The 217,186-nt window shown below is 41.2% G+C and overlaps 1 protein-coding gene and 1 long non-coding RNA gene across 5 annotated transcripts; one reads left to right on the forward strand and one right to left on the reverse strand.

The window, feature by feature from the left end:
• Positions 1–19,422: 19,422 nt before the first annotated feature.
• Positions 19,423–160,084, reverse strand: LOC132391634 (short transient receptor potential channel 3-like). Of its 4 annotated transcripts, none has more exons than XM_059965076.1 (13): positions 159,509–160,084; positions 109,877–110,654; positions 98,023–98,076; positions 94,017–94,205; positions 90,514–90,678; positions 79,538–79,754; positions 79,207–79,440; positions 58,943–59,207; positions 56,142–56,337; positions 51,517–51,738; positions 43,452–43,535; positions 38,061–38,136; positions 19,423–20,315 (listed from the first exon to the last, which is right to left on the reverse strand). In XM_059965076.1, the coding sequence occupies exons 1-13, from the start codon at positions 159,664–159,666 to the stop codon at positions 20,167–20,169; spliced, it is 2,787 nt and encodes a 928-aa protein (XP_059821059.1). In that variant the 5' UTR covers positions 159,667–160,084; the 3' UTR covers positions 19,423–20,166. The 4 variants fall into 4 exon arrangements, with proteins under 4 accessions (XP_059821059.1, XP_059821062.1, XP_059821061.1 ...); XM_059965079.1 differs by lacking the exon at positions 159,509–160,084 and adding an exon at positions 158,715–158,829; XM_059965078.1 differs by lacking the exon at positions 159,509–160,084 and adding an exon at positions 119,466–119,579.
• On the forward strand, positions 62,577–71,697 carry LOC132391635 (uncharacterized). Its single transcript, XR_009511286.1, has 3 exons — positions 62,577–63,300; positions 68,183–68,317; positions 71,562–71,697. It is a non-coding gene; the product is annotated as an uncharacterized LOC132391635 (long non-coding RNA).
• Positions 160,085–217,186: the final 57,102 nt, after the last annotated feature.

A 217,186-nucleotide genomic window follows, 5' to 3' on the forward strand; every position in this document is an offset into this window, starting at 1 on the left:
CCCATGTTGATTGTTTGGTGCAGGCACGTGTTGCTACGGCTGTAACAGGTATCTGCAGGAGGGGGTGGGGGCTTGCACTCGGGCTCTCCAGGGAGGGTTTGTTCTTGGTTGCAGTTCTTGCAGCTGTAACAAAATATTTGATTAGAGATGTAATTTCTATCGCACTTACAGTACTGTCTTCTGAAAATCACAGTGTGTTCTCGGAGTCGTAAAGTTCTACTGAATGGAAGCAGGCCCTCTTCTCCCAGTTTGTCCAGGCCAACCATGTTGCCTACCTGAGCTAGCCCCAGTTGCCCGTATCCCTCTAACCCATTCCTATTAATGTACCTGTCTTCCTTTCAAGTGTTGTAATTGTGCCCACCTTTATCATTTCCGCTGGCAACTTGTTCAATGTTCCCACAGCCATCTGTGTGGAAAATGTTGATCCTCAGGCCTCCTTTAAATCTTTGTAATTTCACACTAAATCTTTTCCTTCTACTTTTAGACTCCCTTTGCCCTGAGGAAAGAGCTCTGAGCATTCGTCTTATCTTTGCCCCTCGTGATCTTGTAAAGCTCACCCTCAGTCTCCTACACTCCAGTGAAAACAACTCCAGCCTTCTCATGATCCAATCCTGGATACATCCCCGTGAATCTTCAATGTAGTGACATGTTTCATATAGCTACGAGACCAGATTTGCACACTGTACAGTCTCCAAGTTTTCTACAGCCATAACATGATGTCCGAAGTCCTGACTGATGAAGGCAAACATGTCAAATGCCTCCTTCACAACCTCATTTATCCATGCCACCACTTTGAGGGAAGTATGTATTTGTCCGACTCGGCCTCTCTATTCTCTTCCATCACCCAGTCCTCTGGCCTGTACATTTCAATGTATGTTCTGCTCTGGTTAAACTTCCCAAAATGCATCACTTTCACCTGCCATTCCATGGCCTCTTTTCCCAGTTTATCTTGATTTTGTTGTGATTTTAGGTAATTGTCTGCACTGTTCACCATGCCTGGTGTCATCCACAGACTTGCTTACTATTCCAACTACATTGTCCTCCAAATTGTTAATATCGCCACCAACAATAGGGAACTCAGCGCCAATCTTTGTGGCACATCGCTGTCACTGGTCTCCAAACTATAAAAAACAATCTCCACTTCCATCTTTGGGGTCCTACCATCAAGCCAATTCTATATCCAGTTGAGTATTCCATGTGATCTATCCTGCCGGAGCAGTCTACCACACTGGGCCTCTGTGAAAGCCTTGCAAAAGTCCATATAGACAACTTCTACTGCCCTGCCTTTGTCAATTCTCTTGGTTTCCTCTTCAATAAACAATCAAATTGAAACACACTGTCCCACGCACAAACCATGTTATCTATTTCTAACCAGTCCTCTCTTTTACCCATGCAGCTAGGTTCTGCCTGTCAGAATTCCTTTGCCACTGCTGATGTTAGGCCTTTTTCCTGTAGTTCATTGGGTTGTCCTTACAGCCTTCTTTTAAGTAAAAAAAAACACATTATCTACCTCCCAGTCTCCAGTACCACAGCTGTAACCCAATGCTAATATATCTATCTCTGCCAGGGCCCGAGCAAATTCCTGTATTCCCAAAATGTCCACTTGGTGGGGCCCCAGGAATTTATTCACCTTTAAATCTGCCAACACCTTCTCTTTCACAGTAGCAATATGTTTCAGGTCATTCTGGCTCTCTCCCCTGAAATCACTAGCTTGCTCAACCTTCTCCATGGTAAATACAGACAAGAAGTATTGAGTTAAGACATTGTCCATATCTCATGGCTCCACCATTGATGAACACTGACATTTAAGGGGATCTTACTCGCTCTTAGGTTACTGTTTTGTTACAGTTAGAGAATCTGTTGTGAATTTCCTTTATTTTGTGTGCCAAGGCTCCCTTTGCCCTTCCTATATCCCTATTCAGTGTATTCTTGCATCCTTGTAGGTTTAAAGGGAAATTACATTACAGTCCTATATCTCTATACTCCTTTGGGGATTTGCTTGACCCCAGTTACAATACACACAAATACTGAAGGAACTCAGCATATCAGGCAGCATCTATGGAGGGAAATAAACAGTTGACATGTTGGGCCTCTTAATTGTCCTTTTTCCTGACTGGAGCATCGATATCCTTCGTCAACCAGGGTCTCACTTTTGCCCAAATTAGCCCTCTTTAAATATACATTTTATTGCCTATTGAAAGCTCCTCTTTCATGAAAAAGGTTTGAGTGCTTTCCTGGCATATATGATGAATAAAATCTTGTTGGGCTTCCAGCTGGGTACAGGTTTCGTTTATAACCAATGTTGCCGTTGCGAACTGTTCCATCTTCTTCAGGAGTGATGCCTGGGTATGTCTAGTCCTATGGTACTTATACCCCCGTAGTCCATCCCTCCTGATTGGAATCGAATTCCAACTCTTGCTTAGAGCAAGGCCTTCATCCTTGTTAAAGTTATTTTCCTGTAGTTTTGTTTCAATGGTTTCCTTTACTAGGCGGTCCCAAAAGCCGTTGGTGTGGCACAATAGTTTTGTGCCATCGAAGTTAATTCAATGGCCATTGGGAATACAATGTTGTGCTGCTGCAAGTTTCTCAGGGTAACCCAAATGGATACATCTCCTGAGCTCATTGATCCTGAAATTCGATTGTAAGGAAGGTGGGAGAGCGGAAACCTGTTTGGATGAGGACTAACCAATTAAGAGGGATGTACTACGGGGTATAAATACCACTGGACTAGACTTACCCAGGCATCATCTCAGGAGACGGTAGAGATTGTCATCAAACGTCCTTTATAATCAATACTTGTACCTGGCTGGAAGCCCAAGAATGATTTATTCCTTCTCTTTCTTACTATAGATCACAAACCTTAAAGATCGTCAGAATGAAAACATCCTCCTAATCTCCCATTTGGGTGTTTTGACTGGCTTACCCATTTACTTATCGGAGAAGGCAGTTCCTCTGGCACTGTGAAACACTATCACAGCTCTGAAAGCATGGACTAGGTCTCCTTTCCACCAAAATGTCTGACTAAAGCAATTATACAGTTACAGAGTCAAAGAGGGAACCAGCTCGGAAACAAGCCCTTTGACCCACAAAGTCTACAACAACCAACAAGCACCTATTTTGAACACTAATCCTAATCAAAGCAGTTCTTTTAGACACAAAAGGTTCTGTAGACACTGGAAATGTTGAGCAACACATACCAAATTCTGAAGGAATTCAGGCAATTGGGCAACATCTCTGGAGGGAATTGAACAGTTGACAAAACAGAATGAAGCCCTTCATCAGGCCCAAAATGTCAACTGTTTATTCTCCTCCATAGATGCTGCCTGACATGTTGAGTTCCTTCAGCATTTTGTGTGTGTTGCTCAAACCATTTTATTCTCTCTACATTTACTATTAACTTTTACCACTCATCTGTACATTAGGGCCAAATTACAGTGGTCTATTGACTTTGTTGCACTATTACAGATTGCCAGGTATGATGTTGAGGCCATCACTGAATCGTGGCTGAAGGATGGTTGTAGTTGGGAGCTGAATGTCCAAGGTTACACGTTATATTGGAGGGATAGGAAGGTAGGTAGAGGGGGTGGTGTGGCTCTACTGGTAAAGAATGACATCAAATCAGTAGAAAGATGTGACGTAGGATCGGAAGATGTTGAATCCTTGTGGTTTGAGTTAAGAAACTGCAAGGGTAAAAGGGCGTTGATGGCAGTTATATACAGGCCTCCCAACAGGCTGGGAGGTGGATCACAGGTTACAACAAGAAATAGAAAAGGGGAGTTAAAAGGGTAATGTTAATGGTAGTCATGGGAGATTTTAACATGCAGGTCGATTGGGAAAATCAGGTTGGTAATGGATCTCAAGAGAGTGAGCTTGTTGAATGCCTAAGAGATAGCTTTTTAGAGCAGTTTGTCATTGAGCCTAATAGGGGATCAGTTATACCTGATTGGGTGTGATCAGGGAGCTTAAGGTAAAAGAGCCCTTAGGAACCAGGGATTACAATATGATTGTGTTTAATATAAAATTTGATCATGAGAAAGTAAAGTCTGATATAGCAGTATTTCAGTGGAGTAAGGGAAATTACAGTGGTGTGAGAGAGGAGTTGGCCAAAGTAAACTGGAAGCAGCTGCTGGCAGGGATGTCAGCAGAGCAGCAATGGCCTGAGTTTCTGGGAAAATGAGGAAAGGTGCAGCATAGATGTATTCCAAAAATGAAGAAATACTCAAATGGCAAAATAGTACAACCTTGGCTGACAAGGGAGGTAAAAGCTAATGTAAAAGCAAAAGAGAGGGCATACAACAAAGCAAAATTAGTGGGAAGATAGAGGATTGGGAAGTTTTTAAAAACCTACAGAGTGCAATTAAAAGAATCATTAGAAGGGAAGAGGGGAAATATGAAAGTAAGCTAGCAAATAATATTAAAGCTTTTTCCAAGTATGTAAAAAATAAAAGAGAGATGAGATTGGATATAGGACCGCTAGAAAATAATAACGGGCAGATGAACTAAATGAGAATTTTCATCAGTCTTCACTGTGGAAGACGCTAGCAATATGCCTGATGTTGTAGTGTGTGAAGGAAGAGAAGTGGGTGCAGTTACTGTTACTAGGGAGAAGGTGCTCAAAAAGCTGAAAGACCTAAAAGTACATCAATCACCCGGACCAGAGGAACTGCACCCTAGGGTTCTGAAAGAGGGGTAGTGTTAGAGATTGTGGATAGATGAGTGAAGTTATCCTCATTTGTTCAAGAATCTGATGATTGAGGAGTAGTAACTGTTCTTGAACCTGGTGGTGCAAATCCTGTACTTTCTACGTGGAGGCACAGCAGGAAAAGAGCACGGTCTGGCTGGTGAGGATCTTTGACAAAGGATGCTGCTTTCCTATGACTGTATTTCACATAGATGTGTTCAGTGGTTGGGTGGGCTTTGTCGAATCTACTATCTTTTGTCAGATTTTCCATTCAAATGTTTTCCTGTTCCCATACCAGGCTGTAATACATTCCGTCAAAACACTTTCCACATCTACAGAAATTTACCAGCGTTTCTTGATGTCATGCCAAACCTCCACAGACTCATAAGGAAGTAGAGATGCTGTTGTGCTTTCTTTGCAATTATATTTATATGATGGGTCTAACACAGGTCCTCTGAGATGGTGAGACCCAGGAATTTAAAGTTACTGACCCTCTCCACCTCTGATCCTCCAATGATTACTGGCTCGTGGACCTCTTGTTTCCCTCTCCTGAGGCTACAGTCAGTTCCTCGGTCTTGCTGACATTGAATGAGAGGTTGTTGCTATGACACCACTCAGCCAAGTTTTCAACCTTCCTCCTGTATGCTGATTCATCTCCACCTTTGATATGGCCCACAACAATGTGTCATCAGCAAACTTGAATATGGTGTAGGAGCTGTACTTAGCCACGCAGCCATAGGTGTAAAGCGAGTAGAGCGGGGGGGGGGGGGGGGGTAAGCACAGCCCTGTGGTGCACCTGTGCTGATGGAGTTTGTGGAGGAGATGCTTCTGCCAATCCAAACTGACTGGGGTTTACAAGAGAGGGAATCCAGGATCCAATTGCACAAGGGGTATTGAGGCCCAGGTTTAGGAGTTTACTGATTAGTTTTGAGGGGATGATGGTGTTAAATGCTGAGCTATTATCAATAAAGAGCATCTTGATGTATACATCTTTGCTGTCCAGATATTGCCTGGTATGTCGACCATTTTCTGTTTTTCATCATGGTAGAGGAAATTATCTTTGTAAGGCATCAAACCCCCTACTTCAATAGTTTCCTCCATCAGATCAACTTGCTATCTGGATCTGAGGAATGTGCCTTAACCACCCTCTTATGAGATCATGAGATATAACTGATATGTGCTATACTTTGACATATAACCAAGAGTTTTAATGGAGGGGCTGAAGTTGGTTTAAAAATATGCAATTGTTTTTCCTTCTCTTTCTTTTATCTTTCTGATGGGCTCACGTTATGCTCACTGTCATGTGATAGTCGAAGCAATAAAGTGGTAAAGCAAAATGAGAAGTTCACCATGAACTTATGAAAACATCTTCAAACTACGGTTAATTTGGAAATATAAAAAATACACAAAACCACTTAAACCACAAACAGTGTTTATACCCTTTGCAAGGTTCAATTTCACATGCTCCCCCACTATTTCATTGGCAAAACAGTGAATTAGTACATTTCAACTCAATTTTATAGCAATAATATTACTTGAAACTGAACAATGGAAATGAAGCAGGAATTAATGAATATGGTAAAGCAAAAACAAAATGGAAACTTCTACTCCATTGTTTGGTTGGCAAGGAAACGCTAAGTTTGGTAAAAATTTGTCTCATGGACTCCTTATGCCATGTTGTTCATCCTTCGGAGTCGAAGACGACCACGACTTCTGTCAGGTGGAGAGTTTGTGACTGTGGGTCCGGAGGTGACTGGTGAGGCCAATCTGGGCCCTGAAAGCTCGCCCACATGTGGGACACATGAGGGTAAATGATGAAGTCAGACGCTTCGAAATAATAGCTGTTTTTTAACATCTCAAGAACAAAATTATGCTAAAGCAGTAGTAAAAAGATGTGCTCATTAATGTAACTAGCTTAATGCTATACAGCAGGCAGTACAAACAGGCATTCTGTATGCTTGCTTCATGTACTGCCTGGGTTTCATTTCTGAAACTAAGGCAGTACCTATCATAACTAGAGATACACAGTAACAGTAAATGTCTGGAATTTAAGTTTCTGTTTGCCACTAAGAATAATGTGTTATTCTTGGCCCATAAAGAGGGATTTAAAAAAAAAATTGTGTTTTTATGCTTGATGCTATTGTGTCACAATCATCTGCCTTCTGAATGAAAATATTGTTTCCACTTGATAGGGTGTATTCTGGAGTTAGAGTATATAGCAAATATTAACTTTAATAGTAGCCATTCTATGAACATGGATTGTAGATTAAACTTAAAATGCAGCCTTGAATTATAGTTTTCCTGGAGCTGTGGACACCAGCTGATTGAAAACCAGACAATGATGATTAACATTCATTTTGAGTGTCTGGAGTGAGGGTGCGAAGAAGGAATGTGAAAATTATATGTAATTTAAAGGAAGCTTTGTAACTATAGAATTGTCCTGTTAATTTTAATCTTTACTATATAACAATGTCATGTAATATTGGAGTTGAACAGGCCTCTTCCTACAAGAATGCCTCATTTTGTTGAATAAAATAGCTTCAGTGCCTTTCCAGTTCTTTGTTCATGTCACTACATTTGGGTGCTCGTTGTGACCCATCATATGGCCAGTGTTCTCAGCAGTCTAAGTGGGTGAGTATTTTTAAAATTAACACTCACACTTGGATCTGTTTGAGTTGGTCGCTACAGGATCACAAGGTATCACAAACACAGCGGAGAGCTGAACTAGTAGATAGAGTTGAAAGTAGTGTGGTGTGTGTGCGTGCATGTGTGTTTATGTAAGAGACTGAACATGTGTGTGTCAGGTTGGTGCCACCTGTTGTGAAGGGTGGTCACTGGCCATTCAGGATGCCCGTGGAGTGTGTGTATACTCATTTGGGGAACGGTATAATGGCAGATGTGTTTGTGAGAGTGTGTGTTTTAAGAATAAGTTAAGAATAAGTTTGTAACCTTGGTATAACAATTCTAAATGAAAATGAATACAACAGATATTGTGAATTCAGAGGCACAGAAGTGGCAGATCGCAGGGTATTGCTCTGTGCTTTTAAGTGTGCACTTTTATCCATAATTTATATTTTGCATAATGTGGGTATTAGTGTGGAGATATTTGAGGGAGATGTTATTTCCTCATATATCTGTTGGGATGGCACCGATTGAAGTTAGACAACGGCAGCTCAAGAACCCTGAAGAGCTGAAAGAATCCTTGACTTTGATTATGACCATCCATAAGACCTTCACCCTGGGAAAAAGCAGAGCATTTTGTCAGAGTTGCCCTCACTTAAAGTTGCCTACAGGAATTTAGAATTCTGGTGCAAGTTTTGAGGAAATGATTGAAATTCACCAGATCCATCCTAAAGATATGCATGTGTTGGTAAAAGCCAAGTGCCAGAGAAATATGTTGGAGAGTATGGGGTGTGAGATGGTACGTGAACAACTACCGGGATTGACAGCAATGAAGAGAGATATTGCTCTTTTAAAGGGGAAGTGAGGCAGTGACTGGAGGGAGGTGAGAGTAACAGTGGAACAATAATGTCAGTGGTTCAGGGAACTGATGAGCCTGCCATGGATATGCAAAACATAAATATTGAATGTATGAGGAGTATTCAGGGTTGGATGATCTAGTGAGGGGCAACCTAGTCTTCCTGAAAATGCAGAAGGAAGGCCTGAGCTCAGCCCACCAGGAAGTTTTAAATTTGGGGATAGCAGTAGGATCGATCTACTCTGTGATAGTATCATGGGCTGGTGAGATGGACTAGACAAGGGGGGAAAGAGAAGCGTAAAGTGGCTGAGTGAATGTAGCTGCCATGACATCACGGAGAACTTGCTTTGAGTGCTGGCAGCTGGGGCACGTTGCCAGGAACTGCTGGAATAGACATGGGAGGGTAAAGGAGGCGATTTGTTACAGCTGTGGCTTGTCAGGCCCTGGTTGGAGACAGTGTCCTGAAAACAGAGAAAAGTGTGAAAACGACCCACCAAACCAGGCAGAATCCACAGCAGCACCTTCTCGTTCCAGTTTGACTGCTGACCAGATTATGGGGCTGGTGAGGTCAGTGTGGTGAACTACATATACCTGTCTGGACACCCCCCCACTGCTGACTGCTCCTGTGGCTCCTCCCACAGACCCCGGTATAAAGGCGATTGGGGCCTGAGTCTCCAGGATGTAGCATGCTGGTCAATTGCTGCTTGTTCTTTCTTCCAGTCGATAAAAGACGATATCTCGCCTCACGTCTCGGAGAGTTATTGATGGTGCATCAATCAGACAAATGGCTGATGGCCCCCTCTATTGCCAGTGATGGTCACCCAGAGATGTAAACAAGAGATTTATTAGGGTCCAGCAAAGTGAACTGTTGATGTTTGGGTGTGCCCAAACAATGGAGGTTCTATGCTGGGGATAGGCTCACAGAGTAAGACAGGTCCTATCGTAGATTCGGGAAAAGGAGAAATAACGTGGACAAGACAGGGAGAATGAACTTGTGTGACCTGCAAAGCAGCTAACACGGCCCACAGAGAGATAGCAGCCCCAGTCAGGGAGGAGAGACAGGGCGATGTGAGGGAATCATGTCTGGTGGTCCTAAGGGTAGGGACCAAGCACAGGCAGGAGCTGTTAGAGGAGGTGCTGCTGCTTGAGGAGGGAGTGATTACCAGAAAGGGGATAGTAAGGAACACGAGGGGGAACTTCTTTACTCAGAGAGTGGTAGCTGTGTGGAACGAGCTTCCAGTAGAAGTGGTAGAGGCAGGTTCGATATTGTCATTTAAAAAAAAGATTGGATAGGTATATGGACAGGAAAGGAATGGAGGGTTATGGGCTGAGTGCAGGTCAGTGGGACTAGGTGAGAGTAAGCGTCGGCACGGACTAGGAGGGCCGAGATGGCCTGTTTCCATGCTGTAATTGTTATATGGTTATATATAGAACAGAAAGGGAACGAGTGGCCAGACAGTGTGAGGAGGGCAGCAGAAATACAAGCAGCAACAGAAATTACAAGTCTACAGGAAGAAACGTCAAAGCCAATTTAGTCAGATTACATGGAGATGAGAAGGACCACTGTAACCAGGGTAACAGGTTTAGGATCAAGCAAAGCAGTAGTGACGCATTGCGGATCAGAGGGAGCCAGAGGAAGAGAAGCCCTCCCACTGCCAGGTGACGTAGTCATGGTAAGGGAGCTGGTTGAAAGGACAGGTTTCACTCCCAGGTCGGTAGAGCAACAGGGGGTGCTCTGGATGAATGATGCTTGTGTTGACGAACAGTCCCAGGGAAGCACCCGGTGGAAACACTGGACTCAGGTTAAATTGTATGACTCACCTTCCTGTCACCCTCATAGACAGACCAAGAGGTCAAGTGTATCCAGTAACAGTGTCATTTCAGAGAACTCGAGTGATGAACACCGGCCGGCTGCATCAGACCTGACCATGGCTGATGGAAGCAGACCCACAGCAAACGCGAAGGCAGAGGGCACCGAGAGAGCCAACAGCAAGCCATGAATAACATATAAAGTCTGATGGTAACTGTACTCTGTAGTGAAGGCTGGTTGCTGAAGGCAGATGATTATCTGCTTAGCTCAGAATAGAAAAACATTTGGGAAAAATAGACGGGACTGAATCTGAGTTATAGCAGAGGCATCAACTTTGGCGGTGGAGCAGACTGAGAAAGAAAAGAAATTACACACATACAACTGAGTCCTTTCAGTGGTTGGGCGAGCAGTCAACTGGACAGTGCGGAAGGGGGTAACACCGGGGTGAGGTCCTTGCAGTCATTTATATAAACATCACACCAACCTCTCCTGTACATGGATCAGAGGGTCTGAGAGACCAGTCATCAGGATTCCGACAATCTTTGGTCATGACTCGGAGTGTGAACTGGTGCCTCTGAGCCTGATACATGAATATGATTAAACTGCAACTGGCCTGCAGGGAAGGAGGCAGCAGGCATATGAATGACAAAGCTGTACTTTAAGGGCTTGGTTAAATTTCTGGAACAAGCTCTGTGTAACGTCTTGTAGGTAACTATTAGGGATGATAGCGTAGATGCACATGATAGGTAATTGTGGAAGGAGGTTCCAAAGTCTAAGGAATTTTTGCTGCCCTATTTGATAAGATCCTCCTTAAAGTTTGGCCTTTCCTGGAACAAATTTAGTTTTGTCCAGGAGGGCTAAGAGGAGGGACTGTTAGGGTGTATTCTGGAGTTAGGTTATATAGCAAATGTAAAATTTAACAGCAGTCATTCTTCAGTCATGAACATGGATTGTAGATTACATTTAAAATGAACAATAGCTGTCCTGAAGCCCTGGAAACCAGTTGATTGAAAACCAAACAATGCTAATTAACATTCATTTTTGGTGTCTGGAGTGTGGGTGTGAAGGTGTGTGAAAATTAAATGTTATTCTAAGGAAGCATTGTATATACATTGTAACAATAGAATTGTCCTGCTGTTATCTTTGATCTTTAGCCTATACAGTAAATGTAATATTCAGTCGAACAGGCCTCTTCCTCCAAGAGTGTCTCCTTTTGCTGAATAAAACATTTTTATATCCACTAGCTTCAGTGACTCTCTGGTGAATTTGTTCATATGACGACACACTGTCAGCTCATTTTTTTTTTGTTTTATTCTGCCTCAGAACTAATTTAGAATTGCATAGATTATGTAAGGCTGATTATTAAACCACAGTTAAGAAGTAGGAAATAATGAATCAGTCTGACAAATGTTCTTTCTTTATTGAATGATTAGCTTGTGGTTTGCTTTTGCTTGATATGATAATTTTCAAACTATTTTTTTCTGAGAATGCTTGCTGGCTTTGCTATCAACGGTTAGCAGTGGACAAAGGGTTAAATACTGGAAAGCAGCCCCAGCTCTGCATCGTGTGTTTCCATTTTCATGGTGGCTGATAACTCGCTGTTTGAGTGACGTGATGCAGGGTGCCAGGACAGTTTATAACTTATTAAAACTGTTCATTCAGTGCAATTGCCAGTTAGCTGTTGCCCAGGAGACCAGCTGCCTGGTGTGAATTGGAGCTAAAATCTGTTAAGGATGTTAAGGATGTTCTACTTTTAAGTCGGAAGGATGTTTACATTCCTGGCCTTCTTGGGTAGGTGAAAATGTTCACATGCCTGACATCAGATTCTTCTAACAGACACCTCATTCAAGGTTTGTCATGAGGAGAAACCATCAGGCAGACTACCAGAAAGATATTTGAGGAGTTTTCAAAGCTCCCTTGTAAAATGCAACCTCTCCATTGATTCTTGGGAACGTTGAACAGTGCACTCCACTTTGAAAAGGAGCATTGAAGAGGATACTGGCAATTCTGAGTTTATATTTCAAACAAGAGAAAATCTGCAGGTGCTGGAAATCCAAGCAACACAAACAAAATGCTGGAGCAACTCAGTAGGTCAGGCAGCATCCATGGAAAAGAGTACAGCCAACGTTTCAGGCCAAGAGCCTTCGGCAGGACTGGAGAAAAAAAGATGAGGAGTAGATTTAAAATATGGTGGAGGGGAGGGAGAAACACAAGATGATAGGTGAAGCTGGGAGGGGGAAGGATGAAGTAAAGAGCTGGCAAGTTGATTGGTGAAAGAGATACAGGGCTGGAGAAGGGGAAGTCCGAAAGGAGAGAACAGACGGCCGTGGAAGAAAGAAAAGGGGGAGGAGCACCAGAGGGAGGTGATGGACAGGCAAGGAGATGAGGGAAAAGGGGATGGGGAATGGTGAAGGAGAGGTGGGGGTGTCATTACCAGAAGTTCGAGAAATCAGTGTTTGTGCCATCAGGTTGGAGGCCACCCAGATGGAATACAAGGTGCTGTTCCTTCAACCTGAGTGTGGTCTCATCACAACAGCAGAGGAGGTCATGGATTGACATATCAGGATGGGAATGGGAAGCAGAGTTAAAATGGGTGGCCACTGGGAGATCCCAATTCTTCTGGTGGACAGAGTGTAGGCGCCCGGTGAAACAGTCTCCCAATCTATGTCAGGTTTTACTGAGCAATCCCAGCCTCTGTGTCCAGCACATAATTCTCCAGAACTTCTGCCATCTCCAGCAGGATCCCACCCTCAAGCACATCTTTCCCACACCCCCACACTGTGCAGAGATCGCTCCCTATGCAACTCCTTTGTCCATTCACCTCTTGTGGTGAACTATGTGCCTGTCGGGACACGCCCCTGCTGACTGCTCCTGTGGCTCCTCCCACAGGCCCCTGTATAAAGGAGACCTGCGGCCTGAAGATCGGCCTCAGTCTCCAGGACCTTGTATGATAGACACTCACTCCTGGTTCCTTCTTCCAGTCAATAAAAGCCGATATCTCGCCTACGTCTCAGTGTGAGTTATTGATGGTGCATCACCTCTCCCCACTGATCTGCCTCCTGGCACTCATCCTTGCAAGCAGAACAAGTTCTACACCTAACCCTACACCTCCTCCCTCACTACCATTTAGTCCTTCCAGGTGCAGCGACACTTCACCTGTGTGTCTGTTGGTGCCGGTGCTCCCAGTGGGGCCACCTGTATATCGGTGAGACCTGATGTAGATTGGGAGACTGTTTCACCGAGCATCTATGCTCCTCTGCCAGAAGAATTGGGATTTCCCAGTGGCCACCCATTTTAACTCCACTTCCCATTCCCATCCTGATATGTCAATCCATGACCTCCTCTGCTGTTGTGATGAGACCACACTCAGGTTGGAGGAACAGCACCTTGTATTCCATCTGGGTGGCCTCCAACCTGATGGCACGAACACTGATTTCTCGAACTTCTGGTAATGACACCCCCACCTCTCCTTCACCATTCCCCATCCCCTTTTCCCTCATCTCCTTGCCTGTCCATCACCTCCCTCTGGTGCTCCTCCCCCTTTTCTTTCTTCCATGGCCGTCTGTTCTCTCCTTTCGGACTTCCCCTTCTCCAGCCCTGTATCTCTTTCACCAATCAACTTCCCAGCTCTTTACTTCATCCTTCCCCCTCCCAGCTTCACCTATCATCTTGTGTTTCTCCCTCCCCTCCACCATATTTTAAATCTGGTCCTCATCTTTATTTTTATCCGGTCCTGTTGAAGGGTCTCTGCCCGAAACGTTGACTGGACTTTTTTTTCGGTAGATGCTGCCTGGCCGGATGAGTTCCTCCAGCATTTTGTGTGTGCTGCTTGAATTTATATTTTGTGAGTGCACAGATGACCGTTGTAAGGAGAAAACCACCTCACAACTGATCCACCCATCTGGCCTGTCAGGTGTTTCCATTCAGATCTTAAGGAAAAATTCCAATTCCCATACTGGCCACATCAGCCACCTCAGAACACACCAGAATAGAGACGAAGCAACTCAAGGATCATCCTACGGAGAAGGGCTCTATGGAACAACATATTGGCCAGGTTTCAAAATATATTTCAGCTACTGAATTTTATGGTCACCCTGTAGAGATGATAGTTCAGTAGTCAATAAAGGTAGACATTAGTCCTAGAAATAAAGGATCAATATCAATTGTATTGATTGTTTCCGTCCATAATAAAAACAGTTTGCAAAATGGATTCAGATGAAGAAAACCCTTTGGTTCCTCCCAGCACAAGTTCTACTACCTTCCCATTGACATTGTATTGACTTCAGCTGACAATCTGAATTGTTGATTGTTCTCCATGCTTTCTGGAACAACCGTTCCCTCACAGCTCCCAATATATTATACTGTCCAGCCCGCCACATCTGAAGTAATTATCCTGCACTGATCTTTGCTTTCATCTTAAGTCTCTGACTGTGTCATGAATTTGATACTATTTGATAAGGTAGATGCGTTAAACTTTATCGAAGTATGTCTCTTTTCTTATTTTGCTTGTTTTATTACCTTTGGATGGCATGCAATGCCACAAGGCTAGAATTTCAAACTCTCCTCCAACTCCCACAACGTCTCTTGCTTCATACCTGTAGTGCCATGCATCAGATGGTTCTTAATGCCAAACTGTTCCCATATGATTTCAAAATAGAACTGTTACATAATGCACAGCAATAGCATCATTTTGAACTCATGTTCTATTACTATCCTCTCTTTCTGTAGGAGATACTGAACCTTTCCAACACCAGGCTGCTCAGAATCAGAATCAGATTTAATATCACTGGTATATGTTGTGAAATTTGCTAACTTTGCAGCAGCAGTATAATGCAATATATGATAATATAGAAATAAAGCTGTGAATTACAGTATGTATATAAAATAGTTAAATTAAATAAATAGTAAAAAGCAGAAATAAAAAAGCAGTGAGGTAGAGTTCATGTGTTCAATGCCCATTCAGAAATTGGATGGCAGAGGGGAAGAAGCTGTTCCTGAACTGCTGAAAGCATGCCTTCAGTCCTCTGTCCTTCCTTCCTGGCGATAACAATGAAAAGAGGACATGTCCTGGGTGGTGGGGGTCTTTAAAAATGGATGCCGCCTTTTTGGGCCACTGCTCCTTGAAGGCTGCTGTCTGAGAAGTTACACTGTCTAAGTCAGTTACCATCCCTCACATTTTTCTCTGGGCCCTGATTTTAAGGTGAATCATATTTACATTAAATATGTCCTTAGTTTCTTCCTTTCAGTTCTACAAATACACTTCAGCAATGGATGGTGCAAGAGGAAGAGGATAATAAAACAGAAGCTCCCCAGCATTTTAGTTACAGGTCATCAGTAGACTGATATTTGGATTCATTAATCACATGTACATCGAAACATACAGTGAAATGCGTTGACGAAGGGTCTTGGCTCGAAATGTCAACATTGCTTCTTCCTATAGATGCAGCCTGGTCTGCTGTGTTCCACCAGCATTTTGTGTGTGTTGAGTGAGATGTGTTGTTTGCATTAACAACTAACATAAACTAGTGATGTGCTGGGGAAGCCTGCGAGCATCACCACACAGTCTGGTGCCAGCTTTGCATATCCACAATGTTCAGCATGACAGCACAGAACACAAAAAGCAACAAAACAACGATAGCAAAGTCCGCCCCTTTCATCCCTCCCTCCCTAACTACCATCCACAGATAGGTAGTCCTCTAGCTCTGTGACAGGCCTCCGGTCTCCAGGCTTCGCCCATTAGGCTTTGACTTCTGGACTTCTGATCGACCTTTGGTCTATGACCTTCGGTATTGAACCCCCAGTCTAGCCAGTAACTGGACCCCGAACTCTGGATAAACTGACCTTGTACCTCCTGCTTGCATGGCCTTCAAATGCGAAATGGAGGCCTGGACACGTCACCTGTCCAAATCACTGCACTTCAAGTGTAGAGCGTGGAGCAGAGATCAGATCTCTAGCTCCTCCACATCTCTGTCCCTAAACCCTACTCTGACCTCTAATATCGCCATATCACTGTCCCTAAGCCCTAACCTGACCTCTAACTCCCCTCACTGTCCACAAAATCATCCCTACAGACTTAATAAAACAATTAAGTCTGAGCCACGATCTTGACGGACACCACAGCTGGGGCCATCTTGGAAAAAACAAAGTATTATCCAGTACTCTAGCTCTTCTATCAGAGCATCATGTGAGGTGGAGGAGAAAAGACCGAGATTTGTCAGATAGCACTCAGTATTCTGTCCTTCTGCCCACTTCCTTTCCAGTCCTGACAAATGGTCTTGGCCAGAAATGTTGACTGCTCATTTCCTTTCATAGATGCTGCCTGATCCACTGATTTCCTCCAGCAATCTATGTGTGTTGCTCCAGATTTCCAGCATCTGCAGTCTCTCTTGTGCCTCTGCACTCAGTATAGGCTTGATACCAAAAGACCCGTGTCAGGTGAAGGACAGTTCTGAGTATCCTAACAACTCAGCTACCGGTGATTCTAACCATAAGATAGCATCTACAAAATTTATGACGAATGGCATGCTCTTTTATCAATGGGCTGTGCCCATTCATGGCAAAGCCATCATCTGTTGTTGATCTATCTTTGCCCTTGAGTAAGTAGTAGTTGGGGACTGGCTTGTTCAACTTCCAATCTCTATCTGGTGAAGGTACTTCCATTGTTTGACTGAGTTGGGAGTTCCACAATTTATCCCAGTATAAAAAATTAGTAAGTAAGGATGACTTGAAACTCTAAGAGGAACCTGCTGGAGGCGGTGATCCCAATCATCAGCTGCCTTTGAACTCTCAGTGGCAGATACTATGGGTTTGTGAGTTGCTTTCTAAGTGGTACTGATAATTAACTATGATACACTCTGTAAGTAATATGTGCTCTAACCATGGTGTGTGCTGCTGCTGTGAATGAATGTTCAGGATAATGGATGGAGCTAGGTTGTTTCTGGAGCAATGTTCATCCAGGAGATGGGGAATATTCTGTTATGCTCCTGAATTTAACCTTATAGAACTCCTGTGGTTGACCTTGTAGTCTCTGGTCAAAGGCGACCATAAGAAGGTATTGTGGCGCACACAATGCCATTGAATGTGCACTCTCTAGTTGGAGATAATCATCGTCTGGCACTTATATGACATGAATGTTATTTCCTACTCAGCTGTCCATGGCTGAATGTTGTCCAGATCTTGCTCCGCTTAGGCATGGGTTGCTTTATTTTCTGAGAAGATACAAATGGAACTGAACATTGTCTAACTATCGGTGAATATCCCACTTCTAATGTGAGGGAAGGAAAGTGAACAACCAATGGCATTCAGCCAATGACAATTGAATGTTCAATAGACAAATACTTCATATACAGGCTGTCACTTCATATTATGGACAACTATTAACTTCCTGATGTGACCGTCTATGTCCTTTGATGATGCCCTGGTGAAATAGCTCATGAGCCATGTGGTTCACATTGAGATGGAGTCAAGGTCTGCTGCTATTGATCCACATGTCCTCCTGAAGAATCCCGATAGGTTTTTGATAATGATTGGATTGTTTTTTTTTTGGAAGTGGACCAGCTAGGCCACTTTGGAGCCATCAAAGTCACATGTTCTGAGCTGCCAGATCTTTTCTTAATCTATGCGCCAGAACACAACAGAGTGCTCCGGATGATGATGGTGAAATTTGTATGCCACAGTGAAGTGGTCATCCGAGAATAACATGGATAGTTACATTTTCATCAGGTAAAACAAGACAGAATAGGGTAATCCCCAGTGTCAGTTTACTTAGGACCCATTGCTGACATGGTTGGTGGCCACGCTACAGGGCTATTTTTGGTGTGAGAGCATTGGTATTCTCCAAAAAGACCACAATCTTTGTCCTTGCTGCTTTCGTGTTTCTTTACTGGTGTTCAATGAGGAGAAGTATCAAATTATCAGCTGAGTGGTAATGAGCATGAGTTTCATTGCCTGTTAGCACCTTCCAAGCTGCAGAATTCTGGTGTCCCATCGCAAGGTTGGACAAAGCATACCCAGGGACTGTGAGAACAGAGTTTGGGACTTCATCTGTTTCATTCTGACAGAAAGACTGTATCTTAATGTTGCTTGGCTAATCTGTGGGTTAGTTCTTCCAATTTAGTCACCAAGGGGCTTCCAAGGTCTTCTGAACAAAAGTAATTTACTGTGTTCTAATCCAGTGTTTAGATCAATTTAAGTGATCAATCCAGTTTTCTTCCTATTTTGTTCGATTTATCTGATAATGCCACATGACCAGTTAGATAACTTCAGGGTCACTAGTACCTGGGTACACCTTGCAAACTGCACCTCTCATTGGGAACCAGCGCCTGGCAGCAAATTTCCTTCTCTGAAGGACTCTAGTAGGTTTTATGATGACAATTAGATAGTTTTTAGGATACCATTCCCAAAACTATTTGTTTTAAATTCTAGATTATTTTATTAACTGAATTTAAACAGAGCAGCTACCATAACAGAGATTTAGGATTTCAAGATTGTTAATCCAGGTCTCTGGATTGATTACTCCTCTATTTATCTGGCAGTACACCACTGCTTCTTACCCCTTGAAAATAAAAAGCAGGTATCTTCAGTCAAATTGCAAAAAAAAAAATTCTAAAAATAAATTCCATTCATTTTTCACTTACTTAAACCCTTATTCTGAATGCCACTTATTTCATGCAAGCTGTGTGTACAAGAAGATGCTCAGTAAACACTCAGGGATCTTTCTAATTAAAATTGTATGAACCCCAGAAGGCCTTCTGTGAGTTTTCTTGCTGGAACCACTTACAGCACAAGTTAGTGCACTTCGTGCAAAAGTGTATAGTTCACTGGAGGTTAATCCCCATCCAGTCGAAGCCATCAATAAAACATATATCCTGAGGAAAGAGTCCCAGTAACCTGCCCAATGCCAGCAAGTCATTGCTGGCACAATTATGCAATTTATCCAAGATTATGAGGATAGTCTGTATTCAGTTCCAGAAACAACACTGTAGTATGGTTGTTGAGGACGCAAAGAAGCTTCAAAGTTCATAAAATATGCAAAAAATGCTCTCATAAATTTGCACAAGCAATATCTCACCTTTATCTTCCTACAATATAAAAAGTGATGTTCACTGGCTAGTGATGATACAACTTTACTATTCTCCTGTACTAAACTGTACTGCTTCATACTTCATAAAGTAACAATATAATAATATTGATGATCCAATGATTGAGAGGAGCCTTACACTTTTGAATTTGCACAGGAGATTTCCAAGGTACAGATCCACTTCTCATCAGGCATGTTGCTGGCAGTCAGTGTGGTCCTCACTATGTACAAGGCTAGAAGGGCCTTTTATTGATCGGTCCTTTACAAATTACAGGCTTGGCTTCAGTAGAAGTGTCACAACACTATTACATGAATGTCAAGACCTCAGAGAATAAGCTAAAGAGGTTTACTTTGGAGAAGTAAGCCCAGGAGAAACTACTTAAAATGCCACTAGTAAAGCTGAGATTTTTTTAGTGCGGAGAAAATAACAGGTGGTTTCATACAAATTTATAAAAGGTTTTGATAATATATTTCAAACAAGACTTCAATGCTATAAAGGCAGAGGAGTGGCACTAATTGAATAACTTTTTCCAGGAGACACGTTGAGCCAAATGTTCCCACTCTAAGCCATATGCAAATTTTACATAACATGGATAGTATATGTATTTGATGAATTCTTATTAAAATTGGTTGTTAATGAACAGTAAATTAATTTAGTTTGTTTTATATCTGACAGAAAATTTCAGACTCTAATATTATGTGTATTGTTCGATTGGTATCAAAGACACCAATAAATATAATAAAAGACAGGGTAAGCTAATGTATGTGAAATTTATACATGATTAAATTAATTTTGCAATCTTGGTGTAAGTAGTGTGGCTAATAACTTCTGATATGATTACAAACCAGTTAATAAATCTTTCAGAAAGCTATAAATGCGAATACAATTCATTCTACATTGAAGTCCTTCAGTATTGACACCAACTGTATGAACTTTAGGCAATTGTAAGGACAAAGTATTTCTCACTGAATTGTGTTTATTAGTATACGAATTAACTATTATATTCTAGAGATGTTAAGTAGACAATATGCTAACTCGCAATTTTTTATTTATAAATATTATTGCCGTAAGTTGTGCTGTTCTGTATTTCCATATATTGATCAATATTCTGATTTAATCACTGATGTTTTTGTTTTGACAGACAGGTATTAAGCTTTTCACCAAGCTTTTGAATGAGGAAAGCCAGCTCCTCGGTTGCTTGAGACTTGTCTTCCAGAAGTTCATATCGAAGGCTTGAGATATCCTGCTTGATTTCTTTAAGTTCACCTGGAAAATATGGGTGTAATGTTAGTGAGAACACCAAGGAGAAAACTGTAAAACAAATATTGATATGAAAAACTAAGACACGAAAAAGAACATTAGAAAACATACACAGCGCAATGTAGTCAGAAATATTAGATATAAATTGAAACTGAAGATATCCTGTTACAGGCAAATTCAATACTATTCACCCTGTTGCCAAAGATGGATTCATTAACTTGCATTTTTTTCTTTATTCCTTACTTTTACCTCTTCACATTGCCTACTTCCATGTGTTGAATTCATTTTTTTTACACTTTAGCTCATTCATGGAAAGTAGACTTTATCAAGGTTTTATTTATAGTATATTTTTGGTTTGGGAGTTTATTTGCAGGCCAAGGAATGATTTAGTCTGGAATTACATAAAAGTAAATGAGATCAGGTTGGCATTTTTACGAAATGTGGGCAACACTGATAAAGGCAACATTTATTGTCTATCCTAAATGCCCTTTGAGGAGATGTAGCAAACCACCCTTGAACACAGTGATGCTTCAGGTGAATGTATCGATAGTACAGTAAGGTACTGTATTCAGAAACTTACACCCAGCAGTGAAGAAAGAACAGTGAAACATTTCCAACACAGGATGATGGTGTGATTAGTACTGTAAATTTGATGGACTACTAATATTGGGTTTATATTAATTTGTGGTTTAACAGGATGTTAGTACAACACCTTACAGTATCAGCAACTTAGATACCTGTCTTTAAGGAGTTTGTATGTTCTCGCTGTGACTGTGTGGATTTCCTCCAGGTGCTCCAGTTTCTGCTCACAGTCTAAAGACGTACTGGTTGGTAGGTTAATTGGTCATTGTAAATTGTTCTTTGATTAGGCTAGGGTTAAATTGGGGTATTGATGGGCAGCATGGTTCGAAGGGCCTGATAGGTCTACTTCGTGCCCTATCTCAATCAATCAATAAATAAATACATTTTATTTAATTAATTAAATTTGATTCCCTATATGCCATAGTGAGATCTGACCTCATGCCTCTTAATGATTAATTCTTGACTTTAATGGCTTTGCTGCTCTGTATTGTCTGCAAACATCTTTACTGGAGTTCATTCATTTGTCTAAATCACTGATACATACTCGGAATCCCAGGGACATAGTTATAATCAATGCAAATAGCCTAATGGGCACTAAAATACCAACAAATGATACTCATTGTTTCCTGGAACAATGTCAGTTTTAGATCTATCCTGTTACTTTTCAGTTTGTCTTGTTCCAGTTTGTCTGAAGACTAAAATTCACTTGGAAGATATCTTTGATCTTTTTATCACCTCTTCAAAAAGTTCAATTGTCAGACAACTGTCAGACAACATGCTAATAGCTTCCAATAACAGACACCATCCTGACTACTCTCAATTGAACACCACCTTTTTAAATGAAGGTTTTTCCACACAAGTGTAAGGCATGCAAAGAATCAATCCATCCCCTTCTTTACTGATATGCTACAATGTATTCCATAGCCAGAAAGGATTGGTAAATGATGTACAGAATTTCCATTATCTCCTTCCTTGTCTTTCTGAATAGCCAGAAATATATATTTCATTCTATTTGCTAGCCATTTCAGCCCTGGCAAAAAGCCAATGTCTCTCATCATCTTATACATCTCTATCAGGCCACCTCTCATCCTCCATCGCTCCAAGGAGAAAAGGCCAAGTTCACTCAACCTATTCTCATAGGGCATGCTCCCAATCCAGGCAACATCCTTGTAAATCTCCTCTGCACCCTTTCTATGGCTTCCACATCTTTCCTGTATGAGGCGACCAGAACTGAGCACAGTACTCTAAGTGGAGTCTGACCAGGGTCCTATGTAGCTGCAACATTACCTCTCTGTAACTTCCTTTTTTGGCCTTATCCCAAGCCCATATCCTTCGTATCTCCTCCTTGAATGTCTTCCACTGAGCTCATAGAATGAGAATATTTAAAACAAGTAGTAAAAGAGAAATACACAAACAATATTCTGGAGGAACTCAGCAGGTCAGGTGCATCCATGGAAATGAATAAACAGTTGAAGTTTTGGGCTGAGACCTTCCTCAGATCTCAGTAAGGACAAGAGGAACTCTATCACTGTTAAGGCAGTGGGGAGATGGGGTGAGGGCTCATGTACGGGAAATGGAGGAGATGCGGGTGGAGGCAGCATCAAAGTGGAGGGAGGGAAACCCCATTCTTTGCGGACATAATCTCTGATGTCCCAGAACAGAATGTTGTGTCCTGGGAACAGATGCAGTGGATACGAAGGAACTGAGAAAAGGGAATAGTGTTTTTACTGGAGATAGGGTGGGAAGAGGTATAATCAAGATAACCATGGGAAGCAGTAGGTTTATAAAAGAAGTCGGTTGACAGTCTGTCTCCAGAGATGGAAACAGAGAGATTGAGAAAGAGAAGGAAGGTGTCAGAAATGGACCAAGTGAATTTCAGGGCAGGGTGGAAGTTGGAGGGAAAGTTAATAAAATTGATGAGCTCAGCATGGGTGCATGAAGCAGCACCAATGCAGTTGTTAATGTGACAGAGGAAGAGTTGGGGAGTATTATCAGGAAAGGCTTTGAACATGGGCTGTTCTGCATCACCAACGAAGAGGGAGGCATAGCTGGGGCCCATGTGGACACCCACGGCTACCTCTCAAGTTTGGAGAAAGTGAGATGAGCCAAAGAAAAAATTGTTGAGTAACTTGCTTAAAGAACCTTTTAATTTCCTAACTTGTGACAACACTTGGAAGTCATTATGCAGGTCAACAGGTGATTGTAAGTGTAAATGTCCTACTAAATTAGGCTACGTCCACACTACACCGGATAAATCAGTAACCGAAACTTTTTCTCTTCGTTTTTACCCTCTGTCCACACTAAAATGGCGTTTTCATCCCCTGAAACTGGGGCTTTTCAGAAACGCTTTCCACGGTGGGTATTTTTGAAAACGCTGCTCGGGCAGATCAGTGTGGACGGGGTAACCAGAGAAATCTGAAAACGCTATCTGACGACAGCGTGCTATTTCATTGTTTTCTTGAATGCAACCTAACAATTTCAGAACAGACGGCAAAGAGACTGATGCTAGAAAAGTTAGAAATGTATTCACCAAATACTTTGACCCATAACTTACTGAATAAATAAGTATACTCACTTTGCCGTTTTCTGTCCTTGCTCGTATGAAGGTGGTTTACCTATTTATGCAAGTACTTCTCTGACAATAGATGTGTAACAGCCTAATGTAACATCGCATGGAAATACAAGATAACACTGATGCAGACATATTTTATACATTTAACAAGGTACTTTTAGTCAGTTTTTCAATGTTCGTCGTCAGCTGGGTCAATCCGTCCGTGAACTCCCTGTCGGTTGCCTCCGTACGCTCTAGTATTTGTTTTTTTTTACTTTTAAGTCCTCCTGCACGAGAGCCAACAGCTGTCCGTCGTTTTAAGTTTTTCTAGTCTGTAACTACACAAATGCGCACTTTTACGGCAAGATTCGACATCAAACATGTCGCTTTTTTTTAGGTAATGTGTCCTGCGCATGCCCAGTAGGAGGAGATTCGCCAAAATCTCCGTTTCAATGTGGACAGAGATATTTTCAAAAACGCAGTGTGTGGACGCCTATCGTTTTTACGTGAAACCGGCATTTTCAAAATTATCCGGTCTAGTGTGGATGTAGCCTTAGTATGTTGTTGAAACACATGACACCAACATATCTCAAACTACAAGAGACTGAAAGAAAAGGAGTCATGATCTAGAATCTGAATATTCCATCATGATATTAGATTCTGATACACTTGTTCCAAGACTGTTTTTATCTTAAACAAGAACCAAGGCTTTGGTTCAGTGATAGTGCTTGTGTCTCTGAGTTAAAAGATTACAAATCAATCCCTATTCTACAGTCTTCAGTTTATAAACTAAACAGGTATTTGATTGGTGGAACATAAACAAGAGCTGCATCATTCCACTGCTGACTTTGGAATATTTATCTCACAGTCAATCCAATCCCTCTGTGTACATAATAAAGAACTTAATTTCCCAGTGTGCAGTGTGGGTGGTTCACCCAGAACTGAAATGACATTGGTCAATGGGACCAAGGCAGACAGACATACACTGTTGGTGGGCGTAAGGCCCAGAGTAAAATAAGGTCCAGCTGAAGCCATTCTATAAATCTGTAAAATAAAATAGTTCTAGTGTTTTTTACCCATGCAAGTTTGTCCTTGTTAAAAAACAAACGTAACACCCTCCATCACAGTTTAATTCATTATTTCTTTCATTCTGTGGAACCTGCTGTGCATATATCAGGTGGTGCATTTCTTCAGGTTACAGCACTTCAAAAATAGTTATCGAGCATGAAGTGCTTTAAGATGTCTTGAGGTTTTTAGACATGAGAGGGGAGAAATGTGTAATGGCACCTGACAGTGTGACTGGGGAATGGGGTTGCCCATTGCTTTTGACACAGGCAATAATCTAACTCTCTGTTGTTCACCATGATTGCATTTACAACCAACATTAACAAGCTGGTTGCAAGCCTTATTAGGCAGAAAATATTATGCACTGCTATCATCAGTTAGTATGCACAACCTAAAGCCAAGCTGTACCTTAAAATGTACTATACATTGTGATTGCAGGAAGAAGCTATAAATGAAAAAAATGAGAAAGCTGGACTTAAGATTTTCCAAAGCTGCACTGCCCTTGGATGGAGAGTAGATGTACAGTGGTCCAGGAGACTCTGTAGGTAAACTCCATAAGCATTTCACAGTCACCCCCTATCTACAATCCCCAGTCAAAATAAAACCATTATTGCAGGATCACTCCAATACAAATCCATGCTGAAAACTTTCTAATCATTCTATTAAGGACAGTAATTTCCCAGCCAGAGATGTTAGGTTAACTGGACTGCAATTCACTGAGTCCCTTTTCATCTTTCTTAAAAAAAAAGTGACAAAATATTTTTTGAATCTAAAGGAATATTTCCCATGTTGGCTAATCCTTGCAATGTTCTCAACCACCTTGTTCTCATGAACTACTTTTGATCTCTCAATCAAACTTGTCAGTGCCTTTGCACTTTATTGTCTACCTGCATTTTCTCTGTATTTTGTTCATCTTTCTCTGCATCTGCTTATAATTCTCTGTTATTGTTTTTCACTTTGTACTCTCTTGATGTTTTGAAATTTTCGGCATGGATGGCAAGCAGATATACAAGACAATAATAAACCAATTACTTCCATGGAATATTTAGTCCTGCCTTCAAAAAGTGTGCATAATTCATGGTGAACCAAAATTCCTGTCCCACTGTGAGGGACCCAGTATCAGTCCTGAATTTTTCAAAGAGACAATAAGCTATTGTTAAGTATTGTTAATAATAAAACATGTTAAGTATTTATTTATGCAAGCATTAGCCTTTCTTTTGGAACCCGGCTATCTGACAATGTTAGCACGCTTGGAAGTCTTTAAGAATGATTAGGCCTCTTCTCAGAAAGTATTTGTGAGAGGACAAACTCATTAATAAGATTTAGAATACTGATGAAACTGTCCTCCACTTTTGTTGTGCTAACAGATGACAATTGAACATTCCTGCATTAGAGAATTCATGGTCTTAGAGCAGACAGATGGATGAGTGAGCACAATCATTTAGTTATATGAGGATAAAGGGCCGCTACTTGGAATGTTGAGCTCTAAATGATAAGCTGGTCTCAGACCCTACTCTACAGAGCAGTTGACATTACACTGTGCCCGATCTGCTTAATACTATTTGCTGTTGGTTGCCCATGGTTTAACGTCTTGCCAAGTAAATTGTCAGTTATGGTTCATATCATAAATGTGTGAATGTTCAATTAATTTGGAATTGAACAGCACATAAAGGTCTTAAAATGCATATGTTACACAAAATACTCTTTTTATGGTAAATGTTTCAAACATAAAGGTGTTCATTCCTCATACATGTCACTTTTGCCCCTTGGATAAAACTCATGAAGTATTAGCACAGTCTTTATATTGCCTTTTTGTTAGCTCCATTTCTGTGTGACCTATGCTGATGAACCAGATGGCTGACTTGCATAATGATTCTTGTTCCCCAGCAGGGAAAACTGAAAGCCAGCACACAATGAATTTATGTTTCTAATTGCTATTCACGAGCATTTAGCAATCAATGCCCTTGAATGGCAAATTCTACAAAAAGTAGTGGATATAGCACAGTCCCATCACAGATAAATCCCTCCGCACCATTGAGCTCACTTACAAGGTGTGCTGACGCACGAAAACAGCATCACCAAGCAAGGACCTCCACCAACAAGTACTTCTCTCTCCTCACTGCTGGCATCAGGACGAGGTGCAGGAGCCCATTCTGCACCGTTGAGACCTCAGTTCCCACCGTAAAAATGTCAGCTCATACAGGTGGTTCAAAACTCCACTCTGTTAGGGAAGTTTCAGTCTATTGTTGGCAGTGATCATTAACCAGAAAAGTGTAATTAATATTTAGTTGTTTTCTTTGCCACCAGCAAGCAGTTGCTGAGCATCACCAGTGCCATCTTGAACCGGAATTATTGTGGGTCTTTGTATTAACAGACAGTGCTCGGAAGAAAATGAATTTTAGGGTTGTATATGGTGACAGATATGTACTTTGATAATAAATTTACCTTGGACTTTGATCAGCCACTTCTAAGCTTTGATCTACACTAGTGGTCACCAACTTTTTAAGCCCAAGATCCCCTACCTCGGCCTTAGTGAAAGGCAAGATCGATCCCAGATCGATTATTTACACGCATGCGGACCAGAGCAGAAAAGACTGGACGTAAAACCCCACAACCCGGAAGTAGAAATCATGTATAAACACTAGGGGTACCCACTCTTTTTCACACCAAGGGCCGGTTTAATATTGACAATATTCTTGCCGACCAGCTGATGAGGGGAGAGGGGTTAAACACGACCGGAATACAGCGATACTCGAAGCAGGTTCCTTATATCCAGTCTATTCTGCAATTTAGTTTTCGTGCTCACGCTTGCTCACGTTTTTTCATGTTCTTTCCACTCACAAAACTCAATGAGTTTGTCTTTAAGTGCAGGGTGCTTGGACTCAAGGTACCGAAGCAGTTTTGTGGGCTTCATTGCCGCATTAGACAGACTCCAGGCCCGAACTCCAGCCTCTACCCGCCCGCCACCAGATGCCTTGGCCAGGTGCGGCTGATCGTGGGTGGGGTGAGAGGACAGGGTCAGGGCTGGAGGTCCCCGTGTTGGGGCCGCGGCGGTTGCAACCTGTAGAGAGCGACCGACCGAGCGAGGAGTGCAACAGGGCGCGCGCCCGCCCCCCCTTGTAGGTAGGTAGGATGTATCAGCCAACAGAAGTTTGGCTTGAGGGATGACTTTCAGTAGATCACAATGAGGTAGTTGCTCTGCTACTTACGAAACCCTGAGCCCGAATTAGGTCGCCTGTGAATATTTTAGCACCGGATTCCCCACGAATATCCAGTGTGCTAAACAGGTTTAGAGGTGGCGCCCATCTGTCCGTGCTCCAGGCCAGTATCAATGGCACTTCCCGCCGGCCAGTTACCCAAGGCCAATCAGCGATTCCTGGCGCGAGGGTATCACTGCGTTTAGGTGACTGATGACCTCACGTGGGTAATGACTTCACGTACGTTCAAGTTCCAACAGTGGCTGTGACAGGGAATGAGGAAAGGTGCAGCTGACTCATATCATTTCCTCACAGCCCGGTGATTGGGGACCACTGAATTACACTGTGTAGTGCGGGGGAGCTACACGCATGCACTCTGGGCAGAAAGGACTGAACTAAAACCACGCAACCCGGAAACAATCTCTCAGCAGTATTTGTGGATTTCTTTTTCTTTTTTTTTTGGGATCTACTGGGAAAGTCTCAAAGATCGACTAGTCGATCGTGATCGACGGGTTGGCGACCACTAGTCTACACCATCCTGAAGAACAATGGCAGCATATGCCTGAGAACACCACCTCTGGAAATTTACCAGCATCCCTTCATCATTACCAAGTCACAATCCTGCACTGCAGAAGCAATTTTACAGCAAAGCTGGCAGCAATTCCAGAAGGCAGTTTACTGACAATTTGGCAATCAGTGAAGAGTAACAGACCCTGTCCTTGTAGTGATGTCTATCTCCCATTAATGAATGAATTAGAAAATGCTTACAAGTACCTGCCTTCTAATCTAAGTTTTGTAATTTCATCTTTAATCCATAATACTGCCCACATTACCAGATTGATATTTTGCTTTTAATTTATTTCAGTGATGTAAATAGAAACAAAGTTAACTATGCCAAAATATAAATAGTGTTTTAATATAAGAAAGCTCCTTTCAATACCTTTGAGCATTACTGCATTAACTTTCTCTTATGCAAGCAATATCACCTCACATCTGAAAAAGGTGACATTTTCAAATCACCCTCTCCAGTTTCAACTGAGCCTTAAAAAAACTGGGAAAACACCCAGCAATGAGAATTACAGACAAATCTTTGCACTTCTGCAATGATGCTGAGCTTTGGAGGAAATTAAATTCATAAGATGCAGGGATCACTGCATCTATCTACACATTGATAACATACACCAACTGCTGGCTTCAGGTTGTTGTATTACACTGTTATTGCCTGAGCATCAATAGGTTCATCTGTTTTTCCAGAAATTTCTTTATGTGTTAATAATAAAACTCTTGAACCAAAGCAAGATTTAATTGTGCTACTCTGATTCCACTGATGCACATTTAAATCTGGTTTGGATGTAACACAAACATTAATAAAAAGCATTTGGATAGAAATTTCCTCAAAGGTGCTTTGGTAATGATGCTATAATTTTAGGATACTGCAATTATAATTTGAATGAAGTAATGTAGATTTATAAAGAGAGAAACAAAAAGCAGCCTTCTATCTACATAAGGTTGTCCTCTATGTGATAAAACAGAGTCTGAACTGAGGAAGGTTGGGCAGATTGACATGAAAGACTAGGTAGGTAACAGCAAACATAAAGTTAAAAGATAATATAAAAGCAAAAGAAACACATCATCTTGTCACTGAGAATAGTATAAAATGGTGGCAAGCAGAATACATACGCCCAAAGAGAGCAAGAAACTTAGAATGTAGAACATAGAACCATACAGCACAGGAACAGGCCCATCAGCACACAATGTTGTGCCAAACAAGTAAATGGCCAACAAAGCTAATTTCTTCTGCCAAGACAATGCCCATATTCTTCCATTTTCCTAACATTCATGTGTCAATCTAAACACATCTTAATGGTCCCTAATGTATCTGCCTATTACCCCACCCAGGCAACTCATTCCAAGCACCAACCATTCTCTGTGTAAAAATCTTGCCCTTCACATCTCCTTTGAAACTGTCCTCTCTCACCTTATCTCCTTACTTGCCCATCACCTCCCTCTGGTGCTCCTCCCTCTTCCCTTTCTTCCATGGCCTTCTGCCCTCTCCTATCAGATTCCTCCCTCTTTCATTAATTGACTTCCCAGTTCCTTAGTCCACCCCTCGCCTCTCTCAGTTTCACCTATCACCTGCTACCTTGTGTTTCTTCCTCCCCTCCTCCTACCTTCTTACTCTGACTTCCCATCTCTTTTCTCTAGTCCTGATGAAGGGTCTTGGCCTGAAACGTTGATGTTTACTCTTTTCCACAGATGCTGCCTGGTCTGCTGAGTTCATTTTGTGTGTGTTGCTTGGATTTCCAGTATCTGCAGATTTCCTCTTGTGTGTATCAGTCCAGATATGGCCAACACCAGAGTTTTATAAAGCTGCAACGTAAGTTCCTGACTTCTGAGCTTAAAGAAAGCAAGCATGCCATAAGCCTTCTTTACCACCCTATCAACCTGTGTAGCTATGAACTTGGACCCCAAGATCCCTCTGCTCATCAACACTGTTAAGGATCTTGCCCCTAACAGTGTACCATCTCCTCACATTTGGCCTACCGAGGTGCAACACTTCACATTTGGTTGGGTTAAACTCCATCTGCCATTTCTCCGCCCATATCTGCAACTGATCTACAAACCCCATTTCCAGAAAAGTTGGGATATTTTCCAAAATGCAATAAAAACAAAAATCTGTGATATGTTAATTCACGTGAACTTTTATTTAACTGACAAAAGTACAAAGAAAAGATTTTCAATAGTTTTACTGACCAACTTAATTGTATTTTTGTAGTGAACTACGTATACCTGTCTGGACACGCCCCCTGCTGACTGCTCCTGTGGCCCCTCCCACTGACCATGACTCCTCCCACAGACCCGGGTATAAAGCTGATTGAGGCCTGAGCCCGGCCTTCAGTCTCCAGGATGTAGTATGGTGGTCAACTACTGCTTGTTCTTTCTTCCAGTCAATAAAAGCTGATATCTTGCCTTCACGTCTCAGAGAGAGTTATTGATGGTGCATCAATTTTGTAAATATACACAAATTTAGAATTTGATGGCTGCAACACACTCAACAAAAGATTACCATTGTGTTACATCACCTTTCCTTTTAATAACACTTTTTACTCATTTTGGAACTGAGGACACTAATTGTAGTTGATTAGCAATTGGAAATTTTGTCCATTCTTGCTTCATATAAGACTTCAGCTGCTCAACAGTCTATGGTCTCCGTTGTCTGATTCTCCTCTTCATGATGTGCCATACATTTTCAATAGGAAATAGATCTGGACTGGCAGCAGGCAAGTCAAGCACACACACTCTGTGTCTATAAAGCCATGCTATTGTAGCCCGTGCAGAATGTGGTCTGGCATTGTCCTGCTGAAATAAGCATGGATGTCCCAGGAAGAGACGTCACCTTGATGGCAACATATGTCTCTCTAAAATCCTAATATACGCCTCAGAATCAATGGTACCTTCACATACATGCAACTCACCCATGCCGTTGGCACTGATGCACCCCCATACCATCACAGATGCTGGCTTTTGCACCTTTCACTGATAACAATCAGGATGGTCGTTTTCATTTTTGGCACGGAGAACTCGACGCCTGTTTTTTTCCGAAAGCTAGCTGAAATGTGGACTCATCTGACCACAACACACGGTTCCACAGTCTTTCGGTCCATCTGAGATGAGCTCGGGCCCAGAGAACTCACTGGCATTTCTGCATAGAGTTGATGTATGGCTTCCTCCTTGCATAATACAGTTTCAAGTTGCATTTCTGGATGCAGCGACGGACTGTGTTAAGTGACAATGGTTTTCCGAAGTACTCCCGAGCCCAGTTGGCTATAATTGTCACAGTAGCATGACGGTTTCTTAGGCGGTGCTGCCTGAGGGCTCGAAGATCACACGCATTCAACAGTGGTTTCCGACCTTGCCCTTTATGCACTGAGATGTCTCTGAATTCTCTGAATCTTTTCACAATATTATGTACTGTAGATGTTGAAAGACCTGAATTCTCTGCAATCTTGCATTGAGAAATGTTCCTTTTGAACTGACTAACAATTCTCTCGCGAATTTTGGCACAAAGGGGTGAGCCACGACCCATCCTTGCTTGCAAAGACTGAGCCTTTGATGGACGCTACTTTTATACCCAGTCATGATACCTCACCTGCTACCAATTAGCCTGCTTAATGTGGAATCTTCCAAACTGGTGTTACTTGAATATTCTGTGCGCTTCTCAATCTTATTTTAACTCTGTCCCAACTTTTGTTGTGTGCGTTGCAGCCATCAAATTCTAAATTTGTGTATATTTACAAAATACAATTTAGTTGGTCAGTAAAACTATTGAAAATCTTTTCTTTGTACTTTTGTCAGTTAAATAAATCACATATCACAGATTTTTGTTTTTATTGCATTTTGGAAAACATCCCAACTTTTCTGGAAATGGGGTTTGTAATTTTCCACTATATTCTTTGGTTATATTTCTATGCTATTCACAACCCCATTGATATTCATATCATCTGCAAATTTAGTAATCCACCTATTTACATTTTCATCCAGGTCAGTTATATGCATCATAAACACAGAGGCCTCAGTTAAATATTCTTGCCTCTCTCAATAACCTGGGGTATAACCCATCAAGCCCTGGGGACTTATCCATTTTAATGCTCTTTAAGAGACCCAACATGATCTCCTCCTTTACCTCAAAGTGCTGCAGCATTTTAATCCTCTCAGCACTGATTTCCCTGTCCTCCACATCCTTCTCCTCATTAAATATTGATATAAAGTTCTCATTAAGGACTTCACTCACACCTTTGCATTCAACCAAATGTTCCTCCCATTAGCCTTGAGTGGTCCCATCCATTCCCCAGTTATCCTCTTGCTCTTGATGTATGTACACAATGCCTTGGGATTCTCTTTAATCCCACTAGCCAAGGACTTTTCATGCCCCAACCCCTCCCCCCCCCCCCCACCATCCCTTGGCTTTCCTAATTCCCTTCTTGAGTTCTTTTCTGGCTTCTTTATAATTCTCCAGGGTGCTGTTTGATTTTAGCTTCCGGAGGTTTACATACTTTTCCTTTTTCTTCTCGACTAAATTCATCACCTCCTTTGACATGCAATGTTCGCCCACCTTCCCGTGCTTGTCCTTCTTTCTGATAGGAACATACCTGTCCTGTACTCTGTGCAGCTGGTCTTGAAACACCCTCCACATGTTGGATGTGGACCTGTCCAAAAATAGCTATTCCCAATCAACTCTCCCTAGTTCCTGCCTAATGCTCTTGTAATCTGCCCTGCTTCAGTTTAATATTCTCCCGCAAGGTCCTTATCTTTATCTATCTTAAAATGTAAGGAATTGTGGTCACTGTTGTCTAACTGCTTATCCACTGAAAGGTCAATCATTTGGCCAGCCTCATTATCTAGCACCATGTCCAGCACAGCTCCTCGACTTGTTGGACCATTGACATATTGATTTAAGAAACTTTCCCCTGTGCACCAAACAAATACTGTCCCACTCAAACCTCTTGTGCTCAGAAGGTTCCAGTTTATTTGAGGGAATTTGAAGTCTCCCATGAGAACAACCCTATCGTTTTTACATCTTTCCTTAATCTGCTTGTATACCTGTTCCTCAATGTCCCAATGCCTATTGGAGGGTCTGTAGTACAATCCTATCAGAGTGATTACAATCTTCCTCCTTTTGAGTTTTGCACATACAGACTGAATGGATGAGTCCTCCATAATATCCCCTTTAAGTGCAGCTATGATATTGTCCCTGATTGTTGTGCAAATCCACCTCACTCTTTTACCTATCTCCCTAACTTTCCTAAAACATCAATACACTGGGACATTAAGCACCCATTCCTGTTCCTCTCTCAACCAAGTCTCTGTAATGGCCACAACATCGTAGTTCCATGTACTGATCCATGCTCTAAGTTCATCACCTTTAGCCATAATCCTCCTAGCATTAACTGCTATTCCACCTGCCTCTTTTTACCTAATTTGCTATACCTTTGGCTCTAATTTCTTAAGCTTAAATTCTACAATCGAATAAATTATTCCAAATGACTGAACATCCTTAGCATCTGGCTGTTCTCGCTGAAGCCTGTTGAGCCAAAACCTCCCACTCGATAAAATGCACAATGTCTTCTCAGCTTATACCCAACTTCTTTTGTTGAGCTTTGCTAAGTTACTAATAACCCAATCAATCTCCTGCTCCTCAGACAAGTCCCAACAGGCCCAGTTAGCTTTATAAAATTGGTGTGTAAAGTCCATGAGGTGCTGTCTCCAAATCTTGCCACATCTCCTGCTCCACAAACTTGCATGCTGTCATAAAATAATAGCAAATTTATTATAATAATATTATAATAAAATAGCCAGCACAACTTAAATTGGATAATGGCATTATTTTGGAGAAAGGCAGAGAATGGCAGAGATGTTTAGTGATCACTTTCCAATGGTTCGTTACAGTGGCATGGAGCACCAGACATCATAAGAAAACTAACGTTAAATCAGAAATCAGGACTTGTTGGTATTAACTTTAAGCAAGGTAAGAATGGTGAATAAAATAATACATTAAAATCCTCATGTCTAGCTGATTCCTATTTAACTCTTTCTTGACAAAGTAGTTGAAAATATTGTAGATGCCTTGACTATAATTTTACAAAGTTCTCTGATTATGGGAAGAGTTCTTTGAGACTGGAATAATGGCAGGTTACTCCAATACTTAAAGAAAGGCTTTGTGGACCATTGGCTTAATATCTGTTTTCTCAAGAGTTCTGGAGTCTATGGATAACAATGTTGCATGTGATTGATCAGACCTGTCCATGTGGATAGGAGACTGTAGCTGAAATGGTATTCTGCAGAAGAGGGTGTCCAGATGCCTTGATAAGACAGTAACCAGAACAAATAACTCAAAATCCTTTTGGCCATATATTTCATAAACTCCGTAGTTGATGTGTGTGAGGTCAATTGGTCTTCTCTTTTAGGATACCCACATCTTTAATTGGGTCAGATTGTGCCCTACACCTGCTCTCACCAGGCACAAGTTTAACAGAGCTTATTAAGAGCACGTTAGACTGGGCAGAACTCCAAAGATAGCTGGGAAACTCATCCAGATACTTCCTGGATGCCCTGGAATGAGCCTTTAAATCCAGCTAAACTGTGTTCTATTTTAAGATGCTGTCCTCCTTACAACGATGTGACATTGATTTGCCACAAAATGAGCCTTATTTATAGGATCACGACAGCAGTGTCGGCACTTAGTTTAACCTGTTAAAGCTGCGAGGAGCTGTGATGTTCAGACCTGGCACATTCTACATCTGTTCGGAATCCAGACAGGCAGGAGCAGGACTCCAGCACTTTCTCAATGAATATGCAGCACATAGAGCACAAATCATAGATCCTAGAATGGTACAGCACTGAAAAAGGCCCTTCAGCCTGTAACATTCTTCCAAACTAATTAGTAATCAATGCCCAACTAAACTAATTCTTCTGTCTACACGTTGTTCAGATCCTTCCATCTCCTTCACATTCATGTGTCTGTCTAAGGGCCTTTCAAACATAACTATCACATTTACCTTCACCGTCACCTGCCCGGGTAGCACAGTGCAAACATCCACCGCTCTCAGTATTAAAAAAAAACTTGCCCCACACATCTCCTTTGAACTTACCCTTTCTCACCTTAAGTACATGCCCGCTGGTATTAGGTACTTCAACCCTGGGAGAAAAGGTGCCAGCTGTCTAAAGTTCACCAATCTGAAACGTCAGCTTTATTTGTCACACTTATATCAAAACTTTGAAACACACAGTGAAGTGCACTGTTTGTGTCAATGACGTGCTGGGGCCAGCCCACAAGTATTGCCGTGCTCCTGCTGTCAATAAAGCACGCCCAGCAACATACTAAACCTTTACTAACCTGTACATCCTTGGGATGTGGGAGGAAGCTGGAGCACCCGGCAGAAGCCAATGCAGTCAGGAAGAGAACATACGTCCTCCCTACGGACAGCAGTGGGAACTGAACCTGGATCACTGGTATTTGCAAGTAATATACTAACTGCTAGGCTACTGCGTCTCTATCTAGCCTCTCATAATCATATAGACCTACTATTCTGTCTACTCGAACTCTGCCTCTCATAATCTTATAAAACTCTATCAGATCTCCCCTCAGCATCAGCCACTCAGAGAAATCCCGAGTTTAACCAGCTTTTTATAGAAATGTTCTCTAACCCAAGCAGCATTCCGGTAAAATTCTTTTGCACTCTCTCTAAAGCCTCCATACCCTTCCTATAATGGGATGACAAGAAATGAATGTAAGACAGGACCTGATGAAGGGTCTTGGCCTGAAATGTTGACTATTTATTTCCGTCCGTAGATGCTGTCTGTCTGACCTGCTGAGGTTCTCCAGCATTTTGTATGAGTTGCTCAGCCTTTAGGATGTAGTGTTGGGAAGTTCTTCAACCTAGCAAAGCTGGAGTCAAGCCCAAACATGGAATAAGCATGCTTTGCAATTGTTGTCTAGCAATCAGGAGTGGGAGCCCTAGTGATTGACTTTAGTTCCTCATGTCTTGCTTGTTGTGCACAAATATAGATTTGAGTTTTACAATGAAATATCAGTAATTACCCAGGTAACTTCTAACATTTCACTACCAAGCTAACTACAATTTCAAGATTTCCACAAATACAGGGAAGTCCCAAAGATGGTGGCGACTGCTTGCAGTATGTTTCACTGTACATGTCCTACTGGATATTGAGCATTGAGAACACTATGGGAACACAAAGTTGTAGGAGTTGCAGTCACCAATCACCAATATACATCTTGCTCCAGATCAGACCTGACCTAATGGAAACCATTTGTTTATTAATTTCAATGGTGCAAAATGGCAGCAAAGAATTCAGAGAAGTAGCAGTATTATGAACACTTTTTAGAAAATTGAATTTATTTACGTGCTTTTAAGTGTCATATTTATTTACAGAGTATTTTTAAATGTTTGACACTTTGCCTAAGTTTTAATAGTGTGGGTGACACAGTGACACAATAGCTGGTGCTCCAGATGCCGAGCTTCAATGCTCCTGTGTGGAGTTTTGAATGTGCTCCCTGTGACTATGTGGGTTACCCATTTCTGCAAGACAAGAAGCCATGACCTACATGTGTTAGAAACAATATAAAAATGTTTGACATCTTTGACTGCTAGGCAAGACCAGACTGAATTGTTGGTTGAAGTTCACTGTTTTTGTCACTTCTCAGAGCAGCCACTGCAACACAAGTTTAAAGTCTAACTCAGCACACCTCAGGTCTGTAGCCTTTCTAAAATTAGGTAAATCTTAGAGTGCATGTCATTAAGTAGACAATTTCCTGTATCCGTTACTTCAAATACAAGTTGAATCTTTCATTTACTGGAATTTTGAATTTTAGTGAATTATTTACCTCCTTAAGCACGATAATTATAAATTGGGAAGGAAGCAGACAGAGAAAGAAGCTGTGACAAATTAGGTGGAATAAAATGAGCAAGAGAAAGACTGAATTAAGGGACCGAGAAAAAACAGAGATGATTTATAAAAAGAAAAGTTACGGAGATTCAGAAATTACTAAAGAAGGATGTATTACATATAGTTATGTGTCTCAACAACTTGAACTGTTCCTGGTATCAGAACCTTAAATTTATTTCATAGGTTATTATTGGTAAGACTCAATTAATTGTTAAAAACAACAGGGAGGTTGGGTGGGAGTTATTGCTTATGGCTGAAAAATGATAGATCAGCAAATTAAGAAGATTTACAGCTTGTATGGTATTTTTTTAAAGATTAAAAATAGGCTTTATTTGTCACATGTGAAATGCATCATTTGTCTCAAATCAATTAGTGGGAAATATGCTACACAATTGTTGCCATGCTTCTGGCAATAACGTACCCTGCCACATCTCACCAATCCTAACCAAATGTCTTTGGAACATGGTGGGAAAGCAGAGAAACTGGAGGAAATCCACACTGTCACGGGGAAAACATGCAAACACCTTACAGTCAGTGCTGGAGTTGAACCCCGATCTTACAGTAAGTGCTGCTGTAAAGCGGTGGGCTAACTGTTACACTGGTGTGTACTATTCGCTGGAACTTGCTGAACGATTGTTGATTCACAAAGGTATGCGTCATTAATTCCACCATTACTTTTCATAAAAGGTTTTCTAAAAGTAGCCAAATCCCAAATGGTTGAGCCTGCTGAGGGTGTCAATATACAGTTCTTGACACTGCTTTGTGTAGGCAATAGATCAGAAAGAGGAGAATTTTACAGCAAAATATGAACTTCAAAAACAAAGTTCAAAGGGAAACTAGATCTTAGTTACATTTTGTTCAACAATCTTTCTGAACGTTACTGGTCCTTACCTTCATTAACCTCATCGTTTTCTTTATCAACTTGTGCTTTCAAGACATACCGTTTAATCAGTCGCTTCATTATTTGCTAAGAAAGACAAACAAAATTAATAAAAGAAGAATATCAAAGAATATTTCTGAAAAAGTTACTGCTTAAAATGAAAATCATTGAATAATAATTATGCTTAACTTGGTTATAGAAAGCTAAGAAGAAAATGTATTATGTTGAAATAGTAATTCATATGAGCCAGTTTGATCTGAGATTCATGCATAGACTTCATTCACATAATTTCACCTTTCACTCAACTCCATCACGTAAATTAAGTAAAGTGTAATTTCAGGACTGGAGTTTAGCCTGCACCAGTTGAAACTATTACTCTTTTAAAGGAAGTTGATCATTGCTTTCAACCATTGGAAACATTTACATAATCTTTAATCAAGTCAAGCCACACCAGGGATATGAGATGATGCCATGACTTTCAGGTACTGTATATTCTCAACAAATTAGGGTTGCTGGAGAGGGAAATCCTCTATACACAGAGGTACAGGAAGACACTGTTTAATGATGAAATCTCCATAGCAGGACAACTGTTAATGAAGAGATGTGGAACAGTAATGTAGTGGTTAGCACAACCTTTTACTGTGCCGCCAATCAGCAGTTGGGGTTCAACTCTCACCGCTGTCTATCAGGAGTCTGTACATTTTCCCCATGACCATATTGGTTTCTGGGAGGACAAACCAGGGCAGAACTTGAACAGTGAATGGTAGAGCACTGAAGAGTGTAGTAGAATAGAGGAATCTGGGAATACAGATCCATAATTCTTTAAAAGTGGCGTCATTGATGGATGAGGTCATCAAGAGAGGGTTTGGCACATTGGCCTTCATAAATCAAGGTATTGAGTACAGCGATGGGATGTTACGTTGAACTTGTTGGCGAGGCCTAATTTGGAATGTTGTTTGCAGTTCAAAGTTCAAATTTATTATCAAAGTATGTATATCATATGCCACGTTGAGATTCACTGTCTTGCAGGCACTCAGAAAACAAAGAAACACAACAGAATTCACTAAAAAAACACACAAAACAAGACCGCCACATAAAAGAAGTAAACAAAATCCTGTGGAACGTGAACTGCAGAGTCGCTGAAAGTGAGTCCACAGCTGTGGAGCCTAGTTAGCGCTGAGGTGAGTGAAGCCCGTCTAGAAGACTGATGGCCACAGACTACAGGCCGGGTGACAGTCAACACAAGGCGAGTGCAGCCCATCCAGGAGACCGATGGCCACAGACTACAGGCCGGGTGACAGTCAACACAAGGCAAGTGCAGCCCGTCCAGGAGACCGATGGCCACAGACTACAGGCCGGGTGACAGTCAACACAAGGCGAGTGCAGCCCGTCCAGGAGGCCGATGGCCACAGACTACAGGCCGGGTGACAGTCAACACGAGGTGAGTGAAACCCATCCAGGAGACCGATGGCCACAGACTACAGGCCGGGTGACAGTCAACACCAGGCGAGTGGAGCCCGTCCAGGAGACCGATGGCCACAGACTACAGGCCGGGTGACAGTCAACACAAGGCGAGTGGAGCCCGTCCAGGAGACCGATGACCACAGACTACAGGCCAGGTGACAGTCAACACGAGGTGAGTGAAACCCATCCAGGAGACCGATGGCCACAGACTACAGGCCGGGTGACCGTCAACACAAGGCGAGTGAAGCCCATCCAGGAGACCGATGGCCACAGACTACAGGCCGGGTGACAGTCAACACCAGGCGAGTGGAGCCCGTCCAGGAGACCGATGGCCACAGACTACAGGCCGGGTGACAGTCAACACGAGGTGAGTGAAGCCCGTCCAGGAGACCGATGACCACAGACTACAGGCCGGGTGACAGTCAACACCAGGCGAGTGGAGCCCGTCCAGGAGACCGATGGCCACAGACTACAGGCCGGGTGACAGTCAACACGAGGTGAGTGAAGCCCGTCCAGGAGACCGATGACCACAGACTACAATAGACAATAGGTGCAGAAGTAGACCATTTGGCCCTTCGAGCCTGCACCGCCATTTTGAGATCCAGAGAATTGGCCTCCACTACCTTCCGAGGCAGTACATTCCAGACCCCCACAATCCTCTGGGAGAAGAAGTTTTTCCTTAACTCTGTCCTAAATGACCTACCCCTTATTCTCAAACCATGCCATCTGGTACTGGACTCTCCCAGCATCTGGAACATATTTCCTGCCTCTATCTTGTCCAATCCCTTAATAATCTTATCTGTTTCAATCAGATCCCCTCTCAATCTCCTTAATTCCAGCATGTACAAGCCCAGTCTCTCTAACCTCTCTGTGTAAGACAGTCCAGACATCCCAGGAATTAACCTCATGAATCTACACTGCACTTCCTCTACAGCCAGGATGTCCTTCCTTAACCCTGGAGACCAAAACTGTACACAATACTCCAGGTGTGGTCTCACCAGGGCCCTGTACAAATGCAAGAGGATTTCCTTGCTCTTGTACTCAATTCCTTTTGTAATAAAGGCCAACATTCCATTAGCCTTCTTCACTACCTGCTGCACTTGCTCATTCACCTTCAGTGACTGATGAACAAGGACTCCTAGATCTCTTTGTATTTCTCCCTTACCTAACTCTACACCGTTCAGATAATCTGCCTTCCTGTTCTTACTCCCAAAGTGGATAACCTCACACTTATTCACATTAAACATCATCTGCCAAGTATCTGCCCACTCACCCAGCCTATCCAAGTCACCCAGGAGACCGATGGCCACAGACTACAGGCCGGGTGACAGTCAACACGAGGTGAGTGAAGCCCGTCCAGGAGACCGATGGCCCAGACTACAGGCCGGGTGACAGTCAACACGAGGTGAGTGAAGCCCGTCCAGGAAACCGATGACCACAGACTACAGGCCGGGTGACAGTCAACACGAGGTGAGTGAAGCCCGTCCAGGAGACCGATGGCCACAGACTACAGGCCGGGTGACAGTCAACACGAGGCGAGTGAAGCCCGTCCAGGAGACCGATGGCCACAGACTACAGGCCGGGTGACAGTCAACACGTGGTGAGTGAAGCCCGTCCAGGAGACCGATGGCCACAGACTACAGGCCGGGTGACAGTCAACACAAGGCGAGTGAAGCCCGTCCAGGAGACCGATGGCCACAGACTACAGGCCGGGTGACCGTCAACACGAGGTGAGTGAAACCCATCCAGGAGACCGATGGCCACAGACTACAGGCCGGGTGACAGTCAACACGTGGTGAGTGAAGCCTGTCCAGGAGACCGATGGCCACAGACTACAGGCCGGGTGACAGTCAACACGTGGTGAGTGAAGCCTGTCCAGGAGACCGATGGCCACAGACTACAGGCCGGGTGACCGTCAACACGAGGTGAGTGAAGCCCATCCAGGAGACCGATGGCCACAGACTACAGGCCGGGTGACAGTCAACACGTGGTGAGTGAAGCCTGTCCAGGAGACCGATGGCCACAGACTACAGGCCGGGTGACAGTCAACACGTGGTGAGTGAAGCCCGTCCAGGAGACCGATGGCCCAGACTACAGGCCGGGTGACCGTCAACACAAGGCGAGTGAAGCCCATCCAGGAGACCGATGGCCACAGACTACAGGCCGGGTGACAGTCAACACGAGGTGAGTGAAGCCCGTCCAGGAGACCGATGGCCACAGACTACAGGCCGGGTGACAGTCAACACGAGGCGAGTGAAGCCCATCCAGGAGCCCGATGGTCACAGGGCAACAACTGCTGCTGAGCCTGGTGGTGTGGGACCCGAAACTCCTTCCCCTCCCACCTGACAGTAGTAACGAGTAGAGAGGGTGACTGGTCAAACACAGGCAGCCATTGCCGATCACCTGTTTCTTTTCTGCTCTAGTACTGTACAATTTTAATCTAGCTCAATGCTTTAATCAATGTAGAATAATGGAGCTGACCATGTGCTTGTCTTCCACTGTCCAGCCTCAACACAGTGTCCATCCCCAGCGATGGCTCTTGAGAGTTCAGTTCGCCTAAACCCCCAGGAGGTTGCAAAAGCGCTGGATCATTTAGTCGGGTCAAAAGTACGTATTTAGAATGAAATTACAGGCTGCAGACGACAAAGATCACATTCAGAAGTATATCTAGAGCTTTGTGAGTTGTCTGAAAAATGTCGCCACTGGTTGCTGGCGCCATCTTCTGGTCACCTACCTCCAGTAAATATATCAATAAGATTGAACGAGTGCAGAGACAATTTACAATGAATCTGCCAGGACATTAGGACCTATGTAGTAGGGAAAGGTTCAATAGTATGGGACTTTATTTCTTAAAGTGTCGAGAATGAGGGGAAGTTTCATAGAGGTATACAGAATTATGAGGAGTAAATGCAAGCAGGCTTTTCCACTGAGGCTGGGTGAGACTAGAAATGGAGGTCATAGGTTAAGGGTAAAAGGTAAAATGTTTCAGGGGAACATGAGGGGGCACCTTCTTCACTCACAGAATAAGGAGAGTGAAATGAGCTGTCATTAGAAATGGTGGATACAGGTTCAATTTCAACATTTGAGGGAAATTTGGATGGGCACATGGATGGGAAGGTATAGAAGGCTATAGTCTGGGTACTGATTGATGGGTCTAGGCAGATGAATAGTTCATCAGGAACCAGAAGGGCTGGGGTCCTGTTTCTGTGCTGTCATGTTCTATGACTCCAGGAGATCAACATTAGAATGAAGTGCCCATGATTTGGAAGTAATGATAGGAAGGGTTTCTGGCTAATGTTCGTGAAAGCATCATCAAGAAGGGTATGACTCACTCTGACACTTTCGAACGCTTGCATGTACAATAATCTGTATGCTATGGAGGCTTTTCATTTTGTTTTTAATTCATGAATCAAAATTTGATTGTCATGGTGAAATTGTACCTGTGAAATCCCTAGCAATTTAGCAGAGCATCAATTATTGTGTACAATCTGGTAAGACCTCCATGTCTTTTTTCATTCCTCTAGTCTTTTAAGGAAGAACAGGGATTTTTTTTTTGGCCGTCCAGTTGCTGACATTCTTTGAGGGCTATAGGTCTGCTTATCAGTGAGGTTATATAACAATTTGTTAGTATGTTGCTGTATGATAAACATATTAGGCCAACTCATGTGAAAAAGCAAGATTCATCCAAATTAATTGGACATCTTTCTGTTGAAAAAGTCATTCATAATTTTGTAATGCGAAGATATTTTGCACAGAATTGCGAAAATGTTTTTTTTCCGTGAGTTTGCAGTCTAATTACAGATGATATATCTTTCTCAAAGTCGACAAACTGAATGGAATAAAGCTTTTATGAATAAAATAAATTAATCGCGACAATAGCAGCTGACATCCATTCAACTGATTTTGACAAGTAAAAAATATTCACAAATAGCACTTACTTGATATCTAGTCGGCTGGTTTATAATGCTGTTGAAACTTTGCGTTTCTGAAATCCTTAGATTAGACTGTGCAAATAGATTTAGCTGAGAAAAACAACAAAAAAACCCTTCAAAATCACAGAATGATACAGCACAAAATGAGTCCTATCATCCCACTGCAACTGTGCAGCTTTTTGGCAGAGTTCACCAGGGGAGATGACTACCTCCTGCCCTACCTCAGCTGATGGACAAATGTTTCACAATGCTGAATAATTCTTGGAATAAGTACCAAAAGTAGCAAGGGCACGGTGCCTTCTTTGGATAGAGACGTCACTATCCTTCTCCAGTAGTGGGTCAGTAACATAGCTGCCAGATTGAGATAGTGCCTACCAGCATGCAAGCCAGCACCAGGGACGAATCCTCCTAAACAAATCTACATCATGCTCCAAACTGCCAATGCATCTGGCCATCATAATGTTGGCTGGAGTAACCAGGCTTACAGTCTTAGACAGAGTCCCATCCTCATCCTCAAGTCATCTGCAATTTTACTGTGTGGTGTTATTATTATGTTTGATAGATTAGACAGAGAAAAGTATGGCAGCTCAAAACTGCAGACTATCAAATGGCAGTGGAAGTACATTCCTCAGCAATCTTTATTGTCTTGCAAACATGCTGGAGAATGCCATAGTTTCATTGAAGAAGGCAGCAAACCAAGGTGTACACTGCACTATGCCTGTTTAGAAGTGGGTATACGCCTGGCAAAGCTGCAACACAACCATGTGTATGTGCTAAGCAACAAAGCCTCTGTGTAACAGAGTGATGTCACAGCCAATGGAAAAAATCAAAGTTCAGCAATCTTGCCATGAATGTGGTAGACAATTAAAAAGCAATGGGAGGAGACGGCTCAAAAAACACATCCACATCATTGATAATGGAGACCAGCTTGTGAGAAGGCAGAACCATTTTCATCCAGTGGAGTGGATGATCAACCTCAGCTCCTTTGTAAGATCCATACCACTACAGAAGCCAGTCTTCAGGTAGGTCATTGTAATATGATAAAGAGAAAGAACTAACAATATTGGGATAGGAAACATCTCAGATGTAATACAGAAAGCCAGCTGAGCCTCCAGCCAAGCTCTTCCAGTGCAGGCACACACTGGCCACCACTAGGCAATGCAGTACATTACCTGTTTGTGCCCTGTCCACAAGAAGCAGGACAAATCCTTAGTTGCCACCCAACCAGTTTATTTTCTATGATCAGCAGAGTGATGGATGGTGACATCAAGCAGAACTCACCACCAGTAGGTTTGTCCTTCAGTCACACAGCACTCGGAGTGAGAAATGCGTCACTGCTCCTTTATTGTCACTGGGTCGAAATCCTGGACCACTCTCCCACACAACACAGTGGGAATACTTTCACCAGAAGTATTACAGTAATCTAAGAAAGTGGCTGATTACTACCTTCTCAATAGCAATTAGAAATCAGCAATAAATACCAGAATTAACAATCCTGAAAATGAAAAGAAAGTAAATCTAGTTCACTTCTGAGGTATGTTATTGATGTTGCTTTCGCCACTCTTTCTGGGGCACATTTTGAGTTATTACTAATTCTTGAATAAAGTTTTATCCTAAGCTAGTGATCTTCTGTCACCAGCAAACAACGTGACCAAGAACGACATCCTCCAGACAGTTCACAAAACAATTTCTTTCACTTCTTTTACATTTTCTTTTCCTTTCAAATGTGGTTCTGCTACTGTTGGAGCCTGTGATCTACATTTTGGTGGTGTGATTTTGGGCTGATTAAATGATCTGGTGCTTTGCTGCTGGAGATGGGAGAGCGCTGCTGTTGTGCCCAGAGAATGTTACCAAGGTTTTCTGCGATTTGGATATGGACTTCGACTATGGACACCTTTTAAATCAGTCTTATAGTTTTTTTACATTCTGTGTTTTTCGCTCAATCTTTCTCATGTGGGGAGGGTGAATTTGGGAGTCAATGTGTCTGCTCCATTATTGTGCAGGGAGGGGGATTTGTGGGTTGATAATCATGCTGCTGATTTTTTCTTAGTTTGTGGCTAAGTGGGAAGAAGAATTTCAGAGATGTATACTTTGATGATAACTGAACCTTTGAGACTGGTGAAGTTTTGAGCAAAGCGTGCGGCCTCGTGGGTCAAGAACCCTAGAGGTGGGGTGTGAGCCAATAATCAACTCCATTCTTTGCTGATTTCACCAATTAAAGCATTGAGGAATATCGAAATCACCAAGATGAGAGTGGAAGGCGAGCGAGTGTTCAGCACTGTCTACCAGCCTTTCACTCACTGTATCTGGAGGAAGGTGTATGTGTGTGACAGACACTCTCTCTCTCTCTCTCTCTCTCACTCGTTGCTCACTGAGAAAGGTCCCTGCTTTGGAATGGTCCCTCCCTCACCTTCTCACTCAATGCTGCTGTAGGATTATACTGGAGTCCTGGGTCTTGGGCAAGGTTTAATTGATGTGGTTTGTGGACTGTTCTCTGTAGTTCACGTTATGATGTGTTTCTGGTTTCTGGTCACTCTCTTTTGTTGCTATTTTGAGCGATTCTGATAAGGGTGGCCTGCAGATAAAGAACAACTCAGCACTAGATTGAACTGAATGGAATATACCTAGACTCTTCCGATTTTGTGGTTTATATTCTGTATTTTTTGTTCATTTTTTCCCCTTTTTTGCCGTTTGCATAATTTGTCTTTTTTTTACGCAGGGAGGGGTGTTGCAGGCGAGGGGATTTTATGGTTTTCTTTGAATAGCTTCCAGTGTTTTCTTTGTTTCATAGATGTCATGAAAAATCTCTGGATTATGTGCTGCATTTGTACTTTGATAATAAATCTTTGAATCAAATCTGCACTCTCTGGTTTCCAATCCTCTTGCTAGTGCAAGTAGTTTCTATTTAATAAACATTAAAGCTTTTCATAATTTGAACATGTTTATGAATTTTCACATTAATCTGCAGCAAAGAAAAGGAACTCAACTTCAGTAGCTCATTCATACAAATGAATCTCCTTGGCGAGATAACATTTCTCATGCAATTCTATTCACTACACAAATTTGTACTGGAGCAGCAAACAGCTTAATGAATGGGTGACTAGGTGCCAATGTAAAGCTTCATATGCTTGGCTCAACTGAAAGAAGCCCAGCAATTTTCTACAAGACTCTGTATGCATAGTTTTTCTAAAGACAAATATGATGCCATGGATTTTAACATGGAATGTCTGCAAGATATTAATAAGCAAATATAAAAAGTATCTACCAGACACCAGCAGAAAACTAGCCACCCACTGGTAGTTTATGGCACAAGTTTTGTTTTGCACATTAGTGGTTGTGTTTATATTTGTAAATCTGTTATGTTATTAGTGAATTACTGTTAGTGGGAGTACTAAGGCCATGTGGTATGTCTCCCAAGAGAGTTCTTATCTTCTATATACCATTTGTTACTTTGAAGCTTTTCACTTCTCCTAATAGTCCCCATATTAAAGCTGAAGTAATGATTGGGTGTTCATGCAACTTTTTAAGACACAAGTCTACATTCATTACTTTGAGGAATGCTTATCAAATGGGAAGAACTTGCTGTAGCAAGTGAACTACTATAGAGAAGGAAAAACCAAATACAGGCAGTCCCCGGGCTACGAACGAGTTCTGTTCCTGAGTCCATCTTTAAGTCAGATTTGTACGTAAGTCAGAACAAGTACATCCGGTGTTATTTATCATCAGTTAGTCAAATGTTTGTCTTAATATATAGTATATAGTTTACCTTTCTATGCATATAAAACACTTAAGAAACGTATTATTCCAATAATTAAACCACTGCGTTGCTTAGTAATAATTGTAGCTTTCATCGGGGCAGGGCCTTTCACATGCTCCATTATTCTCACTTTATCATTTATCCTTTAAAATTGTTCCAATCATTGACCAACTGTAGCCTAACGCTTTTCTAATGACCGATGGCGTTTCACCTCTTTCCAATCGCTTTATTATTTCCACTTTATTTTCAATCGTGATCGCTTCCTATCAATGGAACAGAAACACTGCGGGCGGTGGGTCCCGAGCTCCGCCGGGTCCTAAGGACCACTGCACTGAGACAGGTTAGATGGGACAAATGAGGGCTGTGCTGGGTTTGGATATTTGTTCCTCCACAATATTCCGTGTGGGAATTTAAACTGGAGGTGGCAGTGTTTTTTTTATGATGTCGAGTTGCAAGCTTGACATCAATCTGGCACAGATGGTACAGGAGTCACTGGATCGACAACAACCCGGCACGGGAGCGGTCTGTCATTGGATCGAACTCGGGAAACTCTATTCTCGAGCCCGGCGCTAATCTCATTGCGCCACCAGCCGACTGGAATGGGGGGGGGGGTGAGGGTGAATCTTATTAAGAAAAATTTAAGCCAAATACAAAGTTACACACTCAACACAGTGTCAACGGCAACAACTTAAAATGGCGGATGGCATCACGATCTGATTTAAAATGGCGGACGGTGTTCTCCTTCCTTGGTTCATAAGTATGAGTTGTCCGTAAGTCGGACATTCATAACTCGGGGACTACCTGTAGCTCAATTCGTATGTGCACTATACTCTGCCTAGGAATGCAAAATAAAATAAAGTACTAACCAATGAGATCATAGTTGATCTTGCACCTCATTCACTTTTCTGCTTAAATCTACAAGCATTTGTAGATATCTCCTAATTCCCTTAGTAACAAAAGATCTATCAATATTCTGAATATACTCATTGACTGAGCAACCAAATCCTTAAGCAGAGGACAAGTGATACCATATTTACAAGCCTCTGGATGCAGAATTCTGAATAGCTTAGTCTTAAATAGCCAAATTCTTATCCTGAAATATAACCATCGAACCATAGAACATTACAGCACAGAAACAGGCCTTTTGGCCCTTCTTGGCTGTGCCGAACCATTTTTTTGCCTAGTCCCACTGACCTGCACCTGGACCATATCCCTCCATACACCTCTCATCCACGTACCTGTCCAAGTTTTTCTAAATGTTAAAAGTGAGCCAGCATTTACCACTTCACCTGGCAGCTCAGTCCACACTCCCACCACTCTCTGTGAGTACTAGCCTCCCCCCCAATGTTCCCTTTAAACTTTTCCCCCTTCACCCTTAACCCATGTCCTCTGGTTTTTTTCTCCGCTAGCCTCAGTGGAAAAAGCCTGTTTGCATTCACTCTATCTATACCCATCATAATTTTATACACCTCTATCAAATCTCCCCTCATTCTTCTACGCTCCAGGGAATGAAGTCCAAACGTATTCAACCTTTCTCTGTAACTCAGTTTCTCAAGTCCTGGCAACATCCTTGTAAACCTTCTCTGCAGTTTTTCAAAATTATTAATATCCTTCATGTAATTCGGTGACCAAAACTGCACACAATACTCCAAATTTGGCCTCACAAATGTCTCATACAACCTCACCATAACATTCCAACTCTTATACTCTATACTTTGATTTATAAAGACCAATGTACCAAAAGCTCTCTTTATGACCCTATCTACCTGTGACACCACTCTTAGGGAATTATGTATCTGTATCCCAAGATCCCTCTGTTCTACTGCACTCCTCAGTGTCCTACCATTTACCTTGTATGTTCTACCTTGGTTTGTCCTTCCAAAGTGCAATACCTCACACTTGTCTGCATTAAGCTCCATCTGCCATCTTTCAGCCCATTTTTCCAGCTGGTCCAAATCCCTCTGCAAGCTTTGAAAACCTTCCTCACTGTCCACTACACCTCCAATCTTTGTATCATCAGCAAATTTGCTGATCCAATTTACCACATTATCATCCAGATCATTGATATAGATGACAAATAACAATGGACCCAACACTGATCCCTGTGGCACACCACTAGTCACAGGCCTCCACTACCATTCTCTGGCTTCTCCCACTGAGCCAATGTCTTATCCAATTTACTACCTCTCCATGTATACTGAGTGACTGAACCTTCCTAACTAACCTCCCATGCGGAACCTTTTCAAAGGCCTTACTGAAGTCCATGTAGACAACATCCACTGCCTTCCCTTCATCCACTTTCCTGGTAACGTCCTCAAAAAACTCTAATAGATTGGTTAAACATGACCTACCATGCACAAAGCCGTGTTGACTCTCCCTAATAAGTGCCTGTCTATCCAAATACTTGTAGAAATTTTAGATCATTAGTCTGAGATTCTCCAGTCTGAAGAAATACTTCTTGGCATCTGCCCTGTTAATCCTTCCCAGAGCCTTATGTGTCAATGAGATCCCTTTTCCTTTTTCTAAACTCCATTTAGCATAGGGCTTTTCTGGTATCCCTGGTATGTCAAGGAATAGAACTGTAGCTTCATGTAAATTCAGTAATGTTCATGGTAGAAAATGAAACTGAAATATATCTTTCTCTAATTTTCTGTCTCATCAGGTTTTCCTAGTCTTGAATATAAAATAAATTCAGGACTTTGCCTTTGGTGACTTAAGATGATTAAGCTATATCATCACACAATAAATAATGAAGAAATCAAAATAATTTTCTGTCATATTATTAGACATCTTTCTCATTCTCTCTCCTTTTCTTGTCTATGCACAGTATTGACCATGAAGGAATTAAAATATGGAAGAAAACATCAAAAGAGGCAAAGACAGTGGACGCAGACACACTGATGTCTTTGTTTTTGCCATGCACTTGAAGGAATGGAGGTTGCCATTTTGAGAAGTTGCTTTGTAACTTCCATTTTGTGAACTGTCTGCTAAGCTGATTCTTGCTCTGGGATAATTTAATCAGAGCAATTGAACTTAGTTACAAGGAGTTTCTGCTATTGAGCTGCTAAACCTGAGGTCATTCTCAGATCATCTACTTATTGTGTACAATAGCAGCTTTGCAGAAATAATCTTGTTTTCTCGGCCCAGTGTCTCAGTGTCCTAAATTGACTACTTTAAAATGGAGTCGAATAGAATAAAAAAAGTCACTTAGGGCACAAAGTTGTGTAATCCTTGATTACATCCAATAGGAATTCAACACAGGTCAGACAGAAGACCTCAAGCCAATGAGATTGAAATGTAACATTTGAACTGATAAGGAAAGTCGACAAGTGCAAATGCAAAGTGGCAAGAACACTGGAGACTGACTATTGCAAAGGAGAAGAACCATGCCAGAGGCTATGAGAAAACAGATCAATCATCTAGCCAACAGGAGATACTCTACTTCGGTGTTATAAATTGGAGAAGTGATCTGAGTGAGTATTGGTACAGACGACAGAGTCGAATTTATGCTTTAAGTTGTTCGTAAGGATTCAACATAGTTATGTTAGTGTTTTTGTGGAGACAATAAAGTGAAAACTTTGATTAATTAAAGTTGTATAGTGAGTTGCCTAACCTACATCAGCTGATGAATAGTCATCAAGGTCAGACAATCCGACAATCTGCTTCCAGGCTTATGTCAGTGTAGATGCAAGGAAATGCACAGGAGAACTGATTTCTCCCCTTCCCACCGCAGGGAATCTTTGTGATAAAGATAAATCCGTTGAAGAGATACTGGTACATTATTCCAACACTAAATAATCCGTCATTAAACAACATATTTTGTAATTCCTTTCAGGATTGTCAAGAATTTGTGATTGTTTCTATTTTGGTTACTGCAGGTTTCCACTCTTTGAGGTCATTTCTAAATTAATTATGTTTGTTACAGGAAGTTTCTGTTCTGTTACTTTACTGTAATTGTCATTATGAAATTGATTTGTGGTAGCACTCATACCTGAATCAGGCAATTTTGAGTTCGTCCATTTATGGCATTATCACTACAAACTCAAGGCACAGCAAGCAACATTGACAGATATGCTACTAAGACATAATACCAGAAACCCTTTTGGATGGGTGTAAAAGATCATATAAAGGGCTGTGGTGTTTTCCCATTACCCAGACTGACATTTAAACATCTAATCAGTAACTAGAAAGCAGATGACATGATCATTATCTTATTGCTGTTCATGTATTTTCTGTGCTTTTAAAGTGCTTCATTAGCCATAAAGGAAATGTTGCTACATAAAACAAAGTACTTATAATGTTTTAAATACATACCCTGGACTTGGAATTCATCATTCCAATTTCTATGTCTTTCTTCAGTCTTTTCCTTCTGCATTTGAACAGGCCAAGGAGACAGTTTTTGATTCTTACTATCAAATTGATGCATGACTTTGGAGTAGGCACAAGACTGAATGGAGGGGGCAGTGTTTTCCCATGGTCAAAGTAGAACATCCACAGCTTTGAACGGGCAAACTTCCATTCCACATCTGCATCATCCTAAAGGTGAGATGAATAAATTGCTTGAACTATTTTATGTTAACAAGAAGGCCAAGACCAGACTCAGCAAAATTTAATTGTTTTTAAGTCCATTTGGCCTTTGGAAGTAAATAATTTTTCATTTATGATTCAAAAGTAAAATTTTTAGTGTTGTTTTGAATGGTGGCCCCCCATCCCAAGGATTTATCTCCAACCTTACCTGATAAAAATAGCTACTCACCACTGTTCCCCATACAAATATTATCCCATACCCATCTATCTATTCATTGTTCCTCCTTCCATATGTTTAGTTTCCCATTCAATCAGCACCTATGCCTCCAGAACTGCTCCCCTAACTAGTGATGCCCTGCAGTTCAGCACCACTCTTCTCTCATCACTACACTTCTATGTCCTCCACTAGTGGTGCAGTACCAAACATCATTGAGTTGTCCCTGGATTACACCCGGTTCCTCCCCACTCCAGCAATTGCTTTTCTATTTGTATTTATAGTTCCTGATCGCCATCACCCTTCTCACCATAAAAACTACCATCCCACCTTCCTCCTTGATCATCATCCTTTCCTGTTTTGCATTTGGTCTATTTGAATATCCACCATTGCTCTCTCAAAGACCACCTTTTCATCTGGATTCCCTCCGTCTATTGCAGGGGTTCCCCATCTTTTTTGAGCCATAGGATCCTACCATTAACTGAGGCATTTGTGGACTCCAGGTTAGCGCCCCCCTCCTCTATTGTCATCACCCTTAATCGCTGACCCTTTTCGCTCCATCCAACCCGATCACTTTGATTGACCATCAGCAATCTGTTACTCACGAAGTTACCACAGCCTATTGCCATTGCTTCCCTGATGAAATTTTGCCATACTGATTTTCACCACCTAGCTTCTCAGAGATAATTTGATCCCTTCAATCGACCACCTATGCATCACAACCTGCTCTCACCTGTCGCAGCTGCCACCACATGACCACACTGTGCTCTTGATCATTGTTGCTCCAGCCTTTAGATTGGCATCACACCATTCACTCATTGTTCCAGCTCTCTCTGAACCATCATGGCGCTCTCTACCACCACCACTCCACCTCCTCTGATCACCTCAGAATGGCCAGTTCTGCCTTATTGACACTGGCCCTTTGATTTCTCCATGGAACCGTTATTTTGGCTGGTTTGCATCAGATTGAGATTGCTAGAAAGCATGTGATTTTGAGCCTGTTTCATTAATATTTCAGTAATATTTGAGTTGTGTGGTCAATATATTGCTTGGGAAAGCATTCTTTATTGTTTATATAATTCACTCTGGGTTATATATAAAAGAACATAAATGACATACAAATGGAGATAGAAGAAGAGTCCAAAGTGTTTCTCAGCATAAACACACACAAAGGGCTTTATCGCTATAATAGGCTTATTTTTGGAATTGCATCTGCACCTGTACTTTGGCAGAAAGCTATGGACCAGGTGCTGCAAGGCTGTCCAGGTACTCAATGTTAGCTGGATGGCATCATTGTTACTGGTAGGGATGACAAGGAACATCTCCAAACTCTCAAGACAGTGTGAATGAGATCAGAAGGTTATGGACTCAGAGCACAATGCAACAACTGTGAATTCTTTAAGTCAATAATCACTTACTGTGGCCACTCTGTTGATGCACAATGATTATACAAGTGCGCTGAGAAAATTCAAGCAGTGTTGGATGTTCTAAGGCCAAAGGATGTGTCACAGTTGTGTCCTTTTTAAGATTTGTCAATTACTATATCAGATTCCTGCCAAACCTGGCTACTGTGCTCCAACCCTTGAAATCATGATTACAGATCGGGAAGAAAAGACAATGGTCAAAGCAGTCTGAGGTAGCTTACAGAAATGTAAGGGAAATGGTGACATTCGACACTGTATTCACACATTATAATCCACAACGTCTAGTGAAGCTTGCCTGTGACGCCTTGCCTTATGGAATACGTTAGATGTAGTTGTATCATATGTTATGAGTGATGGAAGTGAATGGTATGGTCCATAATTTTTGCATCATATTCCCTTACTGCTGAAGAGAAAAATTATGCACAGGTTGACAGAGAGGCCTCGAGTCTGGTTTGGGGTGTGAGATGTTTCAACCAGTACCTGTATAGGAGAAGGTTTACCCTCCTCACTGATCTGCAGGCACTAGTGTCTATCTTCAACCCAGCAAAGGATGTTCTGTTTCTTGGAGGACACAATTACAACATTGAATTCAAGACGAAAACTAATCATGGAAATGTTGATGGATTGTCCAGTTTACTCTTGGAAAAGGAAATACCTGAAAAATTTACAAATGAGGATACTTTCTCTCTAATGCAAATTGGAAGTCTCCCTGTTATGGCAGAGATGACCAAAAGGGAAACCAGAAATGACTCCATGACCACCCAAAGTAGCTGGAATGTGCAGCAGAAAAATCCAGTTCTATCATTTTTACCAGTGACAGAATGAACTTGCCCTTGACAGGAGTTGCTTTATATGGGGATTGAGTGTTGCTGTACCATCCAAGCTGAGAACTAAAGTGTTGGAGGAGCTATATGCCGGTCATCTAGGCACGGTCAAAATGAAAACCTTGACTCAAAGCCTGTCTGGTGTCCTGGGATAGATCAGCAGACTCAGCAGCTTGCCACACGCTGGTCGGGATGCCAACACCTCCAGAAGATGCCAGGAGTATTTCAGGGAAAAATGAAGAAAGGTGTCCAAGACTGTCGGAACCACTTCCTGCAGTCCCAGAGCCAATTCCTACAACCACCATGGAGGAGGTGCCAGAACCTGAGATTGTTTCACTGCCTCAAGTCTCTCCTGACAAGCAGAGTGATCTCCCTGGTCTGGAAAGACATTATCCCACAAGAGTAAGGAATCCTCTGCGGCAATTAAATCTCTAGGTCTGTATGGGACTAGAGATCAATACATTACATATTTCAGTTGTGATGCATTCTATATTGTGTTGGAGTTTATACCAAAGCAGGGAGGTGTGCTGTGTATTTAATATTTCAGTAATATTTGAGTAATACAGTAAATGTACAGTATGATTTGATTATGCACTCTTTGTTGTTCACATAATTCATTTTGAGTTATATGTAAGACTATGTGAAAGGCATACATCATTATGCCACCACGTCAAAAGTGCGCACCTCACTAAAGTGAAAACAGAGTAAACACGCATTTCCCTGGTCCTGTGTTTTTCTTTGGATTAGTTTTTGAAGTTACAAAACATAACATTCAACATTAACAAAGCTGGAGCTGTTGATCAAGATTGCTGTAACTGAAATGCATTTGGATAAGATCAGAAGAGTTAGTTCAGTTCTGAAAGTCCAACAAGAGAAACAATTTAATGCAATATGGCACAAAAGTGCAATTTCACCAAGATAGTCCATGAACAATGATAGAAATGCAATAGTGGGTGTTTTTCCGAAGCTGAAAACTAATACACATTGTTGAATGAAGTTAGATTGCAATGCCCAATGAGGAGGAGTACATGACAAGACAGGACAAGATGCAGGAGCTTTGGATATTGGGTCCATTTTGCTTTAGATATGCTATCACAAATACTGGCTTCAGGAATGAGGTTCAGAAAACCATGGGTACTAACAGGGGAATGTAGAGGGTGCCGTTTAAGATCAAACCATCCTGAGTACCTGGAAAAATCAAGGACACAGAGGCCCTATTATACTAAATGGAGGGCATACAAAATATTGTAGGGCTAAATCTTCCTGAGGTTTGGTAAATAGTCAGACTGAAAGTGACAGAGGCCTCAACTCAGCAACCAGAAAGGGTGCATAGGAATTGTGCAGGTCCAGGAGGAACTGAGTACTGTACCAGCAGTTAATGGTCAAAATGACAATAAACTTGACTTGATGGAGTTCAGGAAGGATACAGAGATTTAGGAGGTGGTCAAAAAATTCTCCAGAGCACCCGAAAGGATATTCATCATTCTCCTGGTGCAAAAGATGAGCCAAAAGATCAAATTAACAAGGAGAAAGGAAGACCCACCCTTGGATCAGCCACTGGGCTACACCAAGCTTGGGGACCATCCCCTAGTGAACACTGAATGCTGGAAGTTCTGAGCAGGTCAAGCAGTAACAAACAAGGGGAGAAGCAGAATCAATGCTTCAGATTTGGGGTCTTTCAACATTTAGACCTGCAACTAGAGGGGAAGCCAGAGTTAGGAAAAGTAAAGAAATCTTAAGAACATTGGTGTGACCTGAATTGTCATCAGAAAAAATGCAAGAGGCCATGAAACTGGATACAGAGCAGATGTGAGGTTGTCAGATTCCCTTAACCCTCTGACCATCCATCCTCTCACTCACTTGCACCCACCTTGCCCAAAATGGGGTGATTGAAATAAAGACCAATATTTTTACATTAATTAAGCTTCTGAAGTAGATGTCACATCTTACCTCAATTTCCTGATATGAGCTATTGATCATGGCAATTAGCATGTTGAGCAAAACCACCACCATAGTGACATTGTATATTCCATATAAGACATATCCAATATTCTCAATGAATTTATGGTCATATTTGAGGACAACAGAGGAAACTTCAGACAAACCGAAGATTGACCAGAATAGTGTCTTGAAACTTTCTTCAACTCTGAGAAATATAGCAGATTTAAATTAATCAGTTCTATTGAAACAAAATATTTTAATGATAATTAAAATTAAGCTTGCAAAGTTCAGAAAAAAATTGTTAACCTGCATACAAGGCATGAGAAATTTACAATTTTTTCTCTACAATCTAAGACTTGAATCTTACCTCTCTGATCACTCAAAGGAGCATCTCAGTTACTTCTATAACACCCATTTTATTCCATGCATCAATGATGTACAATTTCCATTTTAGTCCTAATATCCCTGCATTTATGTAGCACAATTTTAGTTAATTTTTAAAGTCCTTATTCTCTTCCTATCAGTTATTCTTAATGCATGATTTGTTTTGCTTTGTCCTCCCTGCTCCTAATGCATGTGAATCAGGTGTTTACTTGTCTTCTCTTCAGGTTCCCCAGGAATGTTACCATCATCCACCCTAAGGACAGACTAAAGATCGTTTTTCAGGCCTCCATCAATGTCCTTATGTGACGATTAAGCACAAGAGTGCTTAACTTGCTCATCATTTCTCGAAATGATTTCTGTCCATTGCCACCACATAATAATTATAACCCCAATTATGAGACAATTCAACATAAGGAATCAACTTATTAAAATATCCATTTGCATTGGATAATGGATTCCAATGGTATCACTATGCTTTTCTTTAATGCAAAACTCACCTACACAAATACTGTATATAAACACGAGTCCATCTGTATAAAAATAATTTAAAAAGAACTTATAGCTTTTGCTTCAAGAAGTTTGAATGTATGGGGGTGGGGGGGGGGGGATGGTATACACCACCTGCAAGGAGTTTTGATCAGATTCTATGTATACTGCTAGTGGCAAGATGGATAACCTGACCTCAAAAGAAATACAATGAGGATGCATCATATTGACAACATGGTTAAGACTCAAATCATAAAGACACAGGAAATTGGTTTGTGTTACCTGGAGCTTAGTTAAAATCTAAGCAAGATATCTACAAAAAAATCAATTAAATTGGTTCGTTACAAAGATGTTATTTCCACTGATGGGGGAGCTGACAATAAAGTCGTTCAGCATGACCAGCGCCACAGCTGCTCCATCAACCCAGGTTCGATCCTGAGCTCCAGTGCAGTCTGTGTGCAGCTTGTCCACTCTCCTTGTAACGGCGTGAGTTTCCTCACACAGGACGCAGTCACGCGGGAGGTAAGTACACTGGGCACTGTACACTGCCCCTAGTATGTGGGTGAGTGGTAAAACCTGGGGGAGGGGAGGGGGTTGCGCAGATGATGGAAATAGATTACAGGAAAAATTCAAAGCAGAACGGAAGTACTCTGTGAGATGGCATAGATATGATGGGCCAAGTGGCCTTCTACATTATAATGAAGTATGGAAAAGATCAGCAAGCTTTTTGGTAGTTAAGGTTGTAACAGGTATGAACACAGACACTAAATGAAGCTGAAATGCAGATAAAGCTGAAACTAACTGAACTGTGGAACAGATTTGATTTTCCAACTCTTGACTGAATGCCCCTCTAAAACTGCAGCAAAACTTAATGTTGCAATCACTGGTCTTTCTGAAATGTCTGAGGCATGAGGCCTTCTCAATTTGTGGATAGAAAGCTATTAGGAAAAATGATGTGAATGAGCATGAATTCCTACAGGAAGTGTGGAATTCAGTTAGATGTCAAGGAGCAAATGTTGAGGCAGTTGGGGGGGGGGGGGTTGCTGGCAGAAGGTCACTGGAACGTGTTGTTAGGCCATTCACCAGGGCAATTCCGAACTACGACCAACATCACAGTATTCAAAAATAGGTAGAACATTCAGAGTGGAGTCTTCCTGTCACTCGTGCAACTTCTTAATCAGAGAGCTCTCAAGACCCTTTTCAATCCTACGAATCTGTCACTTATTTCCTCCTCTTTCAGCAGTCTATATTACTACAGGAGAATTGGGATGAAAGGGGTGTTTATGGGCAGTTGCAGGGAGGTGAGATTTATAAGAAGAGGAGTCACCATTTGGAATTTATCAAGCTAGGATTGGCCTGGCAATGCTTTACATTGCTTTCAACTCTGGTTTTTCATATTTGTGTTAGACATGCTTTTGTAGGAGGCATAGCTTAAACCCTACACCTATTTTATGTTTACATACCCCTGAAAAGCCGACATTGGTTGACACACATGGCATGTTTAATTCACACTCTTATCCATTCTTTTTCAGAGTCAAGGAAATTATATTTTTGAAAGAATCCTGTTGCTAAAACCTTCCCTTTAAATAATTGGAATGTCTATTATTTCCCAGTGTTGAAAAAAATACTGAAAAATCAGTCCAGAATGTCTACATTCTGCACCACTCAGTATACCGACTTTGTACTTGGCTAACTTTAACTTATTTCCCTAATCCTATTGGTACGTGGAACACTGACGCATGGTGCAAAGTACTTTGAAATCAGAAGATAATTCATATGAGCATGTATTTTGTAGCAATTAGCAATGGCATTAATGGAATGCAGAAAGCACGAGTTGAGTTTGCCTTGTAAAAACACAATTCCCAGGGAAGAGAAGATAAACAAAGCAGATCTCATTAAGCAACAATATGAAATAAGTTGAAAAATAAACTTGTACTTACGTTGTGAAAGCTGGATTCACTTTTGCACCAAGGTAGTAGGAATAAAGGATAAACATCCCAATCATGAAAGCAAGGAACACCATTATAAAAATGACCATGAATTTGAATATATCTTTCACAGTCCTTCCAAGGGAAATTTGTAACGGACCAAAGCTTTCATTTGCGGGCAGGATATAAGCGATTCGTGAAAAACTAAGGACAACTGCTATTGCATAGAGGCCTTCAGAAATGATCTGAGGATCGGAGGGAACCCATCTATCTCTGGCTAAAAAGACAAGATAAAAAGTTATAAGTCGCAGTATTGATTGTTATGGTCCAATTTGAAGTTACAGCAGACTACATATCATTCACAAAGGCGGAAATACTTACGAATTATATCCTAAAATATTTATAGTACGTTCCCTTTTAACAACCTTTGTAGTAAGCATACCCATTTCTGAACAGCCTTCTTGTAATTTCATGAAGAAAAGCAAACAGAAAAAGCTTGAAGAATTCTCTAAGTCAGGCAGCATTAATGGAGATAAATGCAAGGTTAACAGCTTGAGAACCTTTCTTCATAACTGGCAAAAGTTTTGTGGGAAATATTAAGCCTACATTTCTCTATCCAAAGTTCAAAGTAAATTTATTATCAAATTACATATACGCCATGATATACAACCCTGAGATTAATTTTCTTATGGGTATACTCAATAAATTCATAATAGGATAAAAACCATAATTGCATCAAAGAAAGACCGCACCAGTTTGAGCATTCAACCAATGTGCAAAAGACTATGCAATACAAAAAGAAATAGTAATAAGTAAATGAGCAATAAATATTGAGAACATGAGATGAAGAGTCCTTAAAAGTGTGTCCATTGGTTGTGAAGACGTTCCAATGATAGGGCAAGTTAAGTTGAGTGAGATTATCCCCTTTGGTTCAAGAGGTTGAGGGGAAATAACTGTACCCTAACCTGGTGGTGTGAGTCCTGAGCCTCCTGTACCTTCTTCATGATGGCAGTAGCAAGAAAAGAGCATGTCCTGGATGGCCAGGGTCCCTGATGATTGAAGCTGCTTTCCTGCAACAACCCTTCGTGTAAGATGTGCTCAATAGTGGAGAAGGCCATATCCATTCTGTTCAAAAGCACTGGTGTTTCTATACCAGGCTGTGATGCAGCCAGTCAATATACTCTCCACTATACATCTATAGAAGTTTGTCAAAGTTTTAGATATCATTTCAAATCTTTGCAGAGTCCTAAAGAAGTAGAGGCACTGCCATGCTTTCTTCCTAGTTGCACTTATTGTGCTGGGCCCAGGACAGGTCCTTTGAAGTAATAACGCCAAGGAATTTAAAGTTGCTGACCCTCTCCACTTCAGAGCCTTCGATGAGAACTCAATCATGGACCTCTGGTTTTATCCTCCTGAAGTCAATAAATAGCTCCATGGTCTTGCTGAAATTGAGTTGCTATGACACCACTCAGCCAGATTTTCAATCTCCCTTCTAAATGCTGATTCATCACTTGAATATGTTTACAGTCATAAATGTAACATGAGTAGAGCGGGGGGAGGGGTAAGCATCTGTCAGGAAATGCATTTTCTCATTTTCTAGGAAAAAATGAAAATTCTGCCAAACACCTTTATTCCCCCACTGATGACAACCGTAGACTGGACTACTGTTGTGGGATGGGGTTGATCACAAGATAAGGTGCTGGAAGTTGATGTAGTTAGGATTAAGCCATACAAAGAAGCTGGATGAACTCAGCAGGTCGGGCAGCATCCATTGAAAGAAGCAGTCAAGAGGATTAAGCCAATTTCCAGTAGCAGAAATAACAGTTCTGTCAGTCTCACTGGCCTGAAAACAGGCATTTTTATTTCGCTCACCAAAGTTAAATGTTACTAATCTTGTTTCTTGTAACTGTGCAGGTAAAAGGGCCGATACTGTGGATGATTCCTTTGCTTTTGTTGAGCTCTATAACCTGCAGCAAACTCCATCATATCCCTGGACTGCTTTACTCATTGAAATTCAAAACCACAGTGACTTTCAGCTTCTTAGCCTCAGGATCATTTCAGTTTGCTGCTACTGCATTATGGAGGTCACTCCCGTTGTGGGATTGCTCATACTCCCATGGAGGCCTCGCGAACAGCCACAAGACAACAGTGATCTGTACAAAGAACACATCTCCTGCATGCAGTGTTCTTCATATCATGTCCAGACTGCTCTGATTCCTTGCAATTATCCATTCATTCAGTCACAACACTCCCGTAGTGAGGGGAGTGTCAATTATGTTATGTTATGTCTTTTAAGACTTGGCTGTAAAGATCACACATGTTAGTCTAAATGGATAAAACTGTGAAAACTTGTAACATACCAACAGGGAACATCGCACTGAAACCAACATCAGCATCAGAATGGGGTTGCACAGGAAGTTTTTTTTTACATCTTTCTTCATAGTTATTCCAAACATAATGACTAAATAATTGTTTCTTGGATATTCTGCTACTGACATTTACTTCCCTTGGTTTGGTTCATTTCCCCAAAACATATCCAACAATGCACCCTTCCTGTTTGGCTCAGAAGCACACTAATTAAGAAAATGCTGCTTAAAGTGCATTTCAAACATTGCCCCTCGTGTTATTGCTATTCCTGTCAATGGCTGAATAGTTGTAGTCCCCAGTATCACTACTCTGTAGATCATACACATCTCTGTAATTTCTCTGCAAAGTTGCTGCCTGATATGCATCCTAGTTGGCAGGCTGGATAATAATCTCAGTGGCATACTTGTATCTCTATTATTCCATGACATTCTCTCTCCAGCGCTGTGATATATCCCCTACAGGTTATGGATGCCTTACTTTTGTCCAGCTTGAATGAGCATTGGGGAAACTAGCAGGATGGATTTGTTGGCTGCTGCCAGGCTTCAGTCATTTACTGCAGTGTGAGGAATATCATTACATCTTGCAGAGGAATCCTAAAAGTTGAATTAAATGTCCTGGTTTAACTACAGTATATGTTGCTCTTTCATTACTTATGTTTTAATTAAAATACTACATACTGATGGTCAGATTCATTTCTGACTTGTGAACTGTTTTTTTGCACATCTTATGTGATTCAATACTTAGAATCCTTCCTGCCATTCAACAACCTTGTTTAACAGGGTTTATACGTTTACATAAAAACTAGACTGTATCTAAAATTTATTTCAGAACTTCTTGTAGTCCCTCATAGTCTGTGCACAGCCTCCTGTCAAATTTATTTAAATCTCCCTCTACACCATTGGTAAACCTCCCCATAAAGGGATATTGGTCCCATTTCTGTTGGAATGCAGTTTCTTCAGCCTGAACAGTGTGCAAACTGCATCAGAACTGGTCCCTGTACCCCAGAATATGTCCTCCCTTCTGTACCTGCTCTTCAGCCATGCATATATCTGTTTCATATTTCCATTTCTATACTCATTGGCATGTGGTACGAGAGATAATTTGGATATAGCCACCTTTGAGGCCCTGCTTATTAATCCCTTTCCTTTACGTTAAAATCTATCTACAGGTCTACAAATTCTACGTCGCTGGCATTGATACAGAGCATGACTTTTGGCTGGCCACCCTCCCATCCAGACCTTTACCCAGCCTTAATTGATCTTGTTAACCCTGGCACCAGGGAACCCTCAAATCTTAAACATGAGAAATGGTTCAAATGGTTCAAATGTTCTTTAGCCTCAGATATATCTATTTGCTCCCTTAATGGGAGAATCTTCTGTAATGGTCCACCTTCCACTCTTATCGGCCAATTAACATTATCGCACACGACCCCTCTGCTCTCTCCTGTACAGTTTTGCAGTCCATGGTAGTGTGCTCTTGGCTATGGCTGCACTCTCCTGTGGAAATCTCTCCTCCATTGGTATTCAGAGTGAATATAGGTTTGAGACCAAGACACCTTGGGTTACCCGATTTTCTTGAATTACCTGTCTATTCATTTTTGTTTGTTTAGAAGTCATTTATTCCCTCTCTGCCTGTGCTCTCTTTCCACTGTGAAATAGCCTCCACTTCAAATATGCTATTCACTAAACCTTCGGCCTCATGGACAGATAAGAGTGATTACAAACAACTCCCCTTTAAGAATTACTGGCTGTCTCTAATCAGCAACAGCTGGCCTGAAATGACGCTATCCAATCAGGAGGATGAACCCTGCGATGAAGTGCTGAGGCAATACATAGTGTGGTTAGCACTAACTTGTCAGTGCTATTAATGGCGCAGAATGAATTATCTGTGCATCTTGAACTGTGTCAATGAGTGCGTGATAATAATTTACTGTGAATTCCGTGTTCCTTTCTCAATGTTATCTAGTTTAGCCCTTTGCATTTTTTTGTGAGAATTCTGGAAAGGTGAGTCTAAACATGTTGATCATGTTTCTGGTGTTTTTTTTAATGATGTGACTGCTATACACACAAAGGGTGGGACTTTGGCAAATATAAATACAGGTAAACAGTGAAAAGTAGCATTAATCCATGAATAGGTTGCATCAATTCTGTTAACGTATAAAATCCTGCAGTCTAATCATTAAAAAGAGTTTATCTTGTTTATCGTGCATATTAAGTCTGTTACTTCTGTTCTTTTGCCCTGGTATTTGAATTTCTTTATCTTAAGTTCACCAAAATATGTATGAAATGTCTTTACCTCTGTTTCAGCTTTTCCTCTCAATTGAGCTTCATTAATAAAACCCCAACATACTGCTTTCATGATAAATTAACCCCATCTTGACATGCTCCAAATGTGCATTGAAAAATCAAATGTCTTATAAGACCTCAAGATACAAGGAGCAGAATTAGGCCATTTGGCCCATGGAGTCTGCTCCGCCATTTCATCATGGCTGATCCATTTCTCTCTCGGGCCCAATCTCCTACCTTCTCCACCCCTCACCCTGTAACCCTTCATAACCTGACTAATCAAGAATCTATCAACCTCTGCCTTAAATATACCCAAATGACTTGGTTTCTACAGCCATCTGTGACAATGAATTCTACAGGTTCACCACTTTCCAGCTAAAGAAATTCCTCCTCATCTCCATTCTAAAAGAACACCCCTCTATTCTAAGGCTGTGTCCTGTAGTCCTAGACTCTCCCACCATAGGAAACATCCTCTCCACATCTATTCTTTCGAGACCTTACAACATTTGATAGGTTTCAATGAGATCCCCTCTCATTCTTCTGAATTCCAGTGAGTTCTGGCCCAGAGCCATTTAACACTCCTCACGTGATAAGCTTTCCAATCCTGGAATCATTTTCATGAACCTCCGTTGAAGCCTCTCCAGTTTCAGCACACCCTTCTAAGATAAGGAGCCCAAAACTGCTCACAATACTCCAAGTGAGGCCTCACCAGTGCTTATAAAATTTCAACATTACATCCTTGCTTTTATATTCTAGTCCTCTTGAAATGAATGCTAACATCACATTTGGCTTCCTCACCATAGATTCAACCTGCAAGTTAACCTTTAGGGAACCCTGCACAAGGTCTCGCAAGTCCCTTTACACCTCAGATTTTTATATTTTCTCCATATTTAGAAAATAGTCAACCCTTTCATTCCTTCTACCGAAGTGCATGACCATCCATTTCCCAACACTATTCCATCTGCCATTTCTTTGCCCATTCTCCTAATCTGTCCGTCCTTCTGTAGCCTCTCTACTTCCTCAATACCTCCTGCCCCTTCACCTATCTACATATCATCTGCAAACTTTGCAACAAAGCCATCAACTCCATTCATTCAAATCATTGAAATACAACATAAAAAGAATTAGTCCCTTTCCAGACTCCTGTGGAACACCACTTGTCACCAACAGCCAGTCAGAAAAGGCTCCCTTTATTCCCACTCTTTGCCTCCTGCCAAGCAGCCACTACTTTATCCATGCTTGCATCTTTCCTGTAAGACCATGTGCTTGTTAACCAGCAGGGGGCGTGTCCAGACAGGTATATGTAGTTCACCACACCAGCCTCATGTGTGGCACCTTGTCAAAGGCCATCAACCGATTCTCCTTTCTCTATCCTTCTTGTTATTTCTTCAAAAAGTTCCAATAAATTTGTCAGGCAAGATTTTTCCTTATTTATTCAGGCTATTTTATCATGTGCCTCCAAGTACCCTGAGACCTCATCCTTAACAATCGAGTCCAACATCTTCCCATCCACAGACTAACTGGCTTCTCATTTCCTTTATTCTGCCTCCTTTCCTTCTTGAAGAATGGAGTGACATTTGCAATTTTCCAGTCTTGCCAAACCATTCCAGAATCTAGTGATTCTTGAAAGATCCTTAGGAATGCATCCACGATCTCTTCAGCCTCCTTTTTGAGAACCCTGGGGTGTACACTGTCTGATATTATAGATAGGGATGGGGTAAGGGGGGGCAGGGGTATCAACAGAGGGCAGTGAGTTGGATGTTCATGCCGGCAGGTAGGAGATTACCTAGGCAGGAGATAAGGTATTGCTCCATCGACCTGCGTGCGGCCTCATCTTGACGGTAGAGGAGGCCATGGACAGACATGTCGGAGTGGGAGTGGTCTGTGGAATTGAAGTGTGTGGCCACGGAGATCTCGCCACTGCTGGAGGACTGAGCACCGGTGTTCGGCAAAACGGTCTCCCAGTCTGCGGCGGGTCTCCCCAATGTATAAATGGCCACATTGGGAACACCCAATACAGTATATCACCCCAGTTGACTTGCAGGTGAAGTGGTGCCTCACCTGAAAGGACTGTCCGGGGCCTGGGATGGTGGTGAGGGATGAAGTGTGGGGGCAGGTGTAGCACTTCTTCCGTTTGCAGGGATGAGTGCCTGGAGGGAGGTCGGTAGGGAGGGATGGGGGGGATGAATGGATAAGGAAGTCGCGTAGGAAGCGATCCCTGCGGAAAGCCGAGAGTTGGGGTAGGGGATGATGTGGCTGATAGTGGGATCCCATAGGAGGTGGCGGAAGTTATGGAGGATTATACGTTAGATTTGTAGGTTGGTAGGGTGATAGGTGAGGACCAAGGGGACTCTATCCCTGGTGGGGTGGAGGGATGGATGGGGTGAGGGCAGAGGTGTGTGAAATACGGGAGATGCGATGGAGGGCAGAGTTGATAGTGGACGAAGGGAAGCCCCTTTCTTTAAAAAAGGAAGACATCTCCTTTGTCCTAGAAAGAAAGGCCTCATCCTGAGAGCAGATGCGGCGGAGGCGGAGGAATTGTGAGAAAGGGATAGCATTTTTGCTGGAGACAGGGTGAGAGGAGCTACCTAGACTATTCACTTTGTCCGCTGTTTCATTGTCCCCCATTACTATCTCTCCAGCATTGTTTTCCAGCAATACGATATTCTCACCTCTCATTCACACTTTATGTATCTGAAGAAACTTTTGGTATCCTCTTTAATATTATTGACTAGCATACTTTTGTATTCCATCTTTACCTTCTTACTTTTTTTAGTTGCCTTCTGTTGGTTTTTAAAGCTTCCCAGTCCTCTAATTTCCCACTAATGTTTGCTCTATTATATACCCTCTCTTTGGCTTTTATTCTGGCTTTGACTTGCCTTGTTAGCTACAGTTGTATTATCTTTCCTTTAGAATACTTCTTCCTCGTTGGGATGTATATATCCTGTTCATTCCGAATTGCCTCCAGAAATTCCAGCCATTGCTGCTCTGCCATCATCCCTGCCAGTGTTCTTTTCCAATCAATTCTGGCCATCTCCTCCCTCATCCCTCTGTAATTCTCTTTCCTCCACTGTAACACTGATACGTCTGACTTTAGCTTCTCCTTCTCAAACTTCAGGGTGAATTCAATCATATTATGATCACTTGCCCCAAATAGTTCTTTTACCTTAAACTTTCTAATCAGCTCTGGTTCATTACACAACACCCAATCCAGAATGTCTGATCCTCTAGTGCGCTCAATCACGAGCTGATCTAAAAAGCCATCTCGTAGGCATCTGGTACTTATTTTGCATACTGCATGCATTCAAGTATAAAACCTTCAGTCCTGTATTCATCATCCTTTTCAGTTTTGTCTCCTTTTATCTAAAAGTGGGGGTGGAGTTTCAAGATGGCGGCGTAAGCATCTGCCTTTTAGGCGCTCTTTATTTTTTTAACTATAATCACCCTTTAATTAGACCTTTTCGAACTTAATCATATGAGTTGCTACCTTTGATTGACCCTTTTTTCCTAAAATAATAGTTGATCTAATCTTGTCAAACCTAAAATGGCTACAAGTAAGAAATCGGCTAAGGATCCTTTATCCATCGATGCAATTGTTGGTCTTTTGGACACTAAACTGGATGTTAAATTTGCGGCTATGGAAAGTAAATTGGACAATAAACTGGATGCTAAATTTGCGGCTCTGGAAGGCAGACTAGAAGGTAAATTGGACAGTAAACTGTTAAGTTTTGAAAGGAGGATTACTTCGAAAATATCCGATCTTGAAGGAGTTGTTAAATCGCTTGAAACTAAGTTTCAGTCGCAGGCGTTAGAGGTTCAACAGCATGGAAATAAGATCACGACTCTTGAACAATCAATTTGTGAAAAAGCACGTACAATTGAAGTGTTAGAGAAGAAGATAGAGTCGACTGCTAAAACTTTAGATCAGTACAAGTTTAAAATTACTGATCTTGAAAATCGTTCTCGCAGACAGAATTTGCGCATCATCGGAATTCCCGAAAAAGTTGAGTCCGGTGATTTAACTGAATTTTTCTCTAAATTACTGTGGGAAATTTTCGGTGGTGAAGGTTTGAAAAATGAACCTGTTATTGACCGCGCTCATAGAGTTATCTAAAAGTAATGTTAAAGCGATACAAGACCTTGTCTATATAATTCATTGCAGCATCCCATGTCTTGCAACTTGACATTCTTTTATTCCCCCCCACTCTATAGCTCAGTGATTCCCAATGGGGGTGGTTACATGTCCTAAGGGGGCATTAGGGGAAATAGAAGTCATCAGGAGGTGTTCAGGATTCTTGGGGGGGGGGGGGGTGGTAAGCAGCACCCTAAATCGAGGCACAAGACCTGACCAACCATTAGCAGAGCAGGCGCTTCCAAAACAATGATGAGGCACTGGAACACAGGAAGAACCGTAGCTCTACAGGCGGTGAGCTCTCATCATCACAATGCAACTCGGCAGCTCCATCCGACCTCACCAACCAAGCAGACATTATTGGGGATGCATAAATTAGCAACCAGGGTGCCCAACTGTTCCCTTGGAATGAGTTCATGCAATTTAACAGTTGGTAAGTCAAGTACACACTCTCAACTTTCTCTACAGATCTACAGAAAACAGGTCCCACAATGATACAGTGCTGGCCAGAACCAAATGGTGAATTAGAGTCAATTAGTGAAACTGCCGACCCCAAGGATTCCTCTTGAGGTGTTCAAAGTGACCTCAGCTTAAAATGTGTTGGTAAGAACCATCTTTGGGCATTATGTGACCGTACGTGGTTGGTCAATCATTCTTAATTGGAATACTATAAATTAGCTTGCCGAACACCAGCTCTATCCTGACTACCATTCAAATTCCAGTCTGAATCCTTGTCAATGTAATTTTTGTTGTTGTGATCATCTTAATCTTCACCTTGCTGTTTGTTTGCATCTCACTACCATCGTTCCATCTGTGTTGTGTTAATATTTTATTTTAATTTAGCCCCGTTAATGATGGCTAAACATGTATGGCATGATCTCTATGAATCTGAAGGAGGAGAAGTCTTGAATTCTAATCCTGCTGAGAAACAGAAACTACAGAAAGTGTGTCAATACAATGTTATATTCCTGGAATGTGGCTTTATTCCACTCCTGTCAGATCAGCAATGTCCCATGTGCCTTATTTGTAATACTGTACTGTCTAATGAAACTATGAAACCATGCAAGATTGCAGGAACACTTCCGTAATAGACTCCCTGAAAAGGCTACTCATGGTATTACTCAGTTCTAGAAGATGAAAGAAAAATTTGAAAAGCATTGTACACTTGAGTCATTTGCCAAGAAATCCAAAAATGACTTTGATAGTGTCTCATTGCTTCTTAATACGTTTCCAAAATATTAGCAAAAGCGTGGAAAATCTCATACAATTGGTGAAAGATTAATTAAGCCTGGTTTATCAGAAGTGCTCACCACCGTTCTCAAAATGGATACCAGTATTTTAAAATCAATTCCTCTGAGTAGTAACTCTGTCACTCATTGTATTGACGAAATGAGTGAAGACATTGAGTATCAACTATGCACAAAGCCACAAAAAACAGAATTTGGGATACAATTGGATGAGACAACAGTGCGAGACAACAATGCATTGATAATGGCATATGTATGGTTTACCAAATACGGGAAAGTTTATCGAAATTCAGAATGAAGAAGAAGCGAAAATGCTTTTCAAAAATGTCAGCATTGGGGTATGTAGCTGCACTGCAAATGGAGTTTCTTAGTCTTTGGAGAAGAGCCAAACTGCTCTTTATTGTGTTTCCATCCTCCTACCTTGTTGAAAGAGGCTTCAGGGCAGTGAACCACATACTCACAAAGGAAAGAAACCAGTTGGATATTGTTATGCATGTGGACTTATTGCTGTCACAACTTGAACCAAATATTTCAACTCTCGCTAAAAACCATCAAGCTCAAAGATCACATTAGTATCGAAGCCGCTGTACAGTGGACAGGTACTGTATAGGGACAAATAAAAATTTAAAGCAGAATCATCTTTCTCATGTTAGCATATGGTAGACATGTTTTTGCACTATGGGGCCACTGAAAAGCATATTGTGCCTGACAGGGGCATTGGCAAGTATGAAGGTGCTTTAGGAGGGTGTTGGCAAGTAATGACAACATTGAGAAACACTGGTATAGCCTTACGCACAATATTGTATTTTCAAAGCAATTGAGCCAAATACTGATCATCTAATCTAACAACTGTGTAACAATTTCCACAACCTGCCCTCACAATGAGAGTTATGGAACAACAGCTTACATTTATAGAGTACTTATATTGTAAAGCATCCTTCACCATCGGTGGTATCTACAGAAAGTACTGCCTCAAGAAGGCAGCATCTCTCATCAAAGATCTCCACCCTCTGGGCCATCTTCTTGCAGCTGGCATTGGACAGGAGGTACAGAAACCTGAAGTCCTGCACAAACATGTTCAAGAACAGTTACTTCCCTTCAGCCATTTGTTTCTCAAACCAACCGACACAACGCTAATCACCAAGAGTTTAGCAACGCTCAGACCACTGATCACCTTGCACTGAAATGGGCTAGGTTTTGTTTTGTTCTAAATGCACTCTTGTTTTGTAAAACTTGTGTTTAATTTATGTTTTTCTTTTGAATGTTGATTATATGGTGAGCCTGTGATGCTGCTGCAGTTTTTCATCGCACTTGTGCACACGTAAAATGTGTGTATGGCAGTAAACTCAGCTGCGACTTTGACTCTGAATATTACCAGACAAAATATGAGCTTGAGTTACATAGGTAGATGGATTTGTAGGGATGCCTCAAAGGAGGAGAAAGTTGGAGGTTAGGGTAGAAATTTCTGAACTTTGGGGTAAATGAAAACTTAAAAAAGAACTATAGATGTTGTAAATCTGAAATAAAAACAGTAAATGCTGGAAACGTTCAGCATCTGTGAAAAAAGGAAGGTTCTGATGTCAAGTCTATGACCTGAACTGTTAGTTATTTTTTTATCTTTCCATGCATGTAGTTTGATCTGCTGAATGCTTTTAGAATCTTCTGTTTTTACCCTTGAGTTCAAGGCCGGGGCCACTGAAGGCATGTCCACTGCTGGTGGAAAATATACAAGAGGTGAGAAAAATGGAAATCATCTGGAGAGATGTATGGGGTGAAAGGGACTGCATTGGAAAGGTTATGAAAATTCAAGGGCTTCAAATTAAGAATGAGAATATTAGAATCAATATTTTGATTTACTAGTTCAAGGGTGAGGGTGAATGGGATTTAATGCAAATTAGTGTACAGGCAGCAGAATTTTGGTGCACTTAAAGATTGACAATCATTTTTAAAGGTTAGCTTTATTTGTCGTATATATATTGAAATTTCAAAATATACAGGGAAATGAGTCAACGGCCAGCAGAGTCTGAGTATTTGCTGGGAGGCAGACCGCAGGTGTCACCACACTTCCAGCACCAACATAGCATGCCCACAACTTACTAACCCAAGCCTGTACATCTTTGCAATGAGAGAGGGAACTGGAGCAGTCAGAGAAAACCCATACAGTCAAGTGGAGAACGGAAAGCTCCTTACAGGTAGTGGAAATTGAGCCCTGATCGTTGATCACTGGTGCTGTAAGGCACTGTACTAACCACTACATTACTGTGCCACCCCGTACCATGCAGGTTATGCTGGGTTTTAGATCAGAGGCAACACTAGAGAACTCTGGAATTGTCTGTGCCAAGTATTTTCAGGGCCCACACCTTCCTACATTTTCCAGTCTACCTTGCACTTGCCCCAGACTCCCATCAATGTCAACAGGGCTTTCATACCATTCTGTTCATTATCAACCTTACTGAAATCTGCTCTTCTCAACAAGCCTATTCATAACACTTTGGTTTCATTCCAATGTTTACTTCAGTTTCTTTTTCATGGGAATTGGACTACTTAGCATGTGAAAATGAGACACCCAATGATTTAATTTCTGTGCACTCTCTTTCTAGACCTTGATTACTCTGCTCTTCCATAATGGCAGAAGCTGGAAGCTTTCAAGCAGCCACGAATTATAAAGGAACATCCTATAGTCGTTAACGACAGATGAATTCAAGATTTGTTCATTCATAACTCTGTATATACAGCACCTGAGGTTGACCTGGGTTGGGTTCCATTCAACCCAATTCAATCCAGCAGCTAAACTTCACCAGGAAGGAAAGTCACATTTACTCAACCTGTTGATAAATGTTTATGCAATAAAGCAGACAATTTTGGATGTACTGTATTTCTTGATTTACAAAAGGTTGTTCACTGAAATACACTGATTACTGATATTATAAATACCCAAAATACCAGATACCTGAAATTATAGATTCAAGATTCAAAATTATTTATTGTCATTCTTCAGAACAAACACACGTGGAAAGGAGAATGAAATGATTGTTACTCTGGATAAAATACAATAAATATGAAAGTAAAAGTAATCCTATAAGACACTGTACAAGTAATTGTTTGAGTGTGGACCCAATGTACAAGATAATCAAAGGAAGGAAGATCAGGGCAGAAAATCTCACCTCCTTAATCCACCCAGCCTGTTTGTGACTGTAAACCCATCAATATGTTTTTTTCTAATCCCCATTTGAAACGACATAGAAAGCCTTTAATTCCAGTGGATATTAGGGATGGGCAATATATACCAGCAACACAAATGTAGAAATAAATAATTATCAATAAAAGCAATCAGAAAAGTGAATGCAAAGAGGTTGATCTGGAAGCTGTGAGTGAGGATGCCTTAACTTGTTCTAATTAGCATTAACTAATGGAAAGGAATTTTGGCCAGTGGTTTTAATATAAACAATAATTGTTGATGCCCATTTTGTACTATTTTCTGGTCTCTCTGCATTTGCAAATGAAGTGTAATAGGATTTTAAACTAATATGAGTGAGACATTGTAAATAAAAACATTAATAAGTAGAAAAAAATTACACCAATGAATTGCAGATTTAAGATAGTAAGTTATTTTTAGTATTCTAAAATAATGTTTGATGGTAATTTCTTTGTTAGAGAACACTAAACCTGTGCAGATATGGCAACATGCACAAGGACATGCTACATGATACCACAGGAGCTGCATGCTTGTGTTTTAAAAAAATCTTTTAAATACTAATTAGAAATATATCACTGATATTTAGTCATACATAAAGTGACAAGCAGAGCTTGATTCTGATTTGTGTGATGTCTGTGCAGTGTTTGCACATTTTCCTTAAGGTTTCTGTTCGACATTTGGACTTCCTCCCATGTCCCAGATATGTGCTAACAGGTTAAATTTCCACCGTAAATTGGCCCTGGAATCGGTGGGTGCTGGGAGAATCTGCGTGGAGTTGATCGGCATGTGAGAGAGGAGCTGTTACAGGGAAATATGCGGGGGAAAGGATGGATGGGTTTGTTCTGAGATCCAGCACAGGCTCAAGGGGCCAAATGCTGTCCTTCTATGTCATGAGAAATATGAAAATACAGATCAAAACACTATGATGTGCAATTGAAAGTAGACTTGAGATTTGCCTCAGTTGGTGGCCACTTATATATCAGGAATGATATGTGCTGCTCTTTTGCATATTTACAGTCAGCTGTTTATTTGAAGCATCAATAATTGTGACCATTTTCCTGTAACTTAATACACAGACATTGATGTAATATATGTAACATAACAACTAATAGTTTCATTCTAAATACTATTCATAACCTAATATAAAACAGATAGGAAGAGAGTACACAATTGAGGCTTAACAGTAGGTCTGCTCTATTCTAAATTTTCTAGCTAGGATTCTTACATTTGGCTTATTTGAACAAAATAATGGATATACAATCTATCATGCATTTAATCACATTTGCAAGAGAGAAGCAATGGTGGGAAATATTAAGTTAACTCTCTAGGGTGCTGAACTTATCATGCTCTGAAGCCTCATGTCATGGTTGTTAATTTTTCTGGTCATTAATTTTAATGAATGATAAATCAGATAGGTCATAAATTGGACTGCTGACCTTCGAGGTCAATTATCCAATTTGCAATCCTCTCAAGCAAGGGTATCTGTTGCCAGCAGTGACCTTTGCATGAAGTGATTTCAGCGAAAAATAGCACTTGCAATTGAAGACCTTTAATCCAATTTTCATCGTTTGTAATTGCAACAATTGCTTTTATGAGCTTCTTAAGTTTATAAACAGGTACGCACTCTACTTTTGTGCAAAGCCTGAAGGGGCTTGCAAAATCATTACACAATTCAAAGCAGATCATAGTCTTTTACCAATTAACGCACACCACCATTACATACGCACCACCTAGTGTCACTCTATGTACAAACTCTGACTCGTAGGTTGTATTTTATAGGATTGCTTTTATATTTATATTTAGATTTATTGTGTTTTTTGTTGTGTTCTTTATGCTTATTCTGTTTTTTTTTGTGCTGCATTGGATCCAGCGTGTCAGTCATTTCATTGCAAAATTTAATTTGACCACCCACTGGATCAATTACAGAGAGTACGTCTAAAAGGTCGGTAATGCATCTTTTAGAACATGAAGTGAACTCTAAGCGGAAGACCACCACTAATTTTAACCCTTGCAACAGACCGCAAGTAATAAAGCAATTATTTCCACATTGATAAATTAACCCTGAAAGTACTTAGTATAAAATAATTACCTACTAAATTTACTTTATCTAGATTTCTACTATTTTTCCCCAAAGGTGCATGAACTTCATTCTTGAAATTTGCTGTTTTGGTTTCTCTAATCTGAAATCAGATGGAATGTATGCAGATTAATTTCAGATGAGTATCCTGAAACTGACAAGCAGGCAACTGGAAAGTGAGTACAGGAGTTAAAGGGAATCCACAGCGTGTTTGTAAACATTCTGAATTTACAATGGTAGTTTTAGTAATTGAAAAGGGACTTCATGGACTTGGTTTCATTACTATCCAACTGAAAGAAATTGTTTTAAAAGCACTGCTTGGAAATGGAAATTGTTTAGACCTTTTCCTTTTCTGATATTTTTAATTAGTTTCTACATAGAGGAATACAGAGCACAAGAAAGTGTATGTAAGAGGTCAGAAAAAAGATTTAAAAAAAACACCAGTTACATTATATCTGTTCATAATAGCAATTACATTACCCCGTATTCGTATAAGTTAATCAATGGTTATATTAACTACACTAATTTATTACAAAAGAAAAAATATCTAACCCCTACCAAAACCAAAGCTGTTCATTAAGGAGAAAAGAAGGTAAATACCTTCTTATATAATAAAAATTAATAATAGCCAACATCTGAGTTTAAATAACAAATTGAAGGTTTTGAAAATAATTCAGAAAAGGTCCCCACAATGTTTGAAAGTCTTGACGAGATTCAGAAATTGAGCAACAAATCTTCTCTAAATCTAAACATGACATAATGTCACATAACCAATGAGCATGAGTAGGAGGAAGAACATTTTTCCATTTAAACAAAAGCGTCCTCCTAGCTATAAGAAAGCTAAAGGCCAAAATATGTAAATCAGATGCCTTCAGCTTAATATCCTGTCCTGCAACAATGCCAAAAAGGGCCGCCAGAGGGTTAGGCTGAAATTTTTTTTAGGCTTAAAATTGACTTTAAAAAGTAAGGAAAAAGTTTGAAAAACTTCCTTCCAATATTTTTGAAAATTCGGACAGGGCCAAAACATATGAATTAATGGGGCTTCTCCATTATTATATCTGTCACAGTAAGGAGATATATCCAAATAAAAACAAGATAGCTTAGTCTTATGAGCTCTATATACCACCTTAAATTGTTTGAGGAAATGACGAGCACATAGCGATGAAGAATTAACCAGTTTAAAAATTTCATTCCAAGTTTCCTCAGATATCGATGTCTGTAAATTGTGTTCCCAAAGATTCTTAGTTTTGACTAAAGGAACGTTCTTCATCTCCAATAACGTACCATAAATCTTAAATATTGAACCATTATGAAAAGGTGTCAAGCTAAAAATTATGTCCAGTAATTTCTTATCTGAACTTATAGGGAATGTACATAACTGAGGTCTTAAGAATTCTCTAATTTGTAAATATCTAAAAAAGTGACCTTTGAGTAAACCTTACTTAGCTAACAATTGCTCAAATGAACAAAGGTTTTCTCCAACAAACAGATCCCAAAAAACATTTAATACCCAATCTGTCCCATTCCTTAAAAACTAAATCAATCATAGAGTGTTTAAAAAAATTAGAATAAATTGGGCTTGAAAGGGAGAACCTCAATAAACCAAAATGTTTTCTAAATTGTATCCAGCTCCTCAGAGTATGTTTAACTATTAAATTATCAGTTGGTTTACTTACAGATAAGAGAAATGAGGATCCAAGAAGAGAAATAATAGAAAATTTATTAACAGAGTTAGCTTCTGAAGAAACCCATACCAGACAATCTACACGATTAATATAGTATAGCCAAAACATAAGGTATCGTATCTTAACTGCCCAGTAATAAAACCTAAAATTAGGTAAGGCTAAACCTCCAGACTGTTTAGATTTTTGAAGGTGAACTTTATTTAAACGAGGATGTTTATTTTTCCAAATATAAGAGGATAAAATAGAATCAAGAGAGTCAGAAAAGGATTTAGGAATAAAAACAGGTAAAGCCTGAAAAAGATAGATAAATTTAGGAAGAATATTCATTTTAATAGAATTAATTCATCCAATCAGCAATATTGAAAGAGGTGACCAATTTAATGATATCTTCTTTACATGATTCAATAAAGTAAGAAAGTTTTCTTTAAACAGGTGTTTGTAATTCTTAGTGATTGTTACACCCGTAAGTAAATTGATTTCTTACAACTTTAAAAGGGAGATTAGTATTAATTGATACCAAATTATTTAAAGGAAATAACTCACTTTTATGTAGGTTCAATTTATATCCTGAAAACTGGCTAAAACGGGAGAGTAAAGAAAGTATGCAAGGTAATGAGGTCTCAACCTTAGAGATAAACAGCAATATATCATCTGTGTAAAGCAAGATTTTTTGAGTAATACCTCTCCTTAAAATAAGACCTTTTTAACTCAAATAGACAGGGATTTTCAACATTTATGAAAATTAACTTTATGGCAATGTGACTCAAAATACATTTTGACTGGTCTCTGAGACGGAGAGCTGCCATCGACTTGCCATTAGTTTGAACAGACTTGTTGATTGGTTATACAGCAAATGTGGCCACTGAAGAAAAGCATAACAATTTAAGAAGGTAGAATATTCCACTTAGGCTCCTCTTTGACCATCTTACTGCTTTTACTATCACTTGTCTGTGAACACTGATGGCTGCCCTTTCTCAAGTGTGAATTGAAACAGCAGCACTTAAACATGCACCAGAAGGTAGGAACAGGAGTGAGCGACTGAGCTTCTCATAGATGATCTGCAATTCAATCAGCTCATAGCTGTCTGCGCCCTTCCATCAAAACTCTAGCATATCCCTTGATAATTGTCTTATATAAAAATCAATCTTAAATTTAACACTGTAATTTATGAAAGATATTCCAAACTTCCACCTTTTTCATGCATAAATGTTTCCCAATTCCATTCCCAAAGGGCCCAAATTAAATCTTTACTTTAAGTTTTCTAATTCTTGATTTCCCAGTCAACAGAAATCATTTCCTTCTCTCTACCTTTTCCATGTAATATATCGAATATTTTGACCATTCCACCCTATCCTTCTCAGGATTTGTAATCTATCTTTTAAATTTAATTCTGGAATTTTACATAAAATTCCAGTAAGAATTCAATCCAGTTCTTCTGCCAATATAAAATTCCCAGCTTACAATGCTTGGAAAAGCTCCCAACACTCTTCGCATTGTCTAACCAGGACTTGGCGTAGCAAAAGAATAATCACTAACTTAATTAGTTGTCAATATAAGCCTTACTCACTTTCTAGATGCAACCCCCACTTGCCCTGTATAACAGTTGATTCTTTAGCTCATTTGGATAGCTGGTGGCAAATATAATTGATAAAAATGACCTTACCTTGTCCAAAACTATCATGAAATACATACTTCAATCACACAAACTATTGGAAAAGGAAGCTGTGCCCTTGTCACAGCCTTAGATTATGGCATATTCTACAACCCTGTATTTAACAGTTTTTTGTATTTCTTTGTATTCTCGCTCTCAACCCTCTCCCCCCGTCAACCTATTAAACAGATCATCTCCGCAGCTGGTTTCCAAGGGTAACCCTATCCTACCACAGTGATTCTCGTTGACTTGTCGCCTGCCGCCTCACAACTACCTTCCCTACTACTAAAAGACAATTTGCTTTCTCCCATTCCCAGTTCCCACAAAGTCCTGAAGCATTAACTCTGCTTCTCTTTACAAATGCTGCCTGACTTGCTGAGGATTTCCAACATTTTCTGTTTTTTTTATATTTTGGATTTCCAACATCTGCAGTTTATTTCATTTGCCCTTCATCGAATTCAATGATTTCAGGTAACTGGACTTTGCAGCATGTCATAGAGTTGTACAGCAGAGAAATTCAGCCTACCACATTAATGCATGATGTCCATCAACACCAATCTCACTTCCATATTCCGCTTGGCTCAATTCAGGCCTGCCAAGATCTCTCAAATGTTATTACAGTTCCTGCCTCCACCAGCTTCTCTGGCAGCTCGATCCAAATGTAAATTATTTTTCTATGTGAAAGATTTATCTCCTAAATCTCCCTTAAACCTCATCCTTTTCACCTTAATCCTATGCCGTCTTGTCTTAGACACCCCTACCACAGGGAACAGACACTGGTTGTCTACCCTGTCTACGCCCCACATAATTCGATATACTTCTATCATGTCTTCTCACAGTTTCCTTTGCTCCGGGGAAAAGAGATCTATCCTATCTAATCCTTCCTGAGAGCTTAAGCCTTCCTGGTAACACTTATTGAGTCTTCTCTGCATCATCTCTGCCTTACTGACATCCTTCACATAGCGTGGTGACCAGAACTCCCTCTAACCATAGCCCTCCTGTTGTGAGAGGACAGATCTGGGCTGTTCTGATGCAAGATCATCAACCTGAACATGCTGATTGTATCTCCATGGGTGCTTAATATATCTAGCACTTCTCTTTTTCATGCTCTAAGATAAATGTCTAAGAGTGTGCAGCTTCAGACTCCTTTGAATTTGCATCCAGTTTAATATATGGGCTAATGTTCAAATGGCAGGGGAGAAGGAGTTTCTTCGAAAGTCTACAAAAGTTACAGCAGCAAAGCAAAAGAGATCACCAGAAAACTCACAGTTTTAAAAACAGCACTATGTGTCAGCAAACAGCCTGATGGAACTTGTCATGTTGAGGGGCATCTGTAGGAGGGAAGAAATTGTTGACATTTCAGGTGGACAAATTGTCAGCATTTCAGGTCTAGATGCAGGATTTTGACCCGACCCAAAACATGAATGATTCCTTTCCCCTCCACAGATGCTGCTCGACCTGCTGTGTTCCTTCAGCATAACATTTGCTGCTTTGGCCGCAGTCTGGTGTCGCTACCATTTCTCAAGTTGTTCAGTATCTGAATAACAGCTTCACCTAATTCTATTAGACTGTATTATTAATCAAAGGTCTTGGAGTTCGAGCAGACCAAGCCGAACAGTAATAAACGTTACCTTACCATAGGTGTAGTACTCCACTTCCGGTGGCAGAGGCACAAGTGACATGTTTTTCTCCTTCACAAGTTCATCTACAAACTGTTGTGCTTTTGAAGCTTCCAGGAATGCTAGGAATCTTGCTGTGAATGCAGCTATAAAAATTGATAGCATTCCAAAATCTAGAAGATTCCACATTTGGAAAATATACTCCCGTGGTCCTTCTGTCCAAATTTCCTTACATTCAGTCCACATCATGCCTATAAATAGATTATTTTGGACAGTTACTTTTCACTCAATTCTTCGCTAGAAGTAAAGATTTTATTACATACACTTCCCATGAAGGAATCGACCTACCTAGTATCCACACCATGATTAGCATTTCTGTCCAAGTAAACATGGTGGTTTTCATTCTGAAGACTTGTTCAGGATAATCCAGGACTGTGACATTGGGTAAGGTTTTGATGCCTTCAAATCTGTCAGAGGCATTAAATACTAGTAAACACAGAAAGATGATGAAGGATGCTGCATGCATCACAAACTTCATGAAGGGACTTCTTAGAATCTTCCCCAGCTAGAAGAAAGAAATTAAAATATGCATCCATCTTCTAGATACATGCTGATAATCAGTATTTTTACCTCAGAAATAACTGTGTACCCCGTTAAACACCTGATGTTCTCTTTTTTGAAAGTGACTTTCACACTGGAAAACTACTTCAGCATTACCACCAGAAGTTCCTGTCCCATTTTCTCCTATCATGCTCCTGCTGCATTTGACTGTCTGGGCTGCAGTTCCATTGAGGTGGGAAACCATCGGCCAACTCCACGTGTTTGAAGACTGGGTGTATTAACTCTTTGAGCAATGAGCTTCAATTTTGCTCTCCCTTGACAACTACAAATAACTTTTTTTCCAGCTGGAATCACATACTTTGTCAACAAGAAACATGAACAGTAATTACTTTGCATTCCAGTCCCTAACTTATTAATATCTTTAGTATTATTCTGAGGTAGATGAGCATATCAAATGCTGAAAACTGAAGTTACAACTTTCCTGCTCTATGCAAAATCAACAGTAAACAGTACATTTGCTAATTAAATCATGGACGTTGAATTAAGGTATTGTTTCACATCCTTACATTATTATTGAAGGCGTAAGATAATAAAAAGCCTTTATATAGCTGTGCATTTCCCTGATGGCTGTAACATCCTCATGGACGGCACATTTTCCGATTAAGTAATGGACAATGCATTAATGTATCATTTTATAATCTTAAATAATTGTATAACTGAGGAAACATCATGAGTATTTGCAAAGCAGCACATTTTCTGGTTGGGCAACATCCTCATTAAACATTACATTGGCTAAATAAATTAATGGAAATGCATCAATGTATTGCTTTCTGATCTTAAATCATTGTTAGACGACAATAGAAGTCTTTAGAAAGCTGCACATGAGCTTTTGAGATCTTGAGCTTTTACAATCGGTGTTACAGGTTTTTCCTATGAATCATGGTTGTGAAAAAAAGCTAACTAGATTCCACCAACAGTTACAGTGATCGATAACAATAAAAAAGGCCATGGATAATGCATGTATGAATAGAGCTAAACAAAACCTTATATAAAAAGCATAAATTAAATGACTAATTAAATTTTAATATGAAAATACCTGGACAAATTGATATGATAGTGCATCAACTACCATCAGTTCAAGCCATTTTAAATCAACTGATAGTTTCATTCATCTCTGTTTAAATGCTAAACTGTCAAAGTATTGGCTTAACAATTTAATAATTTTAGCTCCAGCAGTCAAGGCCCAATGAAGAAAGGCTAACAAGGAAAGTGTGTCATATTGACCACCCTTATTTAGTTTGGATAGTCTCAGAGTCATAAAGAGCTCAGAAATTGCCCTTCGGACCAAATCTCCATGCTGACTAAGGTGCCTTTGTGAGCTAGTCCCATTGGCCTGCATTTGGTCCATATCCCTCCAAACTTTTCTTATCCATTATACTGTCCAAATATCTTTTAAATCATAGTTATACAGCTCTATCACTTCCTCCTGGATCTCATTCTGTATACCTACCATCTTCTGTGTGAAAAACTGAGGCCCTCTTTAAATATTTCCCCTCTCACCTGAAACTTATGCCTTCTAGCTTTAGACTTTCCTGGGTAAAAGTCTGTGACCATCTACCCTATCTGTGCCACTCATATCACTCTATAAAGTCACCTCTTGTCCTCAATGAAGCCAAGTGTGACAAACATCACCTCCACCATCTTGTCTATCTGTGTTGTCATTCTCAGGGAAATCCATAGCTGTATCTCTAGTCCTCTCTGTTCAATAACATACTCCAGGATCTCTTTGTTTAGTGTACAAATCCTGCCCTAGTTTACTTTACCAAAATCCACCATTTCCCTATTGACTGTCATCCCATTTGATCTAGATCCTGTTGCACCTTAAATAATCTTCTTTCCTGCCCACCACCACCAAGTTTGGTGTCATCTGTAAACTTACTGATTATACCAACTGTACTTCCATCTAAATGTTTCTCTGTATGACAAACAACAGGGGGGCAAGTACTAATCACTACAGCACACCACTGGATCTTCAAGTTGAAAAACAACTTTTTAAAACCATCTTCTAACTCGATCCACCAAGCCAATTGTGTATCCGATTGGTTAGCTTACCCTGGATCCCATGTCATCTCAATTTCCAGACCAGTCTATCATGTAAGTCAGAAGTATCACTAAATTCAATTCAATTCACTTTATTTTCTCCGAGGAACTTTGTTAGTGCAGAGGTAAGGACAATATCACAGAGCTTAATATACACAACACCACACTACATATAGTTAAACACAATATAAAATACTCACAAGATCATGTAGATGACATCTTCAAAAGATAATTAAATTTGTGAAACACAATCTGCATATGCAAAGCCAAGCTGACTGATAATCCTAATCAGTCCTTGCCTTTCCAAATCCTGCTCTATTCGATAAATGAGCTATTATCGAAGTTAAACTCACAAGCCTGTGGTTCTCTGGCTTAAAAGACTCATATAACGTTCCCAGGAAGAACTGGAGATTAAGATATCATGGGCTGTATGTGGTTTATGGCAATATGTTCCTCAGGTGCTAAAGAAATTCACCAAGTCCCCATCAACTTGGACCAATGTTTATTGATGCTCCATAGAAAGCATTCTAACTGGAAACAGGGCAATTGCTCTGCATGTGACCACAAGAAACTGCAGAGATTTGTGGACATCACAGGAAACAATGTCCCCTCTACAGAATCTGTGTAAACTCCTCACTGCCTTAGCAAAGCAGTGAAAATGATCAAAGACCCCAGCCACTCCAGACATTGTATCTTCTCCCCTGTCCCATTGTGCGCAAAATACAAAAGCCTGAAGCTCATAGCACAAGGCTCAAGGGCAGCTTCCACCCTACTGTTATCAAACTCTTGAATGGACTTTTTGTCTGATAAAATGTACTCTTGGCCTCACAATCTACCTTGTTATGATCTTGCACCTTATTGTTTACCTGCACTGCACTCTTTTGGTAGCTTTAAAACTTTATTCCGCATTGTTATTGTTTCACTGTATTCTGGGTCAATGCACTGTGTAATGACTTGACCTGTATAAACAGTATGCAAGACAAGCTTTTCATTGTGTCTTGGTATATATGACAATAATAAACCAATTCCTACATTATTTACCAATGTACAAGCAAATATTATGTCCAGAGGTGTAAGATGAATTTTGAGAACTCGATAATTCACAGCAAATGAGTGCAATTTAAATATAAAAACATTGAAATTCAATTGCATTAAACTCAAAAAAATGTGGTATCTGACCAAATGTTTAGGCCATTAACTATTTAAATACATATTCAATCTCACAGTTCAAAGTAAATTTGTTATCAAAATATATATATGTCAACATTTATAATCCTGAGATTTGTTTTCTTGTGGGCGTCACAGCAAATATAAAAAAAAACTATAGAATCAATTAAAAAACGCACACAACAAAGACATTCAAACAATCAATCTGCAAAAGAGAACCAACTGTGTAAATGCAAAAGTAAGTAAAAACAAACAAAATAATAATAATAAATAATAAATAAGCAATAAATATCAAGACCTTGAGATGAAAAGTCTTTGAAAGTGAGTTTATAGGCTGTGGGATCAGTTCGGTGATGGGGTGAGTGAAGTTGAGTGGTTATCCCCTCTGGTTCAAGAGTCTGATGGTTAAGGGGTAATAACTGTTCCTGAACATTGCGGTGTAGGTCCTGAGGCTCCTTTACCTCCTTCCTGTTGGTGGCAACGAGAAGAGAGCACAGCCTCGATGGAGGGGTCATTGATGATGGATACTGCTTTCCTGTGACAGCTCTCCTTGTAGATGTGCTCAGTGATGGGGAAGGCTGTGATGGACAGGGACGTATCCACTACTTTTTGTTTGCTGTTTCATTCAAGGGGTTTGCTGTTTCCATTCCAGGCTGTGATGCAACGAGTCAGTGTGCACCTATAGAAGTTTGTCAAAGTCATGCTGAATCTTCTCAAACTTCTAAGGAAGTAGAGCTGCTGCTGTGCTTTCTTTTTAATCACACTTGCATGTTGGTCCCAGAACAGATAATCTGAAATAATAACACTGAGGAATTTAACTCCATCTCTGATCCTCCAATGAGGGCAGGCTCCTGGACCTCTGGTTTTGCTCCTCCTGTAGACGATAATCAGCTTCTTGGTCTTGCTGACACTGAGTGAGAGGTCAATGTTATTACATCACTCAGCCAGATGTTCAGTCTCTCTCCTACATGTTGATTTTTCACCAGCTTTGATTTGGCCAATGACATTGATGTCATCAGCAAACTTTAATATGGCTTCGGAGCTGTGCTTAGCCACACAGACAAGTGTGAAGTGAGTAGAGCAGGGGAATAAGCACAGAGCCTTGTGGTGCACCTGTACTGATGGAGATTGTGAAGGAGATGTTGCCGCCAATCCAAACTGACTGGGCTGTGCAAGTGAGGAAATTGAGGATCCAATTAAGGCCAAGCTCTTGAAGTTTTATTTGTTAGCTTTGTGGGATTAGTTTGATAGGACAGAATGCAGAGTCAATGAAGAGCACCCTGATGTATACACCTTCACTGTTCAGATGTTCCAGGATTGAGTGAAGAGCCAATGAAATGGCATCCGCTGTTGACCTGTGGTGATAGTACGCAAAATGGAGCAGAAACAAGTCGCTCCTCAGACCGAAAGGCTGACCCCAGATGAAATTACACCCTGATCAAAAGTCTGAACAATCAGCAGTGGAACAGAATAGCAGAGGGATGTCGAACTAGGAAGCAATAACCATACCAGTGATAAAATACACTTGGAATGGGAAATAATTTTGCTGACATAAACTGAGGGAAGATCTTTATTTGCCAATGCATTTTCTCTCTGCACCTCAATTTGCTAAACAATCGCAGTTAAATCTGAAGCAGAGTAAAAGCTTTGGCTCTGACAGAAGCATAATTAAATTAATCAGCCCTTATTAGGAAATTATGGGATGCTTTGTTCCTTAATCTATTTACTTTGTCTATCTATGGATAGTATTACTGTGTATGTTATTTAAGTATGAAACCTTCTCTTTAAGGAGAGAGCTTTGAATGAATTTTTAGCGTGCCTATTGTGACTCCTGGTAGTCAATTTCTAAAATCAAAGCCCAAAGAATATCCATGGTTCTGAACTAGAACACTTTGATAAATAAAGGGTGCGATTGGTGAATTTATATTTTGTTTTGCATATGTACTAATCATTATAATATTTTGAAAAATTCTTTGCCACATGAGAAGTACATCAAAAATTTATATTAAATATATTGTTCTGCTTTGCTTCCTCAATGAAAAATTGAACCATTAGTTCCCTGAGCTGAGATCATTGATTCTTCACACCCTGAGCATAACATTTGCAAACATCAGCATATTTTTGGAAAATATAGCTAATCATAAACACAAGGAGGTCTGCAAATGCTGGTAATCCAGACTCAAAATGCTGGAGGAACTCAGCAGGTCAGGAAGTGTCAATGAAAATGAATAAACAGTCAACGTTTTGGTCCCAGACACAACTTTGGGACTGGGAAGGAAGGGAGAAAACTTCAGAATAAAAAGGTGGGGGCAGCGCAAGGAGGATAGTTAGAAAGTGATAAGTGAAGTCAGGTGGGTAGGAAAGATAAAGGGCTGGAGAGAACGGAATCTGATAGGGGAGGAGAGTGTACAACAGGTGAAAGGGAAGAAGGAGGGGCACCAGGGGAGGTGATAGGCAGATGAGGAGAGGTAAGAGGCCAGAGTGGAGAATTGAAGAAGTGAGAGGGAAGGAGAATATTTTTCACCGGAAGGAGAAATTGATATTCGTGCCATCAGGTAGCTATTAAACTCCGGAGGTAATTCAGGGTGAATAGTTGTGCACAGCATCGAGGAAAGTTGGTGGAGTCAGGCAGAAACGCACTGTACCCCCTTCCTGAAATGGTGCGTGAACTAACTACTCCTTTGTGATGTCTACAGGCAATAGTTTAGCTACTTGGACTGTTTACCATTATGCTGCACTAAATGAGTGAAGACAGCAAAATTACAGGTCATGCTAGTAAATGCCTCAGCACTACGATTGTTAAAACATGTCTGATGCACTATCAATAACTCCAAAAGACTGGAAGTAGAGTAAATACTGAAGGGCTTTTATTAGCAGTAAAACAGAGCACGTCCATGCTGGATGACTGTGGGAGGAGCAGAGACACAATCACCTTTATCCAGGGGTCTGTGGGAGGAGCCACAGGAGCAGTCAGCAGAGGGGCGTGTCCAGACAGATATACATGGTTTACCACAATGCTAAGGCCTATAGACTGGTGAAGATTAAATAATCAATTTTGTCATCTCAGGATAGTGCCAGCTGATTTAGTGGAATGCTCTTTTTTATCATATTAAAAATGACCAAAGATCAATAGTTGTAGATGGATTTCTCAAAAGGTAATGAATTCTAAAAATTTAACTTAAGTTCCCTCTTGCTCACTGAATAAGCAAGTAGCATTTTTTGAACTTCTCTCTTTGAAGAAAATCTTCCTTGGAATTCATTCACGTTCCAAGTGCGCTATTTTGTGAAATCAGCTCATTGTACTCTTCCCCTAAAATTCAATCCCAATGAAACTTACAAATCTGTGTTTAATGGTCCTGGATGAATTTCTCGTCAAAAGTCCACCAAATAGTTGTAAATTCTTTGTTTGCAGCCAACATTCTGACAATTTGTAGATAGTCTCAACTGCCCCTGAGCTGACATTTGTTGCATGTTCTAAAACCAGACCAGAATTTGAGAAACGGATACTGCCTCATTAAAAACCTTCCTGTTTGTGAAACAAGTGAATTTTAATAACGGGAAATTGAAATGAAGATAACTAAGTGTAACCTAAAATAGTAATTGATTATTTTTGTAAAATGTTAGACATTATACTGGCCATCAGAAAGCATCAAGATACGTAAATCAACCAGGGATCTATTCAATCAATAGCCACATAATTTTCCAGCAACAGTAGTGACCTTTATCAACTTTCAAAATCAATCTATCCCTCAGTCAGTGACCATATGATTATTTATTATGTTAATGAACTAATCACAATATTCTAGAAGGATTTCAAAGCAAATGACGACAGACAAACAAGTTTCAGAAAATTAATTTTTGCACCAATATGAAAAGTTGTTTGTAAGTGGACTTGGATTATTTATCAAGCTGTAATTTTATTAAGACTGAGATATTAAATCTTAGTTTAAGAATATCCTGAACACGCAAAACAGCTTTGCTTTACTACAGCTTCACAATATAGTTCCATGGTGTTATATACAGTGTCAAAATTTATAGAGAATAGCTGATATCTTGGTATTTCCTTCTTTTCCACAAAAATCCTTCCTACATATAAAAGAAAAATTCAGGGATTTTACAGTGCTTGATTTCACATTGGAAGCATTCTGAGGACAGCTACTTTATCTAATTGGATTGCATATATGTGTTTTCTCTTGTCCCCAACCATTCTGGTGGGCCTTTCAAGATTTAAAGCCCACCAGAATGGTTGGAGATAAAATATTAATGAATTCCAAAAATATTCACCATCTGACTGCATGTTTTATCAATGGGAGTTGTGCTATTTGCATAATTTCAAAATATAATTTTTTAGAAGAGGAATATAGTTATTAATGCAGGGTGATTACACATGTGCATATATTATGGAAACAGCTTCTAAAGTAAAAATTCTCTCTTTTGTATTTATTCAGTAAAAATAAATATGTGAGGTTTTCCCAGTGTTTAGAACAATAGTTAACTAATGCACATTTGATCAAAGATATGTTGAATACCATAGTGTGTCAGTGAAATCAGATGCATATGTTTGGAGTGAAAATACACCTCTGGCTTCCAGGTGTCTCCTCAGGAAAATAAAGATCATTACTGATGGCGATCTAGATAACATCTGGATCAAAGATTGCTAATATGAGAAACTAAAAATACATTAGAAATACAAGACTTTGTTAAATTAGAACAAAACTGAAAGGCTGCCTGAATTTAAGAAAATCACATGAATTGAAAGAAATAATTTATTCTGTTAGTTGGATGCTTACTATGTGGTAGTGTACAATATCATAGACCTTTTGTCAGAAGCACAGATGTAACTAAAATAGGCACAAAAGCAATTCAATACAATTCACTTCCTTGGGTAAAGCACTGCATCCCTGAATTACTGTAAACTGTCATGACTATGTTGAATGATTATGCACCATAGGAGCAGATTATGAAGCAGACAATGGCAAGTTGTTTACTACAGTCTGTTCTAAAACTGAGTTCAAACCACCAACTATAACCCGAGTGTAGTTATCCAAATACACTTACAAAAAACATATCATACTGGAGCAAAAAGATAATTTGCTACTCCTGATGATTGCTTCTCTATTTTCATCTACTTTAGTTTTCTATTACATCTTCCATGTTTCAAACCTGCCACATGAAAAATGTTTTGAGTTAACACAATAACATGAAACCATGACCCTGTAAATCAGTTGTGGTGAACTACATGTACCTGTCTACACCCCCCCCCTCCCCCCCGCTGACTGCTCCTGTGGCTCCTCCCACAGACCCCGGTATAAAGACGATTGGAGCCACAGACCCTTCCTCAGTCTCCAGGATGTCGTGTGATAGTCACTTGCAGCTTCCAGCCAATAAAAGTCTACCTTAACCCTCATCTCAGAGTTATTGATGGTGCATTATCAGTGACACACATTAATATGTGAGGTTCTAATGGCTCCTGCTACTAGTCAAGCTATTCTTTCACCTTTGGCTTACAATATCAATAGTTATATCTATGCATCTTTGTAGTATGGGCCATTTTTCAATAGATTTTTATGATTAGAATTTTATATAAGAGCTCCACAGAAGGTAGCTATGATTTTTTAAGCACATGGATTAGCAGAATTTTGTTTAAAAATGACATCACTGTTATTAAACATTATTTGGATTGGTTAGTTAAATAGTAAAGGTACCAATTTCTTAAAAACATTAAAAATACAAATATAGAAATGCTTTAGCCTTGAAACTGTTCTAAACCTCAAAAGGGGGCTAAGCCTTTGATGTATGGTTAAGTTACTGCACGTCCAGTGTATGAACTAAACTGAAGCCTTCACTAAGAACTGAATCAGCTCTCCCACAATTTTTCATCTTCTAGTTTCACCATCACAGAGGAACTCCAGCATGTCACATTTACAAGAGACTGGGGAAGGTAGGAAGATTTGGTGCTTCAGACAGGGATGGGAATGGTAGGTTGGGATTAGAACAACAGGGGCAGGGGCAATAAGGGGTGGGCTGGGATATACTTGGAGTGGATCTGGTGGTATGAGAGCTTTGAGGACAGATCAACATGTGTTAAGCAGAAAATATAAAAGGAGGATCTATGCATGGACCATATTAAGTTGATCATCACGTACGATTTGCCAAAGCTTCTTGTGGATTATGAAAGAACTAAGTAATTTGACAGGAATAGCGTCAATGTGTGCATTAATTGCTTTTTGACAACTGTACGTACATGACAACCCTCCATGCCTGTTTTTAGTGAAACCCCCTGGTTTCCTTAGCTGTGTAAGTCTGGGGAAGACACACTCTGGTCCTGTCAAACCCATGAGACTGAGACAGTTCTCCCACCCCAAACCCCGGTTTGTGTGATACTGTGTAATTTGCTGCTCTGTTACAAATTAGTGTCACAAAATAAGAGACAGTACACTGCATGTGATTAAAGGAATTATATTTATGAACCTTAACTAAAGGGTTAGTATAGGAAAACAAAAAGAAAAGGGCCCATTTTAATGAAACAGTCAATGTGCACAAGCTGAAGCTCACGGTTTCACTGATATTCACCGATCTTCAGTTGATCTTGGCACCTGGCTCCAAGAAAACATGGTCACACACAGTGTCGAATCCTACGACCAGCTCTCTCAAGCATCTTCTCTCTTCATTTCCCGCCAAACAAAATCCCCACGACCAACCTTAGTGACCTCACCAAACCTACCCCCAGTTCCACTTTCTTGATTGGTTGGCACACATTCCTCATTATCCCTCATCTTCAACAGTAACCCAAACAGGCTGAAAGCAGAATGGACTGCTTCTACAGAGCTGCTAAATGAAATACCTACAGTATAACAGTAAAAACGTGAACCAGGGCATTACATTAGTTTCTTTCCATCATGGACGTTTCTGAGCCTTAGTAGTTTTAAACGAAAATCTTATCCCTTTAATAATGGCTTTAAAATGAGCAAGATAAAGTCTCTAATGGAAATAAAAAGCCAAAGGCAAGCCTCAGGCAAAATTTAAAATGAAAAGAGTTGAATTTCAAGGTACCTGTTTCTACAGCTACGTTTGAGGAAAACAGAATGAGAAAAGACAATGAAGTACTAATGCCATTGACAGTAACATTGACATCCAAACTAATACACAACATGTGCAGATTAAGTTGCTCCTCACGAATTGAAAACTTTAATTTATGTCTTCATGCCCTGTGGCTTTATTTTTCACATTTAAGTTGTGAAATGATGCAAGCAATGTATATTTGTCACTATTTTCATAAAGAGCCAAGCTTTGAAAATATATTGTGGAACATTAGTCATGTTATGTTGAGCTGAACGTACTTATAATGGAATTCATTTAAAATAAACTGATTTATGGCAAGGATAAAATATTAGATAAGTAAATTTGGGGCAGCTGGGCTAAGATTCTGTATGCCAGCGCACCACTTTGATTTCAAAGCTTTTTGAAATTTCTTTCATAAAGACAACACTGCATACCTTGCTACATGGGGCAATCCAGTAGCCAATTGCAAGAAATGGGAGTCCAATTGCAATAACGAGCACCACAAGGCATTTCATGGTGATGGTTTGCTCCCGTAGTCCTGAGAGGTTTTCATACCATATTGAGAGTAGCTGCTGCTGGCAATTTGGATGGGCTACAAACTGTAAGGAACACACAATTATTGATTAATTCCAAAACTCTTCAGTTCTCATACATCTATTTAAATGAATGAGTTTTTAGAAAAAAATGTAACAGAATGATTGTCAACGGCAACAATTGTCAAACGTCAACATCCACAGCAAATTGTAAATAGTCCCATTCAGGCTTTGTTTCCTGATAGCATTCCTTCCTCCAAGTCAAAAGATTCAAGGTCCAAATTTTGCTCTAGACAGCACTGGGAACTTAAGATTAACTCTTAATTTTTGGTTGGTGTCCAGCAGAATATAGCCATCCAGTGGTGAATTCCCTTTGATAAAACCAGTCCGCATCAACTGCTATAAAAATCGTCAGAGATAAGAAAAGAGCGGGCTCACTGTCAACATGCTAACTTTCAAAATGGTTTTGCACTGGAAGAACGTAATGTCCTCCCAGTGTAATAAAATGTCGTCTCCAATCCACCCTGACTGTTAACTTTTAGCACCCTGTCCCTTAGCTGTTCTACCACAGGTGTAAAGGCCAGGCAGAGGCTGCAAATTATAAACATACAAGGTGCTTCAGATGCTGGAAATCCAGAGAAACACACTCAAAATGCTGGAGAAACTCTGCAGCTGAGGTGTTATGGTCTGTAATTCCAAAACATTAAATGAGTTCAAAGGAAAACAAGAGAGCTGAGATGTGAATCTTAGTTTGTTCTTTGAGCAAAGCGCTCACATATCATGTGAGCATCACGACATATGCACTTCACTTATTTTTACATACTACCCATAATTAATTATTTAAATAAAAAAGAATGCTCAATCAAACAATATATTTACAATATTACTCAAATACTACTGAAATATTAAATACTCAACCTTCCTCTATGCTTAGCTACAAACTCTCATTCAATATAAAATGCATCTCAACTATATACACAGTATACTATAAAATACAACTTCTATATCCACACATCCACAGCAAATTTTAACTTGTCCCATTCAGGCCCAAAGATTTAATCGCTGTGGAGGATTTCTTACTCTTGTGGGATAATGTCTTTCCTGACAAGGGGGTGCGGATCACTCTGCTTGGCAGGTGAAACTTGTGGCTGTCAAACAATCTCAGGTTGCAGGAGTTGACTCTGACACCGCAGGAAGTGGTTCTGACAGCAGCAGCCCACCTTTCTTCTTCATCCTTGTTGTTCTAGTTTGTGCATCTTGATCTTGGAAGGTTCATTTAGTTCACTGGAATATTAATCCTTCTATTGCTCTCTTTACGATCTGATCTCTCCTTTTGGTTTCCTCATCCACAGCATCATCTGACAAATCCTCTGTTTTCCATAGACTCCTTTTTTTTAACCTTCCTTTCATCCAGCTGGGCTTTGGTTTTTGCATCTACTTTTACAAGCAGCTTTTTGTCTCCTGTTTGAAGTTCATGCAATAACCTTAATGAACACAGAGTGGGTTCTGGTTCTTTATACTCACAAAAGCTGAATATTTGCAACTTCCCTGAAGCTCCTAGAACTCTTTTCCAGCTTTAAATCAAGCAACATTTTGCATGTACCTGCCTGGTTAACATATCAGAAACTTTCTCAGATATGTTGCCTACAAAATCGGTTATGGTTGGATCTCTGTTTTTGTCATTTTCATGTTTCCTCAGAGCAGTACGGCCCTTGCTTGGTCCAATATGCTTTCCAATCATAAACCACCAACATCTGCTTCCCCTCTGTTGGGCAATGGCTCATGGTGTTCATCATGAAGACAGTTGTGGCATTATCTAGTATTTTCCTTAATTTGTAGGGGACATGACATGCAAATGGTGGATGGATCTCCAATCAAGTTGTAGTTGTCTCAGCCACTCACTTCCCCACAGTGCAGGCCCTCCTGGTTTTACCATAAACAAGTCCAATGTGGCTTATTGGTTATTGTATTTTCTTGGAGTTACTTTTCTCCAGTATAAGTTCTTAGTTGGATATCTGCAGGCTTCAGTTTAGTATTTTTGAATGCCTTTCAAACCCACTTTGTGGAATGACTGAAACAGCCAACCATGAGTTCAATTCCATTCTAATTAATTTCCCGTTGACTTCTGCTGTCAGCCATATTGCTTGTTTATAGTTCATTTTCGCATTGTAAATCTCAAGGATACATAAGTCCTGTGGCACTCTCGTCACTATCAGATTTTTCATCAACAGCAGGCAGATTGGTGCTCTTTTTAAAAACTGCATCTTGACTTTTAATCTTTTTCTCTTCCCTGCACAGTCCATTTATTTTTGTCTGCCTGACATTCTCCTTGTATGTGTCCTACTTTGCTGCATTTTCTGCAGGTTTTGCCTTTAAACCTGCATTGCCGTGGTGTATGTGAGCCCCTGTCACAATGGTAGCACCATTTGTTCAGCCAGGCTGATTTCTGTTTCAATTCTGCATTTTGCACCGGCAGACTTTCACTCCTGATTGCAACTCAGTTATGTCTGTCCGCGGTTTCCATCGAATACAGCAATTTTAATTGCTCTTTTAAACAGATTCCACAGACTAAGTGATCTCTCAGTGCATCATTAAGCCCACTGCTGAACTAACATTTTTTTTTAAATTGCAGCCTTAAAGTTAAAGGTAGTTTTAAAACTGCAATTCCTTTGTGGATTATCTGATATTTATGTCTTTTGATCACTGCTGTCAAAGCAGTAGATACAAAAATTTCAGATAGAGACTCTATATCCTTTGCTATCCTGTGGATTGTTTGGTTGATTTTATCTAACCAGGGAAGATCAATATTGGGAAGATTAAAATTTTTAGTGTACATACCCATTTAGAATTTGATTCTTTGCAATATTACTCTTTAGGGGTTTCCAAATAGATAAGACTGGCTTCTAAGGCTCATGGAAGTATCAAGTATCTGTACAAATTAGGAGCATCTAATGTCAATATGGTCCCAAGTGCAGTTTTAACTAGGGCCAGAATGTGCTTTGCAATAATTCTCCCTTGAGCTGAAGCTGTTTTTGCTGATAGCCTTTGGGCATAGAAGATATATTCAGGAAATTATACTGAAACCATAGTAAATCTCACAGAGTAAAATGCACCCTCTCAAAACACAGGGTTTCCATCTCCTCCATGTGAGACCCTTCTCAGATTTTCATTCCTGCCATGTACTTAGTAGTTACAAGGAAGCCAAGGACACCTAACCCTGATCTTCATCGGCCTCTGTCATTTCTATCCTTGGCATGAATGAGTCAGCATTATGCAGTCATTGTAATTGAAACACTCTGCTACTTATCTAAAGCAAAGAAAATACTGGATATAAGTTCTGAGTGCACATTGTTACTGGAAACTGTAAGTGTAACTAAATGGTAAGACTCCAAGGGAAAGTGTACCTTTTTGACTTCATATTTGATGGCCAGTTTGACACGGGTCAAGCCTGCTCTTTGACAGTGGTGTCCTTCATCTTGATCAGCTTCCACGTCACCATTCAGAATAGCTTCAACCTCCTCACTGTCTCGGCACAGGTCGAGGACACCAACAACAAAGTCTTTGCACTGCATAGATAGCTTGCGATAGTCATTCTATATCAAAACAATAAAAAGACACTGCTCAAGAAATTGGACTCATAAATCATTGTGGGTATTCTGTCTATGGAGTACAAAAATGAAAATTTGTTTAAAAGTTATATTTTCTCTCGAATTTTGAAAATAAAATCTTCACTCTTTTGTTTCCTCCATGCCAAAATCCCCAAGCAAGTTGTGAAGAGAGAAAGGCAGTCTCAAAGTTGGGAACACTAAATGTTCATATTCAAAACCCTGAGCTTAAGCTTTTAGGGAATTATATCTTTTTGAAGCATTTCTATGAAAATACAGCTGAAATAGGCCATATATAAGATGGTACAATAGAGATATCAGATTATATTTCCAATAACTTGGGAGAGCACCCATTGCTACATTACACAGTATTTCTTTATTCATTTATGGCATGTTCACAATCTTGTCCATTTGTATTTGTTTGGAAGGATGACGTGGCATGACTTCCTTAAATCACTACAGTCTTTGTGTTAAAAACTGCTGCACTGTTTGGTAGGAAGTTCTAGGATTTACATCCAGCAGTGATGAAGGAGCCATGATTTCCAAGTCAGTTTGGAAGGGAACCTGCAGGTAGTGATGTCCTGTATTCATACTGATTTTATCTCTATTGGCTGCAAAGGAATGCAATTTGAAGTTCAGTCAGTGCAGTTACAGTACATTTTGCAGACATCACAAAGTGGTGATAGCACAAGGCGTGTACGCTTACTGCAGTGGATGGGTTGCTGGCTGCTTCACTTTGGAGCACTGTCTGACCTGTATTCCTCCACAATAAGTAGAGATTACTTTATCATAAAAACTGACTCACATCTTACAGTCAGAGGAAATGGTCTAGGGTGTCAGAAGATAAGTCACTCATTGCAGACCTTCAAGCCTCTGTCTTGCTTTTGGGCTACACAACCATGTCTTTATGATGGCAAAGCAAATAAATGACAAGATGGTTAGACTCTCTTTCGCTGGATACAGTGTTATGGTGATGCACCATCAATAACTCACTCTGAGACGTAAGGCGAGATATCAGCTTTTATTGACTGGAAGAAGGAACAAGCAATGAGTGACCACCATACTACATCCTGGAGACTGAGAGGCCGGGCTCAGGCCTCAATCGCCTTTATACAGGGGTCTGTGGGAGGAGCCACAGGAGCAGTCAGCAGGGGGTGTGTCCAGACAGGTATATGTAGTTCACCACACATGGTGGAAACTGTGCCCGCCTCTTCACAGCACATGGCTGAATATTGCCTACATTTTGTAAACATGGAGATAGGTTAACTTGCTGAGAAGTTGCAAATAAATCTGAACTTTGTGCAACTATTGATGAAATACCTGCAGCCATGGATGAGGTAAGCTTTTCATAGCTGAAGGTCATTAATCTTTGGATGCCGTCCTCAAGAACTCCTGTAGTGGCATCCTGGAGCTGTGATGATTGGCTTTAATAATCCCTCTATCTCCCTTAATATCTTCCATCAAGTCATCCCTTAATCTTTTCTTCTAAGTTACAAGTAATATTGCAGTGTGATTTCTCCTTGTATTTGAACTCTTGGAATCCAGGTATCATTCTCATAAATCTTCACTTCACCCCCTCCATGGCCAATCTATCTTTCCGAAGCTGAGTGCTCAGAATACCCTGGGTGCAGTTTAGCCTGGATTTTAACAGCTGTAGTATAACTGATACCCTTTTGTGCACCAGTTCTCTAGACTGGAGTGGCTGAATTCCAATAGTTCATTGCATGTTCAACAAACCAGGAAAGAGAATGACAAGAAGCAGTGATGCTTAGAGTGTTTAGCCAGAAATACCATCTGTGAACACAACATGGGACAGCACGGTAGCGTAGTGGTTAGCACAGCGCTTTACAGTACAGGCAATTCAGGCTCAATTCCCGCTGCTGCCCATAAGGAGTTTGGACCTCCTTCCCCACGACCGTGCAGATTCCCTCTGGGTGTTCCGATTTCTTCCCACAGTCCAAAGGCCTACCAGTCAGTCATTATAAATTGCCCCATGATTAGGCTATGATTAAATTGGGGGATTGCTGGGTGGCAAAGCTCAAAGAACCAGGAAGGCCTATTCTCTGCTGTATCTCCATAAATAAATATATAAATAAATAAATCTAGATATATTTTTAATCCAGTTCATTATTTTGATCTCCATATTTGCTCAGACTACTCTTGGTAATTCAGGAATCCTGCAAAAGAAACAACAAAGGTACTGCAAAGCAAGCCACTCAATTCAATGTTTGAGTCCATTACACTGATAAAGTATTCAATGAATTTACAATGACTCATTTTTGATTCACTTTGGAAGGTCAAATTTGAAGGCCAAATACAGAATTAATGACAGGATTCTTGACAATGTGAAGGAACAGAGGGATCTTGGGGTCTAAATCCATCGATCCCTCAAAATTGCTGCACGAGTTGATGGGATTATTTAGAAGGTGTATGGTGTCTTGGTCCTCATTAGTTGGGGGATTGAGTTCAAGAACCATGAGGTAATGTAGCAGCTCTATAAAACCCTGGTTAGACCACGCTTGGAATATGGTGTTCAGTTCGAGTTGCTTCATTATAGTAAAGATATGGAAGATATAACGAGGGTGCAGAGAAGGTTTACCAGGAAGCTGGCTGGATTTGAGAGCATCTTTTATGGGGATAGGTTGAGTGAGGTAGGGTATTTCTCTTTGAGGCAAAGGAGGAGAAGAGGTGACTTGACAGAAGTGTACAAGATGATAAGATGCATAGATTGAGTGATAGCCAGAGGCATTTTCCCAGGGCAAAAATGACTAATGCAAGGAATCATAACTTTAACAAGATTGGAAGAAAGTATGGGGGGGCGGGGATGTCAGCGGCAACAGTTTTTTAAAACACGAATGTGGTGGGTGCATGGAATGCTCTGCCAGGGATGTGGTAGAGGGAGATCACAGTAGGGATCGTAAAGAATCTCTACAATAGGTACATAAATGATAGAAAAACGAAGAGCGATTTAGGAAGGTAGGGTTACATTGATCTTAGAGTAGGTAAAAAAAGTTGGCACAATATCATGGGTTGAAAGGTCTTTGCTGTTGTATGTTGTATATTCAGTGTTCTCCCATTTGGTGCATATAAAACAGGGCACTGACCTATCTTCCATTTGATGGTATTATTTATTGGTTATCATAAATATCTTGGGAAGGAGAAGGATACATAAGAGTGTAATTGAATCATACAACAGTGACACTAAAATTGGATAAAATTACATGATCATGTCAAAACTGGCAGGCCCATAGAATGCATTGCTGGACTGAATACCATTGCTGATAATACTCTTTTAAAAGGCAAGACAAAAGTACTCTAACTACAAAAATAAACATGGAACATAAAGATAGCCATTTCCTCATGTATGTAACTGGGATGATGTAGAAGAAGACAACTGCACTAATAAGTGATACACAGCATGTTGCTTTGATCTCCTTGCAAGCTAACGTCTGAGCATCCAGCACTCCTTCACTGGGGAAGAGGAAATGTTCAAGAGCGTGAACACCATTTTTATTAACTACCCAATTCATGGCAGCACAAGAATTGGAGCTGGTCAATTTAACTTCCTGTTGATGAGCAGAGCAATGTAACTTGAGAAGTAGAAGAACAGGCAAGCAACACCTAGAATAACACGGAACTGTGATATAGTAAGTGAAGATATTTTCTAGTATTTGTTTGATCAAGAATCAGGAATTACTGTATATCAACTGTCTAACCTTTCACATAAATTATGGATTATGGCATAGAGTAACCTAAAAAGAGGGAATGGAGAAAAATATAACTACAAGAAAAGGTTAACGCTCACCGATGATGTCACCTTGTGTGGACCCTTTACCAATTCAACTTTCTTGTTTTTAAGCTAGAAAAAAGATAATGGCACTGAATAGGTGAGGTTACAATGTTCACACTGTTAATCGTTGGTATAATTTTATCATCAATTTTGTCATTCAATATATTGTCTCCTTGAAGAATAGTTGAGAACATGTTTACCATAACATGAAATTGATAAAAAACAGCAAAATAAATTTAAACATTTTGATCAAATCCTATGTTAAGTATCACTGAGGAAAAACTTAAGGAGGAATTCTGCACAAAATTGGAATGTTGCTTTGTAAAGACTGGCTTTGAACTCAGATCACTAATAGATAAATGAGAGCGACTCATCTAAATTTGTCTGTATTTTGTGGGAAATAGAAATCACACCTCAAAAGAATAAAAAGTGCAATATGTCTGCCTTGCTGAGTTGACAGAGTGAGTTTTTAGATATTTAATTACTCTGTTAACTTTGCCACTTTGCTTAAATTATACAGAAAGGAAAATATACCAATCATTAACCTGCAGGCAGATTGCAAAAAAAAACCTGGAAATGTTATCATACAGCACTGCTTATTTCAGAGCTGGCTGGTTAACAACCCATTTGGATGATGTGAAAGATGATAAGAACCATTTCTGGATTTTTGTGCATCACTCGGAAATTCTGTTGCATTCTTCCTGACATTAGTAGGGCTTTAAGTGATGTAATTTCCTCTCCATGTGTTCCTTTTCAAGCATTACTGGGGAAATAGTTAGCATTTTTCTGGGAGAACCATCAGTGATCATATCCAAGGCAACTGAGATTCCATTTCATGGTATCAGGAAACCATACGTAAGTTCTATCTTTCAGGGCCTCCCAATGGTACAGAACTACTGCCGAACCAATCACCTTAACCCCTGACACAACCAAGTACATGATTATTTACATAAACACAAGTATTCTCTATGATGCCCTCCAAGGAAACACATATGATCCACATCAAATCTTGCACTCAACCTTCAATATGCACAAGGCATGTATAATCTATTACATTTGGGCAGAGACAATATATCAAAAATTATTTGCTACAACCAAAATCCAAAGGTATTAAATTTAAAAGCATGCTTAATTCAGTCCAATAAGACTCTATTAAGCCATCAACAGCTGTGATAACTGCATGCTACTTGAATATGTTAAGGTCCCAGCAAAGACATATAGATTTATCATAAATATCCAAACCAAGCTCTATTAAATCTGGAAGTGGAGCACATTTGAGCTGTGCTGTATTTATGATCTAAAAAACCATTTATTTAAATTATCACCCCATTCTTTCTGAAGATTCAAGCAAGCCTTCAAAGTTTCTCTTTCAAAAACTCACTCCACTAGTACAGTCTCCAGTCTCACAGCCCTCTATGTCTTATACTGAGCACAAAATGTTGCCTCCTGATGAAGTGTTTCGGCCCGAAACATCGTCACTACCTCCTCCCATAGATGCCGTCTGGCCTGCTGAGTTCTGCCAGCATTTTGTATTTTTATTTACTTCCAGAATCTGCAGATTCACTCGTGTTGCCTTTGAATTCACAAGATGTTCATATGTGGTTTGTGTGCATCTAATGCAGGCGGCATGTATATTTTGCATCAGTGCACATGTAACTGTGAGTAACTTCTGTTCTTTCATACATCCTACTCTTTTGTGTTAAGTTGTCTCAGCCCTACCAGCTCTGATCCAGCATGACACTGATCCTTCATTTTGCCAAGGGCTTCAGGGGCCTGATTTCACAATGTTAAGATTTCTCAATCTTTAATCACACCTGAACAAGTCCTGATCCCCTGATCGTTCCCCACATACCGATTCTGACTCTGCAATCGCTGGTAAGCCTCACCCTTCCACCCTGATCTGCTGATTCTACTCCCCACCCCCACCATTGTCGATAGATTCTCAGGAAGTTCTCCAACTATTATGCTTCTCCACAATCTCCACCCTCTCAACTCCAGGAGCTTCACATGTTCCTGGACAATTCCCTTTGTCTTGAGTAGAGCAGGAAATTTGTGCTAGAGACACTGAAGAGAATTCGAGCATACAAGAAACAAGATTGAAAACAGTAATGCACTGGAACCCATGAAAACCTGTCCTAGTGTTGTGCACAAGATGGTGTATATAATGCTGGTAACAAATATGGATTTTTGCATCTGTGCACATGCAATTATGAATTATTTCAGTCTTTTTTGTGCACCATAGGAAAGAACTTGCAGAAATGAACATCATGCCAGCATCTCCTAAAGGATTGTTATTGCTGGTGTTAACTAACCCTCTTTCTCTGACACGTACTCAAAGATCCTGGGAGAAGGGAAGTTTGACACACTGCTGTTGACTCCAGTGGAAGACCAGTTCATTCCAGCCGGTGACATCTGTTATAGAATATGTTGTATCGGTATGAAGTTGCGGAGCTTCTTACAGAGAGAGAGAGATTTTATTCTTGTTGACTTAACAATGAGCATCAGGCAATGCAGGCACATTGAGGGTCTTTGCCACATTGTTGGAATGCAGCATTGCCACAACTTTTAAGACAGAGTATGCATCAGCTGCAGCTGCCTGGAGAGATCTGAACACCACAGGGTTAACAGCAAGTTACTTTTAAAGGCAAAACAATCTAGACCAGCAGGTGAATGATCGGTTACATCATTGCCTTTGAAAACCATCCTCTGGAAACATTGATCTCTCAAGGTGAAAAGAGCTTCCAAAAAATGCCTGAAGGCTACATCCCCTACACCATAGGTGTCAAACTCAAGGCCCGCGGGCCATATCCGGCCCGGCGTACAATTATATCTGGCCCGCGAGATCATTTTAGATAGATCTATTATTTTAATTATTAATGGCCCGGCGATATGAAGCCTATGATTGTAAGTTAATACCAATCATAAAAATAATGCTTGCTCAGCAGTCTTCTTCATAAGAAACAGAATTAGAAGTGAAACACTTTGTAGATATAGCAGAGACAGACACATGAGAACAGGCTGAAAAAACGGAGGCAATGAAAGCTGTGTTCGCACACACCCGACTGATCCGGCCCACATGAAGCTGCATTTTGCCCAGTCCGGCCTGTGACCTAAAATGAGTTTGACACCCCTGCCCTACACCAAAGCTGTTTCCCCATTTCTCCTATGCCCTTCTTATTGAAATAGTCCTTAACTTCTCCTTTTGTTCCTGTTTGTGCCAGGTCAAAATAGCTTGGGAAAAAATACCTGTCTCAATATTGTGAAAAGCAATCTGTTCATTCATTGCCGCTTCCCAGAACTTTCCACTGACTTGGTCCCCACCAAACCTGCAAGTAATTGATGATGCCTTTAAATAGCACAGTTGTATGACGGCTTGCCACTGTTTAGACCTCACTTCTTTGGCTGAGACAAGGCATTAGCGCATTCACTAAATTCACATTGCCACACATTCTTTCATAACTTGCATTCTCTATGTTCTCCAAGCAAAGGTGTATGATCCACATCAAATCTTTTACTCAACCTTCATATGCACAAGGCATACTTAATCTATCCAAATTTCAAATTTAGTTCAATAAGATCTCACTAATAAGACCAACAATTGTCGTGATAACTGAATGCCAGCTAGCATGAAGTCCTAACAAAGGAAAATAAGTTTATCATAAATATTGAAACTCACTTCTGCTAATTCTGGAAATGTACCACATTTGAGTTGTATGACAATCATGATCTGAAAATTGCTAGTTCAATTATCCAAGAGCCACATATGAAGGTTCAAATAAGCTTTTAATCAAGTGCAACAGTATTCCTTGGTGAAAACCAAGAGGGAGCTACTGACATGATGATGGAAGCCCTGAACACTGCCAGAGATAGAGGGTCTTTATTGCTCCCCTAAACATAATGGGCTGTAAGTAGTAAGCAAGCTTTCAAAATTACTCTATCAAAAGTTCATTCTACTAGTTCATTCTCTAGCTTCAGAGTGCATTCTTTAAACACTTATTATTTGTCCCACATCCTTCACAGTTAATTGCAAATCCGATCTTCCTTAATTCTAGACTGTTAGGCCACTTGTTTCTATTACTTCACTCTAACTCTTCATCATTTGAAATAACTTTAATCACTCAGTGATCTCTTCTGCTCAGGCAAAAATAATCTGATTTTTTTTTCAGGTCTTTCTTTGCACCTACAGTACATTTCCCACACCAAGAAGCATCAATTAGAGAAACTGCATTTTGTTCTGTATCAGTTCACCTTCTATTTACAAGACTATTTCAAGACTGTCCAGGCTTGCACATACTTTATGTAGCTTCAGAAGTTTATCTCTATTTCTCTGTCTTACAAGGATAAAATTCACTTTGCACAGCCAAAGTATGGCATCAGCATTCTGTTTAACTCTTCCCAATCTCCTATTTATGTCATTGTTAAGAACCAATTTCAACTTTGGATTTAAAGTTTAATTTTTATAATGTACCAATTATTATACAATTGGGCATGTCAATGTAGGGAATAGAACCATATGCCTGTTTGCATTTTGTTCCAATGTACAACAAACTGTCTCACAGTTAACAGGTTACTAGGCTCAAAAAACACAATAATATTCACAGGAAAGTTCTGGAAATGAATTCACTCTCACATTGGCAGAAATATTTTATATCTGCAACATTTTGTTTCAATTTTATTTCAAATTTCTTTTAGTTTATTTTCAATACTCTTGAGTGCTTATTTCAACACTGATACATAGATGCCTTGGGGACAATATGATACTCCTTAGCAATGTCATCCGAAGTTCCGAAACCAATGCCAGTAACTTTCTAGGATTTTGGATGTGGTGATTAATGTTGAATGGAATAATTTTAAATAAAAGAACATTGAGATAGTGTTTTACTTTAACTAATAGTTGTTGGAGTCTGATTGAATTATTTGATGAACTGCCACTTCCTACTGAGCTTTTGCCAATGAAGAGAATAATACCCTCACACTTGACCTTATGTTTGGTGAATAAAATGAGTTTCAATATATAGGATATTTTATCACATACATATAAATATACAAGGCACAGTATATAGTATACCACACTTTATATGGATTCCTTTTCCTGTGAATAAATTCTTTTAATTTGTTTATATGTGCGAATGAGAAGTATTGCTTTGTTGAATTGCCAATTCCAACTTCTATTCTGCATGTTTTCATGGCAGAACACCCAAAATAAAGGGAAGACGTTAAAATAGACATTATCACTAGAGAGCAAGTGCTGGGTAATCTACTGGAACTAAAGACTGACCTTGTCTGCATTACAGGAAATTAAAAGAAGTGGCTTCAGAGCAAATCAGGAATATTTCTTTCTGGAAATATCACAACAGACTGGAACATCACACATGTAATGTTCCCATTCAAGCAAGGATGGAGACAGCAAGCAAAAAAATGAAAAGTCAACTACTTCAGTATTTGTCATCAGGAAAATGTTAGAACTTCTTATGTAAATTGATAGAGAGCATTTAGTAAACCATCCAGTAAGGTCAACATAGTATTATGGGCGGGTGGGGGAGATTCTGCTTAGCAAGTCTATTAGCTTGTTTTGAGGATGTTATGAACCTGGTGGGGAATGGAGCACAGATTTATTACATTTCCACTGGAATTCCAAAAGGCATTCATTAAGAAGCCACATAAAGGTTACTGATCACTTTAAGAGCTGAAGGAGATGGGGATAATATAATAAAACAGTCGGATGACCAACTCACATGAAACTGATCAGCAGGCTACAATTAGTGGAATACACGGTTGTAACCTGTGGTCTCAATTAGTTACGATCCTCATTTTGATGACGGGACCGTGTATATTTTAGTCAAGTTCACTGATAACACAAAGATGAGCAGGATTGGTGACAGGCATATGCAGAAAGGACACAAAGAGTCTGCCAATAAACATGGATAGCTTAAATAAGTGGCAAAGGTTTAGTAGATGTGAGGAAATATAAATTTATCTACTTTGGTAAGAAAAATAAAATATCTGGAATTCTCTACTCCAGGGAGAGAATGATTTATTCAATATATTCAAGGTTGAAATAATATGGGGGTTGAAGAAAGTGAGTTAAAGCCAAGATTAGTTCAGCCGTGGAGTTATTGAATAGAGAATAGTATCAAAAGACTTTCTGGTCTACTTCTGTTCTGGTTTTTGCATATTTTCAGCAGGAAAATAATGAGATTATTAATGAAACAAAATAATAACTTGATCAATAACAAAGTCACTTGAAGCATACAGCACTGACCAAACCCAGATATTCATCCATTTTCCTCCCAACTCTGACCACTGTTAAACTTCCAACATTTACCCATTTACACTCTCTCCTGAGAGAGAGAGTGAGAGAGAGAGAGAGAGAGAGAGAGTGAGAGAGAGAGAGAGAGAGAGAGAGTGAGAGAGTGAGAGAGAGAGAGAGAGAGAGAGAGAGAGAGAGAGAGAGAGAGAGAGAGAGAGAGAGAGAGAGAGAGAAGGATTAGCTATGATTAAATGGCAGAGCAGACTCGATGGACCAAATGGCCTAATTCTTCTCCTATGTCTTATAAACTTATGATTTGACTGCTGGTCCTATACCTTACATCTCAATCAATGTCAAACACGAGGAAATCTGCAGATGCTGGAAATTCAAACAACACACATAAAATGCTGGTGGAACGCAGCAGGCCAGGCAGCATCTATAGGGAGAAGTGCTGTCGACCCCACCCCCTCCGGTCTTCTCCTATCATTTCGCATTTTCCCCTCCCCCTCCTACTTTCAAATCTCTTACTATCTTTCCTTTCGGTTAGTCCTCACGGAGGGTCTCGGCCCAAAACATTGACAGTGCTTCTCCCTATAGATGCTGCCTGACCTGCCGCTATCCCAATCAATGTGATCTCTTCTGGTTGTAGGAGCCATGCTTAGTGACTCCCTTCATCTGCAGGCCACCAGCCAGGAACGGAGTGAAAGGATGTTCCTGAGTTCAAGAGCATGCTCAGTATCGACTATGTGCATGGAGAATTTCTGGATTTCTTCACACTACTGTGACCACTTGTTCACCTCTGTCCATAAATAATAACGCTGCCATATGTAAATTGGAGATCCACAGACAAGTTACAATTAAAGGATGAGAATATGAATCTCAGGACCTGTGATAGTTGAAAATGGCACCTCAGTCTAAGAGTAATATAATTGTTCTTATATTTCTGTCTAAGGCTGTAGTAGGATATGGATCATTTGGAAAGTTGGGCATCTTTAATATCTTTATTTTTGCGTTTCAGGGTTCTTTTGAAGACCCTGACCTAGAGTTACACGCTGACTACAGTTCTTTGCAGGAATGGGACCCGCTCTTGGGGTTTCATAACTGGCCATTATTGATTGGTATGCCAAGGGGTCACCCTAAGAATCTGGCTTGGCTTTGGAGGCCTAGAGTCTTGGGGTTCTGGGGATGGGCGGATTGAAGGTTGGTGTCATGGCAGGAGACCCTTGTGTCATCAGGGGAGTCAGAATATCTGCAGTTGTGGGCCCAGATCTTTGGGCACAGAGCTCAAAAAAAGCAATGTAATGGATTTTTAACATCATAAATCAGTGAGTTGTTTGTTATGTCTCCCCGCTCACTGTGAAAACGGAGACATCTCTTTCTCCCTTATTAGGGAGAGAGAAAGTCTGGGGTATGTTGAATACCAGGTGAAACGTGAAGTCTTTGGGGCAACTGCAAGTCTGTGTCTTTGCTTTTGCTTTACTCGCACTTGAGTGCTCAGTGGCAGGTGCCGATGCTTTTTTTGCCAGTGAGGGGAGGAGTGACCGTTGCTTGTTGCTGCTTACACACGGGAGGGAGGGGAGCTTGGGGGGTGGGACTTTGGGACTCTAACATTTAACTGTCATTTGTGATGGTTGCAAAGGAAAAGCATTCCAGGACGTATATTGTATACACTTCTCTAACGTTAAATGTACCTGTTGAAACCTTTGAGTGATTGTTTGTAGATGGAATTCTTAGTCCTGCCATGTGTTATGTGATATGGTTTGGGAAGTTAAACAGAGTAGGACATATACATTAGATGGTAGAGCTCTTAGGAATGAACTGGGAGATCTAAGGATAAAAGGTTCAAGTTCTCTGAAAGCAACAACAAAAGGAGATCTGGTGGTGAAGAAGGCATGTGACTGTTTGTCTTCACAGGTTAGAGTATAGACTATAAAAGAGGTAGGACGTTATGTTGCAAGATTACACAAGACTGATTAGGGCACACGGAGTATCGTGTGCAGTTCTGGTGTGACTATGTTGGAGAGTATACAGAGGAGATTCATCCAGATGTTGCTGAATTGGAGGATTTCCGTTATTGGAGATTGGATGGGCTGGGCTTGTTTTCTCTGGAATAAAGAAGAAGAGGTGACCTGACAGAAGTATGTAAAGTTATGAGTGATGTAGATAGAATGGACAGTCAATTCTTTTCCTCATGCTAGGGCTATCAAAATTAGGAGTGTACTATTTTAAGGTATGAGGTGGGGGCTGAGAGGGAATCTCAGGAGTCAGTGTTTCTTATGCTGAGAATGGGTGATATCTGGCCAAGTGGTGGAATTGGATACAATTATTGTCTGAGAGGCATTCAGACAGAAACTTAATTGGACAAGGTGTAGAAGGATACGGACCTCATGTGGGTAAGTGAGGATTACTGTAGATGGTCAGAAAGGTTGGTAGGACATGGTGGGATGAAGATACAGCTCTGAAATTCTATAACTTTGTCTCCTTATTTGTCATTTACTTGGTGAAAGAAGTTTAATAAGCTATGAGTCAGCTTGGCATAGTAACAAGGTTAGTTTTCTCCATCTTCCTTTCACATTAATATCCTTCCCTATACTTTCAGTCCACCTTGTGCTTTCTTTCCATTTCCGGCATTTGCTTTTCTTTGTACTGTTTGTTTGAATTCTCTGAAAAGGTCAAGGTTCAGTGTTGGTTTGGGCGTTTTATAGAAAATTGTCCCTCAAATGTAACCAACTTATGTTTTAGTTTTATCCTACAGGTAATCTCCTTCACTGGGTTCGAGCAATCACCAAAGAGATTGTCAGCTTCCTCGCTTCCTGCTTTGGGATGTTCATACTTCCTTTCAATGCCTCAACATTTAAAATATTGAATTGAACCAAAACATTGATTTTGAGTTAAGCTGTCGTCTAAATAAAGCGAAGGTCCACTTAGAAAGGGAATGTCTATAACAGTGGTGGCTAGAGAAACTGAGTGACACTAATCATGTGGACACCTGCTATGAAACAGTAGAGATAGCTACTTTCCATATTTACATATTTCTCACAACATCGGTGGAGGACATTCAGCCTACTGAATTCATGCTAGCTCATTGAACAATCCCATTACTTAGTTTAGTTCATTATAACCTATTTTCTCTCACATCCCTTCAACTCCCCTTGGAATTGCAGCTGAGCCGTCTGGGCCAGTGTAACTAGAGGAAGATAAATGAGAACAGAGTGAAAAACAATAAAAACGACACAGAGGTGCTGAACACAACAACTGTTTGTTATCTAAAATAAAAGTGAATCTGGAAATACCCAGACGGCCAGGCAGCATTCGTGAAGAAAGACTGAGTTAATGTTACATATTATTGACCTAACATCTGAATTGCCTAGTTCTGACACAAACTGGAAAGGAAACTGGTTAGACCATACTGAGCAACACACACAAAATGCTGCAGGAACTCAGCAGGCCAGGCAGCATCTATGGAAATGAATAACCAGTCAATGTTTCAGTTCGAGACCCTTCTTCAAGACTGAAAAGGAAGGAAGAAGACGCCAGAATAAAAAGGTGGTGGTAGGGGAAGGAGGCTAACTCAGGGTGGTAGGTGAAGCCAGGTGGGCAGGAAAGACAAACGGCTGGAGAAGAAGAAGTCTGATAGGAAAGGAGAGTGGACTGTAAGAGAAAGGGAAGGAGGAGGGGACCCAGGGGGAAATGATGGGCAGGTAAGAAGAGATGAAGGGCCAATGTGGGAAATAGAAGAGGGCAGGGGGAGGGAGGTTTTCTTAACCAGAAGAGGAAATTGATATTCATGCAATCAAGTTGGAGGACACCCAGACAGAGTATAGGATGTCCATTAAGTAGGGATAGGGTGGAAGGAGAGTCCTATACTTTCCTATCCTATCCCAGAATTTTATCCTTTCTCTGGGAGAAGTACAATAGAAACATTTGAAAACCCATCAACGACGGTGCTAGTACTGCCACGGTTAAGGAGAAAGAACAGCATCTCAGAACGGCTGATGAAGGAAGTACCATTGCCATAACAGATCGAATAGAAGCAGACATTCTGGAAGAATAGAACGGAGTGATTTCAAGAAGCAGGATAGTGTAGGCAAGACAGCTCTGGGTTCTTTGGCTTACAGTATACATGAATTTCTTACTTATCCCTTCTGCAGCTTCTATTAAAGTAAAATATGTTAAGTTCTCTATTTTCTGTTCACATGAATGCAAACAACCTATTGTATGCATGTTGTGCCTACTGGTTGCAATAAAATTAGCTACAAAGGAGTTCAAGCTTAAGGACTTGGACTACATACGAGGGTCACTATCTACATGCTCAGTGTTGGGACAGAGTAGCATGGAAGTATTTTACTCACATATATTCTATGCATTTTTGTTGCTTGCTATTGGCAACCTATATACAATTAAGTTCATCATAAGCAATAGCCTGAATATAGAAGCTTGTTGCAATGATTCAGCTTTACGAAATGCACAGCAACTATTTTATTATTCACCTCCTGTACCTAATAAGGTGGCTACTGTATATGTTTCTGGCCATTCACTGATGTAGCCCATCCACTTCGAGCTTTGACATGTTGTGTGTTCAGAGATGCTCTTCTGCACACTGCTGAAATGCGCAGTTATTTGAATTTCTGTCACCTTCCTGCCAGCTTGAACTAGTCTAGCCATCCTTCTCTGACCTGTCCCACTAAAAAGGCATTTTTCCTACAGAACTGCTGCTCACTGGTTTTCACACCAATCTCTGTAAACCCTAGAATCTGCTGTGCGTGAAACTCCCAGGAGATCAGCATTTTCTGAGATATTCAAACCACCCTGTCTGCCACCAACAATCATTCCACAGCAAAAGTCAATTAGACCACATTTCTTCCCCATTCTGATGTTTGGTCTGAACAACAACTGAACCTCTTGACTATGTCTACATGTGCTTATGCATTGAGTTGCTGCCACATGATTGGCTGATTAGATACTTGCATTAGTGAGTAGATCTGCAGACATACCTAATAACATGGCCACTGAGTATATGTCTGAAGCTACAAAAACTGGAGATATCTTGGGCAGTTAAACTGATGGGGCAAAGTGTGGTTTAACCACCATTACTGTTGAGACATTTAGCTGGAATCTTGTAGTAGAATTCAAAGATGGTCGACTTTAAAACATTTTTTCTTGGTTTAGTATTTTTTTAAGTTCCCAAACAACCTAATAATTATGTGGCTATTTTTCACATGTAGCCTGATGGCAGCAGCAAGTATTACAATGTTATGACAGTTAGTATATTAATCTCGTTCTGCAGCATTAAGCCAATGGATCGTTTTTTCATGTAACACTATCCAGATCAGGACACGACAACCAAATTGCACACTAATGTTCACATAGACTCATGTACAAAACAATTTGAATTAACCTTCGCCATGTACAGTTCGCTTCAGTATCACAATGCATGAAATGCTGGATCAGAGAGACTGCTCCAGGGGAACAAATTCTGCACACCACCAACCCACTCTTGGCAGTTGAAAGATTAATTATCTCAGTGTCCCAATTCACTTTTTTAACCAGCGCAGCTTTTATAAAATTTAAATACAACATACCTGTTCAGATGTATATTTAAGAATTCATAAGTCTTACCTTAAATTCTTTTTCAATGTTTGCCAGCTTGGCTAATTCATTACTAAGTTCCAGTGCAGTATGTACTGGATCCTCACTAGACAACGATAAATAGGCAGGGCTTGCTAATCCTTTGTATGCATTGATCCTGGATCTGGAGTGGCTAAAGGAATCGTGCTTTTGCTTCTCCACACATTCAGTACATTTGCAGAAATAGTCATGGGGTTTCTCAATCCGTGCTCCCTTCATCAACAACATATGCACCACTTCATATTTCTGGCAGTGCGCTGCCAGTATTATTGGGGTGATATCTGGAGAAAATCTGGTGCCATCTTCATCATAGGCATAAAAATCATCATCCTGCATTTCTTGTTCACATGGGCTAAGGGTCAGACGATTACTGGGCTCAAATCCAGAGTGATTCAAAATTGCTTCCACAATTCGTATGTAACCTTTACTGATAGCAAGTAATAACGCATCTCCAATTCGAGCCAAGTTATCCCTCTTCAGGAGAAGCTCTGTTACTTCCAGATGTTCATTTCCAACTGCTAGTTGGAGGGCGTTTTGCCCCATGTAATCAACGCAGTTAACATTCAGTGACTTGTTCTCCTCTAGCATTCTCCGGACAACGGGGATGTTCCCGTATTCGGCCGCGTCCAAAAAACGCTCCTCTTCTGGGGTTAAACTTGTTCCCCTGTCATTGAACATGAATGCTGGTCCCCGCACAGCCTGCCTCCTTCCTTTTTCTCTGAGCACTGTCATTCTCCGCTGCATTACTGCTGGGTTACTGACACGTTGCCTAGGGTAGGGAGAGAAAAACACACGACAGTTATGTATGAAACATTTCAGCAATCAATACCGCCAACCTTGTACAGCTGCATTTTTAAAACAAAATTGTTTACATAACATTTAACTTTTCCTAAAGCTTGCCTAATATAATTTTAATTTGATTACTGGAGGTCACTGTGGTTTTCTCAAGAAATTAATGAAATAAATGAAATTGAATTGGATAAAGCTGAGAGATGTGCTGGATTGAGGCATGCAATGTTCAGCTTACAGTAATTCCAGATGCAAGCCAGTACCGTCCCTGGCCTTAATGAGTTAAAGATCACTAGCAATAATTAAAGATATTCTTCTTAAAAGGTAGTAGACATGGCTGCAACCAGAGGTATAAAGCATTACTGTAATCAAAGTTAGCTACGAGTGATGGCAGGGTGCAGGTAAAAGTGAATAAGTATTTTATTACAGAGAGGAGGAGAGAAGTATCTCCTCATGAAGGATAGAAAGTCCTTAGAGATATTGTCAGCAGGCAATGGTCCATATGAAAAACCATGCACAAAGGATATTCATTTAGTATTGCAAGAAGTTTGAAAGCTTCACAGTCAAAGTCTGTGAAAATATTACCCAGTCTTACCTCCCAACAGCAGTCATAGACAACACCCAGGCTAACATTCACCCACATTGTCGTCAATCTCACATCGATGTTTGGAGGTTTACGTCACTCCAGCGATTCGACAAGGGTGAGCCCATCACTCAATGTGACAGATTCTCATTGATCTACATCCTTTCCACTTGCAGGATAAGAGATAAGTGGATAACGCTGGGTTGGCTGATTACCATTCCAGTTGGAGAAGTTGTTTATAGATGACTCAACCATAAAAAGATTACTTGACCACTTCCACCAAATTCTCCTTCTCCTGCTTGGCACCAACTCCATGTAAGGAAGCAAAGAATAAGCCCTCATCAAGGCCAGGTAGTGCGCCCTTTGGTAGACAAGGACCGAGGACTGCAGAGGTGCAGGCAGTGCAATGATTGCTTCTGCATGTCAATGGTCTGCTCCACCACAATGATCCTAGTAGGATATCCTTTGTTTTCCTGGATTACCTGTGGGCTACGCATAGAGTCAAGAGTCATCAGTGAATGCACAGTTGTTGTGGCTCAATTACAGATGTCTCTGTGGAATGTATACAAATGAGGTCATCAGTACTATTGACAGGATGCCAGGAATTGACCTGTAAGATGCATCACATGTGATCACACTAGCTGAACCTTGAGGGAATAGAGCCCCTGTCAGGTAGCAGCCAATCCTGGCTCAGCATGAGATGCCATCAAAACAAGGTCAGTCGTGTCCTGCAACCCCATGAAACTGTCTGCTCACTCTTCCCAATTCTCTTGTGTAAGACATGATGAAATGGATTGAGGTCTTTTTGTGAAGTAAGTGTAGGGATCTCCTTAGCTTTAGCTCACACCAGAATAGCCATGGATTCTCAGTTAGTTTGCAGAGGTTTAGGATGCTGAGGACTTGATAATGAAAAACCAAGTAGGAAAGCAATCCACATTATGTCATGCAGCACACCTTGACAGCTTTTGGAAGAAGCAGTTCTGGGTTTGTGTGGTTGGACTTCAAACGATTGTGAAGATAATCTTTTTTTTCCTCTCCTTGAAGAATTCCGCAGCAACATTGAAAGGGGTGCAATGCCCTGAGGGGTAGGAAACTTGCCAGGATGAAACACTGGAACCTTTCTGCAAATACACCCTTGTCTGGAGACATAACCAATACCCCAGCACCATCTCTACAGTTGTGTATGCCAACCTGATCGTCCATCTCTACATGTGCCTGGCTGCAAGAGGTGACTTAAGGAATATGGGGTGAGTGCAATGAAGAAGTTCCCTTGTGTGCTTACGATGGACGTTTACTCATAAATCTTTACAATCACTCGTTCAATCACATGCCTCGAAATTCAGACGTAGGGATTGCCCCTATCTGATTCCCACCAGATAACCTAGAAAGTACAACCAAGGTGGCAAGTTGCAGGAGTGGACAGGAAATTTGCCAGTGGGGTTGATTAGGTTAACAGTGGATGGGAAGGATCAGAGGAGTCAGAGTGTTGATTAACAGCTGGGAGCAAACACTCTTCCTGACACTGCATTGAGAAACGTTTAACTTGTGTTATTGCTTTGTTGTTGCCCTAAATGCTGTTCATTTTATTTCCATGAGCATTTAGGCTGCATTCCCATGTGGAGAGAGGCAAGCAGCTCTGGAGTGCCCCACTGGGTTTACTATATAGAATGTGTCTGGATCCCGTCTGTGGTGGCATGAATTTCTTGTTGAGGCATTGTACATCATTTAGTACCTGCAAACTGTACACCGTACGGTTAAATGCCAAGAGCTTTAGAGTATTTATGTGGGTTTTCAGAGACATTTACATTTAATCTTATCGGTATTTAAAGCTGGACTTTTGCAAAAGCACTATTCTATATATGTACAGTGACCATCTCCTTTACCTTAGCCACTTAGTTCAGTTACTGCCTTGACTTCAATCCAATACACATTACCGTGTTAGATGAGCGTAGTGCACATTTCTGTCTTACCACGTTGACACAACAATTTGAAAGAGATGAGAGCTGCTTCAAATGATGGCGGTGGTGACAGGGGAAGTGGAAGAGGATAAAGAGACAGTCAACTCTGAAAGTGACGCAGTCAGGTCATATCTACAGGCCTGGCATTCACAGGAACACCAGCTCAGTTCTAAGATAGAATAACGCACAAGAAGGTCTTGCCGCTGTTCAAAAGTGAATAACAAGTGGTGAGTTCTTGTTTCTGACACTAATCTTCTCTAAAAATTGGAAGTCTCACCATTTTCCCTTGAAATTCAATGACGTTACCATGGTCTGTTCTGACACTACCAACATCCTGGGCATCACAATTGACAAGAGAGTGATCTAGACTAAGCAATGGGGAGGGTCTCCAGATTATATGGGGGCTTGTTCCTGAAAACTGTCTCAAAATTAAGTAAATTTCTGCAAGTCAGAAATTAACAATTTCTCCTAAAACTGTATAATGAAATTTTAAGTCTTGACAGCCCCAGGGACTGATTTGTATCGAATACACTAGGATCTCTATCACTACATTAGATTATTGCTTGGAAACAACCCTTTAATCAATTTCCTCTTCTGTGGAAAGCTTTATTGCTAATAACTGCAAATAGTAAAGCAATAAATGTGATACTAATCATGATAAATAGAACTGCAGTAATATCCTACTGCCTATTTATAATTACATTTTTGTTCTTTCTTGAATTAGAAGAGGATTTCTGCTGCAATCATCACATGATCAGCTTCTGCAAGTTGCTCATCGGGAAAGTTCACACTAAGTTTTAAATCAGCTGAGCCCTGATTCTTTCAGTTCAATGCTTGCTATTTCACCATATAGTATTTCAATGTCCTGCAGTGGCCACTTTATAAGATACGCCTTGGAATCCAGAGTGGTACTCTGCAGCTGTAGACCATCTGCTTCAGGCCTCGATGTGTTGTTCAGAGATGCTCTTCTATACACCACTGTTGTAACGTGTGTTTATTTGAGTTTGATGCACCATCAATAACTCACTCTGAGACGTAAAGGTGAGATATCGGCTTTTATTGACTGAAAGAAGGAACCAGCCGTGAGTGACCACCATACTACATCCTGGAGACTGAGAGGCTGGGCTCAGGCCTCGGTCGCCTTTATACAGGTGTCTGTGGGAGGAGCCACAGGAGCAGGCAGCAGGGGGCGTGTCCAGACAGGCACACATAGTTCACCACATTCACCCCCCCTTTATTTTAAAAGAGTCCCCATGTGGCGAAGTTTCTTACAGGTTAAGTCTATCAGGTGGTCGAATCTGTCGCTGCGATCTACGTAGCACCGGCTGTGATTGCACAGGTGCCGGTGGTGCTTGCACCGGAGATGGAGGTTGTGCTGGTTCTGGCCTAAAAGAAGGTGTCAGCCCACTAGGCATCAGTGATCACTCTGCGTCTGCGAGGAGCCTGGTATATACGCGTACGAGACGCCCGGTATATGAGTGTCGTGAGGAGTCTGTGTAGGGCCTGGTGTGCGTAGTGTCACCTCGGGCACAGGGTTCATAGTTACCGGGGAGTGTTCGGGGTAGTGGTCTGCTGGTCCTGCGGGTGCCAGGTCGCGGACGGAGACCGCGTCCTCCCGCCCATCAGATAAGACCACGTAGGCATACTGGGGGTTCGCATGTAGTAGGTGAACCCTCTCGACGAGCGGGGAGTATTTATTACTCCTCACATGTTTCCGGAGCAGCACTGGCCCTGGGGACGTCAGCCAAACTGGTAGGGTGGTCCCAGTGACAGACTTCCTAGGAAAAGAGAATAGGCGCCTTTCTGTCAGCTTGGAACAGTCTGGCCATTCTCCTCGGACCTCTCTCAGTGACAATGCATTTTGCCCACAGGACTGCCACCTATTGGATGCTTTTTCATGTTTCTTTGCAAACTCAAGAGACTGTTGTGCATGAAAATCCCAGGAAATCAGCAATTTCTGAGATATTCAAATCATCCCATCTGCCACCAACAAGCAAAGTTTAAAATACATTTATTATCAAAGTATGTATACTATTTACAACCTTGAGATTTGTCTCCTTACAGGCAACCACAAAACAAAGGACCCCAATAGAACCCATTAGAAATGGACCATTAAACACGCAAAGTGCAGAAAACAAATGTAACACTTACCCAAAAGGCTGGTATATGTCCAGGGGAAACGGAGATCCAGCCACTCACCAACCCACCTCCCGTATGCGCAGGTGCTGTGAGAATCAAGTTTATGCCTCGCGCCCGCCAACAGTATCAAACCCACAACAGATACCGTTATGAAATACACTTTAAAGAGTTTACTAAAATTAAAAGAGTATTAGGCAATACAATATTATATATATATATATATATATATAAGGAAAAAAAACAAAAGGCGCCAACTTATCAAAGTTCAGTCTGTTTAGTGCACTCATTGGAGCTCAACCATCGAACCATTCGACCCTTCATCGCTTGCCTCTGACTTCCACCCTGGACTCCCCGGTGGTCTTCCGAGCGCACGTCCACCTCCCTCGGCGTCTTTCTCCCAACTCCCCTCACACCAAGAACCCGTGAAAACCCCTCCCCCAAGTTCCCAGCCTCACAAGACACAATAACATTCCCCATTGATTAACAAATGAATACAATTACCATATCAGCCATTCTAAAGCGAAACAACGGCGAGAGAAACACTTATCCGACAAAGAAGCATTCCTACTCGTAACAAACCAAAGAAGCCATTTTGAGTAACATACACAGGACATTGTACACAAACAAATCATACAAACAGTAAAAGTAAGACAGACAGACAGACTTTATTGATCCCGAGGGAAACTGGGTTTCGTTACAGTTGCACCAACCAAGAATAGTGTAGAAATATAGCAAAATAAAACCAGAAATAATTAAATAATAATAAGTAAATTTTGCCAAGTGGAAATTAGTCCAGGACCAGCCTATTGGCACAGGGTGTCTGACACTCCGAGGGAGGAGTTGTAAAGTTTGATGGCCACAGGTAGGAATGACTTCCTATGACGCTCAGTGTTGCATCTCGGTGGAATGAGTCTCTAGCTGAATGTACTCCTGACCCTAACCAGTACATTATGGAGTGGATGGGAGACATTGTCCAAGATGGCATGCAACTTGGACAGCATTCTCTTTTCAGACACCACCATCAGAGAGTTCAGTTCCACCCCCACAACGTCACTGGCTTTGCGAATGAGTTTGTTGATTCTGTTGGTGTCTGCTACCCTCAGCCGGCTGCCCCAGCACTGTGGTGAACTCTGTGCCTGTCTGGACACGTCCCCTGCTGACTGCTCCTGTGGCTCCTCCCACAGGCCCCTGTATAAAGGCGATCTGAGGCCTGATGCTCGGCCTCAGTCTCCAGGACATAGTATGATGGACACTCACTCCTGGTTCCTTCTTCCAGTCAATAAAAGCCGATATCTCGCCTTACGTCTCAGTGTGAGTTATTGATGGTGCATCAAGCACACAACAGCAAACATGATAGCGCTGGCCACCACAGCCTCGTAGAACATCCTCAGCATCATCTGGCAGATGTAAAAGGACCTCAGTCCCCTCAGGAAATAGAGACAGCTCTGTCCCTTCTTGTAGATGGCCTCAGTGTTCTTTAACCAGTCCAGTTTATTGTCAATTCATATCCCCAGGTATTTGTAATCCTCCACCATGTCCACACTGACCCCTTGGATGGAAACAGGGGTCACTGGTGCCTTAGCCCTCCTCAGGTCCACCACCAGCTCCTTAGTCTTAACTCTTAGTCCTAAGCAAATAAAGTTCAGAATTGACATTCACGAAAATTACTCCACAGCCTTGAAGCCAGTCACAGCTGATTCTGGAGCCCATAAGTTGCAGGCCGGAGCCTCAGTTCAGAGCAGAGACGAATAAACCCCTCAGAGCAGTGAGCTGAACCTTGGCCCATCCCTGGCCTCCGACCCTGACACCCTGACCTTAAATCAGCCAAGCCTCAGGTTCTTTCTCACTCTTGGGCCTAGGCCCCACTGCCTCACCTTGGGCCTGCCGCTTCAAATTGCCTCCAAGTCCACTCCAGCAGCCAAACATTGGGTCGTTCCCTGCTCTCAGGCCCAGGTCCTGCCGCTTCGACTCGGCCTGTATGTGCCATGCCACAACCATCCTGCACCTTCAAGACTTCAGTTCACACAGCAAAAACGACGGATCATACAGGTAGTTCAAAAGCTCAGCTCCAAAAAGAATGTTACAGGCTATTGATTGCAGTGATCATCTTTGAAAAAATGTATGATCAATAAAGTAATTAATAGTTGTTTTGGCTTCCAGCAAGTCATTGCTGTGCTTCACCAGGGCCATCTTAGGGCCATCTTAAACCAGAAATTAAAGTCACTTAAATCACATCTCTTCCCCATTTTGATGCTTGGTCTGAACAAGAACTGAACCTCTTGACCATGTCTGAATGCTTTTATGCATTGAGCTGCTGCCACGTGATTGGCTGATTAGATATCTGAATTAATAATCAGGTGTACCCAATAAAGTGACCAGTGAGTGTATGCCTGCATTAAGTTAATTTGTCACTTATCGGCTCTCAAAGATGGAGACAGGTGACAATGATGGAGCCAGAGTGGTGGTGGTCAAGAAGGGTCATGTGTGGAGGACCGGATCAAGAGGGCTCAGAGCTTTCTTCTTCAGTCCATAGGAGCAAACCTTTTCCGCCCATCACACAGAAAACTTAAATATTTAAACTTCATCCTTACCTTTGGAAATTCTCCTGACCCAGGATTTAACTCCCCGAATGTACTATCAGAAGTGGTGCTGACATGGCTTCACCTCATTTCACTGCTGGACCCAGTCTATACTGTATAACTAAGAGAGAACCTGCATCCTACCCGTAAATGCCCTGCTCACTTCAACTAGGATAGTCTGGTGTCATGTCAGGAAGGAAACATCTCCGCAGTTATCTCACACACTTACAGCTCCACAACATCACTGCCACTTTGCACCTTGTAGCATTGTGAGTTTCTTTAACAAATAGTACAAAGAACTAATTATTTACAGATATGTCTGTACATACCTTAAATTTAACTAAACACAAACTTCTTCAGTTTCTTAGTCTTTTTCTCTAATTGTTTGCCTTCTCTATTGCTGTTATACTAACATAATTACATCCATAACTCTGAACAGGGTTCAGTTTATGCGAACTTTAAGACAAGCAGAATTAATTCTAATTAATACATATAAGATTGGCTTTATTTGATAAATATACATTGAACCATTCAGTGAAATGTGTCATCTGCGTCAAATCAAATCAACGGGTAGAGTACGTACTGGGCAACTACAAGCGCTGCCATGCTTCCAACGGCAATGTAGCATGCCCACAGTTTATCAGCCCTAATCCGTACATCTTTGGGATGTGGTAGGAAACCGGAGCACATGGAGAAACCCAAGGAGAACATGCAAACTCTTTCCAGACAGTGATAGAAATTGATCACTGAAACTGTAATACTGTTATGCTGCACTGAAACTGTAATAGTGTTATGCTACCATGGCACATAAATAAATATCATTGGTAACAGTCCATAGTTGCAGAAGTTTGCCTATTAGCACTTCCAGTTTATGGTACTTGCTGTCTTGCATGTCGATCTTCTTTCTTCCTTTCTAATTCCTAAACAGTACTTCTCTTTTTCACTGCCTTCTTAACCTAGATGCTGCGAGTCCACTGTTATCCTTTATGAGGTGAGTAACTTGGTCTCTGACTCCTACAGAACACTCCACCTACAGCTGGGGTCACAACTCATTGAGATGACCCATAATCCACAGGTACTTCCATCTTTGTGTTGTGATTGAAGCAAATAAGCCCCAATTTCACTTGTTACTTCTTCTAAGTGAAGCTCTCTCACTGGGCTCTATATAAACCGGGTACTTTAGCTAAACTGGCCAACAGCCACATGACCCAGTGGTGAGAAGCCCACCTTTCATAAACAATACATGTCTAGGGTCAGTATGATTTGGGGTTCAACCAAACCAAAACATCGTGATGTTTCAATTAAAGAAATATTGACCTGAGTGAATATTGTGCAAGTGCTGCCCATGCACAATTGTCAGTCAGCAAGAAATAACAGATCGTACATCGCATTAAATTATAAAGAAAGCTTATTTATAAATTTCAGCTTTATGGAACAGTTAGTGGGAAAAAGAATGGAAAAGAAAAGACAGTTAAACCGGTCCAATGTGCACAATGGCCATTGAGCTTGTACTGGAGTTGTCTTTTACTCACGTGCTGGACCCACGGTTTGCGTGAAAGCACACACCACATTCCAAACTTCCCTCGACCTCAATCCTGATCAAACTGGTCCTCCCTCAGGAGTATTGGCCCTTCCACGTTGGAGCCATTCATCTGCACAAAGCAGAAGACAAAGATCCCAAACTAGACCACTGTCCTTCCGAATCATATTCCTAAGTTTTACAGCAGGGCTGCTAATCTCAGCCAAAGCCAAAATGTTCTACCAGCAGGACACGCCGCTTTTGCAGACAACTGCTGAGATGAAATACCTACAGTGTAGCAATACAAATCTTAACCAAGGCATTACACTCTCCCCCCACCAAAAATAGTCATGTCATCATTAAATGTGGAACTCATTAAACCATTACTAATTACACAGTATTCAAATAAATTTTGTGGTTTCCAGACCCCCAAACCATTTGTAAATGGCAATAATGTATCTCACTGTTGGGATAGACACAACAACCTGTTTTCCCGGTGCATCACACTATCTGGGGATTTCCTAACTCTCTGAGACCTCCTTATCTCATCTTCAGCTTCTCGAGCCTCAGCAACTCCTTGTGAACTTTCCTGTCTACTAGAGGATGCCTGCCCCATCTACCACTTGTAACTTCAGGTTCTCTGGTCCATGACTGAACTCAGCTTCCTTCAGTTTAAGCAGGCTCTGCCGAGCAGCTTCAGCCTCCACTGGTGCTAACCAATGAGGCCTCTCTTGGAAAGGGGTTTCCTCAGTCACTCTAATAGTGTGGAGCAATCAACATCAGACTCATCAGTAGAAAAGACATCTTCGCATTCCAGCATCTTTTCAGTTAGCCTCATTTTTTCATTCCTCAGGTATGGGTGAGTCACCCAAGTTGAATGAATTTGATGTTAGCTCCCTCGATCCAGGAAACTGTTTCTCTTCCATTTCCTCCGCAAAATTAGAGACTACCATCACAGGAAAAAGAGGGGCAATCGGCATCTCACGTCTGAGGGCAACAACTGTTCTTGAGGTGTTCCTGACAATCACTGTCAACCTGTTTGGGTAGACAGCCGAAGATTTATTCACTTCGGGTCTCACCAGCACTCCTGCAGGTAAATGTGACTCTTCCTCCTGATTATCAAGAGCATCCACCTGGCTGGCTGAGGTATTGGGCATTTTGGCAAATTCAGGGGTTCCTGTCAATATAGCTCATCCAGGACATAACTTGACAGGTTTTCCTTGTTTCTGCTCATCACCCTGCTTCATCATCCTTGTCCAACCAGCTCTGAACACATGGACAAGGTTTCCTCTCCTTGCATGCTCCTGCAAGCCTGTTTGTTCCCAGAAAGGTGGAAGCTTCACTCTTTTCAACCAGACCAACACTGGTGTGTCAATCGTCTCAGTTACTCCAGCATCTGCTTCTGAAAACTCCAGTTTCAATAATAAGCAACTACCTACAGGTACTCATCAGTACTGAGCCCCCACATCTCAAAGGCACCAAGTGGCATCATTGGTAAATGTGTCCAATACCGGTTGTGAAAGGTTCTGTAGAGTAAAGTAACCTGAGAACCTGTGTCAAGTACGGCTCTAACATAAGTACCTTCAATCCACGTGGATATATCAGAACTGGGTCCCACTAAGATGAGCAGTCAGAGCAAAGAGTAGGAGGGAGGGGAGGAACAAGTACAAGGCAATTGGTGATAGGTGAAACCAGGAGAGGGTGAGGGGGTGAAGTAAAGAACTAGGAAGTTGATTGGTGAAAGAGATGGGCTGGAGAATGGGGAATCTGATTGGAGAGGGTAGAACACCAAGGGAAGGGGGAGCAGCACCAGAGGTAGGTGTTGGGCAGGAAGAAGATAAGGTCGGAGAGGGAAACAGGAATGTTGAAACGAGATGTTCATACCATCAGGCTGGAGGCTTCTCAGTTGGAATATAAGGTGTTGCTCCTGAGTTTGGCCTCGTTGCAGCACTAGAGGAGGCCATGGACTGACATAAGACATCGGAGCAGGATTAGGTCATTCAGCTCAACAGGTCTGCTCCACCATTCCATCATGGCTGATCCTGGATCCCACTCAATCCCATACACTTACCTTCTCATCATATCCTTTGATGCCCTGACCGATAAGGAAACGATCAACTTACCCACAGACTTGACCTCCACCACAGACTGTGGCAGAGCATTCCATAGATTTACTACTCTCTGGCTAAAAGAAATTCCTCCTTACCTCTGTTCTACCTCTCAGTTTTGAGGCTGTGCCCTCTAGTTCTGGATACCCCCACCTAAGGAAGCATTCTCACTACATCCCCTCTATCTAGTCCTTTCGACATTGGATAGGTTTCAATGAGATTCCACCCCCCCCCCACTCCACATTCTCCTGAATTCCAGTGAGTACAGGCCCAGAGCTGCCAAACACTCCTCATATGTTCACCCCTCCATTCCCTGAATCATCCTCGTGAATCTCATGAGGTGTATAAGATGATGAGGGGTATTGATCATGTGGTTAGTCAGAGGCTTTTTCCAAGGGTTGAAGTGGCTGACATGAGAGGACACAGTTTTAAGGTGCTTGGAAGTAGGTACAGAGGAGATGTCAGGGGTAAGTTTTTTACTCAGAGAGTGGTGAGTGCGTGGAATGGGCTGCCGGCAACGGTGGTGGAAGCGGATACGACAGGGTCTTTTAAGAGACTCCTGGATAGGTTTATGGAGCTTAGAAAAATAGAGGGTTGTGGGTAAGCCTAGGTAATTTTTAAGGTAAGTACATGTTTGGCACAGCATTGTGGGCCAAAGGGCCTGTATTGTGCTGTAGGTTTTCTATGTTTCTATACCTTCAAGAATAGTTTTTTTCACTTTGGCATTTCCCTTGATACACTGACTGGACCACATCCTCTCCGAGACTCCAGCCCATTCCTTTACTGGGTCCCTCTGTAATTTTGCCTCTTTTACTCTTTGATTAACCACTGACTTACTCTTCGAAGATTTTCCTGCCCCTCACAGTCTCACTTGAAATGTCCATCTTCTCCGTAGTTGTAACAGACAATACTAGTCACCTCTCTAGTCAAGAGACCCTTTTCAGCAGCAGTCCTCTGCGTCTTAAGTCCTGCAGGTGGGTTGGGTTTCCCAATGGATGCATCGTGTTTAGCTGAAACATCAGCAGACATCCTTCGAAACAGTTCAGCTCAAAGGTTTTCCACCTCATTCCTCAAAAGCTGTAACTCCGTGGCATCACAGGTCAATTTAGCAGCAGAGGCTGCCACTGAAGACATCACTTGGCTTCTGAAAATGCCCTGCTTCTCAATGCTTTTCACCTCTCCAACCTCTCTGAGGAGCTCGGTAGAAGATGGAGGAGGGCACATCTTGTGGGTCATTTGAATATGCTGAGCAATCACGTCATGTGAATTTGTGCCTTTCACAAGTAATTTCTCTCAGACAATTAAATACCCCCTTTCCTCCCCACTGGGTGTGGGCTTGTCTCCAGAGAACACCCCAGCCGACGATAACTTTGGTATTTATCAGCCAGCGTTACAATAGCTGAAACCAGCACAGAATTTAAATCAACTGCTGAAGGAACCATTAAACCTTTCATATCAGACAGATCTTTTCCCTCACTTCGCAGAAATGAGAACAGCTTGTCTTTAAAGTCTTCACCCTCAGCTACCTTCCCCCCTTCTCTAAAGATATGGACTACTCATGGCCCCACCTCTCCAGGGTCTCCTAACGTATCAGGCAGCATGACATCAGTTACGTCACTACTAGTCTGGATTAATGCAACATCCTTACCAGCTGATTGGTCAAAACACCATTCAATCAGCGTAACTTTCACCCACACTTTTAGAAAACTAAGCACTCTAAGTAACAGTTCATTGGGACTTCAGATATCCATTTGGTACATGGAGCTTAGAAAAATAAAGGGCAATGTGAGGGAAATTCTAGGCAGTTTCTAGTGTAGGTTACATGGTCGGCACAACATTGTGGGCCAAAGGTCCTGTAATGTGCTGTAGATTTCTATGTTCTATGTTGAACTTGAGTAGAATAGCTCAGTTGTATGTGTAGCTGAAGAGCTGGGGCAGTGGTCAGGGATTCAGGTTCCTGCATCATTGGGATCATTTCTGGGTAAGGGTGACCTGTATGAGAGAGATGGGTTGCACCTGAACTGGAGGGAGATTTGCTAGTGCTACTCAGTAGGGTTTAGAGAGGCTGATGAGAGATCAAGGGATATGACTGTATCCCTTGTAGTTCTATGTTCACCCTGCTCAGAACACAAGCATTAGTTGTGAGTAATCTCTTTGAATCGCACCAAACCTTAATTGCTGCCGCCTCCATAATAAGCTACTTTAATCACTTTCCCAGACGCCAGTTTAAACACAGGCTTAAACACACAAACCTCTTAATCAATCCTAAAACAATATTCCGACAGCATCCAAAGTCCTGGACGAGCTCTTTCTTTCCTTTTCTTAACTATAACTTCTTATAGTTTTAGTTTGGTCTCTCTTGTGACTTGCGGTTTCTGTCAATTTCCTCTTCTTTTCCAGCTGCCTATTCAAACCGTCTTTTGGCTTTAGCCCTCTAAATTGTGTCTTCATCATTATATCTACTTTGGGAATTCTGCTCTCATTCAAGGTTTATGCTGTGTCTTAGGGGCTTTGGTTGTGTCTTCTACTCTGCCACTCGAGCTCCCACTGTATCAGTAAGTTCCCATTTTGTGTCACCTCAGCCTGGACCTTTATTAACGATGTCCCATTAGAACCTCGTCTGAAGCATGTATTTGTGTCAGAGCTTGCCAATTTTACCACACTTGTTTCAATTTTACCACCTCTAGTTTCAATTTAAAAAAAATTGTAGAGGAAATGTCTGCTTGAACTGTTGCAACACCCTGATAGATTCTCCATACCAAGTTTTAACTTTAAAGTGTTGATTAGCAATTTGCAGTTTATAAAAAGGATTCTAGTCAGGCAGCATCTAAACTGATAATGAGCCTGCTCATGTAATCAGAGCTTCAGTGTGTGTGTGTGTGTGTGGTAAGGTGCATTTTGGGAACAGTAACAATAATTCTATATGTATGCAAGCACATTTCCACACCCTACTCTCTCAGCATTGGAATGCCACAGGGGTGTAGTCTCTCTCCTCTCCTATTTTCTCTATACACCAATGACTATGTCTCCAGTGATCCATCAGTTAAACTGATGAAGTTTGCACACAAAACTGCTGTCATTACATTGATCACCCGAGGTGATGAATCCAAGTGCCACCAGGAAGTAAGCAAACTAGCGGCCTGCCACAATCATAATAATTTGCAGCTGAATGGCCTCAAAACCAAGGAGATGCACGTCGACTTTGGGAGAGATGTGTCTGCTCTGCCCCCATTCATCAGAAGCAAATCTGCAGTTCGCACCAGTTCAACATTCAGTTTCCTGAGCATCAGCTGTTTGCAGGAGTACACGAGGGAGAACCATGTCTCCTTCATTTAAGAAAAACGGCTGATAGATGATATACTTCTTGCTGTTCCATCTTCCCTAGAATATACTGGCAATTCTACACTGCCCTCTCACATCAGCCATTTCTGTCTGGTGTGGTGCAGCATCCTCTTACAATATACAAAACCCACAGCGAAATGTCAGGTTAGCAGAAAAAGTTATTGTCTGGTGTCTACTGGACTTGTACATGTCCAGGACAAAGAACCAAGCAGGAAAAATCACAGAGGACACTACCCACCCAGCATACTGCCTTTTTCAAAAACTCCCTTCTGGAAAGCACTAAAGGGCTATTAAAACAAAAACCACATCACTCTTCCACCAGGCAGTCAATACGATTATTTGTTCTGGTTAGCCCCCCACCTCCCTCTATTACCTCAATCTCTGAACTACACTGTAAACACTTTAAACCACTTTTTCTAATACTTACATTGGAAATACATCTGTACTGTGACCTACATATCCAAACAAAACTTTTGGTCTATAGAGCAGTCAACCCTTCCTATATTACTGTATTGAGCTGAATCATGGACCACCCACAGGAGACAACTGAAAGCCCTGGAACAATACTACCAAAGAACCTTATGAAAGATTTTTAACATCAGCTGGAAGAACAGATACACTAACACCAGTGTACTGGAAGAGGCCAATGTGAACAATGTTTTCACCATGGTAAAACAACTCCAACTCTGATGGATTGGCCATGTCATTCAGATGCCTAACTCAGGTCTCCACAAACAGATCCTTTACTCCCAATTGAAGGAAGGTCAGTGAGCCCTTGGTAGGCAAAGGAAAAGCTTCAAAGATAACAACAAAAGCAGCCTGAAGAAATTCAACATGGCATTTAAAAACTGGGAAGACATTGCACTAACAGATGCACCTGGAGCTTATCTGTTCAAGAGGGAGCTGCGCTACATGGGAGCAACCTCTGCAGTGCCGCACAGAACAAGCGGCAGCTGTGAAAGGAGAGACTGAACAACCAAAGGACCCAACTACTAACCACAACCACTACCTACTCATGTCCACACTGCACCAGAATATGCGGATCCTGGATCAGCCCTTAACAGCTACCTGAGAACCCACCAATAGACAACCCCTTTGGAGAACATAATACTCGACTCGAGTGACTGCACTCCTGCATGCTGGTGTTTATGTAATTATGTACATTTTATTTCATATCCTTACTTTAACTGCTAACTATTTTCATATAATTCTTTATTCTTACATTTGTTGAATGTTGATTTTTTGTTGTTGTATATCACGTCAACACACCACAGCAAATTACATACATGTAAATGTGTATGATGAATAAAATTGATACTTGATGTTTTAAGTGAGTTCTGGATAAGAATATATAAAGGTCCTCATGTAAAAGTGATACATTGGAGGAATCCAGTTACAACAGTAATGGCAGAAACTGGGGCAAGTAAATTGGGGTAAATGTTTGAGGGTAACTCCACTTCTAATATGTGGGAGTCGTTCAAAAGCTAGTTGATTAGAGTTCTGAACCAGTATGTTCCTGCAAGGATGAAAAATAAGGATGTCAAGGTTCAGGAAATTTGGATTATTAGATGAATTTTAAAGTTCATCAAAAAGATAAAACATACATATATAATTACTTGGAATGTGAATTGATTCAAGAAAGCAGGGGAAAACTTAAACAAGAAATTAAGAGGACTAAAAGGGGCCATTAATTACTTGACAAATAGGATGATGGAACTTTCTATGTACACTAGGAGCAAGAGGGTAGCGAGGGAAAGAGTAGATCCATTCCCAGAGAAGGGAGGGAATTTATGTAGGGAGGTAGGTGAAGTGATTGAGGTTCATCATTAATACTCAAGAAGGATATGAATGACTGTGAGATTTGTTGATAATACAGGGCAGGTCAGTATTAAGGCGATGGATATTTTGTTGTTGCTGTTTAACTGGAGACTGATGACTTGCAATCATTCCTCAATCACACTTTACTTACTTGTGCACAAGAACAGCATGGCCTCTGTCACCAAACTGTTATAAAGACTGAACAAAGAAATACCATTTTATACAGAAACTGACTACCAGATATGGATATTGACTAATTGGTTACCATGGGGATGTCCAAATTTCTTATTTGCATGATCAGTCACCTTACAGCACAATAATACAGATGTTAAAAGTCAAGCTACAAGCTAACAGCCAATGCTACTTTGAAGTTGTTAAAGTAACTATCCCCTAGTCAGTGTGTGCCTTGCATCCTTAGATTATCTCCATATGCCATATGTCTCCAGTCCACAGTTGTCCAAGGGAAAGCTTATGTTCTTCAAAGGCCTTTCTTCAAAGACCTCACTTGCCTGTGTTGACTACACACAATCTGTAAACTATTTATCAATATTTCCATGTTATCACAGAAACCAAATGCTGTAAGTTGGGAAATCTAAAATTAAATTTGTTGGAAATTTCAGAATATTTCTCATGAAAGGATTGTTGATCTGAAAAGCTTCATGGAGTCCGATATACTCAGTGTTTCTAGCATTTTTTAGACTTTATTCGAAATATCCAACATCTCATAAAGAAAAAAAGTCCAAAGGTGTTTGATCAGACAATATTAATCATCAGGAGATTTTGCTAGAGTTTAGAATAATGATGGGAGGGATCTCATTGAAACATAGTGAATACTGAAAGGCCTAGATAGAGTGGGCGTGGAGAGGAGGTTTCCTACAGTGGAGGACCCTAAGAGCAGAGGGCACAGCTCCCTTTAGAAGAGAGATGAGGAGAAATTTCTTTAGCCAGAGGGTGGTTATGATAGATAGATTGAATATATTTAAAGCTGTGGTTGATAAATTCTTGATTAGTAAGGGAGTCAGAAGTTACAGGGAGAAGGGAGGCGAATAGGGGTTGTGAGGGATAATCAGCCATGATCAAATGGCAGACTAGGCTTGATGGGTCAAATGGCCTAGTTCTACTCCAATGTCTCATGGTCTTATTAAGGGATGATAAAATTGTTTCTGGTAACTCTAGCCTTGATAAAGGGGGCTGTGATCGATACAGTTGCACAATAGCACAGATGCTGGAAAACTGTAGGGAAAAGAGAAGCGCTAATCAGGCTTTACAGACAGAAGTAGAGGCAATGTTACATCTCAGTGACTTCTACTAGATTGCTTATTGACCAGAGAATCGCCTAGCAGTTCAGTGTAGATTTTAAATGTATTTATAATAAATCACAATCCTGATTAAAATTACTGCTCTTTGTGGATTATGGATTTGTGGAACTCATCCAGTGAGAAACCCAGACAAGCTCTACTTAATGATAATTTACAAGCCACACCTTGTGGCTTATTCTACAGAAGTAGTTTGTTAGAGACTAGGAAGAGGTGTGTGGGCTTTCTTTTGTTCTAGAGGCATTATGTACATTATCTTCAATTTGACAGTCTAAGGCTGGAACTTATTAAATCCAACAATAGGCTGTTTATCTAAATTACCGGTAGTGATGCAAATGAAAATAAATTGAGTTATAAACAACTGCATCCAGTCCTGACAGACCCTGCATTGTAGAGAAGGGTATTAACATTAACTGAAAATGATTAGGATGCATACTTCAGTAACCCCTTTAGTCACAGTGACAGGAGGGCGTTCCAAATATTATCAAAATTTCAATGATTTTTTAAATAATTTTGTTAACTGTTAATTTTTTAAATAATTTGTGTTCTTTAGAAAGCACATATCAGAAATCAATTAAAAGTGCTATAAAATAATGAACATTCTTCCAGAGGTAGTTCCATAATTCAACTAGAAAAGGCAGATTGAATGGGCTTTGGCTTCTAAAAGATCATTGGAACATTTCAGTAAATCGGGAAATGGCAAATTAGTGGCACAAAATCTGTGCTTGGCATTGCTATTGATTTTTCCTCTACTCTTTCTTTTTCTTTATTTAAGTTGTTCAGTTAATAGAAGTACTAATGTTTCTATATGAACTATATCACAAAGTTCTTCACTAAGCATCTGAACTTTTGATTAACATTTTCTTGTTCTGATAAGCTCACATTTAATCATTCTCACTCATCACTGTATATTTGAGCACTGCAGTCCTTGAACAAAGAAGCCTCATGCTTGACGGTAAATGCTTAGGTTTTCAATTTTTTTTCTGAAACTAGGCATCTGCCAGTTGTTATGGTGCTTGCCTCAACCACTTCCTCTGGCAGGTCATTGCACATAGATATCACACTTTGTGTAAATAATTGTCGTCTAAGCTCCATAATGAATCTTTCCTTTCTCTAGTTCTTGATTCCCTAACTCTCAGAGAGTGAAAGACTGAGTGTTTTCACCCTATCAATGGCCCTGATGACTTTATACAGCTCTATACGATCCCTTCTCAGACTCCAAGACCCTAATAAAGCTCTTGCCTGTCCATCCTCTCCCTTTAACTCAGTCCCTCAGTCTCAGCAACATCATTGTAAACGTTTTCTTCACTCTTTCAAGTTTAATAACGTCTTTCCTATTATCAGGTGCCTAAAACTGAACACAATACTCCAAGGGCAGCTCAACTAGTGTCCTGTTGAACTGCATCATAATCTCCCAACATTTTTACTCAGTGAACTGACTTATGTCCAATGTCTTTCCTGAGGGGGTACTCCCACAATGTATGATGGAACGAGTTCCACAATTTAGACGCAGCAATGCCATATTCATATTTCCAACTCAGGATGGTGCAGAACTTGGAAAATGACCTGAAGGTGGTAGTATTTCCATATGCCCCTTGTCCTTGCTTTTCCCTATGGCGGAGGTTGTAGGTTTGACGGGTTTCCCAGGGTAGCCTGGACAAGTAACTGCAGACCGCAGCCACTGTGTGCCAGTGGTGGAAGGAGTGAATGATTTGGGTGGCAGATGGCACATCAATCAAGTCAGCTGCTTTGACCTGGATGGTGTGATGTTAAACTCGTTGAGAGTCGTTAGAGCTGTACTCATCCCAGGTGGCATTCTATTTACACTCCTAACGTATGCCATGTAAATATATATATGGAAAGAATGTAGGAAGTCAGAAAGTGAGTCAGCCACACAATGTATCAATCTCCTGAACTGATCTTGTAACTATGGTATTTCCGTGGCTGGTTCAATTAAGGTTCTGTTCAATGCCAACCCCCCAAGATGTTGATGGTGGGGCATTTGGCAATGCCACGATTGCCTCAGGCTTGATTTGATCAATTTTCTGACTTATAGTTCAGCTCCATCCCCACCCTTGCTTCCCATGTGATGGGCTGGTTGGGTTTGATGGGTACTCATTGCTTAAAAGCTGTTTTCACACTTTAGGGTTGGTGGTGAATGAGTGGCCATGGATTACAAATTGAATTGAGTTGATAGTCTGAGAGTATAAGCAAGTTTCAATGATAGAGTTATCACTCCACTCAGTTTATATCCGTCTCGTGTGTCCACATATCAAAATTCTCTTCTCTGTGTAGAACGTAGAATGTAGAACACTAAACACAGTACAGGCCCTTTGGCCCACAATGTTGAGTCGACCTTTCAAGCTACTATAAGGACAATCTAATGCACCATTTTTCTTTTATCCATGTGCCTATCTATAAAAATGCCTCTAATGTGTCACTACACCTGATAGTGTATTCCATGCACTGACCACACCCAGTGTCAAAAATGTAGCTCTAACATACCTTTATACTTTCCTCCAACCACCTAGCTAATGCCAAAGGAAAACCGATTACCGGAGCATTTGGAGAGTTTGTCTGGTGGAACTGTAGCGCTTTAGCTTGTGCACCTGTTTGGTTCTGTTCTTGGGCTAGTTGACAAACAAAGCTGGAGCTAGATCACCCTACCATGGGATCCTCCGTTGAGTAGCTCTTCATCCTTGTTTATTGACAAGTTACACACCCTGTTGCTTCTTTGCACATGGCACTTTAGAGGTGGCCAGACCACGTCCCACAAGCTATTTCACAGCACCGACAGCTGTAAGTGGCCTCCTCTCATCTGTAACAGTGTCCTAGTTATCATTCAATAGCTTTATCGTTGACTGGATATTTTCAAGTCACTGATATGCTGCTTTGGTTGATACTTTTCATGGTTTGTGCTGAACCTCACACGTGAAGTGATTGCAACATAGCAGCTCCTTTGTGATCAGGATTTGGGTCCTCTTCACCAAATATAAGATGTCAGCGTGTAATTATAATCCATACATACCGCTGAAAGTGGCTGTCTCCATGACACACTCCAGTCAGTATGTGTAGACAGACCACTTTGGACTGTGACTAGCAATCTCACAGGGATGAGGAAATACACTCCCAGGTTAGGGCAATGACCTGCAGGTTACCATTCCATGATTTAGGTTGTGCGTAGAAGTGGCCTCATTGACCCATATGTTCTGGTCATGTCCCACTTTACATAATTATTGGAAGGACATATTTACTACTATTTCCTCAATTTGGAATATAGATTTACAACCTCATTCTATTACTGCAATTTTTGGCATACCAAATGAAGATGGTAATCAGTTTTCCCCTTCAATCAGACGAATGATTGCTTTTGTAACATTAATGGCCAGAAGGTCTATATTACAAAATTGGAAAGAAGTAAATCCTCCTACCACATTTCAATGGCTTTCTCAAACTATTTCTTATCTGAGTTTGGAAAAAATTAGAAGCACTATTTTTGACTCATCAATTAAATTTGAAGAAACTTGGAGACCGTTTATTCGACATTTTCATATGAATTAATTTGGCCTTTTCCAGACCTTCTTTCTGCTTATTCATGTTCAGGTATGGAGTTCCGGAGTTCTTTGACACTATCATATACTTGTAAACTGTTATTATTGCCCATGTTAGTTTAGTTTAGTGTTTTATTTTTTTTTAATATATATTTTTTTCACATATTTTTAATATCTTTTTTCTTTTTTAATGGTTATTTTTGTTTTTTTTTTCATATAATCATGTGGACTTGATTGATTAAGGTATTTTCTTCTGTTGATGTTTAGTAGGATATTGTTATCTTATTATCAATGTGATTTCAAGTCTATTGTATTCACAACTTACTTATTACTATGTTATTTTTTTGTGTATATATGAAAATCAATAAAAAGATTGAAAAAGAAAGAAAGAAAGGTTGTGCGTACTGAGGCTGTGGCCTATGGTTGGCCATCAGCCATATGTGATCATGGTGGTCAACAGAAACAACAATCAAGTGAGCTTGTTTGTCTTAAATCAATTCAAATTCCTGCAGTGTGTCAGAGTTGAGTATTTTGCCACAGGTCATGCAGTCTTTCACATGCTTTTCCGTTTCCCCCTGTAGATACTGCCTGACCTGTTGGGTTCCACCAGCATCTTGCGTGTTGCTCAAGATTACAATTGGAGTGTCTTGTGTCTCCTATGTGCTATAGTAGCCACAGTCTAGGTTAGCTCTTACTCAATATTAAACCTCAGGTATAGTGGGTGGGGCTATGGATAATGGTTACAGCATTGACTGCCACTGGGAAATAGCCAGAATTTAGTTAATCTGTAGGCTTTCTTAGTTGATGGAAAGCCTACTTTAATATACGACACTTGGTCTCACATACTTCAATAATAAAAGTCAACCTTCATCTTTGTATTCAGCAAGTCATCCCAAGGCTTCCCGCAAACAGCTGGAACTTGCTTCCTAAATAATCCATGGTAGAGATGCAGGCAATTAAGGATCCTTTGAAAAAGTGCAGATTCAAGGTAGGGAGGGGCAGAGAGAGACAGTTTGGCTTATCTTGTTGCTCAGATCTTGAGTTGTGTGTGATTAATACTATGTGGGGTATTTATACATTGTTCTCTTTGGCTGGACAGGCATTGAATCAGGTTAACATGAGGACTGGAGTCACTACTGCCTCTTCTGTATTTTTCTAGTGTACATTTTATCCATGCAATTCAATGTAGCAAAATTAGCAAAGCCCCCTTTACATTAGGTACCTGGAGTATTGTGTAACAGATTCTGAAGTTGGTTTACAGACTGCCCAGCCAAATATGATGTTGCGGCCAGGAGGAAACGGTGAATCATATATGAAGGGTGAGAGCTTGGAGCCTCTATTCATGTATCTGAAGGGTCTGCTCCTCAGGTGTTGGCTGCACTTTAGTCCCAAGCTCCTGATCTTCGGTCACCCAGTGCGGGGGGAGGTGGGCTTGTCCAAGGTGGCTATTTAAGTGTCTAGGTGGTGGGCACTCAAGGGTTCTGCCTGAGCTAATTCCCTGTCCTTCTTCTGGTGTCACGCCCAGTGCCTGTGTGGCCCTGGAGAAGCGATATGCAGCGACCATGGGTACAACTGGGACAGTGTGGCTCGACTGCATTCTAGATAGTGATGACGGGGTATAATTTGAAACTGTATTATCGTAATATCGTAATAATGTGATCTTGTAATCACTGAATCAACTATTCTTGGAAAAGGAAAAGATTAGAAAAGCAAACTAAAGGCTGTGTTCAGCATGCCCTAAATATTTCACAGGAATCAAAACTTCTAGAAGCAAAAGAAAACAAAATATTCTATATTTTCCAACAGGATTCTTTGAATATCTTTTTCAAGCAGTACCCATTTTTATTCCGAAATCTTTTTTTATTAATGTTGATTCAAAAATTTCCTCATATATATGGCAGAATAAAAGTACCAGGTTAGGTAAAATATATTTACAGAAGACAAAGAAGGAAGGTGGGTTAGCATTACCAAATTTCAGATTTTATTATTGGGCAGTTAATATTAGATATTTGTTATGTTGGCTGAAAGACTGGGTTGGATCTTTTGGCCCTCATTGGGTGAGTTTAGAAATTAAATCGGTATCAGGTTATGCTCTGGGTTCTATTTTAGGGACTTCTCTCCCTTTTGCTCTTTCTAAATTGCCGAAACGAATTGACAGCCCGATAGTTAAACATACTTTACATATTTGGTTTCAATTTCGGAAATTTTTCGGGTTGACTCGATTTGTTTTAAATAGTCCTATTGTATCTAATTGCTTTTTCCACCCTTCCGTTATAGATCAAGCTTATTCAGCTTGGAAAACTAAGGGATTGCTAAGATTTTCTGATTTATTTTTGGACAATTGTTTTATGTCTTTTGAGCAATTATCCAATAAATATAATTTGCCTAGATTTCATTTTTTTAGATATTTACAGATAGGCACTTTTTAAGTACTGCACTTACTACATTTCCAAATTTTGTGCCTTCAGATATTTTGGAGAGTTTGTTTGAATTAAACCCTTTTCAAAAAGGGCTTATTTCAAAACTTTATAATATAATTATGAAGATACATTCAGAGCCCCTTTATAAGACCAAAAATGATTGGGAAAGAGAGCTTAATCTTATTATTTCTATTGAGAATTGGGATAGAATTCTTCAATTAGTTAATATATCTTCGATATGTGCCAAACATTCATTAATACAATTTAGGGTCGTACATAGGGCCCATATGTCCAAGGATAAATTAGCTCATTTTTATTCCTATATAAATCCTATTTGTGATAGATGTCAATTTGAAATCGGGTCTTTAACTCATATGTTCTGGTCATGTCCACTTTTGAAAAAATATTGGAAAGATATTTTTGATATTATCTCTGCGGTTTTGAATATTGATTTACAATCTCATCCTATTACCGCAATTTTTGGTTTACCAATGATGGACTCACTGCATTTATCTTCTTCCGCCCGTCGAATGATTGCATTTCTAACTCTGATGGCTAGAAGATCTATATTGTTGAATTGGAAGGAAATTAATCCTCCCACTGTATTTAATTGCTTCTCTCAAACTATGTTATGTTTAAATTTAGAAAAAATTAGAAGTGGTGTTTTTGATACTTCTATTAAATTTGAAAAGATATGGAGACCATTTATTCAATATTTTCATATGATGTAATATGACCCTTTTCCAAGTTCATTTGACTTTCCAGCGTTTAGCTTATGTATGTTGAGAGGACCGGAGGTGACGGCATTGATGATTATGTATTCTTGTGAGATATTATAAACAGCCCTTTTTTTCCCAGGGTTTCTTTTTTTTCCTTTTTTTTTGTTTCTTTTTTCTTCTTTATTAGTCATTAGATTAGTAGATTAGTTAATTTTGCATTATAATTTTTTTCCTCTTTTTTTATTTCTTTTATATCATATATTATGAAATATCTAGACTTATTATGTTCATACATATACTGTATGGTTCATGTTTTGGTAAACTCATTTATACTGTAACCATTGTCTATGTTTTTTCCATCTGTAATGGAATTTGTATGTTTGTAATTTCTTTATTAATATATCATTTGTATTTTGTTCATATTATTAATAATAATAAAAAGATTGAAAAAGAAAAGGATTCTTTGAATATCTGACATTTTCACCTTGTGCTAATGGACCATATTTATTCATAAATGAATATTCTAGCCTTCATTAGCTTTTGAATGTGACACATCTTGAACCTGCAGACATCACTGCAGACACTAAATGCATGAACCATGAACCCTTTTCATTCCAAAATCTGTTTCAACTGCTGCATATACTGGTTGTAGGAGCTCTGTATCTATTTCCTGTCTGTGTTGTATTTTGTAGTGGGTTGGGGCACGGGAGAAGCAATTCATACTTGTTTAGTTTACTGGAGAAGGGTTGAACCACAGAGAAGGTTTTTTTTTGTTGTTGATGCTTAAGTGCACTAACTTAGCTAATTGGAATGCTAATTCAGTTCAACCAGTTATGATGATTTGAATGCTAAGATTGCAATATCACTAATTTAGCTTTGTTAGCTTTATTAAAATCCTTATAAGATTACTTGTCTTTACTGGTTTTGTGATAAGGGATCATAAGTACCTTTTTCGACTTTGGGCCTTCGTAACTTGGAAGCACACCATACAGTGTTGATCTCTCAGTGGTTTTGGTTGGTTTTAGAGTTACCACTACACTGGTAGTTAACCAACATTAAGATTTGAATGCATTTAAAAATTATTTCAGGAGCCTTCATTAATTCAGATGCAATTTTGTTTTATAAAGACAGGAGAGTTAAACATGGGAAAACACAAGGTATTATTCTCTTGTGGTGAGACTACAGTCACAGAGCTACCACGTTCTTATAACACCAGCGTATCTCCTCGGGCAACACAAATGAAATGTTAGTTGCATGTTAATCAGAGTAATTGAAATGAAGTCATCAACTGTAGAGTTGTTCTGTTCCGGGAAATCACGTTAAGACAGCAATGAGCAGGAAGCTAATGACTGAAGACTCCTGCTGGAGGGTTTTAAACAAGTCTCTACATTGGCCATATCTGCAACGCCCGAAAACACAGAACTGGAATGAAAGCAAGTGTCCTCAATTCCAAGAGGAAGAGCATATCTGAGACCAAAACCTTGATACATGTCACAAAAAAAATCAGGGATCTGGTACTCTTCACTGCCATCAGCCACTCAGTCAATCAAGTTTACCCAAAAGATTAATAGTTTCTTTCTGAGCTACTTCTGGCTTCGACTTGCTATTTTCCTCAGATCCTTAACTTTCTCTGTTTCTGATAATAGCCTTGCTAATATACAGGTAAACTATACCAAAAGCACTGCCTTCATCAACCCTCCTTGTCACCTCCTCAAAAATTTCACTCAAGTTAATCAGTCATGAAATTCACTTCAGAAATCCATGTTGTTCCTCCTTTTCTTCCCATTCTGATTTTAAAAACCTTGGATCTAGCCATTTCATTTCAGTGTATCTCATGAGATTTCCTGTCCCCACATATTTATTGCATCTATTACTTCACACTCCCCCCGCTTAACATCAAACTGTGTATCGCTTCCTGACCATCAACTTCTTTTGAAGACTAAAAGACTTCAGTACCATGTTTTCTCCTAACACAACCAGGTTTTGCTTCTGGTCATTAATTTAACTTTTCCTTCCTCTTTCCCTTTGTGTGCTCATAAATATCTTTGGGATTTTCCTCCTTTTGACACATTACTCTTACTGCATGCACCCTCTTTGTCTCCCTGTATCTCTTCCCACTGTTGTCACCCGAGCACACGCGACACTTTTTATTTCAGATTTCTAGCATGTGTAGACTTTTTTCACCCATCTTGCCTCCCTAGTTTCTTCAATCTTACCACTTCACATTCAGGATCTAGACTTTCTGAGGTGTTGAGGCCCCTGTATCTGTCATAAGCCTCCCTTTTCTTGCCCTATCTTGCCCTACCTGCATTTAAACCTCACAAGGGATCCAGTTTGGGAGTGTTTTATCTTGTTGGGAACATAATTGGTCTATGACTACCTCCTGCTATTATTCAATCCCCATTTACAACAACCAGAGTAGCAGAGGAACCAATGGCTTCTTAGTTTTTTTTCCAGGTATGAAAGGGACTTCAGGAAGATGCAGGCTGACAGTTCTTCAGTATACTTAGGAGGGGTGATTGATAAGTTTATGGCCTAAGGTAGAAGGGGTCAATTTTAGAAAACCTAGTACACTTATTTTTCAACATAGTCCCCTCCTAAATTTACACACTTAGTCCAGCAGTCGTGGAGCATACGGATCCCTTCTTTGTAGAAGTCGGTGTCTTAGACCTCCAGAAGTGGTCCACAGCAGGGGTGATTGATAAGGTCGTGAGCTAATGTAGAAGGAGATGAGCTCTCATTTCATGCATGTGCAGTTCAACGCTTTGAGTGATTGTGCAGAAAGTTTGAAGTTAATAACTCATCTCCTTCTACCTTAGGCCACAAACTTATCAATCACCCCTCGTAAATGGCTTTTCTGTGGGGAGAGTTAGGAGCACCAGGTTTCTGGGAGTGCACATAATGGATCTCACCTGCTTCCTCAACACCACCACTTCAGTAAAGAAAGTACAGCAGTGTCTCCACTTCCTAAGGAGATGAAAGCAAGTGAGGGTCCACCCCTCCCTTTCCCCTATTCTAACCAACTTTTACAGGAGCACCATTGAGAGTGTCCTGGCCATCTGCACCATCACCTGGTATGGGAATTGCAAGGGATCTAACAGCAAGACCTGCAAAGGGTTGTGAGGACTGCTGAGGGGATTATTGGGGTCTCTCTTCCACCCATCCAAGATACTTACCAGGAGTGCTGCATATGCAGGGCACTTAGCATTATCACTGATCCCTATCAACCATCCAACAATCTCATCAGGCTGGAGGTACCATAGCATGCAGACAAGGAATGTTAGGATGGTTAGCAGCTTCTACACCCGCGACATGAAGCAACTGAACTCCCTGCCACCACCCAGGTCTCACCATGTAAAAGTACCAGTAGTACTATACTGTTTACTTGTGGTGAGAATGCACCTTATTATTTGTTAATTTATTTGTGGTAATATTACTTTATGTGCTGTGTGTGAGTTATACTTATTGTGTTGTGCACCTCGGTCTGGAGGAATGTTGTTTTATTTGGTAGTATACATGTTTATGGTTGAAATCACAATAAACTTGAACTTGAGTAAAATAGCTCAGTTGTATATGTGGCTGAGGAGGTGGTGCAGTGGTGAGGGATTCAGGTTCTTGGATCATTGGGACTACTTCTGGGTAAGGGTGACCTGTACGAGAGAGATGGGTTGCACCGGAACTGGAGGGAGGTTTGCTTGTGCTACACAGTAGGGTTCAGAGTGGCTGATGAGAGATCAAGGGATATGACTGGAGCCAACGACTGCGAACTTAAATATCAGAATAGACAGGTGTACAATAACAGTTCTTAGGGATGATATTCTTGTGGAATCATCTAGTGAAGCCATATGGGTAGAACTTGGAAACAAAACAGGGATGGTCACTTGGATGGGATAGTTTTATAGGTTCCCATGATAGTCAGTAAGAATTGGAGGAACAGGTATGAAGTCCAATTGCAGCTAATTTTAATCATAATAGGGCAATATTACTGAGAGATTTTAACTTCCCTAATTATTGACTGGACCATTAGGAGGGGGGGGGGGGTTGCTAGAAATAAGAGGGTCTAGGGTTAATCTCACAGGTAGCAGATTTAAAAGGGACATTAGGGGCAGTTTCTTCACACAAAGTGTGATGCATATTTGGAATGAGCTGCCAGAAGTAGTGGTTGAAATGGCACATTAGCAACATCTAGATAGGTACATAAATTGGAGAGGTTCAGAAGGCCAAGGGCCAAATGCAGGAAAATTTCACTATCTTGTTGGCTTGGCGGGCTTTTTCCATGACGTATGACTGACTCTACTGCTCTAGCACAGATTTACTGCCAAGTTTCTACTTATTGTCCAATTTCACTAAAATTGTGATACATGAAACCTGTATGTGTTGCATTACAGTACACAGAACACAGTAATTTTCCATTTTCAACACAAATACTAGGGCTGATCTTGTTTTCGCATATTTTCATATGATTATTTTTCACAGGAATAGGATGGCAGGAAATCACAGTTACACAGTTTGTTTCCTTTTTTAGTTAAACAGAAAAAAAAACTATGCACCATGACCCAGCAATTTGTGCATGACAGGCTCTAGTGTCTTGCTGTTCTTTTCTAAAAAGTTTTCAATAGTTTGCAGCACTTTTCATATTTGCTGGACTTCAATTTATGATTTCACTATCGTCCATCATTGCCCTCTACACAATGCATAACACACAGTGTATGACCCAAAATCAGGAGAGTAGAGAAAGATTATTTTATTCCAAGGCATTCAGATGATGGTATAAAGCCTAACAGGCTCAATCTCGTAAAAATGGTACAGAAATAAACTCACCTTGTGTTCCTTAAGATTGTCCCATCTATGTCTTAGTCAATGAAGTGCTGCTAAGAAAAAGTATGTCAGTTTTGTGGCTTGCAAACTCAAGCAACTCCATCGTGGAAACTAGTCTTCCTGGCACTGAGAACAGGAATTACAATCAGAACCAGGTTTAATATCACTGACACATACCATGAAATATGTTGCTTTGTGACAGCAGTGCATTTTAATACATAATAAACTATAAATGACATTAAGAACTATAATATACATAAATAAATGATATTAAATGAATAGTGCAGACAGAGAGCAAATAAAGAAAAAAATAGTGAGTTAGTGTACATGGGTTCTTTGTCCATTCAGAAATCTGATGGCGCTGGGAAGAAGCAGTTCCTAAAACACTGAATGTCTTTGGGCTCCTGTTCCTCCTCCGTGATGAGGCAATGACAAGAGGACTTGTGCTGGATGGTGGGGGGGTCTTTAATAACAGATGCCACCTTTTTGAGGCATCACCTTTTGAAGATGTCCTTGACGCGGGGGGGGGGGGGGGGGGGCTAGTGCCCCTGATGAAGCTGAATGAGTTTGCAGCTTTCTGCAGCTTTTTACAATCCCTCTGTACCAGACGGTGATGCAACCAGTTAGAATGCTCTCCACCGTACAAATGTACAAATATTTGAGGTTTCGGTGACGTGCCAAGTCTCCCCAGATTCCTAATGAAATTTAGCAGCTGTCCTGCCTTCTTTCTAATTGCATCAGGATAGATCCTCAGAGAGGTTGACACCCAGGAACTTGAAGCTGCTGATCCTTTCCTCTGCTGATCACTCGATGAGAACTGGTGAGTGCTCCCTCGACTTCCCCTCCTGAAGTAAACTATTAATTCCTTGGCCTTACTGATGTTGAGTACAAGGTTGTTGTTTCGACGCAACTCAACCAGCTCATCTAACTCATGCCTGTACATCTCTTCATCATCGTCCGAAATTCTGCCAACAGTAGCAAATTTATAGATGGCACTAGAGCTGCGCCTAGCCACACTGTTGTGGGTGTAGAGAGAGTAGAACAGTGGGTTGAGCACACATCCTTGAGGTGCACCAGTGCTGACTGTCTGCAAGATGTTCTTTCCGATCTGCACAGTCTGTGGTTTCCCAATGAGTAAGTGAAGAATCCAATTGCAGAGGTGTAGAGGTCCATGTCTTGGAGCTTGTTGATTAGTACTGAGGGTATGATTGTTCTGAACACTGAGCGATAATCAAGAAATAGCAGCCTGATGTAGGTATTGTTATTGTCCAGGTTGATCCGAGGCTGAATGGAGAAGCAGTGAGATTGCATCCATTTATTGTGGCAATAAGCAAATTGCAGTGGATCCTGGTCCTTTGTTAGACAGGAGTTGATTCTGGCAATGAACAACTTTTCAAAGCACTTCTTAACAGTAGGTGTGAGTGCCACTGGGTGATAGTCATTGAGGCAGCTCACCCTGCTCTTCCTGGGCACTGGTATGTATATTATGGCAGAGGTGAAGTGCTATAGGCATCATCATTAAATTACTCACTTAATGGCACCCTTTTGAAGCAGGTGGGAACCTGAAACTGCAGCAGCAGAGATTGAAGATGTCCTTGAACACTTCCGCCAGTTGGTTGGTACAGGTTTTCAGTTCCCTACCAGGTACACCATCAGGGCCTAATGCCCTACAGGGTTCATCCTCATGAAAAATGTTCAAGACACAGATTGCAGGGTTGCCAGATGCTGCAGGAATTTGTCCAGATGTATTTTTATTCTCCCTTTCAAAACTTGCATAAAAATCTTGTAGATTATCTGAGAGTGAAGCATCACAGCTATTCGTGATGTTAGGTTTTGCCTTCTAAGAAATAATGGCCTGCAAAACCCTGCCAGAACTGACGTAGATCCAATTCCATCTCTAACTTCAAATGGAATTGTTGTTTTGCTCTTAAAATAGCCTTCCATATGTCATATCAGAACTTCTTGTAAAGTTCTGTATCACAGGCCTTGAATGCCACAGATAGAGCCCTCAGCAGATAATGAATTTTCTGGTTCATTCATGACTTTTGGTGAGGGTATGTCCAGTACGTTCTCAAAGGCACAAGCTCATCCACACAGCTCTTGATGAATTTGATGACAATTGTGGTGTATTCATTCAGATTCAAAGATGAATCCCTGATTATCATCCAGACCACCAACTCAAAGCTGTCCTATACTTGCTCCTCTGCCTCCCTTGACCATATCTTCTCGGTCCTCACCATTGGTGCTGCTGTCTTTAGTCTCTGCCTATCCATTGGGAGTAGAAGTGCAGCTCAGTGATTGGATTTTCCAAAGCGGGATGGCACAGTAAGTATTCTTGATGGTGGTGTAATAGTGGTCAAGTGTGTTGGCTCCTCTGGTTCCACAGGTGATACGATGGTGGTAGTTGTTCAGAAACTTCTTCAAGCTGGACTGGTTAAAATCCCTCACAATGATAAGGAAGGCATCAGGGTACACTGATTTGTGACTGCTGATCACAGTGCTCAGCTCCTCCAGTGCCTGCCTAACATCGGCCTGAGGTGGAAAGAACATTGCTACCAACATGATGGCAGAAACCTCCTTCGACAGATGCAATAGTTGACTTTTGACTGCTAAATGTTCCAGGTTGGTTGAGCAGTACTGAGATAGAACCATCACATCAGTGCACCATGATGAGTTAATCATGAGGCATTCTCCCCTCCTCTACCTTTAAAAGACTCAACTGATGTGTGTTTGTGGAGAATGGTGAAACTATTGGGCTGCAACAATGTATTTGAAATGGCAGAGGTGAGCCATGCTTCTGTGAAGCCAAGTACACAGCATTTCCTGATGTCCTACAATCTTACTCTGAGGTCTTCAATTTTATTTTCCAGAGACCGTACATTCACCAGCAAGACAGTAGTGAGTGGTGGTCTAAGAACTCTGTGTTTCAATCAAACTTGTTGACCAGTGCACATTCCCACTTCCATTTTCTTAAGCGGGAAACTACACTTGTGGCCTGAGCCTGCCATCAATTTTGAGGACTAATAGATGTTTTAAATGTCTTAAAGATGAATTTGCTTACTGAAATACCCATGGCTGTGAATGTAGATTTCAGCTATAGTAGTCCTAAATGGGGGTATTTGATGATTTCAGTTGGAGCTGCACACAAAGAGTCACCACTTATTGTCGCCATGTTTATGTTACCAATGTTTTATACTATCTTCAAAAGCAAAGATACAAGGTGGTGGCATTAATCATTAAGGACTCTTGCCATGCTCTCTTTTCATTACTGACTATAGGGGAGGAGGTACAGGAGCCTGAAGACACACGCTCAATGTTTTAGCCTCCGCCCTCAGATTTCAGAATGGTCCATGAACACTACCTTAGTTGTTGCTCTAAGGCACTGAGGTTTTTAAAAAATATTTCTTAATGTAAGTTGCAGTATTGTTATGTATTGCATTGTACTGCTGGCACAAACAACAAATTTTATATATACGTCATTGATATTAAACCTGATTCTGAATTGCATTACCACAATGAAGCACGATCCAGACATGTCATCCTTTGCAACACTGGGGAAGATACAAGAGATCTCTATTGAGTTCCCTTCACATTTATAGAACATAGAATAGTACAGCACAGTACAGGCCCTTCAGCCCACAATGTTGTGCCGACCTTTAAACCCTGCCTCCCATATAACCCCCCGCCTTAAATTCCTCCATTTACCTGTCTAGTAGTCTCTTAAATTTCACTAGTGTATCTGCCTCCACCACTGACTCAGGCAGTGCATTCCACACACCAACCACTCTCTGAGTGAAAAACCTTCCTCTAACATCCCCCTTGAACTTCCCACCCCTTACCTTAAAGCCATGTCCTCTTGTATTGAGCAGTGGTGCCCTAGGGAAGAGGCACTGGCTGTCCACTCTATCTATTCCTCTTAAAATCTTGTTTACCTCTAACATGTCTCCTCTCATCCTCCTTCTCTTCAAAGTGTAAAGCCCTAGCTCCCTTAATCTCTGATCATAATGCATTCTCTCTAAACCAGGCAGCACCCTGGTAAATCTCCTCTGTACCCTTTTCAATGCTTCCACTTCCTTACTATAGTGACACGACCAGAACTGGACACGATACTCCAAGTGTGGCCTAACCAGAGTTTTATAGAGCTGCATCATTACCTTGTGACTCTTAAACTCTATCCCTCGACTTATGAAAGCTAACACCCCATAAGCTTTCTTAACTACCCTATCTACCTGTGAGGCAATTTTCAGGGATCTGTGGACATGTACCCCCAGATCCCTCTGCTCCTCCACATTACCAAGTATCCTGCCATTTACTTTGTACTCTGCCTTGGAGTTTGTCCTTCCAAAGCGTAACACCTCACACTTCTCCGGGTTGAACTCCATCTGCCACTTCTCAGCCCTCTTCTCCATCTTATCAATGTCTCTCTGCAATCTTCGACAATCCTCTACACTATCCATAATACCACCAACCTTTGTGTCATCTGCAAACTTGCCAACCCACTCTTCTACCCCCACATCCAGGTCATTAATAAAAATCATGAAAAGTAGGGGTCCCAGAACTGATCCTTGTGGGACACCACTAGTCACAACCCTCCAATCTGAATGTACTCCCTCCACCTCGACCCTCTGCTTTCTGCAGGCAAAGCCAATTCTGAATCCACCTCGCCAAACTTCCTTGGATCGCATGCCTTCTGACTTTCTGAATAAGCCTACTGTGTGTAAATTCAGTAGTAGATCAGCAAAAGTCCAAGTGTTAACAAATAACTCCATGAAAATTCCAAGAGATTAGGAGATTCTTGATACTTGCAAAAGGAGATTATTCAGAGACAGCAGCAAACAATTCTATAAGCTAGAAGTAAAAAATTCAATTAGATATTTGCAGATTGAAACAAAAAAATCTATTTTTAAAGTATAAATAAGATTAATCAGATTATCTAAGTGAAAACACAAACAGAAAATTACACTGAGTTTAGCAATCTTGAAGAAAAGCTCTCAATTATAGTGATAAAACTGGGCAATCACGATTGACAAAAATAATTGTGCAATACGATAGATCCTGGGGAGCTGAGATAAGAACAGTGACAGCAAGGAAGATAAGTGATCCAGGACATATAATGGAACATCCAAAATTGATTAATAGTCTGAGTTTGATTGATTTATGGTTGGAGAGCAAAGTCTGAAGTTAACCTTGGGAAATTAAATGAGTAATTTAACGATGATACCAATAGCACTTCACCTCTGTCATAATACTCTCTTGACATTTGAAATTAATTGTTGGGATTACCACACCTTTTTTAAGAAAACTTGCATTTACCTCGTACCTTTATATCTTTAGGCAGGAGGTACAGAAAGTGTCAAGAAATGTAGCTAAGGCTCGATGCAAGAACAAAGCAGTGGAGACGATTCAGCAATGAATGACAACTTTAATAATATACTGCAAAAAGTAACAAGCCACAAGGGGCCACAAAACAAGAGCGAGCTGACACTAAACACCACATGCCACAAGGTAACAGAAGGCTAGGTGCAATTGGTTGGGGCTGGCTGGTTCAATGGGTGATCAAAAGGATGGGAGATGGATTTAAATAGGCTGCAGGTTATGGGTATAATTTGAATGGCAGGTGACTCCTGTTAGCTGGGTGAGAATTGGGAGCTGCCTGGCTGTGCAGGCCTGACAGCAGACCCCTCCTACAGCCAGCACCTGATGGCGTAGGGTGATATGGATGGTTCTGGTGGAACTTCTCAATGAGTGATGGATCCAAGATCTCTCCTCCAGGCTGTACCCTTCCCAGCCAACAGTGTACTGCACACCCCGCTATGACAATGTGAATCTATAAATCGGAGGCCTGTGTATGTGGTGATGTCATGTGTCACGTGCCAGAGCGTGATTGGACGGAGCTATGAGCATGTGCAGAACTGACAGAATGATCAAGAAGCTTGTGTGTTAAGACGTGGTTGTTGTTTGCTGTTAAATAAAAGTTAAGTTCTTCCAGAATATGTGTCTTTATGAGTAACCCACTGTACGTATAAAGAACACTACATGGTGTCAGAAATCGGTCTGGAAGATTAATTCATTTCTCTAACACGGAAGAAGCGAAGATAATCAAAAAAAAAGCACAAACTTTTTCATTGTTTGCTAACAGCTTTAAGAATGGAAATTTTACAACCCCCATCAACGCTTCAGCTGACTGGAAACGTAGCTGAAAACTGGAAAAGATTTAAACAGCGTTTTGAAATTTATTTATCAGCGATTGGAGCAGAAAATATATCGGAAAAAACAAGAGCTGCGATTCTACTCCACGTGATTGGTGATAACGCAATTGAGGTATATAACCATTTTACTTTTGAGAATGGAGATAATTTGAATCTAAAAGTGATAATCAACAAGTTTGAAGCGTTTTGCATACTGAAGCGCAATGTGATGTATGAATTGTATAAATTGTTTACAGTCGGCCCTCCTTATCCGCGGATTCAACCAACCGCAGATCGGGAAAACCTGGAAGTTCTCTCTCCAGCACTCGTTGCTTGAACATGTACAGACTATTTTTTCTTGCTATTATTCTCTAAACAATACAGTATAACAACTATTTACATAGCATTTACATTGTATTAGGTATTGTAAGTAATCTAGAAATGACTCTGAAGTACAGGCAGTTCCCGGGTTATGAATGAGTTTCGTTCCTGAGTCCGTCTTTAAGTCGGATTTGAAGTCAGAACACATACATCCGGTATTATTTAGCGTCAGTTAGTCAGACATTTTTCTTAGTATATATAGTACAAACTTTACCTTTCAATGCACATAAAATACTTAAGAAACATACGTATTTCAATAATTTAACCACTGTGTTGCTCAGTAATAATCGTAGCTTTCATCAAGGCAGGGCCTTTCAGATTCTCCATTAAAATTGTTCCGATTGTTGACCAACTGTAGCCTAATGCTTTTCCAATGACCAATGGCGTTTCACCTCTTTCTGATCGCTTTATTACTTCCACCTTATTTTCAATCGCGATTGTGATTATTGTCGTGAACAGAAACACTGCGGATTCAGAGCTCGCTGCTAGGTCCTAATGTCCACTGCACAGAGACATGTTAAATAAAGTCCAGGGTTCCGCTGGGTCCTAAAGACCACTGCACTCATACATGTTAAATAAGGGACTTGAGCATCCGCGAATTTTGGTATCCGTGGTCCCAGAACCAATCCCCCACGGATAAGGAGGGCCAACTGTACATGCAAGCAGAAAGCTGGTCAAACAATTGATCAATTTGTTACCGAGTTGAGAAACCACAATAAAACTTGCAGTTTGCAGAGCTGACGGAATTGTTTGTGGCATTCTGGATAATGCTCTGAGAGAAAGACTGTTGAGAGAACCAGATGTAAATTTGATTCTCTCCAAAGCTTCTGAGTCCGTGAAGTTGCAGGCAAAAGAGCTTTTTATTGAGAACTACAGCGTACACATTGTGAATAACTGTGAACATGTTAGAAAAAATAATGAAGCGGCAATGAAACCAACAGAGAGCAAGATGTCATCTGAAAGAAAAAATCTTTGTGATCACTGTGGGAAGAAGCACTGATCTAAAATGTGTCCAGCGTATTGGAAAGTGTGCAACAACTGTGATAAGAGTAATCATTTTTCAAGTTGTTGCAGAAGTACAAAGGAAATAAAACACGTAAATGCAGTGCTTGAAAATGAACGTGAGGAGTTTTATATTGATGTGCTTTGTGAAAACAAACAAAGTAAGAATGACTGGATTATTCCATTGCAAGTGAACCAAAACAGTATTCTGTTTAAACTGAATACTGGAGCTCAAGTAAATGTTCTTGCAGAAACTGAATTTAATTTATTAGAGCAAGACCAAAGTTACATCAGACAAATATAAAAGTGACCAGGTATTCAGGTGCAGACATTCCAGTTAAAGGAACATGTGTGCCAAAAGTATCACTCAAAAATATTGAGCATACGCTTTCATTTGCGGTAGTGCTAAAAAATGTACCGTCAATACTGGGTCTATCTGCCTGTGAGAAACTGAATTTGGTGAAAAGAGGAGGACAGAGACCAAACTTGCCGGTACAGTTCAATACTGATCTGAAGCCAAAGAGTGACAAGAATCAGGATCCAACTGAAGAAGTGAAAGCACAAGTGAAGGAATTGAGAAATTTTATTGAAATAATGAAGTCTCAGCATAAAAAAGAGATTAGACAGTTAATGAATGAATTGCAATTTCTTTGCAAAGACCTTAAGAAAGAGCCAACTTCAAAGTTTCAGTTAACTGATGCAGACCAGACAAAACATGAAAGTAATGATGAAACACTGAAGTGAACTACTTAGAAGGTCTACTTGTGTTCGTAAACCCCCAGAGAGACTGATAGCGACATGTTAAATTATGCATTTGTTTTGATTAATGTTGCTCATTGTTTTTCTTTTTAAGGAAGATGTGGTGATGTCACGTGTCAGAAAGTGATCGAATGGAGCTATGAGCATGCGCAGAACTGACAGAATGATCGAGAAGCTTGTAGTTAGGACGTAATTTTCTGTTTGCTGTTAAATATAAGTTCTAGTTATGTTCTTCCAGAATATGCATCTTTATGAGTAACCCACGGTACGTATAAAGAACACAACAGTGTATGCTGGAATGCTTTTCACCATCGTAGGTTCTGGAGGTGCAGGCTCAGTTTGGTTGAGTGCTGCCTCCATGGACAAGAGGCTTGAGGCAGGACACGTGGAAGGTAGGTGTCATCCTGAGGGGTGGTGGCTGCTGGAGACAGTAAGTGACTGAATTGATGCGGTGTGTGCTACTGGAATGATGAACCAGGGTGAGAGCTTGCAGGCATTGGTGCACAGGGACAGATCTCAGGTAGACAGCCAGATACAGTCACCAGGCCAGAGTAGTCTGGCTAGCTACCATTAGTGATTGGTCTGCCGGCAGTCAGCAGCTAATTAGCAGCTAGGATGGCCTTCCATGCCCTCTTCCAACCATTCTGGCAGTGGCAAACCAGGGTGTTGGCGGACAGGACCTCCACTGTTGCCTCCTCCGTGGGAAGGGATAATTCTTCGATGTGGAAGGGTTGAAGGTAGCTTAGCATCGCAGAAACTTCTCCACTTGCTGAATGGCTCTTTCTGACTGCTGGTCTGCGAATGACAGCCAGAGGACAAACTCACTGAGGCGCAGAGGAGGGAGCAAAAGGCTCAACAGAAGTGAGAGATGAATTGTGGGCTCTGGTCTGAAACAATAGCCTGAGGGAGACTCTGGAGGTAATCTCTGGGCCTGCTTGCAGAACTGGTCCTCCATTGGTATGATCACTGTAGCCCCAACAAACGGTGGCAAACCCATGAAGAAATCCATGGTGATGTGCGACCACAAGCATTGAGGGACCAGTAGGAGCTACAAAAGCCCAGAGAATCACTGTTTGGAGGAAAGGGTCTGGGCATATTGAGGGTAGGCAGAGATGAGCTGACATACACCTGCGATCATGGTGGACCAACAAAACCGCCGTCACAGAAAATCCAGAGTCTGCTGTGTCCCTGGATAGCTAGAGAGGGGTGAGGAGATCATGGCCACCAGCACATGCATGTGGATGTCAGGTGTGTCGGCTGAAGCAGGCTCATGTTGCAGGGCCTGACAGTCTGGTTCTCAAGGTCCCATACGCTCTGGAAGGATAGAATGATGAGCTGAGAGTCAATCACAAATTCAGCTGAGATAAACTGTTGTGGCAGGGTGTCTGCCTCAGTGTTCTTGGAGCTGGGTTGGTAGGAGATGGTAAAGTTGAATCGTTGGAAGAAGAGGGCGCAGCAAGCCTGACGTGGGTTAAGTTGTCAAGTTTGTCGAATGGGTATGAGGTTCTGGTGGTCAGACCAGATCAGGAAGGGCTTGATATTTCCCATCAGCCAATGTCTCTGTTCCTCCAAGGTCTATTTAATGGCGAGTAGCTCCCTGCTTCCTACTCTATGAAGGCATTATGTAGAGTTGAAATTGTGCAAGAAGGCAGCACAAGGGTATGTCTTCCATCCAGTCCTTGCTGGGATAGGATGCCCCAGCACCCATGCCAAATGTATCCACCTGTACCACTAAATATCTAGAAGGGTTTCGATGGTAGATAATGGGAGTGGTACTGAAGTATCTCTTGAGCTCCTTGAAACCATGGCCCATAGCAGCTGACCATGAGATAGGTGACTTAGTGAGGAAGGTGAGAGGAACGGTGATTTGGCTGAAGTTCCTGATGAACTAGAAACTGGAGAAGCCCAAGAAGGCACATAGCTGTTTGAGGGAGCCATTCAATGATGGGATGCACTGTCTCTAGGTCCATGGATATGCCTTGGGTGAAAGGATATAACCCAGGAAGGAAACGACTGGGGTGTGAAAATTGTATTTTTCTAACTTGCAGTATAGTTGGCTTTTCAGAAGATGCTGCAGGACTGAACAGACATGTTTTACGTGTTCTTGGGGGCACTTGAGGAAGATGAGAATGTCCCCGAGGTAAACAAACTCATATCTGTACAGCAATCCTCAAGAATTTTGTTAATGAAAGCTTGGGACAGAGCTGGACCATTGGAAATTCTGATAAGCATCACCGAGTATTTGTAGTGGCCAGTGGGTGTTATGAATGCTGTCTTCCACTCATCTCCCTGGCAGACTCAGGTCAGGTTGTACACCCTCCAGTATGGAGAAGATCTGGGCCTGTGGAGTCTTTCAAATGCACTATCCATCAAGGGGAAAGGGTTTGGGTTCTCCAAAGTGATTTTGTTGAGTCCATGGTAGTCAATACAGGGACAAAGAACACCCATCCCCATCTTTCTATTTGACAAAGAGGAACCCTGCACTGGTTGGGGACAGGGATGGTTGAATGAAGCTGTGCTGTAGCTGTTCATGGCTTGGCTCTCAGGAGGAGAGAGGGAGAAGAGATGACCTCAGGGAGGTGTAGTGCCCAGGAGGAAGTCGATCGGGCAGTCACGTGGTAGGGTTCTGACTTCTCTTTCTCTGAAGGTAATGGCTAAGTCATTTTGTGGGAGTTTGGTGAGGTTAAGGGACTCCTCTGTCTCCACAGATTTACAGGTCAACTGGGATTGAGGCAGGTAGGTCCCCAACTCAGCAGTGAACTGAATGACCAGTTGAAGTGAGGGTTGTGAGTGGAGAGTGAGGGTAACCGAACATGAGAGGAATGTTGGGCGAGTTGATAAGGAGGAATTGGATGGACTCTCAGTGCCCTCTGAGGCTCATGAGTACAGGCCATGTGCATGCTCTATCCCAGACCCCAAGGGGCATCTGTCAACAGCCGTGATGCAGAGGAATGAGAGGTAGACTTGGTCAGGAGTCCAAGTCGCACACACACAGTTCAGTCCGTAAAGTTGCCTGCTATGCCAAAATTCACCAGAGCCTCCTGTGTACGTAGAGCCGTCAGGGTCAGGAGGACAGAGAGTGAATCCAGCTATTGTGATTAAACAAAGGACTGGAGAGAGCTTACCAGATGGAAGGTCCCTCATTTCTACCTTGTGGTGCTGATTCCTGAACGCAGTGGAGATTTGATGGACTGGTGGTTAGCTGCTCCGCAGTAGATGCACCAATTGTTTCTCCAAGGGGACTCGTGCTCATCTTGAGGCCTTAAGGGATCTTCCCCTAGCTGCACGGGTTCTGGAGGCATTGCTGAGGAGGGTCCTGCAGCCTGAGATGGTTCTGGGAATGGGACTGGGGGCTGGCTGATGGTCTGGAGGGTCGTTCCATAAGAAGCTTGTCAATATGGTGGGCCAGAGTGATGAAGCTTCTGAGGTCGGTGGTCATCTCCTGGGTAGGCAGCTCATTTTCAAATGCTCCGAGAGGCTGTGACGATAATGGCTAGCAGTGCTTCTGCATTCCAGCCGCACTCTGCCGTTGGGTCCCGAATTTGATGGTGTAATCCAGTACTGAGTGTGAGCCTTAATGCAGGCAAATTATCTAATCCACTGCCTCCCTTCCACCTCCCAGGTGGTCAAAAACATGGGGCATCCCAGTGCTAAAATCTTCATACACATTGTAGGTCGGGATCTTATAGTGCGAATTAGTCAGAGCTCACCCAGCCAAGAACGAGATGACGAAGGCAAACTTGTCCATAAAATAGAGATGGCTGAAGCTTGAAATGTAAGTAACAATGTGACAGGAAGTTGCGGCGTCAGGTTGGGATTTGTCAAAGAGTTCAGACACTGGAACCCAGGGCTCCCAGAAAGGAGGATGACTGGGGCAGGGTTGCTGAGTCGAGACAGAGGGTTGGTTGAGAGTGGTGAGCAGATGGTCAGTGGCTTCCTGCTGCTTCTCGATCACGCACTCATGTTGACAAATGACTTCCTTTAGATAAGCAAACTCTGCTAGGTCAATAGCTACTTCACCCAGCCTGTTGGGAAATGGAGCAGAGGCTTAACCCAAAGTCAGAGCAGTGGAGATGATTCACTTTCCTAACAGCTTTCAATAAGAATAAGTCATGAGGAGCCACAAAACAAGAGAGAAGAAATTCGAACCATCACAGACAACACTGTAACTGGAGACACAAAAATACAACTGCAGATGCTGTGGATCAAAGAATACGTACACAACGCTGGAAGAACTCGGCAGGCCAGGCAGAATCCGTGAGAAAAGAGTAGCCAACGTTTCGGGCCGAGGCCCTGCATCAGGAATGGTAACTGGAGGTTAGGAGCAACTGGTTGGGGCTGGCTGGTTCAATGGGTGAACAAGGGCTGTGGATGAGAGCTGCGTTTAAATAGGCTGCAAGTAAGGAGTTGAAAGCGAGCAGTGGGGGAATTCTGTTAGCTGGGAGGAGACTGGGGGCTTCCTACCTGTCCAAGCCTGACAGAAAGACTTAAGTTGCACACCACGAAGTTCGTGAATAGCTACTGCCTTTCAATCACTTAGTTCTTAAACCAACTAGCAAAACACTAATCACTAGTTTCCCAACACAAGTTGACCACTTTGATCTAAAGTGGACTTTTTTGTTCTAATTGTATTTCCTTGCAAAATTGTGTGTAATTTGTTTAATTTATGCTTTTCTTCAATTCAAGTCTAATTGTCTCTTAACTGTATATGAATACTCGTGAATACAGCATAGCAAGGCAGACTTAATGTAAGGGCAAGCTACTAAAACACATTACCACATTACACCCAAGAACACATTCATGTAATAAAAGAGACCCGACAAATCCCCACTACCCCCCTGCGACACTGCAGCTTGATACTAGTCCTTGTACATACAAGTCAACAAACCCATATATTACTGCGTCTGTGATACTGCAATTGAGGTTTTTCATCTCACCTGTACTTGTGCATATGACAATAAACTCAACTTTGATTTCAGAAAGTCTCAAATTTAAAATCTATTACATTTGAAGCAAGTTATGGTTAATATTTAGGGAAACTATAGCACATGACAATTTTGTTTTAAGGAAGGTTTTGGAACACTAAGATTCGTCAGTGATACCATGTGGTCTATTGTATTCAGCTGAACTAACAGAATAGGAATGTGATTTTATCCCAAAAAGATTATATCCATGACAATGCAGCAGATCAGTATAACAAAGAGCTGTTATTTTAGAATTTCTGCTCATGTCTTCTAAATCAATGTGAATGCACTTTCAGATTTTGTTTCTAAAACTGAGTGTAACTTATATATTGTTGCTTCATACTCCATAGATATTGGAATTTATTTCCAAGATGAAGGATGTTTGAAATGAAGGAGAAAGGGGGCAGCTCAGCTTGGCTTCTTGTTTGTAGGGTTGTTTTCGGAGCTTGGCGGTTAGGTCGCAAGTGTTTTATCACCAGCCGAGTTGACATCACCAGTGCGCAATTGGGTGTTGTTTCTGCTGAGTGCTCTTCTTTATTTTGGTCCTACTCATCGTTCAATTTGACAATTAAATGATTATCAGGAGGGAGAGGTGTGATGGATGTTCACTGTCCAGGACCCTGGGGGTTCTTTGCCAAGCTGAGATTTCTAACACAGCAGCTGACTTTCCAGGGGTCAAAGAGTTGTTTTTGAATAAGTTAAACTTCCATTCAATATTCCTTGTTCAGCCTCTCGTTGTAAACAAGTGACAAAAGGGATTTCATTGGCCCTTTATTTAATCAAGAGAAAACAATGGGGTCTGTTTCAGCTTAATTAAACACTACATTCACCTGGCCTGACAAATGTAAATGAAAAACATCACACGCATGTGAAGTCACCAAGAAGCAAAAAACAGTATGTAGTCAGGCTTGTTAGGAATGGTCAAGGAATGACAAGAAGAATGGCAGCAAGATGGAAGACTAGAATACATTGTTCTGCTTTTGATTTCTGCAACAGACAACTCATTGGCCTGCAACTCATTAGGATGTCTTTTTAACTTATAATAATTGTACTTGTGTTTTGGAAATCCTTTGTGCTTTTGAATTGTATGTAATTTAGAAATTTTTTATAAGATAGAAATCCTCAGTGAGTTATAAATGTTTTAAGAATTTTATCAAAATGTGTATCACTAAAAACAAATGAAATGTGCTTAAGCTATTTTGTTAGTGGAAGTATCTCCTCTTTGATAGGGCAAGGGGGGCTCACCACTCAAATAGTGTGTATTGGCAGCTAAACTCTCTGTGGAGGATAAACAGGGAAGTGATCTAGCCTTTGAAGAGTAGATGACTCAAGTGTAATCTCCCACTATTCAGGGGATCCATCACTATCTATATCAGTTAGGGCGGTGTCACATGCTTTGCGGACCGGTGGTTCGGGACAATTGAGTTAGGGCATAAGATATTCGTCTGAGTTCAGAACTCCATGAACAGCAAACCCTATATCATTGCAAAGGACATAAGCTTATTCTAATCCTCAATGAGGATGAAACACTTGCTGCCATTTTCAGCCAGGAATATAGACTGTCTGATTCATGATCAGTCTTCTCCAGGTATTATTATCATCACAGAATCCAGACATCAGCCAGTTTGATTCACTTTGTGTGCTATGGGACATGGCTTATGAGACCAGACAGCATCTTGGCTGTGACTCTGATGATATGCAGTCCAAATTATTCCTCCTTTATCCATGCTTTTCCAGCAGAGCTGGCACTGATCTGAGAATGTGCAAAATTGCCAAGCATGTTCTCTCACATAAAAGCAGATTAAATCAAACCAGCCACATACTTCCTTCCAATTCACACACTTCTGACTTGATGACTACTGAATTACCTTAACCAGAAGGACAACAGTTATTTCAAGTGACCTTGCATCAACAGCTTCTCCACAGTGAACAGGATGGGCCATAAATACTAAGTTAGTGAGAGATATCCATAATCTGTACATTAAGTGGAAGAAAAATATCATATCTTTATTTATCACTAAATACAATGTTTAAAAGGAACTTTGGCATCCTTCTTTCTAGTTTAATACCCGTAATAATAATATTACCACTCGTAATAATTTTGTTTAATATGATTAGCTGATAAGTCAGCTTTGACAATACAACTGCTGGATTTGTATGAAATGAAGCCCAATAGGAACAAATGTTGCTAAAATCAAAGTTCTCACCACAGAAGTTAAGTAGAATATTTAGTGATGACTCTTATCAAAGAAAAGTGTAGGGCTTCCAAATGAAGATAATCCCCTCAGCCCTCACTTCCTGGATAGTTAGAAACATATACATAGGTAACAAGAAAAAGGGATATAATGCAAAATACAACAACTGAATATTAAAATATATGAACATATATTTCCACACTAGAGTGAAATATATGTTTTTCAGAGGATAAGGACAGAAAGAAACAAACGGAATTGATGAAAGGCAATGAGGCTGAAAGATTAGCTACTTCTCTGTCCACAGATTTTGACTGAACTGCTGAGAATTTCCAACACTTTCTGGTTCCATAATAAATGAAAGAGTAGCATGGTATTATAGGCCAGTTAGCCTGATTCAATAGTTGGCAAGATGTTGGAATCTATTATTAAAGATGAGGTTCAGGGTACTTGGAGACAGATGATAAAATAGGTCAAAGTCAACATAGGGGAAGTCTTGGCTGACAAATCCGTTAGACTTATTTAATGAAATGACAGGCAGGATAGAAAAAGGAGTGGCAGTAGATGTGTACATTTTCAGAAGACCTTTGACAAGGTGTTACACATGAGGCTGCTAAACAAGATGGTATTATAGGAAAGATCAACATGGACAAAAGATTGGCTGATAGGCAGAAGGGAAAGAGTGGAAGTAAAAGGGGCCTTTTTAGGTTGGCTGTCGGTGACTAGTGAGATTCCACAAAAGTCAGTGTTGAGACCACTACTTGAATGATCTGGATGACTGAATTGATGGATTTGTAAATGTTATGAAGATAGACAGAGAGGCGGGTCTTGAGGAAGTGGGAAGTCTGCAGAAGGACTTGGACAGATTAGGAGAATGGGCAAAAAAGTGGCAGATGGAATACAGTGTGGGGGAACGTATCAGCAGAAGGCATAAAGGCATTGACTATTTTCTAAATGGTGTGTGGGTTCAGAAATGTTGAGTCCTAGTGCAGCATTCCCTAAAGATTAAATTGCAGGTTGAGTTGGTAGTAAGGAAGGCAAATGCAATACTAACATTCACTTCAAGAGGACTAGAATATACAAACAAGGATGTAATACTGAGGCTTCATAAGGCATTAGTCAGACTGTACTTGGAGTATTGTGAGCAGTTTTGTGCCCCAAATCTACAAAAGGATGTGTTGGCATTGGGCAGAGTCCAAGGGAGGTTTATGAGAATGATCCTGGGAATGAGAGGGTTAACATATGAGATCTGTTTTTGATGGCTCTGAGCTTGTAGTCGCTGGAGTTTAGAACAATGAGGAGGGATCTCATTGTAACTTACTAAATATTGAAAGACCTAGATAGAGTGGATGTGCAGAGGATGTTTTCAATAGTGGTACAGTCTAGGACTAGAGTCACTACCTCTGAATGGAGGGGTGTTCCTTCAGAACAGAGGAGGGGTATCTTCATCCAGAGGATGGTGAATCTGTGGATTCATTGTCACAAAGGCCAAGTCATTAGGTATATTTAAAGCTGAGATTGATTGGTACCTAAGTATAAGGAGAATCAAAAGTTATGGGGAGAACACAGGAGAATGGGACTGAGAGAAAATAAGTCACCCCTGATCAAAAAACCAGAGCAGACTTTATGGGCCAAATGGCCCAATTCTGCTCCTATGTCTTATGGTCTTACGGTTTTTTTATATAGCAAAAAGCATCCTTTGAGAAGGCAGAAAACACAAAAATAAAAACATGGAATCGTTACATCATAGCTGGATGCTGTTTGACTCATAAAGCCAGTGACAATTCTTCAAACAGAAACCCAGGCACCTGCTTATTCCTCACCATTTCCACATCTTCCTTCCTTCTATTTCACAAATCCAATTCACTGTTTGTAAAAACAGAACAACTGAACCTGGATCCACCTTACTTCCAAATCGTAACCACCCACTGCATTAAAAATATTCTCCCTCACATCTTCCCTGGATCCTTTGCTAATTGCATTAAATCTATTTCCACTAAGGAATATTTCTCTCTACCCTCTAAGCTGACTGTGATCATCCCTAACAATTCTCCTTTCAACCTTCTCTGACTTTAGGAGAACTGTTCCTGATACATTAGTCTATACTTGTAAAAGATGTGCAGCATTCAAAGAATTGTTCTTGTAAATTATTGTCCTCTCTAGGACCTTCACATCGTTCCAAAAATGTGGTGCCTTGAATGAGGAGAGCTATAATTAGGTACTTTGTGTGTGTGTGTGTATGTCTTCCCAGAAGAGTGAGAGATGATGCAGATGTTATAGTGAAAAAGGAATAATTCATACTAATAAATCTGATTTAAATAGGGAGCTAGCAAACATCAAGGGGTTAAGATTTTTAAAAAATGAAAAACAGAACAAGTAAGATAACATGTACCTATGCTGCTGTGAAAAGGAAGGGAGAAAGGGCAGGATACCTGAGGGCTTGAATTTAGATGACATGATTTTTTTATTTAATAGGAAAGAAATGGTTGGACTGAATAATTACAGATCATTCAGCCAAATTCTGGAAAGAATTCTGAGGGACAGTATAAATTATTGCTTGAAATTCTTAAAATAATCAAATGCTGTCAGCTTAGGCATGTTAAGGAGAGGTCATATCATATTTTTTTAATGTTGTTAGGTAGGAATGTCATTGAATATGGCGGTTTGGATGTAACAAGACTGCTCCCAAAACCAAATGCCCCTAACTGATCAGAAACATGGATTCCCATGTTAGGTGTATATATGTATAATGATTTCAAAATAAATGCAGGGAACATGATAAAAGAGTTTACAAAAGAGGCAAAAAAATTGGCTGAAGGGTTGAAAGTATGAAACAAGGTTGCAGAATTCAGGAGGTTAGTCGGTCAGAGATCCAGTATGTGGAATTCATTCTGAAGAAATGTGAAGTAGCGTCTTTGAAGATGTGCAAAGTAATGGAACATTCTATAAAAAAGTAGGATGGTGATAAGTGTTGAGGGGCACAGGCATCCAGCTGTTTCAATCCACAGATCTCTGAAAATAGTCGGGCAGTTAGAAGGGTCATGAGGACATATGCACGGCTATCCTTTATTGGTTAAGCCACAGAATAAAGGCACTGATAGTGTTGCCAGAACCATAAAAACCTACTTTGACTGTACCCAGGTTACTGTGTAGAGTTGTCGTCACTACTTTACAGGGAGGATGATCGCACCAGAGGGTCTATGAGGAGATTGCCATACTATTACCAAGACAGGGAAGTTCAGTGGAGGAAACAGAGGCTGAGAGGAGATTAAATTGATGTACACAAAACCAGAAGGGGTAAAGAGAGAAGGAATGGGAAGGCTTTACTAAGGATCATAGATTTAAAGCGAATGATAGATGAAGTAGAGGGGATCTGAGCATTATTAAAATATCCAAAGAGGGGTCTGAGTCTGGAATTCACTGGCTGGAAAGGAGGCGGAAGTAGAAACTCCTAATACATTTAACATTACTTGAAGTAGAGTAACTCAGAAGGTTTCTGACCAGGAGCTGGAAGGTGCCTTGGTCTTATCGGTTCATATTAGCAAGAAGACATATGGCTGAAAAAAAAAACGAAGTTCGTTAAAAGCCTCAGATAAATTCCGGTAGTCGGTTGGCGAGTGCAGAGTTAAGTCAAGGGCAATCATCCTTTGTTAACCCTGTCTTCACAATTCATCGCAAACTCACCTGTCCAGTGGACTCAGAATGGGCGTCGCTCCGGTACTTGGTGCAAGGAATCTCGATCTGCTCTTGAACTAAGCAACAGTGAATCTTCCCATTGCCCATCTGAGTGAGTGCGTTTATACTTGTTAGCGTCGCGATGCTTTTGAGGCAAGTGAACAGATAGATGATGGTCGGAACTCAGTGACTTACCCACTGGCTCGCTTGGTGGCGCTAATTTTCCAGTTGGGTAAAACACCTAAATCCTAATTTCACCTCATTAAACCATATTTTCTGAAGAAATATTTTGGAGATATTGAGATAACCTTCATCTTGAGCCGTACATTCAGGTTAGGAACTCAGGAATTAAATAATCACAGGTTGCCGAGCTATTTAAAATTAACTCTAAATGATTAGAATTTTAATGCGCGGCAGCAAAGCCCTCAATATACACAACTACTGATTTATACAGGTAGTTTCAGCGAGGGGATTAGCGGTTAAAGCTAGATAATCAAATGTTTCCTTCTAGTTCCGTTCGATTTTACGATTATTCTCGGGATCACGTTAAAGTTGAGCCTATACATTTGAGCTTACAGTGAGCCCTCAGACCACATTAACTCAGCATTTCCTCATTTTATTCATCTCCAACATCCAACAAAAGTTGTATTGCTTTTTAAATTAAAACGAGGCACCATCGAAGGAAAATTATTTCAAAATGGCTTAATATTTCCTTTCCTTCTTTACTAGAATTTGATGAATTCGATTCTCATTGAAAAAAAACATGATTTGTCTGTGAATGAACGGGAAGTAAAAGTACTTACATGGTTTTTGGATATCCATATAGACTCCTGTCCTCTGCTTTTGGGTTGTGATGATGCGAACTAAGATCTCCGTTCTCCTCTTTCCCGTCGCGTCTGTTTTCTTCTTCATGGAAGGACACACTTGTCTGAACCTGGCACCTTCTCCCTTCTTCTGACATTCAGGCTGAATATTAGTTCACGCCAGTATATATAGAAAGTAGAATTAATCACGTTCCTGTGGGCCGCCGCAACTCATTGCACCCCGCTGCAGTGGGATTTCTCCTGGTGCCGGTGGCACTGGCGCAGATTCACCAGGGAAGAGTGACACTGGCTAACCTACAACGGTTCTGATCAACACCCCCCTCCCGACACACACACACTCTCTCTCCTCTGACACCGGGAGCTTCGTAAGAGACAGTGATGCCGCACGGTCAGCGGTCTGGCATCGCGTCGAGCAAACACCAACTCGCCTCTCAGGTGAAAAGTTAAAGCGTCTGAGCAGCTGGTGCTGGAGGTGGGAGGCGGGTCAAAAGCCACGAAAATCGATACCGCATTAGAACCTCAGCACTGACTCACAGACCCTTGAGCAAACACGAGAGTGCTCGGCTCGGTAGTTTCCTCCGAAAAGTCCATCTTATTAATTCAAATACGGTAATCAATTATTAATTTTCGGAACTCTGTGGAGAGAGACGATTCCCAAGTTTCTGCGAGCTCCCCAATAAAAGCAGAGAAAGGGCAGGGGATGAGTGGAGAGAGATGGGGAAGACTCCAGGCTCAGGGGATGAGTGGAGAGAGATGGGGGAGTCTCCAGGTTCAGGGGATGAGTGGAGAGAGATGGGGAAGACTCCAGGCTCAGGGGATGAGTGGAGAGAGATGGGGGAGTCTCCAGGTTCAGGGGATGAGTGGAGAGAGATGGGGAAGTCTCCAGGCTCAGGGGATGAGTGGAGAGAGATGGGGAAGTCTCCAGGTTCAGGGGATGAGTGGAGAGAGATGGGGGAGTCTCCAGGTTCAGGGGATGAGTGGAGAGAGATGGGGAAGACTCCATGTTCAGGGGATGAGTGGAGAGAGATAGGGAAGACTCCAGGCTCAGGGGATGAGTGGAGAGAGATGGGGAAGACTCCAGGCTCAGGGGATGAGTGGAGAGAGATGGGGAAGACTCCAGGCTCAGGGGATGAGTGGAGAGAGATGGGGAAGACTCCAGGCTCAGGGGATGAGTGGAGAGAGATGGGGAAGTCTCCAGGCTCAGGGGATGAGTGGAGAGAGATGGGGAAGACTCCAGGCTCAGGGGATGAGTGGAGAGAGATGGGGGAGTCTCCAGGCTCAGGGGATGACAAGCAGATAAGTATCCTAGCCTCAATCCTGCTTTCTGAAGTGCCACTGAGAAGGGCTTTCTTATCGTGCTAACTTGACGAATGCCCCGAGACTTCAAATCGATTCGCAGTGTAATTTGCATCGCTCCCATGCGCTCAGGGGAGAAGCTGGTTGTTTCAGGAGCGGCAGCAGTCTGCTCCTCACGTGTATGTCGCTGCGGACAAGGGATGGGCAATGAGAAAGGCCAGATGATCATAATGCTGTTGAGGTTTACAAGTGGAGCATTAGTTTCCTGATAATGCATTTGACTAATATTTCCTAAAGCAGCTCAGAATATCGCGGTTATTCATTGGCAGATCTTTGTACAAGACTCGCTCGCTGCTGGATCTCTCAACACGCCGTGGCGGTGAAAGTGGCTGTTGGCCTCAGCCGTCCTCCCCGAGATCCCAGCAGGGCTCTTCTGGGAGGCATTACTGCCATTAGCTGCTGATAAAGTGAGTCAGGTGTATGATATGTGCCTCCACTCCAAGGGCGGGTAGCTGCAGCATTGATGAAGCCCGTCAAAACAAGCATGGCACGTGGGGTTGTACCGCCAGCGGACATGGCGCGAGTTCTCCAGGAACTCCACATCACCCAGAAATAGTCGTTCATTTCAAAGAATGCACTGGCGATATGCAGGAAGAATACCGCACTCTGGGGCCACTTTATTAGGTACGCCTGTACACCTTCTTAATGTAAATATTTCACGTGGAGGCAACGCAACTAATAAAAGCATGCAGACACTGTCTGGAGATTCAGTTGTTGTCCAAACCAAACTTCAGAATAGGGAAGAAATGTGATCTAGGTGACTTTGACTGTGGAGTGATTGTTTGTGCCAGACCGGGTGGTTTGAATATAACAGACTGCTGATGTCCTTAGATTTTCATGCTCAACAGTCTCTAGAATTTACAGAGAATGGTGTGGAAAACAAAGAAAAATCCAGTAAGTAGCAGTTCTGTGGGCAAAAACACCTTGTTAATGAGAGAGGTCAGACTGGTTCAAGGTGACAGTAGCTCCAAGAACCACACCTTACAACAGTCCCGTGCAGAGGAGCATCTCTGAGTGCACAGCACATCAAACCTTGAGGTGGACAGCAGAGGGCGACACTGGCTTCCACTCCTGAACCCATTAACATGGCCACAGAGTGTGTGTAGGAGCAGAGGGACTGTCGACTAGATAGCTGTTGATTATGACTAGGAATAGGAGGGGTAATATCATGCAACAATGTGGTTAAACATCTGTGCTGCTTGAACAGCTGGGGATGTGAGAAAGTGCATGGACAGGTGGATGGCTGTGAAATAACTAAGTTGTGATAAGCTGGAGGATAGACAGTATAATGACAAAGACCATAAAGCAATAGGGGCAGGAATTATCGTCTCAATGCTGACCTATTCAGGTCTCACCTCCTCTTGTCTGCTAGCTCCCCATAGCACTCAAATCCTCAATCTTAAAAGAAAATCCACCTTCACTTTAAATATGGACAGTGATTCAGCCTCCACAATCCCCTGTGGAAGCAATGTCTGGAGATCCACCATATTCTGTGAGAAGAGGCATCTTTGCATTTCAGTTTTACATGGCCGTCCCTTTTCTTGTAACTTGTAGGTACGAGCAGTAGGATGAATACAAAAAACCAGGACATGAGTCACGATTCTCACTCGTTGCTGAGGTCATGAAACTACCTGTGGCTCTGAATTCAGGAGTAGGAGACCATACCCCTAACTGTTGACTTCTGTGGCAAATCTGTCGTGCCGGCTTCCTGTTGGATGGAAAGGCAGTCATCCTTCAGCTCGTTCAAGCCCATAGTTTGACGTTGAGCAATGATTCACTGAATACCAATACTGCCTTCACCTCCTCTGCTCAAGAGCTGACTCAATTTGATGCTTTCTAAGTTCCATTAAAGTCAGGCTAAGTTATTCAGATACCTTAATGCTGTAGTGCTATTTTTTTGTGTGTGCCATATTCTGGCAGACAGCTTTTTTTTCAAGTGGTTGTCTTGGAGGAAAGATTCTGTGAGTGGTCCCCCACGTCCTTCTCACAGTTAAATGAGGCCGAATTGCGAGCTCGACACTCAACCTGGCACGGACGGAAAGCATGTCTGGGAGCAACCCGACTGGATTCGAACTCAGGAACCTTGGATCCAGTGTCCGGCGCTGACATCACTGCTCCACCAGCCAGCAGGCAGTGCTATGCCTGAGCCTAAACTGCCCGAACAGAATCACTGTCAAGAATTCAGGGTTTCATGCCCACAAACAGTCTTTCCAGGCTCTGGTTGTCAGTAATCGTAGTGGAGGTTTGATCCAAAAGTAGAGCAGCAGAGAGGATTTTGCAGTAAATGATGATTTACAAATAAATCGCAAAATTATAAGCCACAAGGGGCCAGAAAACAAGGGAGGTCAGGTACTAAACACAACAGAGAACAAGGTAACTAAAGGCTACCTTCAGAATGGCTGATTTGATGGGTGAACAAGGACTGTGGATGAGAGCTGGGTTTAAACAGGTTGCAGGTTATGCTTTGGAAGTGAGAGGCAGGTGACGGAGCTGGGTGGAGACTAGGAGATGCCTGTCTGTGCAATCCTGACTCCAGTGCAACAGAGAGTTATTGTAGTTCAGGGATACAACAGGCTTGAGCAGGTTTTTCCACAGAAGCAAGATCACTGTCATTGAAACTATGGATCATGGAAACTATCATCGCAGAAAGAAGGAAGCATCTGAGAAATATGAAAGTAAATATGTTATGTGGAAAAACATCTCAGTTCATGGGAAAGGTTCATGATTCTGGACACAAAGTAACAAAGAAAGCCACCAGTGGGCAATCACTGGTTATTTAAAAAAAGGGTTATAAAAGGGGACATTGCCTCTAGATTCAGGGGGAGTAGATTTAGGACAGAGATGAATCTGTGGAGTTCTCCAATGAAGCAGTGGAGGCTACCTCAGTAAATATATTTAATCAAGGTTGGATAGGTTTTTGCAGAGTAAGGGAATTGAGGGTTATGGGGAAAAGGCAGGTAGGTGGAGGTGAGTCCATGGCCAGATCAGCCAGATTCATCTTATTGAATGGCGGAGCAGGCTCAATGGGCCAGATGGCCTAATCCTGCTCCTATTTCTTATATTCTTATGTAAAAATTTAATTGAGCACCATGAGTAGATAAACCTGTGTAATATTTTTGGAACAGTGGAACTGCTGATTAAAGCTAGATGCATCAGTGCATGGAGAGGATGCTTTGAAATAAGCAGCGACACACCACCAAACATTCCTTTATTGTGAAGGAGAAAGACGTAAAACATTAATGTATCTATAGTTGATGCTGAGAAAGATTCAGAAAATTTGCTTAAGTATCAAGGGAGCAATCATTATTTTATGTGTTTGTGTCTTCATCACAGAGGAGATCAATGTAGCAGAATCCACAGTCTCATAAATAAGATGGACAAGGATAACTGCCAGGTCAACAAATAGTTAATTGTCAAGGATCAGCCAGAATTCAAACCGCTGTAATTATAAATCACAATTATTATAATGCTTGCTGCTATGAGTTTGTGCAAGGTTGCAGAATTCAGAGATTCAGTGTGAACTTGTTTGTACTTTTTACTGATAGTTTCAAAGCAATATCAATAAGAATTCATGGAAAATATATTACATTAATAAGTTAACATTAGTATTAACTGGGTTTGTGTTTCTGATAATTTTTTATAAAATCTCCTAAGATTTGTTCATGCATTTTTAAACAATGGCTAAAAACAATTATCCCTACTTCTTTTAAATGTTTATCATTTCTTGTATATCTATAATAATATTTACACTCTGAAGCTCACCAGCTATGTTGGAATCACAATGGTAGTGGTTGCGAAATGTGTAATTTTCAGATCTTTTTTTTTGTTGCTATTTTCTCTAGCATATTCCAATGATAGATTAGCATCTTGAATTTCAGACAGCTATTTGAGTGGCAGTCCGTGATGTCTGGGTTCTTTGTATAATCTGTGGGTGAGGAACTCATAAACCAGTTGCTCAACAAAGCATGACTGTTTATTCCAAGGTCTCCAGGTTAAGCAAATCTTCACAGATAATTATTACAACCACGAAAACAGTTGGTCACATGATATGCATTTAATGAGACAGCAGCCTTAAAGCAACAGTCACATTTTCTCAGCTTCAGAATCAGTCAGATTTATTATTACTGACCTATGTCAGGAAATTTATTTTGTGGCAGCAATACATTGCAATACATTAAAATTACTAAAAGTTCAGTAAACTAGTGCAAAAGAGGAATAACGAGATAGTGTTTATAGGTTCAAAGATAGTTCAGAAATCTGCTGGTGTGATTGTGTGTGGGTCTTCAGGATTCTGTACCTTTTCCCCGATGGTAGTAATGAGAAGAGGACATTCCCAGAACATGAGGGCCCTTCATGATGGATGCTACATTCCTGAGGTATCATCGTTTGTAAATGACCTTGATGGTGGCAAAGCTTAGACCCGGATTAGACCTGGCTGAGTCCATAACACTCTGCAGCCTCTTTTAATCCTGCAGTCAGAATTATCTCCACCATACAGTTGTAGAAATTTACCAGATCTCAAATTCCCAATGAAGTATAGATGCTGGCGCGCTTTCTTCATGATTGCATCAATGTGTTGGACCCAGAATAGGTATCTGAGATAAAAGTGTACAATAACAATCATTTCCCCCTTTTTAACAAATAAGAAAGGTAAGGAAACTATATAATCATAGACATTCATGCTCTCGGACCTGTATTATGACATAATACTCCCATTCCTTTTGGGTGTCATCTAACTGTTCTCTTGGGCTTCTCTAGAATTTCTCTAGGAGCCTCTATTACCCCTTCCCCAAAGTTTTTCTTGGTTGGTCCTTCCATTGCCCTGTTTTCTGTAGTTTTTAATGCAATGATAGACTTTGTTCAGATCTAGCACGAATTCTGGGTTTGTTGTCAAGCTCTCAAGTAGTGTCAAATGTTCAAAAGATAACCAGATGCATCATTAACAATCTCATCCAAGGAATGATCAGTTTGTTGAAAGATGATGAAAATGACTGGAGGCCTGCCCCTCCTGATGCTGCTGTCTTTCTGTCCTAGGAATCTCTGGGGCTGCAAACACCTTGCTACTTCTTGAACATGGGTCATTGAGCAACACACCACTGAAATAGGTCCTTTGGCCCAACTGATCAATGCTAACCACACCATAGTCCATGCTAGCCCCAGCTACCTGCACGTGGCCCATTACCCTCCAAGCTTCTCTCCTCCATTGGTGCTGGGACCACTTCTTTTCACATTGTATGGTAATGATTTGAATGATGAAATGGATGGCTTTGTGGTTAAGTTTGGGGAGAATTCAAAGATAGGTGGAGGGGCAGATACTGTTAAGGAAGTTTGTAGTTTGCAGAAGGACTTGGACAGATTAGAAGAATGGGCAAAGAAGTGGCAGATGGAATGCTGTGCAGGGAAGGGTATGGTCATACATTTTGATAGAAGGAATAAAGGTGTTGATTATTTTCTAAATGGGGAGTAAATTTAGAAATCAGAAGTGTAAAGGGAAGTCCTCGTGCAGGATACCCTAAAGGTTAGGTTGCAGGTTGAGTTGGTGGTAGGAGGGCAAATACATTTTGAAAGGACTAAAATGTAAAAGCAAAGATGGAATGCTGAGAATTTATAAGGCATTGGTCAGACAGTACTTGAAGTATTGTGAGCAGCTTTAGGCCCCTTATTTATTTATTTAGAGATGCAGTGCAGAATGGGTTCTTCCAGCCTTTCAAGCAGGATCGCTCAGCAACCCCCGAAATTATTTAACCCTAACCTAGTCACAGGTCAATTTACAATGACAAATTAACCCCCTAACTGGTACGCCTTTATCTGAGAAAGGATGTGCTGGCATTGGGGAAGATCAGGAGGAGGCTCACGAGAATTAACCCAGGAATGACAGGGTTAATGTATGAGGAGCATTTTATGGCTCTAAGCCTCTGCTCACTGGAGTTTAGAACAATGAGGGGGATCTCATTGAATATTGAAAGTCTTAGATAGTGTTCTTGGAGATGATAGTTCTTATAGTGGGGGAGTCTAGGACCAACGGGCAGAGTCTCAGAATAGAAGGATGTCTCTTTGGAGCAGAGATGAGGAGAAATATTTTTAACCAGAGTGTGGTGAATCAGCGGAATTCTTTGCCACACAGGCCAAGTAATTGGGTATATTTAAAGTGGAGATTAATAGGTTGCCAGTTAAAAATGGTACCAAGGATTATGGAAAGAAAGCAGGAGAATGGGGCTGAGAGACAATAAATCAGCCATGGAGAAGACTCAATGGGCAGAATCTGCTGCTATGTCTTATGATTTATCCAATTGTACTTGGCTCAAGTATTTTGTCCGGCAGCTCATGCCAGGTACCCTTTGTGTAAAGAAGTTACCTGTGAGGTTTCTTTTAAATCTCTTCCCTCTAATCATGTATCTGTGGCCTTTAATTTTTGACTTCCCTACCATGAGGAAAAGACTGTGACAAACCATTTTATCCATTCCTCTCATAATTATAAATTTCTACAAGGTCACCCTTCTTTCTCCTATGGTCTAGGAAATAAAGATTCAGCATGGCCACCCTGTTCCTATAACTCCAGCCCTCTAGTCCAGATGGCATCTTTGTAAATTTCCTCTGCACCCTCTCTAGCTTAACCGTATTTTTCCCTAAACAGGGTGACCAAAACCATGTGCAATACTCCAAGGCTGGCTTCATCATATAACTGCAATATAATGATGCTACTCCTAAACTTGGTGCCTTGACTGATGAAGGCCAGAATTCTAAACACCTTCTTCATTAATCTGTCTACTTGTGCAGCCCCTTTTAGCAAACCTTTCACTTGTACTCCCAGGTCCTCCTGTTTCAGTGCCCTGCCATTCACTTTAAAAGTCCTATCCTGGTCTGACTGTCCAAAGTGCATCACCCACACCTATCTAGGTAGAAATCTATTTGCCATTGCTCAGCCCATCTTGCTAAATGATCTCTTTGCAATTCATTGTAACCAGCTGCACTACCAACAGGATCCCCTAATTTAGTATCATCAACAAACTTGCTAATTGTTCCATTGTAACGGAGTGCTACACACAGCGCTGAAATAACGACACGCAGTCGGTGAGTTGCAGTTGCAAAAGAGATTTATTCAAACTTCGCGGCCTCGCTTTAAAGCCTTCCTGTCCCCGCCCTCCCTGGGCGGGAGTACTGTAGGGGGCGCATATTCACAGTCCCATCCCACGTGCGGTCTTTTCCCCTTGCTGGTGAAGCAGGCTTGGTGCCCTCTTTGGGACCGGCCTCAATGCCGGCATGCACCACTTTGTGAGCTGGTTCGAATGCGCTGGGAAGTGGGTCGCTACATAACCCACCCCCCCCCCCCCGCAAACCAGTGATACACCCTCCCAATGTCCTCAGTCTGGGTGGGACTCTATTTGGGAGGTCTGCCTCTGCACCTTGATGCCTGAATCTTGACCGGCTGTGCCAAGTCCACATGGGCCGGTTTGAGTCGGTCCACTGTGAAAACCTGGTCATAGCTGTTTGCTGAAGAACACCAGGGGATGCCAGCGACCCTCAATGAGTTATTCCAGCATTTTACCGACTGCCATGTTGGATGCGTCCACTGTGAGGGCGGTAGGGACATCCGTTCTGGGGTGCACTAGCATCGCGGCGTCTGCCAAGGCTTCTTTGGTTTTAACGAAAGCGGCTGTGGACTCCTTGTTTCAAGTAATGTCCTTGGCCTTACCCAACATCAGGGCGAACAGCGTGATTTGGGCTGCTGAGGGGAGGAAGCGGTGGTAGAAATTCACCATTCCCACGAATTCCTGCAGGCCTTTGATTGTGTTGGGTCGGGGGAAATGGCGGACCACGTCTACCTTGGCAGGCAGAGGGGTTGCCCCGTCTTTAGTAATCCTGTGGCTCAGGAAGTCGATGGTGTCAAGCCCGAACTGACATTTGGCCGGGTTGATTGTTAGGCCGTATTCACTCAGTCGGGCGTAGAGTTAATGGAGGTGGGACAGATGCTCCTGCCGACTACCGCTGGCTATGAGGATGTCGTCCAAATAGATGAAAGCGAAGTCCAGGTCACGTCCCACTGCATCCATTAACCGCTGGAATGTCTGAGCGACATTCTTTAGACCGAATGGCATGCGGAGGAACTCAAAAAGGCCGAACGGGGTGATGAGTGCCGTTTTGGGGACGTCATCCAGATGCATCGGGATTTGATGGTATCCCCGGACGAGGTCTACCTTGGAGAAGATCCGTGCACCGTGCAGGTTTGCTGCAAAGTCCTGAATGTGCGGCACAGGGTAGTGGTCCGGTGTTGTAGCCTCGTTCAGCCTACAGTAGTCGCCGTATGGTCTCCAGCCCCCTGTTGCTTTGGGCACCATGTGCAGAGGGGAGGCCCATGGGCTGTCATACCGCCAAATGATCCCCAATTCCTCCATCCTCTTGAACTCCTCCTTCGCCAGTCAGAGCTTGTCTGAGGGAAGCCTTCGAGCACGGGCGTGGAGGGGTGGCCCTTGGGTCAGGATGTGGTGCTGTACGCCGTGTCTGGGCATGGCTGCCGTGAACTGCGGTGCCAGAACCGATGGGAAATCCGCCAGGACTCTGGTGAAGTTGTTGTCGGACAGCGTGATGGAGTCTAGGTGTGGGGCTGGCAACTGGGCTTCACCCAGGGAGAATGTTTGAAAGGTCTCGGCGTGGACCAGTCTCTTCCCTTGCAGGTCGACCAGTAGGCTGTGAGCTCGCAAAAAATCTGTCCCCAGGAGCGGTTGGGCTACGGGGGCCAGTATGAAGTCCATGAACCAGCTGGAGCCGAACTATAGCCACACCTTACAGGTGCCATAGGTCCTTATTGTGCTGCCGTTCGCGGCCCTCAGGGTGGGACCCGGTTCTCTGTTGCGGGTGTCGTAACTTGTCGGAGGTAAGACGCTGATTTCGGCTCCGGTGTCAACTGAAAAGTGGCATCCTGACTGCTCGTCCCAGACATACAGGAGGCTATCCCGATGGCCAGTCACCATAGCCATCAGCGGCGGCTGGCCCTGGCATTTCCCGGGAACTTGCAGGGCCAGCTACAGCATCGGGCTTCTGTGCCAGAAGCACCATTGTTCGTTGGTCTCCTCACTCCTGCCTCTGGGGTTAGCGGGCTCTGTGGCTGGGCCGGGTCTGGTCTGCTGCTGGGAGCGTGACCTGGTGATCTGTGCAACGGACGCCCCACTCTCCTTCTTGGCATTCCACAGCAAGTCCACCCGGGCTGCCACCTTCCGGGGGTCGCTGAAATCCGCGTCGGACAGCAGCAGGCGTATGTCCTCGGGCAGCCTGCTCAAACCTAAGGCAGGGCTTGTGTCCTCGGGCCAGCATCTCGTTCATCAAAGCAGACGGCGGCCTGTTTCCCAAACCATCCAGGTGCAGTAAGCGGGCAGCTTGCTCACGCCGTAACAGTCCAAAAGTCCTTATGAGCAAGGCTTTGAATTCTGTGTATTTGCCATCCTCCGGGGGCGACTGTATGAACTCCTCAACCTGGGCCGCTGTCTCCTGGTCGAGGGAGCTCACCACGTAGTAGTAACGTGTGGAATCCGCGGTTATCTGCCGAATGTGGAATTGGGCTTCTGCTTGCTGGAACCGTAGGTGAGGTCACAGCATCCAGAAGCTTGGCAGTTTTAACAAAACTGCATGAACAGATGCGGTGTCGTTCATCTCCGATCCAAATATCATTTGGGCCGTTGGGGTCACCAATTGTAGCGGTGTGCTACATACAGCGCTGAAATAATGACAAGCAGTCAGTGATTTGCAGTTGCAAAAGAGATTTATTCAAACTTATTCAAACTTCGCAGCCTCACTTTAAAGCCTTCCTGTTCGCACCTTCCCTGGACGGGAATGCTGTAGGGGGCGCATATTCACAGTCCCGTCCCGCGCGCGGGCTTTTCCCCTTGCTGGTGAAGGAGGCCTGGCGCCCTTTTCGGGACCGGCCTCAATGCCGATGCGTGCCACTTTGTGAGCCAGTTCGAGTGCGCTGGGAAGTGGGTCGCCACACCATGTCCATTCATATCCAAATTATTTCCATAAATAATGAATAACAGAAGTTCCAACACTGACCTCTGGAGTACCCCACTAGTCACAGGCTAGTTGGAGAAACAGTTGGAGAAACAGCCTTCACCGTCACCTTCTGCTTCCTATCATCATGCCAATTCTGAATCTGACTGACCAGGACCCTGAATCCCTTGCGACCTAACTTTGCTGATCAAACTATCATGTGGGACCTTGTCAAAGGTCGTACTACAACGTCCATACAGTCAATATCCGTGCACAAACCATGCTGGCTATACTTGATCAGACCTTGATTTTTCAAGTGATTATAGATCTTGTCCCTCAGAATTCCCTCCGATAATTTCTCTACAACTTTAGTCAGACTCATTGGTCTTTAGTTCCCTGGCCTGTCTTTCCTACCCTTCTTGAACAATGAAACATTAGCTACCTCATAGACTTCTCATGAACATTCTCTGAACCCTCTCCAATGTCAGCACATCCTTTCGTAGATAAAGGGCCCAAAACTGCATTTGCCTTCCTCGCTACTGACTCAACCTGCAAATTAACCTTTAAGGAATTCTGCACGAGGTCTCCCAAGTCTTCTTGCACCTCGGAGTTTTGGAATTTCTCACAATTTAGAAGATACTCTACACTTTTATTTCTTCTATCAAAGTGTATGACCATGTCATTCCCAACACAGTATTTCATCTGATACTTCTTTGCCTATTCTCCTAATTTGTCTAATTCCTTCTGCAGCCTACCTGCTTCTTCAACACTACCTGCCCTTCTACCTATAGTTGGCATAAGCCAAACACCTCATCATCAAAAGCACACCAGTACTGTGAAGCACGGTGGTGGCTTCATCATGCTGTGAGGATGCTTCACTGTAGCAGGCCCTGGAAGGCTTGTGAAGTTAGAGGGTAAAATGAATGTAGCAAAATACAGGGAAATCCTGGAGGAAAATCTGATGCAGCCTGCAAGAGAACTGCAACTTAGGAAAAGATTTGTTTTCCAGCAAGACAATGGCCCCAAGCGCAAACCCAAAGCTACACAAGAATGGCTTAAAAAGAATAAAGTTAATGTCCTGGAGTAGCCAAGTCAGAGTCTAGACCTCAATCCAATTGAGAATTTAGCAGCTCCTAAACTGGAAATCAATACCTAAAACTATAAGGGATACAGACTCAGCTAACACTTTTGAATGCCACCTCAAAGCCTATTTATTTGACCTTGCTTTCAGCTAACATATTTTTTCCTTTTTGACCAGATTCCAATCTGACCAGATTTGACCCATGTCCTTTTATTTTCATGTATATTTTTGATTTGATTTTATTACATGTCTGTACTTTCATGCACGGTAAAACATTTAAAACTACATCACCTGTATGAAAAGTGCTCTCTAAATAATTATTTTTACTTAATATCCTCATATCTTAGGCATCCATGATATTCTCGTTTCATGCACACCATAGAAAAGTAGACATTAAAAACTCCAGACATCTCCAGTGGCTCCACACATAGGCAGCCCTGATGTTCTTTAAGAGGACCTAATCATTCTTTTACTGTTAATATCACTGAAGAACCCATCTTTCTATCCTGGACTCACCAGCACATGGCACAGCGAGTAATTCAGAGGTAATTCAGAGATCACTACACTTAAGGTCCTACAATTTAATTTCTTACCTAACTCTCTTATATTCCTTCTGCAAGACATAATTCCTTGGCCAATCATATGAATGAGTCCAATAACCTCTGGCTATTTGCCCTCCCTCTCGAGAATTTTCTGGAGCCACTCAGTGTCATCCTTGACCTTGACACCTGTAGTCATAGTCATAAAGCATGGAAACGGGCCCTGTTGCCAACTTGTTCATGCGGACCATGGTGCCCACCAAGCTGGCCCAATTTGACCAGATTTGGCCCATGTCCTTTGAAAGCCATTCTATCCACAAACTTATCCAAGTCTTTGTAAGTTGCTATTGTACCTGCCTCAGCCACTTTCTCTGGCAGCTCAATCCGTCGATCCAGCACCCTGTGCATGAAGCTGTTGACTTTTAAAACTTGTACCTGTCATCTCAAACATATGCCCTGTTCCCTAGGAAAATGAATATATGCATTCACCCTATGTACACCCCTCATTGTTTTATACACATCTGTACCCTGTGCTCCAAGAAATGAAGTCTTAGTCTGCTAGACCTCTCCCTATAACTCAGGTCCTGGAGTCAAGGCAGCATTCTTGAAACCTTACCTGCACTGTTAACAGCTTTATGACACATTGACCAAAACTATAGACAATACTCAAAGTGTAGTCTCTCCAATGTCTTGTACATTTGCAACATCTCAACTCCTATGCTCATTGTCCTGATTTATGAAGGCCAGCATCTCCACCTGTGACACAGCCTTCAATGAACTACATACTTGTACTCCTGACCTTCTGTCCATAACTCTCTCCAAGGCCCAGCCATTCATTGCATAGGCTTTAACCTTGTTTGGCTCCCTGGTTGAGCTTCTGCATCTTCCATTAAACGTTCTGCTAATATTGCACTTCTTTAATGGTAAGCTCCTAGAAACATATACAGAAGAATTAGGCTTAATACAAGCAGGTTTTTTTTCAATGAGATTGGGTGAGGCTATAACTAGAGATTATGGGCTAAGGTTGAAAGATGAAATGTTTAAATGGAACACAAGGGAGGAAAATTTCTTCCCTCAGAGGGGTAGGAATGTGGAACGAGCTGCCATTGGATGTTGTGGATGGGGGTTCAATTTCAAGAAGTTTGGATAGGTACGTGGATATGAGGGGTATGGAGGGCAACGGTCATGGTGAAGGTTGGTGGGACCAGGCAGGTTAATAGTTTGGCCTGGACTAGATAGGCTGACGGACCTGTTTCTGTGCTGTGGTGTTCCATGACTCTATGTCTAATATGGTAATAGACAATAGACAGTAAGTGCAGGAGTAGGCCGTTCGGCCCTTCTAGCCAGCAGCACCATTCACTGTGATCATGGCTGATCATACACAGTCAGTACCCCGTTCCTGCCCTCTCCCCATATCCCTTAACCCCGCTATCTATAAGAGTTCTATTTAACTCTCTCTTGAATGCATCCAGAGACTTGGCCTCCACTGCCTTCTCGGGCAGAGCATTCCACATATCCACCACTCTCTGGGTGAAAAAGTTTTTCTGCATCTCTGTTCTAAATGGCCTACCCCTTATTCTTAAACTGTGGCCTCTAGTTCTGGACTCACCCGTCAGCGGGAACATGCTTCCTGCCTCCAGTGTGTCCAATCCCTTAATAATCTTATATGTTTCAATCAGATCCCCTCTCATCCTTCTAAATTCCAGTGTGCACAAGCCCAGTCGCTCCAATCTTTCAACATATGACAGTCCCGCCATTCTGGGAATTAACCTTGTGAACCTACGCTGCACTCCCTCAATAGCAAGAATGTCCTTCCTCAAATTTGGAGACCAAATCTGCACACAATACTCCAGGTTTGATCTCACCAGGGCCCTGTACAGCTGCAGAAGGACCTCTTTACTCCTATACTCAATTCCTCTTGTTATAAAAGCCAGTATGCCATTAGCTTTCTTCACTGCCTGCAGTACCTGCATGCTTGCTTTCATTGACTGATGTACAAGAACACCTAGATCTTGTTGTACTTTCCCTTTTCCTAACTTGACTCCATTTAGATAGTAATCTGCCTTCCTGTTCTTGCAACCAAAGTTGATAACCTCACATTTATCCACATTAAACTGCATTTACCATACATTTGCCCACTCACCCAACCTATCCAATTCACCCTGCATTCTCATAACATCCTCCTGACATTTCACACTGCCACCCAGCTTTGTGTCATCAATAAAATTGCTAATGTTACTTTAATCCCTTCATCTAAATCGTTAATGTATATTGTAAACAGCTGCGGTCCCAGCACCAAACCTTGCGGTACCCCACTGGTCACAGCCTGCCATTCCAAAAGGGACCCATTAATCTCTACTCTTTGTTTCCTGTCAGCCAGCCAATTCAAAGTTTCTAAAATGCTCAATAGGTCCACTTGTGGTGCTCCCATCTGTTTTAATTTGGTGCCAATCATATCAGTGAAAAAGCCAGTCTGACTGGATACAATACCACTTTATCCTTGAAAGAGGAAATTCACCCTCAAAGTTCTTCTGGCAACTGCAGACTTTGTTTTAACAGATTGAAAATAAACTGTTGCAAATCTTTACTATTTGCAATCCTTTCTTGGTAGTTTGATCCAGATGCCTTTGCAAGAGTATCCTGAAGTACTTCAGTAGCAGAAACTGCCAGATTATTAAGCTCGCATGAGCAGTTTAGCTTTGGATGTACAGTAGTTTTGCCAAGAATAGATCTCCGTTGTCAGTGAAGTCAACAATGATGGGACCTCTCTCAATTGAAATGCTCTAGTTCTGTTTTATGTCTGATTCTGCAGCATCTTTGAATACCAGCTTAATGTATTGAATGCCTCACCTTCCCAACTCATCTTGAGAGACAGATATTCTGATGGTAGTAACATCTTTGAAATTCATTTAAATTTTTTTAAGTAACAATGCCTCTCAATTCTTTTGCTTCTGTTATTGGGATTGTTTCATCTGCATGACCCAACTTTGTCCTCCCGCTGAGATCGAATCCCCTTCCTGGTAATTCCTCCACTTCAAACGTCTACCAAATTGAATTTCTTATTTATCCAGTCTGAACACCAACAATTGGTAGATTCTTTTCAGTGAAAAAGCCAGTTAACATTATTATTTTCTCAAAATTCATTGCTGAGCTTAGATTGCCAACAAGTAAGTAAAGCCTTCTGCCCTTTGGCTAAAGAAGGTTCGTTTCTCCCATGCTTTCTCTTCAACTTTCATTGGCTTACGTTCAAGCCGGTCTTTTATTCCCATGTCTGCCTTTGTTGACAATAAACTCTTTCTTGACTCACATTGCTACACATAAAATGAAGACCTGCAACATATCAGGTAGCACTCTGCCTAGTATGATGCCCATGCCCCCAGTGCTATCACTGGAGGGTTTGAGCTTGTTATGATTTGAAAGCACCACATGTCACTATCAAAAACTTGATGAGCTCAAAAAAAAAGTTAATGTATAGTGGTTGCTGTTGTTCCTTGCAGTTCTCTTGGAATTAATAGCCAGTGAATACTTATGTCAATTGGACAGAAACCACACCAGCTGAGAAAGCAGCTGCTCAGAAACTGGGAAGAGGAGAGTGAAGAGGACCATGATGGCAAACAGCACAAAGACCTTTCTATAGATTTTCCAATTGTACAGTATCCCACGAGCCTGTTGGGATCATCTACTTGAACCTGGTGCCCAGTGAGGCCTACTGTACAGTATATCAGTGAGGCATAATGTAGATTGGGAGACAGTTCGTCAAGCACCTATGCTCTGTCCACCACAAAAAGCCAGATCTCTCGGTGGTCACACATTCCAATTCTACTTCCCATTCTCATTCTGACGTGTCAGTCCATGGTCTCCTCTCTTGCCGCCATCAGGTCACACTCAGGTTGGAGGAGCAACACCTTGTATTCTGTCTGGGTAGCCTCCAACCTGATGACATGAATATCGATTTCTCAGACTTCCAGTAATTTCCCCCCTCCCCTCTCTCACCACATCTCATTACCTGCCCATCACTTCCCTGTGGTTCTCCTCCCCGCTTCCTTTTTTCCATTGCCTTCTGTCCTCTCCTATCAGATTCTCCCTTCTTCAGCCCTTTATTTCGTTCACCTATCAGCTTCCCAGGTCTTTACATCACCCCCTCTCCCTCTCCCAGTTTCACCTATCACCTACCACATTGTACTTCCTCCTCCCCTCCTCCCACCTTCTTACTCTGACCTCATCTTTTTTTCAGTCCTAATGAAGGGTCTTGGCCCAAAACATCGACTGTTTACTCTTTTCCACAGATGCTGCCTGGCCTGCTGAGTTCCTTCAGCATTTTATGTGTATTACTTTGATTTCCAGCATCTGCAGATTTTCCATTTGAGTATCTATCTTCATACTTCTGGCATCTTTGAGGCACCCCAGGATGTCCTTTTCTTCCCAAATGTGGAAGACGAGGCTGTGAATTCATAATTGAAATTTCTCCCCAAGTTTTAAATCTTTAGCGGGAATCCTGTCTGCTTCTGAGACCTAGCTGCTTTACAGCTGGCATGTGACTATTTAGTTGTGTGATGGAATTTACAACATTCCTGTCGAGGAAGAAGCGCCAGTCGAGCAGGGTTAACTACAGTAGCACAGCAGTTAACACAACACTATTTTAACTTTGGGCGTTCCAGAGTTTGAAGTTTAATTCCAGCGCTGTCTGTAAAGAACTTTTATGCTCTCCCATGAGACTTATGTATTTACTCTGTGTGCTCCAGTTTCCTCCCACAGTCCAAAGACATACCACTAAGTAGGTTAATTGGTCAGTGTGAATTGTCCTGTGACTTAGCTAGTATTAAATAGGTGGGTGGCTGGGTCATGCAGCTCACTGGGCTGGAAGGTCTGTTCCGCAAGGTATTGCTAAAGAAATATAAATGTATCAATAAACACCCATGCCTTCATGGCATGAAGGGTACATGGATGCCATCATTATCGGTGACTTGTCAGACTTCTTACATTTTCTTCCCATCAAATGTTTTCAAGGTCATTAGTTCTTTCTTTCTTTTTCAATCTTTTTATTAATATCAACATGATAAGATTAGTACATAGATAATGGGATTACAAACTTACAAAATTAAAATGAACATAAAAGGATACATAAGCAGTAAGTACATTATAGTTGTCTTCCCAAATCATGAATGATACGAATATCATATAAACGAGACAAAAAAACTAAATAATTCATGTTGAAAAAAAACAGAAAAGAGAAAAAGAAAAAAAATTAATAACCTAAGAAAAACTAAACTAACTATTAAGAAAAAAAAGGAGAAAAAAAAATTAACAAAAGAGAAAGAAATGGGCTGTTTATAGTATCTATAAAAAAAATTACAAAATCATCAGTGTCCCCAACTCCGATCCTCTCAACATATATATATATATATATATATATATATATATATATATATATATATATATATATAATCAAAACCGGAAAAACAAATAGGATTGGAACAGGGTCAAATTACATCATGTGAAAATATTGAATAAATAGCCTCCAAATCTTTTCAATTTTAATAGAAGGGTCATATACGACACTTCTAATTTTCTCCAAATTTAGACATAACATAGTTTGAGAAAACCAGTGAAATACGGTAGGGGGATTAATTTCTTTCCAATTCAACAAAATAGATCTTCTAGCCATTAATGTAGGAAATGCAATCATCCAACAAGCAGAAGAAGATAAATGGATTGACCCCATCATTAGTAAACCAAAGATTGCAGTAATAGGATGTGGTTGTAAATCAATGTTCAATACCGTAGAAATAATATCGAAAATATCTTTCCAATATTTTTTCAAAAGCGGACATGACCAAAACATACGTTAAAGAAGCTATCTCAGAATGACATCTGTCACATATAGGATTTATATGGGAATAAAAACGAGCCAATTTATCCTTGGACATATGAGCCCTGTGCACAACTTTAAACTGTATCAATGTATGTTTAGCACAGATAGAGGATAAATTAACTAATAGAAGAACTTTATCCCAATTCTCAATAGGGATAATAAAGTTAAGTTCTCTTTCCCAATCATTTTTAATCTTATAAAAGGCCTCTGAACATATTTTCATAATTATATTGTAAACATTTGATATTACACCTTTCTGAAAAGGATTTAGTTCTAACAATTTCTCCAAAATACTCGAAGAATCAAGATTTGGAAAGGTAGGAAGTACAGTGTTTAAGAAATTCCTAATCTGTAAATATCTAAAAAAAAATTAGATCTGGGCAACTTATATTTATTATTTAATTGTTCAAAAGATATAAAACAATTATTCAAAAATAGATCAGAAAATTGTAGTAATCCTTTAGTCTTTCAAGCTGAATAAGCTTGGTCCGTAATAGAAGGATGAAAAAAGAAATTGGATACAATAGGAATAGTTAAAACAAATTGATTCAACCCAAAAAATTTCCAAAATTGAAACCATATACGTAAAGTGCGTTTGACTATCGGATTGTCAATTCATTTATGCAATTTAGAAAGAGCAAAGGGAAGAGAAGTCCCTAAAATAGAACCCAATGAAAATCCTTGTACAGATTTAGTTACCAGATTTACCCAATGAGGGCTAGGAAATAAATCCCAATCCCTTAACCAATATTTCAAATATCGAATATTAATTGCCCAATAATAAAATCTAAAATTAGGCAATGCCAATCCACCTTCCTTCCTTGCCTTCTGTAAATATCTTTTACCTAACCTAGGATTTTTGTTCTGCCATATATATGAGGAAATTTTTGAATCAACATTGCCAAAAAAGGATTTTGGAATAAAAATTGGTACCGCTTGAAATATATATAAGAAAATGGGTAGAATAATCATCTTAATAGCATTAATCTGACCTATCAGAGATAAAGACAATGGTGACCATTTAGTGAACAAACATTTAATCTGATCAACTAAGGGTAAAAAATTAACCTTGAATAACTCCTTATGATTTTTTGTAATTTTAATCCCTAAGTATATAAAAAAAGTTATTAACTAATTTAAAAAGTAAATTTCCATAAATTGGAACCTGTCTATTTAAGGGGAACAATTCACTCTTATTAAGATTCAATTTATACCCGGAAAAATCACTAAACTGAGCCAACAATGATATAACTGCAGGAATGGATTTCTCAGGATCAGAAAAATATAATAACAAGTCATCTGCGTATAATGATAACTTATGTATATCCATCCCACGAGTGATGCCAAAAATGTTAGGTGATTCTCTAATAGCAATTGCCAAAGGTTCTATAGCAATATCAAATAATTAGTCATTAGTTCTTTGCTGGACTTCAGCCTTCAGGAGCTTGCAGACATGTTATAGTCAAGATCTGACTTAAAACAGACTGCTGAAAACACGCAGCAGGTCAGATGTCTGTCATGGAAAGATATTGAGAGTTAATGATTCAGATCTGAGACCCTTTGTCAGAATGTCAGAGCTAAGGTGTTAACTCTTTTTCTTCTTCCTCAGATTTTAAGTTGTTTAATGAAATATTCCAGCATTTTCTGTCTTTACCCCCAGAATTAAGCCTTAAATTATGCTCAGTCCTCTTCAATGGACAGATCACATCATTCACAGACCCAAAACAGATATTGTACTCTAAGCTCTATAACATCAACTTATAGATCCATGGAGTGATACAGCATAGAAATGTCAATGCTGACCATGAGACTCAATGAAGCTGGTCCCATTTGCACGTTTGTCCCATTTCTCTTAAAAACTTTCCTCGCCATGTATCTGTCCAAATAAATTTTTAATGTTACTGTACCTGCCACAACCACTTCCTTTAGAGACTAATTTCATAAACACATACCGAAGAAATTGTCCTTCAGGTCCCCCTTTTTCCTCTCACCTCAAACCTATGCTCTCTAGTTTTTAAATTCAATTTCCCTGGGCATAAGACAGTGTGCAGTCACCATATCTATGCCCTGCAGGATCTTATACACCTCTGTAAAGGTCAACACTTTATCGTAGGCTCCAAAGAATGAAGTCCTAGCCTGTGCAATTTCTTCTTACAACTCCAGCCTTCAAGTCCTAACAACATTCTTGTAAATCTTCCTTGGGCCCTTTCCAGCTTAATTGTATCTTCCCTGTAACAAGGCAACCGGAACTGTATACAATACTCCAAGAGCAGCATCATCAGCATCTTGGACAACATGCCAACTCCTATATGGCCAGTGAGCCAAACGTCATCTTCATTACCCTCTAGCTGTGACACCATTGACAGGGAGCTATGTCCTTCTACTTCTAAGTCCCTCTGTGTTGTAACAAATTACCAGGTAGACAGAGGAAATTATTCAAGATTCAAACCGTCCTCGAAAGAATGTTATATCCCAATGACATGTGCTAATCTTTGGCCCAAGAAGGGTAAAAATAGATAAGGAATTTTCAAGTGCCTTGCACAATAGTGGACATTATCTACTCCAATGTCTTCAGTATCTTACCTGCAGCACACTATACTGCTGTCAATAAAATAAATTGTCATGATTTGTGATATTCTTGGTTTTTTTGCTAAGCTTGCATTCTAAACAGCAGCTTCTCTTTGAAAGATTACAAACAGTTGTAAATAAACTTGCAACTATGTTTTGTTTAGCTTCTGGTCATAAAAGGAAGTCAGTCATCAGTCCTTGAACTGTAAATGGCAAGCAGTATAATACGCTTCAAGATAAAAACGCTGCTTTGCAAACAAGCTCTGTTTGTAAATAGTCACAGCATCTGCTTTATTGCTGGTTAAGTTATAATAAGACAATGGATTTCAAACAGGCAAGCTAACTCTTAAGTTGCTTAGTTCAAGGAAGTCTGCAAAACAGATGGATAATATCATTTAACATATCAATAACTGAAGTGTTTATAGTTGGGTGTTTTATGTTAGCTTTATAGCATTAATGGAACTAGTTAAGATATATGTTACCAAAAATGCTTTTGGATCATTTGTGTTAAAAGGATATCTGAGGAAATATCATGTGCTTGTGAAGTCACACAAGTGGAAGGAAATGGGGTATAAATATAGAGAGCAGTTCAGGCTTATTGGGAATCGGGTAAAGAACATCACAGAGCCATGAAAGAAACTGGGGGAATGAGAATCCACTCCTCCAGCTTGGGTTTTTGCAAAGAACAATTTCTTGTCTACATCATGGTATGCATTTTTAGTTTGTAGTAACTCTACCTGTGTTTTGTAAATCCTTTGTTCTTTCTGCTTAAGAAATGCTTTGGAAAAGGTTCGTATTTTAGAAATAGTTTGTAGTTTGGAAATGTTTCAAGATAGAAATCCTCTGTGAGCATTTGGAAATGTTTAAGATACAATCCCTCTGAGTTTTAAATGTGTTTTAAAAACATCGTTTGGATTTAAACACGTATCACTGAAAATAAATGAACTGTATTTTAAACTACTTTGTTAACTGGTAGTATCTTCTCCTTGGTAGGGAGAAGGGACCCAATGCTTGAATTGTGGGTATTGGCAGCTAAACTTGCTGTAGAGAATAAACAGAAGTTAATTACTCTTTGAAGATTGGGTAGTAACAACATAATCTTCCATTAGTGAGAGTACTTGTGGCTATTTATATCCTTATGGGGTTAAAGCCTTTGCTTGAAATTAAAACTTTGCAGTCAGCAAATCCTATGGCGTCACTCACAGATTCATAAAGATTATGGTTAGCTAAGTGACAGATAAGTATTTTATGTAATAATTTGTGGCACATTGCTCCAGTCTTCCAGTTAAGATGGCACTTGCATAGAAGGCTCCTTTGGATGACATCTTCTGGATAGATCATGAAATCATATTTTCACTTCTTTTATGTCTTCTACATCTGTTTTTCATCTTCAGTGTGATTCTGGAACTGTTGGAACCTGTGATTTGCAGATTGGAAGTTGATTGGGTGTTTCAGCGCTCTGCAATCTCCGAGGGGATTCCAGGCCACAGACTGCCTTTCATCACTGATGGGATTGCTATGCTACAGAGATGGGAGAACATTGCCAAAGTTTTCTGCACTTTGGAAGTGAACTTGGGACTGTGGACTTTATCCCCCCCAATCTTATGTATTTTTTGCATTCTGTGTTTCTCGTCTGATCGTTCTCTTTTTTTTGTGTGCCGGGAGGTAGATTTGGGGGTTGGTTTGGGTACATGTTCTGATTTTGTTTGTTTTTTTCTGTATGGGGGGGTTGGGGTTGATGATCATGCTGCCTTTTTTTTCCTTCCTGGTTTCATGGCTATCTGGAGAAGAATTTTAGTTTTACATACTTTGATGATAAATGTATCTTTGAAGCTAGTTGTGGATTCACTGGAAAAAAGCAATTCTCTTTGCGTCCCATGATTTGTCCATGTGTAAGGTCAATAAATTTATTTTTATGACAGTGATTCCAGATCCTGAGAGCTTCAAACTGGCATTGACCATGTTAGCCAGCCTTTGCCTGTGTGGAACTTTACAATGAGTTTGGATAGCTTTTTGTTTGAAGGTCACTCTCATTTATTCCTTCACAAACTTGCTTGTCCCTTTCTGTTGTCAAGTTGATTGAACGTTACTTTGGCTTGAATGAACTTCAAATACCTGAAATTAGGCAACAGAAGGACTAAGCATCTCATCTATGGAAACCAACAGGAACTTGGGTTTCACAGGGTTAATGCCTCTCAGGTGAGTGTTCTTGAAGCATATTTGTTGCCTTCACCAAAAGGACACACAACATATTTCAATGTCAACTTAAAGTCTTTGTCATCTATTTAACTCTTTGAGATTTGACATGGAACCACAACATCTTTAGAGCAAAAAATATAAGAGCTGGAGAGAAAGTTCATGAGGAAGTTAGAGTCGAAATCTGCAAGAGGAAATTAGACTTAATGTCCTTAAAAGGATTGATATTACTTAGGATTGTTACATAGGACTGTTGCATTTTATAAAATTCACTCTTGGTTATTGTGTTTGCTAATTCCCATTAGTTCCCCCAAGTCCCACACTCAGATCTCTTTACCTCTGTGCCTCCATCTTTGATCTCCTTAAAACCTATCTCTTTGACTAAACTTTTTATTATTGTTTTACCTCCCTTTATGGCCTTTTGATAATGCTCTTTAAGGAACATTATATTAAAAGTACTTTCAAAGCACACATGTTCATCAATTCACATCTTAGAAAAAAAAAATTCCAAAAATGAAGAGTTTGTGTTATATGTTATTAAATCACAAAAAAATTGGAGGATAATTGCCCTGTTACATCACAGAAGCAGCTTACCAAATATATGCTGCTCTCCTGTGAAACAATTAATTAGCCCCACCCAGCCCCACTCTTCCCAGAGTCCAGTAAATTACATCATGCTATTTGAATTTCCTTCTGAAAGCCATCATTGACTGTACTGCTACTTCCCCTACGAGCAGTAATTCTGATATTCACTCTCTGCATAAATAAGGTTTTCACTCACTTCTGTGTCTTTAGCCCTTATGTTTAATTCTGTGTCTTCAAGTTGTTGAAACATCTGTTAACGATGATAGAACTAAATGACTACTCATTGTTATGATTGTTGATTTATTTTCATTTCGAGCAAGTGTACAGTATCCAGATTCAATTAATTGATATCTCCATTCTGTGTAATACGGAAGTGGACCAGATAGATTTCTTCTAATTTTCTCTTTCCCTTTGATGAAGCACCTAACATCTTTTGCAACAGGGTTGAAATCAATATCTTCCTGCACAGCAAAATATGGGTACTTATGAATGCACTGGCTAATATGTGATTTGGGATTTAATGTCTCAATGCATTCTCACAGTACATCAATATTTATATTAGGCCATACTGTGCAGCGAGTTCCTACCAACATCATATTTATTAATAAAAGTATGTGCCTTAATGTTTTTCACAATGGATATGTATCTCATCTGAATGTAATACTTGTAGCTTGTGTTCACGTTAGACAATTTAAATGCATTGGAGTTATTCATGCAATCAAGAATCATAAAAAGAACACAAGATTGCTTTATGCATCATTCACTCTTCCCGTCTCTTTCGATTCATTGGATAAAATGAGGCTTCAGGTTTAAAGCAATATACGCTTGGAAATTTATTCCAGTAAGGAGTACTAAATGCATGGCTTTCATATAATCTGCTGCCAAAAATCACTTTATGCAATTAGCCATATGGTTTGGAGTCAAACTTCAATTAAGATTCTCATATCATTTGTGCACCAAAATCATTTGCAACCTCATGTAAATTTTGCAAAACACTACCCAGTTAAAGCGAGCAGTATTTGTATACAAATAGTATAGTATAAGACAGGAGGAGGATAATACACAGGGACCAAAATAAATTGCAATCATAATTAACATTAGTGGTCTTGCTTTTGGCCACTCAAACTTTGCACAAAAAGTTGCTAATTTAACATTCTGATATGATGTTCAGGAAGAGATTGCGCCTATCCAGGATGAAGAACACCATCTATCATATTGGATGACATAATAGCATTTGCATTGGATAGGAATGCCAGAAAATTTGAAATAGGGACATCATTGTATTAAATTTGAATCCTAGCTTTCTTGGAAGGCCTGCTTTCAGTTTTTTGAGTTTTCTGGGCCTACAGTGACACAGGAGCTTGTGTAACAAACATGTAGGTACATTCCTCTGCTATAACTGTTTAAAAGAGATTAAGTAATAGTGAAATAGTACAAATATCCAGACAGCATTCAGGGAGTTTCCACCTTCCCCAGGAGCAATGCATGAGGAGACTTCCCTTTAACAAAGTACCTATCACCAAATTATGCCATGAACAGGGCAAGTAGCATCTGTGGAGAGAGAAAAAGAGTTGAAGAATATAAAGTGGTTGTATTGGTAAAAGGGAAGGTCTGGGATAAGATGGAAAGCAGCAAAGGTAAAGTAGAGGGTAAATTGTAAAAGGACAAGAAACAGAAGGCAGGCCTAGACATGTTAATAAAGAAAAAAGAAAAATGATCTGAAATGATTAAAAAGACCAATTATTGAGAACTGTAACAAATTTAGTCAAAAGCTATCATGCTATTCTTTGAACATGGGTTGCATTTCACTAGAACATCATAAGTGGTTAAGCAAAGGAAGTTCAGAGCAATGCTTAGAGGAATAATAGTGTGAAGTAAGAGGTAACCAGAAGCTCATGTTCTGAGAAGTGACTATCTGCTCTGCATTTAGTCAGCATACTGCAGGGTTACTATATTGTGAGTACGGTAAGGAAGTACAACCATTTCATATTTTAACCTGAAATAAGTGTTTGGGGATCTAGACAATGACAAACTTCTGAAAGAAGGAAAGTTTTGTTGTATCATGTGGATGTAGAAGAAACGTAGACTGATCTGTTCAATATGGAGGCTGATAGGGAGGAAGTTAGAACTTGGGAATTATTGAAGAAAAAGGAATGCAGATTAGAAACGGTGATACAGAAGTTGGGGCTCATCACAAAGGATACAATGAGTTTGGAAAAACTTGGAGAATATATTGATTCCTGTCAAAAGCCAAAAAGCAGAATGAGACTAAGTGAAGCTAAGTTAACTGTGGGCCTCTGTAAAATTATGAAGGATTTTTGGTCAAAATCTATCTCTTGAATGGAAGATAATAAAGATATGGTGATTTATCAGATGAAGCTAGTAGACTACAAATGTTGATCACGTATTCTGGTCCATTTTGGGGCAAGAGCTGGAAATGAAATCAATATAGTTTTTGATAAAACACAAAGAGGCGAAGAAGGGAATTTGGATTAGGAACAAGTGAGTTGGTCCTTGGCGTTGCTCATGGTAAGGTTGAGATGTGGTAGAGTTGGTTAGTGGTAGACGGAACTGGTTTGGTCTCCTTTCAAGGAAAACATGCAGAGCATTCAGTCTCTTCTGGTAGAGGCTGAGATATAGAAGGTTTGAAGATCCAGTGGTGAAAATAAGACAGTAAGGACTAAGAAGTGGATAAAATAGTAAAAGGGGTTGAGAACAGTCACAAATGAATTACAGGAGAGAATCACTAATGAAGAACTGAGGATATCAAATTTAAAAGCACTAAATGAGATTTCTCAAAAACATTTCATTAGAAGTGATCGGAAAGAGGTGAGAGAGAATATGTGAATCAACAATATTATGCATACAAACATATAGATGCTTTTAAACCATTTTATAACATATATTGCATTTGAATATTAAATGTATATTGCTTTGCCCATAATGTAAGTGAAAGTAGCTTTATTTTTTCATATGATGTTCACTATGATCAATGGATAACCATTTTATTTGGTGCCTGTAGCCCCAGAGCCATTATGACACAGCAAGGATATAAAAATATATCTTCAAACCTAATATTCCCTCCAGTTTTGTCCATCAAGAAGCCGGAAAGTGATTTAATGTTTAAAATATTTAAATGAGGTGCCATTTCCCTTGCCCATGGCATTTTACTAGTATCTTGGTAGGAATCAAAGTTTGCAGCTGCAGGTGGGTACATAGCAATATTTTAATGATTTGCTGTTAAATAATGGCAACAATAACCCGGTGTTCATTTTTAATATTCAAATGCCAAAGCAAATATATAAAAAGGACAGATACGCGATTTCACATGGAAATCCAAAAATTTCTTACAAAAATGCAATGTTCTGCTGTGAACTTCATGGACTGGCTCACCATTCAAATATACTGAGATAGGTTTCTGAATTTTTGAGAAATATGAGCAAAATATTGACAAAATTATGAGCAAAGTATGAACTAAATTATCAAATGCACTTAATGTAGTCTACATGAATTTCAGTAATGCCTTTGACACGGTCAAAAGACTTGCCCATGGGATCCAGAACAAGGTGTCAAATTAGATCCAAACTTTCTTGCTGGTGGGAAGCAGAGGGTAATGCAGGAGGGCAATTTCTATGATTGGGAACCAGGATCAGTGCTGCACCCAATATTTATGATACATCTTGCCAACTTGGATATGAACGTAGGAGGTATGGCTAGCAAGTTTGTAGATGAAATGAAAATCAGTGGTGGTGTTAGTGATGAAGACTGTCATAGACTACAGGATACATTGATGATTTCTTAAGATAAACAGAGCAATGGTAGAAAGAATTTAATCCTGATAAGTGCAAGGAGATGCGCTTTGGGAAAACTAAAAAGGTGGAATGCACACAGTGAATGGTTGGGCCTTGGTACTCAAGGCCAAAAATTCATCAGGATACAGCATGTAGGCTAGGTGGTGAAGATGCATGAAATTCTTGAGTTTGCTAGCTGGGGCATGGAATTCATGAGCAGAGAAGTCAGGCCATAGATATAATATTGTGTGCAATTCTAGAAGCCAATTTAGGAAGATTGTAATTATGCTGGATGAGGAGAGGATGCAGAGGGGATTTACCAGGATGTTGCCTGGGATGGAATATTTATGTTGTAAGGTGGGACTGGATAAGCTGTGTTTGTTTTCCTTGGTGAAGAGAAAGTGATTTGATAGAAGTACATGAAATTATGAAATGATAGAGTAGATTGTAGTTTGAGAGGGGATTTGGAAATAAACTTTTAAATCCAGAAGATAGGTAGCCTGTTCCACATCTAACTAAGTGTAGTGGAAGCAGATGCTCTCATGACATTTGAGAAGTGTTTAGACAAGAAGTTAATGTGGCAACACATGGAAAACTACAGACGAAGTAATAGCAGATGAGATTAGTATAGTAGGTATGTGAAGGTTGATTTGACTATAACTCAAAAAGTATTAGAAAAGTGCTAGGGCTAAGTTAACACAAGGAACCTGTTTGGGAGTTATTTAAATTCTGAACAGACATAATTCATCACAAAAAGTGTGCTTATTGTTCATTGACCATTCTGGTACTGAAATTTTTCTAACATGAATATAGGGTCTCCTTTAAATAGTAAATACGTTAAAAGTTCAAAGTAAACTTACCAAAGTACATATATGTCACCATATACACAATGCTGAGGTTCATTTTCTTGTGGGCATACTCAATAAGTCTAAAATAGAATAATAATCATTGAAAGGCCACACTAACTTGGGTGTTCAACCAGTGTACAAAATACAATAAATTGTGTAAATACAAAAGAAAGAAATAATACTAATAAATAAGCAATTAATATCAAGAACACGAGACGAAGAGTCGATGGAAGTGAGACCATAGGTTGTGGAAACAGTTCAAAGATGGTGCAAGTGATGTTGAATGAAGTTATCCCCTTTGACTCAAGAATCTGATAATTGAAGGTTAATAACTGTCCTGAAACTGATGATGTGTGTCCTGTGGCTCCTGTACCTTCTTCCTGTTGGCAGCAACAAGAAAAGTACATGAGCTGGTGATGGAGGTCCCTGATGAAGGATGCTGTTTTCCTATGACAATGTTTCATGCAGATGTGCTCAGTTGTGGAGAGGGTGTTACCTGTGATTCACAGGACTGTATCCACTACTTTTCATAGGACTTTCTGTTCAATGGCATTAGTGTTCCAGTACCAGACTGTGATGCAGCTGGTCAGTATACTCTTCACTACACATCTGTAGAAGTTTGTTTAAGGTTTAGATGTCATGCTGAATCTTTGCAAACTGCTAAGGAAATAGAGGCGCTGCCATGCTTTCTTCATTATTGCACTTACATGCTGGGCCCAGGACAGGGCCCAGGATTTTGGCCCTCCAAAATAATATCAACAAGAAATGTAAATATGCGGACCCCCTCCACCTCTGATCCTCCAATAAGGACAGGTTTATGGACCTCTTGTTGCCTTTTCCCAAAGTCAGTAATCAGCAACTTGGTCTTGCAGAATGCCGAAGCAAGAGGTTAAAGATCTCAGTGAACAATCCAGCTAGCTGAGTAGAACATGTTTTTAGTACTTGTCTTGGTACCCCAACTTGACTGGATGCTTTTCGCTGTTAATCATACAATAAGATTTCACTTTTCTTTCAGCCTCTTTTACAATATCCATAATCAGTTTTAATGTGACACATACATTACCCCCTTCTTGATTTAGTATTGAAAGTCAGCCAGTCTAATTTTCACATTCTAAAGCCTGACTGATTAAGGTGATGTGTATTTTCTTGCCTTGTACACTTACTGTACATCTCAGATGCCCAGTTTCCCTTACCATAGTGATGTAAGCTTGCACTTTTACAAATTCCCACACATCATACCGTCAAAAACAGATTGGGAAAACCAACTGAAAGTGGACACCATCCACTGCTCTGGTTTTACAGATTATTGGTCATTTTTTGTAAGGTCACTGACTCAATTTGGTGTTAAATGATTCATGATTATTAATGTACTTTCACCACTTTTGCAAATTATTGATTCTGTAAATCAATAGTTATAGGTTAATGTATTCCAGTTCCATTCTAGTCGCTAATTTAATTTTTTGCTGCAACATCAGTGAATTAATAGAAAGAAATTTAGAAAATGTGGTGGTATTTACTGTTCGAACAGTGACTTATTGTTCTGGGAAAAACAAGAATATCATAAATTAATAATTAATGTGCATGAATGAGAGAACATTAGTTAAAAAATTTGATAAAAAGGGACCAGGCCCTCCCATGAACTATAAAATAATTTGTCACTTTAATCTGCAAACCCCACACATGCTGACTGCTAACATTGACATTGAAGTCATACTGTCCTGATGATGGACAGGCTTTGCCAACAGAACTGAAAAGCAACAAAAAAAAACTGTATCTTCTGGGAATCTAAGAAACACAGAAAATGCTAGAAATGCTCCAATAGTGAGGCCACAACTGTAGAAAGAGAGATGGACCACCTCAGTGTCGACAAACATGGCTCTTGCTGTGATTGTGTGCATTTTGATATGATTGTGTACACAAAACTAGGTACAAGTGTGAACAAAACAGCCAGCACTCCAGATTTGGACACACTAAGGTCCTGTTGCTGGGTCTTGTAACTCTCAATGGCCTGATGATTCTCTCACTTATTCTCATACCTCCACTGTTGTTTCTCCACTCTTTTCAATAAGCTAGGCTGCACCCAAACTCAATCAAGTGCAAAAATAAAGATACATCAACAGTTCTGCCAGACTGAAACCCAAAATATTGTGTGGGGAGAGATACTATTTAAACAAAACAACTAATTGATAATTTTCCAGTGTACAAGACAAATAAACTCTTCTTGGGCTTACAGCTAGGTCCAGATGTCTATTTTAATTGACCTTTTGATAACAAACTCTGTCATCTTCATCAGGGATGATGCCTAGTGATACTTATACCTCTGTCATTTGTACCTCCTGAATGGTTAGTCCTCATCTAATCAGGATTCCAGTTCTTTTTTAGGGCAAGACCTTCACCTTTGTTAAAATTATTTTCTTATAGAACATAGAAATTTACAGCACATTACTAGCCCTTTGACTAACAATGTTGTGCTGGCTCTAGAGACTGCCTAGAATTTCCCTAGCACGTAGCCCTCCATTTTTCTAAGCTCTAGTTTTTTTAAAAATGACTTCCTTTGCCAGGTGGTTCCAAAAGCCATCGGCATAGCACAATATTCTCGTGCCAAAGTCAATCCCATAGCCATTGCAAATACAATGTTCTGCTAACCCAAATGGTTGCACCTCCTGTATTCCTTGATGTGGGTTTCCACTGTGTACCCCATCTAGCCAATATACACTGCTCTACATTCACAGGGAATCCAGCCAGCCATCCTGATTCTCAAGTCATCTTATGAACCACATAAGCTGTGATTTGAGCATCCTTACAGGTTTGTGGATGGTACCAGATGGGATACACGGTGAAAACCTGCAGCATGGAGCACAGGAGGTGCATCCGTTTGGGTTACCTGGAGAAATCGACAGTAGCAGAACATTGCATTCTCAATGGCCATAAGATTTAAAAAATGACTGTGTTGTGCCAATGGCTTGTGGGACCACTTGGTAAAGGAAGCCATTTCAAGATGGATGTGGTTCTGTTGCACTCAAACTGCTGTTCATTACAGCGGTGATTCACACTTCTCCAGCTTACCAATCAGCAGTTTTTTGATGGCCCCAGGATGTGGTCTGGAAGATGCGTGCCTTTGGGGCAAGGCCCTGCAGCCCTGTTGACAACCCAATTCCACACCGGTGTCACCGACTGAGCCGTTGCGGGAAAAACAGACCTCTGCGAGCAGTGGATCGGCAGTCGGGGGGCCTCTTTCTTTCTCTCTCGCCAATTCTTGAGTTGGAGAACTCAGAATAAAAGTGACACGGCAACTGTAACATCATAATCAGTGAGTTGTTTTGTCTTGCTGTGAAAAGGTGGCATCTCTCCATCCCTCGTTAGGGAGAGAGAGCCCATGGCATGTCAACTTGTCAGGTGAACAGTTAGTTTTTGTTGGACTGCAGATCATGGTCCCTCTTAGGAGGCTTTGCTACTGCGTGCTTGGTGGGTGGTGGTGCTGATGCTTCCTGCTAAAGTAAGAGGAGGTGAGGGAAGGTTGATGCTTTACTGCTGCTTGTGTGTGGGGGAGGAAGAGGAGGGGACTTTGGGGTTCTAACATTTTACTATATTCAATCTTTGGGGTTCTTTTCTGTTTTTGTAGATGTCTGCGGAGAGTAAGAATTTCAGGTTGTATACATTCTCTGATATTAAATGGAACCAATGAATCTGGTGTGGTAAACCATGTACATCTGTCTGGACATACCCCTCTGCTGACTGCTCCTGTGGATCCTCCCACAGACCCCTGGATAAAGGTGATTGTGCCACTGTTCCTCCCACAGTCTCCAGGATGGACGTGTTCTGTTTTACTGCTAATAAAAGCCTTTCAGTATTTACTCTACTCCCAGTCTTTTGAAGTAATTGATAGTGCATCACCTGGTGTGGGACCCAAGGCTCCAATACCTCTTTCCCAAAGGCAGCAACAAGAAGAGAGCATGGCCTGGATCGTGGGGGTCCTTAATAATAGATACTATTTACGTGGGGCTGTGCTCCTTGTAGATGTGCCCAATGGTGGGGAAAGCTTTTCCTGTAATGGACGGGGCCGCATCCACCATTTGTAGACTTTTCCATTATTGGACAATGGTGTTTCCATACCAGACTGTGATACAACTAGTCAAGATCATCTACACCATACCTCTGTAGAAATTTCTCAATGTTTTGGATGACATGCCAAATCTGTGCAAATGTCTAAGGAAGTAGAGGTACTGTTGTGCCTTCCTTGTAATGGCATTAGAGCTATACTTAGCCTCACAGTCATATGTATAAAGTGAATAGAGTAGGGTGCTGAGCACACAGCCTTGCTTTGCACCTGTGCTGATGGAGAGTGTGGAAAATACATTGTTGACAATTAGTATTGACTGGGGTCTGCAAATGAGGAAATTGAGGATTCAATTCAACAAGGAGGTACCAAGGTCTATGTCTGAGAGCTTATTGATTGATTTTGAGAGGGTGGAAGCATTGAACATTGAACTATAGTCAATGAAGAGCAGTCTGATGTATGTATCTTCATTATCCAGGTGTCCCAGGGCTGAATGAAGTGATAATGAAACGTTGCCTGCTGTTGACCTATTGTGGTAACAGACAAATTGGAGCAAATTCATGTTATTTCTCTGGCAGAACACAACTTCCCACAATTCTAGCTATATCTACCCAAAGTAAAAAGGTTCTTAGCAATAACCTTACAGGTACTGGAGCCTCAGGATCTACACTACTAGGTTCAGGAACAATTATTACTTCCCAACCATCAGGCTCCTGAACCAGAGGGGGTAACTTCACTCAATATCACTCGCCCCATTCCATTTATCATCATTTTGTATTTTCGTAGTCTTTTGCACAGTGGTCGTTTGTCCATCCTGTTGGGTACATAGTGTTTCTAGGGTTTACTGAGCATGTCCAGAACAAAATGAATCTCAGGGTAGTATATGGTAACATATCTGTAATAATAAATTTACTTTGTTCTTTTCATATTAATAATCTGGAGTGTGAAGCATTTAACATCTACAGTCCTTTGCTGAGAACATCTGAAATGGTTACTCAATATGCCAATTGTAAATATTTTTCATCAATTGGGAACTCTAAAGTTTAATTATAGATTACCTGTATGTTTAAGCTCAACATGAACCAGAATTTTCTTCTTCTACCAAAAAAGTGTTGAACGTTTTTTTTTGTATCTATCAATTCTGAGCTTGGCACTAATGCTTATTCTACTATTTGCAGGGTTACTCCCTGCTATCTTCACAGTCAGAGCCTGAAGCTCTCCCTGCCCATCTTTGATCTGACTGACAAGACTCACTCATGCACACTTACTGAGTCTGCACCTGGCTGATTGAACATGCCAGGCCCATTTTCTGCTGCTTTTTTTTTTGTTTCTTGTGTAACCACCAAGTTTTCACAGAGTGTACAAGGTTTGAATGTTGCTCCCAAAGGCAGATCACAAATAATTTCTATTTATTCTATTTTATCAAATTCTTGGCACTAATGTAGAGTAGTTATAAAAATGTTCAACCCCCCTCCAGGGGTTTTCATGTTTTATTGTTTTACAACATTAAGTTCCAGTGAGTTTAATTTGGCTTTTTTTTTGATACCGATCAACAGAAAATGACTCTTCCATGTCAAAGTGAAAAAAAATTTCTACAGATTGGTTTATATTTATTACCTTTGTTAAAAAACAGAAAACAATTGATTGCATAATTACTCATCCCCTTCAAGTCAGTATTTAGTGGATGCGCCTTTGGCAACAATTACAATCTTGCATCTGTGTTTTATAGTAGGGATGATAAATTTTTGATGTTTAATCCAATGACCAAAAAGCTCAATTTTGGTGTTATCAAACCATAGAACTTCTTGCAGGTGACTTCAGAGTCTGCCACACACCTTCTGGCCTGAGTTTTTTTTCCCAACAGTGGCTTTCTCTTTCCTACTCTCCCATAAAGCTGTGACTGGTGAAACACCCAGGCAACAGTTGTTGTACGTGCAGTCTCTCCCATCTCAGCCACTGAAGCTCTTAACTCCTCCAGAGTTGTCATAGGTCTCTTGGTGGCCTCCCTCACTAGTCCCCCTTCTTGCACAGTCACTCAGTTTTTGAGCACAGTCTACTCCAGGCAGATCTACATCTGTGCCATTTTCTTTGCATTTCTTGATGATTGACTTAATTGTACTCCAAAGGATATTCAGTGACTTGGAAACATTCTTGCATCTTCTGACTTGTGCTTTTCAATAATCATTTCACAGAGTTGCTTGGAGTGTTCTTTAGTCTTCATGGTGTAGTTTTCACCAGGATACTGACTCACAAACAGTTGGAACTTCTCAACACAGGTGTATTTTTGCTGCAATTAATTGAAACACCTTGAATGCACACATGTGATCTCCATTTAACTAATTATGTGAATTCTAAAACCAATTTGCTGCACCAGTGATTCGGCGTGTCATATTAAAGGAGGATGAATACTTCTGCAATCAATTATTTTGTGTTTTATATTTGTGATTAATTTAGATCACTTTGTAGAGATCTGTTTTCACTTTGACATGAAAGAATCTTTTTCTGTTGATCAGTGTCAAAAAAGACAAATTAATCCTCTGTAATTCAATGTTGTAAAACAATAAAACATGAAAACTTTGGGGGGGGGGGGTTTGAATACCTTCTATAGGCACTGTATGTTAGGATTTACCTTGAATAATACTGGAGTGTGGTAAGTTCTATTTACAAAAGCAGCTAGAAGGTGTTTATCTTATTCTACTCCAGCAGTACAATATGAAAGCTGTACAAATTAAGTTTACATTCATCAGAAGGTATCACTATTTGGACTTGGCCACATTACCAAAGAACAAGTACACCAAAAACATGTTCACAAAAACCAAACCAGTGAGTTATTGCACCTTCAAACTCAAAGAACAAATGGTAAGTAGCTGATTTCAACAGGCTGCACATTCAAGTTCTTATTATAACTGAACCTACTCATGTGAAGAGTGAATGATAGGCACAAATGAATTCTGCAAATCTCATATAGTGTAAAATGATTATATGACACAATGGATTACAATGATGGCACAGGTTTTGCAATTGTGCTGATGAGAAACTGTCAACATTGTCATTAAACCTATAGATTGGATAAATCAACTTTGTGTTAGTAAAATGGACGATGAATTTTTGGCATGTACACAGGATGGTTTTAAATCAATATGTTGCAGAACCTACTGGGTAAAAGCTATTTGAGACATTGTATTGTGCAATAAATTAATGTTAATCTTGTTAAAGGGCATTTAGACAAAGTGACTAGAAAATGATAGATTTTTACATTGCATTAGAAAGTGATGTAGATTAATCCAAAGTTAAAGCACTGAACGAAATAAGGTTGGGGGGGGGGGGTGCGGTAAATGGGTTGATCAGAAAACTGCATTAAAATATATGACAATAAATAGGCAATGGTTAGTACTTTAAAATGATTTTCAAAAAAAGGAACCCATTAAAAGTACAAAAGCATAACAGTAAGGCAGCTTTGATTTACGGATGTTAGAGTGAAGTCCATTCTTTCACTGAACAAATTTACAGTGACATAGAAGTTGGCTTCTGTATGTGAATATAAGTAAATGCCATCTGCATACTGGAGCTTAATGACTGAAGCTGGAGGTGTGGTAGGTTGAACAGTTTCAATTTGTCCCGCAGATTAGCTTCATTCCAGCAGGAAGTTTATTGAAAGGAGTTCAGTAATTAGGTTGGAAGGATTGATAAAAGTGCTGGGGTAATGAAGTTTCCACGCTCAACAGCAGGCAGCATGAAATTCAGGTCTATTATGGTCCCACTGGTTAAAATCACAGCTGGCATGTGATTCTGTAGTGTACAATGGAAATGAACTTCTGAAGACACGCATCTTTGAGAAGGGTGCCCCATGTTTCTTCCTGATTTACAAAATGAAGGCTTGCATCAGATGAACAAAGGCCATATCTAATGTTTAAAACTGGGTGAGGTGAGGGCCTCTGTCAGTCAGGGTTGACCATGGGTCTTGCATCCTAGCTGCCCAAATACGCGAGTCTGGGCGTACCACATGGACAGCAAGCTGTTGCCATGTAGCAAGCTTCCCCTCTCCACATATCTGATGAAACCAAAGGAACTGCAGAGACTGATAGCGTTTGGTATCAATAGCGTCAGCATTGAATTCAACATAGGACTGCCTTTGGGACCCCAGGAGTTTTTCATTGGGGTGTACCCCATAAGTGGGTACAGCTGCAAGACAGCAGATGTTTAAGATCAAGACTTTTCCTTCTCCTAGGTGAGCTGCCAACCATGGCTGATGAGCCCCATCTCCTGAAGTACCAGGTTTCAGGGTGCCTGTAACCCGCCTTTGCCCCTTCTGCTGGCAGTAGAAACAGTCCCACCAGGCTTGGTAGCTAAGCCACAGGTGAAGGCCAGGAGCTGTACTTGGTTGTCTGAGGCTATTTGAAGCGCACACCATTGGGAGCATTTATTAAGTAGTGGGAGCTTATCCCCATTACTACTCCCGGCTATAACCATAATGAACCAATGCTTAAAACTAATCTATACATTTCTTTTGGAGTCAATGCATTAAGAAGATCATGTCTATTGTGACTACAGATAGATAGAAGTCCACACTGCATATTAGGGAGCCATTTTACAGCCACTGGTGGAAGCGCTTAAACGAGGCTAATGATCACCTTTTCTATGGAAAATAGCAGAAAAGGGGTAGTTACCATAATTGATGTCTTCTTTCTTGAATTTATGGAGAAGTTGCAGTTCTCTGGTCCTTCTCTTCCCAGATGTGAGAGATGAGGCTAAGAATTTGTGTCCAAAGTTCTTCCTTTCAAATCTCTTAAGCTGTCATCTTTCAGTTAGCAGGCGATGTTTTCAACTTCTAAACAGTCTGGGAGGATTGTGAGACAAGTAAGGGCTTTTGCTGTAGTATGAAATGATGCACATGCATCAAGGGATGACTTTTAGATGTAGAATTCTTTAATGGGTTCCTTTCAGAGGATTACTTTGTTCCATTTTGTTTCTTAACAAAGCGAGATCTTGCATGCTAGAGATGTAGATGACCATAACCTCACTGAAGAATCTGAATTGTCAGCGTTATCAGTGAGTTGAGGGCCTCCCATGACTCTATCACATACCAGCTGTTCTTTAGCTGATGAGTTTTGAGCATAAGATGTAGGTGAATTTTAATGATGCAGAAAGCCAGAAACACTAATTTGAGGATTCTGATATTAATAAACTAATTTATGTAATTTTAAATTGTAATACAAGATAATTATTTGAAAGAACAATTGCTTAAAATGTGATCTTGTGGCGGTGTGCTACACACAGTGCTGAAATAACGACACGTAGTCAGTGAGCTACAGTTGCAAAAGAGGTTTATTCAAACTTCGCGGCCTCGCTTTAAAGCCTTCCTGTTCCTGCCCTCCCCGGGCGGGAGTACTGTAGGAGGCACGTATTCACAGTCCCGTCCTGCGCGCGGGCTTTTCCCCTTGCTGGTGAAGCAGGCTTGGTGCCCTCTTTGGGACCGGCCTCAATGCCAGTGCACACCGCTTTTTGAGCCGGTTTGAATGCGCTGGGAAGTGGGTTGCCACATAACCCCCCCCCCCCCCCCCAGAACCGGCGATACACCCCCCAATGTCCTCAGTCTGGGTCAGACTCTGTTTGGGAGTTCTGGCTCTGCGCTGCGGTGCCTGAATCTCAACCGGCTGCGCCAAGTCTACATGGGCCGGTTTGAGTTAGTCCACTGTGAAAACCTCCTCTTTCCCCCAATGTCCAGCACGAATGTGGACTCGTTGTTTCTGATCACCGTAAACAGCCCCTCGTAGGGCCGCTGTAGCGGTGCCCGATGTCCGCCCCGTCATACAAAAACAAACTTACAGTTTTGCAGGTCTTTGGGTACGCAGGTCAGGTTCTGCCTATGCTGTGAAGTGGGTATGGGGGCCAAGTTACCGAGCCTCTCGTGTAGTCTGCCTAGGACTGCTGCGGGTTCTTCCTCTTGCCCCCTTGGGGCTGGTATGGACTCCCCTGGGACGACCAGGGGCGCGCCGTATACCAACTCGGCTGACGAGGTGTGCAGATCCTCCTTGGGCACCGTGCGGATTCCGAGCAGGACCCAGGGAAGCTCGTCCACCCAGTTAGGCCTTTTGAGGCGGGCCACGAGAGCCGACTTCAGGTGACGGTGGAAAAGCTCCACTAGTCCATTCGACTGTGGGTGTAGGCAGTTGTGTGGTGCAGCTGTGTCCCCAAAAGGCTGGCCATAGCTGACCACAGGCTGGAGGTGAACTGGGCGCCTCTGTTGGAGGTAATGTGGGCCGGTACACCAAAACGAGATACCCAGATTGCAGTGCTCGGGCACAAAATTCGGAGGTGGTGTCAGTGAGCAGGATCGCCTCTGGCCATCTTGTGAACTGGTCCACAATAGTCAGGAGGTGCCGCACTCCACGCGACACTGGCAGGGGGCCCCACGATATCCACATGAATGTGGTCAAAACGCCGGAGGGTGGGGTGGAATTGCTGCGGCAGGGGTTTGGTGTGCCACTGCACCTTGACTGTTTGGCAGTGCATACGCGTTTTGGCCTATTCACTGACCTGCTTGCAGAGTCCGTGCCAAACGAACCTGTTGGCCACCATCTGGACAGTTGACCTGATGGAGGGTTGCGCTAAGTTGTGAATGGAGTCGAAAACGTGCCAGGCTGCCAGGACGAAGGGGTGGGGTTGGCCGGTGGTGTCATCACAGAGTAGGGTCCTCTCACCTGGGCCTACGGGGAGATCCTGGAGCTGCAAACCAGAGACTGTGGTTCAGTAACTAGGGATCTCCTCGTCTGCCTGCTGCGCCTCCACCAGCACTTCATAGTCTACCCTCTGGGACAGGGCTTGGATGTTAGGGTGGGAGAGGGTGTCCGCCACGACATTGTCCTTTACCGAGACATGCCGGACATCCGTCGTGTATTCGGAGATGTAGGACAGATGTCGCTGCTGGTGGGATGACCAGGGGTCGGATGCTTTCATGAACCTAAAGGTAAGAGGTTTGTGGTCCGTGAACGCGGTGAAGGGCCTACCTTCTAAGAAGTACCTGAAATGCCAGATTGCCAGGTGTAGCACCAACAGTTCACGGTTGAAAGCACTATATTTGAGCTTGGGTGGTTGTAGGTGTTTGCTGAAAAATGCCAGGGGTTGCCAGCGACCCTCGATGAGTTGTTCCAGCTCCCCACCGACTGTCGTGTTAGATGCGTCCACTGTGAGGGTGGTAGGGACGTCCATTCTGGGGTGCACTAGCATCACGGCGTTTGCCAAGGCTTCTTTGGTTTTAATGAAAGCGGTGGCAGACTCCTCGTCCCAGGTAATGTACTTGCCCTTACCCGACATCAGGGCAAACAGGGGGCGCATGATTCGGGCAGCTGAAAGGAGGAAGCGGTGGTAGAAATTCACCATACCCATGAATTCCTGAATGCCTTTGATTGTGTTGGGTCGGCGGAAATGGCGGACCGCGTCTACCTTGGCAGGCAGAGGGGTTGCCCCATCTTTAGTAATCCTGCGCACCATGCAGTTTTGCTGAAAAGTCCTGAATGTGCAGCACAGGGTAGCGGTCCGGTGTTGTAGCCTTGTTCAGCCTGCGGTAGTCGCCGCATGGTCTCTAGCTCCCTGTTGCTTTGGGCGCAATGTGCAGGGGGGAGGCCCACGGGCTGTCGGACCGCCGTATGATCCCCAATTCCTCCATCCTCTTGAACTCCTCCTTCGCCAGTCGGAGCTTGTCCAGGGGAAGCCTTCGAGCACGGGCGTGGAGGGGTGGCCCTTGTGTTGGGATGAGGTGCTGTATGCCATGTCTGGGCATGGCTACTGTGAACTGCGGTGCCAGAACCGATGGGAAATCTGCCAGGACGCTGGTGAAGTCATTGTCGGACAGCGTGATGGTGTCGAGGTGAGGGGCTGGCAACTGGGCTTCACCCAGGGAGAACGTCTGAAAGGTCTCGGCGTGGACCAGTCTCTTCCTTGGCAGATCGACCAGTAGGCTGTGAGACCGCAAAAAATCCACTCCCAGGAGCAGTTGGGCTACGGCGGCCAGTGTGAAGTCCCATGTGAACTGGCTGGAGCCGAACTGGAGCTGCACCATACGGGTGCCCTAGGTCCTTACTGTGCTGCCATTCACGGCCCTCAGGGTGGGACCCGGTGCCCTGTTGCGGGTGTCATAACTCGTCGGAGGTAAGGCGCTGATTTCGGCTCCGGTGTCCACCAAAAAACGGCATCCCGACTGCTTGTCCCAGACATACAGGAGGCTATCCCAATGGCCAGCCACCGTAGCCATCAGCAGCGGCTGGCCCTGGCATTTCCCGGGAACTTGCAGGGCGGGCTATAACGGTGGGCTTCTGCACCCCACCGCTGGTGGTAGAAGCACCATTGTTTGTTGCTCTCCTCACCCCTGCCTCTGGGGTTAGCGGGCTCTGTGGCTGGGCCGGGTCTGGTTTGCTGCTGGGAGCGTGGCCTGGTGATCAGTGCGACAAACTCCCCACTCTCCCTGGCTTTCCACAGCACGTCCGCCTGGGCTGCCAAAATCCACGTCGGACAGCAGCAGGCGTATGTCCTTGGGCAGCTGCTCCAGGAATGCCTGCTCAAACATGAGGCAGGGTGTGTGACTTCCGGCCAGGGACAGCATCTCGTTCATCAAAACCAATGGTGGCCTGTCCCCCAAACCATCCAGGTGCAGTAAGCGGGCAGCTCGCTCACGCCGTGAGAGTCCGAAAGTCCTTGTGAGCAAGGCTTTGAACCCTGTGTATTTGCCGTCCTCCGGGGGTGACTGTAGTCGGTGAGCTGCAGTTGCAAAGAGGTTTATTCAAACTTCGCGGCCTCATTTTAAAGCCTTCCTGTCACCACCCTCCCAGGCGGGAGTACTGTAGGGGACGCGTATTCACAGTCCCGTCCCGCGCGCGGGCTTTTCCCCTTGCTAGTGAAGCAGGCTTGGCGCCCTCTTTGGGACCAGCCTCAATGCCGGCGCGCGCCACTTTGTGAGCTGGTTCGAGTGCGCTGGGAAGTGGGTCGCTACAATCTGACAATATTCGATTTTTGCAGCTGAAAATAGATAGTTTACTGAAGTGAAGCATGAGAATACTACTTTATGTCATTCCTTTAATTTAACCAGGTACATAGTGGCATGAGTCAACCTTATGACAGTGACACACAGGACGGTATCATTCCCTGTGCAGTGTGGCCCAAGAGTAAGCGTCATTGATAAAGCCAGGAAAGCTAAATCTACATACACTCCATGAGCAACACATGCTGGAGAAACTCAGCAGGTCAAGTAGCACCTATGGCAATGAGTCAACAATCAATGTTTCGGCCCAAGATACTTTATCAGGTCTGGGAAGGAAGGGGGACAATCCCAGAATAAGAAGGTGGCGGGCAGGGAAGGAGAACAAACTAGAAGGTAATAGGTGAAGCCAGGTGGGTGGGAGAGGGGGGTATGAAGAAGGAAACTGGGAAGTGATCATTGGAAAAGGCAAAGGGCTGGAGAAAAGAGGACTGAAAGTCCCTTACTCTGCTTTCAACTTCCAAAAACCTACAACACTGCATCGCAAAGGCAGGCAAAGGTATTAATTAGGAAAAGTAGAATCCAAGAGTAATCCAGCAAGAAACGTAGAAGCAAAATGTGAAACATTCAATAAATGTGTTAAAAAAGGAAAAAAAATGGAAGTTATTAGAGTGCCTTAGAAACAGAGACAGGAGAAATCATGTTTTGCATTAAAGCTACAGCAGAAAAATTAAACTAATATTTTATGACTGTGCAGAAGGCACAAACACTTCCAGGAAATGGTAAAGGACAATGTGTTTAGAGGGAATAAAGAGCTAAAGAAATTAGAATGAGCAAAAAATTATTTAATAGAAATTAATTGGACTGGAAGTTAATAAATCTCCAAAAACCAATGAACTGCAATATAGATGTTTGAAGAAAGTGGGTACAGTGGAGATCATGAGTACACTGGTTGTTATTTTCCCAGAATTTCATAGATTTCCGCATGGTTCCCATAAAATTTGAGGGTAGCAAATGTAACCCTGCTTATTTAAGAAAGGGTGGAGGGATGAAATAGAATGAGAGATCAACTTGCTTGACATCAATAATGGGAAATTGCCATATCTATTATGGCGGAAGTGGTAACAGGACTCTGAAATAAATAATAAGATCATATAATCATAACAGAATCATAGGAAAATAACAGAATCAGCATTGATTTGTGAAAGGAAATCATGTTTGCCAAATCCATTCAAGTTTTTTGAGTTTATAGCAAGCAGAGTAGATTAGGCCAAACCAACTGATGAGGTATTTGTACTTTCAGAAGTCTTTCAGTAAATGCCACACGAAAGATTGTTTAACAAAATAGAGAATATGTGACATTGTTGAACATGGAATGATTAACAAATAATTTTTGGATTAAATGGATCATTTCTTGGTTGAGAAGCTCTGGCCAATGGGACGCTGCAGGGACAGGTGTTTGAATTTGAATAAAATGATAATGTATATTAAATTTGGGATTTGGAGGAGGATGCAGAAAAACCTTAGGGGATGTAGAGAAATTAAATGAACGGGCAAGGAATAGAACATAAAATGGGAAGTCATTCACTCCATCAGACTGAAAGGCAAACCATTTTTTAAATGGTGAGAGATTAGATGAGGCTGGTGTTCAAAAGACCAGGGCATCTTTATGCATAAATCAATGGATTTGCCATGGAGTTTCAGTAAACAATTAGGAAGGCAAATCATATTAGGCTGAGCAGTTATCACAAGAGGATTCAGGTACTAGATTAGAATTCTTATCTCCAATGATATGGAGCTTGGTGAGATTGCATCTGGAATATTGTATAATTCTGGTCTCACTACCCAATCACCATAAAATTATGTCCCATTGTATTAGCCATTTCCACCCTGGAGAAAAGTCCCTGGCTGTCCATTCCATCTATTCCTCTCTGACCATCTCACTGAGAGCTACAAAATTTTTACAGGGCATGATGAGTTAGATGCAAGAATGACATTTCACCTGACCAGAGTGCCTGAAACTGTAGGTTACAGTGACAGATTTAGGGCTGGCTACTTGATAAAGAATGAGAAGAACTTATTTTTCACACAGCAGGCGTTAATCTTTGTACTTTTCTACTCAAGAAAGGCTATACAGTAGATGCTCAGTCATTGAACATATTCTAGAAAGAAATTAATATTGTAGATATTTAGGTTTTAGGGTCATTGTGAGAAAGTGGCACTGAAATAGACAGTCATCCATGCTTTTACTGAGTGGCAAAGGAGACAAGTGGTCTTCTTTGCTACTCTTTCTTCTTTCCTTATGTTCTATGCAGCAATCACTACGCCCTCACCGTCATTACTCTCCCACGGATGTTATGCCCAAATTTTACTGGCCCAATAGTTGCTGGCCCTCTTCCAATAATACCCTTCCTTCAATGTCAACCTTTCCCTCAAACCTGGTCTCATTTTTAATCCTAAAGTGGCACATTCCTGAAGTATTCAGTAGTCTTTCCATTATGCCAAGAGCAATCATTCATACCCTTCTGCTAAACCAGTATCGTCTATTTTCATGCAAAAAAATTAGAGACACGTGGATTTTTAAACAACGTGTATTTTTTGATTTGTTTCTGAATGCCACACAGGAAAACATTAGTGTACAATTTTCCTCTCATGATCTTTAGAAGTCTAATGCATAGAGGCACCTTGGCATCAGTAGCAGAATATATACAAGCACATACAGTATATGTATGTGGCTAACAAACACTACACGGAAAGTTTGCGTCACCGTGATTTCAATTTGATTTGCATAATAGAAAGCCAAAATAAAAATAAACATGAAAATAGAAGACAAAAAGATGTTAGTTAAAAGCAAGGTTAAATGAATAGGTTTTGTGCTGGCAGTTGAAAGTGTCAACTGAGCCTGCATCCCTTATAGCTTTAGCTATTATACTCTACCATTTAGGAGCGTAGTTCAAAAAAGCTAGCCTGGCAATTATCTTTTGAAGGAAATTGTTTAAATTTAAGAGACCAGTAAAAGAAGACCTGAGAGTTCAAGCAGGATTATAAAGCAGAAGTGTTTCTGTGATGTATTCTGGTCCCAGACCATTAAAAGCTTTAATAAGAAGTAAGAGTACTTAAAATAAATTCTAAAATATACTGGAAGCCAAATATACTGGAGTAGCTGTGATGGGAGTGGTATGCTCCTCATTCTAGTTTTAGTTAAAAGCCTAGCAGCACAGTCTGAATGAGTTGAAGTTTGTCAGTAGATTGCTTTGGAAGGTTAGTAAAATGTGCATTGCAATAATCTTGACTATCTGATAGTTTTTTTTTATAGAATAGTACAGCACAGTACAGGCCCTTCAGCCCACAATGTTGTGCCGACCCTCAAACCCTGCCTCCCATATAACCCCCCACCTTAAATTCCTCCATATACCTGTTTAGTAGCCTCTTAAATTTCACTAGTGTATCTGCTTCCACCACTGACTCAGGCAGTGCATTCCATGCACCAACCACTCTCTGAGTGAAAAACCTTCTTCTAATATCCCCTTTGAACTTCCCTCCCCTTACCTTAAAGCCATGTCCTCTTGTACTGAGCAGTGGTGCCCTAGGGAAGAGGCGCCGGCTATTCACTCTATCTATTCCTCTTAATATCTTGTATACCTTTATCATGTCTCCTCTCATCCTCCTTCTCTCCAAAGAGTAAAGCCCTAGCTCCCTTAATCTCTGATCATAATCCAAACTCTCTAAACCAGGCAGCATCCTGGTAAATCTCCTCTGTACCCTTTCCAATGCTTCCACATCCTTCCTATAGTGAGGGGGCCAGAACTGGACACAGTACTCCAAGTGTCGCCTAACTAGAGCTTTATAGAGCTGCATCATTACATCGCGTCTCTTAAACTCTATCCCTCGACTTATGGAAGCTAACACCCCATAAGCTTTCTTAACTACCCTATCTAACTGTGAGGCAACTTTCAGGGATCTGTGGACATGTACCCCCAGATCCCTCTGCTCCTCCACAGTACCAAGTATCCAGCCATTTACTTTGTACTCTGCCTTGGAGTTTGTCCTTCCAAAGTGTACCACCTCACACTTCTCTGGGTTGAACTCCATCTGCCACTTCTCAGCCCACTTCTGCATCCTATCAATGTCTCTCTGCAATCTTCGACAATCCTCTGCACTATCTACAACACCACCAACCTTTGTGACGTCTGCAAATTTGACAACCCACCCTTCTACGCCCTCATCCAGGTTGTTAATAAATATCACAAAAAGTAGAAGTCCCAGAACAGATCCTTGTGGGACACCACTAGTCACAACCCTCCAATCTGAATGTACTCCCTCCACCACGACCCTCTATTTTCTGCAGGCAAGCCATTTCTGAATCCACCTGGCCAAACTTCCCTGGATCCCATGCCTTCTGACTTTCTGAATAAGCCTACCATGTGGAGCCTTGTCAAATGCCTTACTAAAATCCATGTAGATCACATCCACTGCACTACCCTCATCTATATGCCTGGTCACCTCCTCAAAAAACTCTATCAGGCTTGTTAGGCACGATCTGCTCTTCACAAAGCCATGCTGGCTGTCCCTGATCAGACCATGATTCTCTAAATGCCCATAGATCCTATCTTTAAGAATCTTTTCGAACAGCTTTCCCACCACAGATGTGAGGCTTACTGGTCTATAATTACCTGGACTATCCCTACTACCTTTCTTTGAACAATATTCGCCTCCCTCCAATCCTCCGGTACCATTCCCATGGCAAACGAGGATATTAGGATCCAAGCCGGAGGTTCAGCAATCCCTTGCTTCCCTTGCTCCCTTGCTCCCTTGCTTCGTGGAGCAGCCTGGGGAATATTCCATCAGGCCCCAGGGACTTATCCGTCCTAATGTATTTTAACAACTCCAACACCTCCTGTCCCTTAATATCAACATGCTCCAGAACGTCAACCTCACTCGTATTGTCCTCACCGTCATCAAGTTCCCTCTCATTGGTGAATACCAAAGAGACGTATTCATTGAGGACCTCGCTCACTTCCACAGCCTCCAGGCACATCTTCCCACTTTTATCTCTAATCAGTCCTACCTTCACTCCTGTCATCCTTTTGTTCTTCACATCATTGAAGAATGCCTTGGGGTTGTCCTTTACCCTACTCGCCAAGGCCTTCTCATGCCCCCTTCCTGCTCTTCTCAGCCCCTTCTTAAGCTCCTTTCTTGCTACCCTATATTCCTCAATAGACCCATCTGATCCTTGCTTCCTAAACCTCATGTATGCTGCCTTCTTCAACCTGACTAGATTTTCCACTTCACTTGTCACCCATGGTTCCTTCACCCTACCATTCTTTATCTTCCTCACCAGACAAATTTATCCCTAACATCCTGCAAGAGATCCTTAAACATCGACCACATGTCCATATACATTTCCCTGCAAAAACATCATCCCAGTTCACACCCACAAGTTCTGGCCTTATAGCCTCATAGCCTCATAATTTGCCCTTCCCCAGTTAAAAATTTTCCTGTCCTCTCTGATTCTATCCTTTTCCATGATAATGCTAAAGGTCAAGGAGCGGTGATCACTGTCCCCCAGATGCTCACCCACTGACAGATCTGTGACCTGACCCGGTTTGTTACCTAACACTAGATCTAGTATGACATTCCCCCTAGTCGGCCTGTCAACATACTGTGACAGGAATCCATCCTGGACACACTTAACAAACTCTGCCCCATCTAAACCCTTGGAACTAATCAAGTACCAATCAATATAAGGGAAATTAAAGTCACCCATGATAACAACCCTGTTATTTTTGCACCTTTTCAAAACCTGCCTCCTAATCTGCTCCTCGGTATCTCTGCTGCTACCAGGGGGCCTATAGAATACCGCCAGTAGAGTAACTGCTCCCTTCCCGTTCCTGACTTCCACCCATACTGACTCAAAAGAGGATCCTGCTACATTACCCACTTTTCTGCAGCTGTAATAGTATCCCTGATCAGTAATACCACCCCTCCTCCCCTTTCTCCCCCTTCTCTATCCCTTTTAAAACACTGAAATCCAGGAATATTGAAAATCCATTCCTACCCTGGGGCCAGCCAAGTCTCCATAATGGCCACTACATCATAATTCCATGGATGTATCCAAGCTCTCAGTTCATCACCTTTGTTCCTGATGCTTCTTGCATTGAAGTACACACACTTTAGCCCTTCTACCTTACTACCTTTACACCCTTTATTCTGCTACTCTTTCCTCAAAGCCTCTCTATATGTTAGATCTGGCTTTACTCCATGCACTTTTTTCACTGCTCTATCGCTCCGGGTCCCATCGCCTTACAAATTAGTTTAAACCCTCCTGAACCATGCTATAAAGGTTTGAATTAATTTTTCAGTATTGTTACATTACAGAAACAGGCATATCTTTGCTATATTCCTTAAGAGCAGAAATGCTGCTCTGATCACTTTCTTTGTGGAATTTAAAGTTCAAATCAGAATCAAGGATAATGCTCAGGCTTGTAACTTCTGATTTTACAAGGGAGCCAAGTTTTCAAGATTATCAAGAAGTTTATCGTTTTTGCTTTTGGGATCAACCAAAAGTATTTCATCTTATTTCATTTTATCTTCATTTAGTTTTAGGAAATTATTGCTCATCCATTTGTTTATTGCAGCCATATCAGAAGTCAGAAACGATAGGGATTTTTATTGTCAGGCTTGAATGAGTTGTACTATTGTCCATCATCTGCATAACTGTCGAAATCAAGTTTATGCTAATGATGTCTCCTAAGGAGAGCATGTTTCAGGAGAAGAGTAGGGGACCAAGACAACTTCACTGAGCAACACGATCTCTTAGAAAACTATCTCTTCGAAAATTGGTCCCGAAGACAGAAAAGAAAAATTCTCTCTTATAGAAGTAAAAGCAATACTACTAGAGAGGCCATCCCAGTTCTCAAGGCAACCTAGGAGAATATTGTGGTCAATTGTGTGACGGTAGCACTTAGATGGAAAAGAATTAGAACTGAAGACCAAAGGGCATCATAGTGAACAGAAACAGACCCAGGGACATATGGAAGGCAGTGATGGGTTTTGATTGGTCATCCAGGGGAACCTGCCAGCAGCCTTTACAAAGGTTCAGTGTGGTAATGTAGTTTGCCCCTTCAATCATTTCTGGCATCCTTCAAGGCCCCCACCACACCTTAGGCTCAGCATTCATAACTTAGGCTCATTTGGCATCAGTGCTGAGCCTAAGTCCATGTTTATTTATCCATTTTATGTAGCCTTTTATATTTTAAGTGGGAAATATAAATCTCTTAAGTATTCTGACATTCTTTTTCCTTAAAGTTTTCTGTACCATATACTGTAAATATTAATGTGAAGGTTAAGAGTTGTGTTAAGGTTGGCATGATCACTATTAACTTGAACAGTGATTGGGAGTCAGAGAAGAAAGGACTCACTTAGGTAGGTCAGTGTACATTGAAAAGCAGCGCCTCGCAGGAGTTTTGGCATTTGGGCAATAGCCAATCAGAGATTGGGATTCTTTAGCAAGTGCAAATTAAAATAAAGAAGGGGCAAGTAGATTCGCCTTTGTTGGGAGTAAGGATTTTGAGGCATTAGTTCTTCGAGGTTTCAGCGAGGAGAGGCTTGAGTGAGAGAAAGTGAAAAATTGTCGGTAGATTTTTTTGGACTCCGGAACAATGCTAGAGTCTTGATTCTTGAAAGATCATTACTAATGCCTCCACAATTTCTTCAGCTACCTCTTTCAGAATCCTGAGGAGTAGTTCATCAGGTCCAGGTGACTTATCTACCTTCAAATGTTTGAATCCCCCCAAGCACCATAGTAATAGCAGCGGCACTGACTTCTCCCCCTTGGCACTCTTGAAGTCCTGGCATACAACTAGTGTCCTCCACCATGAAGACAGATGCAAATTACTTATTTATTTCATCTTCCATTTCCTTGTCCCCTGTTACTATCTCTCCAGCATCATGTTCCAGTTGTCCAATATCTACTCTCGCCTCTCTTTCACTCTTTATATATCAGAAAAAAACTTTGGTTTCGTTTTTGATACTATTGGCTAGCTTACCTTCATATTTCACCTTTTCCCTCCTAATGGTCTTTTTCGTTGCCTTCTGCTGGTTTTTAAAACCACAGCAGCCAAAACAAGTAGAAGGTACTTAAGTTATGGTGAATGATGTCAAAAAGCCGAGGATGTACTTGTCAACAGCATTTGGTCATTGACAGTTCCTCACACTGGAAAACTAGCAACCTTTGGATGGACCACAGGGCAAGTTTCTAAGAAGTTGAGAATCTTCTAGCTGCAGTTTATGCTTGTCTCAGTGTGTGTCCCTACTGACAGATGATTATGGATGTCCTGCTAAGAGGGACAGGTAGGAGGGCTGAATAAAACGAACAAAAATTGCAGTAATGTGGTCAGACCAGACAAATAGGTCTTGCAACAGAGTACACTGGTGTTTATGACCTTACAGTTTAAGCAGCCATACATGAAGGTATGCTTCAGGACGAATGCTGTGCTGACTGCACTTTGCTTCCCTATGCTTTAGTGATTTGCATATCGTGTTTCTACAGTTCTAGTGTACGCCCTGGCATCATGACCCTGTCACTTTCACAGCTCTGGTTGTTAGCCAACAAAAGATCCGTTGGACCTGTGGCCAATGTGAGTTTGCATTTGTTGTGAATCCAAAGTAATTGTGAATGCACATAATTGTGCAGACTGACAGTGGGTTCAATCAAAAGGCAATGACATCATGCACATAGAAATAAACTTTGATCTGTGCGACTTATATCCTGGGATCAGAATCAGAATTAGGTTTATTATCACCAGCTTGTGTCATAGAATTTGTTAGCTTAGCAGCAGCAGTTCAATGCAATACATAATATTGAAGAGAAAAATAAATATATAGATAAATGAATTACAGTATATGTATATCGAATAGATTAAAAATCATGCAAAAACTGAAAAAATACATATTAGAAAAGTGAGGTAGTGTTCACGGGTTCAATGTCCATTTAGGAATCGGATGGCAGAGGGGAAGAAGCTGTTCCTGAATCGCCGAGTGTGTGCCTTCAGGCTTCTGTATCTCCTACCTGATGGTAACAGTGAGAAAAAGGTATGTCCTGGAGGCTGGAGGTCCTTGATAATGGACACTGCCTTTCTGAGACTCTGCCTCTTGAAGATGTCCTGGGTACTTTGTAGGCTAGTACCCAAGATGGAGCTGATTAGATTTACAACCCTCTGCAGCTTCTTTCTGTCCTGTGCAGTAGCTCCCCCATACCAGAGAGTGATGCAGCCTGACAGAATCCTCTCCATGGTACATCTATAGAAGTTTTTGCATGTTCTTGTTGACGTGTCAAATCTCTTCAAACTCCTAATAAAGTATAGTCGCTGTCCTGCCTTCTCCATAGGTGCATTGATATGTTGGGACCAGATTAGGTCATCAGAGATCTTGACACCCAGGAAATTGAAACTGCTCACCCTCTCCACTTCTGATCCCTCTATGAGGATTGGTATGTGTTCCTTCATCTTACCCTCCTGATGTCCACAATCAGCTCATAGGTCTTACTGATGTTGAGTGCAGGGCTGTTGCTGCAACACCACTCCACTAGTTGGGATATCTCGCTCCTGTACGCCCTCTTGTCTCCGTCTAAGATTCTACCAATCCTTGTACCAAGTGAAATTGCCAAAGGACTGGCTGTAACACTAAAATAACGTAGTGTGATTTGGTCTTGTTCACAAGTCTTCTCTTTCAATCCATTGATTAGTCCTATACTATTGATATCTGTGTAGGATATTGATATCCAATTATAGATTTCTTTCCCAAACTTCATTCGGGTGAGCACATCTGTCATATATATGTGTACTCTTCAAGTCTTCATCTGGTCCAGGCTGACTAGGCAGGGTTGCATTCACTGTCTCATTTGTGTACAATTGTATTCCTGGGTAATGGAAGGCTTTCAGGGGTCTTCCTGATGGGTACTGTGCAGATGTTATCTGGGTGAATCACCGGACTAGACCAGACTTGCGTTAATTGATTATGACTTTGGACTGAAACACTGTATCTTTATTAAGCAGTAAGACAGGTTGCCAATTTCTGTTTCCTCGCCCTTTTTTGCTTATATCTAAGGATGGTGATGTCTGTCCTCTTGGATCCTGACAAGCTGCCAGTTGGATGCATAGCACGGTTAACTTTCTGTGGGCCTGATCCAAAAAAATAATGTAATAGATTACCAAGTCCTTGAAAATGAGTAACCTTGGCAGCACAACAATCCCTATACTTCTCTGACATTCAATAAATCTCTCCAAATTTCTGTGACAGCACTTGTTAGGCAGTTCTTAGGCCAGTCCAATCTGGTCTCACACTGTTAAAATACTTCAAGTTTCAGTGCCATCAAGGGATTACGATTTACATATAATTCCAATGGCCACCCTGCATATTTCACTGCCAAAGTCAAAATGTTGGTTTCACAGCAAGAGCAGCCTACTGAACTGATTTGCATAATTCTAACAATCCATTCACCATATCAGTTATAACAGAGGCCCTTGTCTATTTCAAACCAATACATTCTTGTAAAGAAACAAAGAACAATAAAGATAGGTATTCAAAATTAAAAACTTAATTATCAGAAAAATATGATGTTTTATCTTAATTAAAAACAAATGTACTTCATTTTTCCTGTTAACTATTATAATTTTTAGCAACAGTTAATTTGCGTTTAAACTTTATGGAGAAGTCTTTCAGCACCAAGACAAATGACACTCTAAGTCAAATATGTTAGATGTTAGACTTATTTGATATTATTAGCAACACACACAAAATACTGGAGGAACTCAGCAGGTCAAGATCTATGGAAATGAATAACCAGTTGATGATCTGGGCTGAGAACTTTCTTCAGGACTGGAAAGAAAGGGGGAAGATGCCCAAATAAAAAAAGTGGGGGGAGAGGAAGGAAGATTAGCTAGAACATAATAGGTGAAACCAGGTGGGTGGGAAAGGTAAATGGCGGGAGAACAAGGAATCTGATAGGAGAAGAGAGTGGAATATGGGAGAAAGGGAAGAAGGCAGGGCACCACTGGGAGGTGATAGGTAAGTGAGAATAGATAAGAGTTCAGAGTGGGGAATAAAAAGGAAGGGGAGGGAAAAAATAAAATTACCATAAGGAGTAATCAATGTCAGGTAGGAGGCTATCTAGACAGATTATGAATTGTTGTTCCTCCACCTTGAGAGTGGCCTCATCATTGTGAAAGAGGAGGCCATGTACCGACATGTTGGAACAGGAATAGGGATAGGAATTAAAATGGTTGGCATTTTGAGTTTTTTTTATTTCAGTAAGTCTTTTAAGGACAATTAGATAGGTCTATTGCATCACTTTGCCCGTTTTGCCAGAGTCGTGAGAGCAACTTAAAACTGATGTGAAATGAATGGATAATTGATATGACGGCTTTATTCCATCCTTTCCCCCATTTTTCCACTTTGATTCCAATCTTGACAAGATTATTCACACAGCCTAATGGTTGGGTGTTGTATTTCTCAAGATAATTCAATAAACCCTGTAGCCACAGTGATTTTTACCACTGTCAGCTGAAATTAATCAGATTTGAGCATTGACAAGATGTGTTGCACTGAGTTAAAAATCCAAAGCAAGAGTTCCCATTTAAGCAGGTCATAACTAAAGCAATGAAGGTCATTTGTTACAATGAAATAAATTTTTAACAGAATGATTAAACATCCCTTGAATTCATCTGTTTTCATGGGCAGCTTTAATAATTTTGTTTTGCATGCTACAGTATTAATCAGAAAATATTACAATACAATACAACTAATTCGTATTCATGCATCAAAACAAAATTTAGATATAATCACTGCCTTAAATATACCAAATGCTGTAAAATTTCAGTACACATTTCAAAGTCAGATCAAAAAATCCAACGTTGGAACAGTCTAAGTGGAGTATTTCCAGTTTACCAAACACGACTGATGTTCTTCTCATCTTGGAGCAAACTATGGCAAATTCCAAGACTTCCCTTTGTTTGTTGAATCAATGCTGTTGAGAAATCATATAGTGACTTCACAGTCATGTAAACATGTCTTTGAAGCTATAATCCATCATGGTGTATTTGATCATTCTTTGTATATCTAGATACAAAAAATACACTCTTTTTACATAGTCTACATTTTAAACAAAATCTAATGCTGGATGAATATTTCATATGAGATAAATGAAGACAAAAATGACAGAATTAGGTCTTTAAATTCTAACTAATTGCTCAAATGTGAATCCGTTGTTGTATTCCTCACTACATAGAGCTTATCATGACTATACTTGCATATTTTATTTTAGTGAAAAGTTGGCTGGAATATCAAATAATTATGGTGGTATGCAATGAATACTTGATGGAATCGAAGTGACAATTAGCAGATATTATGGTGATAAATACCCTGCAGTAAATAGTGATCAAAACAGATAAGTTGCTACAAATTCAGAAATCACAACAGATAATGCTAGAGATACTCAGTTGGTCCTCACCTTTCACCCCACAAGCCTCTACATCTAGCATATCATCCTTTGCCATCTCCAACAGTTTCCCTCCACCAGAGTCATCTTTCCTTCTCCCCTCCTTTTTGATTTCCTCAGTGATCACTGTCTCTGTGATTCCCTACATTTCTCACCCCTTGCCACTCAGCCCTCCCCATCCCCTGCCATCTTTCCCTGCAAGACTTGTCCCCTTCCCCTCCTCTCTCAAGACCATCCAGGGACCTAAACGGATGAGGGGCAGATTGATGTGCACCTCCTCCAACCTAGTTTAGTGCATTTCATCTTCATCATGTGCCCACTTCTACATTCGCGAATCCAAGTATATGCAGAGCACCTGCACTCTGTAGCAACAGCTATCTTCTGATGAAAATGATTTCAATTCCCTCTCCCACACCAACTGTTTGTCCTTGGCCTTTTCTTCTAGCATGGTGAGGCTAAAACCAAATGAAGAATAGCGGCTCATATTCTGCTTATGTAGTCTACAGCTCAATGGCATGAATATTCGCTTTTCCATAAAACACTCCGCTGTGTTTCTTTATCACTCCCACTAGTCCACTTCTGGTCACCTTTTCTTTCACCCCTTGCCTCAGTCCAGTACCTAGGCATCACCTTTTCCCATATGCCAAAGAGACTTGGTTTGTCATGACGGTTTGTCATGACGGTTTGTCATGGTGCACACACACACACCTCTCCCCCCCCCCCCCCACCTGCCTATCACTCCTACTGGTGCCCCTGCTCTTCCATCCACTCCTCTCTCCGATCAGGTTCCTTCTTCTCCAGCCCTTTACCTCACTCACCCACCTCACTCACCCACCTGGCTTCACCTATCATCGTCCTTCACCTTCTTTTTCAGTCCTGAAGAAGACTCTTGACCTGAAATATCGACTGTTTATTCATTCCTATCGATGCTGCCTGACTTATTGAGTTCCTCCAGCATTTTTTCGTGCGTTGCTCTGGATTTCCAGCATCTGCAGAATTTCATTTGTTTTTGATTTCATCTCCATTTGTTTGCGTTTTCTATCTCTCTCATATCTGGCTCCACACATCACCTACCAGCCTCTGCCTCTGCCTCTACCCTTTCTCCTTCTCTTCCCCATCTGACTCCAGCTTCCCTGAATTTTTCTATTTATGTTTCCACCTATCACCAATCAGCAGCTGAATCAACAAACCCTATTAACCCATCTGGCTTCATCTGAACACTCCCCCCTGCATCTGGCTCCAACTATCAGCCTCTATTTCACCCTTCCTCTCACTTCCATATACTATCTTTCCCCCACACTATCACTCCTGATGAATTCTCAACCTGTGATGCTGCTTGACCCATTGTGTTCTTCCAGCAGTTTTTGTTTTTTGCTTTTAAAACCTGCAGATTCACCCCCGTGGAAGGAAGTTTTCTCTATATCTTTCTCTGTTGCACCTTTTGCAACTGCTGCTTGGGTTTTTGCTTGCAGACTCCCTGGACAGACTGAGCATAATTTAGTACATCACTGTGATACACCTTGCTCACTGCCACATCACAAAGGACTGTGCCAAATGTGTCCTGGTCTTAGTGATATCTGTATGGTGTGATTTGCTCCCAAAATTCGCTTCCCAACAAGTTTCTGGTCTAAATCTTCCTCAGTATGCATGCCAGTTCCTCAGGAGAGGTGCTGATGAATACAGTCTCATTTCTATGACACTGACCCAGCCATAGAATGCCATTTCAATTCTGAAGACAGTACTTCTGTGATATATTAAAGTCCCAAATGTTGCTCTCTAATGGCAATTTTACAGTAAGCAGTGTCTTTTTATGTGGCAAAAAAGCTATGAAATTGAATATTTTGCTGAAAGAGGAATTAAGATTGAGAACACTGAGTAAAGCAAGCAGCATCAATGAAGAGATAGAGACATATGAAAGCTTTCATACGTCCCTAGCATTTTGAACATTATATTTCAGTGAGACTAAATATTGATGGAACTTATTGTGGGATAGAATCACAATTCTCAATGTCTGAAAGAACAATCCAGGAGCAACACAGGCTCAATGGACCAAGGCGTCCCCTTTATACCGTGAACATTGTATGATCAGATAAGTGAAAGAAGACAAAGGATCCACTGATTACTTTTAGTGAAATTAAACCCCAAAGATAACACTACAGGCCATTAAAGAAACATAAAAGCTTTGCTTGTTTTCCAAAACTCTTTAATTAGATCTCGGACAACGAGGCATTGACCAAAATTATTAGCTATTTATCTGTTTATCCCTTCAGAAATGCTGTCTGAGATGTTTAATCTTCCTTGCATTTTCTGAGTTTATTTCTGAGTTACAGCATCTAGTTTTAGTCTCAGAGCAAAAACGGCATTAGTATTTACTAAGTTTATCGGGGCTTCCCCACTGTATGCTGTGCCACTGACTGCATGCATATTGCCTTGCAGGTACTGTAAATAAATTAATTCATTTTCCCTTTATCCTGATGACATGATTTATAACCTATGCAATCACATGTAGCATTTATACAATGGAAGCATGCTGCCACTTAAAATCTGACAGAACTGACTGTTTATGCACCAAACAAATGTTTTTGCTGCTTGCCTATACTAGAGAATAATACACAGCAAGGCAGATGTCAAAACTTGTACTGATCAGCTACAGCTTCACCAACATGAGGGAACAGCTCTAGCCATAAGGTATATTGAGAGCTCAGAATCATGAATATGAGGAGGAGGAGTTGTAAGAGTGGGAGGTGGAAAGAATGATTCAACTTAGTCAGGTTTTCCTGCCAAGACTATAATTTATACAAAGCAGTAAATTCATTCCTAATTTATCAATATTCTCTTATCTTATCTTCTTTCTATCACTAACCATCACAGAATGAGAACAACTTTCCTACTTCTATCTTATCTATCCCTCTCAAAATTTTGTATGTTTCTATAAGATCCCCTCTCATTCTTCTGAACTCCAGAGAATATAGTCCCAGGTGACTCAATCTCTGCTCATAGGTTAACCCCTTCATCCCTGGAATCAACCTGGTGAACCTCCTCTGCACTGGCTCCAAAGCCAGTATATCCTTCCTCAAGTACAGAGACCAGAACTGCTCACAGTACTCCAGGTGCGCCCTCACCAGTACCCTGTATATTTGCAGCACGACCTCCTTGCTCTTGAATTCAATCCCTCTAGCAATGAAGGCCAACATTCTGTTTGCCTTCTCAATAACCTGTTGTACCTGCAAGCCAACTTTTTGCGATTCATGAACAAGTACTCCCAAGTCCCTCTGCACAATAGCATGCTACAATCTTTCACCATTTATAATCTTTC

This window comes from Hypanus sabinus, chromosome 3 (genome assembly GCF_030144855.1).
Source record: "Hypanus sabinus isolate sHypSab1 chromosome 3, sHypSab1.hap1, whole genome shotgun sequence".
Classification (NCBI taxonomy): Eukaryota; Metazoa; Chordata; class Chondrichthyes; order Myliobatiformes; family Dasyatidae; genus Hypanus; species Hypanus sabinus.

What these genes read in the sequence shown, in the direction of transcription:
- LOC132391634 (XM_059965076.1), bottom strand. Translation starts at nt 159,666, where the DNA reads ATGTCAGAAGAAGGGAGAAGGTGCCAGGTTCAGACAAGTGTGTCCTTC. An exon ending in TCAAATATGAAGTCAAAAAG is followed by an intron (nt 90,679 to 94,016) that starts GTACACTTTCCC and finishes TGTTCCTTACAG; the next exon opens with TTTGTAGCCCATCCAAATTG. An exon ending in TGATGAATTCCAAGTCCAGG is followed by an intron (nt 43,536 to 51,516) that starts GTATGTATTTAA and finishes TGTTTTTCTCAG; the next exon opens with CTAAATCTATTTGCACAGTC.